This window comes from Haliotis cracherodii, unplaced genomic scaffold (genome assembly GCF_022045235.1).
Source record: "Haliotis cracherodii isolate W230 unplaced genomic scaffold, xgHalCrac1.p SCAF_26, whole genome shotgun sequence".
Taxonomy (NCBI): Eukaryota; Metazoa; Mollusca; class Gastropoda; order Lepetellida; family Haliotidae; genus Haliotis; species Haliotis cracherodii.
The window spans coordinates 2,650,883-2,939,240 of NW_027266282.1; the positions used below are offsets into that span (position 1 = coordinate 2,650,883).

At 41.0% G+C, this 288,358-nt stretch overlaps 9 protein-coding genes and 2 pseudogenes across 18 annotated transcripts; 6 read left to right on the forward strand and 5 right to left on the reverse strand.

The window, feature by feature from the left end:
- Positions 1-492: 492 nt before the first annotated feature.
- On the reverse strand, positions 493-48,747 carry LOC139472958 (argininosuccinate synthase-like). 5 transcript variants are annotated; one of them, XM_071255432.1, is made up of 16 exons: positions 48,642-48,747; positions 37,325-37,453; positions 37,142-37,156; positions 35,757-35,825; positions 27,633-27,757; positions 26,022-26,142; positions 23,084-23,158; positions 22,790-22,860; positions 19,294-19,415; positions 18,482-18,566; positions 11,909-11,973; positions 9,496-9,569; positions 6,222-6,279; positions 4,884-5,040; positions 2,948-3,013; positions 493-1,288 (listed from the first exon to the last, which is right to left on the reverse strand). In XM_071255432.1, exons 2-16 carry the CDS (start codon positions 37,427-37,429, stop codon positions 1,237-1,239), a joined length of 1,260 nt encoding a protein of 419 aa, XP_071111533.1. In that variant the 5' UTR covers positions 37,430-37,453; positions 48,642-48,747; the 3' UTR covers positions 493-1,236. The 5 variants fall into 5 exon arrangements, with proteins under 5 accessions (XP_071111533.1, XP_071111531.1, XP_071111534.1 ...); XM_071255430.1 differs by lacking the exon at positions 37,142-37,156 and having other exon boundaries at positions 37,310-37,453; XM_071255433.1 differs by lacking the exons at positions 37,142-37,156; positions 37,325-37,453; positions 48,642-48,747 and adding an exon at positions 36,470-36,505.
- A 34,342-nt stretch (positions 48,748-83,089) lies between these two features.
- Positions 83,090-102,118, forward strand: LOC139472980 (L-proline trans-4-hydroxylase-like). Of its 2 annotated transcripts, none has more exons than XM_071255474.1 (9): positions 83,090-83,172; positions 85,665-85,746; positions 87,693-87,774; positions 89,079-89,189; positions 90,748-90,839; positions 92,688-92,778; positions 94,491-94,620; positions 96,258-96,409; positions 97,408-102,118. In XM_071255474.1, the coding sequence occupies exons 1-9, from the start codon at positions 83,160-83,162 to the stop codon at positions 97,546-97,548; spliced, it is 894 nt and encodes a 297-aa protein (XP_071111575.1). In that variant the 5' UTR covers positions 83,090-83,159; the 3' UTR covers positions 97,549-102,118. The 2 variants fall into 2 exon arrangements, with proteins under 2 accessions (XP_071111575.1, XP_071111577.1); XM_071255476.1 differs by lacking the exon at positions 83,090-83,172 and adding an exon at positions 83,262-83,354.
- A 6,394-nt stretch (positions 102,119-108,512) lies between these two features.
- Positions 108,513-130,817, forward strand: LOC139472959 (uncharacterized). The gene is made up of 16 exons (XM_071255436.1): positions 108,513-108,806; positions 110,212-110,269; positions 111,558-111,690; positions 113,735-113,888; positions 114,050-114,177; positions 117,807-117,874; positions 118,155-118,356; positions 119,445-119,518; positions 120,130-122,435; positions 123,219-123,250; positions 123,504-123,572; positions 123,945-124,064; positions 124,728-124,810; positions 125,022-125,149; positions 125,516-125,639; positions 126,597-130,817. Exons 1-16 carry the CDS (start codon positions 108,513-108,515, stop codon positions 126,728-126,730), a joined length of 4,107 nt encoding a protein of 1,368 aa, XP_071111537.1. The 3' UTR covers positions 126,731-130,817.
- A 7,390-nt stretch (positions 130,818-138,207) lies between these two features.
- On the reverse strand, positions 138,208-146,694 carry LOC139473017 (uncharacterized). The gene is made up of 2 exons (XM_071255521.1): positions 146,568-146,694; positions 138,208-139,704 (listed from the first exon to the last, which is right to left on the reverse strand). The coding sequence occupies exons 1-2, from the start codon at positions 146,676-146,678 to the stop codon at positions 138,655-138,657; spliced, it is 1,161 nt and encodes a 386-aa protein (XP_071111622.1). The 5' UTR covers positions 146,679-146,694; the 3' UTR covers positions 138,208-138,654.
- A 27,540-nt stretch (positions 146,695-174,234) lies between these two features.
- LOC139473025 (endonuclease G, mitochondrial-like) lies at positions 174,235-178,518 on the reverse strand. Its single transcript, XM_071255530.1, has 3 exons — positions 177,918-178,518; positions 176,325-176,437; positions 174,235-175,348 (listed from the first exon to the last, which is right to left on the reverse strand). The coding sequence occupies exons 1-3, from the start codon at positions 178,458-178,460 to the stop codon at positions 175,072-175,074; spliced, it is 933 nt and encodes a 310-aa protein (XP_071111631.1). The 5' UTR covers positions 178,461-178,518; the 3' UTR covers positions 174,235-175,071.
- A 3,975-nt stretch (positions 178,519-182,493) lies between these two features.
- Positions 182,494-204,133, forward strand: LOC139473065 (transcription initiation factor IIB-like). 2 transcript variants are annotated; one of them, XM_071255578.1, is made up of 10 exons: positions 182,494-182,511; positions 184,535-184,642; positions 188,997-189,078; positions 190,051-190,161; positions 194,712-194,798; positions 195,008-195,137; positions 195,497-195,606; positions 196,778-196,872; positions 198,007-198,083; positions 201,719-204,133. In XM_071255578.1, the coding sequence occupies exons 1-10, from the start codon at positions 182,498-182,500 to the stop codon at positions 201,850-201,852; spliced, it is 948 nt and encodes a 315-aa protein (XP_071111679.1). In that variant the 5' UTR covers positions 182,494-182,497; the 3' UTR covers positions 201,853-204,133. The 2 variants fall into 2 exon arrangements, with proteins under 2 accessions (XP_071111679.1, XP_071111680.1); XM_071255579.1 differs by lacking the exons at positions 182,494-182,511; positions 184,535-184,642 and adding an exon at positions 186,453-186,498.
- Positions 204,134-210,474: 6,341 nt separating this feature from the next.
- LOC139472957 (cubilin-like) lies at positions 210,475-222,934 on the reverse strand. 2 transcript variants are annotated; one of them, XM_071255429.1, is made up of 21 exons: positions 222,857-222,934; positions 221,701-221,734; positions 220,961-221,209; positions 220,446-220,532; positions 219,622-220,167; positions 218,939-219,199; positions 218,488-218,580; positions 218,067-218,105; positions 217,397-217,642; positions 217,015-217,107; positions 216,669-216,767; positions 216,337-216,381; positions 215,789-216,040; positions 215,273-215,365; positions 214,669-214,932; positions 214,215-214,304; positions 213,001-213,249; positions 212,480-212,566; positions 211,852-212,079; positions 211,485-211,588; positions 210,475-210,533 (listed from the first exon to the last, which is right to left on the reverse strand). In XM_071255429.1, the coding sequence occupies exons 1-20, from the start codon at positions 222,932-222,934 to the stop codon at positions 211,485-211,487; spliced, it is 3,237 nt and encodes a 1,078-aa protein (XP_071111530.1). In that variant the 3' UTR covers positions 210,475-210,533. The 2 variants fall into 2 exon arrangements, with proteins under 2 accessions (XP_071111530.1, XP_071111529.1); XM_071255428.1 differs by having other exon boundaries at positions 220,440-220,532.
- Positions 222,935-224,902: 1,968 nt separating this feature from the next.
- Positions 224,903-226,939, forward strand: LOC139472931 (uncharacterized; annotated as a pseudogene).
- Positions 226,940-227,076: 137 nt separating this feature from the next.
- On the forward strand, positions 227,077-227,889 carry LOC139472932 (uncharacterized). The gene has a single exon (XM_071255410.1). It carries the CDS (start codon positions 227,077-227,079, stop codon positions 227,887-227,889), a length of 813 nt encoding a protein of 270 aa, XP_071111511.1.
- A 1,637-nt stretch (positions 227,890-229,526) lies between these two features.
- Positions 229,527-240,600, forward strand: LOC139472933 (uncharacterized; annotated as a pseudogene).
- A 28,458-nt stretch (positions 240,601-269,058) lies between these two features.
- Positions 269,059-280,322, reverse strand: LOC139473027 (cubilin-like). 3 transcript variants are annotated; one of them, XM_071255532.1, is made up of 19 exons: positions 280,245-280,322; positions 279,344-279,377; positions 278,675-278,923; positions 277,940-278,032; positions 276,689-277,513; positions 276,008-276,253; positions 275,313-275,405; positions 275,046-275,138; positions 274,747-274,845; positions 274,479-274,523; positions 273,931-274,182; positions 273,287-273,379; positions 272,704-272,967; positions 272,391-272,483; positions 271,378-271,626; positions 271,020-271,106; positions 270,335-270,562; positions 269,962-270,065; positions 269,059-269,117 (listed from the first exon to the last, which is right to left on the reverse strand). In XM_071255532.1, the coding sequence occupies exons 1-18, from the start codon at positions 280,320-280,322 to the stop codon at positions 269,962-269,964; spliced, it is 3,225 nt and encodes a 1,074-aa protein (XP_071111633.1). In that variant the 3' UTR covers positions 269,059-269,117. The 3 variants fall into 3 exon arrangements, with proteins under 3 accessions (XP_071111633.1, XP_071111634.1, XP_071111636.1); XM_071255533.1 differs by lacking the exon at positions 275,046-275,138; XM_071255535.1 differs by lacking the exon at positions 274,747-274,845.
- Between the last annotated feature and the right edge of the window lie 8,036 nt (positions 280,323-288,358).

The window sequence follows — 288,358 nt, forward strand, 5'->3', positions numbered from 1 at the left end:
ACTTGACCTTGACCTTAAATGTACTCCAATCTTTTGTAAATAGGCATTAAACCAGGTAAGAAGTCTCCAAAGTCTGTCATAGGCATGTGCTTGAACTCAAACACATTAAGCAGCACTCACAGGAGGTTGGTCTAATATAAAGCAACACAAAACATTATTAATTTGACAAAAATCTGGAAAGCAAAAAAACAAAAACAATGTTGCCTGTTCAAGGATTTGATAAGAAACAAGGGTGTCAACCATCAACATAAGCAATGCTTCAGCTCAATACATCAAAGACAAATTAGTCCCTTTGCCATAGTTCAGTTTAGCTTTATCCTGCTATCAAAGAAGAGAATTACAGCATAGATGTGTTACTAAACAAAGGATTTAACCTTCACGATAGAGGTATTATACTAACTGTGTTTGTAGTCTCAAAATAAGAATTCTTTATCCAAGATGGTGGCAAGCTTTTAAGGTTGTCAAAAGCACAAATGAAAACACACAATGGGAGAATTTTATATCTGTTTATTGGAACAAAATATACAAAAAAAATATTCTTGTTGTTAGCAAAGAAAACCCCTTGATTGAAATACAAATACGTGTTTTCTTCAAATCGCAACCGATTAAATGTTTGAAGTGTTTCTTCACATGAACTTGTCAACATTTACATGTTCAGGATTTCAGTCAAATAAAACGTCTTTCATATAATTATGAATTATGAACCAGAGGTATGGGCTTAAACTCTGAAGCCATAAACATACAACAATAATAATATAAATTCAACACTCATACAATATAAAAATAATAACTGCCATGAATGTGTTAAAAATCACCTGAAAATAGAACTTCATATTGCTACATTCCACTAAAACCTAAACCAAATGTTTGAGTTGACAGCCCAGCAGTAAGTACCCAGAACCAAGACATGCCACAGTATTGTCATGGCTCACATGCAAATGGTTTTCAACCTAGCTATGTTGAAACTACCCTACAGATGATCAGATGTGTCATTGCTAGAGTGAGCCAGAACGCCACACTACCAGTTGAATGGTACAAGCATGAGCAAATGCCAAAATGTTTACTTAGGGTAAATGATTTGACCAATAGAGTTTTGATTACCATAATGTGGGACCAAGAGTCCTTATCATACACAATGTGTAGAATTCTGACAGGCGGCAACAAGTGTCTCCTGATAAAGGGGATGTTAAAGTTTCTAATAGCTACAACACTGAGACAGCCAGGACTGACACTTGTCTACTTCTTCTGATCCGCCACCTTCTGTCGCAGACGGCAGTACTCCTGCAACCTGCAAAGATGGAGATTTGGACATCAGGACATAAGGGACATGAAATGAACTGTCACTTGAAAAAAACAAGGAGTCAAAATGGTTTTCCATGGAGCCAACACAACTGCCATGTTCACACAAACACTTCAGGTTCAGAGAAGCGGTGGCAATGACAATTGCTAGGTGTTGGGGTTTTTATAAGTTGGAATTTATTCAATTAAACTTTTGGAAGTTTCTTGTCTGGTCGAGTTGATAAGCTTAAAGTCAGTAGTGTTCATTGTACGGGCTTCCTGCATGTTTCCCTCTTGAAATTGCACATGCCATTTACAAAATCAGTATTCCCTGCTAAAGATGGACTCGTTGTGTGTATTGTGTGTACCAGTGTGTGGCAGCATGTATTGTGTTTACCAGTGTGTGACAGCATGTATTGCGTTTACTAGTGTGTGACAGCATGTATTGCGTTTACCAGTGTGTGACAGCATGTATTGAGTGTACCAGTGTGTGACAGCATGTATTGTGTTGACCAGTGTGTGGCAGCATGTATTGTGTGTACCAGTGTGTGACAGCATGTATTGAGTGTACCAGTGTGTGGCAGCATGCATTGAGTTTACCAGTGTGTGGCAGCATGTATTGAGTTTACCAGTGTGTGACAGCATGTATTGAGTTTACCAGTGTGTGACAGCATGTATTGTGTTTACCAGTGTGTGACAGCTAGTATTGTGTGTACCAGTGTGTGGCAGCAGGTATTGAGTGTACCAGTGTGTGACAGCTAGTATTGTGTGTACCAGTGTGTGACAGCATGTATTGTGTACCAGTGTGTGACAGCATGTAATGAGTTTACCAGTGTGTGACAGCATGTATTGTGTTTACCAGTGTGTGGCAGCATGTATTGTGTACCAGTGTGTGGCAGCATGTATTGTGTACCAGTGTGTGACAGCATGTATTGTGTACCAGTGTGTGACAGCATGTATTGAGTGTACCAGTGTGTGACAGCATGTAATGAGTTTACCAGTGTGTGACAGCATGTATTGTGTTTACCAGTGTGTGACAGCATGTAATGAGTTTACCAGTGTGTGGCAGCATGTATTGTGTGTACCAGTGTGTGGCAGCATGTATTGTGTTTAACAGTGTGTGACAGCATGTATTGTGTTTACCAGTGTGTGACAGCATGTATTGAGTGTACCAGTGTGTGGCAGCATGTATTGTGTGTACCAGTGTGTGGCAGCATGTATTGTGTTTAACAGTGTGTGACAGCATGTATTGTGTTTAACAGTGTGTGACAGCATGTATTGAGTTTACCAGTGTGTGACAGCATGTATTGAGTTTACCAGTGTGTGACAGCATGTATTGAGTTTACCAGTGTGTGACAGCATGTATTGAGTTTACCAGTGTGTGACAGCATGTATTGAGTTTACCAGTGTGTGGCAGCATGTATTGAGTGTACCAGTGTGTGGCAGCATGTATTGTGTTTACCAGTGTGTGGCAGCATGTACTGTGTTTACCAGTGTGTGGCAGCATGTAATGAGTTTACAAGTGTGTGGCAGCATGTATTGAGTTTACCAGTGTGTGGCAGCATGTATTGAGTGTACCAGTGTGTGACAGCATGTATTGAGTTTACCAGTGTGTGGCAGCATGTATTGAGTGTACCAGTGTGTGGCAGCAGGTATTGTGTTTACATACCGGAGAGCGTTGATCTTGATGAAGCCCCCTGCATCTGTTGGCTCGTAATCGCCCTGGACATTCATGCTGGAAACAAGACACAAGGATGAGTTCATTTTATTCACAATGCTTTTGGGGTATTTGTACAATTTATAACACAAGGCAACAGAGACTGTTAATACAAGCCTCAAGGCCTTCAAAAACTATATCACCAACATTTAAGGCTCATTCAAAATAAAAGTTCAACAGGATGAAAAAAATATACTTAGATTTTTTTTATATTTACAACATAAGGCCTTTGCAAGGCACAATTAATCTATTTTTAGAATTTAAATTCAAGGTCTTTTCAAGCCAGTGAAAGTTCTGAATATTGTAATAGGTACCCTCTGAAGCCTGTAAAAAGCCGCCCACATACAGTAGAACTATATACATTGAGGACAAAATGTCTGATGTTTTACTGCAGTGGTTTGCCTTGTGTTCTCTTCTCTCTGCACAGTATTCTTTTGTTTAAATGCTTTAGGAGGCTCCTGACCAGATTATCAATTCTAATTATAGATAAAACACAAAGAGTAAAGTTTTATTTAAAGTTGATTTTAACAACAACAACAACAACAACAGGGGGCAAACCTTCATTCACTTAATTTGCAGAAAACTACTTCCAACTTTTCCCCTCCCCTACACACGACAGTTAAACATTCTTCACCCTTATAACCACCCCTCTAACTTAACTCCCTAAATTAAAATGTCCCCAAACAAACCTAATTTAATCTTTTCTCTATTTCTCCCCACCCATAACTAACAGTAACCTAACAACATTATCCCAAACCAAAATACAAACAACTAATGAAAAGTGAAAAGGGTCTTGATTTACGATGCGTGGGTTGACTACATACTTTACTGGTGAAAAGACTGAGGATTCCCTACCCAGGGTAGGCCAATATAGCCTACACGCGGACCATGTGACCAGGAAAATAGACACAACCAATGAACACGTCCCTAACATCTCAGGTCTCACAATCATGGCTTCAGCCTAGCATGCAAGGAGTGTGCCATGGTCATTGTCACTACGCCCGTGTGGGTATAAGCTTCTACAAAAATGACTACAAAGGTAGGTACTATATCAGCTGCACAAAATCCCCTTCAACTTACCAATCTGCTAAATTTCTAACTATTTTAATTTACCAAAATAAATCCCAAGGCTACCACAAAATTATCACAAGAATTTTCTAAAATTCCTCCAAATAATTGTGGCAGATGTAACCCTTGAATATATTTATTTTATCCTTCATCAGTGTCTGCTATTCTGTGTTTCACTTCCATGTATTATAAGTGGTAAGGAACATCTACATTTAGTTCATGTGTCCTTCATGTTTTAGCCTTTAACAAGCCATCAACTGATTGGCCAAGCTAACCCTTAAAGTTAGCCCCTTGTCTTAATGCATTGTCTCAGTCTGCACAGACAACTTGTCAACAAACCATGGAAATGAGGATAGAAACTATTGTATTGTATGTTACTGCATTTGAATGTTGCAGTATATTAAACCTGTAATATCAAAGTAAACTGGAAATGTTTAATATTAACTATAGTTTGGCAAACTAAAGTACTCAAGGAAATGAAAAAAAACTGTTTTTCTCAAATTAAAAATCGACACAAAGTGTTATGTAGCTGTAAATACGAAATAACAAAACAACTCGAAAAGTACTAGTCTGGATTTGCTAGTACCCCTCTGACAAGTGTAAATTGGCATGGCTCCCATGGCCGAAAGCTATGAATACACAATGTTCGATTCCCGGACGGGACTCAACCCAAAAAAGTACGAGAATCTGTACTTTACTAAGAAAATGTCATTCCAAATATAATATTCTTTACAGAGACAGAATTACAGTGCGACAGCTTGGTCTGACAACACATCAGCTGACATACAAGTTGGAAATAAGAGCAAAAGGAGAAATATACCTGACAAGTTCCTCATTGTAAAGTGAGAGAGGGGAAGTACGCCCCAGGATGTGCACAGCCCCCTTGTACAGCTTCACTGTGACTGTTCCATCAACATGCTCCTGGCTCTTGGCGATGCAGAAGCGAGTGAACTCGCATTCAGGGCTGAACCAGAAGCCTTCATGAACACAAACAGAAATCTGTCAAAAGCTTCTAACTGAGTAACTCACTTCGTCAAGTGAGCTCAGATCAACATGATTTATTGTTAACAGATTTTTACATGTTAGTGTTGTAGTCTACATGTCAGTGTTGTGGTCTACATGTCAGTGTTGTTGTCTACATGTCAGTGTTGTCGTCTACATGTCTGTGTTGTCGTCTACATGTCTGTGTTGTAGTCTACATGTCAGTGTTGTAGTCTACATGTCAGTGTTGTAGTCTACATGTCAGTGTTGTAGCCTACATGTCAGTGTTGTAGACTACATGTCAGTGTTGTAGTCTACATGTCAGTGTTGTAGTCTACATGTCAGTGTTGTGGTCTTCATGTCAGTGTTGTAGTCTACATGTCAGTGTTGTAGTCTACATGTCAGTGTTGTAGTCTACATGTCAGTGTTGTAGTCTACATGTCAGTGTTGTAGTCTACATGTCAGTGTTGTAGTCTACATGTCAGTGTTGTAGTCTACATGTCAGTGTTGTAGTCTACATGTCAGTGTTGTAGTCTACATGTCAGTGTTGAAGTCTACATGTCAGTGTTGTGGTCTACATGTCAGGGTTGTAGTCTACATGTCAGTGTTGTGGTCTACATGTCAGTGTTGTGGTCTACATGTCAGGGTTGTAGTCTACATGTCAGTGTTGTGGTCTACATGTCAGTGTTGTGGTCTACATGTCAGGGTTGTAGTCTACATGTCAGGGTTGTAGTCTACATGTCAGTGTTGTAGTCTACATGTCAGTGTTGCGTTAATTGTCGTCTACATGTCTGTGTTGTCGTCTACATGTCTGTGTTGTAGTCTACATGTCAGTGTTGTAGTCTACATGTCAGTGTTGTAGTCTACATGTCAGTGTTGTAGTCTACATGTCAGTGTTGTAGCCTACATGTCAGTGTTGTAGACTACATGTCAGTGTTGTAGTCTACATGTCAGTGTTGTGGTCTACATGTCAGTGTTGTGGTCTTCATGTCAGTGTTGTAGTCTACATGTCAGTGTTGTAGTCTACATGTCAGTGTTGTAGTCTACATGTCAGTGTTGTAGTCTACATGTCAGTGTTGTAGTCTACATGTCAGTGTTGTAGTCTACATGTCAGTGTTGTGGTCTACATGTCAGTGTTGTAGTCTACATGTTAGTGTTGTAGTCTACATGTCAGTACCTCTATAGACCTGCTCAGCAAACTTGACATCCAAGTCCCGCTTGACCCTCCGGACCTCCTGCACACAGAACAGAAGACATGAGATCGGCGTACATATACAGCCCCAGGGACAAACAGTTGAAACATCAAATATAACAACAACAATAATAATAATAACAATATCAATAATACACCATAAATTTATATGTAGCCGGGGTAGTGGTATTTATCCGGCTCGGGCCGTTGGGAAACACAGACACAGGCAGATGGTGATAATGGATTTATTGCAAGGGGGTGGCTGCTGTTGAAGAACTACCAGAAGAAAAAATGTCCTTCCTCCTAAACAGCAGCACATGAAGTCATATATTTGCAAGTTTACAGGTATTATTTATCTTAAATATAAAAGTACAAAAGCCATTGATAAACCATACTAAAACTAACTTTAATGTTAAATTACTGTTATATGTTCATTATAGGATACTTGAAAAGCACATGGGCCAAAATGGACCATGTGGTTAATTATTTTACAAGCAAGTTTTATAGTATCAATATACCATTTACTTAATTTAATATTACTTTAAATGATATTATATATATTATTCAATTTAATTCAGCACCCTAATATAGATATTAATTTCTGACAGAAGCAGATGAAAACAGATTGAAATATGGCCATTCCATACCTGAAGAAAAGAAAATGTCCTTCCTCCTCAGCAGCAGCACATGAAGTGAGGAGGAAGTCAGGTATGGAAGGAAGCTACCTGTAGAGGACCAGGGTGGCCAATTAGAAGACTGATTGCATTAAGCATCAAAGGAAGTGCTTAATGCAAGATATAAATAGACTGAGGGAAACCCTACAGGTGTGAAAAATGTCTAAAGATAGACAGAAGGTTGAAGGGTAAGATCTGGTGAGAGATTCCCAGAGACTGAAAATAAGAGTGTTGAGTTGTTTAAAGATTTAGATATTGATATTCAACTGTAGACAAGACAAACATTGAACATATAGATGATTATGATGATGATGTATGAATAATGATATAACTATAGGAAGAATATAAGGTACCCTGCTACATATACATTGTTCTAAATGTTCAGTTCTCACTTCAAATATTTTGTGTTCCAAGAAATTTGTCTATGAAAGCCGAAGATTTATACAACTAGTCATTTAATTTTTTTAAAACAAATCACAAAATGATTTAGTTGCACATCATAGGTGGCTAACAAGAAAACGAGTTGTAGTGATTTTTTTCAGCTCCCTTCTTTTTCTACTTAACACGGGTTTGTTATTTATATGTAAATGTGATTATTCTGCTTCAAAACGCGTCCACGTACATGGGAGTCAGCGAGTGAGTGTCTGATGGGAGCCAGCGGTACTGCAGCTCTATGACACAGGCCTTACACTTGCAGTGTGAGTAACTCATGGCTGATCATAGCCTAAAGAAATATCCTAATGGTCCTTGTTCAAAATATCCACAACAAATAATAAAACCAAATCACACGAGATACAGGGCTTGAATTGAGGAAGTTGATTTAACTTGCACCAGGTGCATGTTGACATGCAAACCATGTGTTCACCGGAAAAAAACCAGGCTGCACCCTGGTCCCATCTGATGCATAAACTAGGGTAAACAAGTAAGTCAAGTCTGATGACTGTCATGTGTCATGTGTCATGAATTACACATGTAGCAGGGCGTGGAACCAGCCTACAGATGACATCCTTACTTTGTCAGCTTGCTGACGGGGTTAACCTCTTTGGTCATGTGGACAAGGCGTCCGACCTCGGATCAGAAGGTCCGTGGTTCGAATCCCATTGCGGGACTCGGAAATTTTATGGCCGCTACATTGGCGCCCAACGTGGGGCTGAGCACGTTCATATTAGATTTGAGCAAAATAAGCCTCAGTACCCTGCTATGGGGCCCGGGACGTGCCTTCTGTTGACGGGGGAGTATGTAGCAGGGCGTGGAACCATCCTACAGATGACATCCTTACTTTGTCAGCTTGCTGACGGGGTTAACCTCTTTGGTCATGTGGACATGGCGTCCGACCTTGGATCAGAAGGTCCCTGGTTCGAATCCCATCGCGGGACTCGGAAATTTTATGGCCGCTACACACACAACACAGGGATTTGTGATGTAGTATGGTTTTTAAAGCTTAATGGTATTGAGTGAGTTCAAAGATCAGATAGGCATTACAGTAAGGGTTGGATTTGTTTTTACATTGCTAAATTGATGCCCGAGACATATATCAACCAATGCTAATACTCCTGGTCATATATAAAGATGGTTGGAGACACCACTGCTTTAATGATCCAAGCAGAGTCTGGGCTAGTAACACCATCATGTCCAGGAGTCAGATGGAGTGTTGAAAATGCAACACTTTCCACATATTCCCAAGGCAAGGGAGTTAACTGACTATAAAAGCCCAGTTTCACCCTTGCCAAACTAGGCTGGAATTTTGCAGCTCCATCTTAGCGCCACCAGTCTCAGTTATGAGTTATGGCCCTTCTATTGACCACTCGATTCCACATCTCATATCACTTGCATTTTCAGACGATCTGACCAATAATCAGGATCTCTATTGTAATAAAATGTGTCTTCACTCACGAAGTACATCAAATCACTTGAGCGCCCTGCTTAAAAATATGAAAAGATTTGCAAAATATCTGTCGACACCCAATTTGTGGTACACATGCTTTGTAAATCATGTGGTCAACTGAAATCTGCATGGCAGTCACCATGTTGTTCATGAACCCAATGTCGAAGGGAAGATGAAGTTTCCAGTGGATAGATGGACAAGGGGCAGACAGTGGTTAACCAGGTCATACGAGCTTACATTAAGGTTGTGAAATATTATATTTGTCCTTCAAACTTCAGTTTCAGTTTCTTTATTTCGTACATGTTTAGGCCAACGGCCCATGGTACATATTTTGGTCCACAGCATTAATTATTGACTCACGGTAGATAAAGGCATAATACAAATACATTGCGGTATTTCGAATTGTAGTTTGGTACAGTCAGACATTAACATATTAAATTTATCCAGGGTAGGACAGACATTAAACATTTCATGGATATATTGTTGTCTTAAATTATCATAGGCTTTGCAAATTTACAAAAAGTGGTATTCATTTTCCACATAACCAATATTACATAATTTACAAATCCTCAAGTTTCTAGGTACATTGTTGTATCTTCCCGTTTCAATATATAAGGAATGCGAACTGCAACGAAAACGAGCTATTGCCAATCTAAATATACTTGTGTTCGAGAGAATGAGATTTGGAAATCTTACTTACCCGGTCCATGGTGAAGACCTCGATGTCCATGTGAGCTGCCAGCAGGATGGTGCCTCCCGGTGTCTCATAGATACCTGAACACAACACACTCATGTCACACCACCACCTGAACACAACACACTCATGTCACACCAACACCTGAACACAACACACACATTCACACCAACACCTGAACACAACACACTCATGTCACACCAACACCTGAACACAACACTCACATGTCACACCAACACCTGAACACAACACACTCATGTCACACCACCACCTGAACACAACACACACATGTCACACCAACACCTGAACACAACACACTCATGTCACACCAACACCTGAACACAACACACTCTTGTCACACCACCAACAACTGAACACAACACACTCTTGTCACACCAACACCTGAACACAACACACTCTTGTCACACCAACACCTGAACATAACACACTCATCTCACACCAACACCTGAACACAACACACTCTTGTCACACCACCAACAACTGAACACAACACACTCTTGTCCCACCAACACAACACAACACACTCTTGTCACACCACCAACAACTGAACACAACACACTCTTGTCACACCAACACCTGAACATAACACACTCTTGTCACACCAACACCTGAACACAACACTCTTGTCACATCAACACCTGAACACAACACACTCTTGTCACACCACCAACACCTGAACACAACACACCTTTGTCATTCCATCAACACAAGATGTCAGATGATTTAAAACAAACACAACCTGAAAAATCATTTGGAAGTTGAAAAATTTGTCAATTAAAAGTTCCCTTATACATGTGATACAAGCTAAAACACATCAATAATAAACTGACGTCCAAAAGAAACTTTACCAACTGAAAATATAAATTTCAGACAAAGTATAATTTTTTTTTCGACGAAGTCTATCTAAAACACATAACCTAAATACAACAATAGTGTATGCAGAAAATGTTAATCGTCTCTTACATGTTTGCTAGATAACACGCGAAAAAGTGAAAAACATGTGTACCACGGACAACTGCAAATGCACGTGCGGGTAAGGGTATAAAACGATTGCAACAGCAAGTCAGACATCCACAGTGATAAAAAAACACAAAAGAAATGCCATGACTCACAGCCGAACAATGTGAACGAGCCTTGGGTATGGTACAGATGGGAGCCACCCACGCCCATATTGCACGAACCTTCGGTTGCTCCCGTGTTGCCGTTACCATCTTGATGCAACGTTACAGACAGACAGGGCTGACTGTTGACAGGCCAAGAAAAGGCAGACCCAGGGTGACCACGCCCCATGATGACCGGTACTTGCGTACCTTCACCTCTGAAATTGCATCCTGACAGTGAATTCATCGGTGACAAATGCCTTAGGTCACAGGGTTAGTCGACAGACAGTGGCCAGGATACTCAGGGCTCATGGAATCAGGGCTTTTAGACCATACAGAGGACAGCTATTGACAGCGCAACATCGTCGTCTGCGATTGAGATGGGCCCGGACTGTACGACGTTGGCAACGACGTGACTGGCAGGGGGTTGTCTTCACTGACGAAAGTCGATTCTGTATGTTTAGGGCTGATGGAATACAACGTGTTTACCGCCGAAGGGGTGAACGAACGGCGGCGTGTTGCGTACAGGAGGTCGTACCATATGTTGGAGGGAGTGTCATGGTGTGGGGAGGGATCTGTGGGCAGGAGAGGACACTGTTGGTCATCGTTGACGGATACTCGACAGCTCAGTGTTACATGGATAACATTCTTCGTCCAGTTGTCCTACCATTTCTCCAACAGCAGCCACGTTGTGTCATTTATCAGCATGACAACGCTAGAGCCCATACAGCCAGAATTGTCACTAACTTCCTCCCAGCCAACAACGTCAACGTCCTGCCGTGGTCTGCATGCTCACCCGACATGTCCCCCATAGAACACCTCTGGGACTTGATGGATCGTCGCGTTGGAACTGATCTTGTCCCTCCAAGAAGAATGGCATCAAATCCAACGTGACCTCATCAGACGACTGACTTTTTCTGTGCGTCAAAGAGTTTATGAGTGTATTGAGGCATTTGGTGGTCACACACGCTACTAATGACTTGTTATTGAACATGAGCGATTGTTTATGTACTCGCCTATTGTCCATGATTCTGAAAGCTCGAGTTTTGTACAACACCGAACTTTGTGGGGCTCTGACGTCATTCTCGGTCGCGGTATGATTGTCATTTTCAGTGTTGATTATGTTGTTATATTGATCTTCTCAATACACTTTACTTCATGCATGTTTTGTTGTTTTTGAGCAAGTGTGATTTCAAACTCTGGTAAAGTTTCTTTTGGACGTCAGTTTATTTTAAAACATGCCTTCCCTTAGTGACAACAATCTCATCTTGTGTCTTCACCTGTAGCACAACACTCACCTCTTGACTTCATGCCAATGAATCTGTTCTCCACCAGGTCGACTTGGCCAATAGCATGCTTGCCCCTGAAGATAAGAATACCAAAATATGATTTCCAAGGTCCTGAAATAGTATTTAAATAATAGTGAGTGAGTGAGTTGGGTTTAACGCCGCTTTTAACATTATTCCAGTTATATCACGGCGTGTCAGCTTAATGTGGAAGGAAAGCCCGAAGTGATGCAGGTCTCAGACGGTTACCACTTCGGTGAAACCCACGAGCACGGGTATGGTGCTGACAAACCTAGAAACATAATTGGGGCGAACCGGGATTCGAACCCACAATCATAGGTTTCTGGCGTGTCCAGGGGACGCAACTCTGCACAGCGAATCGCGGCGCCTTAGACGACTGGGCCACCCGTGCCCCCTATTTAAATAATAAATACCATTGATTAATATCTACCATTGATAAAAAAACGCATTGACTCAGATTGTGTTGTTTATTTTAACATGTTCAATGTTTCTTTGCAGCAGACATTGATGATGTGTCACGTCATTAATGATGTCAATAGTGCTTTCAACACTGTAGCTCACCTGGATATACAAAATTCTGAGAAGAAAAGAAAATTGCTTTGCATGTTGTTATGAACAAAAAGGTCAACTCAACAGCAATATATATGCCAAACCAAAGCCATGACAACAGACATGGCAACCCACATCCATGACTTCAGCAGCAGACATGGCAACCCACAGACAAGACAGCAGCAGTGGACATGGCAACCCACAGCCACAGCCAAGACTTCAGCAGCAGACATGGCAACCCACATCCAAGACTTCAGCAGCAGACATGGCAAACCACATCCAAGACTTCAGCAGCAGACATGGCAACCCACAGCCACAGCCAAGACAGCAGCAGCGACATGGCAACCCACAGCCACAGCCAAGACAGCAGCAGCAGACATGGCAACCCACATCCAAGAATTCATCAGCAGACATGGCAACCCACATCCAAGACTTCAGCAGCAGACATGGCAACCCACAGCCAGATCCAAGACTTCAGCAGCAGACATGGCAACCCAAAGCCACAGCAAAGACTTCAGCAGCAGAAAGGCAACCCACAGACAAGACAGCAATAGCGACGTGGCAACCCACAGCCAGAGCCAAGACAGCAGCAGACATGGCCACCCACAGCCAAGACTTCAGCAGCAGACATGGCAACCCACAGACAAGACTTCAGCAGCAGACATGGCAACCCACAGCCACAGCAAAGACTTCAGCAGCAGACATGGCAACCAACATCCAACACTTCAGCAGCAGACATGGCAACCCACAGCCACAGCAAAGACTTCAGCAGCAGACATGGCAGCACACATCCAGGACTTCAGTAGCAGACATGGCAACCCACAGCCACAGCCAAGACAGCAGCAGCAGACATGGCAACCCACAGCCAAGACTTCAGCAGCAGACAAGGCAACCCACAGACAAGACTTCAGCAGCAGACATGGCAACCCACAGCCACAGCAAAGACTTCAGCAGCAGACATGGCAACCAACATCCAACACTTCAGCAGCAGACATGGCAACCCACAGCCACAGCAAAGACTTCAGCAGCAGACATGGCAGCACACATCCAAGACTTCAGCAGCAGACATGGTAACCCACAGCCAAGACTTCAGCAGCAGACATGGCAACCCACAGACAAGACTTCAGCAGCAGACATGACAACCCACAGAAAAGACAGCAGCAGCAGCAGACATGGCAACCCACAGCCAAGACTTCAGCAGCTGACATTGCAACCCACAGCCAAGACTTCAGCAGCAGACATGGCAACCCATAGCCACAACCAAGACTTCAGTAGCAGACATGGCAACCAACATCCAAGACTTCAGCAGCAGACATGGCAACCCACAGCCACAACCAAGACTTCAGCAGCAGACACTGCAACCCACAGCCAAGACAGCAGCAGCAGACATGGCAATCTACATCCAAGACTTCAGCAGCAGACATGGCAACCCGCTTAAAGACTTCAGCATCAACAGCCAATATTTCTGATTTCCATCGCTCAAAATACTCAAATCAAAATAAAGTTGCACATCTTCATGTTACCAGGGCAACATTACATAGATTACATTTTATGAATGCTTCACCAGGTTTAACTATCATGCTTTCCCCACACCCACAAGTCTGACACTCCCCTAGTGACTGTAGCACTTCACTCACACCTTGACTTCACACCCAAAAACAAGTCTGACACTCCCCTAGTGACTGTAGCACTACACTCACACCTTGCCTTCACACCCAAAAGCAAGTCTGACACTCCCCTAGTGACTGTAGCACTACACTCACACCTTGACTTCACACCCAAAAGCAAGTCTGACTCTCCCCTAGTGACTGTAGCACTACACTCACACCTTGACTTCACACCCAAAAGCAAGTCTGACTCTCCCCTGGTGACTGTAGCACTACACTCACACCTTGACTTCACACCCACCAACAAGTCTGACTCTCCCCTGGTGACTGTAGCACTACACTCACACCTTGACTTCACACCCACCAACAAGTCTGACACTCCCCTAGTGACTGTAGCACTACACTCACACCTTGACTTCACACCCACCAACAAGTCTGACTCTCCCCTGGTGACTGTAGCACTACACTCACACCTTGACTTCACACCCACCAACAAGTCTGACACTCCCCTAGTGACTGTAGCACTACACTCACACCTTGACTTCACACCCACCAACAAGTCTGACTCTCCCCTGGTGACTGTAGCACTACACTCACACCTTGACTTCACACCCACCAACAAGTCTGACACTCCCCTAGTGACTGTAGCACTACACTCACACCTTGACTTCACACCCACCAACAAGTCTCATTTGATATCATCATCAGCAATGATGAAAAGGTAAACCCTGTGAAGACTACTTGATAACATGACTTGCACAACAATGATCTATTATAGACAAATTATAGCATTTACATATTTAATCATATTCTTGCATCAAAGGTTTGTCACAATGTTCCAGTGAATAAAAGTTGGTATTTTCTTTACATTTGTTCTCAGCAGGTATGGTTATGCTGCGTTTGTGTCTCTCAGTCTTAATTTCATCCTGTAATTGCCTCAGAAATGCAGCAAAATATGCTCTGTTTTTGTCTGACTTTTTGGAAGATAGTCCACCATGATGACACCTTGGCATCTCCCAGGCCATTACCTTGCCAGCTGATGGGACAGTCCCTGCCTTCTTTAGTGCTGGTGATGTCAAATGCTTCAATAGTTTTGACTGTTGTTTGGCTGAACCCAGGTTTCATTGACAGCCACACATGTTACAAGAATCTTTCTGACTCAGCTTCAAACAGAGCTAAAACTATCATTAAACATGTTGTGCTTTGTTTGTGTTTGATCAGATGTCAGTAGCTTTGGAACCCAACAAACCGATACTTTCTGCCAAACTTTTTGTCATAATGTAATGAACTCTCTCCTGGAAATGCCTGTTATTCATCGGTTGGTCATCACCATCTTGTGGCTTCTCTGGATCATTCCTGGTGTCATCTTCAAGGCTCTCCCTGCAATGCTTAAAACTCTGCTGCCCACCTCTTTACAGTGTTATATGAAGGGCTTCCTTCCCTTGTGTTGTGCTCATATCTTCATAGATGACTTTTGGTGTCACTGCACGTCCTCAAGTTAGTCTATTTTCCAAAGGACAAAGGACCCTGCTTATTTTACTGACTTGTCACAGCAATCCAGTTTTCTCAACTCACTCATGTTGTTTGTGGATATACCTCTATGGCATCATCTAATGACCAATCAAAAGATTTCACTTTGATGAAATGTCTTCTGTGTGAGGCTCAGAGGCTATCAGTCAACCCTGGTACATCGCTGGTGAGTCTGTCACCTAGCACCGTGTCACCACGAATTGTCAATGTCCAATAGCCATACATCAAGACAGGATAACCAACCTAGCCAATATGTTCTCGTGCTTGCTGATTGCAAATCAATAGCAGAATTGACACAGTAAACACAGTAGCACAAATTGGTTGGGAAATCAATGCAATGCTCATGTAATCAGTCAAGTACATGTACAAGTTCTATAAGGATGGCTATTTTAGCAGTTTAGTAGCAAGTAACTACAGTTGGGACATCGAGTTACAGAGCTGGGGAGGGCCAACATACACAAATATCTGACATGGAGAACATCACCTTAACTGTGTCATTTGACTACAGTGTGTGAGATACAGAGGCCTTCTGCATAGACAGTCAAACCTTTCTAAATCATAAATGAATGTTGCCTTATGCCATAATCTGGAATAAAACCATCAACAATTAATAAGGGAACAAATGATTTGAATGTGTTGAGGTGTACATTTACAATACTGTGGTGCTGCATCTGAATTCAACATCTCATCACGACGGAATTTCACATCATGCATGAACAGCATGTGATGCACATGTACAAAGTGTGAGCTAAGCACATGTTTAAAAATGACACTGACTATCTCGATAAACAGACATGTAGTATAGCATTCAGTGATGACTTCTCTTCAAAAGTAAACCACTCGAGAAGATCCAGGTTAGAATAGGTATTCAGAAACCCATGCTTGACGTAAGAGACATTATGAATTCAAATTTTCATGAGACCCGTGAAGATCTGGGATAGAAGAGGTCCTCAGCTTGCTTGTTGTTAGGGGCGACTAACGGGACCGGATGGTCTGGCTCGCTCACTTGGTTGATGCATGTCATTGTATCACAATTTTGTGGATCGATGCTCATGATGTCAATCTCTGGATTGTGTGTCCAGACATGATTATTAACAAATCGCCGTCATATTGTTGGAATATTGGTGAGTGTGCAAACAAACAAACAAACACAAGTAAATATCTTGAGCCCCATGGTGTCCTCTGGCCCGGATGTATACTTGCTAAGGTTACAACATCCATCTGTGTGGTCTCCTGACAAGGAGGCAGCCTGGGAACTGTCATCTGAGTAAAGGGTCTGACAGTGGTTTCACGCCTCCCTCTGGTACCCGCCTACACCACCTTCTCAACAAAGTGAACCTACCTGAGGTGGTTGTGTCAGAAAAGTGAACCTACCCGAGGTGGTTGTGTCAGAAAAGTGAACCTACCTGAGGTGGTTGTAAGGACAAAGTGAACCTACCCGAGGTGGTTGTGTCAGAAAAGTGAACCTACCTGAGGTGGTTGTAAGGACAAAGTGAACCTACCTGAGGTGGTTGTGTCAACAAAGTGAACCTACCTGAGGTGGCTGTAAGGACAAAGTGTACCTACCTGAGGTGGTTGTAAGGACAAAGTGTACCTACCTGAGGTAGTTGTAAGGACAAAGTGAACCTACCTGAGGTGGTTGTGTCAACAAAGTGAACCTACCTGAGGTGGTTGTAAGCACAAAGTGAACCTACCTGAGGTGGCTGTAAGGACAAAGTGAACCTACCTGAGGTGGTTGTAAGGACAAAGTGAACCTACCTGAGGTGGTTGTAAGGACAAAGTGAACCTACCTGAGGTGGTTGTGTCAACAAAGTGAACCTACCTGAGGTGGTTGTAAGCACAAAGTGAACCTACCTGAGGTGGTTGTAAGGACAAAGTGTACCTACCTGAGGTAGTTGTAAGGACAAAGTGAACCTACCTGAGGTGGTTGTGTCAACAAAGTGAACCTACCTGAGGTGGTTGTAAGCACAAAGTGAACCTACCTGAGGTGGCTGTAAGGACAAAGTGAACCTACCTGAGGTGGTTGTAAGGACAAAGTGTACCTACCTGAGGTAGTTGTAAGGACAAAGTGAACCTACCTGAGGTGGTTGTGTCAACAAAGTGAACCTACCTGAGGTGGTTGTAAGCACAAAGTGAACCTACCTGAGGTGGCTGTAAGGACAAAGTGAACCTACCTGAGGTGGTTGTAAGCACAAAGTGAACCTACCTGAGGTGGTTGTAAGGACAAAGTGTACCTACCTGAGGTAGTTGTAAGGACAAAGTGAACCTACCTGAGGTAGTTGTAAGGACAAAGTGAACCTACCTGAGGTGGTTGTGTCAACAAAGTGAACCTACCTGAGGTGGTTGTAAGCACAAAGTGAACCTACCTGAGGTGGCTGTAAGGACAAAGTGAACCTACCTGAGGTGGTTGTAAGGACAAAGTGTACCTACCTGAGGTAGTTGTAAGGACAAAGTGAACCTACCTGAGGTGGTTGTGTCAACAAAGTGAACCTACCTGAGGTGGTTGTAAGCACAAAGTGAACCTACCTGAGGTGGCTGTAAGGACAAAGTGAACCTACCTGAGGTGGTTGTAAGGACAAAGTGAACCTACCTGAGGTGGTTGTAAGGACAAAGTGAACCTACCTGAGGTGGTTGTAAGGACAAAGTGAACCTACCTGAGGTGGTTGTAAGGACAAAGTGAACCTACCTGAGGCGGTTGTAAGGACAAAGTGAACCTACCTGAGGTGGTTGAAAGGACAAAGTGAACCTTTCTGAGGTGGTTGTGTCAACAAAGTGAACCTACCTGAGGTGGTAGAGTCAGAAAAGTGAACCTACCTGAGGTGGTTGTAAGGACAAAGTGAACCTACCTGAGGTGGTTGTAAGGACAAAGTGAACCTACCCGACCTTGTTGAGGTACACGAAAAGATCATAAGGTGTGTTTTTCTCCGTCCCATCCTCCAAGTTCTTCACTCTCACTGGCACACCTGACAAACACATTGAGTTTGGAATCATTATAGCATCCCAATCCCCTTCCCCACACAACACACAATAAACACTCTGAAATCTGCACTCCCCACCCTCCACAACACACAATAAAAACACTGAAATCTACAATTCCATACACTCCACAGAATAATGCCCCATAGTCCACTCTGCCATACACTCCACACAACAAACTCCATGTAGTCCACATTCACTCAAAAAACACCCCATAGTCCACTCTTCCATACACTCCACACAACAAACACCCCACAGTCCACACTTCCATACACTCCACACAACAAACTCCCTGTAGTCGACATTCACTCAATAAACACCCCATAGTCCACACTTCCATACACTCCACACAACAAACTCCCTTTAGTCCACATTCACAAAATAAACACCCTATAGTCCACTCTTCCTTACACTCCACACAACAAACTCCCTGTAGTCCACATTCACTCAATAAACACCCCATAGTCCACACTTCCATACACTCAACACAACAAACACCTCATAGTCCACACTTCCATACACTCCACACAACAAACACCCCATAGTCCACATTCACTCAACAAACACCCCATAGTCCACACTTCCATACACTCCACACAACAAACACCCCATAGTCCACACTTCAATACGCTCCACACAACAAACACCCCATAGTCCACTCTTCCATACACTCCACACAACAAACTCCCCATAGTCCACATTCATCTTTTATACCTGCTTTAAACTCAATGTCCAGACATTCGGCCTTGTCCGGCGCCTTCTCTGGAAGCACAGTCATGTGGAAGAGATCCGCTGGTGCATGATGGTTCGGGTCCTCCAGGACGCCCGACTCATAGCTGCAACAAGGAGCACATCTTCACCAGCTGGAGGACAGAGTTCCACACCAACCCACAACCTCCTTGCCGCCCTCTTTTCCCACGTTCCATGTCCCCTGGCTACCTTCTAGCCACATCGACCGAGCTTAAAGTCCTACTTAATCCACACAACCCAGTATCTATGTCCTCAGCCTAACTTAACCCAAACCAGCTAGTATCTATATCCTCAGCCTTACTTACCCCACCCCACCCAGTATCTATGTCCTCAGCCTAACTTAACCAAAACCAGCTAGTATCTATGTCCTCAGCCTTACTTACCCCACCCAGTATCTATGTCCTCAGCCTTACTTAACCCACCCCAGCTAGTATCTATGTCCTATGCATTATTTAACCCATCCCACCTAGTATCGATGTCCTCAGCCTAACTTAACCCAACCGACCTCAGCCTTACTTACCCCACCCAGTATCTATGACCCCAGCCTTACTTACCCCACCCAGTATCTATGACCTCAAACTTACTTACCCCACCTAGTATCTATCACCTCAGCCTTACTTAACCCCCACCTATTATCTATCACCTCAGCCTTACTTAACCCCCTCCTAGTATCTATGACCTCAGCCTTACTTAACCCCCACCCAGTATCTATGACCTCAGCCTTACTTAACCCCCACCTAGTATCTATCACCTCAGCCTTACTTACCCCACCCAGTATCTATGACCTCAGCCTTACTTAACCCCCACCAAGTATCTATGACCTCAGCCTTACTTAACCCCCACCCAGTATCTATCACCTCAGCCTTACTTAACCCCCTCCCAGTATCTATGACCTCAGCCTTACTTAACCCCCACCCAGTATCTATGACCTCAGCCTTACTTAACCCCCACCTAGTATCTATCACCTCAGCCTCACTTACTCCACCCAGTATCTATGTCCCCTGACTTACTTACTCCACCCAGTATCTATGTCCCCTGACTTACTTACTCCACCCAGTATCTATGTCCCCAGCCTCACTTACTCCACCCAGTATCTATGTCCCCTGACTTACTTACTCCACCCAGTATCTATGTCTTCAGCCTCACTTACTCCACCCAGTATCTATGTCTTCAGCCTCACTTACTCCACCCAGTATCTATGTCCCCAGCCTTACTTACTCCACCCAGTATCTATGTCTTCAGCCTCACTTACTCCACCCAGTATCTATGTCTTCAGCCTCACTTACTCCACCCAGTATCTATGTCCCCTGACTTACTTACTCCACCCAGTATCTATGTCCCCTGACTTACTTACTCCACCCAGTATCTATGTCCCCAGCCTCACTTACTCCACCCAGTATCTATGTCCCCTGACTTACTTACTCCACCCAGTATCTATGTCCCCTGACTTACTTACTCCACCCAGTATCTATGTCCCCTGACTTACTTACTCCACCCAGTATCTATGTCCCCAGCCTCACTTACTCCACCCAGTATCTATGTCCCCTGACTTACTTACTCCACCCAGTATCTATGTCTTCAGCCTCACTTACTCCACCCAGTATCTATGTCCCCAGCCTCACTTACTCCACCCAGTATCTATGTCCCCTGACTTACTTACTCCACCCAGTATCTATGTCCCCTGACTCACTTACTCCACCCAGTATCTATGTCCCCAGCCTCACTTACTCCACCCAGTATCTATGTCCCCTGACTTACTTACTCCACCCAGTATCTATGTCTTCAGCCTCACTTACTCCACCCAGTATCTATGTCTTCAGCCTCACTTACTCCACCCAGTATCTATGTCCCCAGCCTTACTTACTCCACCCAGTATCTATGTCTTCAGCCTCACTTACTCCACCCAGTATCTATGTCTTCAGCCTCACTTACTCCACCCAGTATCTATGTCCCCTGACTTACTTACTCCACCCAGTATCTATGTCCCCTGACTTACTTACTCCACCCAGTATCTATGTCCCCAGCCTCACTTACTCCACCCAGTATCTATGTCCCCTGACTTACTTACTCCACCCAGTATCTATGTCCCCTGACTTACTTACTCCACCCAGTATCTATGTCTTCAGCCTCACTTACTCCACCCAGTATCTATGTCCCCAGCCTCACTTACTCCACCCAGTATCTATGTCCCCTGACTTACTTACTCCACCCAGTATCTATGTCCCCAGCCTCACTTACTCCACCCAGTATCTATGTCCCCTGACTCACTTACTCCACCCAGTATCTATGTCCCCAGCCTCACTTACTCCACCCAGTATCTATGTCCCCTGACTTACTTACTCCACCCAGTATCTATGTCCCCTGACTTACTTACTCCACCCAGTATCTATGTCCCCTGACTTACTTACTCCACCCAGTATCTATGTCCCCAGCCTCACTTACTCCACCCAGTATCTATGTCTTCAGCCTCACTTACTCCACCCAGTATCTATGTCTTCAGCCTCACTTACTCCACCCAGTATCTATGTCCCCTGACTTACTTACTCCACCCAGTATCTATGTCTTCAGCCTCACTTACTCCACCCAGTATCTATGTCCCCAGCCTCACTTACTCCACCCAGTATCTATGTCCCCAGCCTCACTTACTCCACCCAGTATCTATGTCTTCAGCCTCACTTACTCCACCCAGTATCTATGTCCCCTGACTTACTTACTCCACCCAGTATCTATGTCCCCAGCCTTACTTATCCACCCAGTATCTATGTCCCCAGCCTCACTTACTCCACCCAGTATCTATGTCTTCAGCTTCACTTACTCCACCCAGTAACTATGTCTTCAGCCTCACTTACTCCACCCAGTATCTATGTCCCCAGCCTCACTTACTCCACCCAGTATCTATGTCCCCAGCCTCACTTACTCCACCCAGTATATATGTCCCCAGCCTCACTTACTCCACCCAGTATCTATGTCTTCAGCCTTACTTACTCCACCCAGTATATATGTCCCCAGCCTCACTTACTCCACCCAGTATCTATGTCTTCAGACTTACTTACTCCACCCAGTATATATGTCCCCAGCCTCACTTACTCCACCCAGTATATATGTCCCCAGCCTCACTTACTCCACCCAGTATCTATGTCTTCAGACTTACTTACTCCACTCAGTATATATGTCCCCAGCCTCACTTACTCCACCCAGTATCTATGTCCCCTGACTTACTTACTCCACCCAGTATCTATGTCTTCAGCCTCACTTACTCCACCCAGTAACTATGTCTTCAGACTTACTTACTCCACCCAGTATATATGTCCCCAGCCTCACTTACTCCACCCAGTATCTATGTCCCCAGCCTTACTTATCCACCCCACCTGGTGACTATGTCCGATGCTGTACTTACATTGTAGCACCCAGTGCCCCTACCCCCTACCTGTGTCCCCAGTTCTACCCCTGCAGCCATCACCTTATGTGCATCATGTTGGCATCCATACTCCAGGGGGACTTGGGTGTCACAGGTAATGGGATGCCTTTTTGCTGAAACAAAAACCCAGACAAATGGCATGGTGGTGAAAGTCTTACTGCTTGTCACTGTAAACTGACAATGTAATGGACAAAACAACAATTCTCAGTTATCATGAGACACACACATACCATTGGGAAACAACAGGATTTTCATTCTGTTTTCATTTTGAGCGATCAAAATAGGTAATCGCTTATATGCGTCTGTGAGAGATCCATGGCCAAGTGGCAAAATTACCTCTGCATATTCAAACAGGTCCTTCCTCCCAGGGAACCTCTTGTAAAACTCGGGCAGTCGCCATGGAGATATCACCTAACAACAAGAAAGTAGTCTTATTAAAATGCTCAATCTCTCAACCGGTACACAAAGACCTGTGGACATAACAGGTCACGTCAGAACTACCTTCTGCGAACTATGACCGAACAATGAAATGAGGAAGTTGACATTAATCAGACAATCAGAAATAACTTTTCTCAAGTTTTACAGAAATAGTTTCAAAATTGCAACTTCAGTGCTGGGCTACGCTTTGAAAAATATTCTCAGTTAACTATTTCAAAAATCAACAAAACAAAAAAAAATTTTGAATGTCTAATGGATGGCTGAGATTGTGTGGCAGTACTTCCCACAGGCTATGGAGAGTCTCTTCTGTTACAGCCTGTGACTGTCATTGTGTGGCAGTACTTCCCACAGGCTATGGAGAGTCTCTTCCGGTACAGCCTATGACTGTCATTGTGTGGCAGTACTTCCCACAGGCTATGGGGAGTCTCTTCCTGTACAGCCTATGACTGTCATTGTGTGGCAGTACTTCCCACAGGCTATGGAGAGTCTCTTCTGTTACAGCCTATGACTGTCATTGTGTGGCAGTACTTCCCACAGGCTATGGAGAGTCTCTTCCGGTACAGCCTATGACTGTCATTGTGTGGCAGTACTTCCCACAGGCTATGGAGTCTCTCTTCTGTTACAGCCTGTGACTGTCATTGTGTGGCAGTACTTCCCACAGGCTATGGAGTCTCTCTTCCTGTACAGCCTATGACTGTCATTGTGTGGCAGTACTTCTCACAGGCTATGGAGAGTCTCTTCCTGTACAGCCTATGACTGTCATTGTGTGGCAGTACTTCTCACAGGCTATGGAGTCTCTCTTCCTGTACAGCCTATGACTGTCATTGTGTGGCAGTACTTCCCACAGGCTATGGAGAGTCTCTTCCGTTACAGCCTATGACTGTCATTGTGTGGCAGTACTTCCCACAGGCTATGGAGTCTCTCTTCCCTTACAGCCTATGACTGTCATTGTGTGGCAGTACATCTCACAGGCTATGGAGAGTCTCTTCCGTTACAGCCTATGACTGTCATTGTGTGGCAGTACTTCTCACAGGCTATGGAGTCTCTCTTCCCTTACAGCCTATGACTGTCATTGTGTGGCAGTACTTCCCACAGGCTATGGAGAGTCTCTTCCGGTACAGCCTATGACTATCATTGTGTGGCAGTACTTCCCACAGGCTATGGAGAGTCTCTTCCTGTACAGCCTATGACTGTCATTGTGTGGCAGTACTTCCCACAGGCTATGGAGAGTCTCTTTCGGTACAGCCTATGACTGTCATTGTGTGGCAGTACTTCCAAAAGGCTATGGAGAGTCTCTTCCGTTACAGCCTGTGACTGTCATTGTGTGGCAGTACTTCCCACAGACTATGGAAAGTCTCTTCCGGTACAGCCTATGACTGTCATTGTGTGGCAGTACTTCTCACAGGCTATGGAGAGTCTCTTCTGTTACAGCCTATGACTGTCATTGTGTGGCAGTACTTCTCACAGGCTATGGAGAGTCTCTTCTGTTACAGCCTATGACTGTCATTGTGTGGCAGTACTTCCCACAGGCTATGGAGAGTCTCTTTCGGTACAGCCTATGACTGTCATTGTGTGGCAGTACTTCTCACAGGCTATGGAGAGTCTCTTCCGGTACAGCCTATGATTATCATTGTGTGGCAGTACTTCTCACAGGCTATGGAGAGTCTCTTCTGTTACAGCCTATGACTGTCATTGTGTGGCAGTACTTCCCACAGGCTATAGAGTCTCTTCTGTTACAGCCTATGACTGTCATTGTGTGGCAGTACTTCCCACAGGCTATGGAGAGTCTCTTCCGGTACAGCCTATGACTGTCATTGTGTGGCAGTACTTCCCACAGGCTATGGAGAGTCTCTTCTGTTACAGCCTGTGACTGTCATTGTGTGGCAGTACTTCCCACAGGCTATAGAGTCTCTTCTGTTACAGCCTGTGACTGTCATTGTGTGGCAGTACTTCCCACAGGCTATGGAGAGTCTCTTCCGGTACAGCCTATGACTGTCATTGTGTGGCAGTACTTCCCACAGGCTATGGAGAGTCTCTTCCGGTACAGCCTATGACTGTCATTGTGTGGCAGTACTTCCCACAGGCTATGGAGAGTCTCTTCCTGTACAGCCTATGACTGTCATTGTGTGGCAGTACTTCCCACAGGCTATGGAGTCTCTCTTCCGGTACAGCCTATGACTGTCATTGTGTGGCAGTACTTCCAAAAGGCTATGGAGAGTCTCTTCTGTTACAGCCTATGACTGTCATTGTGTGGCAGTACTTCCCACAGGCTATGGAGAGTCTCTTCTGTTACAGCCTATGACTGTCATTGTGTGGCAGTACTTCCCACAGGCTATGGAGAGTCTCTTCCGGTACAGCCTATGACTGTCATTGTGTGGCAGTACTTCCCACAGGCTATGGAGAGTCTTCCTGTACAGCCTATGACTGTCATTGTGTGGCAGTACTTCCCAAAGGCTATGGAGAATCTCTTGCGGTACAGCCTGTGACTGTCATTCGGAGGGCCTCATCCTACATTCAGACTTTCACTCTCGCGACCTCTAAGGCCCTTTCATCCGATCAATCAGGGCATGTCCTGTAATGGGATAATGTCCTCAGATCTTTGTGTAATTGTAGCAAGCACTAAACTCTGATTTTAATGAGAGTGATTAAAATACTCAACAGAAGATAAAACCAATTACTTATTATTGTCCAAAGTGAGAAACTGCGGATCATCCAGGGATTAAATTGTTCGTTCTTTGTCTTTAAAAATGAAATTCCAGTGGAGAAAAGTAAATGCTTCCCACCAAACAAACAAAATGATACCTTTAGCCAAGAGTTACATGTAAGGGTTACACACCTGTATGCTGGGGTGAAGTGCGTAGGCTCCCAGCTCAAACCTAATCTGGTCGTTCCCTTTCCCAGTCGCTCCATGGGCAACAAACTCGGCCTTCTCCTCTTGGGCAATCTTCACCATAGCACTGTGGCATGTGACATAGAGATAGTTATATACACTTATGTGTGCATCACAGCACTGTGGCAGGTGGCACAGAGATAGTTATATACACTTGTGTATGCATCACAGCACTGTGGCATGTGACATAGAGATAGTTATATACACTTGTGTGTGCATCACAGCACTGTGGCATGTGACACAGAGATAGTATATATACACTTGTGTGTGCATCACAGCACTGTGGCATGTGACACAGAGAAAGTTTATATACACTTGTGTGTGCATCACAGCACTGTGGCATGTGACACAGAGATAGTATATATACACTTGTGTGTGCATCACAGCACTGCGGTATGTGACATAGACATACCCAGCAGGTGTCTGTATTAACTCACCGGGCTATCAGTGGTCCAGTTAAGGCCCTACCCAGCAGGTGTGTGTATCAACTCACCGGGCTATCAGAGGCAGAGCTAAGGCCCTACCCAGCAGGTGTCTGTATTAACTCGCCGGGCTATCAGTGGTCCAGTTAAGGCCATACCCAGCAGGTGTCTGTATTAACTCACCGGGCTATCAGTGGTCAAGTTAAGGCCCTACCCAGAAGGTGTCTGTATTAACTCACCGGGCTATCAGTGGTCCAGTTAAGGCCATACCCAGCAGGTGTCTTTATTATCTTACCGGGCTATCAGAGGCCGAGCTAAGGCCCTACCCAGCAGGTGTGTGTATCAACTCACTGGGCTATCAGTGGTCCAGTCAAGGTCATACCCAGCAGGTGTCTGTATTAACTCACCTGGCTATCAGTGGTCAAGTTAAGGCCCTACCCAGCAGGTGTGTGTATCAACTCACCGGGCTATCAGAGGCCGAGTTAAGGCTGCACCCAGCAGGTGTCTGTATCAACACACTGGGCTATCAGTGGTCCAGTTAAGGCCATACCCAGCAGGTGTGTGTATCAACTCACCAGGCTATCAGAGGCCGAGGTAAGGCCCTACCCAGCAGGTGTGTGTATCAACTCACTGGGCTATCAGTGGTCCAGTTAAGGCCATACCTAGGAGGTGTGTGTATCAACTCACCGGGCTATCAGAGGCCGAGCTAAGGCCCTACCCAGCAGGTGTCTGTATCAACTCACTGGGCTATCAGTGGTCCAGTTAAGGTCATACCCAGCAGGTGTGTGTATCAACTCACCGGGCTATCAGTGGTCCAGTTAAGGCCCTACCCAGGAGGTGTGTGTATCAACTCACTGGGCTATCAGTGGTCCAGTTAAGGCCCTACCCAGCAGGTGTGTGTATCAACTCACCAGGCTATCAGTGGCAGAGTTAAGGCCCTACCCAGCAGGTGTGTGTATCAACTCACCGGGCTATCAATGGTCCAGTTAAGGCCCTACCCAGCAGGTGTGTGTATCAACTCACCAGGCTATCAGTGGTCCAGTTAAGGCTGTACCCAGCAGGTGTGTGTATCAACTCACCGGGCTATCAGAGTCCGAGCTAAGGCCCCACCCAGCAGGTGTGTATATCAACTCACCGGGCTATCAGGGGCCGAGCTAAGGCTGTACCCAGCAGGTATCGGTCCTCGTAGAGAGCATTAGATCTTACAGCTGGCCAGATAAACTCCTCTACAAACTCCTTCTGTAGGTCAGGAACTATCATCTGAAAGTAAAGCAATAGTTTGAGGTGAGGTAAAGTGGAGCTTAACGTCGCATCCAAGAATATTGCGTAATAATAGTGATGTGCATGCGTGTGAGTGTATTTGTGTCTGCTTGTACTAGTCCAGACTACTTTATAGTGCTGGTCCACTAAGAGACTATGCCGCAGTTTAACATGAATACCCCCACTCAGACACAGTATACTGACTCCGCGCCGACCAGTCCTTGTTTTAGCCCCTTACTGCCAAGCGCAGTTTGATGCGGCTGGGGATCGAACCCTGGGTCTTCCACTTTCAGGGCCGACGTTCCACCACCAGACTACAGAGGCGGGCACAATATGTTGAGACCAATAATGACACCTTACATTACAATGTAGACATGAGTCAACAGGGATATCAATTTAGCTCATAATTCATGCACCAGTGCAACCAATTATTGTAAAATGCAACGTGATATTTATGCCCCGATGCACCAAGCACATGTCAATAGATTTCAAATTTATGTCAGACTAACCCTTACTTGTCCACAAAAAATCAATCTTTGAAAACACTCAAAATCTGTTAGCTTTGTATTCCACAATACATCACTAATCCCTGTGTTGGGTGTAATTTACCGTAATTGGGCTTGATGTCAACAAAAAGTGGGTACTTCAAGATAATGTGCACATGTTCCTGTTATGTTTAACAGCAATAGGTCATTGATCATTGATATATGTGACACTGTTTCGCCTTTGATACCAGGACCAGGGTGCAACCAGTGGTTTTGTTTTGTGGCCAGTTGAAACAAGTTCCTTAAATCAAGATCTGGTAAAGTCTCCACTTCCAGTCTGGTCACATCAACAATGCTTCTTTATGAAGTTCTACTGCATACTGGAAGTCAAAATGTCTTACCTTGACATTTCTGAATTTTGCATTCTTTTTGGTCTACCAGCCGTATCGAATCTATGTAATACATGTGCAATAACTTTGCTGAGAACACTTCTTTCTCAAACCCGATCAGTAGGCATTTCAACATAATGACTCACATTCTGATAAAAGATGTTGCAAGTCCTAATTTTGAAACTCTGATTTATTGCCTGCAAATAATCAAAATTTGAAAACTAAACTTTAATGGAATCAAATCTATGTTGGGTCTGAGATGACTCCTCTTTGTATTTTGTATAGCATCATTTGATTCCTGAGAACAAAAATTGTTTAGGTATCGAATAAGTAGAATAAGTAAATAACTAGCTTCAGTCAACTTGTCAAAGAAAAAACAACAACTTTAGTCAACACCAGAAACATATTGAGGTGCTGTATGTACTTCGCAAATTTACCATTTAGTAAAATTTGCCTCTGACTTCCTTCAATCCATATTCTGAACTGATACTGAAGGACAAAAACATGACCAACGTATCATATTGATGCCCCTGACCAAGCTAATACACTTGAACATTCTGGAAACATTCTGTAAACAGTTCTCATCAATAAGTTTGCATTTTATGTAAGTTATGTAAGTGATATCACTTTTGTAACAAGACTTAGAACCTTAACAATTATGATCATTTGAATGCGTATTTCTAAAAACTCTATTATTCAAGCAACATTTGTCAAAACAAGGCTCATATATACATGTACTTTCACAAGGAGTCTTCCCAAGCCAAGACTGTCCCCTGGCCTAAGTTCCACCCTGGCCATTTCAAGACGACTTTTCTTGGCTCGATTGTCACTAGGCGACACACCCAGAGTAGTCCAATCCAACTTCCAGTCATATCGCTGTTCTTAATTCAAATGGCTTTACATACATTACTACCATAACAGCATCAACCTGGTTGATCAGATCACAAAAGCATTTGAAATTTCCTCCCCGACAGACAAACAACATGACTCAATGCCACACTGAAGACATTTCTTAGTTGACTGAAAACTTTAAAGCGCTTCTAAAATAGTTGTCGTTGCTTAATTTTTGGAATAATTTTAGTGCAAATTCAATAGGCTATGATTGTGGCCATACCAGAGACCACATTTTCGGAACCTGGGTGTTGATTTTGTAAAGCGTTCTCTAAGTGAACTATCAATATGTGCTTTAGTAAAAGCTCTTAAAAGCTTGAAATGACAAGGGTGAAAACTAGACTTTGATGTAGGCAGTGTTCACAATTGCTTCGAGGAGATGATCCTTCCAGTTCTTATCATACTTTGAAAACTGAAATATGTTGTGTCTATATTCCAATAAACCTTTAGAAATCAGTGCTCCACCAGTCATGCTCTAATAGTTCATGTTTACTGTCCATACACTTTCCAAGATTTCATACATTTACGTCACAAACCATTAAATAATTTTATCACCCGTGACATAAAAAGGACACTGCTCGCTGCTGTATCTAATCACCACATCCATGTACATGGGTCATTGCTTGGAGTGGGAACCAACCACCACACGCCTGTAGAATACTTAACAAACTCCCTTGTAATATTAATTTAGGAAATGTGCGAATAGCTCTGGTATCCAACTCGTTTTTGCTTGTTAGACACCAGAACCATTCACTTGTTTAATAAAATTGGTATTACATGGGAGCACCTTTAGTATTTTATTTATTACTTGCCTTTTATAACTTTTGGGAGTTGGGAATTCCCATCACACACTTGGCCAAGGTAATGAATACAATATTTCACTGTTGATGGTATGTAGGCAGACATCCATGCAATCTCAAGCATAATCCATGTGAGTTTAACAGAATAATATCACTTCAAACACATTTTTATTTAATAAAAATACAACACAATACTGTTTACATACACGTCGCAATACCAAATTCAATTTCATCATCAAGACCAATGAAACACCGATTTGCCACCATCTTGGTTTACGCTACAGTACTCATTTATACAAAGTTGTTGGGTTTTTTACGTATTCTGAAAATGTTCCAATTACGTTGATTATAACTGGTTACATCCTGCATTTACTCCATGCTATTCTTTATATGGCATGTTGGTTTGGTTACACCGTATTTTCTTCCATCGTCACCACTCGCCCCTTTCCATCACCTGCAAGATGACACGAGTTGACCACGAATGATATTCAACCTGACATGACCGATAATGTTCATGTACGTAACAGTTTGACAAGTAACTGTTGAGGCTTCCTGCGGTTTTGCTGTTTCAATTGCAAAAAAACATTATGCTGACAAATAACAGTCAAGATGCAACCAATATGACCTCTTAATAAGTCAAAGTATGACATTTATAAATTGATAGCTGTATCCATTCTCTGGCAACAAAGGTTCATTTCAAGGCAATATTGGTAAAGTGATCGTGGTTTATGTAAATTAAATAGTGAGTTGGGCCAATCTGCCACAGGACCATGAAACTAATATTCTATGGATCTACTAAAAAATTTGCAGACGAAGCCGAATTTCTTAATTCAGTAGTCATTTGTTGACATGCTTTTTCCGATAACATAAAGACATGAATTTGAGGGGAAAATAATGATATTTATGGGAGCTATTGATTATCCCATGGTTTAAGCAAGTCGGCGGCATTGTGAAGGGCATTATTGCGAGGGACGACTGTAGTTTCAATTGTAAGGCGGCACAGCAATATTTGTTAATGAAATGACACGTTATTGTTTGAAGTTCAAGATTAAGAATGAAAGGGATAAACCGGTCTTATATGGCCCATATAGGAAAATGAATAGCCCATACCTGCAAAACAATTGCCCATACATATGTAAACATTTGGCCATAGGCCCATGAAGGAAATTTCCTTCCCAATCACTGTGTGATATCACCACATACATGGGACAAAGTTAGCTAATTTGTGCCAATTTGTATTCTGCCCAATCCAAGCTAATTGGTAAGCTCTGTGAACCACAAAACCAAAGAGTGTGGTATTGAACATGGCGAGAGTGTGTGCAGTGTTATCCAGCAGTTGTCAGATTCATTGCCATTATCATCTCTCATAGCTGCGTGTCTTGGCCATCATCTGACTTCCTGGATGACTGGACACACATGGGGGTGAGTGAGTATGGTTTTACACCACTTTTAGCAATATTCCAGCAATATCACGGCGGGGAAACCAGAAATGGGCTTCATACATTGTACCCATGTCGAGAATCAAACCCAGGTCAAACCCAGATGAGCAAACACTTTAACCACTAGGCTACCCATCCGCCTGTGTCACTTTGAGAAGCAGGTCCTGTCCAACTAGATACATCTGCCCCAGCCTAGACTAACATTTAGTCTCTGGAATCTTATATTACACAAAATCCTTCTTGACTCTAAAAATAAAATAAAAAATTCCCTATGCTGATTTCACGTGGAATAGAGCTAGACTTGCTTTTGTATGCATTTCTAGATTATTATTTTTTTCATAAAATAAATATATTCCATGGTCATGGTGCAGGACTAGACCCAGCCTTCATCTGCCATTTGATGACAGTTGACTGTTCTGTATTAACATTAAATTATGTCAAGGACATACCAACTCCTTGCATAATTAACCAACTGTTTATAACTCTTTCAACAACTTTATATAGATTCACAAGCAAGAAAGATATAATTTCAAGTAGCTTCATGACTGAGTCTGATTTCGTCTCAAGCAGAGTCACTTGACATTCAGGCTGCCATGAAATGAACAAATAATTGCTCTGGTAACACCACCATGCTGTATCAGCCGTTCTAGACTGCTGGCACATCTATTTCAGTCACAGTCAACCGCCATGAAATGAGATTAGCTTGTGTATTGATCCTGTATGAGATGGGGGATTTCACTCTGCCTCCCAGCCCACACAAACACCCTCCTTCCTATGAAATTCACATAATACAGCAAAGCCAATTGACAGCAGCATGCTCTTAATGCAAATTGACGCTGATTTCATTAAGCCAAGTAAGGAAGTTTGACCTTGTTACAGCGATGAATTTACGTTTGACAGTAAGTGATTATGTGACTGTGGGCCAAGTCGCGAGTAATGTGCTGATAATAATTGCAAGGAAGTTTACGAAATAACCCTAAACTGGCAGCTCCCTCCAGTACATCCCCAGATGCTGCAGATTTACGACATCCGACTGAACGGTGGTGTCAGGGATACCGTGTGCAATGCAAAGTGACTGAAGAACAAACTGGCCCCCGGCAGCACACTGTCAACCCCTCACTGGCTTCACAGTTTCACTCAATCCTCACCATATTGGTGACCATCATGTTTAACATCACCCTGTGTGTGTACCCAGTACTTGTATAACAAGTAGACCATCATGTTAAACATCACCCTGTGTATGTACCCAGTACTTGTATAACAAGTAGACCATCATGTTTAACATCACCCTGTGTGTGTACCCAGTACTTGTATAACAAGTAGACCATCATGTTAAACATCACCCTATGTATGTACCCAGTACTTGTATAACAAGTAGACCATCATGTTTAACATCACCCTGTGTGTGTACCCAGTACTTGTATGACAAGTAGACCATCATGTTAAACATCACCCTATGTATGTACCCTGTACTTGTATAACAAGTAGACCATCATGTTAAACATCACCCTATGTATGTACCCTGTACTTGTATGACAAGTAGACCATCATGTTAAACATCACCCTATGTATGTACCCAGTACTTGTATAACAAGTAGAGCATCATGTTAAACATCACCCTGTGTATGTACCCAGTACTTGTATAACAAGTAGACCATCATGTTTAACATCACCCTGTGTGTGTACCCAGTACTTGTATGACAAGTAGACCATCATGTTAAACATCACCCTATGTATGTACCCAGTACTTGTACGACAAGTAGACCATCATGTTAAACATCACCCTGTGTATGTACCCAGTACTTGTATAACAAGTAGACCATCATGTTAAACATCACCCTATGTATGTACCCAGTACTTGTACGACAAGTAGACCATCATGTTTAACATCACCCTGTGTGTGTACCCAGTACTTGTATGACAAGTAGACCATCATGTTTAACATCACCCTGTGTGTGTACCCTGTACTTGTATGACAAGTAGACCATCATGTTAAACATCACCCTATGTATGTACCCTGTACTTGTATGACAAGTAGACCATCATGTTTAACATCACCCTGTGTGTGTACCCAGTACTTGTATGACAAGTAGACCATCATGTTAAACATCACCCTATGTATGTACCCTGTACTTGTATGACAAGTAGACCATCATGTTTAACATCACCCTGTGTGTGTACCCAGTACTTGTATGACAAGTAGACCATCATGTTAAACATCACCCTATGTATGTACCCAGTACTTGTATAACAAGTAGACCATCATGTTTAACATCACCCTGTGTGTGTACCCAGTACTTGTATAACAAGTAGACCATCATGTTTAACATCACCCTGTGTATGTACCCAGTACTTGTATGACAAGTAGACCATCATGTTTAACATCACCCTGTGTGTGTACCCTGTACTTGTATGACAAGTAGACCATCATGTTTAACATCACCCTGTGTGTGTACCCAGTACTTGTATAACAAGTAGAGCATCATGTTAAACATCACCCTGTGTATGTACCCTGTACTTGTATGACAAGTAGACCATCATGTTTAACATCACCCTGTGTGTGTACCCAGTACTTGTATAACAAGTAGAGCATCATGTTTAACATCACCCTGTGTGTGTACCCAGTACTTGTATAACAAGTAGACCATCATGTTTAACATCACCCTGTGTGTGTACCCAGTACTTGTATGACAAGTAGACCATCATGTTTAACATCACCCTGTGTGTGTACCCTGTACTTGTATGACAAGTAGACCATCATGTTAAACATCACCCTATGTATGTACCATTTACTTGTATGACAAGTAGACCATCATGTTTAACATCACCCTGTGTGTGTACCCAGTACTTGTATGACAAGTAGACCATCATGTTAAACATCACCCTATGTATGTACCCTGTACTTGTATGACAAGTAGACCATCATGTTTAACATCACCCTGTGTGTGTACCCAGTACTTGTATGACAAGTAGACCATCATGTTAAACATCACCCTATGTATGTACCCAGTACTTGTATAACAAGTAGACCATCATGTTTAACATCAACCTGTGTGTGTACCCAGTACTTGTATAACAAGTAGACCATCATGTTTAACATCACCCTGTGTATGTACCCAGTACTTGTATGACAAGTAGACCATCATGTTTAACATCACCCTGTGTGTGTACCCTGTACTTGTATGACAAGTAGACCATCATGTTTAACATCACCCTGTGTGTGTACCCAGTACTTGTTTGAGAAACATATTATCATTCATTATCACATCAATGAAATATATCAATATAACATAATCAAAGCAATGAATGACTAACCAGACATCCCCAGAGCAAGAACCATGGCATATGGCAAAGAAGGATACAACCACTTTCAACCAGAAGGACCAGATGACCTTGACCTCTGATGTACACACCACACAAAACCAGTGTTCTGCTTGTAGAGACATAGTGTGCCTTTCAAAGCGACAATGAAATAAACTTGCTTGACAATAACCTGAATTTTACCAAAATATAAACAAGGCATGGCAACATTGTATAGATAGTATATAACAATTGTTGTGAACATTTATACAGTTTGAGAAAGTAGTGACCACAAACAGTCTAGTGAGCTATTTGTTTATCTCGACTTTAATCACTCACCTTCTCATGAAAATCACCAAAAGAATTCCCCATTGCAATTAGCAAGATGTCCATGGTAAGATATTTTCTAAGATGGGTAGGGGCGGTTGGGCAGCCAAGTGGTTAAAGCGTTCGCTCGTCACGCCGAAGACCTGGGTTTGATTCCCTACATGGGTACAATGCGTGAAGCCTATTTCTGGTGTTCCCTGTCATGATATTGCTGGAATATTGCTAAAAGCGGCGTAAAACAATTCTCACTCACTCACTCTAATATGGGTAAACTGTGAGTAGTTTCTACAGGATCACTTGCAGCAGAAGCAGTTGTCAAATTCATGCATGGGAGTGTACTAACTACAATCCAAATACAAAGTGTTTACCTTTGTAGCTCCAAACTTGATAGCTTTAGCTTTCACAGCGTCATAGTCCTCTTCCTGTCCTATGTTGGCCTGTGTTCACAAAATAGAATGAGTTGACAAGAGTGATAACAGTTTGGTCATCGGTTAACTATCATAAAAATTACCATTATAACAGTGAGTGGTTGAGAAGCTAGATGGTCTGTGATACTTACCAAGTATGAGATGTTCTCGTAGCCCTTATTAGGTATGCAATAACCCGTAGCCCTTATATATCAGCCAGGTGGTCTGTGTTACCAAGTATGTGAAGATCTCGTAGCTGTTATTAAGTATGCAATGACCTCCTTGCCCTTATATATCAGCCAGGCGGTCTGTGTTACTTACCAAGTATGCGAAGATCTCGTAGCTGTTATTAAGTATGCAATGACCTCCTTGCCCTTATATATCAGCCAGGCGGTCTGTGTTACTTACCAAGTATGTGAAGATCTCGTAGCTGTTATTAAGTATGCAATGACCTCCTTGCCCTTATATATCAGCCAGGCGGTCTGTGTTACTTACCAAGTATGTGAAGATCTCGTAGCTGTTATTAAGTATGCAATGACCTCCTTGCCCTTATATATCAGCCAGGCGGTCTGAATTACTTACCAAGAATGCATATCAGCCTGACGGTCTGTTACTTACCAAGTATGCAATGACCTCGTAGCCCTCCTCTATCAGCCAGGCGGTCTGTTACTTACCAAGTATGCGATGACCTCGTAGCCCTCCTCTATCAGCCAGGCGGTCTGTTACTTACCAAGTATGCGATGACCTCGTAGCCCTCCTCTATCAGCCAGGTGGTCTGTTACTTACCAAGTATGCGATGACCTCGTAGCCCTCCTCTATCAGCCAGGCGGTCTGTTACTTACCAAGTATGCGATGACCTCGTAGCCCTCCTCTATCAGCCAGGCGGTCTGTTACTTACCAAGTATGCGATGACCTCGTAGCCCTCCTCTATCAGCCAGGTGGTCTGTTACTTACCAAGTATGCGATGACCTCGTAGCCCTCCTCTATCAGCCAGGCGGTCTGTTACTTACCAAGTATGCGATGACCTCGTAGCCCTCCTCTATCAGCCAGGTGGTCTGTTACTTACCAAGTATGCGATGACCTCGTAGCCCTCCTCTATCAGCCAGGCGGTCTGTTACTTACCAAGTATGCGATGACCTCGTAGCCCTCCTCTATCAGCCAGGCGGTCTGTTACTTACCAAGTATGCGATGACCTCGTAGCCCTCCTCTATCAGCCAGGTGGTCTGTTACTTACCAAGTATGCGATGACCTCGTAGCCCTCCTCTATCAGCCAGGCGGTCTGTTACTTACCAAGTATGCGATGACCTCGTAGCCCTCCTCTATCAGCCAGGTGGTCTGTTACTTACCAAGTATGCAATGACCTCGTAGCCCTCCTCTATCAGCCAGGTGGTCTGTTACTTACCAAGTATGCGATGACCTCGTAGCCCTCCTCTATCAGCCAGGCGGTCTGTTACTTACCAAGTATGCGATGACCTCGTAGCCCTCCTCTATCAGCCAGGTGGTCTGTTACTTACCAAGTATGCGATGACCTCGTAGCCCTCCTCTATCAGCCAGGCCAGGATGCAGGAGGTGTCTAAACCCCCGCTGTATGCAAGCACCACTTTCTTCTTTGTCTTCGAGGTACTGTCAGCCATCTTGACTTATGGTACACCTGAAAACTGAAAACATATTAACTTTCCACCAAAGTTAATAATTCTATGTGTCCCTTCCCCATTTCTAGAAGTCATTTCTAGCAGTACACAATCAAACACTAATCACCTGGTGAAATGTATGCCTACGACATTATGAAAATGTGTACACAGACATTTAAAGTATTTTTTTAAAGTATGTTAATAGGCTTGTTATAGTTTGTTTGTTGTTTAGTCTGAACCAGACAATCATGTGATTGACATCATGATCATCGATCCACGCAATTGGGATACGATAACATGCAGCGAGTCTGACCACCCGATCCCGTAAGTTGCCTCTTACGACAAGCACTGTCACCTTTTACAGCAAGTAAGGGTTGCTGAAGACCTATTCTACCCCAGATCTTCACGGGTCTGTTAATCATGTTAATATGTGGTTAAAATACTTTCAAATGGGATTTTATGAGATTTACTGAAGCCTCTTGGTTTGTCTCCATCAGTTATGGGCTTCACTTCCAACAAGCCGACCCGTGAAGATCCGGGGTAGAATAAGTCTTCATCAACCCATTCTTGCCCATCTTCCCGAGGCAAGGGAGTTAACTGACTATAAAAGTCCAGTTTCCACCCTTGCCGAATTAGGCTGGTATTATGGAGTTACATTTTGGCTGGACTAACGAGTCGATGCATAGTCCAATAAAAATCGCACAATGAGATCAAAATGTTGTTCACATGATTTGATGCACTTCGCGAAGTAAGACCCGTTTTATCACAATATAGATCTTGATTTTCGATTAGATCGTTTTGACTGAGCGCTTCATTTTGGTTTGAAGCAAATGCAAGTGATGCCAGAGGTGGCATTTGATTGGTCCAAAAGAGAAGTTTAGAAGGGACATAACTCATAGTAGCCACTGGTGGCGCTACGATCGAGCCCAGGAATTCCAGCCTAGTTCGGCAAGGGTGGAAACTGGACTTTTGAAGTCAGTTAACTCCCTTGCCTCGGGAAGATGATTCTTGCCCTGAAAGGCGACTAAGTTTGTCATAAGAGGCAACTAGCAGGATCGGGTGGTCAGGCTCACTGACTCTGTTGAAGCATGTCATCGATCCCTATTACGTGGATCGATGCTCATGATGTCAATGACTGGATTGTCTTGTCCAGACTCGATTATTTACAGATCGCCGTCATAGAGCTGGAATATTGCTGAGTGCAGCGTAAAACAACAAACCAACCAACCGTATCCATCAAGTCAGGCGGGCATGTGACTAGCCCGTCTTGAAAAGTCTAGGCCCACATTTGTAACTACAGTTGAACGTCACTTATCCAAATGTCAATGCTAGAGTAGATAATCTTTATCATTTTTTTCTGATTTACTGTATTCTATGCCATATCATATGTATCACAATACAGGTCAAAGTATGGCGATATATTGCAGTACAAAATCCAGGTCAATACACAGCCCTGTGAGCTACATTTCGGTGCCAATGTTCTTTAGTTTATTTGGATAGATGAAATAAAAAATCATGCAAATCCACCTAAATATTCCTCATTCTTTGTATATTATTGCATGAGATATGTAAATTAAATATAATCAGCATGTCAATTTAAATACATTCAAATCAAAAGCCAAAAGATTTCTTTTTTTTGGTGTTCAGCTGCTACTGGGAGTGTGAAAAAACCAAACTATATTATGTGTCATTATTATCACTTGCTACATTATTTCGTTTGTTCCTTTGTTGTTTAACACCGCACTCAGCAATATTTCAGCTATATGACGACGGTCTGTAACTAATCAAGTCTGGACCAGACAATCCAGTGATTGACATCATGAGCATCGATCCACGCAGTTGGGATACATTACTACAGCAGATTGGCAAAGATAAGAATGTGTCTTGTTGCACACTGATGTGTGTATGTTACTGGGAAAATAGGATGATTGAGGGAGTGAACGCTGGTATAAGCTCTGCAATAAGGTACCGGTAGATCATGGTGACTTATTTGACTTTGATTCTGGTCACCTCGTGGTTGTCATCATGCCACAAGGATGCAGCAGCCAGCCAGCCAGGTCACACATGGTGAACACCCACCCCCATCTCCATGGAATGAGGGGTATCACACTGGCTTCTAATCTCAGTAACTCACAAATGTTTCAGTCATGTACCAAGACCAATATTCTGAAATGCTTTCTCCGTCTGTTAACATTTGATTTCTTTATAAACCATCAACCATAAACTCATTAATATGTTCATGGTGTTAAAATCACATTGTATTTCTAGCTAACCTGAATGAAAATATGCACTTCTTAGTCATTGTTGATAAAATTGCAAAAAAACATACCATATATCGCTGTGTATAAGGCGAGTTTTTCGTACCTAAAATTAAATTACTCACCATTGTCTCTTATATGTTATTACTTCATAAATGAATTTTATTTTACGGGCACCAATTTGGTGTCGTACCGTGTAAACACAAAATGGCAACGTGTGCTGGAGTTACACACGCGACCTATCATTGTAGAAAAAAAAACCGCAAGATAAACATATTTTTATTGCATATATAAGGTTTGTGTGCGCGCTTGTGATGTGTGCGAAATACACACCAGTCGGAAAGCGCACGTTAAATCTCCAAAGTAACTAACTAACTAACTTGTGATGTCCGTGTGCGAAATACGCTACAGTCGGCAAGCGCATGTTAAATCTTCTACCGGTATATCAGTCAGACTTGTGATGTGTTTCATTCCAGGTCGCCTTATACACGGAGTATAGGATTTTGGGTTGATTTTTAAGGCGTGTACAGGGGGGTCGTCTAATACGTGGGGTCGCCTTATACACAGCGATATACGGTAATATCTTACGTTCCCGAGCCTTCAGTGTAGTTGCTATACAAAATGTTGTGATGCTTGTTTCCATGGGTACGTGGATGTTTTAGTACACGACATCTCAGAGAAGTTTCAAAGGTATTACTCTGTAATTTATGCTGTCCTCTCGTATGAAACATATATACCACTACATGGCCAATACATATGGAAAACATAGTATGAAGCTATCACCATAACACACTGTATTGCCACAGGTTCCTGACAACCTCAGCTGTATATTTGCTAAATTTATTGCCATATGACACTGACAATCTTGAATCAGACATTGATCATGTTGATATGTGACTCACTTGACTGAGTTATTAAGCTGTAAATGTTAAAGGCATATGCTGATGATGTCAATTGCTGTATTGTCTGTTCAAGATTCCATTATTTACATATAGCTGGAATATTGCTAAATGTGGTGTTAAACAACAAACAAAGAAAGAACAAAGAATATATTTCTTTATGAATTTGTATTGTTCCCAGAGTTATAAAGTACTACAGTATTCAGTCAAAACACATTTCAAATTGCAACAGCATCAGTCACAAAAAAAGATGAAAAAATGTAAAGGTTTTGAAAATGTATTCTACCATGAATTGGGAATTTACTCGATTCTGATTGGTCAATCAGAGGCTATTAAATCACAATAAACCCCCTCTGATTGAAACAGCTGTTTTGACGGCGGCATCACCGCGGAAGCTAATATTCATAGAATAATACTATTTTCAGTCATTGTCGGTAGGCATATTTAAATAACTATATCTACAATTACAGGTTACAAAATGCACAGATGTGGTTACTACAATATTCAAAGGATGTGTGGCAATACATTTCGTGCAGAAAAACATGACAGAAATCAACAAAGGGAATGTATTTACGTTCTGGAGACAACAGAAAGCTTGAAATTTTGGCGCTTTTCTATATACGACCTTGAAGTCATATCTTTCGCGACACAATGAGCGATATGACGTCATAATAGTGACGTGCGATGTAGAGCGAAAGCCTTGCAAAGCTTGCTTTGTTTTCTTTAGGGATGCCCACCTCATGTAAGCTTACGAAGTTGCTGTGCTTATATGTTTTCAATGCCTGTCATATGTTCGAGTGAAGTATTACGGTGTAAACAAACTGCTTGAGTATATACAGCAGCATATTTTGTTAGGTGATTCCGTAATTCAGATCGATAACCCACTCAAAACACTGAACTCAACCCATGCCGCTTCACTCAGTATATTTGCTAACACCAAAGAGTTTGCATTTTATTTAGTCATGGTAGAATGGAGATAAACATACTGTGTTTTCAATGTAGAGCTAGGTTACCTGTAGATTTAACCGTGCTAAATTTTTTCCTTGAAATTTTAATTTAGCGGAGTTAAATCTACAGGTAACCTAGCTCTACATTGAAAACACAGTATATTTATCTCCTAATTGTGATACGTATTGCAATATATTGCCAATTTACATTTTCATGAGTTAATCAGAGTTATCCGCTGTATTAATGTCAGATACCATCAGGCTCCTTCCCAGCGAGAGACATCTTCGTTATATTGTCGGTGTAGAGAGCTCCGTGAATGGGCTATCTCTGTGAGGAGCTTGATAGTCGTGATGTGCACACGCTAATTGATAAAAAGGTCATCAGAGGCAAGTTGTATCAGAAAGATACTATTTTCCATCTCCATATCGATTAGGAACACATAAATATACTTATTCATATTTGCCCCAATATATTGCAACATTTACAAACGTATCTCAATACGTATTGCTGAAGATTTGTACCACAATATACTGGTGTACCGGTACTACCACACACCATTACCAACTCACATGGATATGTTGTCAACAGTTTAAATACTAAACAGCACCAAAATGTAATGAACACAACAAGATGTAATGTCATAACGTGAATCACGCCAGCTCTTAGTCTGGCAAATTCAGGAGACATTTCCAAAGGCAAATACAGTAAACTAATGCAGGGCACAGCCCCGAGTGGCTTCTTCTCCCTGCAGTGTTTTATGTTATGATAAACAACTCCCACTTCTCGTTTATTTCTTATTTGAGATATCAGCATCATGTACAGCCTCTTTATATGTTCAGTTATAATTGTATTTAAATACTAAAATGCAAGTCATTTATTTGAAAGTTTACCGCAATAATGACAGGGAGACACTGCCTACGTGACGGTTCATCACAAGTGCAATGCGGCTTGACCTTGTCTGGGCCTGAATGTGCTACTCCATTCATGTACTGTGTAAAGACATAGTTCATCAAATTCAGTACGTTTGGGGGTTCATCCCATAGTAGTCCCATGATCATATTGTTTGTTGATCAAATATTTCGGGGAAAATGTGATTTTTATTGCACATTTGATAGGATGAACGAAGAGTGAGCCTCCTGTTGATGCAACATGTCAAAAGTTCTCGTGAAAATTTGTGATGATTAATGGGGGAGTTTTTCAAGCCAAGTGAATAGTTACTGAAATATATTAATTGATCATATGCAGGCAAAAGTGACACACTCAGTCGTCCAGTTTCCTACTTTTCAGTACATTTTATGTAATTATATATTCATCAATTACACATATAAATGCATATCTTTCACTTCACTGATTAATTTTTTTAATTTTACAGCACTGATAATGCATTGTTATTTGATTACCTCTGCAGTGATGGAAATCCAGTGAACTGGACTGTCGACGGCATCAGGCCTACAGAGATAGCATTAACTGCATCAACTTTCACCTCTACTAACGAGACTGTTGATCACACCACTTCGCGAAATGAATGTGATCGAAACTGGTTCTGATGGATGGCGTTTGTTTTGTCTCAACATTATGAGTTTGAGAATGAACAGAACTCAATTTAAGGGATTTGATAACTGAACGAGTAACTGATCGTTAAAGAGTACAAAACTCACCAACATATCGGAAACTTTAGTTACAAGACATCTTGCAATACAAAACCATATCTGATATTTCAAGAATTACCCACACCATACACACAATAAATTCAGGACTTTATTTAACTTGCACCAGGTGCACGGAGACATGAAAACCCAGCTGCACCAGACAAACCAGGATGTACCATGGTCCCAGCCTGTTTTCATTCATTGATCTAAATAAATAAAATCTCAGCTCTCTGATGACTGTCATGACTTGTACACTGTACTGATTGTTACAGTACTGATTGTTACAGTATTTATTGTTACAGTACTGATTGTTACAGTACTGATTGTTACAGTACTGATTATTACAGCACTTATTGCTACAGTACTGATTGTTACAGTACTGATTGTTACTGTATTTATTGTTACAGTACTGATTGTTACAGTACTGATTGTTACAGTATTTATTGTTACAGTACTGATTGTTACAGTACTTATTGTTACAGTACTGATTGTTACAGTACTTATTGCTACAGTATTTATTGTTACAGTACTGATTGTTACAGTACTGATTGTTACAGTACTTATTGCTACAGTACTGATTGTTACAGTACTGATTGTTACAGTACTTATTGCTACAGTACTTATTGTTACAGTACTGATTGTTACAGTACTTATTGTTACAGTTATAATGAGGCAAATATCACAACATGATTCTGTGGTCAACTTCAGTGATCGATGAAGCTACTGTACAGAGCATTACCTTGAAGTACCCACAGTTTGATGATGTCAGAAGGCAATACACATTACACAGGGATCAGTGATGTAGTATGGTAATACGGTAATATCATGGCAAAGCACAGAGGTATTGATTGTGTTCAAAGATTGATGTTGTGTTGACAATAAAGGTTTAGTCAGTCACAAATTGGAAACATTTTGACATGCATGTAATGCATGTAGACAAAAATATCAGGTTTCACTTTTCAATAACATGCTGCACTTGTGCCCTTCTAGTCTATATATCAAGCCCTGATAAACTTGGTGTCAACAGAGACGTAATATTTTGTCATATTTTGCTGAAGTTAGTTAAGATTATGGGACACATTTCCTGTTGTATTTTCAAAAATCATGCTATGCTGTGCTGTGGGAAGGTCTCCGCTCATGCTTAAGTCTATGTGAGGGTAAATTTTTTAGGAAAACTATGTCATGAAAAATATAATTATGCTTCAGGCTGTTGAAAAGAAATGAATGAAAAATACATTAAAGCATACTGCTTTTTCCAAAAAAATATTCAGACACACAAAAAAATACATGAAATAGATTAGAAAAAAAAAATATCTGGTTTGCAACTGAAGCTACAGTCCCCACTACATCCAGTCCCCACACAAAATCCCCCCCCCCCCCCCCCAGGATATCAAATGCTTGATTCCTTATGACAAGAAAAGGTTGCTAGGCACCTAATTGGAGGTATGTTTCCAGCAAACATTTTACAACTACTGAACTACCGAACAACTATCTATACACACGCACGCAAGCACGCACACACACACACTAACAAACAACAACAGAGATGATGTATTGGGTGATGGTTATGGTGTCACATGGCAGCGTATTGGATTGTGTAACAGTGATTGTGGCGGTGTTGGGACTTGGAAGACGCTCATTGCATAGTGTTTGGACAGTCATCAGTCATCAGGAAGATTCTATATTTAGATGCTAGTGTGGTGTGTAAACCTCCGGACCATGATAGTATATTGTAGAAACTTACTGTAATTTCTGTAATGTTCTATGTTATGAGAGCACTGTTTGGTACTTTACAGTGGTTTTGCAATGGAAGTTTGTTCACGAAACAAGTCATGACTATCTCCCCTCTTGGTATACTTAAAACCTTATCTCAAGTAATGCTATGGTCAATGTTGTTCTCGACACATTAATTGTGCCCTTTATTTCATTTCATACTTCTTTCACTGAGGTGCAACCTTCCGTGCATATAGTTTGTGTAAAGCTCTGTGGATTACAGACTTAGAAAAGGAGTCAACTTTCTTCTTCCACCCTGTTTTTTTATATTGATGAGAGGGTCCTTGAATCTACAGTACTGTTCTGTATGTTGACAATATTAAACACAGCAGTATAAACCATTCCTAAAGTCTTGGCTGTTCTCTCATATACTCGAGAAGAGTGTTTAACACAATTTCATTAATAATTGATCATGCCCCCATAATTGGTCAAACATTCATTTATATGGCGTGACATTGTCCAAATCAATCTCCCAATGACAGTTTGAGGGAGTTTTGTCTGCTCTTCTTGCAGTGCCTGGCCCAGTTTCGTAGTACGGTCCAGTGACCATCCCATGGACAATGTGCAGTGATGTTCCGGCAGTCAAAGACATATTTCACTACAGACGCCACCTCAGTTCTGTCAAATCTGTCATGTTGTTTTACACTGATGTTTACATGACATAAGTGTGTATCCAGAAATCCCAAATTTAATCTGCACTCACCTGAAAATATTATGTTTGTTGGTTTGTTTGTTTGTTTAATGCAACACTCAGCAATATTCAAGCTATATGACTGCAGTCTGTAAATAATGGAGTCTGGATAGATAGATAGATAGATAGATAGATAGATAGATAGATAGATAGTTGAGTCTGGATAGAGAGATAGACAGACAGACAGATAGTGTCATTATAGCCCGAAATTCTCTCTCTATCGCTCTCTCTCTATATATATGGTTGGAGTAATCTAACGCCACCTTATTTGTTCTCAAATATGGGTTTGAAGACAAATAAGGTGGTGTTAGATAACTTCAAGAAAGCCTATAGTATCTCTAGAACTAATATTTAATTATTTATACAGTATATCTGCTATACCTCGACCAGCGCAAGCTCAGGCATAGTTAAAGGGACACTGATCTAACGCAATTCCCCGGAATGGTTGTTGCCTTTGTTATTGTTTTTTCCCCCGTGAGTACCCGGATGATACGCAACGCAACTGAGCGTGACTAGAGACTGGGCTACCGTCTGCAAGGACAGCTAAATAAACTTGGAGGCTGGAGGCAATATTTGTTTTACGCATTTTTGCATAAACACTGATTGGTTAACTGTGATCTATAAAGATTTCGACAAAGTGCGCGTGTTAATTAATTTCTTCAGCCTAAACAAACAGACAAAAAGAGCGGCGGAGCTCATCGGATGTTGTAATTTGGAAATACCCCAGATGGTTATAGTTTAATGCTAAAAAAAGTATCCATGCAGTGAAAGCATTTTCAGATTTCGGACTGTGTCGATAATACGATTACTACTCCCTTGTTGTCATCCACGTTTTCTCGTCTAACCCTACACCTGTGTATTTGTCGTCATTCACTTGATGCTCAGTTAATGAATTTATTACAGGTACAATTAGTGGTAGCACCACTTAGATTACCTGACAAAGGTTCCCATTTGGCATTTATTGTGTCGGGGGTAATTATTCAATCTAAATCCAGGCTTGAAGTGAGGTGAAATGTGTGTTATGTTATATGCACGTGGCAGCCCAGCAAGAGATGAATGATCAGTTCATTTTCTTTTTTTTGTAAATCAACGGATCGTTCCTAGTCATCAAAGGATTAACAGAAAATATGTTGATTGATTAATCACTGTTATCTTGCACAGTGTATATGTCAAAAGTGAGTGTTTACATGTCTAGGTTTACTAAAACAAAGGGAATACACTCATATCATGGCGTGAAGTGCCGATGTAAAAACAACATACTTTGTTCAAAGGGTTAACTGATAATACGTTGATTGATTGATCATTGTTATCTATCACTCAAAGGATTTTTTAGGAACCGTGGACGTAATGAAAATAGCTGTCACGTGGGCTTTCTCAGCCGACCCTTGAGACTTGACACCTATGTGAAACACCTGAAACAATCTAAGTGATCAGTTGAGAAACGAACACAGGTTCTATATATCTTTTAAAATATTTTATTGTTACAGAGACACGTGACATCGAATAAGTTTCTTTGTACAGCTGCAGATGAGTGGGATATTGTTCCTTTGTGTGGATATACACGGATACATTCCTCGAACAAGGAAGCTGCCTCAAATTTATACACATAAATTTGGTACGTTGTAATTATGGTATTTGCATTTTGTTTTCCTTCATTTGAACCGATTCGTTCTTGTTTCTCTACGCCTTGGTTGGGAAATTCTTCAATGCGCGATAGAGGTTGTTTTCACAGGTCTTTTCCTTTGTAAGCGTGTATATATAACCGTCAATTTGTAAAATGTGATTCTCTCCGGCAATTTATAAAATGTGTAAATATTTCAGCCATTCTGACTAAAAGATCTGTCCAGATTGATTAAGACGATCAAAAGGGCCTACAAACATCACAACAGATTATTACGTAGGATTAGAAGCCAAACAACATAGAAATGTTCTTTTCAACGTAACATTTTCAGTCTCTTGCAATTGGTGATGACATTAAACATCAAAATGTTTGGAATTCGTTATCATAATAATACAGATGGAAATGTTTTTCAGTCACTTTGTAAAATATTTAATAAATATGTTACACATTTTGACAGTAACAAAATATACACACTATAAAAAAAACAATGCTCAGGTGAAATATTTACTTTGTGTTGCATGTCAAAATAGTGTAAACGAAAATCGCAAAATTACCAAGCAAGTGACTTATCCAAACTTCGTCACCATTACCGATGCTACCCACAAAGATACCTACTTTTCCTTATTATCTCGAAAACTGTATTTCATTTTGTTGATCAATGTGACCATACGCCCTTATTACTACCGGTATCCATAAAAATGACGAATGCGCTTACGAATGGCGCAGCAGAGGTCACAAACTAGTCTAGATTTCTGCTATACATCCGGGTACTCACTGGGAAAAAACAATAACAAAGGCAACAACCAGTCCCGGGGAAATGCGTTAGATCAGTGCCCCTTTAATGTCGTGTAACACTTTACAATATATATATATAGACCCGTGAAGATTCGGGGTAGAATAGGTCTTCAGCAACCTATGCTTGCCGTAAAAGACGACTTTGCTTGACAAACGGAATTGGGTGTTCAAGCTCGCTGACTTGGTTCATGCATGTCATCGATCCCAATTGATCGATGCTCATGATATTAATCACTGGATTGTCTGGCCCATATTCGATTATTTACCGACCGCCGTCATATTGGTGTAATATTGCTGACTGCGGCGTTAAACAACAAACAAACCAAACTTTACAATATAACGGCACATAAGAATCTTTACGGGTGAAATGAAATTGTTTTACATATTGCATCACTGTTAAGTTGACAAGCTGTTGAGAAGTGAGGTGTCATCTAACAGCCGATGTCTCTCCCCAAGTGGACGATCGAGGCTGTTATCGTAGCCTGTGAATAAAGACGTGCATTGTCCTGTCTGCTGCACTGTCAATATTGTCTGTCAGCATCTAAACTTGGGCTTGACACTTCTCTAAAACATGCACTTACCTGGACGAATATGCTGTGCTGGTATCTGTAGCGTGACTCAGGCTCGTGGTCGAGCTGTATACGAGCTTGAATGAGCGCTTCTCTCTCGCCACCAGCTTATATCGGAGAGTCCAACCATTTTCCGAAATAGACTCGCCCGTATTGATGTTTTGCCCCAGACCCAGTGTTCTCGCCATTTTTCTGTGTAGGGGGAACAGCTTCTGTCGGCGAAACTTCCGCAAGGCTCCAGATGTGTGGGCATGTACGTAGTTCACGTGGACAATCGAGCGCTATTGGTTCAGCAAAACAAAAAATAACTAAACGCGGATTCTAGGTGACTGTGCGCGTCTATGCTTGTAAAGTACATTTCTTCACTGCAGTGTTCGCATTAAAATTACCTTATGTTAATTTCATCTCTTTCAAATTGGTATTTTTTTTTATGAAGTATATACTTGAAACTGGTATATATAACATATGATGTACTAGTATATATATGCTTGACGGATGAGACCAGGGGCCGTATTCATAAACTTTCTCAGAATTTTCTAATGAATGCAAAGGAAATCCCTTAAACTTCAAAATAAGAATTTATGTAACATTAAAGTGACCTGTCGTCATTTATGCTAATAGGAAATTAATTTTTTCAAATATCTCCACTGGGGTCGAATCAAACCTTGGCGCCATTCAGGTATTAGAAAAATACTTGCTTCAAAGTCAAATATAAAGAATTACTATCTGCGAATGCCGCGTCGTTTAGTTCGTCGGATTACCCATTCTAAGGCCCTTGAAAGCCGTTACTATAGCCACGCTTGTCTTAAAAGGTGACTATGCTTGTCGTAAGAGGCGTCTAACGGGATCGGGTGGTCAGACTCGATGACGTTGTTGATGCACGTCAGTGTATTCCAACAGCGTGGATCGATGCTGATGTCTATCACTGGATTGTCTGGTCCAGACCTGATTATTTTCAGACCGCCGTCATTTAGCTGGAATATTGCTGAGTGTTAAACAACAAACAAAAACAAAACAAACATTCCTAAAGCCATGGCAGCCTCACAGTCGATAGAGTTTACATTGGAACATGCTGTTGTGGTCACTGTCCGTACATTTCGGTCTCTTCTCATGTTTGTTTTCCGGTTACGTTTTCCCATCAAAACATACGTCCTAACAGTTATCAACAGGTACTATTGTTTTAGAAATAACAAATATAGGAGATGTGGCCCAGCTTACAAAGTGTATCACCCAGTACAAGATAAGGCACCTAGCTGTGTGTATCGCCAGGTTCCAAATAGTAGGCTTATTTGTTCTGTACTATGTGTTGACATCCCAGGCTTAACATCCCAGATGTTTCTCGGTTAGGCATTAGCGTTATCTTCCACCCGTGCGACCTGGTGTGTTTGAAGGAGACCGGTATTTTAAAGGGACGATTTGTGCATATGTTCTCCTCAATCGTCATGGCTACCCGTTTCCAGTTATCACTTAAACCTACAGTGAAACTGCCAACTATTTCAGTTTATCCTCCATCTGTTACAATATAAACATCCATGATGATCATTTGTTTAAGAGAATTTCGGCACGAACAAAGAGCAATGGGGATATTGTTAACATGGGAAAACTGACTTTTAGAAACATCTTATTACGATTCCGGCGATATGTCAAGGACTTGGTGTAGTGAGAAATTATATAAAAGGTGAAAAAGGGGAATTTACAAACAAAGCGACCACGTTCCAGTATCTTTAACACGCTAAGGGTCAAATAATTGATAACATAATTCGGAGGAGGGTCAGTATCTCTTGGTATGCTGGTCAGATATAATTAAGACGTCAACAACTTTATCTGAATTTACGACTATGTCCACCATCTAAACATACGACGTCGACATCCGTGTAACACAAGTAGCTGATCAGCTGACGAAACGTAACACGTGTACACTGTTATCGTCAATGCCCCCAATGGAGTATTTCGGCACTGCCGCTACACCTAGATCCATATCTGGTAGATTAAAGAATGAGGTAGATCTTTTACTACATTAAATCTTAACCCACAAGTAAATGTAGTTATTTGAATATGCCTAGCTTTGTGTGTATTGTAGATGATCTCTTTGTAATACTGCTGTGAATAGATCATGTCAATCCTGTGTAAATACATTGTTATGTTTAAGTTGACATTATGCATAGTTATTAGCAGTCTGTATCTTGCGTGAATGCCTACCCGAGTAATGGTAGATAGAGTGTGTCGGGTATATTGTTTCTTGTGTGCATGCCTACTCGGATAGTGTATTTAGATAGAGTGTGTCGAAGGTATTGTTTCTTGTGTGCATGTCTACTCGGATAGTGTATTTAGACAGAGTGTGTCGAAGGTATTGTTTCTTGTGTGCATGCCTACTCGGATAGTGTATTTAGACAGAGTGTGTCGAAGGTATTGTTTCTTGTGTGCATGTCTACTCGGATAGTGTATTTAGACAGAGTGTGTCGAAGGTATTGTATCTTGTGTGCATGTCTGCTCGGATAGTGCATTTAGATAGAGTGTGTCGGGTATATTGTTTCTTGTGTGCATGTCTACTCGGATAGTGTATTTAGATAGAGTGTGTCGAAGGTATTGTTTCTTGTGTGCATGTCTACTAGGATAGTGTATTTAGATAGAGTGTGTCCAATGTATTGTTTCTTGTGTGCATGTCTACTAGGATAGTGTATTTAGATAGAGTGTGTCCAAGGTATTGTTTCTTGTGTGCATGTCTACTAAGATAGTGTATTTAGATAGAGTGTGTCGAAGGTATTGTTTCTTGTGTGCATGTCTACTAGGATAGTGTATTTAGATAGAGTGTGTCCAATGTATTGTTTCTTGTGTGCATGTCTACTAGGATAGTGTATTTAGATAGAGTGTGTCCAAGGTATTGTTTCTTGTGTGCATGTCTACTAAGATAGTGTATTTAGATAGAGTGTGTCGAAGGTATTGTTTCTTGTGTGCATGTCTACTAGGATAGTGTATTTAGATAGAGTGTGTCCAAGGTATTGTATATTGTGTGCATGTCTACTCGGATAGTGTATTTAGATAGAGTGTGTCGAAGGTATTGTTTCTTGTGTGCATGTCTACTAGGATAGTGTATTTAGATAGAGTGTGTCCAAGGTATTGTTTCTTGTGTGCATGTCTACTAGGATAGTGTATTTAGATAGAGTGTGTCGGGTATATTGTTTCTTGTGTGCATGTCTACTAGGATAGTGTATTTAGATAGAGTGTGTCGGGTATATTGTTTCTTGTGTGCATGTCTACTAGGATAGTGTATTTAGATAGAGTGTGTCCAAGGTATTGTTTCTTGTGTGCATGTCTACTAGGATAGTGTATTTAGATAGAGTGTGTCCAAGGTATTGTATATTGTGTGCATGTCTACTAGGATAGTGTATTAAGACAGAGTGTGTCCAAGGTATTGTATCTTGTGTGCATGTCTACTAGGATAGTGTATTTAGATAGAGTGTGTCGGGTATATTGTTTCTTGTGTGCATGTCTACTAGGATAGTGTATTTAGATAGAGTGTGTCCAAGGTATTGTTTCTTGTGTGCATGTCTACTAGGATAGTGTATTTAGATAGAGTGTGTCGAAGGTATTGTTTCTTGTGTGCATGTCTACTAGGATAGTGTATTTAGATAGAGTGTGTCCAAGGTATTGTATATTGTGTGCATGTCTACTCGCATAGTGTATTAAGACAGAGTGTGTCCAAGGTATTGTATCTTGTGTGCATGTCTACTAGGATAGTGTATTTCGATAGAGTGTGTCGAAGGTACTGTACTTTCCAGTCATATCTAATTTGTATCTGTAAAATAGTCCGGCTATCTATAATTCATATCATTTTGATTGCACGTGCTCCGTACATATGTATAATCAATAACTGGCTGCACTCATTAATTACTCAAAGACTGACAAAAACACACCCGTGTTTTAACTTAGGTCTGGTGGTATTATGTTTGAGCCGGTGCGGGTGGCACAGATGCACGTTTCATCAATACATCGCTTGTCTATTATAGATAATCGTCACTATCACATCCACATATTAGCGGTGTATTTACATATATAGATGCTGGTGTCTCGGGTCTGTTAGCAGTACATTAACATAACGCATTTAATCCATGTATCATCTGGGCTAAAGATTAGTTTCGATAGCTGCTAGTTCCTCCTCACAATGTCAATCATAGCCTCCTAAATTAACCCGAGGTTTCGATGATCAGTTTCACTTTTGTGAATATGTTGAATGTATTTGACAAATATGTTTTCATGTATTATGTATTATTTATTTGAATATTAATATTTCATCACAATGCTATGTTATTCTATTTCTCTGTGTTGGGTGTGTAAAAATATATGTTATATTATTCTCTTTTGAGGATTGATAACCCTTTTAAGTAAAACAACATACCGCTTAATCACCACAAACCTCCTCCTTATTAACATACAGTTAAGTTAAATAATATTGGTTTTAAATATTGACATCTGAATTTAACTGTCTGTTTGTTGTGCTGTGTACACTACCCACATTGTTCTGTCAGGGGGGGGGGGGGGGGGGGGGTATATTATGGATCGCAACTTCTTTAATATAGGGAACAAAAAGTTTCGGAGTATATATACTCACTCCTTCATCAGGTGAATGCAGTTGACATCCAGAACTTCTCTATCTTAGCATCACTTCTCAGGGACATTAAAAAAATTCATGTTTTCTTATGTTGACAATTAACTGGAAATCAAACATCTAACACATCTACACAGTAAGATCCAGTCCTGATACATGGCAATAGAGAATTTATGAACTGTTAACATTGAGCATGATCTGTTGATATGGAGCTTAAACTATTGACATGGATCATGAACTGTTGGCAGGTAGAATGAACTTTTGGCAGGTAGAATAAGCTGTTGGTAGGGAGCATGAACTGTAGGTAGGGAGCATGAACTTTAGGTAGGGAGCATGAATTGTTGGTAGGTAGAATGAACCGTTGACATGGAGCATGAACTGTTGACATGGAGAATGAACTGTTGCTAGGGAACTGTTGACATGGAGCATGAACTGTTGACATGGAGCATGAACTGTTGGTGGGGAGCATGAACTGAAGACATGGAGCATGAACTGATGACATGGAGCATGAACTGTTGGTAGGTAGAATGCACTGTTGGTAGGTAGAATAAGCTGTTGGTAGGGAGCATGAACTGTAGGTAGGGAGCATGAACTGTAGGTAGGGAGAATGAACTGTTGACATAGAGCATGAACTGTTGACATGGAGCATGAACTGTTGGTAGGGAGCATGAACTGTAGGTAGGAAGCATGAACTGTTGGTAGGGAGTATGAACCGTTGATATGGAGCATGAACTGTTGACATGGAGCATGAAATGTACATAGGGAGCATGAACTGTTGACATGGAGCATGAACTGTTGACATGGAGCATGAACTGAAGACATGGAGCATGAACCGTTGGTGGGGAGCATGAACTGTTGGTGGGGAGCATGAGCTGTTGGTGGGGAGCATGAACTGTTGACATGGAGCATGAACTGTTGACATGGAGCATGAACTGTAGGTGGGAGCATGAACTGTTGGTGGGGAGCATGAACTGAAGACATGGAGCATGAACTGTTGACATGTAGCATGAACCGTAGGTAGGTAGCACGAACTGTTGGTGGGGAGTATGAACTGTTGGTGGGGAGCATGAACTGAAGACATGGGGCAGGAACCGTACGTAGGTAGAACGAACTGTTGGTCGGGAACATGAACTGTTGGTGGGGAGCATGAACTGTAGGTAGGGAGCATGAACTGTAGGTAGGGAGCATGAACTGAAGACATGGAGCAGGAACCGTAGGTAGGTAGCACGAACTGTTGGTGGAGTGCATGAACTGAAGACATGGAGCAGGAACTGTTGACATGAAGCATGAACCGTAGGTAGGTAGCACGAACTGTTGGTGGGGAGTATGAACTGTTGGTGGGGAACATGAACTGTTGGTGGGGAGCATGAACTGTAGGTAGGGAGCATGAACTAAAGACATGGAGCATGAACTGTAGGTAGGTAGCATGAACTGTAGGTAGGGAGCATGAACCGTTGGTAGGGAACATGAACTGAAGACATGGAGCAGGAACCGTAGGTAGGGAGCATGAACTGTTGTTGGGGAGCATGAACTGTAGGTAGGGAGTATGAACTAAAGACACGGAGCATGAACTGTTGGTGGGGAGCATGAACTGTAGGTAGGGAGCATGAACCGTTGGTAGGGAACATGAACTGAAGACATGGAGCAGGAACTGTAGGTAGGTAGCACGAACTGTTGATGGGGAGCATGAACTGTAGGTAGGGAGCATGAACTGTTGACATGGAGCATGAACTGTTGACATGGAGCATGAACTGTTGACATGGAGCATGAACTGTAGGTAGGGAGCATGAACTGTAGGTAGGGAGCATGAACTGAAGACATGGAGCAGGAACCGTAGGTAGGTAGCACGAACTGTTGGTGGGGAGCATGAACTGAAGACATGGAGCAGGAACCGTAGGTAGGGAGCATGAACTGTTGGTGGGGAGCATTAACTAAAGACATGGAGCATGAACTGTTGGTGGGGAGCATGAACTGTAGGTAGGGAGCATGAACCGTTGGTAGGGAGAATGAACTGAAGACATGGAGCATGAACTGTAGGTAGGTAGCACGAACTGTTGGTGGGGAGCATGAACTGTAGGTAGGGAGCATGAACTGTTGACATGGAGCATGAACTGTTGACATGGAGCAGGAACTGTTGACATGGAACAGGAACCGTTTGTGGGGAGCATGAACTAAACACATGGAGCAGGAACTGTATGTAGGGAGCATGAACTGTAGGTAGGGAGCATGAACTGTAGGTAGGGAGCATGAACTGTTGGTGGGGAGCATGAACTGAAGACATGGAGCCGAAACTGTTGGTGGGGAGCATGAACTGAAGACATGGAGCAGGAACATTTGGTGGGTAGAATGAACTGTTGGTAGCTAGAATTGACTGTTGGTAGTATCATAGGCAGTTTGGCAGAGTATAGGTTTTATCAGGGAATATATATATGTCTTATATATTCCCTGAGTTAAATAAGTTAAATATATATATATAGATAAATATTCACATCGTTGCCCAAATCAAATTATAACACCAGCTGGGCTGTTATTACTATGGCCAACAGCACAGAGTCATGTGCAGGTCAGTGGCTCCTAATTAATGCCAGAGAATGGCCGGTTGGCCACTGAAGCTTAACTTTGTGGATGAGGTGCGGGATACTGCAGGCTGACCATGTATGTAACGTAACACGATACATTGCAGTCTGACAGTGAGGGTTAAAGATAGTACGCTTTCTGTTAGTCGGGACTTGACCCTCGGACAGCGGCTAGGCAGGTTGGCTCTCTGACGCCTCTGATATGCTGCCTGGCCATGTCTGTCCCATCACCACAGTCGTGATTATGCACATGCAGTAACTGTTATATCACAAATAAAGTGTTGTGGACCCACGGATGGACTCCTGTGTTTGAAGGACAGATATCCCAACCTAACAGCCCGGGATACATGGTGGAATCCAAGATCTCGGAACCTCTCTGCAACAACGTTCGTGAGCGAAATCTCCCCACAAGTCAGGCGATATCCATCCATCCTGGGTCCACATCACAACTCACGTCAAAACAGCAACTATCATCGTGAATTCGGAGAACAGTTGACCACACTGCCTTTCAACTGTGCCACGGAATCCACAATTAGGACGCTTTGCAGCTTTGTGAAAAGGTTTCCGTCACATCTAACAATAGTGACGTCTTTTTACGGCAAGTGGGAACAACAGCAAGAATTCTGTGAGTTCCTCACCATTCACAACTGCAAGCAACGAATGCACGTACAACGGCCCCTATACGTGAATCCTTTGTGCGGAAACAAATAAAAAACAAGGACTCCATCAAGGCAAAGAATTTCAACTAACTCTGTTTCACCTTGTGTCAGTGACTTTGTGATTTTTCAGTGGCTATAGTGATTGTTCTGTAAGTTTTAGTTAATCTTTCCACTGGGTAAGTGTTTATACAATTTGGTCATTCTTGTTAATTCTTTAAAGTTGCGATGCCTTTCTTTTCATTTAAAACTCAAAACTCTGATGACGGGTCCTCCAGTAATTCCTGCTTTCCTTGGAGGATCCGACGAAATACTAAACATACAACTGCTGAGACTTCCCCACCTCGCTCAATTTCCCCATGTACTCCTCTCCAGCCTGCAACCTCAACTCCTCTTGATCATCACTGCCGCATTACTAACCCCCATTGTGATGGCCGTTGTTGTTCTCCCCCTCCATGCCCCTCCCCACCCGCTGGCCGACACACTGTCCAGCCCCCATCTCGCGTCAGCTTCACGACCCTCCCCATGCCTTTGTTTGACGGACATGATCCCCGCTCTGCACCTTCATGGCTAGGTAGATTTCAGAAATTTACCTCAATTCAAAATTACACCAGTGACGAAATTATTAACGTTTTCCCCCTATATTTATCCAAAACTGCTTTAATTTGGTATGAAGGACTTCCATGTAAAGACAACATGACATGGCCTGAACTCAAACAATCGTTTTTAAAATGGTATGGCCCAACGTCAATTCAAGTCATAAACCGCAAAAATGACCTGATTGATAGAAACCAAAAAGAGCACGAAGGCTTTTGTGAATTTCTTCAATCTATTCGTTATGAGGCATCTCTTTTGAAATGTAACACTGATCAATTTATACAAGACCTCATTTTCAGAAATGCCCTCCCTCACATCATTCAGTTTATTCTCACCCGGCGCCATGCCACGTTGTCAGATATGGTAGAGAGTGCCCAGATAGCAGAGGACATACACAAAGAATCTGGTATGGAGGGAATCATGTCTGTCGTTACATCCCTCAAAGTAAAGTTGAACAGAATACAGGAGGAGCGACACAACTCAACAACTGATTTCCAACCCTCCCCAAACAAGGCTTTCCCCCATCAAACCCTTCCCTCCCACTGGCCTCCCCTTCCCCTTTCCATTCCACCACCTCCCATCTTCCCACCCCCACTGTACCATGCGCACACACACCCATACAAGTGCGTCCACTGTGGGTTATACCATCTGAGTCCCCAGGAGTGTCGCCTCAATCCACCCACCCCTGTCAATTACTTTCCGTCACCACTTAACGCTTTTTTTGTACATGTATACAATTATCTGTCCCTTTTCCTTTTTCTCTCAGCTGTAGCAGGCACCTGGCTGTATATGTCCCGTCAACTTAGTAGCCTGTGCCCCTTCCCGACGTTTATTAATATGCACTAAAATATCTCAATTTGATTAGGGCGTTGTTTCACTGCTATTTGATGTATGAATGTATGTTTTAAGTACGTCTGATATCCGCTCGTAATGCTTTGTTTGTCATGAGCAGTAGTGTAAGAGAAATATTATGCGCCTGAAAATAAAAATGATGTTTATGATGAATCTTTATGATGTGTATGAGGATGCTTGTGAACCTGATATGATGTATTAATAAGTTGTATAGTTGACTTGAATGGAGTGATGTGATGAGAGTAGATGAGAGACAGGTAGAAAGGGAGAGAGATAAAAGTATGTGAGAGAGAGAGAGAATTTATATGTGTGACTGATCATTTACCGTAAGAATGATAAGCTATCTGTGAGCAACTGTGTGAGACTTGAGCGTCGTGTATATTATTAGTGACGGTGAATTGGTACATGGCACCTTACCATGATTCCTGTAAAGCTCTATTTAAAAAAAAATATTTTCTACCTCACTGCTCAGTGGAAACGTATTTGTGTAACAATGTTATTTATACATGGTGTACTTTATTTTATTGTGTTGATCCATGTACTTGACGTAATCTGGTGTTAATTAACACATTGTAATGTGCCGTCTGTTGTAGCAAAAAGAAAATCGGGTTCCACAGAATATATCTCAGTCTGCTTTCCTATTTTGAAACTATTAATATTATTATACTTAGTTATGGATAATTAATATGCAGCTTACGATGGACGTTGTTAAATTTAAAATGAATTCTTCATTTAAGGTTTGTGAATCAACCATGGTTGATACTATTCCTTGTATAATTTGTCACATCAGTACAATCTGAATGGTATGGCTATACCGTCTCTACCCTATTGTATTAATTTCATAACATGTTTCATGCTTTAATATTTAACTTGTATCATGTATATTGTAATTTAATACCTACCTCATTCACAATGCTTTATAAGGACGTGGGACACGTCCTTCTTTACAGAAAGGGCGTATATCATAGGCAGTTTGGCAGAGTATAGGTTTTATCAGGGAATATATATATGTCTTATATATTCCCTGAGTTAAATAAGTTAAATATATATATATAGATAAATATTCACATCGTTGCCCAAATCAAATTATAACACCAGCTGGGCTGTTATTACTATGGCCAACAGCACAGAGTCATGTGCAGGTCAGTGGCTCCTAATTAATGCCAGAGAATGGCCGGTTGGCCACTGAAGCTTAACTTTGTGGATGAGGTGCGGGATACTGCAGGCTGACCATGTATGTAACGTAACACGATACATTGCAGTCTGACAGTGAGGGTTAAAGATAGTACGCTTTCTGTTAGTCGGGACTTGACCCTCGGACAGCGGCTAGGCAGGTTGGCTCTCTGACGCCTCTGATATGCTGCCTGGCCATGTCTGTCCCATCACCACAGTCGTGATTATGCACATGCAGTAACTGTTATATCACAAATAAAGTGTTGTGGACCCACGGATGGACTCCTGTGTTTGAAGGACAGATATCCCAACCTAACAGCCCGGGATAGTAGCTAGAATGAACTGTTGGTAGCTAGAATGAACTGGTGCATGGGCTGCATGAACATGCCAGATCACAGAGAGGTTCGTATCAACTGATACACGGGTGGATGGGGTTGGTTGTAACATTAGTCAGTAAGTTTGTTTTACGCCGATTTAGCAATATTCCAGCTATATCACGGCGGAGGACACCCAGATATGAGCTTTACACATTGTTCCCATGTGGGGAATCGAACACGATTATTCGGTGTAACGAGCGAACGCTGTAACCAGTAGGCTACCTTACCGCCCCTGGGGGTAACATTAGACACTGCTAGATTCAATATGAAATGCAAATATCAGTACATGTGTTCTTCCTATTCTTCTATGTATTTTCATGACAGTTAATAAATATATATAAATTTATACGTAATATTTTCCTTTGCAAATTTTGTAAAGAGGCACGTGGATTGCTTTTCGTGAAGACTATTCATAATGACATTTGTATTTGCTAAATCTGTAATGAAAAGTCATAAATAATGTTAAACGTGCCGGCCCTTGACAGAAGCCGGGTAACCGATGGCTATGCACGTGACTATCGTTGAGATCGACTTCTCGCATCCGCGTCTGGTTTTATGACTCTGGTATTCGATTCACTTTTGTGAACCCGTCAGGGCCCTGGTGTCAACCTAACTGAGTCTTGACGCAAGAGAAGGACGTAGACGGTAATGATAACCCAGATGGAATCGAACTGCGGCATACACTCAAGCTAGTAAATATATGCCTCCGTATCGAGCGGGAACCGTCACTGTTTGCCTTCAAACACCGAGCGGCGGTAGACTTACAGTTGCTTCACGCCAGTGTATACATAGCTATATTACGTCTTTTCTTAATTTAGATTCGAACACTCTTGAAGCCCATAACAAATCAAAACAAACAAACGCGGCGTTGATATCAATATACGACGACACACAAGAAATGGAACATGGAAGTCTGCAGGTATGGGACACAGTCTTGAGGCACTTTTGTTCGATTCGTCAACGACCTAGTTGAAAGCACCAGGCTTGTGCCACATGCTGGCTGTATATAGGTTTGTATATCTAACTTGGCACTCTTATTTATTTCTTACTTTTGTGTTTACATCGTCTATATTTCCAACCAGCATCACACCTGTAGGGGTAGTCATGCCACGACACTAACACAATTACACATGGAATGATCTGCGTTTCTGAAATTCACGAAATCTATATTTTGTAAAAGAAAAGAGATTCGTTAGCATTTTGCGTCTTTTAATAGGGATACTCTCTAAATATTTATTTTACATCATGCAGACTTGAGACAACTTCATCTGACTCGAATAAAATGATATCAAATATTGAAGAGGATACGTTGCAATCCCTTGAGAAAGGCAAAAGAAAGTCGCCATGTGAATTATTTGCCACAACACGAGGTCCGTACTTTTGTTAATGAGGATGGAAATGCGTTTTGTCGGCCTATTATTGGTGTCTGTCACTATGACATCCATTCATTGTGAAGTGATTGATGTCACATGTTTTCACGTCCAGAGGACAGTGTGATTCGGTGCCTGTTCCCTCATACGGACTGATCCACTGTCAATTGAGAAACAATGCCTCGCTATACTGAAGATGAAAGGGAAGGGTAGGCTGAGGTGAAATGAGGTTTAACTTCGAGTTCAAGATTATTGCACTTATATAGCGACGTGCATGCATGCATGCGTGTGTGCGTGTGTGTGTGTGTGTGTGTGTGGGTGTGGGTGTGCCTGTACTAGTCAGGAATACCCACGTCATAGAGCCGGAATATTGCTGAGTGCGTCGTCAAACAACAAACTAACTAGTCAGGAATACTGCCGAGATACCATGTCGCAGTTTTACATGAATAGCCCACTCAGTTTGCTGAACCCGAGAAGACCAGTTCTGGTTTTAGCCCATTAACGCCGAATGCTAGACAGGGTAATAACATCCAGGAATCGAACCCCGGACCTTCCGCTCTTCTACCACTAGACCAGGGAAGCGGTCCGAAAGAGGGAGGGCAATAGGAATGTTGTAAACAGGACAGTCAGCACTTGCTGTTCCAGGCGATTTGACTGCGACCCCAGGACTATAGCCAGGTTACTATCAAGGTACCGGCAAGCTAACAGCATTCTTCATAATCACGGATCCAGTCTCATTCAAATTATACCCTAGTTCTCGCTACGGCTAAGCAAGGACATGTCAACATCCCATTACGGGTCACGTCAGAACGACCTTCGCGAACTTTGACCGACCCATGACATGACTAACAAGCAATCGACATTAGCCAATCAGAACGCAGCTTTCCCGATCTTTACGGTACTAGTTTAACCTGCATGGTGACCTCCATTCCAGACTACGCTTGAAAATTATGTTAAAACTTAGCAAAAGGACATTCTAGAATGTCTAATATATAGTCCAGATTGTATGGCAGTACCCAGTACCATATGCTACGTCTCTTCCGTTCAAAAATTTATCCCTTTGAAACGAGATCTAAACGAATTGGTCATACTGGCCATAACTGTCATTCGGAATACCCCGTGTTAATTTTTTCTAAGATGCATGATTGACTGTCACTTTCCTGATCTGGTAAGCGACGCTCTGATTGGTCGGATGAAAGGTCGTTCTGACATGACCCTTAAGGGGATGTCCTCAGGTCTTCGTTCAGCAGTACCAAGAACTAAGATCTCATTGTAATGGGATTGTCCCTGATCACTTCCACAATCAGATGGCGATTTCCTTTTGCCTTTCAGTGTACATTCAACGTCATTTCCCTAGTTGGCCTGTGATCGTGAGTTACTTCCTCATGCCTCTAGGTTTGTCCCCACTAACTATACCTGTGCTAGTGGTAAACGTCTATAGAGGGCATCGGGCTTTCCTCCCACTTTAAGACTGTTTTAGTATTGATAAGATTTTTGTTTTGGTATTGATTAGATTTCTATTTTCGTATTGATAGGATTTTATTTTTAGAAATTAATAGAATTTCGACGTTCGAAGCGCTGACCATCTTCCAGAAATAGAGTTAGTTTTTGCTTTGGCTGTAGGAGATCTACGAAAGATCGATGATCTAACTGCACTTGTTTTAACTGGGCCCGGGTTCAGCTTAGCCTTGACATTCCTTTCATGTGAGTTTAAGGTCCCATTTTTAGAATTTGGGGTTAAATGTTGTATAGCCATCTGCTGACATTACTGGCGTCCCATGGGCTTGCCATTTTTGGTCGATGGAGGCTTTGACTTTGCTTTTTATCTCTAGTTAGCTGAAGGGGAAAAGCTTTTATCTTTGTTTTGGCTCGATCTAGCTTCGCCAGTGTCTGATTTTTCTTTTCCATGAATGTCTCTGTGAAATAAGATCCAACGTAGCTCCACCCTTCTCCCCTGATCCGATTGTTGGGTGTATTCGTGTAGAATTGTATTGACCTGATTTGGTCTAGAGTTTCTGAGGCTGATGGCTTGTAGTGCTCTAAGGGAGTCTGACAGAATGACCGCCTTTGATTCAGATAGTTCCGGTATGAGTTTGATTGCACATGAATTGCCCCCAATTCAGCCGTGAATACTGACTGACCATCAGGTCAGTTGGACCGAATGTGCTTGGAGTTTGGAGCTATAGATATGGACCCCGTAACCAGCACTGTTGTTGATAGGGTTTGTGGATCCATCAGTGTATATATGGCCTCAGCTGTCTCAGGTATTTTGAATTTTCGTGATAGTTACAAAGCATAGTAGGGTTGGGTTTTCCTTTCTAGTGACTTCTGATGTTAAAGCAGTGTCAACTTTGGAACTTCAACCTTTGTCATGACTTTCTGGGGCTGAATGTCATTACAATTGTGACTTTGGATGAGTGCACGTACTAATATCGCAGATCTATGGTTTCATCACGGATGTTTTTGTCTCGCCATATTTCTCTCTCCAGAGGGTTTGCAAATGGTCCCAAAAACGTTAATATTGCCTGCTCTCTTCTTAGTTTCAATGGGACTTCTCTTGTTTCTACTTGTAGTGCTTTCAGCGAATTATCTGTTGCTGCATTTGTAGCTAGAAAATGGGCTTGGTGCCTCAACACAGTGGTTGGTCCTGAACCATATTTTTTTTCAACTGATCACAGATTTGTATATATTCAGCTGTGTTTCCCTCAAGGTGTGCCTGAAAGTGCCCGCAATACGTTCAGGTATTTATGACATCTGATTTTTTACATATTCTATATGTTTCCTCCAAGTGATCTGGGATCACTCCTAGAATCTTGTGGATTTTTCGAATTTGATTAGTTTGCCTTTTATGGAGAGACAGGGTATCATAGTATCTTTCCCCGTGCTTATGGAATAAAACTCCTACAGTTTCTTCACTTGAAAGGGAGAAACATTGATCTATTCCGTCAAGGGCAGTTGATTGCAGTAGTTTTTCGGATATGTGAAACATCTCTATTGTTCAGTCATCAGTGAATTTAGAAGTTTGGGTAGGAGAGTTGACATAATCAAATAGATCATTGATGATGATGATGATGATGATGTTAAACCGGATCGGGCTGATAATGCTCCCTTCTACCCAATTCTGTGCTGGTTTTGTGAGTAGTTCGTCATGTCGTACCATGTCAAAGGCTTTGCTGATGTCCAGAAATACTGCTGCTAGATATTTCAGTTCTAAAAGTGCTTCTTTTATTTCACTTTCCTGTCTTCGTTCATCATCTAGACTTGGATGTCCTTTCCAGAATCTGCTTTGATCAGGTTTGATGTGGTTGCCTGTTTCAAAGATATGCGTGAGCCTTTTTGTATCCATGGCTTCCATAGCTTTGCACATGTTTGAAATGACCGAGATAGGTTGATAAGAGTTTGTAGGGCTTCGTCATTCCCTTGCTTCAGAAGCGGGATAACAACAGCATGTTTGCATACTTTTGGGACTTCTCCTTTGGACCATACCATGTTATACAACTCAGTGAGTAAGCTGTACGCTTGACTATGTATGTTTTCCAATATCTCGTAGCTGGCGGTGTCAAGAACATGTCCAGTGCCTTTTCTATGTTGTATGGCATCATCAAATTCTGTCAGAGTAAATAGTTTATTGTAGACAAGATGCATGCTTTGTGGCTGTTTTGATTGTTTGGGCATTTGCTAACTTTGGAACTTTTGTAGGTAAACGCTTACTCATGACTGCGTGTATTTTGCTCCAGCTGTTTTAGCATTTATTTTATTTATTTAGAGATTTGCTGAACGTCTGCCCATGACTCTTGCTTAGAATCGCCTATGAGGTGTCTATCTTTTTGGCTTTTTGAGTGACTGTTTGGCTGTTTTATCCCTTTTTGACCCGTTTAGAGTTTTTTTCGCTTTCCGAGCTTTTGCTATTTCCCTGTCCCAACCTTTGTGGTGGATAACCCATGTATGTGAGCTTGTGAAGGTGGTCGCTTTCTGAAGTGTCATCATGGCAATGTGGGGCGAGCTTCTTTGTGGGTATTGTCAGGTCAATTGATCACATGTGTTGAGGACATGGTCATAACGTGTGGGTCAGTCGTTCTTTAGAGTTATGAATTTGTTGTCTTCAACCAATTTCTCTACTATTTAGCTGTATTTGCACGAATTGTTTATGTCTTCACATAAAGGGCTGTTGGCATTAACGTCACCAAAGATTATCCCATTTTTGCCCTCTTTTTTAGCTGGTCCCTGTTTGTTTTGTGGGTAACCCTTTGATATACATTAGCCGGCGTAATTCATTGCCATTTTCCAGTTTCAATTCAATTGTTTATTGTATTATAGGTCATAGGCCGAAATAAATGAATTGTGTATACAATACAGAACAGGATAATTTTACAGATAGAATCACATGTTTCATTTCTATACATTTCTAGTATTGAAGGCATATTTGAAATATAATATAACTTATTTTAAATCTTGATAATTTGAGGTTGCCATAAGGCGAATAAATTGTTGGAGTGACGGTTCCAATTACACATTTATTTGGTATGTATTGCTTTCGAATATCTTTTAAGGATGGACATATAATGGTGAAATAATGCAGATCTTTGTTTTGATTACAATGTGTACATTTTGTGGTGTCTCCCAGTATCATGACCATATTAAGCCTTATACATCCAACTCGAGCACAAGCAACATTGGTAGCAAATGTACACTGGGTACAATCTTTTACATATTTCCATGCTTCTAGGCTTATCTTAAAAAGTGTATAATATTCATATCTAGTACTAAATGATAAAATATTGGTCCATTCTTGGCTGTACATATCTTTCAATCTGGCTTGAAAAGGGTTAAGAAAACCAACTATACATCCAACATTTTGGAAAACCCAGGCATAGCTAAGACCTGAACTAAACAGAATCAGTCTAACATTACATGCCCAGTTCTGTCTACCAACTGAATCAAGATTAAATAATATATGCTTTATGTGGAAGTCTATTAGATGACATATGAAGTTGTTTTCGCCAGTATTTAATGCATTTCACCGTAGTGTTTATAAACAAAGGGTACCGTCCACATTACCCTAAAAAGTAATTACATTTGGAGTGTTAATTCCTGCACCAAGATACTATTTACATTCTCGATATTAGACCCTTTCTACTACCTCTCATCTTTTATGCCCCATATGTCGCATCAAAAAAAGAAGGATGGGTGTCATTTTTTAATCAAATAGTTTGAAAATTGTTCTGATGGGATTTTTCCATATGTCCAAACCAATTATAAAACATTTCAAAAATTTTCTTTGTAACCTTTTGCTCATTTAACGCCAATGACATCATTACATTTGTGTTGCTAGTTTTTGGGGTACAGCTGACCTGAACAACGGTGATAAGTCCTCCTTTGTTTCCAGGCATGGCTTTTTCTGTCTTTTCTATATTGGGTGTACCCAGGTAATGTGAATTTGGCTTTTTCGCTGAGTTTCTATCCTGAGCTACACACTGCTTTATCACCTGTTTCCTGACGAGTGCATTAACTTCAGGGCCCAGTGCTATTTATGAGCAAGTCCATGATTGGTTAGATGAGCGCTCATTGAGTTTTAGTGCATATCCTATTTTGGAACTGTTTCTTTCCTCCTTTGTGTTTCAGTATTCTGGGAGTCAGACTGAGGATGCAGTTGACAATAGCTATGACACTCAACCTTCTGCTTGTAATTTTGATCAGCGCCATGGCAATGAACTCGAAAACTCTTTTTGTGTGTGATATGGGCCTTTTGTTTTTACCATGAGCTGGTGTTTTGGCTGTTTTCTTTGCCTTACTGATTTGTTGGTTATGTGCATTAGTTCGAATATAGAGGGAGGCATGGGGATCAGTGTGAGCAGGCGGATCAGTGCTCTCAGATTGCATTGTTTGCTAAGTAGAGTGAGTAGTGCTCCCTTGGGGTCTTCGACCTCAGTTGGTTGAATAGAAATTATCCAGACTGTAGGCGTTTTATGTGGGTGTTTGTTGAGGAGCAAGCGTTTAGGACATTTCCGTGCCAAGGATGAGTGACCCTCTTTTTCGCAGTTTGTGGTTTACACATATTTCATTTCCACTGGAATTGGTAAACAACTCTTATTTAATACCTCTTCCTAAATCAAAAATCAAGTGACAATTACACATCATCTTCCTTGAACATACAATGCCATTTAGAAAGTGGTCAAATGTCAAATCACCAGCACACAAAGTCTGAAATCTTACCCACTCAGCCACTGTTGTGTACTGTATTTGCTTCCAATTTCATTATAATTGCAACAAACAAAGAAGTAGTGCTGCAGGGCTTCATAGTAGTGACAACAAGGACAAGTTAGGCTGTCAGTGATATATACACACCTAGAAATTAATTAAGCAGCACCTGGTTTTGCCACCATATCTGTCCAACAACAAGGTATCATTCGTGTGCCCTGGGCTGTGGTGGAGAAGTAAATGTTCTGTGTGAGATGAGACTCGGGACCAATGAAAACACAGAGAATGATGCAAAATTCAGTATTTTAATTGCATTAATAACGCAGTTGCGATAGTTCTGCAATTGAGAATAAATTGATAACAACGAAAACTCTGGATCTGGGAGGTTCCATAATCAGGTATGAACAACAAAATACGTCCAAAAACATTCGTTGTTAGATGATCACAATCCCGAAAATCAGTAGGGAGTGTAACCACCCTGTGCCCTGACAGATTCTATCCTTCTCGTCATTCCTCCTGTGATCAAGAGGTAACCACTGCTACTCCCGATTTAATGCAGCCTCTAACACTGCCACAATCTGTACTGGTGGATTCATTGCCTACAGCCGACATCTACGAATGTCCCAAAGATGTTCCAATGGATTCAAATCTAGTCTCATAGCAGGCCAAGCCAGGTGTCAATAGTGTGTCCTTGCAGAAATGCAGTCACAGCACGAGAATGGTCGGTTCTAGCATTGTCGTCCATAATCACAGGTCGAGTGACTAGTGCATGATTGTCAAAATGTGGCACAGCAACAGGATTGAGGATATACTGGATATAAGAACCGCCGTTGAGATTGCTTTATACTGTTACCATGTCCAGCTTACAGTCATGAGATATTGCTCCCCACACCATGACCGTGTCTCCACTATACGGGACTGTTGGTACATTGTTCCTATGGGTATACAAAGTGTTTCCGTGTCTCCAAACCCGCATTCGCCAATCTGTGATGTGCTGCAAGAATCAGCTTTCAGACCAATGGTTCATCGTCACATCCTCAGATTTCAATGATGTCGAGTCATACACCAAGCCAAAGTCTCTGATGATGAGTAGTTAACAAGGGACGTCTGATGACCCTTCACGACTTCAACCCAAATGAGTTTAGCTGTTTTCGGACAGTGCTGCTGGCCGGATGCCTGTTGGGAAGCCATTGTTGTTTCAGAGCTTTACTGAAAACAAAGGGTTGTCGCCTCACAGGACATGCTAGTGCCCTGTCTTCCGGTACATTTGTTTTTTGGAGTGGTCCTGGTCGTGGACTTCATGTGTCTGTCGGTGTTTTCTGACGAGTCAGCTGATGACAGTATGGTCATATCCAACATGACGTCCAATGGCTCTGTATAACATACCTGTTTCATGCATGCCAATAATTAGACGACTGAGTGCCTCTGACAGCCTCCAGAGTGCATGGTTACATGTGCTGACTAAATAATCAATAATCAAATAATCCTTTGGACTCGACAAATGCAACATTCTTCTTCTGGAACGTGGCAAGGTAAACGAGGGAGGATCAGTTAGTTTACTTGGGGGAGGAGTTATTGACCATCTCGTGGAAGGTCAGGCCAATACGTACTTGGGGATGCAGATTAGGGACAAACTCCAGAATACCCATATCAAGGAAAAATGTAGACTTAAGAAAATCTGGAGTTCACAGCTAAATGCGTGCAATAAAGTAAAAGCCACAAATATTTACGCTGTACCCATCCTTGCATATTCATTTGGTGTTGTTGACTGGACTAAACAAGAAATTCAGGGTATTGACACCCTCACACGAAGAATCATGTCAGACAATAGATGCCACCACCCTCGCTCTTCCCTCAATCGCTTATATTTACCAATAATCATTGGAGGATGTAGTTTAATTAACGTTGGGGTTCTTCATGATAGAATTGTTTTGTGCACTTTTGCACACATTTATTTGTCTGATGATCCTCTTGTGAAGCATGTCAAGATTCATGATGATAACATAACAAGGCATTCCACAGTTTTCTAAAACAAGCCAAGGATGTGTGACATAATCTCAATGTTGGTGTTAATTTTGTTGATGGTTCTGTACTGTTGGACGGTACAGAAATGAGTGTCAACCAAGTGAAGTGCCATATCAAATTGGCCCAGACTCAGTTTTTCAAGGAGAGGCTTCCTGAACGACCACTTCATCTAGTTTATGTGCAGTGTGTTGAGAAGATCAGCAATCCTGCAGAGTCCTTCACTTGGATGAGGTCGTCTGGTCTGAAAAGTGAAAAAGAAGGCTTTCTGTTTGCTGCTCAAGACCAGCCACTTCCCACTCGAAACCGTATGAAATGTAGGTTATGTAATGAACTTAATGAGACTGTCCAAGACATTGTGAGTGTATGACCAGCTTTGGCACAGACACAGTATTTTAAGCGACATGATGGGGTGGCTAAATCATTTTATTACCGTCTTCGCCATGCTTGTGGTTCTGATACAGAGGTCCATGGTGCGACCCAGAATATGTAGAGGGCGCAATGGAAAATGATAAATACAAAATCCTTTGGAATAGGCCCTTTTACGGCTTCAGACATATCCAGGCCAACAAACCTGATCTTGTCCTTTTTGATAAATCCAATGAAATCAGTTATATCATTGAATTTTCTGTCCCTTCTGACAGTAATGTAATTGACAAGATTGAGGGAAAACATGGCAAATATGCAGACCTCGCTTTCGAAATGTCACTTGTATCCTAAGATCCAAGTTGTCCGACTCCCCATTGTTTTCGGTGCCTTAGGTTTGGTACCTCCCAATCTGTTGACTGACATTGGGAGAGTACCCGGGTTTGCTACCAGGAATACAGCCCTTCTGACAATCTGGGTAATGCAGAAGGCTGCAGTGTTGGAGAGTCTTCACATTCTCCGAAAAGTTCTGGGTGGGTTTGACTAGGCAGCGCTTCCTGGGAGAAGTCCCATTCACTGTCTGGGCTGCGTGTAGAGGGGGCAAGTGCCCTGAGCTGATGATAAGCCTAACCAGCCTGACTGTGCCAGGATCACCCAAACTCTCTTTGCTGCATTTAATCTGTAAATAATAATAATAATAATAATAATAATAATAATGCGTTAGCCTCCATGTAGCAGTTCATGCTCAAAGTGCTACATTCAAATGTCACTCTGGAAAGCTTTTTTGAACAAATGTGTCTTTAGTTTTGCTTTGAATGTCTGAAATGTTTGACGAAAGTCTAATCTCAAATGGAATATCATTCAAACACTTTGGGGCAGCCACACTGAAAGTCTTTAGTCCATAGCTGGAAAAGTCTATACTGAGGAACAGATAGCAGGTGTTGATTTGCTGATCGAAGAGTTCTTGGTGGATTATGAAGCTAGAGCAGAGTGGAGAGATAAGCTGGAGCCTGTCTGTTGACACACTTGTATGTCAAAGACAGCATTTTGTACATGATCAACCGGAAGCCGTGTGATGACATCCACGACTTAATGTCAATAGAGCACTCAGTAATGTGACTCAGTGATACTGATGTTTCTGTTGCTTTAAATGCATTGAGCAGTTGCGTGTCGTCCGCAAATGACAGCTGCTTAAGTCCATGAATCTGTATAACCAGTTGTTGACTGTATGTATACAGTATAAAGAACAGCGGACCTAGCACTGATCCTTGTGGAAGTCCACACTCCATGTAGAAAGTATCGGACTTCTGCTTTTAGTTTTTCATGGCCTGTGCCCCATGTTGCAACACATACGGTTCTTAGAGCATCTAGGTTAAATCTTTCCAGTGTCAATTCTTCCCGTATCTATACTACAGTAATCGAATATTGGTATGGTAAATGATCTGTATATGATTTCAAGACTTTTCCAAGGGAGGTGGTATTTTAAACTTTTAAAACAGTTTATCATCCGGCAGAAATTGTTAATACAATGGTGTCCATAGGGGAATGTAAGTGTATATATTATGCATTTCAACTTTTATTACAATGATTCCATCCGTTTTGGAGATTTGGTCTATTTAATGGGACTATTTTACGGGAAAATGAGATATTTTCAGTTTTCTTGGGCTAAACTTCATTTGCCACGTTTTCGCAGATTTGGATATCAATCAGATCTTCGTTTAATGCTGACACTGCGTCGGCTGGGTTTTCGACGACGATGTACAAGGACGTATCATCAGCAATAGGTCTACTACTATTTATATTTTCAATTAAGAAAATCATTGATGTAAAGCAAAAACAGTAGCGGTCCAAGTATAGACCCTTGAGGTATTCCAGCCAATACAAAGTTGAGTTCAGATTTACATCCGATCATAACTACTCCCTTGTTTTCTATCCGTTAAATAACTTTTGATAATGTTCCATTAATACCATATGTCTCTAGTTTGTTTAATAATCCACGGTGCCAGTCCCAATCAAAAGCTGTACTTAAATCACACAAAAAAAGTCCTAACTGCCTTTCCACCATCAACGGTTTTCACAATACATGCATACAAACAGATCAGTTGTTAAGTCTTTAAATCACTAGGAATATAACCCGACTAGAGATTACTTGTAAAATGGTCATTGTTTCATTGTGGATAGGAGAATGTGTAAGGGTTAAAAAGGGTTAAGAACAGTTTTGCTTTGCCAAGAACGTATGCAGGCGACCATCACCGTGAACGGGGGCTTTGTTGGTCAAACACATTTGTCAGATACCCCATTTGTCAGATACCCCATTTGTCAGGTATCCCATTTGTCAGAAATCCCACTTGTCCATAGACCCTATGATTTATGCGATGTATTGGCGTTTTCCTTTATGGCATAGTTTCCATGTCCTTGTCGCCTTGACTGAGGTGGTCGGGGACTGACTGGTCTAATAAAGTGAGTAGTACTACAATGGTTGTGCCCATTGATTTGATCATGAACGCCGATAGGATTGTCTGTCGGGTAGTTTTCTTTTAGGTTTGACAGCAAGTTGATAGTGTTGGTCGTCAATTGACCATTTTACTCTTATCAGAGGGGTACACAAAGTATGTGATCCAGACTACCAGTTGTCGGACCTCCATTTTTGTGAAAGCCTCAGTGGCTGAGTGGGTTAGATCGCTGACTTGTGCTGGTGAGTAGGTGCCTCACTCTGCATGCGAGTGGAGATTCGAATCTCGGATAGGACTCAACCCCAAAATTCCTAGAATTTGTATCTTACTTAGAGAATACTATCCCAAATATAACAGTTGTTACATTTGACCATTGCGTATACAAATATATTCACAGTTTAGGAAAAACGTACATTGATAAATTAAGTAGATCTAGTACATCACGATTGGGAAGAATTCCACGGCGACCGACGTGTAAATGAGACCGTTCATCACTTGCCTAGCTAACACCGTTAGAATATTTTGCGCAGTTTTCTTATATTGGAATATTGACATGTGCTTTTCAGTTGAAGGATTGGTATTCCAAGACAATAATGGACATATAGTTGAGTAAGGGAATGGAATGTTTTACATTGAGGAAGTTGTGAAAACTGATTCAATGTTAAACCACCTTTATAATATTTTAGCCTCACATATTAGAATTTCAAATGGTTCAAACAATAACATAAATATTAAATTTTTGGTTTGGTTTGTTTTTTAACGCCGCACTCAGCAATATTCCAGCTATATGACGTCGGTCTGTAAATAATCGAGTCTGGACCAGACCATCCAGTGATTGATACCATGAGCCTCGATCAACGCAATTGGAATACAATTATATGCACCAACCAAGTCAGCGAGCCTGACCTACCGATCACAATTTTAATTGTATATGTTCCATCCAAGCTGTAGTTTAGATATAAGATATAATTACTAAAAAACATTTATGTTAAAGATGTTGCTGGTTACACTTTCGAAGTTCAACACCAAGAAACTATTTTAGCTTTTGTGACCAATAAATCCATTACTTTCATTGACCTACGATCAATTCTCTATTTCAAACGTTTCCTTTTGTAGAATGGGGTGAAATGTTGAACTGTACTGGAAATTATTTTTTTTAATTTGAAGTCTACACGATACATAGCTTTTCCATTGGACGAGAGGTCACATGACCGCGAAGTTGACGTTCATAAGTGTATGAACGACACAATTTGACGTTCATACGTTTTTCACGAGACTGTACTCTTCAAATGACGTAAACACTGACGGACTACTTCCACATTCCTGGGGAAAACCCTGGGAATTCCCTAGCACGAGAACATACATAAGCGTTCTTTCGCAAGCTCCAACGTCCATACAGTTTGGCCCTCACTCTGTGAAGGATCATACTCCAATGAACTCACACAAAGTGAAAGTCATTTCTTAAGTAAACTATCATGGATGTCCGTGAATGTACATATGTATATACCTCGGTGTAAATACACTTCAATAGTCGCATTTATAACACAATATGAAAGAAAACGTTGTATTTCTTGGACTGGTAATACAAGTACTGTATTTTGAGCAAAGGTCAAAGTAAGTGCGAATGTAAGTGTGTATGTTTTCTAGTGGTCGTCGTGAAACAAGTTTGATCAGAGTTTTGAGTACATAAACTTTATATTATACATTGAGGACAACTTTAATCGAAGTAATTCATATTGTCGTAATTTTGTTTTCACTTCATATAGATATTATTATATTACTATTACTATATGTCTATTACATATTAGATATTACTTATAATTTCCAGCTGAATGCCAGGCACCATGAGGGTTAAGATGACTTTCATAAAAGAAATTTATATGTTGTTTGGTAAGAATGCCATGTGTATATATTTTTGGTACCGATCCCACAATCATTGGCAAATGTTCATGTAAGTGTTCGGTTTGTTGCTAACTCCCGACATAGTTTACTTCATAATGGTCAGGGATTTAGAATCAGGACGGAAGAAACACTACTGTACATTGGTGTTGCTGCAGAAAAAACTGTCCGGCCAGAATCAACACTTCAAACAGCTTTATCACAACTAATCCTGATATACACGATCCTGGAGATGCCAAGGACATTGTCATTCAAAATTCCTCCCAAACCTGAAAAACGGTGAGAGAGAGCAAGCCTGTTCTAACCACCCCAACATCTGAAAGTAGGTAGACATCAGGAAGGAACAGTCCAATGCTGAGACCTTCAGGCTTCTCAGTTTCCTCAGTGAAAAGAATGAACGTATGACCGACAGAAGAACTCCTGTTGAGTATAACGATACTGCGTCCTCCTTTGTTGGCCTGTAAATATGTTTGACGATGGTTGTACATGTACACCATTGATATATTAACCGTCCATAACAAACCATGTCATATGACTGATTTCCAGATTGTATGTTTCAGAACATGTAGAAGATGTGTGTTAAGTTAACCATTAAATATGTTAATGAAATCAATAACCATCTTCACATATATGATTTTAATTGAATACGTATCTTAATATGCTTCTTGCAATGTATCTTATCGTGTATTATATCTGTACATTTGTAATGTATACCTGATTTTCTGCAACAGACTATAGTTAATCACCCTATTGTCTCCCCATGTGCCATGGCTGACTGCCCTTTTCCCCAGAACAAAAGCGAGGGCACAGTGAGGTGTCCCCGTGGAGATAATGCAGCTGGTTCGGGCTTGGGTGTTTGGATTTAACAATAACAACAATTTCATAGTATGCGGTCTGGCAGATTGTGTCAGTGGGATTTTATGTCCGCTTCCGTGAAGAGAGGCCCCTTGACTTTCGTCTTAGTCTTCAGGGTAAGGTATAAGTTCTCTGTATGTAAGCTGTTTTTAATACATGGGAAATGAACAATATGTATATATAAACATATACTAGTATATATTGGTAATACATACGCTTTTTATGGAACATATGACCAATTTTAATAATGCATGTACATGTCGTTTATATTATTCATGAATTATCTATAAGACACAGATGCTGTTCATAGAACCCATACCTTTTTTATATATATATTACACATAACTTATCATACATATAGAAATAATTCTGTATTGCCTCGGGCTATTTATGTTTATGAATACATACCTAATCTGTTGGCATTGTCGATAATTACAGCTGGTCCATCTGGCAATATTTTTCATGATAGCTTTCAAGTCCTTATACAGTAGTTATAAGAACTCTCACGGCACCTAACATTCCAGTATCTCCATCATCTTCAACGCTGTTGTCAAAACTTCCGATGTGTTTGTCCATCACGTAATACAGGCCTTAGGCCCAGGATGCACGATCCACATCTACTTCAAGATTGTCGATCAAAGTTTCAAATGAAATCATTTCGCCCTTGTTCGAGTAATCTACACCACAGGAGACTGTGCTTGACAAAGTCACATTTGCATACTGTGATGGATATTGGTCTGCAACACAACGTGACGTGCGCTCAGGATATTCCTCTGCAAGTAAGTAGAGCTGTTGATGGTCAGAGGTGCACTCACTGTTTCCGACACGAGAGGTCTTCTCTTGTATCAATGTACATGTACTCCTTTCGGTCTTTATTTATTTACTAACTGCTATTTACTAATTGTGACCACTGCACTTTCGAAGGAACTTTTAGACACCATTGTGTAATATATATACTGGTACTTCTAAATGGTTTTACATGCTATAGTTTTCATATACAGGTGAGAATCGGCTGAGGAATTTTTGTCATGTACAATACTGGCACACTTCCATGTGTGAACACTTGTTTGCGCACTATACCACAGCCTAGAGAACATAATGTCCGAATAGTTTTAGAAAAGTTTTGTCAGTATGACTCTCTATAGTACAAACATAGTACAATGTACATAGTCCATACCTCACATCCGTTTTGAGTTTTGAGGCAGATACACCTCCCCATACCTCACATCCGTACAGAGCTGAAGGCAGATACACCTCCCCATACCCCACATCCGTACAGAGCTGAAGGCAGATACACCTCCCCATACGTCACATCCGTACAGAGCTGAAGGCAGATACACCTCCCCATACCCCACATCCGTATAGAGCTGAAGGCAGATACACCTCCCCATACCTCACATCCGTATAGAGCTGAAGGCAAATACACCTCCCCATACCCCACATCCGTACAGAGCTGAAGGCAGATACACCTCCCCATACCTTACATCCGTACAGAGCTGAAGGCAGATACACCTCCCCATACCCCACATCCGTACAGAGCTGAAGGCAGATACACCTCCCCATACCTTACATCCGTACAGAGCTGAAGGCAGATACACCTCCCCATACCTTACATCCGTACAGAGCTGAAGGCAGATACGCCTCCCCATACCCCACATCCGTACAGAGCTGAAGGCAGATACACCTCCCCATACCTTACATCCGTACAGAGCTGAAGGCAGATACACCTCCCCATACCCCACATCCGTACAGAGCTGAAGGCAGATACACCTCCCCATACCCCACATCCGTATAGAGCTGAAGGCAGATACACCTCCCCATATCTCACATCCGTATAGAGCTGAAGGCAGATACACCTCCCCATACCCCACATCCGTACAGAGCTGAAGGCAGATACACCTCCCCATACGTCACATCCGTACAGAGCTGAAGGCAGATACACCTCCCCATACCCCACATCCGTATAGAGCTGAAGGCAGATACACCTCCCCATACCCCACATCCGTACAGAGCTGAAGGCAGATACACCTCCCCATACGTCACATCCGTACAGAGCTGAAGGCAGATACACCTCCCCATACCCCACATCCGTATAGAGCTGAAGGCAGATACACCTCCCCATACCTCACATCCGTATAGAGCTGAAGGCAAATACACCTCCCCATACCCCACATCCGTATAGAGCTGAAGGCAGATACACCTCCCCATACCTCACATCCGTATAGAGCTGAAGGCAAATACACCTCCCCATACCCCACATCCGTACAGAGCTGAAGGCAGATACACCTCCCCATACCTTACATCCGTACAGAGCTGAAGGCAGATACACCTCCCCATACCCCACATCCGTACAGAGCTGAAGGCAGATACACCTCCCCATACCTTACATCCGTACAGAGCTGAAGGCAGATACACCTCCCCATACCTTACATCCGTACAGAGCTGAAGGCAGATACGCCTCCCCATACCCCACATCCGTACAGAGCTGAAGGCAGATACACCTCCCCATACCTTACATCCGTACAGAGCTGAAGGCAGATACACCTCCCCATACCCCACATCCGTACAGAGCTGAAGGCAGATACACCTCCCCATACCCCACATCCGTATAGAGCTGAAGGCAGATACACCTCCCCATATCTCACATCCGTATAGAGCTGAAGGCAGATACACCTCCCCATACCCCACATCCGTACAGAGCTGAAGGCAGATACACCTCCCCATACGTCACATCCGTACAGAGCTGAAGGCAGATACACCTCCCCATACCCCACATCCGTATAGAGCTGAAGGCAGATACACCTCCCCATACCCCACATCCGTACAGAGCTGAAGGCAGATACACCTCCCCATACGTCACATCCGTACAGAGCTGAAGGCAGATACACCTCCCCATACCCCACATCCGTATAGAGCTGAAGGCAGATACACCTCCCCATACCTCACATCCGTATAGAGCTGAAGGCAAATACACCTCCCCATACCCCACATCCGTACAGAGCTGAAGGCAGATACACCTCCCCATACCTTACATCCGTACAGAGCTGAAGGCAGATACACCTCCCCATACCCCACATCCGTACAGAGCTGAAGGCAGATACACCTCCCCATACCTTACATCCGTACAGAGCTGAAGGCAGATACACCTCCCCATACCTTACATCCGTACAGAGCTGAAGGCAGATACACCTCCCCATACCTCACATCCGTTTTGAGTTTTGAGGCAGATACACCTCCCCATACCTCACATCCGTACAGAACTGAAGGCAGATACACCTCCCCATACCCCACATCCGTATAGAGCTGAAGGCAGATACACCTCCCCATACCTCACATCCGTACAGAGCTGAAGGCAGATACACCTCCCCATACCCCACATCCGTATAGAGCTGAAGGCAGATACACCTCCCCATATCTCACATCCGTATAGAGCTGAAGGCAGATACACCTCCCCATATCTCACATCCGTATAGAGCTGAAGGCAGATACACCTCCCCATATCTCACATCCGTATAGAGCTGAAGGCAGATACACCTCCCCATACGTCACATCCGTACAGAGCTGAAGGCAAATACACCTCCCCATACCTCACATCCGTATAGAGCTGAAGGCAGATACACCTCCCCATACGTCACATCCGTATAGAGCTGAAGGCAGATACACCTCCCCATACCTCACATCCGTATAGAGCTGAAGGCAAATACACCTCCCCATACCCCACATCCGTATAGAGCTGAAGGCAGATACACCTCCCCATACCTCACATCCGTATAGAGCTGAAGGCAGATACACCTCCCCATACCTCACATCCGTACAGAGCTGAAGGCAGATACACCTCCCCATACCTCACATCCGTACAGAGCTGAAGGCAGATACACCTCCCCATACCTCACATCCGTATAGAGCTGAAGGCAGATACACCTCCCCATACCTCACATCCGTATAGAGCTGAAGGCAAATACACCTCCCCATACCTTACATCCGTACAGAGCTGAAGGCAGATACACCTCCCCATACCCCACATCCGTACAGAGCTGAAGGCAGATACACCTCCCCATACCTCACATCCGTACAGAGCTGAAGGCAAATACACCTCCCCATACGTCCCATCCGTACAGAGCTGAAGGCAGATACACCTCCCCATACCCCACATCCGTATAGAGCTGAAGGCAAATACACCTCCCCATACCTTACATCCGTATAGAGCTGAAGGCAGATACACCTCCCCATACCCCACATCCGTACAGAGCTGAAGGCAGATACACCTCCCCATACCTCACATCCGTACAGAGCTGAAGGCAAATACACCTCCCCATACGTCACATCCGTACAGAGCTGAAGGCAGATACACCTCCCCATACCTCACATCCGTATAGAGCTGAAGGCAAATACACCTCCCCATACCTTACATCCGTATAGAGCTGAAGGCAGATACACCTCCCCATACCTCACATCCGTACAGAGCTGAAGGCAAATACACCTCCCCATACCTTACATCCGTATAGAGCTGAAGGTAGATACACCTCCCCATACCTCACATCCGTACAGAGCTGAAGGCAGATACACCTCCCCATACCCCACATCCGTATAGAGCTGAAGGCAAATACACCTCCCCATACCTCACATCCGTACAGAGCTGAAGGCAGATACACCTCCCCATACCTCACATCCGTATAGAGCTGAAGGCAGATACACCTCCCCATACCTCACATCCGTACAGAGCTGAAGGCAGATACACCTCCCCATACCTCACATCCGTACAGAGCTGAAGGCAGATACACCTCCCCATACCCCACATCCGTATAGAGCTGAAGGCAGATACACCTCCCCATACCTCACATCCGTACAGAGCTGAAGGCAGATACACCTCCCCATACCCCACATCCGTATAGAGCTGAAGGCAGATACACCTCCCCATACCTCACATCCGTACAGAGCTGAAGGCAGATACACCTCCCCATACCTTACATCCGTACAGAGCTGAAGGCAGATACACCTCCCCATACCTCACATCCGTATAGAGCTGAAGGCAGATACACCTCCCCATACCTCACATCCGTACAGAGCTGAAGGCAGATACACCTCCCCATACCTTACATCCATACAGAGCTGAAGACAGATACACCTCCCCATACCTCACATCCGTATAGAGCTGAAGGCAGATACACCTCCCCATACCCCACATCCGTACAGAGCTGAAGGCAGATACACCTCCCCATACCCCACATCCGTACAGAGCTGAAGGCAGATACACCTCCCCATACCCCACATCCGTATAGAGCTGATGGCAAATACACCTCACCATACCTTACATCGTGTAATAATTCGTGTAATTACCACCGCTCTCCCTCGGGAAATCCAAGATTTTTGACACTCGTTTCGTAAAATCAGTATGACACATATGCTCGTATAATAATCTCAGTGCATTACATTGACAATTTGGTTGAGATAATAACACCTACATATTACTGAACTGGCCATTGGAATGTTCACGATGCAAAGTTTCCATGAGATTACTTATTTTTTACGTTTTATAGAACACCAGTTTCTGACTTTTACTAACCATTTACACATGTCTGTTGACTGATTGGAGTGGTGTCTTCAGCTAGCTAAAGACGAAGCACTTTAGTCCCATAAATTCTGACGCCGCGTTCTGCTGAAATCCATAAAACCTTACCCTGTCCATCTCCTTGAATGATTGTGGGATCTGTATGTTCTGCCTGAGAAGGAAATGCTTAATATCATATTTTCATAACTTGTTTCTTAGAATGCTTCATGTCAAAATCCTGTCAAATGTTTTTTAATTGTATAAAAAGGGCACAGTGTAATTCAGTGTCATGATCGTGCATGTTTGCATAAGTTCATGTAAAGCCTGCCGTGGTAGCTCCACAGTGTGATCTGAACCCAAGTTGCAGAGGATGCATATAATTATATGGAGAAATGTTAAACTGTCAATGCCAAAGGCTTTTATAAAGTGTTGCTGTTATTTAATGATTGTGTGTCCGCTTCCTTTAAAAGCGTTGTTTTGTCTTCGTGACATATTCACTATACCGTATTCGACGTAATAAGCGCCCACGGCGATATTTGCTAATATATTGGCTAGTGAACAATCCCAATTAGCACCCCTTCCGATTGATCAATGTACACAAGACTTATTTATTCGCGTATAATACGCACTCGTGTGTTATATGCACCCTTAATTATGGGCAATTAAATTCTGGAAAAATATATCTCTCGTATATAAGCATTTCAGTGTGTCAGCATAAACCACGAAATTGATCTTTCAACCAAAATAATATTCTAATAATAGCCCCCTATTTCTAATTTTGAGAGCGCCCTTGGCGCTTATTACGTCGAATACGGCATGTGAGATGTGTTTAATATAGGCTATGGTGTTCTTTATATATATAAAAAACACCACATTATCGAAAATATTTATATAAATGGAACGATATTTATGTCACGTCTAAATTTCAATGTCATTGTGGCTTATTTTGGTAAAAAAGAACTTTTTTATGAAACACATGGTCTGTCTAAATAATGCATGTGGATGTCATATTTGTATTATTCATGTCGTATTAATATAATACAGCTGTTATCTATATAATCCAGGTCTTACTTTTATATAACACGCGTATTACATTACATATTTTATATCTTGTTATCTACAACGCATGTTTGGTGCGTCATGTTTTCTATGCGTGGTTGGATTCAGTTATAGTAATACATCTTATATTTAACATCTATTCTTAAGAATAGCTTCCTTATATGTCCTCGATATATGGTTACCTATGGCGCCTGATAGAAACACCATGATGGTTATGTATGCCAGTTCAGCCGCGACACCTGGCCCATGGACCCCCCAAATCCTAGCCCAGGATATCCCCTTTTCACGTATAATGCTGAATCCTGGTAACAGCAGTACGGTTTATATCCTACAAAAGCTAACATTGTCTTATAAAATGTACGAATTATATCTGTAGTTTATATGTGTTACAGTCAATGTGTAAAATGAATGAAATTTCACTTTATTTTGATAATTAATTCCAAACATTGTTATGGTCCATTTCATCACCAATTGACTGAAAATGATAGGATTGAAATAAAACGACAGTCAGTGAGTGTATAAGGTTTTTATAATTCTAATCCTAGCATGATTAAACTATTGTGATTTTTAAGGCCTTTTGAATTTCTTAATAACTTTTTATCCATTTATCAATCTGGTGGAAAAATAATTTTGAAATGACTGAAATATTTTGGCATTTTGAAAAATGGGGTCTGAGGCCTGTGGGCTGTGGGAAACGTGCAGAAGTGATCAAGAACTTGCAGAAAAACGGGCTACCACTAAATGACATCCATGAAGATATGAAGATAACACAGGATGCCCTTTCCTATGCCACGGTAAAGAGGGGGCAGCGAACGCCTTGAAGGCGACCCTGGTTGACATGTGATGTCGGCAACGCCAACAATGATCCAGACATTCCACGGTATGGTGATGGCTGACCCGCCATTGACTAAGCGTCATATTTTGAGTTCAAAGGGCATTCCACAGGAGAAGGTTCATTCCATTATTAGAGAAACTTCTTTGGCAATGAAGAAAGCATCAGCTCGCAGAACTCAAAAGCTTCTCACGTCGGATCACAAACGCAGCAGGCACAACATGTCTCGTGACAGTCTAGCTCTGTTTGAAGCTGATGCTTAAAGGTTCTTGTAGACGATAAGTGACTATGGTTGAAGCCTGCGTTCCCCACACCCAGTCCGAGTCCAAACAACAATCAAATCAATGGAAGCAAACTCCGGTCCACCTCTGATCCTAACCTTATGAAATGATTTAATCGTACATGTATCACGAAAGTCCGAATCACTGTTTGTGTATTGTTTGGAATCTGCCCTCGGAGTTTGGGACTATATGAGGATCGCAGTGCAGACGAAGTGGCCTTTGCTTTATTATGGCTTCAGACAATCTTCAAGGACTGTCACGCTCGATTATCGGGTGTATTACAGCCATCTATCATCATCATTATCATATCTCGTGTATTATACCTGTTGTCATTATAAAGTTGATGGAATTAAACTACTTGCATAGGAAATTAGCAAGCATGTAGGAACTAAGTGATGAAGGAGTAAGCTAGCTTATACTCCTCATAATAAAGAATTAAGTTGACATCGATAAATTCTCTCTCTCATTCAAAACCTCCATGTAAATTAGAAACTAGTTCAGTGGGTTATGCATGGCAGATCCTTGGTTTAACTACGTTGTGACTTATCGCTCATGATAAAATCTCGCCCATAAATGGGAAATAATACGTTGGTTATGGACATTTTGGCGTGCCAACTGACTGCCTCAGCGCAACAGTTAGCGAATACCAGTTTTCGGAGGTCCCCGAGTTCTCCCGGAAAAGGCCGATATTTCTCCGAATGAAAGGTGACCTGTTTCCGGTACCGCACAGCTGAACAGCTGATCAGTGGAGATCGATCGAGAGTGTTGTAGTTGTTTTTTGTTGTTGTTGTTTTGAGAAGCAAATTGACGATGCCACTTCGAGGTAATATATCAATTTAAAGATCCTTAACATAACAAGATGATTGTCACTTCTCTTCGCAAAAGATACGTTTGTTGTACATCGATTCAGCACTTGCGATCCGCGATTGGGTCAAGACTTGTCTTGATTGTCGGACCCTATCGCAGCTCTCAGCTACTACAGCCACTATCAGGACCCTACTACAGGTAGCTCGGCCTTCGACTTCGTCTGCGAGTTTGTTAGTTACATGCTGTGGTGGCCTACCATAGAAACTCCAGTCGATCGTTTCGTAAAAATGATTTCCCTCTTTTTTTTTGGTTACCAAAACTCGTATCACACATTACATTTTTATAAAGTACTCATGGTAGCAGCCTTTCTTTGCTCCATCATAAAGCGCTTTTGTAAATTTCCTTTTACTATTCTTCAAGTTTTTATTTTTCAGGCAAATTGCATATAATGCAACAGATACTACTCACTCGATCCCTTGTCATCCATGTTAAAACAAAATAAATTCATGGTATAAGTTATAACCCTCCACCTGTGTATGTGTTGCATTCACTTGATGCTCCGTTAATGACTGTATTACAGGTATAAATAGTGGTAGGACTACTCACATTACCTGACAAGGACTGCAAATATGTCAATAATGTTCCCCGCTGGCTATGGGGTGTCAAGGTAATAAAGCAATCAGTGGTTCGCATGGTGTCAGGGGTAATTATTTCATCTATCATTGGGTTATCTATCCAGATCTGATGTGGTGAATGTACTACATGTTATGTAATATGCACATTTCAGCAGTTGCAAAAACCACAGACCTAAGGATTACCGATAATACAATGATTGATTAAGCACTGCAACAAAACACGTCAGTTTGGCTGCAGCTCTTTATTGTATACCTTTGTTATGATATACAGTTTCTCATTCTTTGATCCTTGATAGGTGTCGCTTCGCGCAGCGCTGCCAGAAAAGCACTGAAAACGAGGTGAACCAGTCTAAAATTATAGTCCATAATATGCATTTTTGAATTAGTAAATAAAATTACCAGGGTCTAAAGTGGTGCCTTTTGCTATATCATCATCATTCGTCATTTGTGTGGACATCAAACAGGGATGGGTGGTGTGCATCATGGCCTCATGTTCTTATCTATTTGGATTTTTGACCCAGATACAACCTTTGACCTTCATGTAATACAGTTTCATCTAGTTTACTGCATGTTGTACATCACCATTGAAACCTCTGAGTTAACACAGCTGAATTGTTTTATGTATGATACAAGCTATATACATGATAATAATCCTCAGATTAAATTGATACAATTATAGAAATGGCCACAATGGCAGCCATATTGAAAATGTCATTTCTGCTCATGCCACAGCCCCAATAGTATAACTATGATGAGAAGACTGGGTACCTGTATTTAGGTTTAAATTTACTAAGCGGATGCAGGCATTTGTTTCATTGCCATTGGATACCTTCTACCAACACTAGACTGATTTCCGGAAATGAGCGCAACCCTCAGTTTCAGTAAAGTCCAACTTGTCATCATGAAAATATAAAAAAATAAACTTCCTTAATCATCAAAAGGCACCAGTTCACCACTAGACTGATCTTTATTGCAAGTTTCAAAAAGAAATAAGCAAAGGTTTTGGAGTTCTGCTCCGGAAAAAGCTGATGGACGGACGGAAATGGTGACTGCTATATCCATATTCCCTTGTTTATCAAGTCAACAGCATTTTAAGCAGAATCATAAAGAAAAATGTTTACTCATTAGTTTAAAAGTACTGGACTCAAGGGAGTAAAATTATTTTGAATACCCAAAGAAATCTACCAATACACAATGTGTAATACTAGTAACAATGTCTGTTTTCTAGTGACTTCTGTTTTATCTCCGTGGATGACCGCCTCTGTAATCTCGTGGTAGAGTGTCCATGCGGAAGTTCGTGGGTTTGATCCTTTGGCCACCACATACTCAAAGACGTTAAAAGATGGTACTTGTTGCTAACCTGCCTGGCCCTCTTCTGCATTAAGGGGCTAAAACAAGGACTGGTCGGCTTGGAGTCAGTATACTGAATGGGGTATCCATGTTAAACTGTGGCATGGTATCTCAGTGGGCTAGCACTATACATTAGTCCACACTGGTACAAGCAACCACACACTCATATGTGCATGCATGTCGCTATATAAGTGAGGTAATCTTGAACACGATGTGAACCACATTTCGCATGTTTAGTTACAGTTTATCCTCCAAAACAAGTAGACCCGTGAAGATTCGAGGGTAGAATAGGTCTTCAGCAACCCATGCTTGCCATAAAAGGTGACTATGCTTGTTGTAAAAGGCGACTAACGGGATCAGGTGGTCAGACTCGCTGACTTGGTTGATGCATGTCATCGTTTTATTTTCGATTATTTACAAACCACCGTCATATAGCTGGAATATTGTAAACAACTTACAAACCAACCAACCAAAACAAGTACATGCTATACTATGGTATATAACCAAATATGTTTTGTTACAGAATACACGTACACAGGCGGTGACCTCGAGGTCACTCCCAAGATGCTGTCAGACTTCAATGAGGCGGGCTACATACTTGTCAGGTACAGTATTTATAAGTCAGTAAAAAACCTCACCCCAGCCTAGGTTTACATGTATATTATCAAGTATATCACTTCATGTTATAGTTATATTGTTACTGTTTTAAACTGATGACTGTGGGGCCTATTCCAAGGACCAACGTTGTTGACAAGCATACAGAGTAAAGTCTGTCAGTGAAGATTCAACAAACTCATGGTTGCAAACAAAATGTTTGAATGCTCAAGAACTTGATGATGTTCTTATGAGCGTTTCATACAACTGGGGAGCACAGGTGGCCCGGTCGCTGTGCAGAGTTGCATTCCTTGGGCATGCTAGAAACCTATGAATGTTATTTCGAATCTTGGTTCGCCCCAATTCTTTGCCTTGGTTTGTCAGCACCTTACCCATGCTCGTGGGTTTCACCAAAGTGGTAAATCTGATACCGGCATCATTTCGGGCTTTCCTCCCACATTATGCTGACATGCCAAGATATAACTGTAATATCAATCAAAGAGGCGTTGGTTCGCAGTGGAAGACTAAACTCAGATTAACTAAACATGAACTTACCTTGCAATCAACTAAACGTGAATTCCCCTTGTAATTAACTAATCGTAAAATCCCCTTGCAATCAACTAAGCGTGAAATCCCCTTGTAATCAACTAAACGTGAATTCCCCTTGTAATTAACTAAACGTGAAATCCCCTTGTAATCAATTAAACGTGAAATCCCCTTGCAATCATCTAAACGTGAATTCCTCTTGTAATTAACTAATCGTAAAATCCCCTTGCAATCAACTAAGTGTGAAATCCCCTTGTAATCAACTAAACGTGAATTCCCCTTGTAATTAACTAAACGTGAAATCCCCTTGTAATCAACTAAACGTGAATTCCCCTTGTAATGTAATAAACAATGGAAATGTAATAACATAAAATGAAATGGATTTGAAACTAAAAATGAAGTTGTTGTTTGATTAGCGTATGTAAACAATGTAAATGGGTAGCTCTCTCAACTATTTCTATTCTATTCTATTTCCGTACTATTCTAATTCACTATTTTGTAACTTACAGAGAGATATCCATTTACTACTTGCTCCTATGAACGCCAGAAGCCAACTGAAATTCACTGTTTGCAGAGCATGTGCATTTTACGCTCATTAAGCAAGAAGCACGTGCTGCATGTCAACTTTAACGCTTTCCATGAAGCTGTTGTGTACCCATGAATCAACCACTGTGTCCAGGAATATGACACTTGTTCCCGGACGCTTCAGAACAGGCGTTAAACCCAACTCACTGACCAGTTTATTCATACAACCAATTTTAATGATGCCATGAACTGATGGTATTATAAGAATTTAATGCAACTTAGTACTTAGTTTTGATCACATGGTGCTGAAGTCCTGGTTCCCCCTGTGGAGATAACATGGCCTGCTTAGCCCTGATGTTGTTGAAATACTGATGAAAGCTGTGCAAAACATTTTTTGTGATAACTGGCACATGCCATGTCATGTGACAGAAAGGAAGTGGTTCAATCTCACTGAGTTACTTCTGCTATGTATGGATGCTAGTTACATTCATGCACTAATTTTAAAACCCCAGTCGAGCAGGTGACCCATAAATGTTGCCTGTCCATTTTAAAAGTTGCCTGTTCACATTCAGACATTATTTATGTTAAAAAATTGCAAAAATAAGAGACAAATAAAGTTATAATTCAGTTGAGGTAATGCAAACAATCGCCAGAGAATCTACGAGGATTTATTATATAAGTGAATATGTAAGTAGTCTTAAAATTTTCTTTTAGACAGTTGGGCAGGCAGAGGAAAATTTCATGCAGCCCGGCAGAAACAATACCAGCTATGGGCAGGTGTGCAGGCAGTTATTTCAGACACTGCATTCATGTGATAACCCCACCCCAGTAGTACTGAACATGCTGAAAGCTGTGGTTGTATACATCATGGTATATTGTTATTCAGAGGCCTCCTAGACAGTGAAGAGTTGACGAAGGTCCGTGACACCCTGGAAGGCAGTGATGCCATCGTAAAGCATGCATACGGGGTACGGTACGCTTAGATCTCCGATCATGTGGCCTTTAAACAGAGCTCTGGTGGACATGATGGAAGTATGTCTTACTTGCCATCATGAAGACTTTAATCATTTGGGCTCTCTCATTTATTATTATATTTAACATGTTCCATACCTTTTGGTGCATTGCAAGCTGTGACATGGATGTTCAGTGTTGTCTACTTATCATGAGCAGTTGTCAACAATACACCAAGGTAGTGGGTTTACACTATAACATTGGTGAACAGTAGAGTCATCTGATTCATGAACACACCTGAACAGAAGGTTGGAGGAAGTTCATGGCACATTGGCTGCCCCTTCACCCAAATGGGATCTCTCAAACTACAATCCCTGATGTCAAAAATCTTTTGGGATGATCCTAGCAATGATCATGATGATGTCTGTCTCAAATAATTCCTATCAAAGTTTTAACCTAGGCACTATGGCAGCCATATTGAAATTTCAGATTTTGTCCATCACTGGTCCATTCCTCTGCCATTTCTGCATGTATGCAGTGTGTATGGTTTATGTGCAGTCTCACATATGTCGATGTAACCTTTCATCTCATGTACCTCAGTGTATCATACATTTTCTGCATTTTCTCTGAACCTGCGGAAAGCTATGTTTTTGAACCTGAATTTTGGGTACAACTCTATTAATGATGTCTCAAAAATCTGTTTACAGAATTCTGATTCAATTTTAAACATGGCCATCCAAAAGCCATAAATAGCAATGTAATTTTTTTTCTTATTTACTAAACACCATGTCACATATTTTGAGTTAAGTACAACTTTGTTCTTGGATTGTCATATGGCGGCTGCTTGGTAAGTAAAAAGCCAGGCCGTTGTTGTCAAGGAAGGTGCTGTATTGCTAGTTCCTGCCCTGCCCTCAGTCTAAAGATGAGCCTTGCTGGCCTAGATCAGATACGTTGACATGCTAACCTTAAGATTGTTGAATAGTTAGAATTTGACCAAAGCGGTGTACTTTTTAACCAAATTTATTTTGAAGCCAGTTCTTGATTGGCATTTTGAGGTTGAAGTCCATGTTACTTGTGCCTATAATTAAGGCCAGTTGATCTAAGTCTTAATTATGAGTCTCTGTTAATAATTATGGTGTGTAAAACCTGTTAAATGTTTTTGTGATGTAAGAAAACATTATATGATTTGTAAGACCATAATTTTGAAGGTCACACTGAGATGAGATTTCTTGTGTTATGTTGGTGTTGAGTTTAGATATATGTGTTGAGGGAGATCTATATTAGAGAGATGCTCTGTGTTGGAGAGACTGCTGTGTTTCAGGTTTCTGATGGTGAGGATCGCCAGAGCAAGCTATGCATCTGGAGCCACCCCGGGGATGATGTGACTGGCATGGTGGGGCGGTGTGAGAAGGTTGTCAGCACATCGGAGAAGGTGGGCACCACAACAAACACACACCTGCCACCATGCATAGATTACCCAGTGTATTGTCAGGATTTTGTCTCCATGCTATGTTGACAAATCCCCTCAAACCATCATACCCACTCACCACCTAGCTTTGGTTTGAAAGTGATGTCACATCCTCCTTTGTCCTAGCACAGATTAATGGGAAAACTCTTAATGCATTGTGCTATTCAAATTTTGCTTAAATTATGCTATGGTCAGGGATGTATCTAGACCTGATCAGAGGTCGATATTCAGTCCCGAGTTTGGAGAAAAGGTCAGTATAATTTCCCAAATTGCAATTTAACATTTCCCAATTCATGCTAATATGGTTATAACTAATGTTATGGCTTTTTAAAGGTGTCATAAGAGGCTTTAACATGTTTAATGCTTAGTTTTATTGCATGAATGCAATGTTACAATTTGGTGTTAAAATGCCCCTGAGCTTAGAAAAATAAGAACTTTAATAGAAATCCCAAGTTTGAACACAATAACAATTTCTTTCCAATCTTCCTGCTAAGAGCACTTTGAATCCTAGATAAATCACTGGTAGTAGATGGATCCAGGGTATTTATTCCAGACAGTAATGCAGCTGTTTCCATGAATGGGGTTTATTAGTAGTGCTAACAGCCGAAGCTTTCCAGGTATTTACATGCCAAGGTAGCACATGAGATGTAGATGCCTGAGTGATGTACACACTTTTCACAAGGCTTGTCATGGAATGTTTGCTGCAACTTTGTATCAAGTTGGTCTGTTTTGTAATTTGATAGCAAATATTTCGCTACAAGTTGATAAAAGTTTGAAACTCCAATGCTTGCCTGACTTTGATCGATGATATATTTGATCTTAATGGACACAAGGGTGAGATTCACTTGATCATCAAAAGTCGTTCTTCCAACTTTTTCAGATTATAATCACGATAACCAATAATAAGAAGTGTTTTGATGTAACAAGTACAGCTAACCAGCTTCAGTGGCAGAGCATTTCTTATGATCTGGGTTAGAATAGGTCTTCAGCAACCCTCTCTTGTCATAAGAGGTGACTATGCTTGTCGTAAGAGGCAACTAATAGGATCACTTGGTCAGGCTCAATGACTTAGGTGGTGTATGTCATGGTATCCCATTTGAGTGGATCGATGCTCAAACCAGTGGCAGAGAATGAGTGAGTTTTATCACAACGTGTCAGCTTAATATTGGAGGAAAACCCAAAGTGATGCAAGTCTTCTGACATTTACCATTTTGGTGAAATCAAAGAGCCATGGTGTTAACAAAACCAGATACATAATCAGAGAGAACCTGGACTTGAACAGTGGCAAAGACGTAAGTGATGTCATTTGATTGTGACTGCCTTTGATTGTGGTCTACAAAGCATTGTGATGCAGTTTCATTGTAGAGCTGTCCCTTGATCTCACCCAAGCAATATCTCCTCTGGAAACTAGGGATGAAAACATATGTTCCAATGTCATGTTTATTTTTAGGTCTGATGTCAAAAGGACTGTAATATTATTGGCTGTTGTGTAAAACAAAACAAGCCTTCTTTTTATTTCCAGTTGCTTGGTGGTGAAGTTTATCACTACCACACCAAGCTGATGATGAAGGAAGCATTTACTGGAGGCAAGCATGTCTGGCATCAGGATTATGGGTAAGTTGGCTGAAGAACTGCCTCACACACGGGGGGCAAGCATGGCTGGGTAGGTTGGCTGAAGAACTACTGCCTCACCACTGGGGGCAAGCATGGCTGGGTAGGTTGTCTGGAGAACTGCCGCACACACTGGGGGCAAGCATGGCTGGGTAGGTTGTCTGGAGAACTGCCGCACACACTGGGGACAAGCATGGCTGGGTAGGTTGGCTGAAGAACTGCCTGACACACTGGGGGCAAGCATGGCTGGGTAGGTTGTCTGGAGAACTGCCGCACACACTGGGGGCAAGCATGTCTTGGTAGGTTGGCTGAAAAACTGCCGCACACACTGGGGGCAAGCATGTCTTGGTAGGTTGGCTGAAAAACTGCCGCACACACTGAGGGCAAGCATGTCTTGGTAGGTTGGCTGAAAAACTGCCGCACACACTGGGGGCAAGCATGGCTGGGTAGGTTGGCTGAAGAGCTGCCGCACACACTGGGGGCAAGCATGTCTTGGTAGGTTGGCTGAAGGATGGAGAGGCAAGCAAGGCTGGGCTGAAGGATGGAGGGGCAAGCATGGCTGGGTAGGTTGGCTGAAGGATGGAGGGGCAAGCATGGCTGGGTAGGTTGGCTGAAGGATGGAGGGGCAAGCATGGCTGGGTAGCTGGGCTGAAGGATGGAGGGGCAAGCATGGCTGGGTAGATGGGCTGAAGGATGGAGGGGCAAGCATGGCTTGATAGCTTGGCTGAAGGATGGAGGGGCAAGCATGGTTGGGTAGGTTGGCTGAAGGATGAAGGGGCAAGCATGGCTGGGTAGCTGGGCTGAAGGATGGAGGGGCAAGCATGGCTGGGTAGGTTGGCTGAAGGATGGAGGGGCAAGCATAGCTGGGTAGCTGGGCTGAAGGATGGAGGGGCAAGCATGGCTGGGTAGGTTGGCTGAAGGATGGAGGGGCAAGCATGGCTGGGTAGATGGGCTGAAGGATGGAGGGGCAAGCATGGCTTGATAGCTTGGCTGAAGGATGGAGGGGCAAGCATAGCTGGGTAGGTTGGCTGAAGGATGAAGGGGCAAGCATGGCTGGGTAGCTGGGCTGAAGGATGGAGGGGCAAGCATGGCTGGGTAGGTTGGCTGAAGGATGGAGGGGCAAGCATGGCTGGGTAGCTGGGGTGAAGGATGGAGGGGCAAGCATGGCTGGGGTGAAGGATGGAGGGGCAAGCATGGCTGGGGTGAAGGATGGAGGGGCAAGCATGGCTGGGGTGAAGGATGGAGGGGCAAGCATGGCTGGGTAGCTGGGCTGAAGGATGGAGGGGCAAGCATGGCTGGGGTGAAGGATGGAGGGGCAAGCATGGCTGGGGTGAAGGATGGAGGGGCAAGCATGGCTGGGTAGCTGGGGTGAAGGATGGAGGGGCAAGCATGGCTGAGGTGAAGGATGGAGGGGCAAGCATGGCTAGGATGAAGGGGCAAGTATGGCTGGGTAGATGGTCTGAAGGATGGAGGGGCAAGCATGGCTGGGCTGAAGGATGTAGGGGCAAGCATGGCTGGGTAGCTGGTGTGGAGGATGGAGGGGCAAGCATGGCTGGGTAGCTGGGGTGAAGGATGGAGGGGCAAGCATGGCTGGGTAGCTGGGCTCAAGGATGGAGAAGGTACACTCTGTGGGCAATCTTGTATAGCATTAGGACTACATGGACTGTGTGTAGGTTGGTGAAGATTTTCTAGAATGAAAAGGTTGACAAGTGATTGATATGCCTTGGGAAACAAGGACAGTAAGCAAACAGTTGCTTTCATGTTGTTTGTGTGAAATTAAGTTACTTGAAAGTAGCACAGCTAAAGAAATGTACCATGTTATTGTAAGATGTGGTGATGCTGTTCTTCCAGATACTGGTACAAAAATGGCTGCCTCTTCCCTGACATGTTGACTGTCTTCATCTCCATCGATGCATGTACCAAGGCTAATGGCTGCCTTCAGGTCAGGCACTTTGTTTACAATGGTTTTTTGATTTTAGAATAATACACATGTGTGGATACAGAGGTGGGGGGTGTGCCTTTTTTTTTATTTCGAAAAAAATCTTTATTTCTGTATAAATTACCACCAAAGACAATAAATAGATCTTAATTGTGTCAAAAAAGCTGTATCCGCCCCTGATACATATGCAAGAGATTAGGTCCTTGGTTCATTAAGCTTTAGTGATTGTCTTCACTGTAGCTAGCCAATCAGTTAATAGTCCGGAGAGAGAGGGGTGTGTGTTTGTGTTTGACGGGGGGGGGGGGGGGGGGGGAGATGCCTGGGATTTTATCAAATTATAATGCTTCAGGCTGTTCAGAAGAAAATAAATTGCCTGCCAAAAAAATTACATTGTTGCAAGGTGTTTTTCTTAGAAAAACATTCAGGCTCATAGGTTTAAATAAAATCTGAGGTCAGCTCAGATGCAGGTCAGGTTGTTCCCCAGCCACCAGACCATAGTGAGTCACGGGAGCCATTGTAGTTCCGAAAGCCAAAGAAGCTATGAAGCTGAAACTTTGCATGGGTGGTCTCACCAAAGAAATTTATACAGTCAAGTCCCGTTACTCCGACATTGTTGGTGCATATGATTATGTCGGATTAACGAGTATGTCGGATAAGTGAAATTAGGTAGTACAAACGTTCGTGATCGACAATTGGACAACTACATGATAGATAACGATACGAACACCTAGGAAAATGAAAAATGAAATATTCATATTGTTGTATTACATTGTCAGCGGAATGTGTTTTCTAATCATACAACCACTAAGGTTTAACACAAAACTACTTTTACGGACTGTATGACAAATTCAAAATTGACTGATTTTTAAAGCATAGTAATTTTTTGGGGAAGTCGCTAATTTGAAACTAATGCCGCAATGCTTAAGAAAGCTGCTTTCTTAGTGGCTAATGTCAACTTCCTGTAAGTAATTTGACTGGTCGGTCAAAGTTCGCGAAAGGTCGTTCTGAGGTGACCTGTAAAGGGATGTCCTCAGTGGTAGCAGGACTTGTATCCGAGTTAAATGAAATTGAGGTAATATAGGCATGTGACTCGTCTCGCATCAAAACACGGGCAGATGACCGCGGAGTACGCTGATAATTGTCGGATTAACGAGACTGATTAATGAGTGATTTCAGCAATTCATTGCAAAGTAGATGTGTCGGAGTCAGAGTGCGAGACTGTCGGATTAACGGGTCTAAAGAGCACTGATTTAATCAATTCCAATCATTTGTGTCGGATAAAGCCGATTGTCGGATTAACGAGACTTGACTGTATAGTTATTACCTTTCCATGGTAGCCATTTTGACAAAAGTATTTCTGATGTATTTGGGAAAGTGGCCAGAATGCAGAGAATTCTTCCCAGTACAGTTTGCACCAACAGTGTGTAGAGCTCGCCTTAGCTGATGGTGCCCTGTCTGCCACTCTGTCCGTCTATCCAGCCTTTGTAATCACTTAACATTCTTATACTTTTAACGCCTGTGCTTTGATGATACCTGCAATCGTGTCTCACAGATTTAATTTAATGTTTTTATCGACCAACAATATATTTCTGGCCAGTGAGTCACGGAGTCAGTGGCTGAAACTTTAGGTGTTTTTAAGTGCTATAGGTTTGATAGATAAATGAGGTCATGAGGTGTACAATACAAAAGGAAATATACCTTCTGCTTAAACTTAGATTCTAGAGGGGTCTCATCGTTGTGGTCGGATAGAGCACCTGTTTGTTGGAGACCAGACCGGGGCTGACCTGGCCCGGGTCAAGGAGCTGCAGGGCCAGCTGGAGCAGCTGCATGTGGAGATGAAGCCTGGTGAGGACACCCACAGAGTAGGGGAGGGTAGTGTCTGGGGTGGATGGGGGTAGTGTCAGGGGTGGATATGGGTAGTGTCTTGGGTGGACGAGGTAGTGTCTTGAGTAGATGAGGGTAGTGTCTGGGGTGGATAAGGTAGTATCTGGAGTAGATGAGAGTAGTGTCTGGGGTGGATGGGGGTAGTGTCAGGGGTGGATAGGGTAGTGTCTGGAGTAGATAGGGTAATGTCTGGGGTGGATAGGGGTAGTGTCTGGGGTGGATGGGGGTAGTGTCTGGGGTGGATGGGGGTAGTGTCGGGGGTGGATGGGGGTAGTGTCGGGGGTGGATAGGGTAGTATCTGGAGTAAATGAGAGTAGTGTCGGGGGTGGATAGGGTAGTGTCTTGGGTGGCAATGTAGTGTCTTGAGTAGATCTTGAGGGTAATATCTGGGGTAGATAGGGTAATGTCTGGGGTGGATTGGGGTAGTGTCTGGGGTGGATGGAGATAGTGTCTGGGATGGATAGGGTAGTGTCGAGTAGATGGAGGTAGTGTCTGGGGTAGAGAGAGTAGTATCTAGGGTAGATGGAGGTAGTATCTGGGGTAAATGGAGGTAGTGTCTGGGGTAGAGAGGGTAGTGTCTGGGGTTGAAAGGATAGTGTCTGTAGTAGGTGAGGGTAGTGTCTGGAATAGATGAGGGTAGTGTCTGGGTTAGATGGAGGTAGTGTCTGGGGTGGATGGAGGTAGTGTCTCGGGTGGATAGGGTAGTGTCTGGGGTAGATGGAGATAGTGTCTGGGGTGGATGGAGGTAGTGGCTGGGGTGAAGGGAGTTAGTGTCTGGGGTAGATGGAGGTAGCGTCTGGGGTGGATGGAGGTAGTGTCGGGGGTGGATGGAGGTAGTGTCTGGGGTAGATGGAGGTAGTGTCTGGGGTGGAGGGCAGTAGTGGCTGGGGTGGAAGGAGGTAGTGTCTGGGGTAGATGTAGGTAGTGGCTGGGGGTAGTGTCTGGGGTGGAGGGAGGTAGTGTCTGGGGTGGAGAGCGGTAGTGTCTGGGATGGAGGGAGGTAGTGGCTGGGGTAGATTGAGGTAGTGGCTGGAGGTAGTGTCTGGGGTGGAGGGAGGTAGTGTCTGGGGTAGATGGAGGTAGTGTCTGAGGTGGAGGGAGGTAGTGGCCTTGGGTAGATGTAGGTAGTGGCTGGGGATAGTGTCTGGGGTGGATGGAGATAGTGTCTGGGGTGGAGGGCAGTAGTGGCTGGGGTGGAAGGAGGTAGTGTCTGGGGTAGATGTAGGTAGTGGCTGGGGGTAGTGTCTGGGGTGGAGGGAGGTAGTGTCTGCGGTGGAGGGCGGTAGTGGCTGGGATGGAGGGAGGTAGTGGCTGGGGTAGATTGAGGTAGTGGCTGGAGGTAGTGTCTAGGGTGGAGGGAGGTAGTGTCTGGGGTAGATGGAGGTAGTGTCTGGGGTGGAGGGAGGTAGTGGCTGGGGTAGATTGAGGTAGTGGCTGGGGGTAGTGTCTGGGGTGGAGGGGGGTAGTGTCTGGGGTAGATGGAGGTAGTGGCTTGGGGTGGAGGGAGGTAGTGTCTGGGGTATGTGTAATTGTTTACAGGGAGATACAGTAAGTAATAGTACACTGCTGGTATAACCTAGAGAGTGCTGTGTCCACAGGTGATGGCCTGTTCTTCCACAGTAACCTGCTGCACACCTCCAGCGCCAACACCAGCCCCGACCGCCGCTGGGCCTTCCTGTGTGCCTACAACCGTGCAAGCAACAACCCTGTGTACGAGCATCACCATCCCCAGTACACCCCACTAGTCAAGGTGAGTAACCTCCCTCTGTGGAACTCTCAGGGTCATGATCAGTCTACCTCAAGTCAAAATCAAATGGAAAGTTGGACAAAATCATTTAATAAGTCAGGACTTCCAACTGCAATTGGTTTTCTCAACCAAGTGCTTGTGAGAGATTACATACCTTATATATTTCATTTATGCCCCTGTGGAAAATGTCCAACTTGTGAGTGGATGACCTGAAGGTATGAACTGGCCATAAAAATGTTTGTGTACACAATAACTTGAGTACCTGTTATGTGCCATACCTGGGTTAAATGTCAAGTCAGTTTGAAATGACTTGTAAATAGTGTCATTCAAAAAGTATAAGCAGTTTATTATCCAGACTTTATGTCACCACCAATGTGTACAAAAAATAATGTTCTCGCTTATGGATGGATGACCTTGTAGTTCAAAGTCACTCAGTGTTTGGTCTTAAAGAGGCTTCGGGATAATATGGCTTGAGCTTTAATGATTTGATTTGATTTGATGAAATCTAATTTATAGGCCCCAAAGGCGGGATCTTGACTGTTACAACTTTTAATTGACCCCCATATGAGGTCAAGGCAGCTTGTACTAGTTCGGACTGATGCTATTTTATTGTGCTGGCCCACTGAGATACTATGCCGCAGTTTAACAAAAATACCCCACTCAGACACAGTGTACTGACTTTGAGCCGAACGGTTGTTAATAGCCCCTTAAAAGCACTCAACAATACCAACCGTGAAAAAGACCAAAATATAACATAGCATCTGAGTAAATGTCCCGTGTTGGATCAGTGGCAGACTGGATCAGTACATACTTTTGAGTCAGTCCCTTAATTTGCCACTTACGGAGTGAGCTCCTTCCTGTGCCTGAGATGGAGAATTTGTCATGATGTCAAGCAATGGCCAACTGCACTGTTATAGGATATTTAGGATCTGTTGCCCATTGTGTGTGTCAGTGTTGGAGGCTGCCCGGGCAATCCTCTATAAGTGTCTGTGTATCTCCAGGTGTCCAACAGCGCCATCAAAGAGTGTGTCAACTTGACCGACACAACAGGGAAGGACTTCGTGGACCCAGATAAAGACAACACAGTGAAGAAGGGGGACACAGCTGCCCCCAGCACAAAGCGACAGAAGTTGGCAGCATAGCCTCCTCCCAATGTCCTCCTCCTCCTCCTCCGCTAGTCTCCTGGTTGCTGAGCCTGAACACACATGTCTAGCATCACTGCCATCAGTCATCCAAGCCTTGACCCGAGCCTGACATATACATAACAGCCAAATGGGACAAGTCTTTTTTTCACTCATTTTGACTACAACTTTTTCTTTAAACTCACCATACATGCTACATATTTCATGTTTGTGGTCGGTATGACATTATGCAAGAAATGTTGAAATAAGATTTGCTTGATTAACATGATCATCATCATAAAAAAAAGCTCTTGAAATAAAAAATTAAATAATTTTAAAAAACATAGCAATATTTCATGGCAAGATTCAAGACAGGTTGAAACATTAGCAACAGAAACAAAAGTTCTGGCCTGGAACTGAAACACTACCATGATTACAAGCAGCAGTGTGTTATGCATTGTTAATACAGTTCTCAGAGATGGCAACCATTGCAATTTAGCCAGAATCGTGATACTTTGAATCCAATTTGGCCTATCCTGTGTACAGCATATATAATTTTATTGAAACATATCCAGTAATCAAAACAATACAGCCCGTCAATCTGACAATGATTACAAATTAGTTTTTGAATGACTTTATTTGAACCCCAATGGCCTGAGTTCGGGGTCAGCATCTCTGAGTTGTCCATAGTTACACTTGTGGTGGAGGCGGGAGGCAAGGCATGTGTTTCAGTATGGTAGCAGGGTATCCCCGCTGCCCTCGTGCCGATGCCTTACCACTACATCATGTTGTCATGTTGTATAAGATATAATAACCCAGATTTGTACTCCCTTCCATCATGACATGATACTCACCACTGTTGTCTTGTTACAGTCATCAAGTCATCACAACAGATGACTTGAAACACATCAATCTATGCAATATCTCGTTCCTGCATGATCATGATGATTATGTCACAAACATGTTTGTATCAAAAACAGACTGAAAATACACACTTTAAGCTTATTTTTGAAATTCTGTATTGAGGATTATGTGTATTTTGAGTCAACCATGTTCTTCTGATCATGCTGACATTGGTATAAAGCTACCACCATATTAATACTATATGAGGTGAGGTGAGGTGAAATGGGGTTTAACATCACATCCAAGATTATTGCACATATATAGCGACGTGCATGCACTTGTGTGTGTGTGTGTGTGGCTGCTTGTACTAGTCTGGAATGATACCGATTTATAGTGCTAGCCCGCTGAGATACCATGCCGTAATTTAACATGAATACCCCACTCAGACACAGAATATCATCAAAGCATCTGAATCAGAAACCAAATATGGCTGCCAGCAGGCATATTGGAAAACACAAAACATACCTCGTTTCTCTGAAACATCAGCCATATTGAAAAGGCTATTTATAGCTTATGTTCAAGTCATTTGTTCAAAATGTAATGAAATTGGTATATGTGAAGTTACGAGGTCAAACTTCAAATACTTCTTCCCGTAAATGATAATTGTTCAAGATGCTTGAACCTAATTTTCTATGTTTTCTATTATATTTATGGCAATTTTATACATAACTAGTTGGTAATTGGGAATAATATATATGTTCCTGATTTTCTCCCTAATGTTTTATGTTTTGACCTTGACTTGACCTCTGAAAGTTGAAGCTTGCTATGGCCATTACTCTGCCATTTTGTTTCAAAATGTAATGAACTTTGGTATGCATGGTATGTGTGTGGTTTGTTGTGGAATGCAACACCTATGTTTCACTCTTTGCAAATTAATTATTTTGCCTTGACCATTCTTTTTTATTGTCTCAATATTCATACTGACCCGGTAAACTTCTCCCCTCTTGAGGGTCTGTATGTTTCTCCTTATGCTGTTATGAGGCCATCACATTTTGTTCAAATGATGTTTTAGTGTTTAGTCATCAGTTCTGGTATTCATGTGGAAATTGCTCTTGAATATTGATGGCAACTTTGGCTAAGTGACTCTCTTTGTTGACATTTTGAAGTGCTGAATACATATCCAGATTTATTATTGAAGTGCAGATGAAGTCTGCAGGTATCTCCAGGTATCCTGGTCTGATACAACACCTACAACTTTTACAGTAGTCACTGCACCAGTGTCATCTGCTGTCACTACTCCGGGGGGGGCACGGGTGGCCCAGTCGTCTAAGGCGCCGCGATTCACTGTGCAGAGTTGCGTCCCTTGGACATGCCAGAAACCTATGATTGTGGGTTCGAATCCCAGTTCGCCCCGATTATGTTTCTAGGTTTGTCAGCACCATACCCGTGCTCGTGGGTTTCACCGAAGTTGTAAACGTCTGAGACCTGCATCACTTCGGCGTGTCCCACATTGAGCTGACACGCCGCGATATAACTAGAATACTGTTAAAAGCGGCGTTAAACCCAACTCACTCACTCACGCAGTACTCTGGAGAATCATAATACATTGTATTTCACCTTTACACTGTGCTCTTGATTACATGGTAAACAAGATTTGCTTCCATGCGTATGTAAGTTTCAGCAGAACATTTACAACCAACATTTGTTCCTTTGGAGGTTCATATCGCATCAAGATTTGGCTCCTATCACACTGACATTTGTTCCGGTCATACAGGAACTTTCACACATGTTCTACCTTGTGAAACTGTCAAGTGTCTCAAAGAGGGATTTTGTGATGGGTCTATCTTAAAACATGGGGTTTGGTTATTTTGTCGTTTTGTTTTGTCTTTGGATGGAGGGGAGAGAAAGGATACTTAAGTTTGCAATGTATTTGTTCTGGTCAGAACAAAGGCTCTGTGTGTGAAAATTCCTATTTGACATTTCCGTTAACTTTTTTGGAAAGACAACAAATTCATTAATAAAATGGTTATTTTGTACCTATCTCTGTTATCATGGTAAAAACAATTCTCATTTTCTGTTAAGTCTTCAGGATTCCTAATCCCGACAGCTGTAGTATTCACTAGCGATATAGCCTTTTTGTTTGATTTATTTGACATAAACACAGTCATTTCTTGGAATTCTCGTGCAGCAATACTAACGGTTTCGGTTGTGTTTTGGGCTCTGCATTCCATCCTTTCTGTCATAATTACTTGTCTTCACGTTTGCCTTTATCATTAATTAACTATCGGGATTTGTTTCATGCTTTTCTTTTCCATCATATTCTTTTGTTTTTCTTTTAGATTACCGTATTCGACGTAATAAGGGCCCAGGGCACTCTCAAAATTAGAAATAGGGGGCTCTTATAAGAATATTATTTTGGTGGAAAAAAGAGAGTTGAAAGATAAATTTCGTGGTTTCTGCTGACACACTGAAATGTTTATATGCGACAGATACATTTTTCCAGAATTTAATTGCCCATAATTGAGAATGCATATAACACACGAGTGCGTATTATACGCGAATAAATAAGTCTTGTGTACATTGATCAATCAGAAGGAGTGCTAATTGGGATTGTTCACTAGCCAATATATTAGCAAATATCGCTGTGGGCGCTTATGAGAGCGGGGCGCTTATTACGTCGAATACGGTATGTTGATTTGTATTGCAATTGTACGTCTTAGTTTCCCTGTTTTTAATGTTGCACATTAACAATATACAGGAACGCCACACACTTTTTATTCTCTTCATTTTTATTAGAAGCATTCACATGCCAGAATAGAATTTTGATTACCAATATCATCCATATTCAAGGGTGGTGAAAGTGCCCAACTGTGTATTGGATGGACTAGAGTACAGGGAAGCCTTGTAGGTCAAGACTGTACACAACCAGGCAAACATGCCACTTTAGCAAATGTCCACTTTAACGAATTATGGGTTATATTTCTTGGATGTTTTGGCGTTCCTAACAAGATCCTCCAGGAGGGTTTCCTAACTTGTTTGTTGTTTCACGCTTTGCACATAGAAAATGATGGTGGTGTGTAAATAGTCAAGCCTGGACCAGATATTCCAGTGATTGATATCATGAGCATCGATCCACGCAATTGGGATACGATGACATGCATCAACCAAGTCCAGACCACCCGATCCCGTTAGTCTCAACAAGCATGTGTTGCTGAAGACCTATATTGTTGCTGAAGACCTATATTGTAGCTGAAGACCTATTGTTGCTGAAGACCTATCCTAACCTTGATCTTCACAGGTCGGTTTCCTGCTGTCAAGGTCCACTGTACATGTCAATGTCACAGGTTGGCATCTAGCAACATGAGTATGTGGACAGACTTGTGCAATTGAGATTACATGAGTAGTTCTTTGTTTTAGCTTTATGGGGGGTTGTACACGGGTTTCATTTGTATTAAAACATTTTTGATCAATTGACTGTCAAAAGCATCATGATTGCCCCATGTCCTGTCCCCAACTAGGAAGGTGTTAGGAGCGCCACCGTGGGTGTCACATCACAGTGTTTCATGTACCGGTACACTCTGGGGCAAGAATGTTTATTTGGGATATTTCAGCTCAACAGCCCTTATGTCTTTCAGTATGAGTTGAGCTGTATCCACATGTCTGGACATTGTCACACCATATTGTTCAGCCTCAAGTCATATAGTATGTGGTAACTTTGTAATAGATCATGACCAATAAACATTTTTATTTACAAAATGAGTTGGGGTTTTTTGTATGAATTCTTTGTCAGCTGTTTCTACAGATGATGCTGTCAAGTCATTATAATTCATCTTATTTGTTTTAATATCTGAATGACCTTGACCTTCATACTCGTGTATTTAGTGTTACATCATGATGCAAGCATTTGTGTCTCTAGAATCTGCATAACCATCTCCTGGAATGGCCTTAATTAGCTTCATTGTTGATAAATATACAGGTCACCTGCTCTACACTGAACACAGTTTGTTCATCTCCATTCTACTAGAACAGAATTAAACACAAATTATTTGCTGTTGGCGAATGTATTGAGTGAAGCGGCATTGTTTGTTTTTTGGGGGATTTTTACGCCTCACTCAGCAATATTCCAGCTATATGACGGCGGTCTGTAAATAATCGAGTATGGACCAGACAATCCAGTGATTAATATCATGAGCATTGATCAGCACAATTGAGATAGATAACATGCATCAACCAAGTCAGCGAGCCTGACCACCCAATCCCGTTAGTCGCCTTTTATGACAAGCATAGTCGCCTTTTTTGGCAAGCATGGGTTGCTGATGACCTATTCTACCTTGGATCTTCACGGGTTTGAAGCAGCATTGGTTGAGTTCAATGTCTCGTGTGGGTTTTCAAGACTGCATTAAGGGAACACCAATACCAGCCATTAAACAAGGTATGGCGCTGTATATTCTCAGTCTTTTCACATAATTAAACTTAAACTTACTTGCAAATATGACATGCATTGAAATTGTGCACAAAACTCCTTGATAAGCCCAAATGAGGTGGGGACCACCCACAACTAAGCCAGCATCACCATGTTTAGTTCTCACCACACATCACTATTGTGTATCTGTCCCCTAACTGTGATGCAAGTGATCTGATCCCAGCTACAGAAAAGTGCCTATAAATACACCCTCTTCATGATTCTGTCATGTTTCTGTCCACCATTCATTGTCACACATATTTGGAATATTGTAGTTAGAGTAATTCTGCATTTTGTAACCTATAATTGTACAGAAAATATTTAAATATGTCCACTGAGAAAGAAGTACTTTTCTATAACTATTAGCTGCCTCTAGTGGTGATGTAGCCATCAAACCAGTTGTTTCAACGAGAGGTACTTATTGTGATTTGATACCTCTGTATGACCAATTAGAATTGAATCATTTCCAAATTTATAGTTGAGTGTGTTAAGTGGTACTTCTGACTTCTCAATGGGCGGTCAGAGAGCCTAGTGGTTAAAGCGTTTGCTCTTCACGCCGAAAGCCCATTTCTGGTGTCCCCGCCATGATATTGCTGGAATATTGCTAAAAGCGGCGTAAAACCATACTCACTCACTCTTGACTTTTCAAAGATAAGTGAGTACTTGTAGCTTGTGAGGGATTTATTTCATGTAGCGTGGATGTGTACATTCCTATAATGTAGTTCAAATCAGCCCTAAAACATACAAAATTTAATAATAAACATGATCAATATGGATAGTATAATGGCACTAGATTATGACAATACTACTTAAACATTTAGGTTTACAGATCTTTCTTTTTGGCATACATACATAAGCAAATCCCTCAAGATAAAACATATTACAGTTTATACAGAGCTATTCATTCTTTATTGATGGTACAAGTATCAAGACTTATCTCTGGGAGCCTGACAAGAACCTTTCTATTCAGAGGTGCAGTGAATAGCCCTGAACAACTAAATACCTCTACAACTGTTCAAAGTGGCCATAAACCCAATTAAATCATATATTCATTCTTTTCAAAACATACCCATATTTATCACATAAATCATGTAACATCATCTTCCCAAGGCAAGGGAGTTAACTGACTTTTATAAGTGCAGTTTCCAGCTACCCCTCTTGCCTTGGTAACAGCTTATATCTCAATGATTAAAATGTCAGATATTCCACATACATCCATGTGCATTACCCCACAACCGTTGCAATCCCCATACATGTACTACAAACCACCTCCATGGAGTGGCAGAATAGTATTGATTAGTCATGGAGTAACTCACTAAACAACAAAAAACAAAACAGATTATAATTACATAATATTATGCCAAAGATTTCCGAAGTATATAAAACAGTCTAAATGTTCAATATTCGTATTTAAATAGAATGAATGAAAAGTACACAAATTTGCATAGAATTACTGGAATCATCCTGGCGTCGAACTTGGAAACCACTTCTGGCTGCCAAATGCACTTTTAATGAAAATATGTTGATGAAGAGTTACCTACCTTGGAGCGGAGGGATCTATTTACTACTCGCATTCATTTGACGTAATATTGTCATTATAAAGAATTGTTACACCGTGACTATGACGTAGGTACAATTCTTGCATAATCGTATTGTTACACATCACATTTTCTCGTATGCGAAAACGAACTTTATTTCGCGCATTGCGTTGTTACTTGGAGTGATCAGGATGTAAACAATATGGCGTCGAAAGGGCAGCAATGGTAGCAAGGTATGTGTTACTAACGACGCTATCTCTTGTTATCATAGACTGTCACAATATGGAATGCATAATATTAAATCAGCCAGTTTAGGTACTTTTCTGCGCGAAAACAGACAGTGTCACTTTAGGTTACAAAGTGTACATTGTATTTTATATGCGTTGTGATGTCGAGGGCCTACAAACTTCTCTCACCTGAGTGATAACGCGACTCACGTTAATTTTTGTGGGCGTAAAGATTTTTACACATGGAAAAAAATCTTCGCAAAAACATCCATTAATCATTTACATATATTTAGAACAAGGCTTTGTGCACAAAGTAAATATTACAGTACATGCCATTAATAAATAACAATTATGTGTGGGAATTTGATTAAGTATCCTTTGAGCATAAATACGGAGATATGATGTCATCTGGGCCAAGTATGTTAAATTTTGCATGCAGAAAATGATGTATGCAGTACTGAAATCATCATCCAATCTTCACTGATTGTGGTTGTTCCTCCATGACCTGTGAAAGATCAATGAGGGGTGAGATAACATCTAACAAATGACAATGTGTCATGTGTCATTGCCTTGTAGAATCTGGGAGCACCTTGAGAATACAGTACCACAACTTCTTGTGAGGAGTGCAAATTTACCTAGTCATGCCGAAACTGTTACGGCACTGAACGAAAAGGGTGGAATAGGTGACATGGGTAGGCATTGTGTCTCGTGACTTTAGTCTGCGGACATTTATGAGTGATCCCAATGCACACTCATCCTATTCCATAATATACAAGACACCAAGTGGTGAGGAATAAGCCGATATGGCCGAAAACATCGTCAAGCGTCATAAATCGAACTCACGGGTACGCATGAATGACATGGTATCTGATAATTCGTCGGGTGATTTTTTGTGCCAGAAAAAAGCGGTAGGGAACACTGTAAAGATAATGTGGATAATTGTAAGGACGAAGGAGGCATGGCTTGTGACGACTCAAAGGTGAGTTAGTTTTTGAAGCAGTACTGAAAAAATGTAGCAGGTGAAAGTGCCTTGTGTGAATGTTCCAGGACTGTTTTCATTAACCAAAATATTTGACACTAAACCATTTCACCTTGCTTTATCGACATTTTTGTGTGAAGAATATTAGGAGAGTGGTATAAAATCTATAATAGCCGCTAAACGGATACCTAACCGTAATGATCGTAAAGGGGTGATTGATATTAAAGGGGATCCAAGGGCTAAGCATAGAGCAGGGTAATCTTCCCTAACACCAGTGACATTTGTATGTGTTCAGCGCAAATATAATATACCTAATAAACTTCATTCCTATGCAAAATAATGAAAATTAATGAAATAGTAAGGAGCACCTTTAGAATACAGTACCACAACTTCTCGTGAGGACGATCTCTGCCGTAGGTCACATGTCTCAAGACAAGCAACCAGTTTTAGTGAGAATCCGTCGGACGCGAACCCGCGACCTTCGGATTGTTAGCCTGACTGCTAACCGACTGAGCTACGTCCACACTGTTAAACTTAGTGCAAATTTACCTAGTCATGCCTATGACGTTATGGAACTGAACGAAAAGGGTAGAATAGGTGACGGACACTTACGAAGGTTACGGGTAGGCATGGTGTCTCGTAACTTTAGTCTACGGACACTTACGAATGATCCCGATGCCATTTGGCACACTCGTCCCATTCCGTAATCTACAAGATACCGGGTGGTGAGGAATGAGCCGATATGCCGCGAACTGAAAACGGCTCAAGGCGTCAGACGTCAGACGTTGAACTCGCAAGTGTGCATGAATGATATGGTATTTAATAATTCGTCAGGTGATTTTTGTGACAGAAAAGTGTGGTAGGGAACACTGTAAGGATGATGTGGATAATAGTAAGGAACGATGGAGGAATAAGCATGACTAGTGACGACACAACGGTGAGTTCACTTTTGAATCAGTACTGAAAAAATGTAGCCGGTGAAAGTGGCTTGTGTGAATGTTCCAGGACAGTTTCCAGTAGCCAAAATATTCGACACAAAACCATTTCATCCTTTTTACTCGACGTTTTTGTGGGAAGAATATTAGGAGCCACTATATAATCTATAATAGCCACTAAACGAGTACCTAACCCTAATGATCGTAAAGGGGTGATTGATCGTAAAGGGGATCCAAGGGTTAAGGATAGACTTAGGGTAATCTAATAGCCACTAAACGGGTTCCTAACCATAATGATCGTAAAGGGGTGATTAATGTAAAGGGGATCCAAGGGCTAAGGATAAAGTTCGGGGTAACCTACCCTAACACTGGCGACATTTGGATGTGTTCAGCACCAATTAAATATCCCTAATAAACTACATTCTTGTGCATAATAATGAAAATTAATGCACAGAAAAAATAATATATATATATTAATTGCCATTTATAACCCTTTTAGCCACTTGAATTACGAGAAAAACGAAATAATAAATATATTGAAAATAAAAGTGCTTTCATTAACTTGCGCTTGCCATGAAATGCGCCGCCACCGGCTATATTTAGCAAACAAATATTAAAAACTCTCAATATTGCTAGGCTTATTGAATGACATTGCATGAAGAGATGATAGATCACTGGTAGGAGCTTATGCACATGTACACTTGATGACCCCTGACATCACAGAGTATTGTTTCACCTGTGTAAACAAAATACTACAAATTACGTCTTAGGGTATTGTGATGTGTTTGAAAAGTTTGTGGTACTGTATTCTAAAGGTAGGCCGGACTCTGCTTTACACATTGCTTCAAACAATGTCAAAATTAGGCAATGATAGGGTTCACACAAAGTTCAAGGCAGGGCTCATTTGATGTCTGAGAGTTATTACTGGCCTCTTTCATTAGCTGAGTAAAACTATACGTCACTCCTATTCCACGAAGCATTCATATCCCATGATGGAGTAACATAGAGTATGCAAACCAGTGGAAAATGGACCAGGCACAGACATAAGAAAGAAAGCTTTGGGCTTTCAAGGAAACTGTTTCACATATCAGCTGCTGTGTATGATGTAACTTGCTGTTGACATCAACTACATCAGATATGATTTTAACTTTAGCTGTATCATAATTAGTAATATATCATTATGTTTGTTAAAAGAGCATTCACTTGATTAATGTCGGCTCATGAAAGAAGCTACCTCTATTTGTCTGGTCTAAAGTTCAAGTTGCAAACATATAAAGACATCAGTGTTGTAGTAACACTGTGCTTATTCTGTGTCACATTGGTACATGGAATTGACCTTACAATATGGCAGCCGCATGCTTCATGAATAATGTCATAATTGGACAGCAATACTGATGATGTATTACAAGATCACACTTTGACCTATGACAACACTATCGTAAACAGTATATGTGTTATAACAAATTATGTTTTCCTTGACATTAAGGTACAACCTTTGACGTTTAAGTACCTCAATTTTTCTAATCCTACTGACTTTTTTACTTCCCTCTCAAACTACAAGGCCTATGAACAAATGTTGAATCTAAAATTTTGCAGGAAGGGTCCCAGCAATAGTGTCTCTAAAAACATCTTCCTGAGGCAAGGGACTATTAAAGTCCAGTTTCCACCCTTGCCAAATATTGTTGTAGGTAATAGCCATGTTAGGTATGACCATTAACATGATGAGACCTGGCTCTAGATTTGACAAAGTATTCACTTACTGGGTTTACAGTTCTTGTATTACAACTTGTTACAAGTTGCATCATAATATGTTACTGTCTCTGAAATGTCTGATAACTGTTCAGTGTAAATATCCATAACAACAACTTAAGCTTAAACACAAACAAATATATTTTGCTCTAATAGAAGTGCTTTGGGTGTGACTTAGAGTAAATCAAACTTGATTATTGATGTGTGATGACTCAAAGATAGATGTTTGACAAGCATGTCCCTAGTTCCTTCATGATGTGCAGTGACGTTGCAGGTAACAGTCGCAGCTGTGATGAAGGCCCCGGCCAGATAACCAGTTCCATTATGTCAGGAGTGACTCCAGAGGGGCCAGACAAGCTCTCCAAGACTGACCCAGATGCTGTCCTTGCCATGGCTCTTGAATATACCATCAACAAAAGAAACGAGAAATGTGTCAGCCCGTTTCCAAACTCATCAAATACGTCAGTCAAGTCTAGAATGTCTGTCAAAAAAGAAGGAACCTCCTCATCACTGAAAACAAGAGCCAGACAGATAAAGGCACATGAGGCAAGTACAAGCATCACTTAACACACAGCACCTCAACTGAAGTAGGTTTTTATCCACTTCATGAGAACCTGCACTTCTGCTGAAGTAGTTTTTTATCCACTTCGCGAGAATCTGTACCTCTGCTGTAGTAGGTTTTTATCCACTTCGGAAGAACCTGTACCTCAGCTGAAGAAGGTTTTTATCCACTTCATAAGAACCTGTACCTCAGCTGAAGTAGGTTTTATCCATTTCATGAGAACCTGTACATCTGCTGAAGTAGGTTTTTATCCAATTCATGAGAACCTGTACCTCTGCTGAAGTAGATTTTATCCACTTCATGAGAACCTGTACCTCCGCTGAAGTAGGTTTTTATCTGCTTCATAAGAAACTGTACCTCTGCTGAAGTAGGTTTTATCCACTTCATGAGAACCTGTACCTTTGCTGAAGTAGATTTTATCCACTTCATGAGAACCTGTACCTCTGCTGAAGTAGGTTTTTATCCACTTCATAAAAACCTGTACCTCAGCTGAAGTAGGTTTTTATCTACTTCATAAGAAACTGTACCTCTGCTGAAGTAGGTTTTATCCACTTCATGAGAACCTGTACCTTAGCTGAAGTAGGTTATTATCCACTTCATGACAACCTGTACCTCTGCTGAAGTAGGTTTTTATCCACTTCGTGAGAATCTGTACCTCAGCTGAAGTAGGTTTTTATCCACTTCATGAGAACCTGTACCTGAATAGTTCTTTACAGTCATTGTAATAACCTTTTGCTTCTCGGTAAGTCTTAACAAACATCTACCTTAAAAACAATGACCTGTCATGCCTGAATTAACTTTTCTAAGAACAGTTTATACAAACCTGAATATCGCATGATATTTTGTTATTGATTCTAAGCTTGCTGCCAATTTGGCCACTGAACCAAAAGAAAGAAAAGTTTTATAAGTCTTGCTTTGGAAATATTACAAATTAGTACTTTTAATATGTAATAAAATATGTTTTTCTTTGTACTTGTAAATTGATCATGTTGAACTGTGCAGTCACATCCGATTGATTTCAGAAACAAAATGTATATTGAAAGAAATAGCAGCAATCTCATTGATGTCACAAGAAACATATTCCATGTGCAAACTTCACTAGCCAAACTATTTGTTTTTGCTCAATATTTGACATGGTTTATTTTTATTTATTCAGACACATGTGTCTTTTTGTGATCCTTATTTGTCGGTATCTAAGCAAGATAAAACACTCCTTGGTTATATCCCAAACATAATCTGGGAGTTGTGTTTTGTCCAACACAAAAGTACTGATGTCTACAACTACCGGTAGTTAGTTTCACATCGCAGTTATGGGTTTTCCCCAACACCACACATTGTATGGTGTGCATGTTGCAATGATATGTCACATTGTGTTGTATTTTTTAATAGCCTGAGCCGTTCTTGTCAGTGGACACCCTTCCAGATGATAAAAGAAATCTATCCACAGGTGTGTATGTCTATGTGGCTAACTTGTCAAATTGAAGGACATTTCTTAGATGATAGTAAAGGAAATGTATGTACCAACTACTCTGGTTGAAATACCAGCATTTGTCCAGGAAGATTTGGGCGTTATAACCAGGGTGGCGTTACAACCAGGGAAGCCATTCTGCTCAGTCAAAACCAAGTCATACATGAATGCTTGTACACATATATATTTGAATCCTTTAAATCTTTTTTTTTTGGCTGATATGCTTCAATGGGAAGATATGAAAAGGTCATGATGGGTTCAACTCCATGGTTGGTTTGACAGACACATCCTCGACAATAACATGCATTTATCTGATTTGTAAACTGTACATGCTTCAGGTTGTTTGGAGAAAAAGTATACAAGTGTTTGTATGTACTCATATGTACATGTATTGTAACTGGCAGTTCAGTAAGTTTAACTCCTTTATCACATGGTTATAACATCCTTCAAATGTTGCATCCATTTCATTGAGTTATGCAGAGTTGAGAGTATGTTCTCAGGGCCATAATCTTATTGTACATATGAATTAATAATGTAAGACCTGAAACTGGTGATTCATCTCCATGCTGAGAAGATGATGTTTGCTCTGTACCTTAGCATAGAGTTTGTACAAACTGGACAGATATTGATACTGTGTTTCATCATAATTCCAATACACCCTCATGAAGCATATCATGTATATATCCTATCTTATGTAGACCGCCTCCGTGGTGTAGTGGGTAGAGTGTCTGCCGAGAGAGAGAAGGTCGTGGGTTCAATCCCCAGCCACATCATACCAAAAGATAGTAATAGATGGCACTAGTTGTTGCCCTGCCTGGCACTCAGGATGAAGGGGCTAAAACAAGGACTGGTCAGCTCAGAGTCAGTATACTGTGTCTGAGTGGGGTATTCATGTTAATCTGTGGCTTATCTCACTGCATTAGTCCGGATTAGTACAAGCAGACGTACTCACATATGCATGCACTTTGCTACATAAGTGCGATAATCTTGAATGCGTCGTTAAACCCCATTTCACCTCACCTCACCTCTATCTTTTGTGGTTAAAAATTAAGGATGAAATGGTCTTTGTCATACCGTTATCCTAATGTTATTAATTAAATAGTAGGGGCCTTGGGTTGCAATATTACAGCAGCAAATCTCAGGGACCACAGGAGCCCCTATTATTTCCAGCATTGCTTTGTACAGAGATGGTGCAAAATATGAAATCCAATTATCATGTGATTATAATGTAGAAATGAATATGTAATAATCCTGTTGATACTTTTAGAGGGATCTGCTAGACATGATCGCCAGAGCATGGCAAGGAGACAGTCCACCAGCTGTGCCAAGCCTGTCACTCCCATCGGTCAGAGGGGGATGTCTCGCTTCTCCATGTACTCCTCTGCCAGCGTACCAGCCAGGTGGGTGAACTAATGATCCAGTGTATCAGCCAGGTGGGTGTACTCATGATCTAGTGTATCAGCCAGGTGGGTGAACTAATGATCTAGTGTGCCAGCCAGGTGGGTGTACTCATGACCAAGTGTATCAGCCAGGTAGGTGTACTCATGACCAAGTGTATCAGCCAGGTGGGTGTACTCATGACCAAGTGTATCAGCCAGGTGGGTGTACTCATGACCTAGTGTATCAGCCAGGTGGGTGAACTAATAATCTAGTGTATCAGCCAGGTGGGTGTGCTCATGACCAAGAGTATCAGCCAGGTGGGTGTACTTATAACCTAGTGTATCAGCTAGGTGGGTGTACTCATGACCTTGTGTACCAGCCAGGTGGGTGTACTCATGATCTAGTGTATCAGCCAGGTGGGTGTACTCATGACCAAGTGTATCAGCCAGGGAGGTGAACTAATGATCCAGTGTATCAGCCAGGTGGGTGAACTAATGATCCAGTGTATCAGCCAGGTAGGTGTACTAATGACCTAGTGTATCAGCCAGGTGGGTGTACACATGATCTAGTGTATCAGCCAGGTGGGTGTACTCATGACCTAGTGTATCAGCCAGGTAGGTGTAGTCATGACCTAGTGTTTCAGACAGGTAGGTGTACTCATGATCTAATGTGCCAGCCAGGCAGGTAGGTGTACTCATGATCTAGTGTATCAGCCAGGTGGGTGTACTCATGACCTAGTGTATCAGCCAGGTGGGTGTTCTCATGACCTTGTGTACCAGCCAGGTGGGTGTACTCATGATCTAGTGTACCAGCCAGGTGGGTGTACTCATGACATAGTGTATCAGCCAGGTATGTGTACTCATGATCTAGTGTATCAGCCAGGTGGGTTTACTCATGACCTAGTGTATCAGCCAGGTGGGTGTTCTCATGACCTTGTGTACCAGCCAGGTGGGTGTACTCATGATCTAGTGTACCAGCCGGGTGGGTGTACTCATGACATACTGTATCAGCCAGGTAGGTGTACTCATGATCTAGTGTATCAGCCAGGTGGGTGTACTCATGATCTAGTGTATCAGCCAGGTGGGTGTACTCATGACCAAGTGTATCAGCCAGGTGGGTGTACTCATGACCTAGTGTACCAGCAAAGTAGGTGTACTCATGACCTAGCGTATCAGCCAGGTAGATGTACTCATGATCTAGTGTACCAGCCAGGCAGGTAGGTGTACTCATGATCTAGTGTATCAGCCAGGTGGGTGTACTCATGGCCTAGTGTATCAGCCAGGTGGGTGTACTCATGACCTAGTGTACCAGCAAAGTAGGTGTACTCATGACCTAGCGTATCAGCCAGGTAGATGTACTCATGATCTAGTGTACCAGCCAGGCAGGTAGGTGTACTCATGATCTAGTGTATCAGCCAGGTAGATGTACTCATGATCTAGTGTACCAGCCAGGCAGGTAGGTGTACTCATGATCTAGTGTATCAGCCAGGTGGGTGTACTCATGACCAAGTGTATCAGCCAGGTGGGTGTACTCATGACCTAGTGTACCAGCAAAGTAGGTGTACTCATGACCTAGCATATCAGCCAGGTAGATGTACTCATGATCTAGTGTACCAGCCAGGCAGGTAGGTGTACTCATGATCTAGTGTATCAGCCAGGTGGGTGTACTCATGGCCTAGTGTATCAGCCAGGTTGTGTGTTCTCATGATCTAGTGTACCAGCCAGGTGGGTGTACTCATGGCCTAGTGTATCAGCCAGGTGGGTGTTCTCATGATCTAGTGTATCAGCCAGGTGGGTGTTCTCATGACCTAGTGTATCAGCCAGGTGGGTGTACTCATGATCTAGTTTATCAGCCAGGTGGGTGTTCTCATGGCCTAGTGTATCAGCCAGGTAGGTGTACTCATGACCTACTACAATGTAATGGTTTGATTCTCTTGCTGATCTGATATGTTCTTGGTAGCCTGTACTCTGTGCTCCACCAGGTTCCAATGATGGTGGAGATGGTTATCCCAGCTGCAAGACTGGATTGATAATATTATGTCTTATGCACTGTATGTTGCTGCAGACACACCTTGACTCGGAGCAGCCGGAGTGGTGTGACTACACCCATGTCTCACAGAACCCTGCCTGCCGCCAATAACAAAGTCACGACTCCAAACTCACACATCAAGATGCCATTCAAGCACTCCGTACACAAGCCTGTCGTCCCGGTGCCACCAGTTAGTATCAATGACTCTCTTCATTACCAACACTTTGTTTGTACTACATGTTTTGCTGCTGTAGAAGTTGTCTGTAAGGTATGATGTTAGTTCTGTGTCACTAAGAGCTTCTGTTCAGTGGAGCATGAGGAGTGTATGTGTATCCCCCCTCTGTGTGACAGGAGTCGGAGAGCCCCTCCCAGGAGCTGAAGGACCGGATGGCCCTGGCCACCTACCACATCAACAAGATGCTACAGCTGGACACTCAGGGCAGTGAACACAGGCCCAGGGGCAAACTCCTCAAAGCCAAGTAGGTATCAGAGGGACATAGTCCTCACATCTAGTGCATCAAATGTCCTTACTGACTTAAGTAACTGAAAAGATGGCACCTCCTAGTCTACATTCAGTGGCGATATTATTGACAACACTGACATTGGTATTTCAACATGTCCGACATGCTCTTTACATGATCTTGAGGTCACAGATCCTACCTTGTTCATGTTGTATATTTTCAACCATTAAATAAATCTACTCATTAGTCATTTTCAGTCATGTATCCTACATTTTCCTTTCTTGAATAAGAATATTTTTTTAGTGAATAACGGCTGAAAATAAGCACTTTGGCATGTAAATTTCTGGAAAATATACTCTGCAAACTGATGGTCATAGATAAACAGTCATTCGTGACAAACTTGACATACGAGTACCAACCAATTTCCAGTTCCTGGTATTGAACACTGATTTCAGTACTTCTCTGTCACATATTGTGTACATATATCTGAATATTTGTGTTGAATATTTTGTACATATATCTGGACTGAATTTGTTCTTTCCTATTAGACAGGATCCTAATGTATCTTCAATACATTATTAGTTTATCAAGAGAGTCATTATATACCATTTTACTATGCTTTGAGACAATCCTTATATTACAAGGAACATTCATCTACTAACTCAAAAGAAAGTGTGTTATCTTCAATTTCTGTTGACCAGTCAACATGGCCTAAATGTTGTTATGAGACGATATGGCGCTACCAGTTTATTTTTCAACTCTATATTTGGGCATGCACATTGTCACAATTTCCTGATGGAAGTTGACAACATATGATGAAGCCTGTTTCTGAAGAAAAAACAATGCATATAGCTTCACGTTTGAGTTTGTTTTTTGGTTACTTTTTGTTTGTTATCCATTGTTAAAAAGGTTGACCTTATTTCATATTTTTATTTTTTTTCATAGCCGATGATAAGGTAGCTTAATAAAAAGTTATCATGGTCCAATGATTTTGTGTCTGTCTTATAGTTGTGTGTGATGGTTTCCACAGTAGCTCTACCACTAGCAGATGTATGGAGACACTGTATGGGTATGTTGATGTCCCAGCAGCACAGTGTACTGAGTGATCCTACTAACGATGTAACAAGGGGCAGATGGGAGCGGAAGGGGGGTTGGGGGGAGGATAGGTGGTGGTAGAGTGGGTGGGGTGGGGTTAGGGAACAGCGTCACATTGTGCCCATATCTCTGAGCAGCTTCTACATGTTCTTGTGAAACAAACAGACAACATTTGCTGGCAAGTGATCAGTGTTTACTCATGATGTATTGCCTTGGTACTAAGGTAGTCAAGGATTTAATCAGCTAGTTGTATGAATTAGGAACATCACAGGTCATTACAGAATATTGTGTCTGTGTTTATTATTGACGTAAACTTAATATTTAAGAAATAACATCACATTACTGCTACTGGGAAATGTAGTAATAATGATTTGCAGCTAAGATGATGGGTTTTGAGTAGTGTATTGACATAGAAAGAATGATAGTAATCTAGCATGTTGACATATATTCCACTCACATGCTGCACGTTGTTATTTGCTGGTCGGCCAGATGGAGTATTTATTGTCTGCACTGATTGTGTTTTGCATGTTATGTGAATAACTGGTATGATGGTATCATATATGTATTCAAATTGTTTTCTTTACTTACTCATATGAGTTGACAACTTACATCATCATAATCATTGAGTTTACTTGTTTGTTGTTTAACACCGCATTCAGCAATATTCCAGCGGTATGACAGTGGTCTGTAAATAATCGAGTGGACCAAACAATCCAGTGATTGACATCATGAGCGTGGATCCACGTAATTGGGATAAGTTGACATGCATCTACCAAGTCTCAGTGAGCCTGACCACCCCATCCTGCTAGTCACTTCTCATTACAAGCATATAGTCGTCTCTTATGAAAAGCATAGGCACCACTGTCGACAAACATAGTCGCATCTTAGGACAAGCATTGGTTGCTGAAGATCTATTCTAACCCAGATCTTCACGGGGGACAAGCATGGGTTGCTGAAGACCTATTCTAACCCAGATCTTCACGGGGGACAAGCATGGGTTGCTGAAGACCTATTCTAACCCAGATCTTCATGGGGGACAAGCATGGGTTGCTGAAGACCTATTCTAACCCAGATCTTCAAGGGGGACAAGCATTGGTTGCTGAAGACCTATTCTAACCCAGATCTTCATGGGGGACAAGCATGGGTTGCTGAAGACCTATTCTAACCCAGATCTTCACGGGGGACAAGCATGGGTTGCTGAAGACCTATTCTAACCCAGATCTTCAAGGGGGACAAGCATTGGTTGCTGAAGACCTATTCTAACCCAGATCTTCATGGGGGACAAGCATGGGTTGCTGAAGACCTATTCTAACCCAGATCTTCATGGGGGACAAGCATGGGTTGTTGAAGACCTATTCTAACCCAGATCTTCATGGGGGACAAGCATTGGTTGCTGAAGACCTATTCTAACCCAGATCTTCACGGGTCCATAATCATCAATTACTCTACATGACATTGTTTCGTTGTACAGAAAACATGTCCAGATTGCTATACTGGCTTAATACTGTTTATGTTGAAAATGTCAGCTGGCTGGTCGTGTGTCCTCACAGATGGACATCATGCCCCACGCTGCTGACCACTTGTTTGCCTGTACCAGCAGACCATCTGGACAACGCTGAATACAACACCTACATCGGTATATGTATTGCCAACTGACTTGATCCGCCTTGTAGATACAGTGTTTGAGTTGACTTAATTGCATGTACATCTCCCACTCAAGCATAGTGGCAGCATGCTTGTAGGGTCAAGTAGCCTTTTGTGCTTAGTAAGTCAAGTAATGTGTAGAAAGCCAAGTGTCCAGTGAAGATTCCAGGTTAGGTTTGGTCTTCAGCTATCCAACTAATGGGATCGAGTGGTCAGGCTCGCTGACTTGGTTGATGCATGTCATCATATCTCAATTGCATGGGTTGATGCTCATGATGTAAATCACTGGATTGTCTGGTCCAGACTCGATTATTTACAGACTGCCATCATATAGCTGGAATGTTGCTGAGTGCAGTATGAAACAACAAACAAACAAGAAAGCTAGATTGGATTATGGGGAACAAGCTTGCTAGGGCTGGGACTGTATGATGCTAACTGTGTGGACATATGCATGGTGTGATGAAGCTGTATTGTGTGTGGTAATATGATACTGAAAGCACCTCACCATTGTCTTCGCCTTGCAGCTGTGATCATAGGAAGGTGATAGAGTATTTTGTTTCCAATGCACTTTTTCCATGTTTCAGAGATGACCTGTATTCCTGAAAGCCTTGTTTTTTCAAACTGGCCCCTAAAGTTATACCCCTTGTTCGTAAGGGCTGACTAAAAGTGGTGGGGTCTTCAAAATGTACGATGTGGTGGACTGTGTGTCATCGTATGCCAACGTTGTCGATTGATGCGTATATGATGAGTGGTTGTAGATCTGTATATGCTGCAGTGATATGGCTGTAATCAAGATTAGATTACTGAGGGGGTGGTCACGAACAACTCCCTCCCCAGCCCTCCTCTTGTGCACACCCCTAACACACCTGTGTTTCTGTCTTGTGATTGTTTACTGGATATTGTTGCAGACTGAAGCCACTCTACCCAGTCAAAGTTCAAGGCCCACACATTGGACACTGTAGAGGAATTATTGCAGGTATCAGTCCGAAGTTTTTCGTTGTGTTTATTTTTCCTTTTTAGATTGTGATTGTCAGTGATCATTGATATTCTTCATGACATGATGCTGTGAATAACAAGCTTTATAGTCACATAATAGGGGTTTCTGTTACATCTAATGTGTTCAAAATGATCAAGTTCTTCAAAAAGAGTGTCTATTGTCAAACACAAGAATTGGGTACAGGCTATGTCTACATATTATTCTGACCCTGTCATTGGGTGGCTATAATATAGTTATATGTGTGATCTCCTTGTTTCAGACACACATACGTACACCGCCAGCCCGAGCAAATCCTTGCAGCGCAGGAAGCAGATTATGTCCAGTATGAATGCTGGTGAGCTGAAGGACCTGATGGACCGACCACGGACTGTGGAGTCTATACACCGCACATCTGTCGCCTCCAGTGTGGATGACAACCGGGACAACTTGCTGGAGGAAGACATCCGGCAGCTCACTCACGGGTATGCTGGAAGTGCAGCCCTATCAGGGGACACGGGTATTTAGGGAGTGCAGCCCAATCAGGGGACATGGGTATGTGTGGAGTGCAGCCCCATCAGGGGAGACGAGTATGTGGGGAGTGCAGCCCCATCAGGGGACACAGATATGTGGGGAGTGCAGCCCCATCAGGGGAGACGGGTATGTGCGTAGTGCAGCCCCATCAGGGGACATGGGTATTAAGGAGTGCAGCCCATCAGGGGACATGGGTATGTAGGGAGTGCAGCCCCATCAGGGGACATGGGTATGTAGGGAGTGCAGCCCCATCAGGGGACATGGGTATGTAGGAAGTGCAGCCCCATCAGGGGACACAGGTAAGTAGGAAGTGCAGCCCCATCAGGGGACACGGGTATGTAGGAAGTGCAGCCCCATCAGGGGACACGGGTGTATAGGGAGTGCAGCCCCATCAGGGGACACGGGTGTATAGGGAGTGCAGCCACATCAGGGGACACGGGTGTATAGGGAGTGCAGCCCCATCAGGGGACACAGATATGTGGGGAGTGCAGCCCCATCAGGGGACACGGGTATGTAGGAAGTGCAGCCCCATCAGAGGACTCGGGTATGTAGGAAGTGCAGCCCCATCAGGGGACACGGGTATGTAGGAAGTGCAGCCCCATCAGGGGACATGGGTATGTAGGAAGTGCAGCCCCATCAGGGGACACATGTATGTAGGAAGTGCAGCCCCATCAGGGGACATGGGTATGTAGGAAGTGTAGCCCCATCAGGGGACATGGGTATGTAGGAAGTGCAGCCCCATCAGGGGACACGGGTATGTAGGAAGTGCAGCCCCATCAGGGGACATGGGTCAGTGAATGTTACATGCATTGTTAACTTCTTCGTTTTTAGTATCATCTAAAACTATAGAGACCATGAACAAAGTGATGAATCGTGGACGTTCTTGGCAATAAATTTAATGTTAATATTTCCACCTTTGTGATGAAGGTGTTCCTGTTGTACATTACTGGTTGTGACTTTGTTATGGGTTGTCAGGCCTGGTTTCCAGTTGCAAGCACAGGGTCTGTGGGTTTATTGCAGTAATAATTCTGTGTTTCAGGGTTCCCCAAGCTTCCTCCTCCTCCACCTCCTCCCTGCCCAGTGTGATGACAGTTCCGTCACAGACTCAACAAGGTAGACCAACACACAGCTACGTCATTGCAGGAGTGTCCTGCTGTTAAAGCAAGCTGCCTGATGGAATGTTCATCCTAGTTTCTGAGAAAGTCCAGTACTTTGCACTACCTTCAGTCCTTGACAATGCAAGGCCCATAATGACGAAAGAGTTGTTATCCCCTCCTTCTTTTCACTTGGTGTTTTACTGCATGATCTTCAAATTCATGAATGGAAGTTGACTGTTTTACAGTGGAACAAAGCTATGCTTGAATCCCTCAATGCATCGTTTCTTTAGCAAACATCTCAAATAGTGTCTTGCCTCCACAGGTATTTTATAAACCCATATTTACAGAAGTCAGACACAAAACAATTTTAGCATCACCATGTTGATTGTGTTACATTAGATCGAGCTAAACATGTGATTGAGATTGAAACATGTGATAGATGATGCTATTTGGCAGGTTCACTCCAGGGGTAGAGAATGTTACAGAGAGTTAGTCTCACCACATGTTCTCTCAGTACATCCTTATTAGTCACTGAAGGTTTGTGCTCAAATGCACAGTTGTTAAATTAAATGAATACATGAAATATTTGTGCCTGATTACTACCAGAAACAATGTTTTTATTTTTAGGTATTACTGAATTGACTCCGCCCTCAGACTTGTCCTCTGCATCTCCCATTCTTTCACCCGAAGCCAGTGAGACCCAGCTCCGAGGATCATCTCGGGACTCAGGCAGAGACTACAGCACAGTGTTCCTGACATCCGGCCGAAGTGTGGAGGCTCTGACTGATGAGCCTGTGTTAGGGGAGGTAATTCCACCTGAACTGGAAACTGCATCAAGGGAGGTAATAGAGATGGTCGAAATGCTGGAGAAGAGAATAAGTCTTCTTGGAAACGACACGAAGGACTTGATGGAAGCGAAGGGCCGAGATGATGACATGGAGGCTGAGATGTGCACTGGTGGAGCATGTGATAAGATGACTGATGTGATGGCTGATACTGCCCAGGAGGAGCACCAGAGTGGGAACTCATCTGTCGAGGGAAGAGTCCGACCATATAGTGCTACAACCCAAATCACTCACAACTTCAGACCAACAGAAACCAGACCCCTCTCAACTGGCGATTTGTCTCGTCGTAAAAGTACAAATAAATCAGTTCGTTTTGCTGATGAGGCTGAAAGCCCCACAGTAGAAGCATGGAATTATGCAATGGTTGACAAGGACTCCAATAATAATGCATATGAAAGTGAGGGTAACATGCATTCTTCCTCTAACAACTCTAAGTCACGATGTAAACCCAGTGAGATAGAACTGAGCAAAGAACCTGAGGATCCTGATGATGACAAAGAGAATTATTCGCCAAAGAAGTCAGTGTATTTTCCATCTTCACAGACATTTTCACAAACTTTGGCTTCAACAACAACTCAACAATGCATCCAAAATAAAACTCCTGACAAGACAGCAAGGGATGCTACTGAAGCTGCTACTCGCACATCCTTCATGGAGGAATTCCTTGCACATGCAGCACCTGTTGATGATTCAGTCTGTTCCGTCAGCTCGGAGGAGCCCCTGCATGATGCTGTCCAAAAGGAAAAGAGGACATGTGAAGACAAAGAACAAGGTACAAGGCCATTTCCACTTGTTTCTCTGTCAGAGAGAATTGCAGCTGCAAACATTTACATGACAAAATCTTCATGTGAAAGTATGCCTGTCATTGAACTGGACAAGGTACGAACAGAGGATGAGGATGAGGAGGACATAGAGGTCATCTTGGTATCTGATCCGCCACTTGACGAAACGTTCATGGAATCTGATCCATCAGTTAATGTAACGTTCTCATCTCATGATATGTTGAATCAGTTTGAACATTGTTATGGCAGTGTGAACAATTTGATAGAGAAACCACCTGTCACTAATCGTAGAAAGAAAACTAAGGGAAGGGCAACAACAGCCTCTGAATCTAAAAAACGTCTTTCCTCTCCTCCACGTCCTGGAAGTCCTGGCAGAACCCAAAGGAAGGAAAGTAACCCATCCTCAAGAGGAGGAAGGGGAAAGAGGAGCGACTCACCTTCAAAGCCCTCTTCATACAGGGTAGGAGCAAGACATCATTACCCATCAGATCTGATCGACAGTGGTGTTGATGCTGCATCTGATAAACCCATATGTAAGACAAATTTCCAAGGACAAGGTAAATCTCGTTCCACTCGCATAAGACCAAATAGCGGCCACTCTGTCAGTAGTTACAGCAGTCAGACAAGCAGCACAAGTTCAGGCAGATTAAAAAACAACGTACCAAATTTGAAGTTGAAAAATCCAAATGAATCTCATGTTGATGAGGAAATTGAGGCCCTCACATTTGATGACCTGGACCATCAAATAGATTTGATTCAATCTGAGCTGAAGAAAAATATTGATCAGCAGGCTCAACTCCTGAGTGAGACAGAGCATCTTCGTCACTCACTGAAAAGTAGAGAGGACCTTTACCCAGGTCCAGATAAGGTTGATGACAAGAATGGAGGATCTGTTTGGTGTCCAGCCTCATCCCTTGGGCTCCAGTCTGATGGCTACTACCAGTCACTTCTCATGGCCTACCGGAAGAAGTGTATGGACATGAGTGAGAACTGTCTGATGATTAGTGAACACATCACAACTCCAAGATGGCAGGTGGCAGACACAGGTTCAGGGGGAACTGGGAGTGAAGAAAAGGCAGCTGAAACGCCTGAAAGCATATCTCAGGACACGGAGGAGAAAGTGTTACATACAGAAGAGTCCTCAACTACGGACAGAAGGGATGGATCTGAAGAAAGTCCAGAGCATGACACAGTTTGTGAAGGACTGACCGAGATTCCAGACAAGGAAGACGAAGCTGGCGCACCACCAGAGAAAGCAGACAGTTTCCTGCGGATGTTGTGTACAACTGTGGAGGAGGTGGAACAGGTATGTAACCGTGACAGTAACAACCATGGTAAACATACATTACAACCCTTGCATCTATTATGTAATTATATAAGTTTTGACGTAAACAGATTAGTAGCTAGCCTGCTGACAGCAATGTCTGGGCCTGATGAGGGCTCGGTAGAAGCAGATAGAACTACCCATGTCACCAAGTAAAACAAGCACTTGGATCAGTCGACATAGTGAGTGAACGAGTATGGTTTTACTCCGCTTTTAGCAATATTCCAGCAATATCATGGCGGGGGACACCGGAAAATGGGCTTCACACAGAGGTTGTGAGCTGTGAGAAGGAACCTCAGAATCGGCCAGTGCTTGTTCAAGGTTCATACAGCCTTGAAAAGGCCTGAAAGTATTAAAGTTTGTGACAGACTTAGTTTTGTTTATTTGTTGATTGTGAAAATAAATCTTGTTGGAAAATGTGTGATGGTCATACTGCTGAAGTATGCTGGATTTATAAGAAATGTTGACAAACTAAGACTTATTGCCAAACTAAAAAAGGTTTGAAAATGACAGTTGTAAGCCTTGAAAAGGCCTTGAATATGAGGTTCAATATATGGAGTTCATTTGTAGTGATTAATGCCTTGATATGAATATATTATTGCTGAAATCAGCATCACCCTTCACATGCCAACATCTTTACATGTTTCATATGAGCAGGGAAGTCAATTCACTACCATGGTTACAGAATGATTGTAGTTGTAATATGTTTCTTTGTAGTAAGATGTATGTGTAGATATACAAACAAACATCTCTTGTATATTTCAGCCCATTGTGAAGCCTACTTGTTTGGAGATAGGGTAAGTGTTTTTCACCCAGAGCCTGTCTATATCTTGTTTTCCTGAAGAATGAAGGTGGCAGCTCCACACAGGACCATCTGACTTGATGAGACAACAACTTTCTTCTTTTGTATAGTTTGTTTTATTCTTGTTCAAGTAGATTCTGAGAAAATGAAACCGTTCGTGTAAGCATCTTATTTTACTTGTAAAAGATGTTACAAAAGACTTGAGTGACATTGAATGTTGAGTTTGTAGTTCTTATTGCCTGTTGCAGACAAGACCCGATCTCCACCACCAAGGATCTTAAAGTTGTAGCAACAACCAAGGAATTATCAAAACAGAAGTATGTACTTCAAATAAAGAGCTTTGCTGAGAAAACCCCATTTTGTTTGATAAAAACTGATGCTTCAAATGATTCTTCCAAACTAGTATCTTCTCTTTGGTCCTCTGTACATGTTGTAGGTGCATACAGTATACATCTGATTTATTCAAAATGCTTTGGTCAAATGTGAAGAAAAACAATCAACATGATCAATGCTTCAAAAAGCAGCATCTTTAGATGACCGATGCCACGTTACTGCAGTGTATGCCTGATATCATCAAATTGTTCTCAGCATGCTTAAGTTATTATTACAATGTATTCCTGGACTTATTGACAGAACGATGTGCATGCCGAGTCCCTTTTTCATGAGTATATTGTTTGGATATCCTACAGAGTGAAGACTGCTGAGAAACCATCCGCTCCATTCCCTCCTTTGTGCTTCTCCATCAACGCCCGGCCACCACAGGGGTGTCTGTACTACTTCGCCTACGGGGCAGACATGAACACTGACAGGTACACCACAACAAGATCTTGATATACTACATATCACGATACATACGTCACTATGCAATAAGTATTGCGATATGCAGATCTACGTCAAATGGCATGAAAGACTATCACCTAATATTTCAGAGTAGGTTCAAAAGGAAAAGCGAGGTGTAGACACATGTTTGTAGCAGTTACTTTTTGTAGTGAAGGTGAAACGCTGATTACAACTGAAGAAAACGCTGGTGCTCATTAAATGAGTAGTATGTAAGTATTTTCCCAAATATATAAACATTTGTTACAAGGTTCAGAACAAACCTTCAGCTTGTAGATTGTTAGATGTAGTGTATAGTAGGGGTGAAATGATAGATCAGTGCATCGTGAGTTTTCATGTGATGATACAATACATGATAGGTTTGTTTCTGCATTGCTACAAGATGATACACTTGTTGAAATAAATTTCTCAGTAAGTACAGATTCTAGTACTTTTTGGGGTTGAGTCCTATTGGGGATTCCTACCTACACTGCCAAGAGTTAGTCACCTAATCACCAGCACACAAAGTCAGTGAACTAACCTACTCAGCCAGCAATGTTTGTGATCTACACTACCGGTTGTCGGACTTTCATTTTGTGAATTGTATTGCATGAACTATGTAGTCTGAGTACTGAGGACCAGGTTTTGTCCTCCAGGATGAGCCTGTACTTGAAGAGAGATGTCAGTCAGCGGTTCTGGGGGCTCCTCATGGGGTTTAGTCTGGTCTTCAACAAGAAAGGTATGTACATGCCTGAAAGGATGGTCTCCACTACACCACTACACAACTTGTGAAGCACTACCATCCTGTTCAAAGTTGTATTAAACCCAACTCACTCACTATCACTTCCATCATTTAGAATGTAAGAGAGGATTGATTCAGATTAACCAGTACATGTATGTGGAGAGAACTTGATATCTGTTTGTGTTCTCATGCCAGCTTGTATCCCCAGGTGCTGATGTTGAGGCAGGAGGCTTCCCCAACATAGAGTTCAACCCTTTCTGCTCTGTGGAGGGCTGTGTGTATCAACTGACTCCAGGGGATCTCAGTGTCCTGGACAAATGTGTTGGAGTTCCACAGGTACAAACCTCTATTGTAGTAGTTTCTGTTGTATCACTTTGCTCATGATTTTTTCCTGACTATGATCCTTGTCTTTCAGCATCATTACCACGCTTGTGGATGTCGCCTAAAAATATATGTCTAGGACCTGCTTCAGTGTGGTCTTACCTCCAACATCATGTTGACATACCATAATAAAACTAACATAAACTCAAACTTACTTTCTTACCTAGCCTCGGTATGTTGATATGAACTAGTTGGTACAATGTCTTCATGGCAAGTAACAACTTGCCCAACCTGAAACAGTTGATGTGTTGATGACCAAGTGAAAGCTCTGTACACAACATGTTGTCAGTGATAACTTACATACTGTGTCTGTGTTGCCAGCATTACTGCCATGTGATCCTGCCTGTGTGGATGTCCAACACCACAGACCCAGACAAACTCGGAGTGGCTCAGTACTGTGTGCCAGCCACCATCTACATAGCACAGGATGAATGGGTGGACAGAGGTAAGCACTGACTGTCATCTGTATAGCACAGGACGGATAGGTAGACAGAGGAAAGCACTGACTGTCATCTGTGTAGCACAGGACGAATGGGTGGACAGAGGTAAGCACTGACTGTCATCTGTATAGCACAGGACGGATAGGTGGACAGAGGTAAGCACTGACTGTCATCTGTGTAGCACAGGATAAATGGGTGGACAGAGGTAAGCACTGACTGTCAGTGTGTAGCACAGGATGAATGGGTGGACAGAGGTAAGCACTGACTGTCACTGTGTAGCAAAGGATGAATGGGTGGACAGAGGAAAGCACTGACTGTCATCTGTATAGCACAGGACGAATGGGTGGACAGATGTAAGCGCTGACTGTCATCTGTGTAGCAAAGGATGAATGGGTGGACAGAGGAAAGCACTGACTGTCATCTGTATAGCACAGGACGAATGGGTGGACAGAGGTAAGCACTGACTGTCACCTGTGTAGCATAGGACGGATAGGTGGACAGATGTAAGCGCTGACTGTCATCTGTGTAGCACAGGACGAATGGGTGGACAGAGGTAAGTGCTGACTGTCATCTGTGTAGCACAGGACGAATGGGTGGACAGAGGTAAGCACTGACTGTCATCTGTGTAGCACAGGACGAATGGGTGGACAGAGGTAAGCACTGACTGTCATCTGTATAGCACAGGACGGATAGGTGGACAGAGGTAAGCACTGACTGTCATCTGTGTAGCACAGGACGAATGGGTGGACAGAGGTAAGCGCTGACTGTCATCTGTATAGCACAGGACGAATGGGTGGACAGAGGTAAGCACTGACTGTCATCTGTGTAGCACAGGACGAATGGGTGGACAGAGGTAAGCACTGACTGTCATCTGTATAGCACATGACCTGTAAGTAGTAAGTAGTTTGTGGTTTGAGTGTGTGGTTGTGTGATGTACATGTGTGATGTGTGAAATGTTTCAGATGGTGGCCTGTCAACTGAATACAGCATCTCCCAGTGCAGCAAGAGTGCCGACCTGCTCACCCCGGCCTACAGAGTCCACCTGGCCAAGATGGCAACTGTTTCAGCCCCTGTGCTGCAGCCAACCACAGCATAGCAGTACCTGACTGCCACCTCCAGAAGGGCATGCTTGATGCACCACTCAACATACTTGAGGTCTCCCCAGCTGCTTGACCAGTGTCATGAGGTCTCCCCAGCTGCTTGACTAGTGTCCAGGATGATGAAGTGTGTATCTTATGCCCAGCTAAGGCAGAACTAGAAAAGTATTATTCTGAATGGAAAGCTAATTTTAGCTAATATTTTAAAACTGTATTTTACACAAAACTGCTCAATTTTATCTACAATTCTGCAAATATTTACCGGCAAAACTGTTTGCCATAAAGATGTAAGACATACCTTGATTATGTAAAGCAAATGTTAAACATTCTTTGTCATTAAGAAAAATATATGCAATAAGAAACTGTTTATCTGTAAAGAAGTACGCTGTGTTGTGTTTTCAGCGATTTGTTAGTTGTGGTTCAGATTTATTATTTGGTTAAGCTTGTTGCTTGAATAATTTTGTAGTTCCTACTAACAAGAATGCTAGTGAATATGTAACTTTATTTTGGTAAAAAAACATTTACAAATATGTACAATGATGCAAATTTGGCAAATATTGTCTGTACAATTGCTGAAAAAGGATTAAAACTGATTTAGTTTTTAAGTAATTACACAGACCATGTGACAGTTACAGAGCTGGAAGCTGATAGTTTGTTGTTTTTGTTTTTTGTTCTGTGAAAAAAGTGAACATGATGTATTTATTGTCATACATTGGTACTAACACTGTCTCACATTGAATTTGTTATCCTATTATTTGGGTGTGCCACACCTTCTTATGATATCTGTTTTCTGTGTTGAACTGCAATGAAATTGCACACTGCTGTGATACTGAAACACTGCTGGACTTGTGTTGGGCTGTGGATCTACGTTCTATATACATACATCTGCTGGACTTAATGTGGTACAAACACTTGCTGGCAAAGATGGAGATACACTTCATCTGATATTTAATCAAGTTGACTTAACTAAGGACTCACTATATTCTCCAAATAATGTTTTTTAAGTGATTTTATCTTTCTATGTCTTTATGAGAATAGAAGACCATGTACTCCAAGAGAAAATAAGCCTAATATGTAATATGTGTATATATTGTATGATGAGATTTGTTGGTGCAGGATTTGATTGATAAGAGTTGGGTGACAGTTTAAATAAGGTCATGATCAACCTGTGGTCTCCTTGTATTTTAAACATATTTATAGCTCATTGTTTATTTTAATACTGCCCGGAAATGAAACAAATACAATGAACTGAGTTTACATCATGTCCTAGTGTTAAAGTTATGTCAAGAGCTTGTGTTGCTTGTCAGAGTAGGCTATGTGGACTACCAGGGACACTCTGCGCTGTATCAGATGTTCTGCTGTCTGCTGTCTATCCATACATAGAACAGTTCGGGGCAGTTCATGAAGCATGCTCCACATCTGATGTGAGTCAGATGAAGAACGGTATCGGCAGCATTCCTTACGTGATAGTTTAACAACAAAATATTTTTGCAATTTACTGATCAGTTCAGTGCTTCATTGTCTTGTTTCTTTCTTATGAAATACATAAGGCTAAAAATAATAATGGTCTTGGTTCTCAGGTACCACCCGCATCTTCATAAAGTCTGCCGCACTGCCATTTCCCCCCAAATAAATAAATCCTAATACTTTAAAACAATGCAATCCAATATAGCACACAGTTACTTCCCTTTACATGCACACTGCTTCACTACGCATCTCGTGTTGTGGTCATGGCAGCAATATTTGGTTGTTTATTTGGTTGCATAAGAGTTTGAACAAGCCAAAAAAACACACCGCCTGCCCACACTTTTTTTTCAAAAGTCATTGCCTGAGAATCGATTTTTATTTTTTTTAAGGCTAACATATCTGGTTTTTAGCTGCATCTTGAAAATTATATGATAGGTTGTTGTAACAGCAACAATCGCATTGGACTATCACAATGCACGCCTAGCGATGTGCTCCAAACATATCTCAAATGTGCTGAAAGGTATTCAGTGTTGATTTTGGAGCCATAATCTTATCTCACTTACATGATCTCATCAATATTTCACATAGCATTGAACTTCTCATGGAATTAACCTTGTCATAAAGGATTAAACAGCACAAGCGTATCTCATTCCTATGCACAAAGTGCAACCTGGTATTTAAATGTAGGTTAGAGTTTCTACCTCTTGTGATAGTTGAGGGAATCCTGTTTGACCTTGACCTGACAAATCCTCTGATCATTGCAATATTGATCTGCCAGTTTCTGTTCCTCCACTACTTCAGGGTACTGTGCTTCATGTTGTACATGTTGTACATAGATCATGTTTTGTTTGTTGAAGCAATTATCAGGTCTGAGTTTTAAGAGGATGTTTGTCACAGGAATATATCATGCTGCTTGTTCTAGAGGTAACAGGGACGTGCAAATCCATGGCCCAGGGGGAACAACTCTGTTTGTGATTTGACCAATGTATATATAGAATCTTTGATGCATTATAGTCTTCACAAAGGCCTTTTTAAGGATGTCCAACAAAATTAGATCATGTACGTTGTGGGGGTAGATTCACTAGTTTACAAACGTTTACTGGAATGTTGGCCCATGACATTTGTACATGTAGCAAGGCTGTAAGACGTGTTTATTATGTTTTTGCTGTCTAATAACATTGTGCTCAGCTATGTTGAAAGCTGTCTGTAAATAATAGAGTCTGGACCAGACAATCCAGTGATTGACATCATCACCATCGATCTACGCAATTGGGATACAATAAAATGCATCAGCCAGGTCAGCAAGCCTGACCGCCTGATCCCGTTAGTCACCTCTTACGACAAGCAATGTCACCTTGTAAGACAAGCATGGTTTGCTGAAGACCTATTCTAGCCTAGTTCTTCACGAGTCTGCAAGATCTCAGAACCACAGGACAAATGAAATGGCTGAACTTTGGTGCAAATGTTTGATGCCAAATGTTGATGATCATTTTGTAGTTCATTTAAGCATTTTGTGTACTTGTGTATTTTTATTGTAAATTTAGTTGGCTGTCTGCATGATGATATTGAGTACTGAACACCCAGTACATATTCTGAATATCATATGGCGGGAACACATCACTGACAGGATAAGTTGATTCTGGCATGTTGCTACTAGAACCAGCTGTACAACAAGCACAGCTTCAGTCTGAAACAGCTGTACAGTCCAAGTATAACACATCATGTAGAAATAGTTTTGTTTTCTTTTTACATCATTGGAATAAACAAAGGTAGACATGCATACTATTGTTTGAAACAGACACTCGTCTGTGTTAAGTTGGAAAGGACCTATTGTAGTGTTGTTGTTGTCTGATGAATGTGCCACACACCCAGTTTGTGCCATATTAAATGTTGCTTGGTATTTTAAGCCAGTATTACAGGACATGTCAGTTGTGGATGTTCAACTGTGTCCTCTAAGCCTTCTGACAGCATTATGGACCAAGCTTTGTAAGTATTACGTTGTGCCAGTACTCAATGAGGGTAGATATTCCAAGGAGGCTCCGCCATGTTACTCAACAAGCATGACAATGGTTGTACTGTCCTCCTACCAGAACATGTAGCTTACTGGGAGTTACTGGTGGTTACTGGTGTACTATCTGTTTGTTGTAGTAGTAAATAAGCTTTATTATGGGCTTAGCTTTTGCTAAGACAAACTTGAGAAATAGTTTCAATTATACATTAGCAGGACATATGGAACACAAGCTGTTCTTAGCTGATAAAAAGACATGCAGATGATGAGATGTGTTCAATGTGTGCTACCTAGGTAATTTATTATTTTATATGCCTAAAACAGAATTGAAAGGCTTTAGAATCAGTGTCTTAGGTTTTTTTAACCACAACAGTTGTATTGAAAAATAGCAGAGACAAGGAAAGATAGAGAACTGTATACTAAGTAGAGAGCGAAAAGTGAACATCCTCTGGATTGGGATGATATGAGTTTGGCCAGCTAGTAGGTTGTGTACTCATAGCCCACGTATTAGCGTTGATAAACTACAGAGATTTGTGTAGATCTTCTGTACAGAAAGTTAGATAACTATTGCTTGTTGTATTTCAAAACCAAGTTGTGAAAATGTATTGTGTCATCCTATTCTGGCTGACTTATTTATTGAATATATGAATAGGAACATGTTATTTTTCATTTATAATCATTGTTTGCTTTTTAGCAAATAAATTCAAAAGAAAGCATTCAAGTTTTTTCATTTATCATTTGTTCAGCAAATTAATGTAACTGTGATGTGCACATGATGACTGCCTCAATCCTCCACTTGGCAACTGCCTACATCCTGCACATTACGACTGCCTGCATCCTGCACATGATGACTGCCTACATCTGCACATGGTGACTGCCTACATCCTGCACATGGCGACTGCCTTCCATCCTGCACATGGTGACTGCCTACATCCTGCACATGGCGACTGCCTATCCTGCGCTTGGCGACTGCCTATCCTTCACATGGCGACTGCCTGCATCCTGCACATGTTGACTGCCTATCCTGCACATGGCGACTGCCTACATCCTGCACATGTTGACTGCCTATCCTGCACATGGTGACTGCCTTCATCCTGCACATGGTGACTGCCTATCCTGCACATGGCGACTGCCTACATTCTGCAATGCCTACCATCGAACCACTCATTTAGATACGATGACATGCATCAACCAGGTCAGCGAGCCTGACCACCCGATCCCGCAAGTTGCCTCCTGTGCCCCCATTTCACCACGACAACGAATATCCCGAATCACCCCGAATAGGATTTTTTCATGTTCGTAGATAAATCTCAATCATTTCTTGAAATTCATAAATGAATCTCATTTGATTCCCAAACATTCGCACAGCTTCGTAATCGATTCTTTTGCATTCTTGGCTATTATTAGCGATTCGTGGCTCCCAAAATGTATTGTCCTCAATCCGAAAACATCCCGAAACAGCTACGAATGTCCCGAGTCAACTGCGAATCATGTAAGAATTAAGTAAGAACAACATTTGGCATATTCGTAACTTAGTCGTGGGTGATTCTTACAACTCGTGCATGTTCCGTACATGAATCTTGTCAGTCGTACACACGTTTCTTAACTCATTCCTGGCAATCTTATTTTTCAACCCGATTAGCCACGAAAGTTTGCATTATTGGCCGAATCATCACGGTTTTCGAAACTTTCGATTCGGGGTTATTCGGGATATTCATGGTCTTAGTGAAAGGGGAATTACGACCGATAAGCATAGTCGCCTGTTACGGCAAACATGGGTTGCTGAAGACCTATTCGAGCCTGGGTCACCAAGTCACTCGTGGATGTGGAGTTTAGAAACGCAACCATCTGACGAGGTCTGTTGAATATTTTGAATTTACACAACATTCACCTTCAAGGGAGCTGATGTGGTGTCAGTAGTCAGTCATCTGTCTGCCTGCCTACTCCCCTGAAAGGCCTATACTATTAAACCAAAACTGTGCATGGTTATCTAAAAGGCGACTCTAAACTCTGCTTGAAGAATTATGATCCAAATGTAACATCGCTGCCTTGGCATTTATCAATATCTGGTATGCCGAACAATATGTCGGACAATTTGTAACATATTTTAATTGTTTACCCGTCTTTTCTCTGCTCCTGTGTTGAGGGAGACTTTCTGATATATCTTGATTTATGAAACTAAAATATAGTATATAATCCGACCAATGGTGTCGTAGTGTTTACCGTGCCACAGTGAAGTCTTTGATAGGCATTAAGAAGTGGGAAGAACATGAATACATGACACTTTTTTATGGATAGCAACTTCTTGTATTCTTTATCACGACGTTTCATGATTAATATAAGGCATTAACTCAGCATTTACCTGATGAAGGAGTTCGAAGTAGCTTTGAAACGTTACAAAGAATAAAACAAGTGGCATGTATAAATGTCACAGAGGCAGCCATTTATTTACGTATTTTGATGAAAGTGTAATATGCTGTATATCATGTGTTGAGTATTGTGATAATTGGCAGAACTTCAACCTTAGACCTAGCTTTCACCCCCTTCACAGCCAGTAAATCATGTGTCAGTGTTTAAAATATGTACATGGAATGAGATGTACCCCATGGATAGGGCGTGTACCCTGTAACCTAAGAACGTCATAGAAATTGTGTGGATGTAACCCAATCTCATTAAAATCAGATCTAAGTTCTCGCTACCGCTAAACAAAGATCTGAGGAAATCCCATTACGGGCACCAGAACGACCTTTCGCGAACTTTAACCAACCACTGAAATGACAAACGTCAGCCAATTAGAAAGCAGCTTTCTCGATCTTTACGGTACTCGTTTCAACATGGCGACTTCCATTTCAGAATACGCTTGAAAAAAATGTTGGCACAGTTCTCGATTGAAATTTTGAAAACTGAACAAACGAACATTCAGGAATGTCTAATATATGGTTGAAATTGTATGACAGTACTTCCCATGTACTGCGCAACGCCTCCTCCGTTCAAATGTTTGACCCACGGAAGCGAGAGATAAACGATAATTTTGAGGGAATCAGTCGTACGGGCCGTAACTGTCGTTCGGAATACCCCGTGTTAACGTTTTCGAGGTTGCATGATGAGATTGTCACTTTCATCATCTGGTAAGCGACGCTTTGATTGGTTGGATGAAAGGTCATTCTGACGTGACCCGTAATGGGATGTCCTCAGATCCTCGTGATCTAAGATCTGATTTTAATGAGATTGGATGTAACTAGTTTTCTAATGATTGTGTGTCATTGTATGCCATGAGACCACTGGTTTGTTGGTGTAGACTCGTTTTTACGAGCCGCCACGATATAGATTTTTATAAGTCGTTTTTATTTGTTTTTGACACGCACTCAACTATATTCCAGTTACGTGAATCCAAAGGTGTGATCGATAATGAGTCGTGGCAATACAGCTTTTACAGCACAGTGCACTTATTCATTGAAGTGGCGTTCGGTCCATCAAGCAGAATTTCTGCATACCGCGGTTCTTCATGTACTCCTTGTGTTTTATTGTTTGCTCCTGCGTATAATCCTTCGTGATCAGTTGACTCGCGAATCTGACATGAAATAGTAAGTCCAGACGGGAGGGGACGTGAGACCAGCTTCTACAGCTACTCAGTAACACCAGCTCGTTGCTGGGTCATTGGAGAAAACACTGAACATGAGTTTAGATGTCGCCACCACGGGAGAGGACGATGCAGTACGGCGTATCAACACATTGCTCGTTGTGTTTCTGTCCTATCGCTGACTTGACTCGTCAGCCCTTGTCATGCGTCCTCACGATTATCACCTAGGATTAACACGGATCATAATGTCAGAATCATATTTTAAGTATTTCCAGGCGAATGGCTCCCTAAAGTCGCAGCAAGGTATTGAGGCGTCAATGTCGCAGGACGGGAGTGAATATGGAGCTTTTGTCACGTTGGGATTCTGTCACAGTCGAGCGGTGAATAATAGCCGATTCCATAAGTGATTGTTGACATAAAAACCCAGCCTACCCAATCTCATTAAAATAAGATCTAAGTTCTCGCTGCCGCTAAACAAAGTTTAGCGATAGCGAGAACTAAGATCTACTTTTAATGAGATTGCACTTTCTGGTCCAAATTCTAGACAGTGGTGAGATACGCCTTCAATGTTATTTGTCCTTATCCCATCGGGTTTCCAGGTCGGAATTGGTCGTCGGTTCTACAGACAGGGGGATTGGGTGGTCTGTGGTTGGGCTGGCTTGTTATTGACGGACGTGACTATAACTGGGATAATGCTCAATGGTGCGGCGTTAAACAACATTCATTCACTCGTTCGGGTGTTATGTCACTTTGATCTTCAAATTGCAGTGTAATGCTTTAATGAGATCAATCAGACCTGCAGTCGTATTAGCTGAGCTGTTGGGCCCAGCAGGGCTACATATATAGGGTTACCTAATCACAAGGAAACTGTCTGTTGAATAACTTGCCCGTTCGGGTTATGGAGACAATTATGTGTTTGTCGTAAGATTTCCAAGTACGGGAACGGGCTTTCAAAATGAATTAGTCTATTTACATAGTGAAACACGAGGGCCCGGCAACAACCGAGAACCGGGTTTCTGACTACTTGTTCCTGGGGTATCAGTTGTCAGTTGCTCCAACACTGCCGCAAGCAAGGTTAAAGTTACACGTTTTGTATCTATTTCTGTAGTTACATTTGACACAGTCAAATTTTCAAGAAAATATGATATTTAATATCATATTAATCAATCTATGTGAGACATCCGTTAACAGTTTAGTTGGTGGCAGTGTTTAGTGCTCAAAACATGCACCCGAAAATGCGGTTATAAAAACTAAAACACATGAAAGTACACGAACATTTCCTAATGAGCGTACATCTAATATGCGTAAAGAGGCATGGCTCTAAGTGCCACGCTGATCATGCAGCTTGAATAGTAGCAATTGGAGAATGATGTGTTGCAGTCTCGGATATTCATTCTCACGTTTATACACCTCGCTCAAACTATTAAACCTTGTATAAATACGATTTTATTCTTAACTAGCGTTTCGTGTTGAAGGCATATTCCAAATCCAACCATCAGAGTTTATTTATAATTTAATGCGTTTTCATTTTGAACATAAACATGGAAAACCTCTTAAGTTGAGAACATTTTTTTTCTAAACAGTATCTGTCCCTTTGCACAAAGGTGAGAGAATGATTTTGCCAGGGAAAAAGACGCAACGGTATGGAAGCGTGTTAGTGCCACTGTCTAAAAAACATTATCATCTAGGAAGATAATACTTTCATCTACGTAGATGATACTAACATCGACGTACTTGATACTTACATCGACGTACTTGATACTTACATCGACGTACATGATACTTACATCGACGTACATGATACTTACATCGACGTACATGATACTAACATCGACGTACATGATACTTACATCGACGTACATGATACTTTCGTCTACGTAGATGATACTAACATCGACGTACATGATACTTACATCGACGTACATGATACTTACATCGACGTACATGATACTTACATCGACGTACATGATACTTACATCGACGTACATGATACTTTCGTCTACGTAGATGATACTTACATCGACGTACATGATACTTACATCGACGTACATGATACTTTCGTCTACGTAGATGATACTTACATCGACGTACATGATACTTACATCGACGTACATGATACTTACATCGACGTACATGATACTTTCGTCTACGAAGAAGATACTTAAATCTCCGAATGTGATATTATAATCGTGCGTGTCGTTACTCAGACAGTGATATCGTCTTGTGATGTTGCGATTCTTGTTGGATACTAGTTGATACAAACATTTGTATTTTAAATAAAGGTGATTATTATTTACTGTAAATTTAAATATTTTTATCGGAGCATGTTGGTCGTTTTTATATATTCGGCATTTTCACAACATACTGAGATGTTTTCAAATTGTCAAACTATCAGCGCTAAAAAAAAAATACAAGCTGTAGAATTGTACCTTCATAGGATGATGACGAATATTGGTTTGATATAGTTTTTTTTATAGTTTGAGAGATTCCCACCCCTTCATTGTCCCGTTTTACCTTTTAAACCCCATTTCTCTAATGAAGAAATCATGAGAATCAACATATTCGAGTGATTTTCCCAACTTCAAATGTGTTATGGTTGATGTATAATTTCGCTATAACTTTGAATAATGACCTATATATATGTTTGTTCATAGTTTGTCTTCTCTCTTCATGACGGTTGTAAGAGCGTGCGGCGTCTGGCATCCTTCAGTTACTTTCGACACATTGAAATAAGGATTAGCTTTATTTGATGTGTATATATCACCCCAATAAAGGCATGTCAAGGAAGAAGTAAAACAAATCGGTCATTATTAATTAAGTCAGATGTTATATATATAACATATCCTGAACTATTGTCGATAACTCGAGAAAATATTGTTACAAAAGTCGATACTTCGATAGTAGATGATATTTTCTTCTACATAGGTTGTTATATGAAATACGTAGATAAAAATATCTGCTATGTAGTTGGGAGTAGTATCATCTGTGTGAATGAAGAATTAGACTGTGTCACTAATACGCTCTCATACAACGGAGCTGAATTTTTTTTATTGACGGTGATGACGGTCTCTATGGTTGCATATGAGCACCCGATGTCTGCACGCAGTCTCTAGTATGACCAACTGTGCTCATCACGGTCCGCTGGTCGTGAAGTCACTCGTTAGTGTGTTTACAGAAGGTCGTGACGTCACGGTCCGCTGGTCGTGAAGTCACTCGTTAGTGTGTTTACAGAGGGTCGTGACGTCACGGTTCAGTGTGGGCACAGATTTTCACTGTCTCCACACAACGACATTCGTCCCGAGCGGAAATCCGATGAAAGTACAGCCGCAGTGGACCCATTCCAAAAACAGACTACATTCGCTGTTTAGGCATGTAACGGGTTTAGGACGTGTAGAATTCATTGTTATCACCTTACATTCCGACGAACCCGCTGAGACTACCTACACACCCGACCGTCAGTTTGTATGAACATATCGCTAACTGTAGTTAAGTGTGTGTGTGTGTGTGTGTGTGTGTGTGTGTGTGTGTGTGTGTGTGTGTGTGTGTGTGTGTGTTTTCAATCGGCGTTAAGCCAAACCCACTCACTTGTTCATGGTGTTAGTTTCCTGGCAGCGGTACATAATGGTATATATGACGAAGACACTATGTAAGGCATTTCAAGTTCAATCAGTTCAAGCGAAAAACTATTGTTCACTACCAGTCTTAACATCAGCGTTTAATTCAAATTGGTGGTTGTTCGGCGCCTTAGAGATTATAAAATGCCGTTTGAGTCATTTGAACGTTGTTGCAGTAAGTCTGCGATAGAGACAGTGTAATTTTGGTCAATGCAGATTGGATGTGATAATTCAGCGAACGACCAAAATATCGTACTGCGTCATTGAAACTAATCTCTGAGACAGACAAGTGATAATTACCGATATATAGGTGTTATTCTTCTGTCCGATATCATGTTCTTGTTGAACGATATTATGGTTTATTTAATTTCCGACGCAGTAATAATTTTAAGACATGATAACTCACACAAAACACCAAATACTGGAACTAATAACGTCTAATAGCCTATTTCAGTGTCAAGTTTCCCCAAGCAATGAAACAGCGGAAAAAGACTATTTTCAAATTTCCTCATGAAAATAATGTTCATTAGTTGCCTGAATCATTAGTGTGCACAGACACCAATGTTTCATGGATAGCTCCCATCATTTGTACATTCAAAATGAGACAACGTCTTTTTGTGATTTCCGCATGTGTGCAAGGTGAATTATTCTCACCGACTCCGAACGACATTGGTCTCACAATGTCCTCCATGCTTACCAAGCAGGGGGAACGAGGCCATCAGCAGCAGCAGGATTGTATGCTAGAATCACAAGCCCGGCAACGCTGTGATGAATAGCGAGCCACAGCTGGCTAAAAATAACACGGCAGATCGCCGAGTGCTATTTATTGACATAAAAATACACAAAATAAATAACAACAAAACAAGATTTCCAGAATCACAGCAGAGATCAATATTATCTATTGTGACATCTACGAATGGAACAGTTTCATGTCTCTTTGTAAACTAAGCGTTACCACCTAGGTGACTTACTTTCTTCACAGTTCACTTCAAAACATCACTTGTGATATATATTCAGCATACATGTTTGTGATTATATTCTCTTTGTATAACAAGTCACTGTAATGTTGAAAATCTTGAACCTTAATGACAAGCAAGACGTCAAAGAAACGCCACCACCATTTCGAGGCAGCCATCCCGATATAACACTGTCAGGATCTCTTGGCACATTTCAATGAACACTTTTAATGAGGTTTGATAACATTCTGATGGCTTTTGTATAAGTCACTTATGCTCTGTCTTGTCCACTCGAATTTCATTTCCTTATTTGGCTGATCCTGATTTCGTTAGCAGAATTTAACCGCTTTCCGCCAAACCTCCCCATAAACAGACGACCGTATCGTTTCTTCATGTCTGTGCCAATGGCTCCGTTGTATGGGACGTACTCACTTCTCTTGTAGGGGAAGTAGCCGAAGGTGTTGCTCATGCCGAGTGTCCCATATCGCTTGCCCAGGCTCAGTGGTCCAGACCCGCTCCCCATGCTTAGAGTGCCGTATCTCTTGCCTAAATTTAATGTGCCATACCTTTTTCCCAACTCCGACTCAGATAAAAGATCTCTCTCCTTGCCGATGTTGAGAGTCCCGTATCTCTTTCCCATGTCGCTGTATAGTCCTCCAAGGTTGAGTGTCCCGAACCTCTTACCCATGTTCGGGTCCCGGCTGCCTAAATAGCCTAAATAACGGTTGCCCAAGCCCAGCATACCGTAACGCTTGTTAAAGTAACTGCCCAGGTTAAGGGTTCCATATCGCTTACTAAGGCCCAAGCTTCCCCATCGCTTATCCAGTTCACCGTCCAGTTGGTCGTCGAACCTCTTCCCCATATTACCAAGATTTAGAGTGCCAAACCTCTTCTCGGCCACATAATCAGACCCGGGTGGAACATATTTTGGTTTCTGGCCAAAGAACAACATTCCGTACCGCTTGTCATAAGCACGCATTGCCTCTTCCTCATGTTGTGGTCTGTCGCCATCTGTGACGATATCTAGTACGTCTCGAAGACATCGGACAGGGTCGTCAACACAGTTCTTACAGATTTCTAGGGCATCGGCGTCGCTGCAACATTCGCTTGGTGGGAGTGAAAGCGCCGCCGGGAGCTGTGCACACGCTATACAGATGGCAGCCACCCTCTGGTCCTCCTTACACCACCCTAAACCACCCATCTCATCCTCCTCCTCATCATTATCATCATCCATCTCTGGGGCCTGCGTGACCTTGGCTGCCTCGCTGCTACGAGACTTGGCGTTGTCGGTGGCATGCACGGCCATCATGGACAGAAGGACCAGTAGAAACACGGACAGCCGCCTCATCTGAAAACAGAGGACACACTTAGAACATGTCAGTTCCAATGTGATTACATACCCCCAATCGCACCCTGCAGGAATATGGGCCGGATAGGTCCATAGTACATCATGCTTATCGCATCAGACTGATACGAGGACGCACTTGTAGGGATTCTAAATCGGGAGCACTGTGATGGGATAGATGGTTGCTCCGTACCACTTACTAATGACAACATAGTATAAATGATCAAGGTAACTATCACAGTTGTAGCGACATTCCTGTGTACTCTTCACTGTACGATCGTAGACTCTACACCATCACGGCTTCGCAACTGTGATAAAGAAGTTGATAATTCACACCATATATAATCAGTTGCATAGTCTACATGCCAAGCATTAGTTTTCATTACTTGCATACCGCTGTGATGACATCACCGTGACATGATACACTGTTGTACAACCAGTATCCTGTCTGGTTCAGTCAGTCATGGCTATATAAACCTTAGATTAAAGGGACGTCTTTTGTGTTAAAACGTTACAGAACGTTTGGTAACCATAAAGTCAAATTCTGATTAGTGTTCTAGCTAACAACGTGTCGCGAGTGTCCCTACTGTTTTCCGGGGTGTGCAGGCTGTGTGCTGAGTGCTGGTGCTACACCTGGCTGTATGTCTGGCAACACACGTACAAGTTTCGTACAAGGTTGGCCAAGAAGTTAATTCTTTTCTAAACTCAAAACATGACTGAACAAAACAAAAGGCTGGTCAAACAAGTCGCAGTTGTAAAAAAACACGTGCCTGATATCTCGTGCACGAATTATGTTACCAGTAAAACTTCGAATGTTGTCTGTGATCGGTTTTTGTCTTAGTGTATCAGCTAAACAAACTTAGGTCAAACTCACGAATAGGTATTTTGTTAAATAGTTCCATTCGTGTGTTACAATCTAGACTGGCCTAATTGTGTGTACATCCTGCCAATGTTGGGGGATCGGGACTGCATGGTAATGTCTCTAACACCCGCGACCTGACAAGGCGGTGGTGGCTATAACCGAGGTCGATGTTGCCAAGATGTCAAGTTTGTTTCCCTCCCCAGTTCAGAATGAACAAGCGGACAATTATAAAACCGAACTTTTAAACGAAGTCAGTTATAGAAACCAAGCATCAAATCCTCATTTATTAATAGTAACGAGAAAGTTGCCGAAGTGTCTACATTTGATCAGTTGGGGCTACTTTTAGCCACAGAGAACAGACAATAGTCCAATACGCCTACGGACCACCGGCTTTTCAAATAGAGGCGATCCTGGTAAAAGCTCTGCTGCTTTCTTTATCCCGTTGAAACTAATGATGACTTCACCATCTTTTGTATAGAGCCATTTAATTGTGTGTTTGTGCTTATTTCTGTCACTCGGGTCTGCTTGTTTCTCGACATACGTCGATCACCACCGCTCACCGAAAATGGAAAAATCGTGTTCATTTGTAGAACCGGAAGTCGTCTGCGACAACAAATGACCTCCGCCTTTCTGCTAATTTATCACTTTTGTAAATGGGATTCAAGACAAATGAAGCCACTACCCTTCGTCCATTATTAAGACATATTTTCAGCTCAGTTGCTATGGCGGAAGTCGTGTTTCTACAAAGAGGCCCATTTCCGGAACTGTTTAAGGACCTTGATCATTGTTGACTGACGACAATAAAACGTTTCTGCCAATTCTTTTTAGTATCTTATGAATTATGCTACTCGCTTGATATTGTGAGAGACAGGTGTGTGTGTGTGTGTGTGTGTGTGTGTGTGTGTGTGTGTGTGTGTGTGTGTGTGTGTGTGTGTGTGTGTGTGTGTGTGTGTGTGTGTGTGATCAATGGCACTGATTAAAAAGAAATCACGAAGTGCAAGTCGAAAGTCTAATATCATAACATCGTAACTTTTATATTTAAAGTTACAAGGATTGCAATTTAGGTTTGGTAGCAAATATTCTGTAAGTGTGTAAGTATGTAGATGCTGGTCAATGGATGGCGGGTTCAGCAATATTGTTATATTGTCAATACAAAATCATTCTTCAGGCCTTACCTTAATAAAGAAAGTAATTCTATTTCGTCTTTGTGTTTGGAATTTATGACACGCCTAATGCATTTTGTAGGTAGGGATTTCATAAAGAGTTCGCACACGTATATAAAAAATACAGGGCGCCAAAGTTCAAGCCGAACTATAAAAGATATTTGTATGCATCGTTTGCTATTGATTTTAAGGTTGCCTGAAATGCCTCAACACTCGTCGATAAGAGTGGCCAAACTCCGAAACTCTCATGTTGATATCACAAGACACTCTGGTGACATTCTCGCTCTCTCTATTTATATATGCACAGACAGGGTTAACCACATCACCGATTACCAGGTCGATACAAGTCCAGTGGGTTTCACGGTAGGAGAAACGTTTCATGTCTAGCTGGTATATCCCTATTAATAGAATGGAATTATTTTGTCAAACAAAATGTATATTTCTTCTCTGTAGCAGCCTGTAGCAGATTGGGGTGATTTATACAAGCCATGAATGTTCGATAAATTCAGCGTTAAGTTAGTCCTTCAAATGTCGATGATGTTGCTGGCATTAAAGATGCTACATCAGCAGTACAAATCAATGCCGTTTTGCAGGGCCACCCTCGCTGCTCAACAGACTCCTGTCGCAGTGTCGTGCGGTAGATCTGCTCGCGGCGGTTATTGCATCAACCCCATGTGACGCTCGCAATTACCAAACTCCATCTTTTCATGAGACAAGCGGGTCTCAAGACCCCAGGGATCATCTGCAGGTTTCATAATACACCTGACAAATCTGTACAATTAGGCTGCCTGTGTTGTGTTCAATTATGTTCGTATTGAACAGGGCTATCTACCCTAGGGCCACACTTTAATTAACTCGGTCTGTCTTGCCCGACATTACCGCTCTCCTTCGCCTCTATGCCACTGGTGCTCCCGTCGCCCTCACAGCCCGCTTGATTGGTGGTGGTGGTGGTGGTGGTGGTGTGTGTGTGTGTGTGTGTGTGTGTGCGTGTGTGCACGCGTGTGTGTTAAGGTGTGTGTGAGGGGGGGGGGGGGGTGTTGATTTGTGATTCGGGCCTATGTAACTGTAAGTAGAACAAATGCTTCGGTGCACACGGTGATATCCAGCTTCATGGCTTCATGATTCATGATATTTGGGGGCTTTATTCGTGTTTATAAGCTGTGCGTCTAGGTAAAACTGAGTCAGGCAAAGTTTAAACGTAACTGCCTATGTGACATAATGAGGTGAAACGTGGGTTTCTTTCTTGATCTGTCGTGGGTTTAATACATGCTCCCCTGACAAATAGAAAGAAAAAGGAAAGCTGAGCGTTCAAGCCTCGCACATTGCGCTAACACGCTGTGAGATATTTAATGTTCACCGAGTTTGGTTAGCCGCTTTGAACAGTGCGCTGGTTACAACAGGGCTTCTTGTTGTGAGAGGAAAGTGATGCTGAACGGTATGGGTATGTTCATCTCCTATCGACGTGTTCCACACGCGTATGCTCAAGTATGTCTTTCTTATAATCAATACCATGTTGTTTCCCTCAGTTCGATCCACTATCACAGCCGCAAGGAGAACTATATATTCCCATAAATCTCCTATTCCTCATCTAATGATAGGTTGTTAGGGTCCTGACGCCCCCAGCGGACAGAAAATGGGTATTCCATTGTGGGACATTAATCCAACTTGTGGACTTCCAAACCTCCGAGGTCGCACCCTAATACCAGCTGAGCTGTTCCTCCAAATGTCAAGAAGTTGTATAACGGCAGCCCGCCAGAGATTGCCGGACGCTCTACTCAATCCACTTCTAATGGTATTGGTAACAAAAGCGATGGCATTTAGGAAGTAAAGCCGAACTAAACGTAATGCTTGTGTGAAAGAATACAAGAACTTACAGGTTGTTTCTCGCTCTAATTATCCCCTGGGCAGAGACAAGACGAGTATTCCAACTGCCACACTAGTCTGAACTGATTCTAAATAGCAGCATGCGACTGAGACCGAGGTCTGTGCAAGTAGAGGAGATGTGGAGTCTGACGTGTATATTACTCTCTCTCTCTCTCTCTCTCCCCCCCCCCCCCCCCTCTCTCTCTCTCTCTCTGTAAGAGGACAATTGGCGTCGTGTTGGTAGACAGCCCCTCTACATGTATGTCCACAAACGCGAGGTGACACTGCAATTTCCAGCCGCTAGCCATCACATCCTTCGTGTCATCTCCAGCTTCAGACCTGATTCTAAGGAACAGTTATTAACCCAGGTAATACATCAATGATGGGAGCTGGCGCCTGGAGTGGCAATTGTAGAATCTATTCGACTGTAAATTAGATGCATTAGCTGAATAACTTAATAGTCTTATTGAATATTGTCAAGATAGGATGTGTTGCTTGATTAAAAGACCAATACAGAGACAGTTAGACAGATAAGTTGAAATGATATTTATACTCGATGCTGCCACGGATGTTCTTGATTAAACGGGGGTCCCCTGAATGGTGTGAGTGGGGTTATATTTCAAGTCGTTATGTAAGGACGATGTCAAAGAGTGTAAAAAAAGCACCAGCAACATTTACATCATAAATCATTTCCAGAGTATTGTATTTTAAAAAACCCATACTCGGATTATGAAAGGAAATCTGTAAGTCCTCATACACTAGGATTGTGATAAATTTTTATACATGTATAACTGTATTCCAAAACCGTGTCAAGGTCTGTTCTCAAGTTTGTTTTTTAACGCCGCTCTCAGCAATATTCCCGCTATATGACGGTGGTCTGTAAATAATCGAGTCTGGACTAGACAGTCCAGTGATAGACATTATGAGTATCGTCCTACGATGACATGCATCATCAAAGTCAAACCACCCGATCGCGTTAGTCGCTTCACGGCAAGCATGTGTTGTAGAAGACCTATTCTAACTTTGTATGGCATGTCACGGAGTGTGACATTATATATATCCCAGTCAGTATGACACCAGGATGTCACGTACACAATCTACGTGTTCCTCGGTAGAACAGGTGTGACATTCATGTACAAGCACATGATCAGCTCTTGCCGCTGCCGTAGCATCCATGCATTTGTTTTATGTGTTAAACGAGAAACATTGGTAGGAATCGTTAATCTGTGTCAAACATGTAAATATAGCAGACAACACATGTAATCTAATTACCTTTGAACTAAGAGTCTAAAACTACGGATACAATCTATGTCTACCTGTTTTATGTATACGGCATACTGACTGACCATTTCAACGTGAGCTTCCACACGGGCAATACATCTTGTGAAGCTGCAGGTATTCGTGTGTTAACCGTGGACATTTAGACTTCAACACTCAATGCTGCACGTGCTGTATCTACTCGTATGAGGGACAAATCAAGTATCATTCTCAAGGTCTGTGATTTCAGTCAGAAACAAATTATACTTTCTATGATTGGTTCAAGATGTACACGAGGAGCTGACGATTATTAATGTTTTTTACCAACAACGAAAACCTGAAGCAAAATTATTTTTAAAAAAAAATTAAGAAAAGGCAGGAAATGAATGTATCCGTCATATCCGCCCTATTTTTCATATTAATAACAATGTTGTGAAAGTGGATATGTTTTGAGAATATATATACAATATACGTACCTACATACTGCCCTAATGTTAACATTTGATTTAAGCGTACACCCAGTGTAGTAGTAGGACTGACGTTAACACGCTCCTTTATAGAAACAATCTCTTGTCTTCTTTGACAAGTTATTTAATTCAAGTATAAAATATGGCTTCAAAAGTTTCTCTTAGCCAGGTATAGTCCATATGAGTGTGAAAGTTGTTTAGAAAACATACAATCGCATTATCGGTGAATATAATCTGTGTAGCGCCATTGAGTATTTCATATGTAGTTTCGAAGTGCATATCGAAAAATCTCTTTCAAGATATACATTGTATATGTCACTGATATTCGGCAGATATGGTTATTGAGATCACGATCAGCACAACAGTGTTTTCATACAGCATCTCCCATTGAATCATGTAAGTGTTAAAGAAAGTAACAAAGCGAGTGTGAATGACGTGAATCCAACTTAGTTGGCCTGACAATTGTCTCCAAACCCAAACCTATTCTATCGATATTCCTTTTCTTTGTACCAGGTGGCCATTGAATTGACTATATCACAGTCGATACCCAGGACGGCACAACACTGATTGTTTACAAAATGCCTGGCTATTTCCCAGTGGTCATACTGTTGTTGCTGTAATCGACGGATACACTGAATATGGAATACAAGACATTGGTCATACTAGCCGCACTGCAACAGCAGTGGGGACAGGTCGCTGGTCACACCCAACACCAAGGTTTGACTCCACCCACTTTCCCTCCCTGCGGCCACGGGGTTGGGGGTAGGGTGGGGATAGCGTTAAATCAGTGTAAACTCATCCCCACAAGCAACGGGGACTATCACGGAACGCACCTTGGAAAGTAACTAAATTAAATCGCGACTCCACATTAATAATGGTATGAGATCATGTATCTAATAGTTCTAACTAAATTACACGTCGCACTGTCACTGAATTTTTAGATGCTGGTGAGTAAGTAATTATAATAAAACCTACAACTTTGTGGATAACAACTTCTGGTTTATTGTATAAAGCGACGTTTCGATGTACATTGTTACACCGTTATCAAGCTGGATAACGGGGTTAGAATCTTACAGCGAAACGTCGCTGTGTGTATTAAACCAGAAGTTGTTAGCTATAAAGTTATACGTTTCCTACTGGCACTGAAAGTGGCGTCATTCTTATAACGTCATAAAATGTAAGTGAAAACATGACCATGGGTGACGAATACACAGCCAGGCTCCGCCTGAGAATCAGTGAGTCAACTGTTCCTACCTTCCTGCTCGTGCTCTTCAGGACCCGGGTTGTGTGTGCATCCACTGGGGTGGTACCATGCGTTATAAACTGCGACTCCCAGACTGTGATTGGCTGACTGCCCGCCCCCATCACAGTCCAGGTTTACTTGTCAATACTGGCTGCTGCTATTCTGTCAACTAGCAACCCCCATCTCTTGACGATGTACACAGACCTAGGCTAGGCAGCTTTTCCGTGTTATGTCAGACTCGGTTGTGTTTTTATTGATTTAAAGCAGTTGAAATTTCGCCTCCATTTCCGCCTCTTAACGGTTTGGTCAAACGATTGATGTTGATCTATCGTTGTGAGTTAATATTGTGTGAGCTGGTCCCCGTGCTAATGGCAGGGACACAATTTGAGGTCAGGATAACCCCCCACTCCATCCCGCAGTTCCCTTGTACAGAACCAGTAGACAGGCAGCCCTACTTCCACCTATTCATGAGTGAGTTGGTGAGTTAATGAAAGAGTGAGTCGTGTTAGTGAGTGAGTGAGTGAGTGATTGAATTGGGTTTGACGCCACTTTCAACAAATTTCAGCGTTGGTGGTGTGTCAGCTTGGTGTGGAAAATCACATTTGTGAAACCCACGAGCACGGAAATGGTGCTGTCAAAACTAGAAACATTATCAGGGAGGAAATTCGAGATTCCAACCCACGACAAAAGGTTTCTTTACGCAAAAGGGACGCAAATATGCAAAGCCATTTGCGGATCTTAGACGACTGTCCCAGCAGTGCCCTTGATATGGTTGTGTGGAAAGGGCCCAGATAAGTAATTAACGCATTGTCGTTGAAAGACGGAAGCAGATGAATGAATATGTTCTCACAGTTGAGTGTGACTCCGATCCAAAGTAAGACTGTGGCATGTTTTTTATATATAAACTAAGCGGCAAAAGAAAGTATAGGTGGGCAATTTGTAATTTTCCTTAAAACAGCGATAACTAGTGGAAAGTGGGTATTGAGAATATGACTGCCCAGGAACAGGTACCAAAAAACACCTCACCCGAACGCGCCACCTTTGACGGCGCTCGTGACAACAAAATGGTTTCCCGCCTATGGCACGTGCATGTTGGCCGTATAAATGCGTTCGTCTGCAGGGTATAACCACACATGATGAAAGCACACAAAGGAAATGCCACAGGAGCAGAGAGAGAGAGAGAGAGAGAGAGAGAGAGAGTCGTCTAAGACGCCGCGATTCGCTGTGCAGAGTTGCGTCCCTTGGGCACGCCAGAAACCTATGATCGAATCCCGGTTCTCCCCAATTATGTTTCTAGGTTTGGCAGCACCATACCCGTGCTCGTGGGTTCACCGAACTGGTAAACGTCTGAGACCTGCACCACTTGGGGTTTTCCTCCCACATTAAGCTGACACGCCGTGATATAACTGGAATACTGTTAAAAGCGGCGCTAAACCCAACTCACTCACTCACTCACTCACTAGAACCGGATGACCACGCACAGTACTACGACGACTTCGGGCTGCTGGAATCCGAGCGTATCGTCCTTTCCGAGGAATGGTACTGACTGCTCAACATCGACGCCTGAGACTGCGATGGGCGAGGTAGGTTCGACGCTGGCAAGAAAGAAATTGGCGTCGAGTGCTGTTTACTGATGAGAGTCGGTTTAACTTGTTTCGAAATGACGGCAGAGAACGAGTTTATCGACGCAGAGGTGAACATCTGGCTCCGGCGTGTATTCGAGAGGTCCATTCATTCGGCGGGGGAGGTGTCATGGTGTGGGGCGGTATTTGTGGAGATCAGAAGACTGATTTGCTGATTATACAGGGAAACCTGAACGCTGTGAAGTACAGAGACCAAGTGTTGCAGTCAGTTGTGCTTCCGTTCTTACAAAACAGCAGGGGACATTGTTTCAACACGACACTGCCAGGCCCCATACTGCAAGAGTGACTCGGAACTTTCTAAACCAGCAGAACGTTGACGTTTTGCCCTTGCCTGCCCACTCAACCGATATGAATCCTATTGAACAGCTGTGGGACCATCTTGACAGACAGATTAGAGCACGCCATCAGCCCCCCGTCAACAGACAAGAATTGCAGCAGGCCCTGAGAGACGAGTGGCAACGGATTCCAGTCCACGTCATCAGAAGACTGACGTCATCGATGAGGCGGCGTATCACGGCATGCATGGAGGCAGCTGGAGGTCATACACGCAATTGAAGGCAACTGTGTCGACAATGAACTTGTAGTGTCTGACAATTTTTTGGTGACATTTCAGACAAATTTTGAAAATGAAATTTCTTACCCCACCATTGTTTACCTTGAGCTTACATAACCTGTGGTTGCACAATTTCATTCAACTGTGGTTGATCAATCACAACAAAACTCTTCTTGTTATTTTTTTATCGATCATGGAACTCGACCTATACTTTCTTTTGCCGCCCAGTTTATGTGCTAGTTTTTCATCACCACAAGCGTAAGTCAAAATCAACGTTATAGGATAATTTCATCATGTTTAGAAATTCTGAACAAATAGTATTTTCCGCGAAATGTAAGAATTCGGTCAACTGTCGAACTCCCCATTCCCCTGGAACCAGTTTCTGTCAGCCCCCATGACACTGTAGTTGTCAGAAGACGCATTAGTTACATGCAGTCCGACAAGATACAGGAGTAATGGCGCTGATGGCTGTCACTGGAGTAGTCCTATATACAGGTGTAAAGTTTTATACAATTCAGAACTAAACGAACAAATATGAAACGAAATATTGCAGAGGAATTCTCTTGTAGATATGTCTGCGATGACTGAAAGGAGGTAGTCGGACACACTGCCCAGGACAACACTGTAGAAAGCTGTGATGGCGGTAAGCCCGAATATGTTACTGCACTTCAAGTGCACAGGTCCTGTCATGTCGGGTTTTTTTCACTATCTCTAAGCGGTTAATGTCATTCCACCCAATCTAAATCTTCATCCGGACCACCTGATAACGTGTAATTGGCATGAAGTGCTTCTCGCAGATCTAAGCACGATGTGCTTGTAACACCTGTTAACGTGTAGTTGTCATGAAGTGGTTCTCGCAGATCTAAGCACGATGTGCTGATAACACCTGCTAACGTATAGATGTCACGAAGTGCTTCTTGCAGATCAAAGCACGATGTGCTGAAAGGATAACTAGTTGATTAAACAATTACTTACAGATTAAACAGTGTAGCTGTGAACTTCTCTTTGTGAAACATTTCTGACGCTTTAGTTATAAACCACACCACATATTTCTATCCAACGAGATGTAGGTATGGCGGTAACGTACGCGTATTCACTAGATCAACCATTTAATACGTTTTGAGATTGTGCATTAAGCTGGGTTGTTTAAAAAGCAGTTATACTATCATTAAATCATTGTGGAACGAAGTATGGAAACTTTTTAGTGACGGTTATACCTGGTATACACAAGTTATACAGAGCATGCCCTTATCATAACTTTCTATGCGTATCTGTTTGTTCGCGCCGATGCAGGATTCTCAAAGTTAACCAAAGCATGGTCACTTACATCCACGACCAATTTACATTAAAGTTACTATTAAAATCTAAGCTTAGAGTTCACCACTTAACACGACTTCCGTCAAAATCTCAATGTCTAGACCCTCTGCCGGTTCAACACTGCCACGTGACCGGACCGGAAGCAGTTATGGGGACAGGGCAGGGCCACGTGACTGCGTCGGGGGGAGATGAAAGCCTGTGAAGTCTGTGTGTGAATAGTCTCATTAGAGAAGCCACAGAGCACTTTACAATCAATCTTCTCTCGTGTGACATACGCTCTGCATGTCTTGATCAAGCACAAATGGCATTTCAGTAGTCTTTCACGGGAACAGCTATCGCTGAAATTGTCAGAAAGTAACATATTTGTTGGGGTAATTGATCAATTATTATTAGTCTTTTTCTATTGGATATGACGTTTATTATATTCTTTTTTTTTACCAGACCAGCTATAAAAGATCTCCGCCGTCTGAAATGTTAATTGATTTTTGATATATATCTTTCAGGAGGACCTCAAACACATATATGATTTATACAAACCGTCTTCTTTGGGTTTTGTTTATGAGAAGGGTACAGTGGACGAAATGGTTTGGGTTTTAACATCAAAGATGATCCTTTTATTACTGACGCTAAATTCTTATCGTATGCTCCATACACCAAACATTGTACATTATATTTAGTTACACATGCTCAAATATGCATGTAAGTTTAGAAAAATGATATAATATGTGTGTATGTCCCCTCCTACACGTCGCCCTTGTTTCAGTTTGTCATACATCAGTAAATCACATGTGGTGAATGTGGTCCTACCAGACCTAGACTTTGCTTGTTTAAACGTGCCTTTTTCAGCCTTTCTCAGATCCAAGATGGCGGTTGTAGACCGAAGACAACAGACGACACCGGATGCCGTCCATTAGCGGCGTTGAGTAACCTGGATGAAAATGGCGTAAAGCACGCTGTCGCTCCTGTGATTACAGTGATAAGGAAACTTGTCGAGAGTTAAAAGTAAGTGTTACTTGTCGAGACAGCTATTTGCATACTTGTTTAGGAACCAATATTGCTGGACAATGTATTGAGTTCTCTTGACTGTTTCAACGGAAAAATTGATCTAAGCACGTTAACGTCCGTGACCACTTCGGCCACGTATATGTGTATCCGGAACACAGTCGTAGGTGCCGGGCAATCAATACAGGTGGACGAAAAGGCATTTTGTGGCCAGTTGACCAGCGGGGCATCTATTGTCCATGCCAGGGCAGTAACCTCGATATATGTGATATAGATGATAATACAACTCGGCCCACGTTACTTACAGACAACACAACTCGGTCCACGTTACTTACAGACAATACAACTCGATCCACGTTACTTACAGACAATACAACTCGGCCCACGTTACTTACAGACCATACAACTTGGTCCACGTTACTTACAGACAATACCACACGGTCCAAGTTACTTACAGACAGTACCACTCGGTCAAAGTTACTTACAGACCATACAACTTGGTCCACGTTACTTACAGACACTACCACACGGTCCAAGTTACTTACAGACAGTACCACTCGGTCAAAGTTACTTACAGACAATACCACTCAGTTCACGTTACTTACAGACAACAACAATCGGTTCACGTTACTTATAGGCAATACCACTCGGTCCACGTTACTTACAGACAATACCACTCGGACCAAGTTACTTACAGACAGTACCACTCGGTCAAAGTTACTTACAGACCATACAACTTGGTCCACGTTACTTACAGACAATACCACTCGGTCCAAGTTACTTACAGACAGTACCACTCGGTCAAAGTTACTTACAGACCATACAACTTGGTCCACGTTACTTACAGACAATACCACTCGGTCCAAGTTACTTACAGACAGTACCACTCGGTCCACGTTACTTACAGACAATACCACACGGTCCAAGTTACTTACAGACAGTACCACTCGGTCAAAGTTATTTACAGACAATACCACTCTGTTCATGTTACTTACAGGCAATGCCATTCGGTCCATATTACTTACACACATTACCACTCGGTTCATGTTATTTACAGACAATACCACTCGGTTCATGTTATTTACAGACAATACCACTCGGTCCACGTTACTTACACACAATACCACTCGGTCCAAATGATTTTTGGGCAATATACTCTCTTGGTCTCTCTTTCTGTGTGTCTCCTTTTCTCTCTGTCCCACCCCCTCTCTATCTAGAGAGCTCGCCAGCGTATTGTTCTTGGTTAGCCCCACATGTCCACAGTTGGAGAAACTGAAGTGGGAGGTGGAACCACTGCATTCCCCAACACACCCACCTTCCTGAAGAAGACAGTGCTCTCTCTACATTTAGCCGTACAGTCCTATTTACCTTTTATTCAATAACCCTGACTGACTGAACAGGAAGGGCGTGGCCAGTTACCAATACGTGCTACAAGTTGGGTTTATCGTGAAGCAGCAGTGGAAAGGGCTAAAACCAGTCTGTTATTGGCGTCATCGACTTAGCGAAAAGGCGACAATAACATCCTTGCTTTTGTACTGAGCTTTACATGTCAGTCCAGTGTCCGTTGAAAGGCCTGCGCACATCACGTGCCACGGTTCAGTCGATGCATTGATAGATGGAATCATACAGGCTGTCGTCAACATGCTATTCCAGTAAACACGTGCACAGAAATACACTTGTACTTGACAAACGTTTTGGCGTAATTGTTAAAAGAAATAGTTAAAACAGATAGAAGGCGTCCAAAACATTTGTTGATACAACACACATACCGTCATTATAACATTGGTCTCCATATATGTAAGATCCATATATATACTATATGAGAACACTTCGATGCATTTCAAGAACATTATTGGTTGTTGTACAATGTGACCCATTCAATTTATTTAGGACTGAAAAAATAATTCTATTGTTCTGAAGGATACGTACATTCCGGTCGGGTCACAGACAGAGTCTTCATCAGGCGAGCGTACACTACATGTAGGACTGCTGTGTCACACAACATAGGACAGGAGGGGTACGTATTTCTGAACTGTTTACATCATTATCGGTGCCTATATCTTTAAGGTGAAGTTCTATGAGAAAACAAACTGTGAATGATATACACCACACATAGCCACACAACAACACACAAGATATGTACTACACATTATAAAAACACACACAAGATATACACCACACATGATAAAAACACACACAAGATATACACCACACATGATAAAAAACACACACAAGATATACACCACGCATGATAAAAAACATACAGGATATATACCACAAATGATAACCAACACACAGGATATATACCACACATGATAAAAACACACACAAGATATACACCACACATGATAAAAAACACACAGGATAAATACCACAAATGATAACCAACACACAGGATATATACCACACATGATAAAAACACACACAAGATATACACCACACATGATAAAAAACACACAGGATATATACCACAAATGATAACCAACACACAGGATATGTACCACACCTGATAAACAACACACTGGATACATACCACACATGATAAACAACACACAGGATATATACCACACATGATAAACAACACACAGGATATATACCACACATGATAAACAACAAACAGGACATATACCACAAATGATAAACAACACAGAGGATATATACCACATATGTTATATTCCACACATGATTAACAACACATAGGATATATACCACAAATGATGTACACCACACATGAGAAAGAAACACACGGAATATACACCACACATGATAAACAACAAACATGACATACACTAAACATGAGAAACTACACACAGGATATATGCCACACATAATATACACCACACATGATAAACAACACACAGGATATATATCACACATGATAACTAACACACAGTATATATATTACAAATGATAACCAAGACACAGGTTATATACCACATATGATATATACCACAAATGATAAATAACACACAGGATATACACCACACCTGATAAACAACAAACATGATATACACCACACATGATAAACAACACAGAGGATATATACCACACATGATAAACATCACACATGCTATACACCACACATGATAAACAAAATACAGGATATATACCACACATGATAACTAACACAGAGGATATATACCACACATGATGAACAACACACAATATATTGTATATATCGCCATTATAATTTGCTTTAGCTCACAAATGTCAATATTCATATACAAAAAGTCCTTTAATTAATATGTCAGCTATTGTGTATTGTATGTTTATATAAACTGGAAGTACAAGAACACATTTTTATCATATAATGGATAGGTTCCTCGGCAGGATAAAGCCAACGGATAAAAACGATATCCGTTGGGGTCATATGCGGATAGAGATGTAAATATCAAAGGTCAAGTAGGGACTATTTTCACTGTTTATAAACAAACATGGCGCCCTCGTCATTCGGCGATCGAGTCAGAATTAAGCATCGGGAATCTGGATAAACTACAGGGATAATTGCTATCATCATCGAAAGAACAGTCTAATATACTGAAAATCAGTGTCTAACTGTAATGTAGCTAAGGCATTTTATAAGTTTTGGCAACTTTGGAGATATCAATTTCGCGAACAATTTGCGAGGGCACATCTGTGCTTGTAGACCTCAGCGGCATGAAACCTTCTCCTCAAATTAAAATAGTTGGATTTGGCCGAAATATGTTTGAATTGTTACTTTGTTTCGTTTTGTCGCTTTGTGTACATCTGACTACACTTCTTAACTATGACAGGACAGACCGACTGTTAACATCGTCTGACCGTGGCCGTGGCGTCTCATAGACTAGGGTTAGAGTAGCTTCCCTTTGACAAAGGGCAGTTACTTTAGCTGACAGACCGATGGATTGCCGCGAAAGGCAATTAAAAACAATAGTTGTTTTGCGTATATGTTGCTTCGCCACTGTATAAGAACAGATTTCAGTTGGAACTATATTGGCTACTGTCACTGTCCGACTGACACATCGCTTACCCTGTGACGTAACATGTTTTATACACCAGTTCCCGTGTGTCTGCCTTAGAGATGTACAACGGGCTGCCACGACGAGACAATACGTGTTATTAGCCGGTAATGACGTAGAGTCCAGATACTCGGTCTGTCATTAGTAGATAGTCCATGTGAAGGTAATCACAGTGGCGCTTGTGCGAGTATTATAGGTGTTGTGCGGGTGCGCTACATTGTATATTGCTCAGGTACAACGCTCATTAATAGGCATTGGAAGATGAACAGTACTCCTGGCACAAAGCAGGCAACGCACGGCAGCGTCAAGGGACATTAGTTGTCACTGTGCTGCTGACTATTGATTAACAATTGTGATTTCTGGGAGATAAGTGCACTATTAAGACTTTAATATTGACAGTAATAACATTGACAGTTATAGGTTTGAGGAACCTGAACTAGAGATTTATAATTAAGTCCTACTTGTAGGCTGTAGAAGTCGTCGGTGTGTAATATGTCGTATGAATAGCTTATAGAAAACGTGAAAAACGTCTATTCTCCAAGAATACGTATTAATATATGTTTAAACGTTATGCCTCTCAGAAATAGTACCTCGATGACATGTTGGATGTCCCGTTGTGAAACGGCAGACTGTATACTTGACAGTTTGCCCCTGGAAAACCAGTGGTTGATACAAAAGTTACTTCCTAGGGCGTGACACCTTCGTTACCCTCCCAGTATCACCCCTGCCGCCATGTTATTTAGAAAAGCTTTTACGGATAGTTTATTACATACCAGCTGAAAGTACTTTTGTTTATTGACTCACACTGGATTGATATTACAGACTAAGGAAAACCATCTTCCACTTACACCCTCCCTTTACTACATGATAGTTGAAATGAAACAGATATTCTAATTTACAAGCAAACCAAACACGGCAGACATCGCTTATTCGTTAACATATTTCTATGAATGGTTCCAACACAGTGGGGATCTATAGTTGCAACGGTTAAAGGTACGTTGGTCTTGCTATAACGGAATGGCATCACACCTAACGAGTAAGTGAAGAAAAATTATTTCGGGACAGGTCATTTGTTATAGGGAAGGGGGGTGGCGTGAAAAACATGTTACCTGTATTTGAGTCAAAGCCGCAAGTTTGTCACATGAAATTGAAAACACCACCTGCTAAGCTGTTTGTCGAGTGTCTTTATCTGAAGCTGTCACTACCTTCTGGCCATTAGATGGTTATGAAGTGGGAGGCTTTAAGTTAAAGGTGTGTAGGGTTACCACATCTGATTCAGAGGGGATATTGGATCCTAATTTGAAATTCACGTGCGAAAATGGACATCTGAACCTCTGAATCTATAAAAATGTAAATTAGGAACTGTAGATACTGGTAGGGAAATGGACTGACCAGATCATTTAGTTAACATGTCCATCCATCAGCTGTTAACATTGTGATCTGTGAGACCGTAGAAAACATTTAATGTCAACAAACAAAACCAACGACTCAATTTGTTTGGAGTGAGTGGACAAAGAGGATGCTGAGCTTTCAATTGCAGGGAGAGAAAGTTGATAATGTGCTTGCTCTCAGACCAGAGGGGTTTCAACAACCTGTATACATTGTGCCATTGTATCGATACACATCCCTTCCAAGTTGGTCGTTTTCATCCACCAAATGTGCTGAGGTTAAGAAACACATTGATTCAACGTTGAGCAAGGTTCATCGTGTAAGTTCTTGGCCAGCGCCAATTGTGCTTGCACTAAAAAGAATGTGTCTACAAGAAGATTTTGCGTGTAGTATCGCCGTTTGATTACATGATATATTTTATTGCTTGACTGGAAGCTAATTCTATACCATTTTGAACATGCATTGGCAGGTGAAAGTAAGCCCAGAATATAAAGAACAGACGGCATTTACCACACCATTTTGGCTTATTACATTTGAATCAATCCTTTTGGATTAACAGGAGCACCAAGTGAGGAGACGTGAGGTAAGGTGAAAGGGGTTTAATGTCGCGTTCAAGATTTTTACACTTATATGGTGCCATCTTTTAACGTCATGTGGTATGAAGCGTTCGGGGATCGAACCACGGACCTTCTGCTCTCTGAGCAGACGATTTATCTTACTCAGGAGCACCAACCACATTCCAGCGACTCTGGGAAATAGTATTCCCTGGCTTATTATGGGAGGTGTGCTTAGTCTATCTGGAAAACGTAAATTTCAGTGGTAATGTGGAGGAACACAATTCTCACCTCATAACAGTGAGGTTAAATTAAAACCAAAATAATGTCATTTTTTTAAACGACATGTCTCTTCCCTTTTCTTGTCTAATAAAGAGAATGGTTAGAGACTGATCCACACAAAACAAGCTGTGTGAGATTGAGCGACACCCACTGACGCCATTGAAGCGAAACAATTCTTAGGATTTGCTTCATACAACAGACTGATATTACTACTGCACTTCACAAGCCAACCAAGAAGCGGTCGTTGTTCAAGTAGGATTTCAATGCTTTCAAACTGCTGATTACCTAGTGTCTGCGCCAATAATAGCAGGCTCACACTTCGAGTAGCCATCTACTTTAGATACAGATGCCTCAGATATTGGCATAGTAGGTGTGATACCTCAGGTTTAGGTTCTACTTCAGCAGATCACTTTCAAAATCTGGAAAGAACTGTGTCATCCGGAAGGAACCTTTGGTGCTTGTTGCTTCCATCCATCATTTTAGAAAATTCTTACATGGAAATACATTTAAAGTGAGGGCTGATCATAAAACTTTAAAATGGCTTCAACATTAAAAAAAATGGAAAATCAATTAACTCTTTGTTTGACTCGAACCTCAGAGTATTAGTTTCAAACTTAACACAGACCAGGACTCAAATGATTCCATGCAAGCAGAGTGCTAAAGAAGTGGATATAGATGTAGTTACAGGGATATCATCAAGGTCAACAGATATACATTTCAACAAATTAAACATCAGTAAGAAAAGTAGTTGGATCAGTGAACTGAATCACAAGATGTTTGTGAGAAAGAAACATCTTTCGAATTCTGGGCTTTGTGGAAAAATGAAACAAATCTTCAGATACAGCACCATGTTTCAAATCTGTATTTTGAAAAGTATTATGAAATACTAAGTGAGGTGAGGTGAAATGGTGTTTAACGTCGCGTCCAAGATTATTGCACTTATATAGCGACGTGCATGTCCGTGTGTGTGTTTGTGTGGCTGCTTGTACTAGTCCGTACTGATGCCGATTTATAGTGCTAGCACACTGAGATGCCATGCGGCAGTTTAACATGAATACCCCACTCAGACACAGGATACAGACTCCGAGCCGACCAGTCCTTGTTTTAGTCCCTTAATGCCGAACGCCAGACAGGGTAACCATCTTTTAACGTCTTTTGGTATGACACAGTCGTTGATCGAATCCCGGACCTTCCGCTCTCTGAGCGGACGCTCTACCACTAGGCCACAGAGGCGGTTTATGAAATACTACTGGTATAAAATACTTCTGGTATAAAAACGTAATACGGAACTCTCAATATTTATGCATAATTCCTCCCACTGAATCCAAAACGAGGCCGACCCGGCGCGCGACCGCCCAGGAAGTCTAAAATGACGCGACCTTCGAGTAACTTTCACTGTTGTGTCCCGCAATGTTCAAGCGATTCGCGCTACGAAGCCAATATCAGCGTATTTCACGCGTTCCCCAGGGCAGAAGATCGGCGGAGGAAATGGACTATATCTATTGGAAGAGACGAGGTACGTTTTTCAAGGTACTTTGACAGTGACCTGCATACCTCCTTGACCTACGTTTATGTAATTCAATGCGGAAGTGTTTTCTTTTGTCCAAGTCTACAAACGTGAACGTTGTTGAACGAACTGAATACTGATAAATGATTATATCTATAAGTAATATATAACATGTAGCCAACTATCGAACTGTTCGCCAAATGTCTTGGGTGACATATTAACTACCAACTTTGATGATTATTAGTTTGTGTGTAGCATTGAAATTACATCTAGTGACTAGTACTGTGTTGATCGAAGTATAGACTAAAATCTAGTCTCTGAAATGAACATATCGTACATAAAAACAGTTGTTCAGTTATCTTAATAAAAATATAATGAAAAGGAGCCCAGTCACTCTCTTCATTTTCAGATACTGGAGTGATCTAGACTTGCCAAACACTATAGACTTGCATGGGCTGTATTTGATATAATTTTTTTTATCAGGGTCTGTAAGACAGACTAATCGAAGTACATTCTTAATAATGTGGTTGACGTGCATTTATTCAAATTTCAGATAGCAAAATGCACTGTCGTTTGTGGCAAACACTTCAGAGAGGAGGAGATAAGAAAAACAATCTGTTAAACACTCTTAACACCAGGTATTTCTTTTAATGTTAATCTTAATTACCATCTAATTTAATTTATAGGCTAGATCTATGTGTGTGTTATGTTTCCGAAGTTGTGTCTGTTTCAAATATATATATTTTAATGATTTAATCTCAATTAAATCAATGTTTCCTTTCAACATCATGCACATATGAATTTGTTTTATATGTTTGCACTGTATAAGATTTTCTACTGATACTTTATAGGTACTGTGCCCTCTATTTTCGCATGGTCCAACCCCACCCCACAGCGGAAACCATCTGTCCAAAGGTCACACCTGCAATCCAGCCAGTCCAGCAAACGTTTAGCAGAAGTCCTCACAGATGGGTAATTAAAATGATTCTCTTTATAAAAAAGTAAAATTGATCTCTTTTTGTTGATTTATAATGAATATAATTATATTGATATATATATAATATATAATCTTCCCATGAAACTGCAACCATCTTCTAAACAGAAATATTGTTGTTCTAATTTAATGGAGAAAACAAAATACATGTCAGTCATGAGATGTGTGTTGAAAACATAAATGATATATATGAATAATATTACCAATCATGTTGATATAACAGGCAACATATACCAATGGGCACAGGTGATGCAGCAGATGATGTTGACCAGGTTCATCACCTTGATGAACTACACAGAAAACTCAAGGAAACCGAAGAAGCACTTCGCCAGAAGGAAGAGGAATGTTGTGAAAAAAATCATGTAGAACTTAAAGATAAGATATATCTTGAAAAGTTTGGATTTAACCGTTTTAGCACTGATAATTCTTTGATACGATTCTACACTGGTTTTCGAACATATGCTCTGTTTTGTGCATTTTTCTCTTTCAATCAGCCTAGTGCCTCTAACATGCAAAGTGCATACTATGTTCCAAGTGAAATAGTATCTCTTGCTGGTAGACCAAGGTCAATGCTGCTCATAGATGAGTTTTTTATGTTTTTATGTAGACTGAGAGCTGGTCTGCTAGAACTGGATTTATCTGTACGTTTAAACACCCATATAAGTACTGTGAGTAGAAAATTGATTAAATGGGCGAATTTGTTGTACATTGTACGGGGTAGCATTTCCATATGGCCCTCTAGGGTTTTAATTGATAGATATATGCCTTCATGTTTCAAATTAACTCACCCATCTTCACGAGTAATCATTGATTGCACAGAAATTAAAACCCATCCTCTATGAATCTAAACTCTAAAAGATAAGACTACAAATACATTTAAAGCTCTTTTAGGTATTGCTCCACACGGTGCAGTCACTTTTGTATCTTGATCTTGTTTATATACTGGGTGTATGTCTGATGTTGAAATTGTTCAATTGAGTGGAATATTAAATCTACTGGAGCCTGGTGATAGTGTCATGGCTGGCAAGGGATTTACTATAGGCAAAAAGTTAAGTGAAAGCAATGATGGTCTGAACATCCCACCATTCTTACATTCGCCTGGTCAGTTAAGTAAAAGCGAGGTTGAACAAACAGTAATGATTGCCTCCCTCCGTATCCATGTTGAGCGAGCCATCCGCAGAGTAAAAGAAAATCATATATTGGACAGCATCATTCCCCTCAATCTTGTTGGATCCATCAACCAACTTTGGACAGTAGCTGCTCTTCTTACCAACTACGAACGTCCACTTATACAAGATAGGTTAAAAGAGTATCAGTTGCTACTTGTATACAGCACAATAAAACTGTAAAATAACTTCAAAGTCAGAATTAAAAGATTTTTTTATTATATTATTATTATTTCAAAATACAATGTATTTTGCATATAATTCAAGAAAGTTTGTACATGTCACAAACAGTGTTAGCAGTTAAAACAGCACACTGTTCACCATAATTAAAGATCCATGAAGATCCATGTTAGAATAGGTCTCCAGCAACCCATGCTTGCTGATTGGGAGGTCAGACTCGCTGACTTGGGTGATGCATGTCATCGTATCCCAATTGCATAGATCGATGCTTATGATTTCAATAACTGGAGTGTCTGGGCCAGACTTGATTATTATCAGACTGGGGTCATATAGCTGGAATATTGCTGAGTGTGGTGTTAAACAACAAAGGAACCATAAGTAAAATATGGTTCAAATCTGGACAAGCTGGAATAGTGTTGTTACTGACCTGACAAACATGAGGTTACTGTGTTGTACACTCCTGAATTCTGCTTCATTACATTTAATTACTTCTTTATTTTCAGTAGTTATTGGAAATATTATCATGGTTAGATACAAGTATCTACAATAGATCAGTATCCTTATGTCATTATAAATGTCGACCCGTGAAGATACGTGGTAGAACAGGTCTTCAGCAACAATGCTTGCCGTAAAAGGGGACTATGCTCTTCGCAAGAGGCGACTTGGTTTATGCATGACATCAATCCCAATTGTGTGGATCACTGGATTGTCTGGTCCAGACTATTGTCTACAGACCATAATCATATAGCTGGAATATTGCTAAGTGCTGCGTTAAACAACAAACAAACAAACAAACAAACATCATAAATGTCAGAACCCCTGTAATTATTAGACCCTTGGACCATAATTTGAGACCACAGAACTGGAGAAAGTTTCTATACCAGTATAACTCTGACAGTCTATATCATTCAACTTGCAACTGTTGATGAACATGTTGAATACATGACAAGTATATATAAAATGAATATTCCACATGAGCTATAAAGGGAAAATCAGATTGGATCATCTGTCTTGGATCCTTGTTGTTTTTTAATACACACACAAAGTTTGTGTTTCATAGAAAATATTTTCTGCAAAAAGTAAATACATAGTGTAAGCCACCCCTCTACATTTTCATGATAATACTTGGATGATAATCTGGTCATTATATGAAAATAAACTTTATGTTGACTGACCTTATCTTCTTCTTTATGTTTCAGTTTTATGGTGATTCTAGTATTACTATGGGAAATTATAAAATAGCTGCAGAGGAAAGATAATTTATCATTCCTTGTTAATTTTGTATAAATTAATGAAGGTAATACTCAATTAAGAATTGAACGTCAGTTTGGATGGGTTCATTGAAGTGTGAACGATTTAAAGGCGCTGGTTAAACTGTGTAAACCTCCGAGTTTGCGAGGACGTTCACACGGAAGTTTAACCAGCGCCTTTAAATCGTTCACACTTCAATGAACCCATCCAAACTGACTTTCAATTCTTATAATTTCATACTTTGTAGTCTCGCCGAATAATATCGTAACAATGTTTCCTTAAATTTGAAGTCCTCTGGTTTCGCCGAAGAACATTGCAACAATGTTATTTTGTCTGTATTTGCCGGCTCTCGGTCACATACGTTTCCCCACTTATACTCAGTTACGCAAAGAAAAATAGTTTTTTGAATATATACAGCATAATCTAGAAATATTTCAACATAATTTCATTCTCTGAACAAATTTACAAACAATATGTGGGATAAATCAAATCTTAAAAATAGGTTACAGGAAGTTGAACAAACATATGCACCGAGGCGAGGTCAACCTTCAAGCGCGGATTTATACATGACGTCACATAAGTTTGTAAAGAGGTGCATTTCGAGTCGAACGGGAGCATGAGGATGAAATTTATAATTACTGCTGTTGAAAATGACGTTTATGGAGCAGTTGTAGAAAACACCCCGACGCATGAACCCTCTCATGACACGAGCAAATTGGGAATATCACCGATTTGTGAATGTGTTGCATGTGTTTGGATAATCGCAAACCAATTCGGACGATGCGGAATGGACTGAACCGAGTGCTCTGAAACTTGTGTGTTTTGTGATAAATTTCAATGTCAGTGTATGTTACATTTGGAGTTTGGGATTTGTCGAGTGTGCTGAAATACTTTGCTTAGCTGGTGTTTCTTATCACCTGAGATGGACCTACTCTAGGATCTGATACCAGTTTCATTTCTGTGGCCCGTCTCTCCTCATGTGCCGCCGCTTCTCGGCCTAGAAATTCTAGTAGAATGCACGGAGAATGTCTGCCAACTCAGAAACCGGAATAGTAGATTTCTAATTCCGTCTAGGGGTATTTTCTCGTCCCCGATGACCAATCAGTAAAACAGGTAGGCAAGTTTTTTTGTTTGTTTTAAAAAAATTATGTTTATGTATTATGGTTTCTCAAAATCTTAGATTTTAGATACTGAATCGAGTTTAAGTTTTGGATTGACCAGGAGCAGTCGCGTTTGCTCTGTGTCAGCGGCCACATCTGAGCAGGGTACTACATTGTTTTCATTGTTGCTAGATTCCTGTCATTTCCGAAAACAAGGCATCAAAGTCAATATCGCATAATAAATCAATTCCGTTCACCTCAGTAATTTTACAGAATTAATTTTCTTTACTTGCGTTATTAGTATTGAACACATTCCACATCCAAATCACCGTAAGGACAATCCATTTTGTTTCATGTAGCAGCTAGACGACATTAAACAGCAGAACCAAAGCATTAATTATTTATAAGTCAGATGAAATGTTCCAAGACCAGGCAAAAATACTAAATTAATTCTATTGCTGATAAATGTAGGGATTAAAATGAAAATAAAAACGAGTTGATCGTAAACACCGATCGAGAATTCGGGGAAACCCCGGAAAGTAGTTCCGGCAAAAGTTCACACGATCAATTTCACAAAAAATTGTTCACATCGTGAGAACTTTTTTTTGTCCGTTCACAGGTGTGTGAACTCCAAATATCAGATCACGTGTCTACCCATTCAGCCAATCAGCACGAAAGAAACAGTGTAAACTTCAAAGTATGAAATTATAAAAGAATGCATCTAAATTAGCTTGAAGTTTACACCACATTTCAGAATTAAATATTACTCTTTCCAAATGGGTTTCCTGCTGAGACCAAACAAAAAAGTCACACCATGTTAAACCTGAAACAGCAAGTTGCATTTGATCCTGAAAATAATGGTTTTGATTTTCCTTAAGGGACAACACACCATCCTTCCTCTGCAGGTAAGCTACATTATTTAAATTTGAAGCTACAACACTTTTGATCTCTAAGAGACCAAAAGGAGGGTCAGCGATTGGGTCGTAACCTTTCCTATCAGGGGATGCGGCAAGCCAGAAGCAATGGGGATTCACTATAACACCACATGGGTAGATATTTATTTCCTTTTTCTTGAGAGTAGTATAGGCTTGGGCAGCAACAGGCTCGTTGAAGATTGGTAGCACGTCTAGGTCGGGTAGTCTTCAGGTGCTCAGCAAACGATTCTCGATCTGCAATGGTAATGTTACAAAAATGAATTATATCACATAGAATGTGAAATCAACTTAATAGTATTGTACAGTTTTACTTCAAACTCTATTGTAGACATTTTCTGTAACTCATTTGAAATGAAACTATGGCAGAGAAGAATTTGGTCAACAATTGTTTTGTCAATAAAACACAATTAAGGGATACTTTACCAAATTAGATTTATGTGGTACAAATTCACTTTACAAAACTGAACACACCATGTTTTTTGAAGATTTCTCCTGCATGTAAAGCGGTGACTCAGTACATGACAGTTTGGTTCATTGGACTGGAGGCGGTTGCTCAGTTCAATCTCTGTTGACTCATCCTATGTCACACTCAAAGCAGATAGAGATACAGACTGACTCTCCAACAGCACCCTGTCATAGGTTGGCATCATGTGGTCAGATAAGGGTAAATCAGGAAAAGGAATAGGGTTGAATATGTTCATAACAAAATCACTGTGAAGTTTCTGTTGATAACTCAAAGGACTGCCTTTAGGAAAGGAACCAAGATCTGTCGCTAATGTAGGTTGATGACAAGGAAACGCAGGAAGAACTGTCAATAATGAAATAGAACTATCAAGAGATAGCAACGATGATGCATGCTCTTAAAGGTCCGGCAAAGACGTTCGCAATGGGTTGTAGAGGGTAGACGTCAATGACCTTGACTCTTCTTTCCTAGTCTGGCCTCTCACCTGCAGGGAATGTACTGTCTGGCCTCTGATCTTGTCGCCTCGTGGAATGTGCCAAGTCTGGGGTAGTGATGTCTTTGCTACATCTACTGGAACTGACCTTCTTCCTAAAATCTTGTAGTTAGCCAGTTGATACAGCAGGCCCACAACATGACCACAGGATCCACTCTGTCCAATAGTACATGAACAGCATGCCTTAAGAACTTTCCCACTGTTGGCATCATCAGGAAGGAATACATGAACCAATATTTAAATAGTTTGTTTTAAACGGCAGTAAATACATGATTTGCAGAGAAAAACTTAATCCTACACAGCCTTGCACTTTAATGTTAAGGAGACCTAATATAATTCACAGAAAAAAACATACCATAAACATTAGATTATGTATACATGATACGATCCCTGTTTCAATGTGTGGTAATTAATGATGGTATTAATATTTTAGTTAAGGCGTGCCAATGTAGAGCATTCCCAATTATCGATCATGAATATGATGATTCAGCACATACCTGGTTTGCCAAATAGATAAACACAAATCTGGTGATAATTTTTGTCATAGCTCAAGTGAGTGGGAAGACTCATTCTTCCTCTGAGAGTGGTAGCATCTGGCAGTGATACGAGATGATCCATCATCCAGCTTGAAGGCTTAAAAACATACATTTTAATTACTTATGAGGATCATCACTTGAAAGTAGCATGATTTAAATGTTATTGCAATCACTTAATAAGATATCTATAGTCCTATATGTACATTCCATATATTTAAAAAGAATTATATGGCACTAAATTTACACCACATATCACAGTCGATGGACTTAATGTACATAATCTGGACTGATAACATAAGGGCTATATTTTCCCTCTTATTGTGATAGCCTTTTTTTTATCACGGTGTCTGAGATTGTCATGCTTGCATGAACTTTTTCCGGATGGGGACAGACAAGTTGTCTAGGCATATTACGGTGCATCTGCCCCCTTCCCAAAGCTTCCCTTTCTTTGGCCTATTAGGCTACTGATTACCAGCTGATTGTGTTCAAAGTTACTTGTAACCTAGGTTTGCCCCTGCCTCTGTGATACACGAGATACATTTTGATGACATCAGTAAACTTTGAACGAAATGATCAGTTAAAATATTAATTGAATACACAAATAGCTCAGGGGCTCTGATTTTGTAGTGTTTACAGTGAACCCAAAGTCGCATATGATTGATCTTTTCATTTGATGTTCCTATACGTAGAATATGATTTTAATGATATTTAATCGAATCTAGTGAGTCAGAAATAACTGTCGATCTGTTTTAAGATAAAATATAAATAGCTGCCAAAAATTGCCTAACCCATCCCGTGTCATTCGCGATTTAACAGGTTAACAGGCATCAGCTCATAGGGAACAGACATTCACTGGTGGACATTTCAAAATACAAAAAAAGGTATCCTCTGTATCTACCTTATACAGAAGATATTTCACATTTAATCATGAGGTCCAACTAAAATATGCCTGTAATACACTGGAATTAGCATTTTGCTGTCAGGATCCCGGAAGTGAATCGAATACGTATTTCAGAAATAGATTGCTTTATCATAACCTCGTCGGCATATAGGTACAATGTGACAGTACATTCAATCAATGACAGAAGTTTTGTATCGTAAATGAACCGCATAAGATGAAACACGTCAGTGTACTTTTGCAAATTTGCTCAGTCAATGTGTGACTCGAGATCGTTGATCATGTTTATTTCACATTTCATTGCTGCACAACGCACTATCGTTTTGCCATGTGTCCACTGGACAAAAGGCACTTTTTCTGCTAGGATTTTCATCTTAACATATTACGATGTAAATGAAATTAGTTCACGAAATAATTCGTGTGTCAAAATAAATATTCAGAAGGAGCAGTAACTCTATTCAGTGTGTACAATGACGGATGATACTTTACTTGTTCTTCAAACATCACTTACGTAACTGATTATTGCCGATTGAGATTGCACCGTGCACGACAAAAGTAATAATGTGTGAACTGTTTAAAATAAGTTAAAAGGAAACTAAAATTTGATAAATATAAATAATGCATGAAATTGAAGAAATATAAGAATTGATACAACCACCAACTTCTTGAACACCCTCACCTAATCCTGTTTGATGATAGGTAATTGTACATCAAAAGGAAGCTACTAATACATTTATCCTAAATAGTTTGAAATGTCTTGATCAGATATGAGTACAGATAAAATAACAAAAGATAAAAAGGAATCAATTTCAATTGGTAATCAAGCCAAGATAAAATATATGTATCGGTACAAATTATGTTTATGGAACAATCTGGATTTCTCACATTTAACAAAGAAAAACAAACCGAAACTTTCATGTATTCATTTCTCAAAATATAAGTTTTCAAAACTTAACATAGACCGGGTGTCTTTGTTCGTCAAAAGCACCTAATTAAATTCCAGGAGAAAATAATTTTCTTGCTTGTAAACAAATGATACAATGTGCTTTTTTAGTGTCTGATAAATATTGGCCATGTTGTTTTGTGAGTGAATAAGGCTCTTCACTTCCTCGTCCTATTTAAGTAAAATATGACAGGAAGCACATTTGTTGATTGAATGGATATGGCTTTTCACTTCCTCGTCCTTTGACAGGACGCACATTGTAACCATTGTGTTACTGTCAGCAGAAAGCTCCTCCAGACATCCGCCACCGGATACTAGTACTTCATTGTGTTGACTTGCTGGCCTGAAATGAATAATTCAATAATATTGTAATAATATTTCTACTTCAATAAAAAAATATATAAACAATGCATATTCACCTCTCAAAATATAGCTTATTTAGAAAAAAATATTCTTCTGAAATAGAGAAATTTAAGGAAAATTATCACAGTGTGTAATATTACATGCTACTTTAGAACAATTTTGAAGGCATTAATTCATCTGATATGTCTAAAACTCAAACAGTATATTCTATGTAAACAGTAAACACAACAGATGCAGCAATTTCATGACAGTGTACTACAGCTCTTTATATCAATGTCACACAGAAATTCACTCTTGTTTTAATGAAACACGTTTTGATATTTGTATTACTGGTATGTAATACTTTGTTTAGTCTGACCATGCTGAAAACATACTTTTGCTAGAGTGAAATAAATAAGATTTTTATTAAAATCAGGTGAAATATCAGGTTTTGTCGCACCTACAGTCAGTCTGCCTCATTGACACTATGGTTATCTGAGTACGGTCATGATATCTTGACTTGAAAATATTAACTTTGTCAGATCACAAGATGAGATAAATTCATGCTATCATCGTTATTTGACAAGGAAAACAAATTTCATTCTTTGTATTTATATTTATTTTTTTTATTTCTCATTTTGATTGAATCATAAAAAATATCAAAATTATAACACCACTTGACTTGATTGAAATAAACTTTAGTTCTAAAGATTGCTAACAATAGTAAAATATTACATCATAAGAATATAATTATTGCAAAATGACACAGTAAGCACAACTATATTCTTACATATAAACTGATATGATTAATAATCAAAAATACATGGCAATTGCTTGCACAAAAGAAATCATTATGTTTTAAAAGTTTCAAAACATGTTTGTGGACATAAAACCAGATGGGTTTCACAATTAAACAAAGGGAATAAATGAGTTATGATTGCAATACGCAAGAAAATTAGAAATAATTCTGTTTATACTTTTAGTTTGTAGTAATGTCAATATCAATTTATGCATTTGAAATATTTGAATACAAACTGTTAAAGAGTTATCTGTTTCTGTATATTATATAAAGATCACATGTAGATTGAACATTTACTGGCCATTAATTAGTTGGGTTTTTCATGACATGATTAATTTGGTACAGTAAAGTAAATATCATTTTGGTAGAAATATTGCAGATCAAACTGTACTTTACTTCAAATATTTACACACCCTTATGTAATAATTCAGTTGAAATATTACACCTCATACTATCTAATCTGCCAACATTGACAATCAAAATAACAACTGTTCACAATCACAACAGCATAAGTAGAACTAGAATTCTAATATTTTATTGGAATGCATTTGAGTCCATTACAATTTACATCAAATACGCAACTGATGCAAAATTCTGATTTGTTACGATTGTAAATTCTCAGTAGGTTACAATTTGATACATTATATCAACATATCAATTTAGTTAGTTTCTGCCATATATCTAGATATGGTCAAAAGGTCAATATTTCGACTTCAAATACAACCTTCAAAGTTATTTAAACTCACAATAAATAGTTTGGCTTAATGGTGTGTAAACAATTAATTATTCTTTACACGATCTCAGTAGCATTTGTATTAAGTCTGTTCAGCTACCATAAACTGCACTGGGAGTTACCAGGTGGTCATGGATATTTTAAATTAAAATCACAACAGAACGGCCAGACTCAAATTTATATGGGTAAGGAGACCAGGTAAAAGTAGAATAGTTTGTCAATGATAAGAATAAGAATAATGTTCAATACTTACGATAAATGTACCGGGATGGTTAAATTATCACAGTTTGTCCCTATTGCGTAGCTTGTTGACATCTCCATGTGTTTCATGTGCTATCCAGCCTTCACCTTCTGCTCTCCAAGCCACGCTTTCAAACCGGAAGAAGCGAAGTGTGAAAAAGGTCAATGGTAGTGTTCTTTGTAGGCAGGATGAGGCTACTGTCTTCAGTAGGAAGTTGGTAAATCTGCTGTAGTTCCTCTCGGATATTTATGCTTGTCCCTGGTCGCTTTGTATTGCTTACGGTGAACATCTAACTGTAATTTGCACCACAGTTTCTCAGCTTTACTTTTAGATTGTTTAATTCTCTTCAGGATGGATGGTGAGACTTCATCTCTCAACTGGAGAATGCTTGTTGAGTACATCAGAAAGGATTGTATTCAACATGGTCATTCGTGCTTTGTGTTTGTGAAATACTGTCGAGGCAGCTGCTGTTCTGCCACATCTTCTTGGAACACTGCTTGGTTGATCTGTTTAGTTATTCTTTATATGATGCGCTTCTTGGCTGGGGCTGTCCTCTAAAGGCTTAAATCAGAAAACTCAGAAAAAGACAGAATTGTGCTGTGAAACACGACTGCGACTTCAAGATTTTGAGAAAACAAGGAAGAATACTGATTTAACTATGCAAAGAAAGTAGCAGATATTTTGTTTTGAGGCAAAGAAAGTAAGTGATTTATGTGGCAAGAACATTTCCAAAGAAATCAAGCTCCGAAACACAATATTATGACATTAGGACAGGGGCGGTATGCCAGATTTACCATTTTCATTCAGCCTCGTTTGTGAACAGACGCATATTGTTTTCTTGGAACGAAACGCTCAAAGACCCTTTATAAAATACATTTAATCATTAGGCGAGCAACATCATCGATTATGCAACAATTGCAACATGCTGAACGTTTACGTGCCATCGGCAGAGTGTGGACCGGATATTGGAGACAGTGCGAAATCGTCTGTACAGATGGCATTTGAGTGTACGATGTCCACGTGTCATCCCACAACTTACTGCACGGCATTTGAATCAGAGGCGTCAGCGGTGTAGGGAACGTCAGCACTGGGAAAATCGACGTTGCCGATGTTGCTGACGAATCAAGGTTCACTCTCGACTGCCATGATCAAAACGGAGAGCATGTCCTGCGCCACTGGTAGCACCCGTCACTTACACAACTTGCAGGAAGAGTGAGCGTTGCCTGACTCCGCACTGCAGTACTTCTGCCTTGCGACAGCGGCCTGCAATCAATCCAGACAGTCACGTGAAGGGAACATTGTGATATGTAACACACCAGGCTAACACTACCACATGTTGCTTGACAAAACTTACTATTGCGATTTTCACATTTATTTTGATTCCTGACACAACTGTGTCATGACAAAAACTGATGTAACTGTTAGCTTTGCTGCAAGACCACAGGTAAGTTCCCGGACGCACAAGAACATCTGAAAACCTAGAAACTTGACAACCGATGCAGCAGCCTGCGAGGGTGATTAGTAACCTAGACGACAATTGCAGCGGCATAAGAGAGAGATTACTGACCTTGACAACCCTTACAGCAGCATGCGAGGGTGATTAGTAACCTAGATGACAATTTCAGCGGCATAAGAGAGAGATTACTCATCTTGACAACCCTTACAGCAGCATGCGAGGGTGATTAGTAACCTAGATGACAATTGCAGCGGCATAAGAGAGAGATTACTCATCTTGACAACCCTTACAGCAGCATGCGAGGGTGATTAGTAACCTAGACGACAATTGCAGCGGCATAAGAGAGAGATTATTGACCTTGAGAACCCTTGCAGCAGCATGCAAGGGTGATTAGTAACCTAGATGACAATTTCAGCGGCATAAGAGAGAGATTACTCATCTTGACAACCCTTGCAGCAGCATGCGAGGGTGATTAGTAACCTAGACGACAATTGCAGCGGCATAAGAGAGAGATAACTGACCTTGACAACCCTTACAGCAGCATGCGAGGGTGATTAGTAACCTAGACGACAATTGCAGCGGCATAAGAGAGAGATTATTGACCTTGACAACCCTTACAGCAGCATGCGAGGGTGATTAGTAACCTAGACGACAATTGCAGCGGTATAAGAGGAGAGTTTTGACCTTGAGAACCCTTGCAGCAGCATGCGAGGGTGATTAGTAACCTAGACGACAATTGCAGCGGCATAAGAGAGAGATTACTGACCTTGACAACCCTTGCAGCAGCATGCAAGGGTGATTAGTAACCTAGACGACAATTGCAGCGGCATAAGAGAGAGATAACTCATCTTGAGAACCCTTGCAGCCGCATGCGAGGGTGATTAGTAACCTTGACGATACTAGCAGATGCATAAGAGAGAGATTACTGACCTTGATAACCCTTGCAGCAGCATGCGAGGGTGATTAGCAACCTTAACGACACATCAGATGCATAAGAGAGAGATTGGTGACATTGACAACACTTGCAGTGGTATACGAGGGTGATAAGTAACCTTGACGACACTTGCAGCGGCATAAGAGCGAGACTGGTGACCTTGACGACACTTGCAGCGAGATACGAGGGTGACCTTGATAAAAGCTGCAGCCTCTGCCAAAATACTTTTTGTTCCACATTTTTCGTTGAACGTGAACTGCGTCTTTACATTTGTCACAGCCGGTATAAACATGACTGCCGATACACAGTTTCCCTTCCCCAAAAGGGAACACTTGACTTTTAGGGCTCTATCTTAATCGAAAGAAACCACCAAACACAGTAGTCGTGTGTAGCGCATTACCTGAAATTGAAAAAAAAAATGATTAACTGTTGGCAATGAATGCGTTTTTTAAAGACAATAATGATTCATAAGCCTCTGAACATACTGAACTGTGTGGAGTAATCACCCAACAACCCATTTATGAACGTAGAAAACTAGCAAAACCCCGGTGGAGAAAACAGGTCTGACTTCAGTTGCTGTTTTGAATTCTTTAATGTTTGCAATGTGAAATATCAAGAATGTCCTTTGCAAGAAAACAATAACATCTCCAATGACTGTACAATGATTTTAATAGTGTGTGCTCCTATTTGATTACCAACGTGTACCGATTGTTAGGTCTCAGCGTTACTGTCAACATGTATCTCAGTGTCAAATAGTAGCTCCCCGTTAGCCATACATAAAGAGTAATTAACATAACGGCATGACGTCCCACTGCATCGCTGAGCGATATTCACTCATCTAAAATATCACGCAGCTCGGTCAATGCTGTAAATATTCAACAACTATTTTAAATCTGAGATGGAACGATTTTGTGCATGTCAGATCACAAATGACACTCTCTGTGACAAATTCTGTGATCTCGGCGGGGGCGAGTTGCCTCCGCACAGCCTCTAGTTGATGAGGAGTGGGGCTGGTTTTTGCACGTGCTTCACAATAACAGCCCAGTAATGGCCGGACTCTCCCAAATCCCTTGTTAGTCTTTGAGCCCACAAACTGGTCGCGGTGAGATTACAACAACGTACAAGCTCAATAAGCTGCGCAGGTTGAGCGGCGAAGATGAGGCCGGATTCCATCCGTCACAATACAGATGACAGCAAACAGCACGACATAACATGGGCAGAAAATGCAATAACAGCATTGGCCTAGCTTGTCAACATATTAAGCTAATGTTGCCTTACACTGAGGAGATTCTTAAGCCGCCTCGTGGTAATGAAACTGCGTGTGAAACTGCAGGTGTGTCCCCGTTGATGATGGCGTCTCACACCAAGGATTGCCACATTTGGCATTCGAGACGGAAACACTGAATGAACTATCGCCCAATGGTTCGTCCAGCTCGACGTAACATGTCGCGATAAAAAAATTGTATTTTGTTTGTTTGTTTGTTGTTTAACGCCGCACTCAGCAATATTCCAGCTATATGATCCAGCTGTAAATAATCGAGTCTGGACCACACAATCCAGTGATTGATATCATGAGCATCCAGCCATGCAATTTGGATACGATGACATGCATCAACGAAGTCAGCGAGCCTGACCACCCGATCCCGTTAGTCGCCTCTTACGTCAAGCATGAGTTGCTGAACCCGAACTCGGATCTTCACGGGTGTGAATACAGATGGTGTTCTCCCAGTCTGTGATGACCAAGGCGTGGTATACATCAACTGGCTTGGTCAATAATTGTACGACGTACTTTTGATTGTTTAGAGTGTTTTTCTTAACGCCCATTTATACACACACACGCACACGCACACGCACACGCACGCACGCCCAATCATACACACTAATTGACGCTAAACACATATTTTTATTAAAAAATATTTTATTAATACAGTATATGATGCGTTGAACACTCACCAAGCACTGAACTTGAGATCAAGATAGACTGAAAAATACTTCATTTTGACCATATTTCATATAATAAATATGGCCCGAGGAGTTCTTAATTATATTAAACGATGGCTCCTTTGTCTTTGGTCAGGCATAACTAACTGAATTGTTACTTAAACACCACTTAGCAATGACGGAACTTATTTCCTCCTTAATTTACCTGGATGTTGAACAATTTCACGAAAAACGTTAACTAAGGGAGCAACCATTATATTTTCAGTGTGTGTGTGTGTGTGCGTGCGTGCGCGTGCGTTGACTTATCCATATTTCAATACACGCCATCTGCAAGAACAGACCACAATATTTGTTTCTCCTGCAATGCGAGGCATGTTTCGCGATATCTTGTTAACTCTACACCGTTCACATTATTTCACAGCATGCCAAACTGTAAAATATTGATTGTGGGATAACTATATTTCCACACATTTATACTTTTGTTCAGAAGTGTCTGTGTTAGTTCAAAACAAGAATGTGTCCAGGTCGCACTTAACATTAAACAGGTCGATCAGAGAGTTTGTGAAAGATATGAACACTTGAATCGCTTCAGAACTCGAGACTGAAGAGCAAGTTTACGATGGTGCAGGGTTATTGGTTTCAGCCTTGTGACCATTCTGGTGGTGATGTCACCCACATTTTTGGCAGAGTCACCCGAAATGTTCTAGCTGAACATCACTGCTGCTTTTGGTTGCAAAACATGCAACAATCACCTCCAAGTACTTGGCACAAAGTCACACATCAAACTATACATCCTGTAACACCCCCAACACCACACACACAAACACCTTGTACTCTAGGGCTCTGAACTACCCATGTTCGCCATTCACTGCTTCACACCATTAATCTTCCTGAACATGTTCCTGGGAATCTTGTCAAACAAGAGAAGTCCGGCTGACCTCTCAATGGAATCTAAATGACAGAAGTACTTCTTGAGAGGCGTGTCCGCTGGAAGCATCTGATTGGGCAGGAGGTAGGACTGGAGTTCAAACTGACCATTTAGATTCTCGATGACAATCACTTTGAAGAAATGAGTGGGAACTGCCACCTGATTGGCTCCTATGACTTCGTACTTGACGTACACCTTCCCGTCAGACTCCAGGCTGGAACATAGGACACCCTTCATGACTACCACTGATTACCGGCTACACTGCATCAACGCTAATGAGCAGGAACATCTTTAGAATGTCAAGTAACGGAGCTAAACGCACTGCTACCTGTGGTTAATGGAAGACTGCTGCACAAACAGGCATTATTGATGTGTACTGGCATAGGCAGTTTTACTTAGCGACTGGTCGTTTTACAATCTGGGATGGGAAGATTATGTTGGGAATGCTGTTTGACCAGACATTCCGCTTTATTTCACACTGTCAGCTTAAGCATTGTAGGCCCAAGTAATGAACTTAAAAGGATTCACAAAACATTGGCGAAACTCGCGAGCATGGGTGTGGACTAAAATGGATCCTAATTAGAGCGAATCCTGAATCCAAACCCACCACCACAGTATTCTAAGAGACGCAACTTTGGACAGCAAATCGCGGCACCTTACACCACTAGACCCCGTACCTTCACCATGTATAGATCCGGGCTAGAATAGGTCTTCAGCAACCCACGATTGCTGTAAAAGACGACTATGCTTGACGTAAGAGGCGACTAATATTGCTGAGTGCGGCGTTAAACAACAAGCAAAAAAAACAGAAATCCAGTGATTGACATCATGAGCATCGATCCACGCAATAGGAATCGTTAAAATGCATAAACCAAGTGACACTTTGAATATGTATGAGCAGAACGGTCCAATTTTCTCAGGGGTGCTTGTATGCTGCATAGCCGATAAAATGGGAAAGTTTGCCAAGAAATCATGTTACAATAACTTTCAAAACGGGACTATAATACCAGCACATTCGGTGCACAGTGGTATGTTGTAACAACCATGTTGGTTTATTCTGTACGTGCAAGGCGGGAATTTCCTCATCAACCCATAAAAATGTATGAACTCCGCCAAGTCAATGGGGACAATCAAAATTGCAACTTCCGCGATGGTTCGACACGTCTGTGTCTTGCAGTAATGGGACTCACCGGGGAAGATACATCGGCCCCGTGCAGACATACACGTTCTTGTTGTTCCTCGCCACGGCACGGACGTACTTCTCCAGGTCATTCCACAGGCCGCGGTTAAAACCTTCGCCCACCTTCATACATGGAAAGACAAAGTACAAGTTACTGACCATTCGGTATTGCCCTGGTCTGCTCTGAATATTAGAATTAGTGCGTGATACATACACGTGTTGGTAAAGATAGGCATAAGACTGTTCGTAGATCGGGTAATCAATATGTACACAAATCGTCCGAATGAAGGGTAGCGAAAATTACATACACCTGTCATCACTCGTACGTGCGACCGCCTCTGTAGTCTAGTGGTAGACAGTGTGCCCAGAGAGCGGAAGGTCGGGGTTCGATCCCCGGCCGCGTCGTACCAAAAGACGTTAAAATATGGTACTTGTTGTTGCCCTGCCTGGCCTTCGGCATTAAGGGGCTAAAACAAGGACTGGTCGGCTCGGTGTCTGTATAATGTGTCAGAATTAGATATTCATGTTAAACTGCGGCATTGGTTCTCAGTGGGCTAGCACTATAAAACATCGGCATTAGTCCGGCTGTCACAAGCACACACACGTGCATTCACGTCGCTATTTATCATTAAACCCCATTTCACCTCACCTCAGCCGTTCAAATTACATTCTGCACGTGCTAGTGAGGTGAAATGGGTTTTTATGTCGCGTTCAAGATTATTACATTTACATAGCGAGGTGCATGCCGCCTAATTATACTAGTCCGGAATAATGCCTATTTATGACTGAGTTCATAAAAATCGGATGTGCACATGAGCAAATATCAATTCAAGGGCACCAGTGTATTGTTTACGTTATCCGGACGACATTGTTAACGTCATTCGAATCTTATTGTTACATAAAATCGGAATGACGTCACACTAGAAACGACGTCATATCTGAAGATTCAAAAATTGATCAGAGCATTTTTCTAAAGGTCAGCTCAAATAATTGGTAATAAAGAAATGATTACATTCGCATGTATGACATGCTGATATTAAGAAACACGTGTAGGAAATACAAGAATGCTGGCACCCTTCCTGTAAAATCAGTGTGACCAAAATTGCTCGTATAATAATCTCTATTTATAATGCTAGCCCAGTGAGATACCATGCCGCAATAAAACATGGATCCCCACTCATACACAGTATACTGACTCCGAACCGACCAGTCCTTGTTTTTAGCGCCTGTATTCCGAGCGTCTGGCAGGGTAACAAGAAATATATTATTATTAAACTTATTTTGGTATGAGGCGGCCGGGGATCCAACTACCGTCGTTCCGCTCTCCGGGCAGGCGTCCCATCCACTACACAACGGAAGTGGTCTTCATCTGAATGTTATGCTGTTTCAAATCTGTATAAGCACGGCAAATGTCCATTTCCAAACAATACAATTAATGAGTATCGAATGTCAATTTTGTGTCTGATTGCTGACAACCGGTCACTGAATCAAGAACTGATATGTTTGAAGAAGAAGAAGAAGAAGAAGAAGACGTATGTTATCTCCTATCTCGGTGAGTTGTGCTGAGGCAGAGACCTGTCCCTAGTGAGCCACGCCTGCCTACCTGAGGGGATGTATTACTAAGGAAGAAAGTTTGGTCCAAAGCGTTCTGTGAGATTCTGTGATTCTGCGCTGCCGCCAGATGTCCTCTATCATAGCGAGTCCTTCTGTAGTCATAATTTGTAGATCGGAAATACTGGTGAATGGACGTATCCTCCCTGAACTCGGAGTTGCCTCGATGCACTGATTCGTCGTAGGCGAGGTTTTGGGGCGTGAGGTGCTCGAACACCCAGTGAGCGTTCCTGTTGCGTCTGTCATACGACATCACATAATTATCGAAGGTACGAACTTGGTCAAATCCAGGAAAACCGAATCTCATGATCTCTTGGGATCTGTTCACGGGGAAGACAGATGACGGGCGCCCTCCGGCCTCTTGTACGGGGGTAGTTACATCGTCTAGTTTCGCTGCCAAAACCGATGGAAAGGCTGGCAGAGATTTTCCCTCCACGTTTAGAGATTGTTTACATCGTTCTAACTTTGCGCCAACCAAACCACCAATTCCTAGAGATACTGATGAAATTATTGGAATCATACACTTTCGGAACATGTCTGTAACTTCTATTCACAAACAAACATGAGGGTAATATTTGTAAATAGAAGTTAGATTTCTCCTTCCGGGGGAAATCCCACTAGATACTATTTTCCATACAGCATACATTTTTCAACGTTTCGGCTTTGTCGGCCTTAATTGAATAATGCTACTGTACTTGTCATGTGTTATTCTTACAAATGGTGCATGCTGTGGTTCGAAGTTTGTGTTTACGACGGCAAGTGAGTCAGTGAACGCTGTAGTAAGAAATGTCATAGTTTTCTCTTGAGACCCTTGAAGATTCGGGTTAGAATAGGTTTTCAGCAACCAATACTTGTCACAAGAGGCGACTACCGGGATAGGGTGGTCAGGCTCACTGACTTTGATGCATGTCATCGTATCCCAATCGAGTGGATTGATGCTCATGATGTCAATCACTGGATTGTCTGGTCCAGACTCGATTATTTACAGACCGCCGTCATATAGCTGGAATATTGCTATGTGCGGCGTTAAACAACGAACAAGCAAACAAAATACAACAGTTCTTTTTGCGACGACATGTTATGTCGAGCTGGACGAACCATTGGTCAATGGCTGGGACACACAGTCACGGTCGTCCCTCAATTGCGCTCAGTCTTCCAAGTTACATCCATACTCGACAGCAGTTTGGTCCTCCAGATTCCACTAGTCTTGTGACAAGCATGATGAAAAACGTTTCGTTAAAATGAAACAATAACGTCGGTGGTATTATTACAGATGTGCGCATCTTTGGCTGTAGACATGGTATCATATGACCCAAGCTCTGGTGCATCTGTTCAGGAAAGAAGGGATGCATTTAGCGAAAAGAACGGATCCATGCGTTTAGTGTAAAGAAGGACTTCATTTAGTGAAAAAAGGATTGCATTTAGTGAAAAGACGGATTGCATTTGGTGAAAAGAAGGGATGCGTTTAGTGAAAAGAAGAGTATTTAGTGAAAAGGACGGATCCATGCGTTTAGTGAAAAGGGGTGCATTTAGTGAAAAGAAGGGATGCGTTTAGTGAAAAGAAGAGTATTTAGTGAAAAGGACGGATCCATGCATTTAGTGTTAAGAAGGTCTTCATTTAGTGAAAAAAGGATTGCATTTAGTGAAAAGACGGATTGCATTTGGTGAAAAGAAGGGATGCGTTTAGTGAAAAGAAGAGTATTTAGTGAAAAGGACGGATCCATGCGTTTAGTGAAAAGGGGTGCATTTAGTGAAAAGAAGGGATGCGTTTAGTGAAAAGAAGAGTATTTAGTGAAAAGGACGGATCCATGCATTTAGTGTTAAGAAGGTCTTCATTTAGTGAAAAAAGGATTGCATTTAGTGAAAAGACGGATTGCATTTGGTGAAAAGAAGGGATGCGTTTAGTGAAAAGAAGAGTATTTAGTGAAAAGGACGGATCCATGCGTTTAGTGAAAAGGGGTGCATTTAGTGAAAAGAAAGGATGCGTTTAGTGAAAAGAAGAGTATTTAGTGAAAAGGACGGATCCATGCGTTTAGTGTGAAGAAGGACTTCATTTAGTGAAAAAAGGATTGCATTTAGTGAAAAGACGGATTGCATTTGGTGAAAAGAAGGGATGCGTTCAGTGAAAAGAAGAGTATTTAGTGAAAAGGACGGATCCATGCGTTTAGTGAAAAGGGGTGGATTTAGTGAAAAGAAGGGATGCGTCTAGTGAAAAGAGTGAGTGAGTTGGGTTTAACGCCGCTTTTAACATTATTCCAGTTATATCACGGCGTGTCAGCTTAATGTGGGAGGAAAGCCCGAAGTGGTGCAGGTCTCAGACGTTTACCACTTCGGTGAAACCCACGAGCACGGATATGGTGCTGACAAACCTAGAAACATAATCGGGGCGAACCGGGATTCGAACCCACAATCATAGGTTTCTGGCGTGCCCGAGGGACGCAACTCTGCACAGCGAAGCACGGCGCCTTAGACGACTGGGCCACCCGTGCCCCCTTTAGTGAAAAGAAGAGTATTTAGTGAAAAGGACGGATCCATGCGTTTAGTGAAAGGGGTGCATTTAGTGAAGAGAAGGGATGCGTTTAGTGAAAAGAAGAGTATTGAGTGAAAAGGACGGATCCATGCGTTTAGTGAAAAGGGGTGCATTTAGTGAAAAGAAGGGATGCGTTTAGTGTAAAGAAGGGATGCGTTTAATTATCACAAGTTATACAAGTGTTACAAAATTGCAAATATTCCGCGAAGCAATTCATTTTAATATTGTTAAATGAGATATAGTTGAAATGAATTTTTACGAAAGTAGTATAAATTCGATGACGTAAAATAAAACTATCAGATTATAAACAGTTAGTATGCTACATAGCGAAAAGCTGTGGGAGTTGGTGCACGGGTGGGTGGGTTGCTTTCCTTTAAAAAATCCGTTTGTTAGTACACTTTTGTTTATTTCTTTCACATAGTATCTGATATAAGATAGTCAATAATCCTCGGTGTTACAGAATTTTCAGAAAAAAATAACTATCAATTCTTTCATCTTTTATTAATCAGCACTTTCTAGCGTAGCCGTTTTCAATTTTGTCTTTTGTTGTTTACCGCCGCGCCGAGCTCGACTCCAGAGATTGATTCTTTGAGCAATGTCGTCTGGCAATGACACGAAATCAACCAAGTCGTCAATTCGGATCACCCTTTCCATGAAGTGGCTTCATACGCCAAACATTGCTGTATATAATACAGACTGTCATTTTTCCAACAATGATACAATATGATAAATTGTGCAAAATTTCTCATGTGCGTGTTCTCAACGAAAATAAATATCAATTAGGTGACGCTCAGAGGAAATTAGATATAATGTAAATGTATTTTGTACATTGGGTCAATTGGTCTTTATACAAATAGTCTGTCTGTCCGTCTGTCAAGCTATTTGTCTGTTTTAACGTATGCGAGTTACGGCCGTCATAGCACTAATTAAAGATCGGGGTGTGGAACATGTTCAAGATTTTCAATTATTTACAAGCGGTCGTAAATCTAAAAGATAGTCTCCTAACAAATAAGCTGGCTCCATGCACTACTTGCAATATAAGGTACACAGCATTGAGTAGACTCACGTAAATTAAGTCCCAGAAATGAAACTCTCTTCTTTAAAAATCTGTACCTACTAAATATAAAATGAAATCCAAATGGAGCCGAGAACAGTCCTTTATTTCAGGCTGGGGATGATCGAGGCAACGTAGACTTGCAAAATCATTCTAGACATGAGTTTGAGTTATATTTTATGTTCTATGGTCTGGGAGACAGACTACGCTTTAGGAGACGCAAGCAGAACTATATGGCACGCCGTGTATCTCTGCTTAAATTAAACTAATTCCGTAATGTCATGACACACCAATGAGAGGTTTTAAATTTTACATTTACCTCAATTAAACCATGAAGAAATTAAAGGTGAAGATAATGAGCGAACAGAGACCATATACCGAGTGAAGTGGCATGAGTTCGATTTGAATTCAAATCTCACCTGTAATCACCTCTAAAAAAAGTAACTAATGACAAATACGTTTTTTCCAGTGTCATGTTATGATGTCTAATTACAAGAAAAATATTTACGCCTGGCTTTCTCCAGCATTCCATGGCCTTCGGGTTCAAATTAAATCAAGTGCAGTTATATCTACAGATAATAACACTATACACTGTATTTATGTCTCCTTATATAATCATCTTAACTCTCATTTTTATGTATTTCATAACTCGCAACGACAGAGGCTTGGCCATAGTTGAAGGTGTTGCATTCCCGATAGTATCATGACGTCAGCACAGGGAAATACCATAATCCCTGTGGGGCGTGCTTATTCTTCACAAGGGGTGTAGACGAAATGTACATGTTGAAAATAATCGCTTATGTGTCACACATTTTGTCAACGTGAACGATAAAATGAATATAAGATGTACATTTATAACATTACTTCAGTCTTATCATTAAATATCATATTTGCTTTCTTATAAGGTCCGTGGTCGGTCGCACTCCCCCTGAGCAGTCAAAAATAGAATGATGAAATGCCCGTATTCCCTTGAAAAACACAAACCAACATGGCCGGCAAAGGGTAAGGTTGGGTGGCTTTGTTGTCCTTATACTTCTTCGTTTTGACTTTGTTAAGCAACACTTAAGACATCTGACCGTCGACTGTATCATTCTATTTCACCTACATACATATGACTTAGATACCTCGATTCTTCATTGAAATAAATGGTAATTTAAACAGGATCGCCATCCGAAAGAGCGGATTGTTCGGTATTCGTTCACAATCATCTTCTTTGTGGCGTCCCAGGGTATATTCGAAGGTATGAGACTACTGAAAAGTTGTGTGGAAATCGGACGTGATGACGTGAAGTGGATAACCGTGACCTCGCTAAGGTTACACTGGAGCTTCTTTTCCGTACATAAACAATAACCACAGACGTGTTCAAGATTAACATTTTATAAACCAAACAAGCTCATCACGCACATCAACTTCTCTATCCAGACATGTTTTAATTGAGCTACAACCGTTTTACATGTACGATCACCCAATCACTTCTGTGACATTCAATTTTGTTTAATGTATCGTCCAATCCCCTTTTTCAACGACACCTATTTTCGAACAGCCGTACTTGAAATTGATTTGGGGCTATGATGTGAGGTGTGATGTGATCAAAGCCCGTAGTCCGACACCTAATTTGCAACAAAGTGCTGAAATCGGCCTTGTTAATCCAACACAGTGATCAGCGTACTCTGTGGTCATCTGCCTGCGAGTACACTGACCGACCAGTGAAATGACTAACTGGAAGTCAACAGTAGCCAATAAGAAAGCAGCTTTCTTAGCTTTGAAGCGCTAGTTTTAAATTGGCGACTTCAATTCCAGGCTGTGTTTATGAAAGTATTTTGAATCAGTCATGCAGCCCGTAACTGTAGTTCGGAATACCCTGTGTTAAGTTTTGTGAAGTTGTATGATTAGAAAGCAGGGATACCTAATGTAGGTCAGAGATTCAAAGAACGGAGCTCCGTGACACTTTGATAAGTGTCCTATCAGTTGTTTTTGTGTACTAGCAACTATGTGCATGAATTGATGTTTGTTAAAGAAATCCTGAAATAAAGATGTTTAGCGACACTGCTCTCCTCTTTGCACACACAATAGCAGGAACACTTTATTAATGCATATTATAGCTAAAATGGATAGAATTATCATTAAACCGCCCGCATGTTATCAGAAATGAGCGGGCCACAGTAACTTGATAATGCCCTCATATTGCTTGACGACGGGCCATTAACACGCCTGTTGTTAGGTGACATCACGTTCAATAGTGACGTCATCTGGCCCTCGATCTTTTCAACTGCCCTCCTTTGTCGGGCAGTTAATGGAAGACCTCGGGCTTCTGCAAATGATAATGCTCTGAAAAATAGCGTTACCCTCATAATATTGTGTATGCATAGTAATGTTTGGGATATGTCAATATTTGTGCGCAACCAGATTTTCAACCAGTTTTGGTGTGATTTGTAAAACGAACGGAAATTGTTATATATTTTCACTGAAATGCATATTTTACGTGGGTAGTAAATATACACCACACTCAGTTCTTGTTATATGCTATTTTTACGAAAGTAACAAACTTTCTAAGGTGAGATATCATAGTCTAAAATACAACTGGAACTGGAGTGTTGTATTCTCTATTTATCCTGTCATGGGTAAAAAATTTAACTTTGAACAAACAACCTTTTCTAGAAACATACTTGGATCTGCCCCAAATAAAAGAAGGAAATAAGGAGTAGCTGTTTTCCAATTTACGGATATCTTTGCTTGACTAGAACTTGGAATACATTGTGTGAAGTCCATTTCTGGTATCCCCCATTGTGATATTGCTGGAATATTGCTAAAAGCAGTGTAAAAACATACTCACTCACTGTAATACATTGGAAAGCACATACTGCGAAAAGATATATTAGTTTGAAAGAATTTATCCATACAAATAAACATGACAAATAAAACTTGCACTTGAAAAATGCAAATATTGGATTAAATTTGTCTTGTGTATTGCAACCCGTGTGTCTTGTGCTTTTACACCTGTGTGAAGAGATTGTTTGTTGTTCAGAGCTTCTGCCCAGGTGTACTGTCGCGAGCACCCTGATGCTCCCCTGGTTGAAGACTACCATGCTGGGGACATGATCTGCCAGGAGTGTGGCCTGGTAGTGGGAGACCGGTGAGTACACACACCCTGCTGGGGACATTGTCTGCCAGGAGTATGGCCTAGTAGTGGTAGACTGGTGAGTACACACACCCTGCTGGGGACATGATCTGCCAGGAGTGTGGCCTGGTAGTGGGAGACCGGTGAGTACACACACCCTGCTGGGGACATGATCTGCCAGGAGTGTGGCCTGGTAGTGGGAGACCGGTGAGTACACACACCATGCTGGGGACATGATCTGCCAGGAGTATGGCCTGGTAGTGGGAGACCGGTGAGTACACACACCCTGCTGGGGACATGATCTGCCAGGAGTGTGGCCTGGTAGTGGGAGACCGGTGAGTACACACACCATGCTGGGGACAAGATCTGCCAGGAGTGTGGCCTGGTAGTGGGAGACCGGTGAGTACACACACCATGCTGGGGACATGATCTGCCAGGAGTGTGGCCTGGTAGTGGGAGACCGGTGAGTACACACACCCTGCTGGGGACATCGTCTGCCAGGAGTATGGCCTGGTAGTGGTAGACCAGTGAGTACACACACCATGCTGGAGACATGATCTGCCAGGAGTATGGCCTGGTAGTGGGAGACCAGTGAGTACACACACCCTGCTGGGGACATGATCTGCCAGGAGTGTGGCCTGGTAGTGGGAGACCGGTGAGTACACACACCATGCTGGGGACATGATCTGCCAGGAGTGTGGTCTGGTAGTGGGAGACCGGTGGGTACACACACCCTGCTGGGGACATGATCTGCCAGGAGTGTGGCCTGGTAGTGGGAGACCGGTGAGTACACACACCCTGCTGGGGACATGATCTGCCAGGAGTGTGGCCTGGTAGTGGGAGACCGATGAGTACACACACCCTGCTGGGGACATGATCTGCCAGGAGTATGGCCTGGTAGTGGGAGACCGGTGAATACACACACCATGCTGGGGACATGATCTGCCAGGAGTATGGCCTGGTAGTGGGAGATCGGTGAGTACACACACCATGCTGGGGACATGATCTGCCAGGAGTATGGCCTGGTAGTGGGAGACCAGTGAGTACACACACCCTGCTGGGGACATGATCTGCCACGAGTGTGGCCTGGTAGTGGGAGACCAGTGAGTACACACACCATGCTGGGGACATGATCTGCCAGGAGTGTGGCCTGGTAGTGGGAGATCGGTGAGTACACACACCATGCTGGGGACATGATCTGCCAGGAGTATGGCCTGGTAGTGGGAGACCAGTGAGTACACACACCCTGCTGGGGACATGATCTGCCAGGAGTGTGGCCTGGTAGTGGGAGACTGGTGAGTACACACACCATGCTGGGGACATGATCTGCCAGGAGTGTGGCCTGGTAGTGGGAGACCGGTGAGTACACACACCATGCTGGGGACATGATCTGCCAGGAGTGTGGCCTGGTAGTGGGAGACCGGTGAGTACACACACCATGCTGGGGACATGATCTGCCAGGAGTATGGCCTGGTAGTGGGAGACTGGTGAGTACACACACCCTGCTGGGGACATGATCTGCCAGGAGTGTGGCCTGGTAGTGGGAGACTGGTGAGTACACACACCATGCTGGGGACATGATCTGCCAGGAGTGTGGCCTGGTAGTGGGAGACCGGTGAGTACACACACCATGCTGGGGACATGATCTGCCAGGAGTGTGGCCTGGTAGTGGGAGACTGGTGAGTACACACACCATGCTGGGGACATGATCTGCCAGGAGTATGGCCTGGTAGTGGGAGACTGGTGAGTACACACACCATGCTGGGGACATGATCTGCCAGGAGTATGGCCTGGTAGTGGGAGATCGGTGAGTACACACACCATGCTGGGGACATGATCTGCCAGGAGTGTGGCCTGGTAGTGGGAGACCGGTGAGTACACACACCATGCTGGGGACATGATCTGACATTTGTGAGCTAACAGTCCTTTCATTTTGTATCCTTGTATCAACACTACTTCATGGGGGAAGAATAAATTGTAATACAAACCCATGAAGTTTTAACAGTGAAAGCTGAACTGAATCCACACTATTTTGTTTTGAAGTTTGGCTCATTGTAAGCATGGTAAGTTCAGGCCTCAAAGTTACGACTGAAAAGGTCATCAATGAGTAAATTTCAATATGTCTGCTGTCTAAAATTCAGAGGTAGCCAAATGACTACCTTGAAAAATATCTTGTGGAGACTAACTTCTATTTCTATTGTTTGAGTCACAAATAACAAAACTCAAGTACAGTTTCCACTAATATACAATTCCAAGAGTAGTGCTATGACTTGTACATGTGATAGTTATTTGATAAAAGATAATTTCAAATGCTTTTGACTACCTACAATATTGGCTTGACTTCTTGACTTTACCACTGGCTACCTGGAAAAAACTACTTGTCACCATTTGGCTACTTAGTAAAAACTTAAACTTTGAGGACTGAAGTTGGCTCTCAAGGTATTGCTCAATGCTTTGGCTGCCAGGAAAATGACATTAGGAGCAAGATGTGGTCCTTGGAATAAATGGAAATTTGATGTCTACAGAGTAACACTAGGTGAAACTATCATTACTATGTTAGTGTGACAATGTTCAGTCAAAACACAGCAATACAATGATTAAGTGGCTGTAGGACAACAGCATGTACAACATGTGATGTGACAGCCCATGTGACAGCCCGAAACTCTACATGGTTTCAAACTTCATATAGCTTCAGCAAGATAGATGTCGGTATTGTGTTTGAGAGTGATAGATGTCGGTATTGTGTTTGAGAGTGATAGATGTCGGTATTGTGTTTGAGAGTGATAGATGTTGGTGTTGTGTTTGAGAGTGATAGATGTTGGTGTTGTGTTTGAGAGTGATAGATGTTGGTGTTGTGTTTGAGAGTGATAGATGTTGGTGTTGTGTTTGAGAGTGATAGATGTTGGTGTTGTGTTTGAGAGTGATAGATGTTGGTGTTGTGTTTGAGAGTGATAGATGTTGGTGTTGTGTTTGAGAGTGATAGATGTTGGTGTTGTGTTTGAGAGTGATAGATGTTGGTGTTGTGTTTGAGAGTGATAGATGTTGGTGTTGTGTTTGAGAGTGATAGATGTTGGTGTTGTGTTTGAGAGTGATAGATGTTGGTGTTGTGTTTGAGAGTGATAGATGTTGGTGTTGTGTTTGAGAGTGATAGATGTTGGTGTTGTGTTTGAGAGTGATAGATGTTGGTGTTGTGTTTGAGAGTGATAGATGTTGGTGTTGTGTTTGAGAGTGATAGATGTTGGTGTTGTGTTTGAGAGTGATAGATGTTGGTGTTGTGTTTGAGAGTGATAGATGTTGGTGTTGTGTTTGAGAGTGATAGATGTTGGTGTTGTGTTTGAGAGTGATAGATGTTGGTGTTGTGTTTGAGAGTGATAGATGTTGGTGTTGTGTTTGAGAGTGATAGATGTTGGTGTTGTGTTTGAGAGTGATAGATGTTGGTGTTGTGTTTGAGAGTGATAGATGTTGGTGTTGTGTTTGAGAGTGATAGATGTTGGTGTTGTGTTTGAGAGTGATAGATGTTGGTGTTGTGTTTGAGAGTGATAGATGTTGGTGTTGTGTTTGAGAGTGATAGATGTTGGTGTTGTGTTTGAGAGTGATAGATGTTGGTGTTGTGTTTGAGAGTGATAGATGTTGGTGTTGTGTTTGAGAGTGATAGATGTTGGTGTTGTGTTTGAGAGTGATAGATGTTGGTGTTGTGTTTGAGAGTGATAGATGTTGGTGTTGTGTTTGAGAGTGATAGATGTTGGTGTTGTGTTTCAGAGTGATAGATGTTGGTGTTGTGTTTGAGAGTGATAGATGTTGGTATTGTGTTTGAGAGTGATAGATGTTGGTGTTGTGTTTCAGAGTGATAGATGTTGGTGTTGTGTTTCAGAGTGATAGATGTTGGTATTGTGTTTGAGAGTGATACATGGTATCGTGTTTCAGTGAGATAGATGTTGGTATTGTGTTTGAGAGTGATAGATGGTATCGTGTTTCAGTGAGATAGATGTTGGTATTGTGTTTGAGAGTGATAGATGTTGGAATTGTGTTTCAGTGAGATAGATGTTGGTGTTATGTTTCAGAGTGATAGATGTTGGTATTGTGTATGAGAGTGATAGATGTTGGAATTGTGTTTCAGTGAGATAGATGTTGGTGTTATGTTTCAGAGTGATAGATGTTGGTATTGTGTATGAGAGTGATAGATGTTGGAATTGTGTTTCAGTGAGATAGATGTTGGTGTTATGTTTCAGAGTGATAGATGTTGGTGTTGTGTTTCAGATTGATAGATGTTGGTGTTGTGTTTCAGAGTGATAGATGTTGGTGTTGTGTTTCAGAGTGATAGATGTTGGTGTTGTGTTTCAGAGTGATAGATGTTGGTGTTGTGTTTCAGAGTGATAGATGTTGGATCTGAGTGGAGAACCTTCAGCAATGACAAGAATACAAAAGATGCGTCTCGAGTTGGTGCAGCAGAGGTAAGTCTTCATCAAGGTTGGATGTTCCTACTTGGTGTCGTCTCGTCAGTAGGGACCTGTTTGGACACTGGACATGTTTAACATGGACCAGCTTAGTTTCTTCAACTTCATTTTGATGTGGACAAGAACATTTTAGTCATCTGAGAACTTGAGTCCTTAAACCTCTCTGATTTGAGACAAAGCCCCATGGCAGCCATATGTGTTCCCAGTATTATTAATATGAAGCATGTTTGCATGAGCCTTTATTATCCTCTGCCCTAATCACAGTTTGGTGGTGGACACAGAAACAGGATTCATCCATCCAACATATTTTGTTGTCAGAGCTTAACTCACAAACTGTTCAATAATTAAATATTGTCTGTACACAATGCCGTTTTTGAGTTTTTGCTTGCCGTAATAGATGACTATGCTTGTCATAAGAGGCGACTTACGGTATAGGGTGGTCTGGCTCGCTGACTTTGTTAATGCATGTCATCGATCCCAATTGAGTGAATTGATGCTCATGATGTCAATCACTGGATTGTCTGGTCCAGACTCAATTATTTACAGAGCACTGTCATAAAGCTGGAATATTGCTAACAAACAAACAAACAAACAAACAGTGTGGTGTCAAACCAATGCACTCGCTGTTGTTGTATGTTTGCATTTTCTTGACCCTCTAAACATAATGTTGCATATATTCCAGTAAACTTCAGGTGGGCTACAGAGCCTTTTGTTCTTAATGTCTACTCAATATTCTATGTACTATTCAAAAGAATTTTAAGAACAAGTGGTACTTTCATATTAGGGATTGGTCATTTATTATCGGGGGTGATGGGCTGTGTAACATATTGTGCTAATGTCACCCCCATGATATGTAACATTTCAAGTTACCCCATGAAAAAACAGAACTGTCTTTTTTAATGTCTCAAACCCTTGATTCCATGATTACCATGATCAACTATACTAATGTACTGTTTGTGTGTGATCCAGAACAGCCTTCTTGATGGTGGTGACCTCTCCACGATGATCGCAGCCGTCCCCGGTGGAGGGAAGGACATGGTGGACGAGTTTGGCAAACCCATGTACAGGAACAGGAGAACGGTAAGGGATCACTGCTACACTGGCTCAGCAGATAAACATAAGTGGCTTTTGAGTGTGCACAGGTGTTAGTTTTGTTTGGAAACAGTGCCCTGCCCGTACCAGCAATGAGGAAATTTCTATGATGAATGTGAGAGGGTTTGTCAGGATGGAGTCTTTGGACATATTTGATGTCAGAGGTAGTGCAGGTACTGCAATAGTGGTGGATTTAGGGAGTGATATGGTCCTTGAAGGACGTTTTGGTTGTTGCCTTTGGTGGTCGAATTGGCAAGCTCCTGAAACCGATAGCCCATTTGCAGTGCTCTCTATACCATTGCCACCACAGCTCCCCACTGTGCAGGGTATTTCACAACCATGCATGGAGCTGAACTCACAACTGATCTTTATCATGTTTGTGTTTACCAACAAGCAATGACTGTTGTGGTGCTGTAAACCTTTTCCTCAGCAAAGGTGTTTGTTCGTTTGTCAATTTGAAATAAGATGGTTCTGGTACGTGATGAACGGTGAAGACAATCATTTAGCTTCATACCTAATCTTGTTTGTTGTGGCCCATAAATCCTAATAGAATCATGTCTGTATTTTCATTAGTACATGAGAGACATTAATTCTTCTCAAATGATCTTTTCATTATCATGGTCAAGAGTTGACTTGTGAGTGTTATAATGAAGGAGAGTGTTAGAGTGAAGGGGGGACATTTACTCGATGTACTCACACAAACTGTAGGTGGCCAAATTCTTTGGCAGCTACTTCATTCATAATGTGTGAAATCTAGCTGTACAATGTCCTACATCAATCTTTGCTTGTCATTCAGTTGTTAGTTTCAGTGTGAGTCAGTCAAACATCAAAGTGTGTAGATAATGCAGTGAGAGTCAGCATCAATCAGTCCAACATCAAACTTGCTGGTCATACAGTGAATGAAGGGCATCCTGGACCCAGCACCTCCTGCTGGACATCAACCCTGGGTCGGTGCTCTAGTGGATGGAGGGCATCCTGGACCCAGCACCTCCTGCTGGACATCAACCCTGGGTCGATGCTCTAGTGAATGGAGGGCATTCTGGACCCAGCAACTTTTGCTGGACATCAACACTGGGTCGATACTCCAGTGGATGGAGGGCATCCTGGACCCAGCACCTCCTGCTGGACATCAACCCTGGCTTGGTGCTCCGGTGAATGGAGGGCATTCTGGACCCAGCACCTCCTGCTGGACATCAACACTGGGTCGGTGCTCCAGAGGATGGAGGGCATTCTGGACCCAGCACCTCCTGCTGGACATCAACCCTGGGTCGGTGCTCCAGTGGATGGAGGGCATCCTGGACCCAGCATCTCTTGCTGGACATCAACACTGGGTCGATGCTCCAGTGGATGGAGGGCATTCTTGACCCAGCACCTCCTGCTGGACATCAACCCTGGTCGATGCTCCAGTGGATGGAGGGCATTCTGGACCCAGCACCTCCTGCTGGACATCAACACTGGGTCAGTGCTCCAGTGGATGGAGGGCATCCTGGACCCAGCATCTCTTGCTGGACATCAACACTGGGTCGATGCTCCAGTGGATGGAGGGCATTCTGGACCCAGCACCTCCTGCTGGACATCAACCCTGGGTCGATGCTCTAGTGAATGGAGGGCATTCTGGACCCAGCACCTCCTGCTGGACATCAACCCTGGGTCGATGCTTCAGTGGATGGAGGGCATCCTGGACCCAGCACCTCCTGCTGGACATCAACACTGGGTCGGTGCTCCAGTGGATGGAGGGCATTCTGGACCCAGCACTTCTTGCTGGACATCAACACTGGGTCGATACTCCAGTGGATGGAGGGCATCCTGGACCTAGCACCTCCTGCTGGACATCAACACTGGCTCAATGCTCCGGTGAATGGAGGGCATTCTGGACCCAGCACCTCCTGCTGGACATCAACCCTGGGTCGATGCTCTAGTGAATGGAGGGCATTCTGGACCCAGCACCTCCTGCTGGACATCAACCCTGGGTCGATGCTTCAGTGGATGGAGGGCATCCTGGACCCAGCACCTCCTGCTGGACATCAACACTGGGTCGGTGCTCCAGTGGATGGAGGGCATTCTGGACCCAGCACCTCCTGCTGGACATCAACCCTGGCTTGGTGCTCCGGTGAATGGAGGGCATTCTGGACCCAGTACCTCCTGCTGGACATCAACCCTGGTCGATGCTCCAGTGGATGGAGGGCATCCTGGACCCAGTACCTCCTGCTGGACATCAACACTGGGTCGGTGCTCCAGTGGATGGAGGGCATTCTGGACCCAGCACCTCCTGCTGGACATCAACCCTGGCTTGGTGCTCCGGTGAATGGAGGGCATTCTGGACCCAGCACCTCCTGCTGGACATCAACCCTCGTCGATGCTCCAGTGGATGGAGGGCATCCTGGACCCAGTACCTCCTGCTGGACATCAACACTGGGTCGGTGCTCCAGTGGATGGAGGGCATTCTGGACCCAGCACCTCCTGCTGGACATCAACCCTGGCTTGGTGCTCCAGTGAATGGAGGACATTCTGGACCCAGCACCTCCTGCTGGACATCAACCCTGGCTTGGTGCTCTAGTGTATGGAGGGCATTCTGGACCCAGCACCTCCTGCTGGACATCAACCCTGGGTCGATGCTTTAGTGGATGGAGGGCATTCTGGACCCAGCACCTCCTGGACATCAACCCTGGGTCAATGCTCCAGTGGATGGAGGGCATCCTTGACCCAGCACCTCCTGCTGGACATCAACACTGAGTCGGTGCTCCAGAGGATGGAGGGCATTCTGGACCCAGCACCTCCTGCTGGACATCAACACTGGGTCGATACTCCAGTGGATGGAGGGCATCCTGGACCCAGCACCTCCTGCTGGACATCAACACTGGGTCGATGCTCCAGTGGATGGAGAGCATCCTGGACCCAGCATCTCTTGCTGGACATCAACACTGGGTTGTTGCTCCAGTGGATGGAGGGCATTCTGGACCCAGCACCTCCTGCTGGACATCAACCCTGGGTTGGTGCTCCAGTGAATGGAGGGCATTCTGGACCCAGCACCTCCTGCTGGACATCAACCCTGGCTTGGTGCTCCAGTGGATGGAGGGCATTCTGGACCCAGCACCTCCTGCTGGACATCAACCCTGTGTCGGTGCTCCAGTGGATGGAGGGCATTCTGGACCCAGCACCTCCTGCTGGACATCAACCCTGGGTCGATGCTCTAGTGAATGGAGGGCATTCTGGACCCAGCACCTCCTGCTGGACATCAACCCTGGGTCGATGCTTCAGTGGATGGAGGGCATCCTGGACCCAGCACCTCCTGCTGGACATCAACACTGGGTCGGTGCTCCAGTGGATGGAGGGCATTCTGGACCCAGCACCTCCTGCTGGACATCAACCCTGGCTTGGTGCTCCGGTGAATGGAGGGCATTCTGGACCCAGCACCTCCTGCTGGACATCAACCCTCGTCGATGCTCCAGTGGATGGAGGGCATCCTGGACCCAGTACCTCCTGCTGGACATCAACACTGGGTCGGTGCTCCAGTGGATGGAGGACATTCTGGACCCAGCACCTCCTGCTGGACATCAACCCTGGCTTGGTGCTCCGGTGAATGGAGGGCATTCTGGACCCAGCACCTCCTGCTGGACATCAACCCTGGCTTGGTGCTCCAGTGAATGGAGGGCATTCTGGACCCAGCACCTCCTGCTGGACATCAACCCTGTGTCGGTGCTCCAGTGGATGGAGGGCATTCTGGACCCAGCACCTCCTGCTGGACATCAACCCTGGGTCGATGCTTCAGTGGATGGAGGGCATTCTGGACCAAGCACCTCCTGCTGGACATCAACCCTGGGTCGGTGCTCCAGTGGATGGAGGGCATTCTGGACCCAGCACCTCCTGCTGGACATCAACCCTGGCTTGGTGCTCCAGTGAATGGAGGGCATTTTGGACCCAGCACCTCCTGCTGGACATCAACCCTGGCTTGGTGCTCCGGTGAATGGAGGGCATTCTGGACCCAGCACCTCCTGCTGGACATCAACCCTGGCTTGGTGCTCCAGTGAATGGAGGGCATTTTGGACCCAGCACCTCCTGCTGGACATCAACACTGGGTCGATGGTCCAGTGGATGGAGGGCATTCTGGACCCAGCACCTCCTGCTTGACATCAACCCTGGGTCGATGCTTCAGTGGATGGAGGGCATTCTGGACCCAGCACCTCCTGCTGGACATCAACCCTGGTCGATGCTCCAGTGGATGGAGGGCATTCTGGACCCAGCACCTCCTGCTGGACATCAACCCTGGCTTGGTGCTTCAGTGGATGGAGGGCATTCTGGACCCAGCACCTCCTGCTGGACATCAACCCTGGCTTTGGACACTGGACACCCCCCCACACACACCCTCCCCACCACCCCACCACCCACACACACACACACACACACACACACCCTACACCACTCACTCACTCACTCACTCACTCTCACTCAAAGTGGCACTGACATACGATAGGCTTTTGTATATGAAATGCTATTATGTTATGTTTGTATAATTTGAGTGTATTGTATGTGTTGAACAGATGAACAGTTCTGACCGAGCCCTGCTAAATGCATTCCGTGAGATCAACCAGATGGCAGACAGACTCAACCTGCCCAAGATGATAGCTGTAGGTGGCTTACCTCTATCAACCCTCTTCAAAGATGTTTCCATGTATTTTTGTATATATATATAAATATTGTTGAAATTTGGTATTAAATTGATGACCTATTCTTTTAGTCAAGCCAAATGGGACAGTTATTTTTCATATTTGGGATTGAAAACAAAAGTACTTATCAGGAAATGTATTCACATTGAGCTTTTCATATTCCTCCCCAGGATAGAGGCAACACACTTTTCAAGCAGGTGCACGAGGGCAAGTCCTTGAAGGGTCGCAGCAATGATGCCATTGCCTCAGCCTGTATGTACATAGCATGTCGACAGGAAGGTGTGCCCAGAACATTTAAAGGTAATTAGCTGCAGAAGGTTTAGCTTTGGTATCAATGGACACAAAGGGATAATTTGTGCATTGGATTTTATTCCTAAGAGTAGAGTGAGAATGTAATGTTCTAATGTGTGAACTTATACTATCTCACACAATGCACTTCTTTCTTCTTCGATGCCGTGTAGAAACATGCTTGAACCCTGTATCCAGCTTCTAAAACAAAAACATTCGCCCTACACCCCTAGCATATCCATGGTTACGACCATATCTTGGTCAATTAGGTGCCTCTTGTTCACGATCACCTTTCATGCTTGACTGCAAATGTCTTTTTACCAGGATGAAATATGTGTGAAACTGACTGATTTAAAGGGTTTGTTTTTCAGAGATCTGTGCTGTATCTAAAATATCCAAGAAGGAAATCGGCCGGGTGTTCAAGCTGATCCTGAAGACTCTGGAGACGAACGTGGAGCTCATCACTACCGGGGACTTCATGGTGAGTCAGGGGAGATAACTAGTCTGGCTGGAGGTGAGAGAAAACAGTCACCAGTATTAGGGCCGGAAACACAAAAGTGAGATCAAGATGATATGTTTCACAATATGTTCATGATAGGGGTGACTATTGGTCTGGAAATCAGTATTGCAATAACTATTGATATTGCAAGCAACTATTGCCATAAATATCGATAGTTTGAGATATGACTGATTTGTTTTGACTCCCAAAATTTATGTACACTTTTAATACTGAGAGTCTTACACAGCCGTGATTGTATTGTTGTTCGTTGTTCATTTGCACATAACGCTTCTCATTGCATAATCAACCGTTTATCACTGAATGGAGTGCTTAAAATCTGTTCGAAAACATCCGCGGCAAGTCCCGGAAATACGATTGTTCTACTAGTTAACTTTTCACACTATACATCCTTTGATCTTAGAAGCGCATGCATGCAATAAAAGGGAACCATAAGCGAAGTTTATTTTCTTAATTAGTGGGCAATCCAATTTGAGGCGACACTGTCAACTCACATGTAGTTGCTGTCACAACACGGCGGTCATTCCTTTTGATTCGGATCAAGTAACCGTATCAAACCAATTAATCTGGCTTGAATGTGTATCTATATTTGCATGAATGTGTATGAATGCGCGTAGTGCTGGTCAAAACTCTCGTTTTCCGTATTTTAAGCAACATGACCAATCAATGCCACCGAATCACTCTGTACTTGTGTAATGAATTGTGATTGGCTCTTCACTCATAGCGTCTGTTACTACCATTATCGATCGATATTTTCATGTAAGTAGACTACATTCACATTAGATGTGAGAGTTAATGCTTTTAAATAATAACAAACGGCGAAAACATAATGAATATATATTTTTACACTATAAATGGTAAACAACTTGTATCATTGCAATGTGCGAGACAAGGCGAAGATCTGGAGATTGGCCGAGTGCGCTCCCCCGCCTCGGCCTCAGTTAAACGGCTCATCGTCTATAACTCCCACCAATTATTTGGACCCCATTGGTAGCGTTGTAGCGAGGGACCACTGTACTGCCAATTTGTAAGGCATTAGTTATGTGTGAAAATATTGTGTGCCATTTGAATTCCATATAGACGTGGTTACAAAAACTTGTGTTCATTTGTTATGTGTGTGTTATGTTTATTTCAGTCGCGGTTCTGCTCCAACCTACAGCTGCCCTCCTCTGTACAGAAAGGGGCGACTTACATCGCACGCAAGGCTGTGGACATGGACCTGGTGCCTGGGTCAGTCACAAGAGATGCAGTGGAGGGAGGGGGGGGGATAACAGTCCTACTTGACATCTCTTCTCTCCACCTGCCACAAATACCATCAATAATAATATTTCTTATCCAACCACATTGCAATTTCCAATTTCACTTTGATCATGTTGCACAGAATCAAAAGTAACAAAGTATCCACTTATCCGGTTTGTCTCATACCTAAATTGTAAAATCGTTTGTAGAAATCAATTTAGTAACACACAATATTGCTCAATTCACTGAGTAGCATGACCATAACACATTACCCTGATCAGTGAGAAATCCCATAACAGATTATTACCCTGATCAGTGAGAAATCCCATGACAGATTATTACCCTGATCGGTGAGAAATCCCATGACAGATTATTACCCTGATCAGTGAGAAATCCCATGACAGATTATTGCCCTGATCAGTGAGAAATCTCATGACAGATTATTGCCCTGATCAGTGAGAAATCTCATGACAGATTATTGCCCTGATCAGTGAGAAATCTCATGACAGATTATTGCCCTGATCAGTGAGAAATCTCATGACAGATTATTGCCCTGATCAGTGAGAAATCTCATGACAGATTATTACCCTGATCAGTGAGAAATCTCATGACAGATTATTACCCTGATCAGTGAGAAATCTCATGACAGATTATTACCCTGATCAGTGAGAAATCTCGTGACTGATCAGTGAGAAATCTCATGACAGATTATTACCCTGATCAGTGAGAAATCTCATGACAGATTATTACCCTGATCAGTGAGAAATCTCGTGACAGATTATTGCCCTGATCAGTGAGAAATCTCATGACAGATTATTACCCTGATCAGTGAGAACTTACATGACAGATTATTGCCCTGATCAGTGAGAAATCTCATGACAGATTATTGCCCTGATCAGTGAGAAATCCCATGACAGATTATTGCCCTGATCAGTGAGAAATCCCATGACAGATTATTGCCCTGATCAGTGAGAAATCCCATGACAGAATATTACCCTGATCAGTGAGAAATCTCATGACAGATTATTATTACCTTGATCAATGAGAAAAGCCAAGATGTAAGAGTATTGTTGACTGTTGCACTGAGTTGAACATGCTGAGCAGACTGCTGTGTTGTTGTTTCAGCCGGAGCCCCATCTCAGTGGCGGCAGCAGCCATCTACATGGCCTCACAAGCCTCCAGCGACAAGAAATCTCAGAAGGGTAAGCTGATGTTCTATGATTCTCATTATAAGGTTCTGACAATAACATGCTAAGAATACAGCCACTGACAAAACAATTTTTACAATGAAACCAATGTTTTACATGGGGTGTGAAAAGGCCTTCAATTGAGATGTTTGCTTTTAGGAGGTCTTAAGTTTTGATTTTGATAGAAAGATCTGGAATTTGTTGAAAAAGTCTTGAACAAATCAACAGATTTAGGAAACAGTACTTTGAAGCATTTGAGCTACCTCCCTTCCTCTCTCTGGCAGCAATGAAGGTACTATATGATTTCACTGTAAGCCACATACCAACCAATATCTCTTTGTTGGTACATCATGACAGCTGATGTAATTCCATCACATAAATAATGACCATCCAACCTGACAGCCATCATCAAACCTTGGATCTTACACAGAGTCCTGTGGGAACAGGATTACATCACAGTTCAATAGCCCCACACTGGTTTTGTAGAGGAGGAATCAGTCTTTATTAGGCAATTTTTTCTTACATTTTATCCTTGTCTAATGTCCTAATGGATTCAGTTTAATTGTTTGTGGGTACTATAAGTGGATTCATGTTTGTTGAAGGCATAAAAATTGCAATTTCCATATGACTGCCTCGATGCCAGCATTATTTTTAAGAAAAACTTGCAAAAGTCACCATTTGTAGTTAAAAAATGGCTGAATTCTAAATGGCTCTATCTCCTGTAAATGCAAACCAAATGGGCCCTCACTGGGATGGAAATTTACAAGCCCAGGGGCTATATTTTGACTTTTGACCCTGCAAAAGATAACTAGTCCTTATTAAATAAGAAGACTTTTGAATTTGAGACTCAGAAGGTTTTTCCAAATGTGTAGCTTAGCAATTAGAGAGGTGGAGTCGAGAGGACGATGTATAATTCACAGCATATGTGAAAAAACTCAATCCCTACTGACTAGTAGAATTATATTATCCCAATGTAATTACGACTAGCCTGTGGTCCTAGGGGTGAGCCTTAATTTCTAACCCTGCCAAACTGTGCATTTATATGTAGCCTGTCTGTGTGTATACACAAATACTTAGATACCTGTACATAATATATACATCAGCTGTCATTTGACGGCTGAATTTGAAACCGGCCCAAAATCTATAGACTGGGACCTACATATTAAAATGTAGCATCTCTGTAGTTAGGGCCCAGGAGATAAGTGCTGTTTATTGTAATGTGTTGAATTTTAATTTAGTGAAACTGCAATAGAAATAAAAGTAGATACAAATTGGAAAAGTAAGTCTTTACTTCTGAAAGTGACATTTCGAAGTTGGCATGATGAACAAGGCAGATAGTTCTATGGATATACAACTTCCTTATTACAATGTCTCCAATCAAATGTCACATTCATTGTAATAAAGAAGTTGTATATACATAGAACTATCTGCTGTGTTTAAGTAAATCTAAACCCCCCCCCACACACACACACACACTAGCTTACCACCACATTTTATCCAAATTTTTAAACTTATTCTATCTCACACTTTACATATCTTCTTTTTCAATCCCATGTGAAAACGTGCTTGAACCGAGTTTCCAGCTTCTAAAACAAAAACATTTACCCGAACACACCCCAGCATCTCCATGGTTTTGGACCAACAAGTCGGTCAATTACATGCTCCTGTAAATTGTAAGCTTGCTCAAGCTGACCTCGTGTGTATCTCTGCCAACTCTTTCTCTCTCTCATCCCCATTATGTGTTGACGTGTTTTGTGAATATTAGAGAAGTTTTTTGCCAAGTCTCTGTGATTTAACACAGCCTACACTATGGGCAAAAACGACAGACAACATCCGGCATGCTCAGAATGCTGCCACACCTACTCTACATCGGATCCTAACTCCTTTTGCTTGTTGGACTCATGTCGTACAGAGTGTCAATTCTATGCCAGATTCTGATTTCCACATCTACGTCCAGCAATGTAGGAGATTATTGCTCTGTTCTACTGGCCGATCCCGTCTCTCACCCGCCTTTGAGATCCCATGCTTGGGAGTCCACACGTGTCGCTCCTGCAGTGATAAGGACGATAGCTCTACTGTTCGTGCCCCGGCTACCACCCTGACCCAGCACGTGCCTTTTTGTCTCTCGCAAGATCATAGGCACAAGAAGATGCTGGATCGATGATCAGCTTCTTATGCAGGATAAACTCATGCAAAATCTGGACCTTCTCTCCCACCATTTGGGTTCCATGACAGCTCTCCGTCGCCGTGGTGTTCATTGTACCTAGGACGATCAGTTCAAAGCCAAACTTTACCATCAACCATGGTCTTCCTGCACCCTGTTCGCAGATGCAGTCCAGCAGGTTGCTCAAGTGGTACAGATGTGCATCTCCTGTGACGGCAACGGCAACTAGAGTATTCAGATCAGAAGGAACAAAACTATCCATAGTTTTTTCCTGCCCAATGTGATCTTTGCATTTGCCAGCACTTTAGGGTCAAAGGTTTCCATGGTTGCGGAATTACAATTGCTCATCTGCTCCTACAAAGTAGCAGACCAAGCCTCGTTTTTCACCCCCCTTCATGGGACTTTGTGGGTTTTGGTTCGAAGGTCCTTGCTATGGAATATTGTAGGTCGTCAATCTTTTCACCTTGGTTCGCTTGAATGTGTTTGAAAGCTTGATGAAGCTTCCAGACTTGGAGCACCCTATTGTCCGTGGGAGATAGTATTGTGTTTTGTTTGAAGAATCTATGCCTGTCCAGGATCAATCTGAAGCCATTTTGCTTATGCATTCTATAAAAAAAGTTTGACATGTATTCCCTAAGTTTCACTATCCTCCAGATCCGTGAAGATTAGGTCTTCAGCAACCCATGCTTGCCATAAAAGGTGACTATGCTTGGCGTAAGAGGCGACAAATGGGATCGGGTAGTCAGGCTCGCTGACTTGGTTGATGCATGTCATCGATCCCAATTGCATGGATCGATGCTAATGATCTCAATCACTGGATTGTCTGTTCCAGACTCGATTATTTACAGACCACCGTCATAAAGCTGGAATATTGCTTAGTGTGGTGTTAAACAACAAACAAACACTATCCTCCAACTTAAGCTTGTAGCAAATATCAGGTCAAAGTTGCGTGTTGATGTAAGTCCAGTGCTTTGGCCAATTTGACAAGTAAATCAAAATGCAACAATGCTTGTCGTAAGAGACGACTAACTTGATCAGGTGGCCAGACTCGCTGACGTTGTTGATGCATGTCATCATATCTCAATGGCGCAGATCAATGCTCATGATGTCAATCACTGGATTGTCTCATACAGACTCAATCATTTCTCTGGAATCATGCTGAGTGTGGCGTTCAACAACAAACAAACAAAAAAACTAACAAACACCGTTCTTTGACATGAAACTGGACTTGTACCTGTAAATTGCCAGACTGATGAAGATGTATTTTTACACACGTGCTCTTCTAATGAAGATGTATTAATTATTTCTTACCCTGTCAACGGTCTTCTTCATTTTGATCATAAGAGACAGAACCCAAACAGGCACATTTCTCCCTCTGGGGCGCCCCTTAATGAGAAGTTACCTGGCCTTGATCCCTCACTTGCTTTCTAATTTGTTTGCAAAAAGGTGTAAAACATTAACAAGATGTGTTGCCTTTTGTTTTCAGAAATCGGAGATATTGCTGGTGTGGCTGAGGTGACAATCCGCCAGTCATACAAGCTTATGTACCCTAAAGCACATCAACTGTTCCCAGATGATTTCAAGTTTGCAACACCCATAGAACAGCTGCCCATGCAGTGAGCTACAGCTGCCCATGCAGTGAGCTACAGCTGTTACTGCAGAGATGCAGACCCATGAATACCGAGTCATGCACAGGTATATGAACAGACACGGAAACACACACATGAACAGACACATGACACGTAAACAGACACATGACACACAAACAGACACATGCCACTCAAACAGACACATGACACTCACCCAGACACATGACACATAAATAGACATGTGAACATAATTAAGAACAGCCACAGGCACATTAACAGACATTTAAACAGCTACAGACACATGCACAGACACACATTGGATACAAGCAGACAGTGGGTTTCACCAAAGTGGTAAGCGTCTGAGACCTGCATCACTTAAGGCTGACACGCCATGATATAACTGGAATACTGTTAAAAGCGGCATTAAACCCAACTCACTCACTCACTACAAAGGACGCAATGTCGCAATGTCTACATGCCGTTCATATCACACCAGCCACAGAAACTTGTTTGGACAAGAGAATAATGACCATGAGGTTGAGCAGCATTGTCCTGCTGCTGTATCATTTGTCCTCCATGTGGGAGGCTAAGGACTGAATGGAATCATGATGTAATATGCCTCAGTTGGAGGAGTTGCAGCTCACAATGGAACTGAGTGTATTTCATGTGTTGATCAAGTACATCATTAAAACATATCCAGCTTCATCATCTACTGAATGTTTCTTCTCTGTGGTGTAAGGCCCATCAATATGTGGGGTATGGTATCTGAATGGTGTAAGGCCCATCAAGATCTGGGGTATGGTATCTGAATGGTCTAAGGACCATCAAGATGTGTAGATATGGTATCTGAATGGTGTAAGGCCCATCAAGATGTGGGGTATGGTATCTGAATGGTGTAAGGCCCATCAAGATGCGGGGTATGGTATCTGAATGGTGTAAGGCCCATCACGATGTGGGGTATGGTATCTGAATGGTGTAAGGCCCATCACGATGTGGGGTATGGTATCTGAATGGTGTAAGGCCCATCAAGATGTGGGGTATGGTATCTGAATGGTGAAGGCCCATCACGATGTGGGGTATGGTATCTGAATGGTCTAAGGGCCATCAAGCTGTGGGGGTATGGTATCCAAAATTCTTTTAAGGCCCATGGAGCTGTGGATCTATGGTATCTGAAGGGTCTAAGGGCCACCAAGCTGTGGAACTATGGTATCTGAATGGTCTAAGGGTCATTACGCTGTCAGGGTATGGTAGCCTAGTGGTCTTAAGGCCTTCAAGCTGTGGGAGTAGGGGTATAGTATCTGAATGGTCTAAGGGCCATCAAGCTGTGGAATCATGGTATTTGAATGGTCTAAGGGCCATCAAGCTGTGTAGATATGGTATTTGAATGGTGTAAGGCCCATCAAGCTGTGGATGTAGGGCATCTGAATGGTCTAAGGGCCATCAAGCTGTGGATGTATGGCATCTGAATGGTCTAAGGGTCATCAAGCTGTGTAGATATGGTATCTGAATGGTGTAAGGCCCATCAAGCTGTGGGAGTAAGGCATCTGAATGATCTAAGGTCCATCAAGCTGTGGAATTATGGTATCTGAATGGTCTAAGGGCCATAGATATGGTAGCCGAGTGATCGAAGGGCCCTCAAGCTGTGTAGGTATTGTAGCCTAGTGGTCTGAGATCATTTAAGCATGGAGAGGATGGAGGGCAATATTTCACCCCAATTATAAGCCTTGGTCAGTCTGCACCTCACCCATGCAAGTGGATTAGGATCCTCCCACATTTTCAGTCCTATGTAGAGTCCTGGTTAACATCTGTCTTCAGCAGCCTGTGCTTGTCGTAAGAGGTGACTAACATGAGCAGCCTTGCTCCCTTGGTTGATGCATGTCATTGTTTCCCAGTTGCTGGATCGATGCTCATAATGTCAGTAACTGGATTGTCTGGTCTAAAATTGATTATTTACAGACTGCCATCATATAGCTGGAATATTGCTGAGTGCATTGATAAAGTACCCAAGAAAGCAACATTATGATGTGACTAAGACTTGATGTTTGGTGTATTTCCGTGGTATGCCCGCTGTGTTGCTGCTTGGTGGCCACACTGATTTGATGAGCTGAAGTTTGGCACCTCTTTGTAATGTTGCAGGTTCAAAATCATTTTTCTTTATTGATGTTACTTTGGTTTTAGTTTTACATGTGTATGATGTAAGTCAGTCATTGAGGAAGATGTATCATGTCATCCCTATGTTGTATGCTATGTCCTATGTCCTATGTAGTCCCCATGCTGTGTTGTACTGCAACATGTCACATTGTGTTGTACTGCAACATGTCACATTGTGTTGTACTGCAACATGCTACATTGTGTAGTACTGCAACATGCTACATTGTGTTGTACTGCAACATGCTGCATTGTGTTGTACTGCAACATGTCACATTGTGTTGTACTGCAACATGTCACATTGTGTTGTACTGCAACATGTCACATTGTGTTGTACTGCAACATGCTACATTGTGTTGTACTGCAACATGTCACATTGTGTTGTACTGCAACATATAACATCGTGTGGTACTGCAACATACTGCATTGTGTTGTACTGCAACATATCACATTGTGTTGTACTTCAACATGCTACATTGTGTTGTCTAGTTTGTTTGTTGTTTAACGCCGCACTCAGCAGCATTCCAGCTATATGATGTCAGTCTGTAAATAATCAAGTCTGGACCAGACAATCCAGTGATTGACATCCTTAGCATCGATCCACCGCAATTTGGATACGATGACGTGGGTCAATATACTACATTGTGTTGTACAACAACATCTACATTGTGTTGTACTTCAACCTGCTACATTGTATTGTACTAACTTACTACAACTTGCTACATTGTGTTGTAATGCAACATGCTACATTGTGTTGTACTACAACATGCTATATTGTGTTGTACTGCAACATGCTATATAGTGTTGTACTGCAATATGCTATATAGTGTTGTACTGCAATATGCTATAATGTGTTGTACTACAACATGCTACATTGTGTTGTACTGCAACATGCTATATAGTGTTGTACTGCAATATGCTATATAGTGTTGTACTACAACATGCTATAATGTGTTGTACTGCAACATGCTATATTGTGTTGTACTGCAATATGCTATAATGTGTTGTACTACAACATGCTACATTGTGTTGTACTGCAATATGCTATAATGTGTTGTACTACAACATGCTACATTGTGTTGTACTGCAACATGCTATATTGTATTGTACTGCAATATGCTATAATGTGTTGTACTGCAACATGCTACATTGTGTTGTACTGCAATATGCTACAATGTGTTGTACTACAACATGCTACATTGTGTTGTACTACAACATGCTACATTGTGTTGTACTGCAACATGCTACATTGTGTTGTGCTACAACATGCTACATTGTGTTGTTACTCATGAAGATGTGGGGTAGAATCAGTCTTCAGCAACCTGTGCTTGTTGTAAGAGATGACTAACATGATCTGGTTGTCAGCCTTGCTCCCTTCGTTGATGCATGTCATCGTATACCAATTGCGTGGATCGATGCACATGATGTCAATCACTGGCTTGTCTGGTCCAGACTTGATAATTTACAGACTGCCGTCACATACCTTGAATATTAATGAGTGTGGTGTTAAACAACAAACAAAACATTTTGTTGTGCTACAACATACTACATTGTGTTGTATTGCAACATGTTACATTGTTGCCCTGCATCACACATTGTGTGGTTCTTCAAAATATTACATTGTGTTGTACTACAAGATACATTGTGTTGTATTGCAACATGCTACATTATGTTGTACTGCAGTATGTTACATTGTTGTACTGCAACATCCTACATTGTGTTGTTCTGCAGCATACTACATTGTAATGTACTGCAACTATCCTGCATGGTGGACATGTTTTGTGACCACATACTGCAAGGATGGTATTGTTGTACAGATATGCTTTCCCTTTGCATCGGTATGTCATGTTGTATTGTATGTACTGTTTTCACAACATCTGCTTCACTTTTTAGACAGGATGTAATATCACAGCAAATGGAATACTGGTACTGTCCAGTCTGTGAGAATAGCTTAAGTTCTTATTTTAGTCTTCTGTTCTACTAAGACATGCCAACTCAAAACTATCTACACATAGATATTTGACTTGGTGAGTCACACAGCCCGGAAGAGGTCTGTCAGTTTTCGGGTATCCTCTTCTTATTTGTTACCTACTTCTTTACCCACAAGCAAAACATACTGATTGTCCATGGAATGTTGGAAGGAAATTTCACGTGATATGTCGTAAAACATGTTTTATTCACGTACATGAACAAAGCAAAATATGAACCTTTCTAATTTTGTATGAATGTTTTTATTGATATGTTTGTTGTTGTTACTGTAAATAATTGAAATAAACTATTTACGCTCAACAGTCTTTTACAATGTTTCGAACATGTAAAGCAATCTTGTGTGTTTTCAATGACAATTATTCTCCAGCTACAAACTTCTGTGGTATATATTTTAAGAATTGAACGTGTTTGGAGGGGTTCATTGAAGTGTGAACGATTTAAAAGGTCTAGTTAAACTTTCGTGTGAACCTGCGCTTTTGAATCGTTCTCGGAGGTTCACAGTTTTAACCTGCTCTGCTCGTTCAATTCTTATAATTTCATACTTTGTAACACAATGATTGCTTACTTTGAAGTTCTCTGATTTCGCCGAAGAACATTGCAACAATGTTGTTTTGTCGGTATTTGCCGGCTCTCGGTCACATACTTTTCCCAACTTATACTCAGTTATGCAAAGAAAAATAGTTTTTTGACTATCTACAACATAAGCTGAAAACATACCAACATCAATGTAATTTTATTCTCTGAACAAAGGGACACATCGTGTTTCTTATCTTCAAAAAGGTAACATGAAAGTGAACATAAACATAAACATGACCTCGATGCACCGAGGCGAGGTCAACCTTCAAGCGCGGATTTATATATGACGTCACATAAGTTTGAAAAGAGGTGCATTTTGAGTCCAACGGGAGCGTGAGGATGACATATTTACTACTGTTGAAAATGAAGTTTAGGGAACAGTTATGGAAAACACACCGACGCCTGAACCCTCCCATGACACTAGCAAATTGGGAATATCACTGAAAATCACACCCCACTATATACATTTCGTATAGAAAAAAATCACACACCCCTATATACATATATAGACGGGTGTGAATTTTTTTTCTATACGAATATATTATGCAGAACACGCTATGATCGAGTTCCTTTGATGACGGGGCACAGAAGTGAAGCTGGCATCATGTCATACAGTATATACATATATAGACAGCGGTGTTTTTATCTATACGAATATATTATGCTATGCCCGTCATTCTTCTTGTGCCGCCGCTTCTCGAGCAAGAATTCACGGAGTAGGTCGGCCGACTCAGAAACCGGAATAGAAATTCTGCCTACGGATATTTTCTCGTCTCCGATGACCAATCGGTAAAACAGGTAAGCAAGCTGTTTGGTTAATTAAGTTTCTTTCCTTTTCTTTTCATGTTTTATGGGTTCTCAAAATCTTGGATTTTTTTCCGATACGATAGTGAATCGGGTTTCAGTTTGGGATTTATCAGGAGCAGTCGCTTTGATCTGCGTCGGCGGCCACACCTGAGAAGGGTACAACATTGTTGTCATTCGCAATTGTCTTGGTGCTAGATTCCTGTCATTTCCGAAATAAGGCATTTAAGTAAATATCGCTCAATAAATCAATTTCGTTTCATCTTCGTAATTTTACAGGATTCATTTTCTTCACTTGCGTTTATAGTATTGAAAGATAGCCATTCCCTATCCAAATCACCGCAAGGACAATCCATCAGCAGCTAGACATTAAACACCAGAACCAAAGCATTTATTTATTTTTAAGTCAGATGAAATGTTACAAGGCCAGGCAAAAAATACAAAATTGATAATATTCCTGATAAATGCAGGGATTAAAACGAAAATAGATAAAAACGAGTTGATTCTAAACACCGATCGAAAATTTGGGGAAACCCCGGAAAGTATTCCGGCGAAAGTTCACACGATCAGTTTCACAAAAGAATATTTACATCGTGTGAACTTTTCTGTCCGTTCACAGGAGTGTAGACTCCAAATATCAGATCACGTGACTATACCCATTCAGCCAATCGACATTAAAGAAAGTTTCAACTTTAAAGTATGAAATTACGCTTAGTGACACTGAGTTACGTTTGAGACGAGCTTGTTTATTGTACATGTAATCCCATTCGATAAATATGGCGTCTGTGGAGGTCAGAGGTCAAAGTTGTTTCTTCAAACTGTGAGTATGACCTGTCAACCAGCGAAACGTAAGCGACACGCAGTTACAGCACGCAAAAAAAGGAAAATTTGTCTGTAACAGTGTTTAAGGAAACACACCCGTCAGCAAGTTTGGAAACCATCAGTAAGCATTATATGGCACTGGTAAATCGACAATTGGTGACATTTTAAGAGATTGTATAGAGACCTTGATTACATATTACGAGAACACAGGCGATCTGGACAATTTGGAATTATTGTTTAAAATTCAAACCTCAAAATGTGGTAAAGTTGAAACTTCCATGACAGATTTTTTGAAACGTGTATGTCTTGAATAAAGATTGAGTGGATGTATCTGTTTGCTCTGTCATCTGTCATGAGTCGCATAATTGAAGGGAAGTAACTCTTCCAGTAAGAATCTGGTTTCAGTTATACGGAAATTCGTTTATACGGACGAATTGTGAAATGACGCAAGTGTCCGTATAAACGAGGCATGACTGTATAACAGTATATATTCCTGCAATAGTCTTGTAGTATGTCATGCTACGCAGTTGGGATACAGTGACATTCAGTAAACCCAGTCCCCAAGTCTGGCCATCTGATCCAAACATGGGCTCACACATTGTATCCATGCGGGGGAATGGAACCCGGGTCTTCGGCTAACGTGCAAACGCCTTAACCATTTGGCTACCCCACCTCCGCTCGATGGTATTTTACCCGTGAAGATCCGGGGTAGGATAGGTCTTCAGCAACCCATGCTTGCCGTAAAAAAGGTGACTATGCTTCACACCCGTGAAGATCTGAGTTTTGGTTCAGCAACTCATGCTTGACGTAAGAGGCGACTAACGGGATCGGGTGGTCAGGCTCGCTGACTTGGTTGATGCATGCCATCGTATCCCAATTGCGAGGATCGATGATCATGATATTAATCGCTGGATTGTCTGGTCCAGAGTCGATTATTTACAGACCGCCGCCATAAAGCTTGAATATTGCTGAGTGCGGCGTCAACCAAGCAACCAACGAAGCAACCAACTAACTCTCAGGTATTTATAACAGAAATTAATTATAGTCTTGACTAGTTCAAAACATTGGCAACAAAATACTGTCGCAAATAAGTTTTTAATTTGTTCCTAACATGCTATCTGATGTGTTTTCAATGACAATGATATTCTAGCTACTAACTTCTGTGAAGTGAGCTGGAATGGTTGTACGCTGTGTTTGGAGGGAGGCACCAGTAGCGGATCGAGACCGGGTCATCGGCATGAGGTGCAAACGCCTTAACCAGTTGGCTACCTCACCTGCCCTCTATGGTATATGTAGCAGTATATACCCCAGTAATAATCTTGCTGTATTAAATCATGCCAAGCAATAAACCCTGTCCCCAAGTCTGGACACCCGATCCATGCAGCCCTGCTCCTCTTACGACCAGCAGAAGCAGCTGGAATTCTATCCAAGATTCCCCACGGGGAAATACTAACTAGTTTTGACAAATGAACAAGTCGGAATTCAAGGTCATTAGAACCCCTGTGCATCCTCCACCCAAGCGTCATGTTCTTGTGTGAGAGGAATAATGTAAGCATAGGTCCCAAGCATCGTATTTTTGTTAAGCCAGAATGGACACCAGTCAGTTTTTGAGAGATCCGAAATATTTTTTTGACGGAATACTGTTTTAGTCTTCAACTCTGGGAACAATAAAAAAAGTTTGAAAAAAGCAAACCAAACCGAACAAATCATGTAATTTCAATGAGAAAATATTTAGGGGGATAAGTCGGGTGAATGTGTAAATAAAATATAAACCAATCATTTCGGTAGAATGACACAACCGACGGCCATTCTGTAATGTTGTGTATAACATCTTAATTTGCTTATAAATCGCCACGGAATGAGGCAAATGGAAGCCAAGATTTAATCTCGGAGTGCTGGTAAAGCCGTTTTAGGGTTGAGGGGTTCTAAAACATTCGTAGTCCCCCTGGTAACTCTGTTGCTATGTGACCTCAGGTTCGGCGCTTCACGGCCTCCAACATTTAGTTGTGGGCAAGTTAGTTTGGAGAAGGGCCAGTAACTTTTGAAAAGAGCAAGCTCTCTGCTGGCTACAAACAAATTTGTTGTTAAGTATACCCCTGATTTGGTATATAATTGAATATATTTCGGTGTTTTTATTTGGACAAAATGTCGGAGTCGTTAATAACTGCCGTGGGCCGTGATGTCTTTAGTACTCCACCAGATAACTCATGTTATTAACGTCCAGTCTTCCTGGACCTGACTTGTTTATTATTGACTATGGAAAAAAAACAATGCTTGCTTGCTCATTCTTGAAAAGAGAAACAACACAGTATAATTGTCATTTAAGTGATTTATTGAGCATGTCTTCCATCTCTTGGTAAAGGACCCATGTCTCTGTAACCCAAAAAACATGTATTAGATGCAGTGAAAATAGGTTTGACTTCAATTTGCAAATGTAGAACATATGATTAATCTGGTTATAAATGCATTTGAACAATCAAAATTTTTCCTTACAATGCTATTGGACATTAATCTTAATGTAACTACTAGCATGACTTTTGACGGGATATAATTCCATTATTATGAGCCAAAAGAATAAGAAAGCTAACGGAAACGCTACTTCAACCAAGAACCTATCTACGTGTTGGGGTTTAGTGCAGCGTGATACATTTGTTATGCTCTTTGGCATAGGGTTGTGGGGATATTGAGGTTAACTTGTGACTAAACAGTAACGTGCGCGTCAATGAATGCGGACATCAGTGCATAGTATGACAGTAATCATACTGTGTGGTCGTGTAGTTGTAGAAGGATACTTTAGAAATCCATCAGAATATTTGACCAAAGACAAAATACAAAGCTAACTTGGTACCCTTTACTTCCATATTTTCTCAATGATCTAAAATCGCCCGCAACGGACATAAAATGAGTTTTAACCTGAAGTTTATGTTGATTTCTAAACAATATTTACATTTAAACTACAAAATAAATATTTATCTTATCTCAAGTTCCAGCTTTGCCCCGTGGCCAATCTCAAAGATTCGCCTGATCTCAAAAGTAGAGTAAGAGTTGACCGATCACAACTTTCTTGTGTAAGAGAAGCCCGATCACCTCGCATTTCGGTAAACCTTTCACAAACCCCTGGATCAATTCCCGTGGTTCTCGCGATCTTGATTTACACGCCCTTGATTTTACCGACTAGTCAAACGTCGAGGTAACGAAAAAGGAATAACGATATGGGAGGTAACTCGTATTGCCTAGGAACCACCGCAACGTCCTGTTTTAAAGGACATTAAGACATCCTAATGCGGTACTAATGCTGTCTAATAAATGCCGTTATACTCCTACCTAATATTGAATTTCGTCTGGGAAGAAACTGAAGTCAATCGTGAAACCATCTCCATTTACGGATCCATCACTTGTGAAGACGAACTGGAAATGACCATCAGTACCTAGAACAAGATAAATACCTATTAGATGGTGGAATCGGTATAATAGAAAGAAGAATGGCAAACAATATACGCTGTTTGATTAAAAAAAGAGAACTATACACACGCGAGAATCACAGACCCTCCGTCAGAACACATGGCAGTTGACCTAACTTCTTCAGGTACTGGACAGGAAAATAGTGTGTGGAGAGTATGTTGAACCCAATCGTTAAACACATGCCACGTGAGGAAATAGAGGAAATTCCACTCGTATGTGTGGTACTCACTGTACGTCCTCTCTCGGATGTTTGTTCCACACAGCTTGTCTCCTGCCATCTCAACAGCGTCGTATCGGCAGCTTCTGGCTCTCTCAACGTCAAACAATGGGAAGGTGAAGACTAGGTCACCAGAAGTGGGGGTGTTGATGGTGTAGGTGCAGTACATGTTGCTCTCGTAACCACCTGGCTGTGACTCAAACGTTCCGGATGTGGCGTTTATAGTTGCATTGCAGTAGACTGAAACAGGTACGATTCATCAAGAGATTCAGTGATAATTGTAACTGAGTAAGAATTAGGTTTGATGATGGGCCGAAAGAGAAAAAATATTCTTTTAATTTAAACTTGAGAAACTGAGAAAATAAAACAAATGTGAAATTATGCAAATGTAAATCTGAGATAATGGACACATGAAACTGAGATAATGGACACATGAGACTGAGATAATGGACACATGAAACTGAGATAATGGACATGTGAAACTGAGATAATGGACATGTGAAACTGAAATAATGGACATGTGAAACTGAAATAATGGGCACGTGAAACTGAGATAATGGATATGTGAAACTGAGATAATGGACATGTGAAACTGAGATAATGGACACGTGTAACAGATAATATACATGCATTTACGTACCGAGATCAGTGAAATAATTAAAAGAAAAGCCGCCACGCCGAACACTTCCGTCACTGGTAAATGTCATGTCAACTGTTGGCCCAGTATCTACAAAACAGTAATACGTATAGGTAAAACAAGACAAAGTTAAAGATAATTATATAAAGCTTTTGAATGAACAATTAAAATAACACAAATACAGCACCTTAGTGAGGTTTTTGTTTGTGATAATAACCATGATTCACCATGGTTCATTATAAAGCATACCAAGACTATCTTACAGCTGTTATTAAAAATTAATATTGGTGCTACCGTAGTCACCAAAACAGCACCTTAGCGAAGCTTTTGTTTGTGATTATAACCATGATTCACCATGGTTCATTATAAAGCATACCAAGACTATCTTACAGCTGTTATTAAAAATTAATATAGGTGCTCCCGTAGTCACCAAAACAGCACCTTAGCGAAGCTTTTGTTGGTGTTTATAACCATGGGAGTTTTGCGTTCTCGATTAATTAAAAAGTATATCGAGACTATCTCACATTGTCGGATAAAGGACTCCTTTGCTCCACACAACTTCTCGGTGGCGTCATCACTTGTTATTGTTAAACTGTCATAGTCGCAACCCGAATCGTCCTCCATGTCAAAACGGGTGAAGTTGACAGTGGTGATGTGAGGGGTGGAGGGGGAACGGAGAGTGATGTCACAGTGCTGGTTGTTATCGTAAGTGTCAAGGAAATTAGTGGCCAAGGTATAGGTGCCCTCGAGATCTTCACTGTCGAAGTTGCAGTCTGGAATTTCAGTACAGGTTGATATAAGCAGCCTATCACATGAAACATATGTGTTATTAAAATAGAGGTTTGTATAGGAGACTAGAACGACTAAAACAGATACACAAACCCTACCCCTCTATTTAATGCAAAACATTTTGGGTTCCGATTACAGCTTCACTCTGATTATGTTCCTTGGTTTGTCAGCACAAAACCCGTGCTCCTGTTCTTCACTGAAAACGCCAAAGACCGTTTAACTAATTGACTAATGTTTTGTTTGTTTGTAACGCCGCACTCAGCAATATTCCAGCTATATGACGGTGGTCTGTAAATAATCGAGTCTGGGCCAGACAATCCAATGATTGACATCATGAACATCGATCCACGCAATGTGGATCGATGACATGCATCAACCAAGTCAGCGAGCCTGACCACCCGATCCCGTTAGTCGCCTTTTACGACAAGCATAGTCGCCTTTTACGTCAAGTATGTTATGCTGAAGACCTATTCTACCCCGGATCTTTACGGGTCAATTCAACTCACTAATGTAAATATAAAACCCTCGAATTTATAATTGGAGGTCTATTAAAGGTTTATTGGCGGGGTTATTGCCTTGCTGGCAATACTCCGAAATGTTATCATGTTTGGTGGAACGAATGTGACACCGGTAACACAGTACATTGGTTTGGTTTGGTTTCAGTTGTGCCTGATCTGTGAGTAAATAAAATACATTCTTATTTGCTGAGATGAAACAATGATACATGTATGTATTACATTTGATAAAACGTTTGCAGGATGGTACCTATTGCCAACCTTTTGGGCGTTCAGCAAAAGGCGATGAACCAAGGACTGGTCGGCTCGGAATCAGTATACCATGTCTGAGTGAGGTATCCATGTTAAAGTTCGGTATAGTGTTTCAGTGTCCTCATTCCCGGCCGCCTAGATATGTATGTTCGTGATACACAGAGGAATATATTGATACTTACCATCTACGAGACTGAAGAGAGCCACAAAGCCCTTCCTAGTAACACTGCCGTCACTCCTGAAGCGGATGGTAGCTATGTCATCGGCTGACACTGGAAGAGACATGACATAGCTGTCACACAAGGGCAGATTAGTAGTCCGAACATCAACTACTATGAATGTCAAGCTACACGCGAGCAGCCGAGTGAAGGATATGATTAGATAGATCGGAATAGGTTGGTGGTACATATACAAAAGACGTTACAATTATTATCGTATACCATTTGAGTCACACTGCCTGCTTCTCTTTACCTTCATTGATTTGTCAAGAGTGAAATGTTAATATCAACTACACTTGTCCATGGGGACTTACATTTCGTTTGGATTGGCAAATCACTTCCACAGTATTTATTATCCCCACTTACCTCTCGTTGCGTTGGGCAAATCGCTTCCACAGCATTTATCATCCCCACTTACCTCTCGTTGCGTTGGGCAAATCGCTTCCACAGTATTTATCATCCCCAACCTGGACGTAGTCGTAGCTGCAGCCGCTCGAAGACTCTATGTCGAGGGCGATGAAGTTAATATCCAGATGGAAGGGGGTATTGCGAGTGAACACGTATGAGCAGTTCATGTTGTTGGGGTAGTTACTGCCGGTACCGGGGAGACTTTGGATGACGCCCATAGAGACGTTGGTGTTGATGTATGTACAGTCGCCATCATTCAAGGACGGAACACCTCCTGAGTGGCAGAAATCGTGAAACAGTGCACACATCGATATCTGATCAGTAGATTCCGACATTGTCTTTGAAAAAATCTCAAAACAATATAAAAAAATATCTCTCCTTTGTAAATCCTATACTTGATCATATGTTAGCTTTGGATCAGGAAGCCATTTTGTTACCGTTTGTTTTGTTTTCTATTTGGCAACTGAAACAACAGTGGACATTTTCGCTTCTGCTGGTATGTATGTGCGTAGCCTGAAGATGTATTGGCGTCAATGTCACAGAATGATATTAACCATATTTGATGCCCCACGATAATGCTGCGTTTAGAACTTGTACAGATTAATTTTGCTTACTTGGCTGGATGGTGTATGTGGCGCTGTACCCTACTCCTGTCTGACTGGAGTCAGAAGAAAATGTCACTGTGACGTTACCTCCTTCTGAAATGTCTGAAAAATCAACGTATTACTGCACTGAGCACAACTGAGATTGCAATGTAATGAGGTATTTTGAAACACCTTTCAAACTGCTTCGTATGTGTTCAGCGCTCTTTTCACTTAATATATATTACTTCCTTATGTTAAAGATGTATAGGGTTCTCTCAAGATCTACGCACGTCAAATCCATTTGATTTTATTATTCGTGTGTCGCAGGTGACTAACTAGCATTGTTGATGAAACAGATACAACTTTCTGAAAGTTTACTATTCTGATTTACAAATTCTATTGTTAGCACGTTTGTATTGACTTTCTTCGTACTTTTGAGATTGACAATTGTTAATCCGACTGATATGTAACTTGCATGCTGGACTAACGTTTTTCTAATTACACCGGTGAACCAGAAGTAAGATGTAACAAATGTGTGAGACTGACACTCCACTGTGCTGTTGTCCCAGCTTGATCCACATCCCTTCTGGCTGTAGCCATCGCCCATATCAACCTCCAAGTAGTCGTATCTACAGGATGATGAGTCCTCGAGGTCAAACGTTGTGAAGCTGAGGACCAAGGTGTATGGTACACTGGGGCCTGTGATGACAGTGACACACTGCACGTTGTTGGCGTAGCTGCCATTGCCGGGGCTTGTCAGGGTGCCATCATCTGATGTCAGAACTTGGGTGCAGGTATCTGTCGTGATGGGATGTTAGAAGGGAATTGTTATATGTGTAGAATATCAATAACAATGCATACACTTTATTGACAACTTACTTTGAATTACATTACGGAAATACTCATCTGAATGGTCCCTAATGTCGACATCGGATTGGACGTAGTGTATACATTTCCCACATATACACGTGCATACAGTTCTGAATTAATATATTTAATCCCTACAATGTTACAGGTTCTAAACGATCATGTACACAATATAATATTCACTATTTTAAAGGATACCTAATTAGACAACTACAAATTGTACTCACTTTCCTCGGTGTTGGGGAGACTTGTAGCGTTCACGGTTGTATTCACTGTCCAACACACACCCAGGTAAATCACATATGAACAAAAGCGACAAGTACATTCGATTGAATAGTAACGTTTGATGAATATTTAGTAATAAAGCAATACACAGGGTATTGTTGGATTTCATTTCTTGGGCATAACAGCAATTTCGAGGGGTAAGACCTACATTGATTTAAGAAAGCCAAGTTCACAGTGACATAAGTAAATTCGCCAGGATTGTTCTAACTATGACACACGTTAGAAATACTTCAATTGGTATCTTGCATTCAATTACATAGTGCACTTAGAGTACCTGGTAGCGTTGTTGCTTCTGTGAAATTAGTTGACATCGTTGCGTTAAAGATAACGTCCACTGGATATGGTGTTGTCTCGACAGATTCAACCTCTCGAACTGCAAAGCGTGACAAACAGCATGTTAATATATGTAGTACAGTAACAATATACGTATATTCATGGTGTGTACGTATTTTCTATCTACATACGAATCCTTGATATACGTTATTGTCAACACTACATTATTGTCTTGGCTATATCCGTACTGTCTTTGTTTGACACCATGATGCGAATAGAGCTCTATAATCATAACAAGTCTCCATCAATGATTCACCCTCCTCTGGTGGAGTGTGTCAGGTATTTACCTGGATTCATGGAATACGTGGCCTGGATACCCCGTCCTGTCACTGATCCATCGGAGTGGAAGCAAACATTGAAACGACCGTCGTGGAATTCAACTGGAGGTGCAAAAATACAACATCATATATAAGTTGGGACCATCACAAACATGTTGTATGCGCGACTTTGAAGCTATTAGTATGACATATCCCAGTAATCAGTCGCATACAAACACCACCTGGATACTCTCTCTCCCTATCAAACGCTTTGTAGTATTCAACGACTGCATCTGAACATGCCAACTAATTTCCATCCTGTTTTGCAAAACTTATAACCCTGTGGTGTGTCATACCACTTAGGTCCTTTCAGAAACCTCTGTATTCAGAACAAAATTTGTCGTCAACTCACACTCTCTCTGGGTCCCCGCATCTACAGTGCCACACTCCCTCAGTTTTGTGTTAACGTCATCAAACTCAATGTAGTCAAACACGCAGCCGGTGGCCTCCTCGATGTCAAACACGTTGAAGACGAAGGTGATAATGCCCGACCCGGTGAAGCTTGGTCTAAGAAGATAACAGACGTCCTGGTTGTTGCTGTAGTTGTTATCATCGTTGATACTGATGCTGCCATGGTTGCCATAGTAGCTAGTATTGCCTGGTCAAGAAGCAACTATATTCATTTAACATATCATTATACTTGTTATCATTTTGGAACTCCAACCCAAGACATTCTCAAATCAATCAACTCATTTTTTTATAAACACTGAATTAGACGATACCACATCGTAAGGAACAACTTGTTTAGAGAAGATATAATGAGCATATGATCTATGATCCAACAAACGATATGACTTAGAAACAGAATTGTTTCCTGCAAATTGTTTAACCCAGAACAAAGTTCATTTATGTTTACGTTCTTGCTCATCTGGCAAATCTTTTACCATAATCTCTTATTAATAACGATAGTGAAAGACACTCCATTTTACTGCTAAATAACAAGAACACTATATTTTATCTCTTCTCTGAAATAGATCTCATTCAGAATGTATTTCAGGTTCTATTTGTTGGTGATGACTTACCCAACAAACCTAAGGGTTCCGCTGGAGGAAGGGTCAACACTGAAACCGATAAATAGTAAAAAATCGGTCAACCACTCTTTATATATCAGGGTGATTCATAAAATATAAATTTCACAATAATTACAATAATATAAAGTGGTGTGTACGTGAAGAGAGAGTGAGTGAAATCGACCTTGTCTGATGCCTTTTTCAAGGACTTTCATTTATTACATGTGTTTGGGAAGGATGGGGCAGGTACGCACACCTTTTCGCGAACACTTGGTATCATCACTATTTTAAAGTGATTCATAATCACATGTTCACGGTATAGACAGAATTATACAACTAATTCTGCTTTTAGCAAAATTGTCTTATGAATATATGGATAGGCCTTGTCAATTGTATTTACAACAGAACCTATGTGTGCGTGTGTTAGTCATACCTGGGTATACAGAGTAGAAGCCTCTTACACCACGGCCAGTGACAGAGCTATCACTGCGGAAACACATTTCGAATTCAGCACCCGTCACATTGACTGGAACAAAACCAACGACATTACATCCATAAAGAGTTGTCAATACTTCTTTTGTTGTAGGCTAACATAACCGTACATGTTGAAAGTGAAATGCAGATCTCAGAGATTACCCAGAAACTCTAATAATACAAGTAGTGCTAAAGCGGAGTGTTCACACAAAGATAGATAGGTAGTCTCAATGAAACACTGATGAGGAGCCAGCACAGAATCCAAGAATGCAGAATTGTTTTCATGTAAGATGTAATTACAAATTATTTCTCAGAAATTAAAATGAACCCATTGATTCTAGTTTGCAAGACTGCGTGATTATTCATACATTTGCACTACACCACAGAAAAGAACATTAGGTTTCCCTCACATGTGTTCCTGAAGTCAGTGATATTCCTTCCACACAGCGACGACTCAGTCTGATTATCCCAGGTAAATGTCAGTGCGTCATACACGCAGTTGGTGCTCAATTCCACATCCACTAGGTCCAGCTCCAGGTCCACCCGCCACTCCATGCCCTCAGGCAGGGGAGACTGGAAGTGCCAGCAACACTGCTCGTTGTTTTCATATTGATCTTCACCATTTGTCGTGAAATATCCATAAGAGTTAGATACTTCACCTCCGGTACATCCTGTAGTGCGAATATTACGAAGGTTGTGGAAACATGACCAATTAATCAACAGTTAATATTAAATAAGCGTCCTCGATACCATATACACGTCACTGAGTGATCAAGTCGTGATTAACGTTATAATGTATTCAGTTGCACGAATATCATTTTTTTTCAATTATAAAACCGTAGTAAAGACTGTTGTTAAATGCCTCACGGATGTATTCAAGCAATATAAATAATGAAATCAGGGCCCGAAACACCACTGATTACGATCGGGATAAAAAGAAACGCAATCAACGGGCCTGACCACCCCAACGTTTGACTCGCCTCGTATGACAAGCACACGCTATGTGAGGACTATTCTAACCCGATATCATCAAGGGGAATCAGTTATGTAGTGACGGCTTTGATAAGCTAGTTTTTACTTTAGCATTACTTACCGGAACTGTTCCTCATGGCTGGTTCTTGTGGATACTCAGGGTAGGCTGTGGTGTATTCAGGATAGTATGTGGCGTAGTCAGGGTAGGATGTGGTGTATTCAGGATAGTATGTGGTGTATTCAGGGTAGGATGTGACGTAGTAAGGATTGGATGTGGTGTATTCAGGGTAGGATGTGAAGTAGTCAGGGTAGTATATGCCATAGTCAGGGTAGGATGTGACGTAGTAAGGATTGGATGTGGTGTATTCAGGGTAGGATGTGACGTAGTAAGGATTGGATGTGGTGTATTCAGGGTAGGATGTGACGTAGTAAGGATTGGATGTGGTGTATTCAGGGTAGGATGTGACGTAGTAAGGATTGGATGTGGTGTATTCAGGGTAGGATGTGAAGTAGTCAGGGTAGTATATGCCATAGTCAGGGTAGGATGTTACGTAGTAAGGATTGGATGTGGTGTATTCAGGGTAGGATGTGACGTAGTAAGGATTGGATGTGGTGTATTCAGGGTAGTTTGTGGTGTAGTCTGCGTAGGATGTGGTGTGTGTGCTCACTGGAAGAAAAAGCGTACAACGTGTTACGCTATGCAAGTAAAGTATGGTTTTAATTAACATAAACAATAGAAACATAATGACGTGCCAACATTTAATAATGAATACAAAACATGTATACTGGACCAAACCGAGTATAAGAACACCGATCAGGTACAATGGTCAAAATTATATAGATTCACCTCACTGAGGTCTCCAGCCTTATTTACATAATATCAACAAAGAAAGAAGATCAATCACTAGTTAGTTTACTACAGTAGACTATTCTTTTCACCTGTACCTATTCCGTAGGTTCCACTGACGCCTTCTTTGGTGACGGAGCCGTCGCTGCTAAAACACACTTGGAACTGACTTCCTGTGACCGTAACTGAAACATATAAAACCTGAAATAAGCACAGTGACAACGTTGTAAAGTTTAACAAAAAATATAATGTAAGAAAGAGGAATAATCGATTCAACGAATCAGGTCATTTCAATTGTTCCCTTTATAACTAAAATGATTGGGAGATTGAATTCATGTTTTGGTGTTGTTTGTGACAAATTCAACATATATTCATGAACATTCACAAAGCAGCATATTCTTGAACAGTTCCTTCTGGGAGGAAGCATCAGGATGTCAGTTATCAAACATACCATATTGGTATGAAACATATTACACAGTTTAATCATTTACATTTTCATGTTTAACACAGTGTGTGAGGAAATACTGTTACTGCTTCTCCATGCTTAACATTTTCGACTATCATGTCTTCTATCATATCTGCACATCTGATAACTATTTAACATAGCACTCACATGTCCTTGAGAAGTCCGTCTTCTGTCCGCACTCCTTCACAGGCCCATCGTCCGTGTTGAATGTGAGGGCATCATATATACAACCAGAGCTACTTTCCACGTCAAACGTATCAAACTGGAATGTGATTGTCCATGTCCCTTGAACATCAGGCACGATGTCCCAGCAGCAGTTCTCGTTGTTGCCGTACTCACCGCCAATGTTGGTGGAAATTGGGCCGAAGTTGTCATACCTTTGTCCCCCATCACAACCTGTGGAAGGAACGTGTTTAACTTTACACGCTAATGATGGACAACCAAACAATACATGCTGTGTTAATTTGGAACTCAAAGGCAGGCACAGCACTAATTCGAAATGACATATATCGTATTCATGGGATCAGTTTGGGCCCAAAATGTCCATACGGAATCCTTTTCAACTGAAAAGCAAAGTTGTTGTTTAGCAACAACGCAAATTAATCCATAATTCACGACAATGAAATATATCTTTTCTTTTTATAGCCTGTCTCTTGACGTCGTATTTGTTATAATTAGCTTGCAAATGATTCTTTGGTACCTGACTAACTAACCAAGCAATTTGTTTGCGTTTAAGATTGAGGTCTTCTGTTTGCTGATTTTACGTTTAGGGAGCGCAAAGATAATTTACGCAATCAGATTTTTGCAAAGTGTGCACTCTCTCAAGGATTTTACGTTTATACCTCCATTAACGAAAACAAATCAGTGAAATCAATACCAGTACTTACCGGATGTTTGCCGCTTCTCACGCGATTGAGCATTCTGTGGCAAAATTCAAACAATTATATTTTTGATCAAATAATAATTTCTATCAGCAATTCTTCCCTTGGGATAAAACAGACATACCCTGTCTGAACAAACGGCTTGACCTCCATACTGATACTGTGTAACAAACATAATTATCAATGTTCATATGCGCACCTCACGATTCCAATTCAATTGTTGAATTATACCTATTTCTTATATGAACAAGAGTAGTCCTATCACCAGTAAATGATATGCTCCATTATCAACATTTGCTCGAGATATGATGTTTAGTTGACACATTTAATGCAACGGAAAACTGTCCAGGATGGCGATAGCATGGTTTTGTGTCTAAAAGCGGGAAAAGCACAATTTCTATTATTTACCAGTACTTGATTCAAAATGAACATTCCCCCAATCTCATTAAAATCAGATCTTAGTTATCGCTACCGCTAAACAAAGATCTGAGGACATCCCATTACGGGTCACGTCAGACCGACCTTTCGCGAACTTTGATCGACCAATGGAATGACCAATCAGAAGGCAGCTTTCTCGTGCTTTACGAGACAAATTTCAAACAGGCGACTACGTTTCGAAACATTTTTGACAAATTCTCGATTACGAATTTGAAACCCGAACAAAAAACATTCTGGAATGGCTAATAGATGGTCTAGATTGTAAGGATTCAGTCGTTTAACCCGTAACTATCGTTCGGAATACCCCATGTTAAAGTTTTCGAGATTTCATGATTAGAAATCACGTTCCGACTGTCACTTTTATAATCCAGTAAGCGATGCACTGATTGGTCGGATGAAAGGTCGTTCTGACGTGACCCCTAATGGGATGTCTTCAGATCTCTGTTTAGCGGTAGCGAGAACTAAGGTCTCATTTTAATGAGATTGAACATTCCCAATATGCCTTCACAACCGAAAGGGGCATGATATTTAACATACAAAAACATGTTTCAAAACTTTTTCAGAAACCTCTAGCAAACGTTATAAATACAAGCTGTCGGTCATATATCAAGACATTCTTAAGATAGTTCCACTCTTTAAAAGTCTGCTGTTCTGATTGATCCAACAGTTTAATCATCATACCTATTTCTACATGTGGTAGAACTATTCGAGGAAATATACTCACATTGAAAGCCCTGCCTTCAGTCTGAGCCAAAAGAAGGCTCACTACCAAAGTAAAGCAAATCATGCTTGGTACATACATGTTGCATGTGTTGAATACTGCGAAATGTAGCTGCATTTATACATATTCACAAAACAAACACCTGTTAAATGCAACAAAAAATTATGTAATACAAAAATGTTTGTCAATAGAACATGACGAAACACTTAATCATAAAAGTAAACTTGCTTGAACATCTGCAGCTAGTAGACGCTTCACCTGCTACCTTCAAGCTTCGATATTCACACTGATGGGCAGGTGACCTAAAGTATGGAATATGACTACCTGTCGTTTTTACTCAGCTATATCACTCACAGGCAGAACACACGATTGTAAAATTGGCATTTGTTATGAACAACACGTATTTCACATCGTCGTAAACTGACGTAATCAAATCTGTAAGAAAAATCCAAGTTGATGAAACCAACAGATGGTTTAATTCAAAGAAAAAATATAATATATATTTCGGTGTGCCACTTTTTGCATTACTTTTCTGATGTAGCATCTAATGCTTTTCTGTAATCGATGGGATGTAAGTGGTGACTCAGAGCTAGATATGTGCAGTATCAGCCATTATATTACCAATGTTCCCCACATAACCAACAAAAGGCGATTTATAATCAAGAAGATCGTTGTGCATTTTTTTCAAATTTCACATAGAAGTGCATTTTGATAAGGAGAGTGTCGGGCACATTACACACTGTTTGTTGTTAGGCAGTTTTGTTCATATATTCTGGAGTTGACCTATCCATTAAATCCTTGGATCGTCTGTTCAAAAAGGCCTGAAGGTATCATATCTGCTTCTTAACTCGTAATATCATGCTTATAAGACTACACCCCTGGCTTTACCAATTTCCAGGAAAGGGAAGACAAAAGCCGACAATAGTCTGTGGTTCAAAAATAATACTATCAGAATACTACTGTGCAGAAGATTGAGAACACAGTATTGTGCTGAATTGGATTGACATGAGTGAACCTTTGTGAAATAGTTCAAAGATGGATTTATGCAGTGTTGTTTTAGTGTTAGCTCATGAGCCTCCGCATATAGGCTGTAAATACGAAATGCTCTGAATTTTGGAGATAAAGTACTGTATTTTAAAATGTGCACTTTGAAAATAATTACTTACACATGGACAAATAGGCCAGCTATCTAAGAACGTGCCGAACTGGGTCCCGAGGGAGAGATAAATATAAAATAATATTACTCAAGTTCAAGATTAGTTACTAAGAGTCTTGACTACTTCGAAATAATGGTTATATGAAACATAGTTGTTCAAAATGAATTGTTAAAGTAAAAAGTAAACCTCCAAATAAATATGTTTAATTTAATCACAGCTTGTTATTTGCACTGCTTGAACTCAATCAAGTCATCCTGGAAAATATAATTTCTTTCGTTTGAGGGACGAATTAGAACGAAATTATTTTCTCCTAACGTCGGAAAGCACAACAAAGGGAGGTAACCTGGTTTCGTAACGGGTATATAAGAAAAGGCGGGAAGTTGAACTTCATTCTCAGGTGCGGTGCAGTCGGGCTGGCTATATTAAACATGGACGCCGACAAGCCCATATTGGAAAAGTTAGACGAGATTCTTCGCCATTTGGAAAGATCAAAAGCCGAAATAGCGCAATCAGTTGAAGATCGTTTACTTGGTTTTTGTGAAGATTTGAGGAAACGACCAAAGAGATATCCAAGTTGAAAGCTGATAAGGAATTTGTGTGGAAACGAGAAGGTTGTAGAATACAACACTCATTCAATACTGAAACTTTGGACAATTTAAATCAGTTAAAGTTTGTCTTAAAATTTAAGAAATACGACTACGCGGCGGAGCTTGTTGGGACGGAAAAAACTCGGATCGAGCAGAGAAACAAACTTATTAAGATTGCCGATACGTCGGAGGGTGGATGGGAGACTGTAAAAAAATATGTTGCACGAGATGTGGCGTCCGACTCCGAAGACGACAAGAAAATTACAAGAGCAGAAAATAAAGCTGTCAAGAAAATCAAGTCCAAGATGGGGCGTTCTGCACGCAGTACTATAGACCACGTGGTGGTCGTGCTCCAGGTGCTACTGTCTCTTCTGCAGAGCCAGCGGCAGTCAACAGCTTCTCCATGTTCAATCAGCCCTTTCGGAGGAACTCATCAAGTGGAGCGTACTTCTCATGTCGGGGATTTGGCCATTTCAGACGTCAATGTCCGATGTCCGGAGAACAACAACCCGCTCAGACTACAGGACGAGGAGGAGGATCTGCCCATTAATAAAGAAACTGACTCACAAGTTAAGTATGACGTAGGTCATAGTGATAATTATGTGTTACTGACTGATGATTGTTTTGAATATGAACAGGGCCATGCAGAAATCACTGTGAAGAATAGGCTAAAACAAAACATTGCTTTTTGGCGTCGAATCGGAAGTTCAGACTGGAAGAGGCTGGTCTTAGCCTTGTCATGCGTCAACAAGCGTGTATGGAAACAATCGGTGAAATATGAAGATTGGAGGACAGCCATGATGTACATAAACAAAAATGACTGGCTTGTAAAGTTTGATATTCACTCGGCTTATCACCATATTGACATATTTCCTCTTCATACCCAATACTTTCTCATGGGGGACTGGTCAAAGAGTGACATATTACAAGTTTCTTGTTTTGCCATTCGGGCTTACATCGGCGCCTTATGTTTTCACAAAGGTGACCCGTCAGTTGGTAAAGTTTTGGCGTTACAAAGGCTATAGAATTATTACTTTTCTTGATGATGGTATTTTGTCCAGTGACTCTATGGCTAATATTACGATTATTGGAAATGCTGTCAAGCAAGATCTCATAAAGTCCGGTTTGGTACCAAAAAGTGAAAAATCTTTGTGGGCTCCATGTCAGGTTATGGAATGGCTAGGCTTAATAATTGACACGAAGTGTATGAAACTATCAATCCCTCGTCGGAAGGTTGATAAGTTACATCAGAGTATCACCCCGTTATTGAAAGGTAGCGGGTTTGTCCCGGTTAGAAAAGTGGCTTCAGTCGTGGGGCAGGTGATAAGCATGGGTTTGGTTGTAGGATCTGTCGCTCAGCTCATGACTAGAGCTTTGTCTATGCAGACGGTGAGTATAACATCATGGAATGAGTTTGTTGTTTTGACACAGTACAGCAAACATCAACTCGAGTTTTGGTTACATGAGATAAATAAAATATGGAGAGAACATGGGGTGATCAGTCTATAGTAACGAGAGTGGTATACAGTGACGCCAGTAGTGTCGGCTACGGAGGGTATTGCGTACAGTTTGGTGAGGAGCAGTCTCATGGGCAGTGGTCGGTGGAAGAAGCTGTGTCGAGTTCTACACACAGGGAATTAAAGGCAGTGTATATGGTTCTGTAGAGTTTTCTCCCTTTGCTGAAGTCACACAGAATGACCTAGAACAATCTAGCAATTTCTGATAGTAAAAATGTTGAATCGATTGTAGCTAAAGGCTCTATGAAATCTGGGCTGCAAAGCATTGCTATGGACATTTTTAATCTTTGTCTCCAAGGTCAGATTCAGTTGGAAATGCAGTGGATACCCCGGTCAGAAAATGAGAGATCAGATTATCTTAGCAAGCTTGTGGACATGGGCGATTGGGGAATCAGTGATTTTGTATATCAGCACATACAGAGTATATGGGGTCCATATGATATAGATGTTTTTGCCTCGTATTATAACAACAAGGTTGCTAGGTTTTATTCCAGATATTGGAAACCTGGATCATGTGGAGTAGATGCATTTACCATGAGTTGGTCTGAAGGCAACAATTGGATAGTGCCACATTTTTATTTGGTATCTAGGTCATTACGGCATTTGAGAATGTGTCAAGGCAGGGCTACGTTGATAGTTCCTGTTTGGTATTCAGCTACTTTTTGGCCATTGTTGTGTCCTAGGGGAGAGTTTGTTTCACAGGTGAAGGAAGTGGTTTATCTGCCTACTTACAAAGATACATATATCCCAAGCAGACAAAGCAATGGTCTGTTTCGTGTTTATGATTTAAATTTTAACATGATGGCGATTCGGGTTCAGTTTTGAATTTCCTGTTACTGCCGAGTGTGAAGGAATTAGCAAAAGCAATACCGGGACTGCTAAATCATGCCAGAGCGACTTCCACGTGCAGAAACTACAAGTATGGTTTCCGTGCTTGGAGAAAGTGGGCTGTTTCTAACGGTATGCCTGTAGGGTTACCGTTATCTCCCTTACCTTGTGCGCTTTATTTGCTGTCAGTTATACAGCGTTTGGGTTCTTTTTCGCCCGTGAAGTCAGCGTTTTCTAGTATTCGACACTTTCATGTTATTGTTGGTTTGCCCACTCCCACGGACAACACGTTGGTGATAAATTTGTTGGAGGCAGCCAAACGGAAGTTAGTTAAACCCGTTAAAAAGAAAGAGCCTATTACGGTTGAAGTACTTGAAAGGATGTTTGATTGCAAAATGCAAAACCAAAATGTATATAATTTGAGAACTGTGTGTATGTGTTTGCTTGCATTCGCAGGTTTTATGCGGTCTGCTGAGTTGCTTAATATTAAGCATTGTGATTTGTTGTTTTTTTATTCTCATATGACTGTATTTATAGAAAGGTCCAAGACCGATGTATACAGAGATGGAGCTTGGTTGATTATTGGTAGAACAGAGACAAAGATGTGTCCTGTGAAGTGTATGGAATGTTTCTTGGAAAAATCTGGATTAAAGGAAGCAACTAATTCTGAAACTTATCTTTTCAGAAATCTGTCCGAAAACAAACCGATGTCTTATACTCGGTTGAGGGAATTATTTATTGAAGCCTTTAAGCCTTATGTACCTGATATAAAATGCTACGGTTTGCATAGTTTGAGGTCAGGTGGAGCAACAGTGGCAGCAAATAGATACATCCCTGATAGAATGTTTAAACGACATGGTCGCTGGAGGAGCAAGAGTGCCAAAGATGGCTCTGTTAAGGACAGCATCGAAAACAGATTAAAAGTGTCTCTTTCTTTGGGGCTTTGAATTGCCCGTTCTTTGTTTCCTCAGTCAGTGCACCGTACAGTATCCCAATATGTGGTAGTTGTGTATTTTGTTGTGTTAAGGGGGAGAAGGAGGAAAAATATAATTTCTTTCGTTTGAGGGACGAATTAGAACGAAATTATTTTCTCCTAACGTCGGAAAGCACAACAAAGGGAGGTAACCTGGTTCGTAATGGGTATATAAGAAAAGGCTGGAAGTTGAAACTTCATTCTCAGGTGCGATGCAGTCGGGCTGGCTATATTAAACATGTTGGGTTATCTATGATGCTGATTGGAGTACACGTCGGTTGAATCTATATTTTTTATTATTTATGTGTGTAGTACCTGCGGCTGTCCATATGGTGATCAGGATGTTATGCGTTGCTTACAAGTTGTGCCGGCGAATCATGATAATACGTCGTGAGATGGATCGGTATCCATAGTTAAAATGTCGAACACTCCAGTTGTGAGTGTATGGATTTGGGATATACTCTGATGAGTATGCGCTGACGAGCCATTAGAATGCGTAATAAGGCGTCGATGCCTGTGTATATGTACACGTTGGAAATATGAAGCATCGAATCTACATTCATGTAAATTACGGTTGGTTGATGGTCATGATGCTGGTGATGTTCCTGATGCGGACGATGTTCATGATAATGTGAATACTTGTTGAAGAATAAACTACGGTCAGTCAGTGCACCGTACAGTATCCCAATATGTGGTAGTTGTGTATTTTGTTGTGTTAAGGGGGAGAAGGAGGAGAATAAACATGACATCTTCCATTACAGGGGGCACGTGTTAATAAACAATTATAGAGTAGTGACGAAAAACCCTGAACTAACGTACTTTCTCACATAGCTTATCATACGACAGTCTTTCAGTTACTTTGAAGTTGTACTGATGTACCAATTGATTTGAAATAAGTTCCCAGTAACAGTAATACAATTTCCGAACGACTACCTCCATCTCCAACTTCTACATGGGTGCACGTGAACTACTTCCGTCACTCTTCACTGTCCATGGATGCCAAAATAGTCGAGCATGGTAACAGTGCTGTTTACAAATTGCATGAACTCCAGGACAGGACAACTCCAAACTGTTATGTTCACCATTAACGTGATTATTTACTGATTAAAATGGGCCTGTTGGCACAACCTCATTGCCAAAGGAACCGCCCTGAAATATATATACCGCCCTCTTCACCTGAAGACGAGTTGGCATTGTACGACACGAACTGGCCTTAATGCTCATTTTGTGACCGATGATTGTGTGAGCCCGACACAGTAACAAGTGTGTGTTTTACTTAATTGTGTGTGTTCTGAAATAGATTGCATCATATACTCAACAACAAAAGTTCCTGTGACACCAATATTTTAGTGTATTTTTCAAACAAGTAAAGTTTGGTTTTCAATATTGTAGTACATATATGGAATCAAGTCACAAAAACGCAACTGCTACAGAAAAGCATGCATTCCATGCAAAAGTTGACTTTTATGCAAGCCTCATGCATTTCACTACCCACGAATGCGTATAAAAACAAGTGCGTTAACGGGATTCCATATGCATTGTTTAGCATCTTACTGACAACAACCACTCAAAAAAAACAAAAAAAACTACGCAATTATTCAACATTACGAAATGCCACGCCTGTCCGAAATTGAGCGCCTGCGAGCCATTGGTATGCTTGAAGCAGGATCGAGTCAACGTTATGTTGCAAGAGGGGGAGGAGGGGATTACAGCAAAACAGAGGACCCGTTTGATAAGTGGTAGAGGGAAATCTCAATGGACAGCGCCACCGCGACGATATCATCGGCTCTGTTGTTCTACCGTTTTTGCGTCATCATGGCCCAGGCATTACCTTTCAACATGACAACGCCCGGCCTCATATTGCTCGACATGTTCAGGAATCTCTTCAACAAAACAACGTGAATGTCATCCCCTGGCCGGCTCGCTCCTCTGATCTCTCACCAATCGAGCCCATGTTGGATGAGATGGATCGGCGCCTTCGACGTCAACCACGTGTTCCACAGACACTCCAGGAACTTCGAAACTACTCCAGCAGATATGGACAGATATCCCACATGGTTTTTTTTAATGAAATCACGCATTTTCTGAGGTCAGTATGGCAAATTAAACCATTTGAACACTAACAGGAGTCTTTTATCTGTTGCAAACAAAATTTTGTCAGATTTGGTAAAAAACATAATTTTGCATTAAATCTTATTCAATGTAACAGGAACTTTTGTTGTTCAGTATATTCTATAAGCTATTAATTTGATATCTAATGTGTACAATTTTAATGGGCTATCGGCATCTATTGTTATATGCATCGATGCGAAGGCTATCGAAAGATCTTTGTTTTTCATATGCAAGGTTTTTGTGTGAAGAGGTATATCAATTTTAAGTTATTGAAAAGAATTCGATATGTGATTTTAATCATATTTTGACCTGTCAGAATCAATCTTTCTTCGATGTTATGGGAGGTTGATGGTGAGTTACCTTAACAAGCTCTGCCACAGACAAGGCCACCATATATATATATATATATGTCTAGAATGCTTCTGACCGCTTCCGTGGTCTAGTGGCAGAGCATCCGCCCGAAGAGCGGAAGGTCCGGGGTTCGATCCCTTGCCGAGTCATACCAAAAGATCTCGGCATTAAGGGTTAAAAACAAGGACTTGTCGGCTTTCTGAGTCAGTATACTGTGTCTGAATGGGCTATTCATGTCATACTGCGGGATGGTAGCACTTTAAATCGGCATGCACGCACGCACGCACGCACACACACAGATAATCACACACCCACGTGTTTTGAAGTGTCAACCCTCGTTTTTGCTCTTGCATATAAAATTCAGAAGAAAAAGGATTGTTTGCTTTCAAGTCCAAGTCCAAGACACATCAACACCAGAAAGAACTGGTCTGTCAAAGGGCGTCCGACATTGGATGTTGCATAGCCTCTGTCAAGAACCTCAGAAAACTCGTCAAATAAACATGCGAACATTTCTGCATCCACAAGACCTGTATCATAGGTCATCAATTCTGAATCATTCTGCACATCAAACAATGTCCAGTCAGATAGTGGAACTTGAGTGGCTTGATTGCGAAAGGTTGATTTTCGGTCTCAGTCTAAGTCATTGAACATGATGTTTTAACCGGATTCAAACACTGGAACATGACATCGTCAGTTTGAGTAGACATATGCATGCCTCTGACTTCCACCAATTCTGTCTGCGATGATCCAGTTTAAGTTTTTATGTAATATAAACGTATAACACAAACATATTATGAAAACAGAACTATTAATTTTGTAATAGTAGTTTTCACAACAATGATTTCCTGAAACATTTGTTGTTGTTTTCAAGGAACATGGGGTATTAAGTGGTATGCATGATACTGTTGACACTGATATATCTACAGTGGTAAGGTTATTAATATTTTTTCATAATTAATATTTTCACAGTAATAGCTACACTGTTGTTAAATTATTTTATAATGAATGTGATCAGTGGATACATGCAGCTATTGTTAAAACTGAACCCACCAACGTTGTGAATGCGGGCGCTTTTTACCCATCCATGAACTATACTTGTCTGTGAGAGTTACCTCCATAACGCTGTCATGTTTACTCCTTTAGCTTGAAACGACAATTATTCACAGTGTCCAAAGGTTCTAATACTTTAAGCTTTCTACATAGAAACTGGGTCAGCGTTTCCCGCATAGTGATATGTTGTAGGCTTGTCCCCGGTCCTCTCGACAGATAGACCCGCTACACGAAAATAGGTCAACTGTATGGGAAAAAGCATGGATAGAGCTACTGCCCTTCGCCCCCTTGCGGCTTCACGTGAAGTGCGTAAACGCTCTAAGGCAGGTAAACCAGTCTAGGACAGAGCGTTTCTCCCACAAACGTGTATAGTGTAATAATTTACAGTTAGGAATGTTTTACAAAATATTTTCATATGATATGTACACATGTATATGATATGTACACATACCATTATACATATGTGAGACAAAGGTAAAGTCTCTTTTACATCTTTCCAAACATTATTCATCCCCATGTGACTTTCTCAAAGCAAGAGCAGTTGCCATGGTGCCGTGCAGTGGAGCTGCTGGCTTCAGGCATTGTAAATGCACTATGCTTCAAAGCTGTTTCATGGTCGCAATTGAAGGATGGTGTACGCCGTTTATGAATAATAACCTTGTAGCATATGTATCACACTTCTTTAGAGTTTGAACGTTTTCTTTGAAAATCATATGCACCATCTTCCAAGGGTCAGGCACATGTGAAACAAGTTGCTATGTAGTTCCACAGTGTGTGCTGTTACCCTATGTATAGTACCGACAGCTGCAAACCATTATTGTTGTCATGTCCGCACATGACAGCGTATTCAATTATGGTTCATTATCATGATCATTTGTGTGCCATCTTGATTTTAGTATGCACTGTACTACCACATGCTGCATTGTGCCGAACCACAACAGGCTACATTATGTTGCACTGCAACGTACTACAGTGTGTTGTACTTCAACATGTAACATTGTGTTGTACTGCAACATGCTTTATTGTGTTATACTGAAACATGCTGCATTGTGTCTAACTACAACTTGTTACATTGTGTCGAACTACAAATTGTTACATTGTGTTATACTGCAACATGCTACATCGTGATGTACTGCAAAATACTTCATTGTGTTTTACTGCAACATGTTACATTGTGTTGTACTGCAACATGCTGCATTGTGTTATACTGAAACATGCTACATTGTGTCGAACTACAACTTGTTACATTGTATTGTACTAAAACATGTTACACTGTGTTGTATTAAAACATGTTACATTTTGTTGTACTAAAACATGTTACATTGTGTTGTATTAAAACATGTTACATTTTGTTGTACTAAAACATGTTACATTGTGTTGTACTAAAACATGTTACATTGTGTTGTACTAAAACATGTTACATTGTGTTGTACTAAAACATGTTACAGTGTGTTGTATTAAAACATGTTACATTGTGTTGTACTAAAACATGTTACAGTGTGTTGTATTACTACTTACTACATTTTGTTGTACTACATCAAGCTACTTTGTGTTGCACTGTCCAACCCTGCGTAGTCGACATGTTTTATTCGTACATTCTGCAAATATGGTTATGCTGTACATACATTATCTGCCTCTGCATTTGTTTTGACATGTACATTATATGTACGATCGCTTCAACATCTACCACACATTTCAGACAGGATGTAATATCACAGCTAATGAAATAGTTGGTCCTTTCTAGTTTGTGAGAGTACATTTACCTTCTTTATCCTGGTTCACAACATTGAAGAGATCTGTCAGTTTTATGTTATCGTCATAAAGAAGGCAACTTCTACTTATTACCTACTTATATACTAGTACCTACCTGCAAAACACACTGATTGTCGTGGAATGTTGGAGGGAAAGTTCATGTGCTATGTCGTAAAACATGTATTATCCATGCACATGCACAAACCCAAATACGAACCTTTGTAGTTTTGTATCAATGTTTTCATTTATGTTCATGTAAGTATTTCAAATGTATCATTTATGCTCAACAGTTTTCTGACAATTTTCCGAAAGTGTTAAGATATATGATGTGTTTTCAAAGAGAGTTTTATTCCAGCTACTCACTTCTTTGTTATATATAACAGTATATAGTCCAGCAAAAACCTTGCTAAATGTGATCATGCCACACAATAAATCAAGTTCCCAAGTATGGCAATCCGATCTGTGATGTAGCCTCCTCTTACGACCAGCAGAGGCAGTTGGGGTCCTACCCCGCGATAGGGATTCCAGGTGAGAATAGATCCTAAGCAAAATTTCCTTGAGAGCGCTGAATAAGGTGAAAATAGGTCCCATGCATAATGTTCTTTTGAGCACGGGACAAGGTAAGAATAGGTCCCAAGTGTTATATGGCTGTGTTAAATAATATCGTTATTGTAATTACATTGTTTCTCTTGAGATTCAGTAGAGGTTTATAGCATTGTGGTTTGACAATGGTTAGTTGTCAGGAGCGTAGTACTATCTAATGTACGCGGTGGTGAGGAAATCGCTATATATAAGTGTTTTGGGGGGCAAGTGTATTCTGGAATCTTCAAGTACAGCTAGACTAATACAACACGGTATGGGACATTGTAGAAGGTATTTATACTTTACGGAACCACGAGAAGTTGTTAGCAAACCTTCCAAAAACAAGTCTGTATGCTCAAAAAGTCGTAACTGGTTGACTTGGCCAAACATTACAAAATGTTCGGGGTATATGCTTACTCCTTCATCAGGTGATTCATTCGGAGTATATGCTTACTATACGTATATACTCAGAAACGTTGTGTTTTCAATCACCTGATGAAGGAGTAAGCATTTACTTCGAAACGTAATGCTCATAATAAAGAACTTGAAATCCATATATTCTCTTCCCCATATTTTACTTGTTCCGCCCTGCTCTAATGTAGCACAACAGACGGTCTATGGTTTCTGCAGCTTTAATAAGTACTTCTTTATGCTAGTACTACTAACGGTTATCATGGGCGTGACAAAGACTAAGGGAAGCTATGGGCTGTTTCAGGTGTGACTAGCGCTCGTCCTAGTGGGCTGGACTTCTGAGCGATTAACTGGCTCTTGCCTGCTGGCTCGTGACTGTTGGTGTTCTTAGGCCACTCTTTTGGACTGCTCCGTTGGTCTGGTCCTGTTCAGTGTTCAAGCCCCTGCTGTGCCTCTCTACTGACTTCCGTAACGGCGCTGTTTATATAGGGATTTCTTAGCTGATTTTCTGCGACCCTGCTGCCTTTAGCATGGTCCCCCATCAGCCGGTGGCAACTGCCAGTCAGTAACTGTCCATTTTGTGTGATTCTCACTTCAGTTGGGAGTCAAAAACAAGCGAATAGTTTAATCAACCAGCTGCACTGACAGTCAGTAATTGTGCCATTAATGCTCAACCCGTGAAGATTCAGGGTGGAATAGGTCTTCAGCAACACATGCTTGCCGTGAAAGGCTCGCTGACTTGGTTGATGCATGTCATCGTATCCCAATTTCAACCAAGAACCTATCGATATGTAGGGGTTTAATGCAGCGCGAAACGTTCGTTACGCTTTTTGTAGGAAACTGCATACAATTGTGGGGCTATTTGGTGAAATCTTGTGACTAAACTGTAACGTTCGCGTCAATGAATGCGGACACAGGTGCATGGTAGGAAAGTAATCATACTGTGTGGTCGAGTGGTTGTAGAAACAGACTTCAGAAATCCAAATTAATACATAAAAAAGGCCCTGGCAGAATATATAGCTGACTTTGCACCTGTAATTTCCATAGTTTCTTATTGATCTACACTTGCGTGCAACAGACATCTGATGAAAGATATTCTTAAGTTCATGTTGATTGCTAAACAGTATTTACTTACATTTACACTACAAACTAGATACGTTCATTTCATCTGAATTTCGTGAGGGATGATAATAAAGTCTATCTTGAAACCTTCTCCATTTACAGGTCCGTCGCTTTTGAAGACAAACTGGAAATGATAATCAGTATCTAGAAAAAGTTGAATAGTTATTAGAAACAGCCACTGATAGAATCGGTATAATCGAAAGAAGAACAGCAAACAATATACATTGTTTATAATAAACGGAAATGAGCAAAAAAACGTTTGAAATTTCCACCCTACAGAAAAATCATACATACATTTTTATGACGTAAGGTTATCTATTTGTGACGTCATTAACAATGGATTACTTTAACCCTCTGGATGCCGAGGTTTTTTTCTGACGCACATTTTCATAAGATCGGAAAAGTGAAGGTTGTGCGAGAATTGCGCTCACGCGGCGCTGGATCTACCTCTGGCTATAAAATTACGCAGAGGTGGAGAATATTAAATTTCCTATTTGATGGTGTAAAGTTAACTGCAGATATTGAACCGGTTTTAAAAAAAAACACTTCTAAGTGTTGCCCGAGAATTTTTTCTACCTTGAAAAACAGTAAATTTCTCCGCTTTTTATCGTACACCGATAAAAGTACTGTGCGACGATTTTTTTAATTTACAAGCTTTACGGAATCTGTGAGCGAACAAAATACTGCCTAATATCTGAACGACATAACTATATACCAAATGCAGTTATATGTGTATGTATAACGACAAACATGCAATGCCAAAAATAGCTTGCCGTAAATGACGAAAACTGATTTTTCTCTATGACGTCAAAAGGCGACAGAGAGGTTACACACGCACAAAGAAAAGGGGGCATAACTCCGCTAAGTTTAGCACTAGTTTATTGTAACTCAGGTCACTTTGTGAGAATTAGCTGTGGGTAAGGATAATATATTTTCGTGGTGTTTTGTTCACGAGGAACCAAACTATTCCAACACAAATATCGATAAAGAAACTGTATACGTTTAGTTGTAAAAAAAAACAACATAAGAAATGATGAAATCGTGCTTCATAAAAAAGTGGTAAAAGAGAAATGGATGGCCCTATCTAACCTATAACTTAGTCCTTAGATTCCAACATTCTCCTGAATGTGTAAGTGTAATTTGACTAATGTTGCACCATTATTAATGGAGCACTAGCCTTATCATCAAATGTACTGAAATACCCCCCAAAATAACACCGTTCTATTTGACGTCATGGCTGTTTTTATGTCTTTGATAACGTCGGAGAAAGATGACTCTGGTATTTTGATTAATATATATCTCCCCTAATTTTCGTTCATGATATGGAAAATCTCGATGTGTAAAACGGAATTTTTCGACACAACATAAAATGACTGCTTTTACCAATTAAATAATGTTTTGAATATGTAAACAATTAGCTAGTTTATCGTGTGTCTTAATTTGACAAGACACGCACCTGTTTGGCATCAATTTACGTAATGAAATACACAAAATAATATTTCAAAACAACCAAATTATATTCAATATTGGACAGATATCGTTATTATTTCTCTTCATCTTGTCTCAGAATTACACACTAAAAGATGCGAAGAAAGCTCTATTGGTATAGAATTATCAGGATAATCGTATCCGGTTGAACCAACAGCTAGGGTACTTGGCATGGGTTTAATTTTATACATTTTACAATTCCTGGAGAAATAAAGTGAACAGTTTAATATCCTGTTATCACAATATTGAAAAAAGAATGAACCCATTGATTATATAATGCAAAACAAGAGGAATAATTCGTAAATTGTTTGTGGCTAACACGCACCTGGCGAATCGTTAGCTATCACGGCTCTGTGTATCAAACGACAAAATTTTTTTATTTAAATTCCAAGACCAAGACAATTTCAGAAATGTGTGCATATCTTTTTACGAAAAATATTATCCATTTTGTCAAAGTAACATAGAACTATTCATTTTTAGTTATAAAATAAAATGAAACAGCTATTCAAAGGCATTGGTTATATGAACTTATGATATTGACTATTACACATCCCAAGAAATACGTACATGCTGCAGTTACCTTTACGCTTCATCTTGTAACACTTGTCCAAAGGAAAGAAATATCGTATTCGACACTAAAAACCTATCAATTGTTATGTAAACAATGTTCAAACAAACAGGAGATTATCAAAGATTCGTTCATACATGTTGTGGCTTATATTTGCGTATGATATCATTTTGAACACTGACAAATATCCAAAGGGAAATTAATTATGTGAAAAAATGTATAAAGCATGCAAAATCTACATCATAACTGAAACTGTAAACAGCATGATACAATGATCGTGTGCACTCTCATTCAAGGACCTTCACCTCAAAGAAATTACCAAATATGTACAACAATGTTGACGTATGACATCACTACCTGTGGCCGACTTTTACAAAATGGCGTGTTCACTGTCAACAGTACGAGGGGACTTTCGTTGATTCAGGGATCGCATATACATAAATGTGCCATAAATGTGACATGTAAGTAGTCAGAAACATTCTGACAATCTATGTACTGTTATTTGTTCTTATAATCTTCATCGAAAAGAACCGAAATAGGCAGAAATTCCGATAAATACCGTTGTCGTTGTGCGTGATTTTGCGTCAGTCATGGCGTCACGCAGGACGGTAACTTTGACAATTTCTGTTGAAAATATCAAATCATTGCAATGTATCTATTTTAAATACTAATTTTTCCTACTATTCTCTTCCCGTGCATATTCTGACAATGTTGAGCCAATGTCTTGGAAGAATAGACGAATGGATAGCTCTAAATTGGAGAATATGCTACACTGTGTAAAATCTGTATTTTGCTTTCTTTACATTTCAAACAAGTGCAGTTTTTCGAGCACAGCGTTCGTTTTCACACCTGACATATTTTGCTTGATTTCATCCAGCCACTTTGTATTGGTGACAAAGACCATTGGTCATTTGATTCTAAAATGTATGAGGAATTCAAGGATGTGTGTATGGCAGCTACGTTTGAAATATACGCGATGTTACAGGCGCCTCATAACCGGTGTACCTCAAAAGTGATTTTGTAAACACTAGCCAATATGGCGGAAAGTTCACTTCGGCGTTCATGTTTGCGTATTTTCCAAAACATTCGAAACGATTCTCGGGTTGTCGGAGACGTTTTGGAATGATCATTGGTGATTTCATAAAATACAGATACCCGTGATCACTAATATACTATTTTTGAAATTCATTTCTCCGAGTAAATATCCTAAATTTAGATTTCAAAACATGCTGTAAATAAAGCCGTGAGTGGTGATTTAGTAATGTGTAAAAATTGGCGACATTTACGATGTACCTAATTTTCAGAGTTCATTTTCAATACTTTTGCATGGACAGGGAATTTCCCACCTTATTCAAAACTGTGAAGTGTATTTGTGTGGGCGGTGTATTTTGAATTTTATTCGACTTCAAAGCGAGGGTTGTAGAGGAAGGACATATATGTCCCTCTGGCATCCAGGGGGTTAAACCGTATTATTCTCGATAACGAAGCAGTGTTACATAATATAGCGTCAACTGATCATTCTGCATTGGGAATGGCATATGTGGAAATATAGGAAAGTCCACGCGATCATTTTACACATGAGTCATAAATGTCTGCTACTCACTGTACGTCTTGTCTTGGATGTTTGTTCCACACAGCTTGTCTCCTGCCATCTCAACAGCGTCGTATCGGCAGCTGCTGCCTGACTCAACGTCAAACAATGGGAAGGTGAAGACTAGGTCACCAGGACCGGGGGTGAAAGAAGTCGTGTCAGAAGCAGTAGTGATCCCATTCCCCGTTGTGCAAAGGCTTTCAAAAACCACCAAAAGAAGACATTATGCTGTTCCTATGAGCAATTCGTTATGGCACATTGCTGGTCACATTAACCTTATCATGTGAACCTATTTTTGTGTTTTGGTGCTATAGTGACATTTAGAGAGATAGTAATCCAGTAATTGTTTTATCAGGAACTCTATTGTCCAGATTTACTTGGTTTCAAAATGAAGTATCCTTTCTTATATACATTGGTCTCCGACATGGTCAACACTTTAGCTCACCGTCAACAATGTCAATATCTGTTATTAACACAATACCGTACCCATGAATCTGAACATAGATGATGAAAGCAATACTATCAGTATAAACTAACGGGAAAAAGAAACACCACCACACAATTATCTTGTCTAAAACTAAACAGACGCAATATTTAGTAACATATGATGTTTTATTATAACAAAACAATTATACAAAAACGATAACTGAAAATGACAAGATAAAAAACCATGTACTTAAAGTTCTGCAGACACGTTTATCATGCTGGGTGCACTGTCCAGTATTCGACCATACCCGCAGAATCGACGTCGATCTTTCTTAAAGTCACGTGATACGCACATGGCTCAGTATCGGATGTGACCCCCTCTAGCAACGATGCATGCCCTAACACGACGTCGTGCACGTGTCTCCTGAATTGATTATTTATCCTATGTCATTCTTCCTGCAGGGCAATTGCCAAGGCACCCCCCGTAAATGGCGGCTGTTGACGTTTCCGAATCCTGTATCCAAGTTGGTCCCAGAGGTGCTCTATGAGTGACAGGTCCGGTGATCTGGCTTGCCACTGTAATACAGTCACGTTGTTGGCGTTCAGAAAGTCGGTAGTGACTCGATCTGTGAGAGAGGTGGCGTTGTTTATTTCGATGTTCACCAGATGGGGCATATGGACACATGGAGCCATTGATGGTCATAGCAGACTCGTAACATCCTTACAAACATCAGGACATCTACGGTACACAGGCATGTTGTCAATGCATGTTGTATCACGGAGTTCCCTCCCGCTCAGAACCGATCATGGAGGGGAAAACATGATGGTTGCCCTTTTCCCAATAGAGCGGTTGTGGAAGGACGTTTTCACACAGGTTGTGGAGACGTTTTACACATGTGTTCTGAAATCGAGGAAAATGTGCATTTGCTTGCATTGCAAACCATGTAACGGCCACAATTAAACAGTCATTTAAAAATGTTTAACGAGGACTGGAACAATCATAAGACCTCCACCGAAAATAATCTCCAAAACAGATTTGGTTAAATGGTATTCTTGGTAATATCAACTCTCATTTACGATCAATCACAAACATTTATGACGGATCTCTCTCAGACACTTTTCAGTCACAGCTGAGAATCTATGGTCTGGATTCCAGTGCATTTCCGATAGACCGTCGAGTGGAAGAAGATATTCTATCAGATGGACACAACGAAAGAGTCATTAACAGATGACCTCGACCAGAATGCTTGGAATACATGACTCGTGCGGGAGTCTTGTGACTTATGATACTCTGACACTTTGCTGGAGCTTTTCAACAATCGTACAAAAGTATGTCAGTTCTTCAACAACCCATGCCATGCTTGTCGTAAGAGACGACTAACGGAATCCGGTGGTCTGCCTCGCTGACTTGGTTGAATTGCACAAATCGATGCTAATGATAACAATCACTGGATTGTCTGATCCAGGCTCGATTATTTACAGACCACCGCCATGTAGTTAAAATTATGCTAAATGCATCGTTAAACAAACAAATACACAAACTAACCAAAGCAGACGACATTTGTGCATGTATCCATTGTTCATGTACATTGATGAGAAGCACCACATCTTCCACTTATTCTAGTGCTAGCCTCTGAGTTTGGATCATGGTCAAAATGTTAACATGGTCATGTAATTAGGTAGACATGATGTATTAATTTTTGGCCGTACATAAGTGTGTCTTCAAATGTATCATGTTCAATACTTCAAAACATTATAGTTTCAATGCATGTAAAATCAAACGAAGTACCGCTCACCTTTACGTATTCAGTGATTTAACATTTGAGGAGTGAAGATGTGCCCAACCAGTCATTTTGTCTAAAAGACATACTGCCTAACGCTTGAATACAATGGTTTGTAAATGATGTCAATCTTTTAAGAAAGTGCAGGTGTCATGAAATATACATGTTAATACTAAGTATGAGAACAAAGATAAGTGTTGGCAAGAAACATCCTGTGCAAGAACGTTTCAGTCCGTAAACATGAACACCAAAACGCATAGTATAGTTTGCATTCGCCTTATGCCAGGTAGTGTGTCAATTCTGATTTTGACACTTTCAAGGAAGGTGGATTAATCTCTGTGGACCGTTCTCTTTTTCAATCTGATTGATTCTGCTTATCATACAGGTGTGTATGAACTAGCGATGCCGGTGACTATATGTTATTGTCATGCTGGAAACTGGCAGAAATCAGCGTGCAGTGGCAAATATGTTCAATATTTCTGGGATTAGCAGCCTATGGAACAGATAGATACCAACAAACCCAAAATATTGACGATCGACCCCATTCAGGGCGTCCCCGGTCAACGAGTACAGGATTGGATGATCCTACACCAAGATCTAAGAAATCGAGCTCAAATAGTGAATCACATTTCTGCAAACTTTCATCAAACTTGCTTCGGGTGGCGCTGCGCATGGGGTAACACGCTCTCTCAAGAGCTCCGCGTGAATCCAAGCAATCTGAACTGAAAATGGCCAGTACTAGAAAAAGTAATCGTAACAAAAGTGAAACGAATACTCCTTCTTCACTGCAGCCAGGAAATTTGGACTCTTTTTTCACTAATAATGAAAAAAATCCGAAAACAAATCCTACCCATGAAAACGGAAATGACGACACGGCGGCGGCCATTTCGATTCCCTCTTTGCAGCAACTTTCAAATCTTGAGACAACTATGAAGGTCCATTTTACGGACTTACTTCAATCACAAACTCAGCAAATCCATGCTACGCTGAAAAACGAACTTGCTCCTATTTGTCAAACACTGAACGAATTAGTTAAATCTGTCGACTTCAACTCATCTAATATTCAAAAGAATAAGGACGAATTACAAGCTCAGCGTGAAGAATTACAAGACTTGAGAAAGGACATCGAACAGAAATTACTCTTACAAGAAGTTTACAACAGGAAAAGCAATCTTCTTGTATACGGCGTCCCAGACAACGAAGACCCGGAAAAAGCGTGCAGAGAGCTTTTCCACGATCTGGGCGTCCCCGAGGCAAGTGTAATGAATTTCGTCGCAATTCACAGACTCCCCCGTATCAACCCGACATACTCGCCTCCGGATAAACCACAAACTATCATGGTAAGATTCGTCAGCATGAGCGACCGTCAACGAATTTACGACTCCAGCTACAAAAACTCAAAGCTACTGAGACCGAGGAAAATTTCCATTCGCACAGACCTTCCGGTTGTGCTGAAAAAGTACAGAACAAAGCTCGCTAACAGGGCTTATAAAATTCGCAGGAAGTACAACTACCACACTAAGATCCAGGAGAAAGGTACTCAAGTCTCCCTGCTCTATCGTAGGGGAAAAGATGATCCATGGCGCGCTATTACGGTGGACGAGAACATAGAGTGAAGAAATAACTGACTTTCTCGTTCAATCAACTCTCAGGAAGATTTTATGAGGCTTCGTTCTCTTTCCCACAAGATATGTGAAAATTCGTGGTGTTTCAAGTGTGCTTTGTATCTCCCTACGTGTAAGTACGGTGTATACAAGTTATAGACATTTGTTTATTCATCAATATCCAAATAGTCTAGGACTAACGTTCTGATTTTGGTCTCCATATCCTGATTGGATATACCTAAAACATTTGAGGATTTTATGACGCTTCCTTTTTTTTTCTTCCCCTCATAGGATCTATGTGGACATCATCTAAATGTTTGTTATTGTGTTCAAAACGCTGTGCGCACACTAGTGTGAAAATACCCTCTAGTGTTTGTGTATTATCTTCTATTACGCCTGTGTTTAACAGCTGGATTATTCATGGATTAACCCATATGAGTGTAAGTCACTTTAGTTTTCTTTTTATGTCGGCAATTGAGATGCTATTTACATGAATGCTTTGTTTCTCCCTACATGTAAGTACGGTGTATACAAGTTATAGACAACTATTTATTCATCAATATCCAAATAGTCTAGGACTAACTTTTTGATTTTGGTCTCCATATCCTGATTGGATATACCTAAAACACTTGAGGATTCTATGACGCTTCCTTTTTCCCCTCATAGGACACTTGAGGATTTTATGATACTTCCTTTTTTATCCTCATAGGATCTATATGGGTTTCTATACCCTGATTGGATATTTGGAAAAACACTTGAGGATTTTATGACGCTTCCTTTTTTTTCCTCACAGGATCTATGTGGACATCATCTAAATGTTTGCTATTGTGTTCAAAACGCTGTGCGCACACTAGTGTGAAAATACCCTCTAGTTTTTGTGTATTATCTTCTATTACGCCTGTGTTTATCAGCTGGATTATTCATGGATTAACCCATATGAGTGTAAGTTACTTTAGTTTTCTTTGTATGTCGGCAATTGAGATGCGATTTACATGAATGCTTATATGACCTCATATGTTCACTTACTGATATAAATCAATAATATTATGGCCTTGTTACCAAACTATGCGGGGAAATATAGGAATTTCCAAAACCCTTGAGCAGCAAACATCGGTCTTTCTTTGTTTTTATTCTTTCCTTTTCTTTTATTTTCATATAACACCAAAGAAATCAGTCATTACACAGACAAGATATGTATCCCTTGTATATTCTGTTGTCAAAACTATAACTCTAATATGCAATGTCTATACAATCTAAACTATCCTTGCTATCTGCAAATTGCAGAGGCTTAGCTGATAAGCTAAAAAGAAAAGAGGTTTTTAATATTTGGCACAAACGAAATTTTGATGTCATCTGCCTTCAAGATATTCATATAGATAAAAATCAAGTGAACATTTTTAGGAATGACTGGGGCCTTGAGTGTATTTTCGCTCCCTTCAAGTCTAATGCCCGCGGGTTGGCTATTCTCTTTAATTCCATCGAAATGTCTATTCATAAGGTTATGATAGAAGATGGTGGAAATTTTATAATTGCTGATATAACCATTAAAGGAATAAGATTGACCTTAGCTACTTTATATGGGCCTAATTCTGATCACCCAAAATTTTATCATGATATCTTTAATGCCATTGATGGACTTGATAATGAAGCGATTATAATTTGTGGGGATTGGAACCTCATTCTTGATCAATCTCTAGATCTGGAAAACTATAAAAATATTAACAACCCAAATGCTAGAAAAACGGTTCTAGACTATTTATCTCAGTTTAACCTATATAATGTTTGGCGTGAACAGAATGCAGCTGTTAGAAAATTTACATGGTGGAAACATAAACCCAGACAGCAAGCTAGGCTAGACTTTTTTCTGGTTAGTGAAGATATTTTAAACCTATCCTCTGCTGCTGACATTCTCCCAGGTTATAAATCTGACCATTCGGCTATTTCTTTATGCCTAAATGATTCTCTGATAAATAATAGGGGCCGTGGATATTTTAAAGTTAACACTTCCCTTTTAAGAAATAAACAATATGTGGATATGGTTACGACTGTTTTAGATGAAACAAAACAACAATATGTGCATCCATCTTATAGATCAGACCATTCTGCTCCTTTTGATGATTTTGATTTAAAACTGAATATACCTGATTCCCTATTCTTGGAAACCTTTTTAATGAATTTGCGAGGTAAAACAATTTCTTATTCCTCATATTTGAAAAAGAAAAGAGGAAAGAAATTGGGCGATTTAGAAAAAGAAATAAACCAATATGAAAACAAAATGAGAGAGGATTTTCAAAATATTTCTGAAGAAGCTTTAAGTAAATTATCTGAATCAAAAAAGGAGTATGAAAAAATTAAAGAAGAAGAAAGCAAGATAAATGCTTTTAATAAGAGATTACAATGGTATGAGGAGGGAGAGAAACCAACTAAATACTTTTGTCGTCTTGAAAATAGAATTTTTACAAATAATATCATCTCCTCTTTGATTAATAGTGAAGGTGAGGAACTGAATGATACAACTCTCATCATTAAAGAACAGTATCATTTTATAGAAACTTGTACCAAAAAAATAGTTCAGTAGATACTGAGCCAAGCCTGATGTTAAACAATATTCCAATTCCAAAACTAGAGATTGATATGCAACAAGCCTTTGAACAGCCGTTATCCTTAAACGAAATTGGTAAAGCTACACTTGCAATGAAAAATAATAAGAGCCCAGGTCTTGATGGCTTCCCAATTGACTTCTTTAATTTTTTCTGGAAAGATTTAAGAGTCTGGATATGTAGATACTTTAATCACGCTTACCACTCTAACTCTTTGATTTCTACTATGAACTGGGGCGTGATTACTTGCATTCCAAAAGCAAATAAAGATAGAAAAAGATTAAAAAATTGGCGTCCCATTACTATATTAAATGCTGTATATAAGATTTTAAGCTCTTGTATTACTAATAGAATCAAGCAATCTTTAAACAAATTAATTCATTGTAATCAATCAGGATTTATCCCTGGGAGATGTTTAAGTGAAAATACTAGATTACTTTACGATATCATATTTGAAACTAAGAGACTTGACAAAAAAGGTACGTTGATACTCATTGATTTTGAGAAAGCGTTCGACACCGTGAATAAAGATTTTATTTTCCTCGTTCTGGAAAAATATGATCAAATGGATACATATACTCATATCTAATGCCTCTTCTTGTATTGTCCAAAATGGCTACCTCTCTAAATTTTTCATGAATGAAAGAGGTTGTAGACAGGGTGACCCAATTTCCCCCTATTTGTTTCTTTTCGTAGCTGAAATTCTCGGTATCATGATTCGTAATAATGAACATATGAAAGGTATACTTCTACACGATATTGAACACACATTGGGCCAATATGCTGACGACACCCAACTTTTTTTAGATGGCTCGTAAAAATCATTAAAATCAGCCATGGATACACTGCAAACTTTTTACAAAATCTCAGGATTAAAAATGAACTTTGAAAAAACCAAAGCAATATGGATAGGCAGTATGGCTGGTAGTAAAGTCCGATTTTGTCCTAACTTAAAGCTAGATTGGCATGATGGCAACTTTGAAGTTTTGGGCATATGTTTTAATGTTGACTTAAAAGACCTTTGGGTAATCAACACTAAAAAACGCCTTGATAATATCTATGGTATTTTAAGCAAATGGAAAAAACGTAATTTGACTTTGATGGGTAAAATAACAGTTGTTAAGACCTTAATTCTCTCTACCCTTGTACATATTTTTTCCGCTCTCCCAAAACCATCAAAAGCTTTTATTGATCAATTGAATAGAATTCTTTTAAACTTTATTTGGAGTGGCAAAAGAGATAAGATTAAGAGGGATTATTTGAAAAGGAATTATAGTCAAGGTGGATTGAAAATGACTGATATACCCAAATTTATATCATCTTTAAAAATTTCATGTTTAAAAAGATATTATGACCTTGCTAGTTTTCAGCTGGCTCATATCTACACTTTAGGTGCCAGTTTGCACAAGAATTGGGAAATTGTAAATCCGTTCTGGAAAGATACCCTTATAGCCTGGAGTGACTTTATGCATTCATATGACTTTGAAGAGTTAGAAAAAGCAGAAATTGCTTCCCAACCCATATGGTTAAACCATTATTTTAGAGAACCAGTATTAATGTTTAATGACTGGTTTAAAAAAGGTATAGTTACGATAAAAGACTTGTATGATGAAAACGGATGGATCCCTTTCCCACGTTTACAACAACTTTATGATCTTAAAGGAACTTTTCTCGACTATAACCGTATGTTTTTTAATATTCCAAGAAGTTGGAGACAAAATATTGATAAAATCTACATTCCTCTTCTAATCTCACAATATCTCCTTAGATTTATGATCTTACACGTTCTATTAAAGGAACAAAAGTTGTTTTATAATAAACTGATAAGGAATTCCCTCCCTCTCCCTAAATCTTGTTTGAAATGGGAAAATCAGCTGGGATGCTCTTTTCCATGGAATCAAATATTCAGTGTATATTGCCATGGGTTAAGGGACACAAAACTCAGGGATTTCCAGTTTAGATTTATTCATAAAGTAATATTTACTAAACGTGAGTTATTAAGAATAAAACTTATTGATAACGATGAGTGTTCTATGTGTCATACTCACAAAGAAAATATTTTTCATGTTTATATCGAATGTCATGTTGTTAAGAATTTTTGGTCAGATTTCTGTATTTACTTGACTCATATCTTGCATAGAAAAATCCTTATAACTGACAAGGAACTCCTCTTTGGTACCTCTGATGTATTAATTAACCATTTGATTGTAGCTGCTAAAATATTTATCTTTGTCCAGTGTATTAAGAATGAAAATATTGACTTTGTTGCTTTTAAGAACACAATAAGAAGTATCTATGACGTTGAATATCATATTGCACGTAGAAAAAACGACTTCTCTGCCTTTAATAGAAAATGGGCTTTGTTTCCTCAAACTGCAAAATAACTTATTCACTTGATGAACATAATTTGATGTACCATAAATACCGCATCTTCTTAATTGTATACATAAATATGCCTTCATCTGTACCATGATGTGGATTATGCCTTCTTCTGTACCATGATGTGGATTATGCCTTAGGCCTCCTCTGTACCATATCCTTTTGAGAAAGACCGATATTCATAAAGCTGTATTGCTTTCCGAGTGCTTATGTATCCTGTGTAATGACTGAATAAATTTTTTTTTAAAAAACAAACTTTCATCAAACTACTAGAGTACGAATATACAAAATCGTGGCGGTATTACACACTAATGATTCAAAAACATCAACTTCCAATCTTACCCCTATCATCCTAAGTTGAAAATCACATCTTCTGTCATACTTCACGACTGGATTTAATGTGATCTCATTTCGTTCATTGTTATCATTCAACTTTTACCAGAAACTAATATTCCTTACAATACTGGAAAGTTTAAGTTATTTCCGAGTATTCCCTTCCTTGTTAAGAGTATATTTAAATCATTCCAAATCCTGCTCGCGACACTAAGTCTAACAGTTCACCAATACAACAAGCAAATGTTTCGAATACTGACAGTTGTTCATGGACTCTTACCTCTCGTTGCTTTGGGCAAATCACTTCCACAGTATTTATTATCACCACTTACCTCTCGTTGCGTTGGGCAAATCACTTCCATAGTATTTATCATCCACAACCCGATGTAGTCGTAGCGGCAGTTGCTCGAAGGGCGATGAAGTGAATGTCCAGATAGAAGGGGATATTGCGAGTGAACACGTATGAGCAGTCCATGTTGTTGGTGTAGTTACTGCCGATACCGGGGAGACTTTGGATGACGCCCTCCGAGACGTTGGTGTTGATGTATGTACAGTCGCCATCATTCAAGGACGGAACACCTCCTGACACAAATAGTAACACATTGCACACAGTATAATTGCCATTATGATGTGATCAGTAGATTCCTTCATTGTATGTATCCTCTTTGAAAATATTATAAAACAAAATCCCCATCTCTCTTAATTTTATACTTGATCATATGTTAGCTTTGGATCAGGAAGCCACATTGTTACCATTTGTTTTCTTTTCCATTTGACAACTGAATCAATTTAGGTACCAGTGGTCCTTTTATTGGATGCTAGGTACGTGTGTAGTCTGAAGATTCATTTGGCTTTAATGTCACAGAATGAAATTAACCATATTCGATGTCCCCGCGTAAATGTAGCGTTTAGAACCTGTGATCTGAATCATTGTTTACTTGGCAGGATGGTGCAGGTGGCGTAGTAGCCTGCTCCTATCTGACTGGAGTCAGAAGAAGATGTCACTGTGACGTTACCTCCATCTGACATGACTGAACAATCAACCTATTGCATTGAGCACAACTGAGCATGAGATTTAATGTGAGTATTTGAAACATCTGATACTTACCAACTCTGCAACTTTCCAGTTTCATTATAAAGGTGACCTATGAAACTCATGTTTGTGAAAATGAGATAATACACGTGTGAAATTGATATAATGGACACGTGTAACTGAGAAAATGCACGTGTGAATCTGAGATACTGCCCACCTGAACCCAAGATAATGGACACGTGTAACTGAGATAATGATCACGTGAATCTGAGATATAGACATGTGAAACTGAAATTATGTACACACATTTTCGTACCACGTTCAGTGACATAATTGAAGGAGAAACAGCTACGCATAACACTTGCATCACTGGTAAATATCATGTCAACTGTTGGCCCAGTGTCTACAAAACAGTAATACATATAAGTAATACAAGGTAAACAGTCTCCTGACCACTGTTTTTGCTCGTATAAATATGTAATCATAGTATCTCTAAATGCTCACAACTAAAGACTTTGAAGCACGTGGAAAACACACGTTGTATAAGATGATGAGTGTCAGCATACAGGTTTGCTATAGGTATGACATTAACATGAGAAAACAGTATTGCTCCATTCATCAGTGCCAATGTAGTCACAAAGTGATGTACTATTACCAGTTGCTCATCAGGGATAATTCACTTCCATGCTCTCTGACCCACTTTTGGCAACCCTTGCGGTTATGATATGCCTCAGCTTGAACTTTGTGAACATTTATTATATTTCAGACGTGTTCATGCATGACTGTTGGATTAACTCTAAAACCTACACTTTCTCTGGACCCTGTGACTATTTTTACCAATACAACAGCTTAACGAGGGTTTTGTTGACGGTGATAACAATGAGCAGTTTGCATTCTCGGTAAGTAAAAGTATATCAAGACTATCTTACATTGAACGACTCCTTGACTCCACACAGTTTCTCGGTGGCGTCACCACTTGTTATTGTTAAACTGTCATAGTCGCATTTCTATAAAATAGCCTAAATGAATACTAACTATTCAAAGGTCAGTTTTAATTACAATCCTCTTTATACCGTCACGAAATTGACTAACGAAAAATGACATAGCGCCCATAACTAAAATATACATCATATTAAAAGTCAATATACATTTAGGCGAAGAACCTACTCCCCACATTGTTTTTCATGTACATGGAGGTTTCAGTCAATAACATCCTCATTGATTTTGTTACTAAGATTGAATCAACACATTTTGGTGCAGAACACACAGTTTCATGAGAAACAATTGCACGATTGGAAATAACACTTGCCACGTTCTCAAATTAACGAACCTATTTGGAACATGCTTTAGTGTCAAAATATGTATGATTCTGCTGTGTTTGGGATAAATAAATCAACAATCATATTGCATTGTTTCTGTTGAGATTCAGTGGAAGTTTATGGCATTGCATTAGGACAATGATTAGTTGTCAGGAATGTAGTACTATGTAATGTTAGCAGTGGTGAGGAAGTTATAATATTTAGATGCTGGTGCGATGTGTAAATTTCTGGAACAGTGTCGACTGATGTTTGGCGTAAGAGAATATACTGGGAGATGTTTGTGCTCCATAAGAGGACGAAGGCGTGACAATCTCTACTCTCACATTTAATCTGACATTACATCGAGACCAGCTGCTGTGTGAAGATCACTATTCAGCCTGGATTCCTAGCCTCCTAGTCCTAACTCGGAAGCTCGACCACTGTTGCGGCGAGGTGATTACCACAACATATGGAAGGAACGTATAATTCTTTTACAAGTCAATGATGTCCTACAAACTAAGTAATACATGTTATCTTAATAATCTAGAATAACAAAGTGTCGCCATGCTCCTGATAATTAAATTTCAATGTTATGTTGTTTAGTTAGCTGTAAAAGAATGGTTTAGATGATAATATCTTTAAGCAATATTTTTCTCATGGGAGCACTTCTGGCCCAAATACCCACAGAGAAATGGGTGCGTAGGTTGGGGATCGAGAGGGATGGGTCTTTAAGTAAGGGACTTAAATAAGTTTTTACTCAAAGATAAGTTACGCACTCTTGATTTAGGTAAAGTCTGAGCACTGGATTGTACGTTTTTACCTACATAAACGGAAAAACATATTGCTGACAGTACTTAATAAATACAAGTACGTACCGGACGTTTGTCGCTTCTCACGTGATTGAACGTTCTGTGGCAATAAACAAACAATGATGTATTAGATCACAACATATTTCCTGTCAACCATACTTTCCTTGTGATTATATAGACATCCCCAGTTTAAACTTGGCCCACAAGCTAATATTGTAATTATTAATGTCCTTATACACACCTAACGATTTAAATTGAAATAGGATAAGAATTGTTGAATACCTCTTTTTGCTATGGCAAAGAGCAGTAACTGCCTGTAGTACATAGGTCAGTGATAAACATTTGTACATATAGCAAGGGAACAACGAGATAGGATAATGATGTATGTTTGACATATTTATTGCAAAGTATAATGGTTGGCGATTTGCATGGTTGTATGGATTGCGTGAAAATGACACATTCTATTACATACCTGTCCATGATTCAAAATGAACATTTCCCCAAATACCCGCACTGTAATCACCTACTTTAAACCTGAAAGTGGCATAAAACTTGTCACACAAAAACATATTTCAAAACTTTCCAGAAACATAGAACCAACATAAGACACGTCTCAGAGCGTTATGCGCCCTCTCACCTGAACCTGATTCAAAGCATAAATACAAACTGCCACTCATACATCAAAACAGATTCTTAAAATTGTTCCACTCTTTGGTTGTTTGCTCTTCTGATTGTTCCAACAGTTTTATCATGATACCTAGTATTACATGTGTATTTAGCAATTCGAGGAAATATACTCACATTGAAAGCCCTGCAATCAGTCAAAGAAGGCTCACCACCAAATTGAAGCAAATCATGCCAGGTACACACGTTACGAAATGTAGCTGCGTTTATACATACTTACATAACAAGCACCTGTTGAATGTCCCCCAAGAACATGCTACACATGACGAAACCATTAAATAAAGGCCTATTGTTTAAACATCTGTACCTCTTAGATGCTTCACCTGCTAGCTTCAAGTTTAGATATCCACACCGATGGGCAAGTGACCTGAAATATGGAATATGATTACATGTAGTGTTGACTCAGCTATACCGCTCACAGGCACATCAATGAGGACGTACCTAGAATTATTTTAATTTTGTCAAGAATTTCAACTTGTCTTGTTTGAGCAGACTCCAGGAATATGATTAGGAAACAAGTTACAGTAATAGTCATTTCTATCTACATCCAAGAAATTAGGTTTGTAATTTCAGCTGTTGGTTTTAGATCACAAAGATTACAATTTGCTGTGGTTCCCAGTTGTGTTCAAAGTTGTTTGGTACAGACATTATTATTCGATACATTAACAATAATGTATGCATGGTGTGTGAAAGAAGAGCTTCGAAGCCGTGAGCAAATCTCTTTATGATACATGTACCAATACAAATACCTTATAATTTCGTTTTGTTTGAGACTTGTTTAATTAATTAAAATAGTTAATCAGCATAGGTGATAGGAGATGTTTTTGCAATATGTATTTGAAAGATGAGGCACTATTATCTATTAGTTTATTAGTATATATTATGCTCCTGTGACACCTGAAATGAAACTGCAACAACAATCCCAGGTAGAAATGTGTACTTACGATTGTGAAATGGGCATTTATTATTAACAACACATATTTCACCACCTATTCATTAATTCATTGAAGTGTTAAATACTCTCTATTGTGGAAAAAGGGTCCTTAGGTCCTTAGGTCGCTTTAGGTTGTGTGTGGTGAAAAAGGGATAGCAAGACGTCAAGGGCTGCTTTAGCAGAATCATCAGCCTTTATTTTTTCAACTTTTCTAATGTGTCTGAGCAACCGATAAAAGACGATGCCACATTGGACAGTTGAAAGATATACATAGACAATAATTAAACGAGTGACGAGGAATGATGAATTATCTGTCCCGAGTGAATTTAATTTCTAAGTCACCATCCTTGGCGAGTGGCTTACAAAAGAAATACACCAATCACATATAAACCGTCATTCCTCTTCACGAGTAGTTTATTTGTTTTATTAACCAATGTGTAATATAAATATAAGAAGCTAAAGCGAAACACCCACAATCACCCTTACAAGAGATGCGAAGTCACATTTTGTCATGTTCCTACGGGTGTGAAACGGCATCAAATTTCCGGAAGTTCACCGAAGCACAACCCAACATTATGATTCCACGGTAGGAAAATAGTCCAGTTTAAACATGTCTATATCTGGGAATATTAAACTAAATATTCCGTCATTCAGCTTTGATAATCATTTTGTTTTCTTCCATTGTAAACTTTAATGAAGTTACAGTAGGTGACCTAGGATATCTGATAAATAACCAGACAGGCGCAGTTTACTTCAAACTATTCACGAGTTTAGCGTTCGTCATCGCGCTAACAGCAGGCTTACATTATTACAGAGCGGAAATAAAAAACCTTGCGCTTTTTACAATTTCAACTCCAACAAATTGCATAAAATGATGCTTCAAACACAAACATGTTTATGTGCATAATTTTTTTTTTAAATAAACAGTCAAATATCAAATATAAACTTTGGACGGTGCGTAACCCTGAACTCGAAATGATCAGTGGTTTTGCCAAGACAACGGTCTCTGATGGGAAGAAGATGTTTTATTGTTTATTTTGAAAACACCGGCGTACATTGGACCAGGAGTGTATCATATCTGCATTTGTGTTTTGTGAATTGGATGACAGAACCACGCGATGTTTTGTACCGATAAAGATATGAATATCACGTAAGAGATTACAGACGGCAGTGGTGAGAGATTCATGTGTTTTCGCGCACTATCGTTACTGATGCGTTTGTCAGAGGATAAATTGGGTTTTGAAACAATGCTTTTCTTCTGTGCTCTTCATCTTTTGAACAAAGCTTCTCCAGATTTTGGACACCCCCTGGTGTTCGTTCAAATAATCATCCGTACCAGAAACATTGGTTGGTCTCCTATCTCGGCACAACTTACACACAGTAACTGGGCAACATGCGAGATCATTGGGTTGTCCCAGACTCTCTCGGCGTGACAGGACGAGCAACTGTGGGATTGCCCCGTGTTTGTGTTTTGTTTTTCCGTACCACATTCTCAAACTATTCATGATTCTCGGAGTCGCGTTTCACTGTGACATCCACCCTCGTCATCCTTCTGTGTGGAGTAATTGACCGTAAACCGAAAAATATGGTGTTCTTGCCCCAAAACGTGGGAGCGGAATAAGGTGATTAAAGGTCCCGAGGATCATGTTGTTGTCAGAGCGGATTAAAGTGAGGATAGGTCCCAATCTTCATGTTCTTGTGGAAGCGGAATAAGGTGATAAAAGTCAAGTATCATGTTCTTGTGAGAGCCGAATAAGGTGAGAATAGGTCCCAATCTCCATGTTCTTGTGAGAGCGGAATAAGGTGAGAATACGTCCCACCCAAGCATCATGTTCTTGTGAGAGCGGAATAAGGTGAGAATAGGTCCCATCCAATCTCCATGTTCTTGTGAGCGCAGAATAAGGTGAGAATAGGTCCCACCCAAGCGTCATGTTCTTGTGAGAGCGGAATAAGGTGAGAATAGGGCCCACCCAAGCATCATGTTCTTGTGAGAGCGGAATAAGGTGAGAATAGGTCCCATCCAAGCATCATGTTCTTGTGAGAGCGGAATAAGGTGAGAATAGGTCCCAATCTCCATGTTCTTGTGAGAGCGGAATAAGGTGAGAATAAGTCCCACCCAAGCATCATGTTCTTGTGAGAGCGGAATAAGGTGAGAATAGGTCCCACCCAAGCATCATGTTCTTGTGAGAGCGGAATAAGGTGAGAATAGGTCCCACCCAAGCATCATGTTTTTGTGAGAGCGGAATAAGGTGAGAATAGGTCCCAATCTCCATGTTCTTGTGAGAGCAGAATAAGGTGAGAATAAGTCCCACCCAAGCATCATGTTCTTGTGAGAGCGCAATAAGGTGAGAATTGTTCCCACCCAAGCATCATGTTCTTGTGAGCGTGGAATAAGGTGATGAGTGCCGGTGACATGACTGACCTGGCTTTTTGCGAGTCTTGAAGACGAGTAGTCCTGGAAATAAAATGAAAAGGAATGTTGGGCCTTATACGGTTGGTTCGATTTTTTGCAAATTAAATAGGAATGTCAACACATTCGAAGCAGACTTAAAATGCTCTCCCTCTCACCCTGTCTATCTGCATGCACATGGGGCTGGTAATACGAGGGCAGCGCTAGTGACTACGGAATTGAGGAGTCAGGACTGATCGATATGTGAACAATAACAGGATTTACACGACTAACGTCAAACCCATTCTTCACGCAATACCACTGCTTTATACGCATCACATGGTCTTCCGTATTTTGCCACACCTCTGGTGTTATCCGCAAAAATGATTCGTATGTGAGATCTTACACAAAGTCGTGTTGTGTCTAGCCACAAAACTCATGCAGTTAGCCAAGATATGTTCAATTAGGTTTAACTGGCAGTGTACCTCCTACAATGTGACCACAAAGTTGCCTTTATTTCTCTTTGGTAATCATCCTCATTTTTTGGCCTCAAAGACAAGTTCATAGCCGTCTATTAAACATTTAGCACGACAGACCAGTACGGGATGGCAGTAAGGGGGCGGGTACCTGTTGGCTCTCAAAGAGTAATGGCGAGGTTTGTGTTTATCCACGTTATCACAGTACACTAAGTGAAAAGTTAAGTATCTGAATTCGTGGGCAGTATGGAGATAGGCTGATCTCATGGTTGGGTAGAATTACTCTCCCTAAGCTATAATCTCCACACTTGAGGTATTTGCACCCCAGTTCCACGGTGCCTTCCTTTTTCTTTTATTGACACGGCTGCTCATCTGTGTACCACATTCCTTGTGGTTTTTCTGATTTTATAACTAACAAGGAGTCCACCGTTGTCCTTTCTTTGACAGAAAAGCTGTGAACACTGCGTACACTTGTACAAATTAGAACAATGTTGTCACCGAGAGGGATGTCTGTCACATTTATTTGAATTGTGTATGGAGAATGTAATGCCTTACGTAATGTGAAACATGTTATATAAATATATTCTATTTGAAGTATGTTGTATGGGTGAGTGAGTGGGTGAGTGAGAATGAATTTACGCCGCTTTTAGCTATATTCCAGCAATATTACAGCCGTGACACCAGAAATGATCTTCACACATTGTACCCATGTGAGAAATATAACTCGGGCCTTCACCATGATGGACATGTGAAACTAAGATACTAGTAATGGTTATGTGAAACTGAGATAATGGTTATGTGGAACTGAGATAACGGACACGTTAAACTGAGATAATGGACACGTGAAATTGAAACAATGGACATGTAATACTGAAACAATGGACATGTGGAACTAAGATAATGGACACGTGAAACTGAGATAATGGACACGTCAAACCGAAATAATGGGCACGTGAAACTGAGATAATGGACACGTCAAACTGAGAAAATGAACATGTGGAACTGAGATAATGAACACGAACACTGTTTAAATCACGCTGTCTTCATGTTGTTGATGTTAAATTCTCATTGTCCTTGACATTGTATTTCAATATTATCTTTTTTGAGTAGCTGTAATAGAATGGTATAGATGGCAATATTAAGACCTTACAGGTAGAGAATTCTTTTCAACTGAGAAGCAAAGCAACTACGCAAATTCCTCCTGAGTTTTCACTCAAGGCCGATGTAAATTATATTCACCACGAATTATTTTTCTTTTTTGTTTCCTGTCCCTTTGCAAAAGATTCCATGGTATCTGATTGGCTAACGAAACAATTTGCTTGCGTTTCCTGTTGGCCGATAATAGGGTGGGTATGCTTCAATCATTGACGTCAAGACTTTACGTTTATGGACCGCTGAGATAATATACGCAAACGTGATTGAGGCGCAAAAGTGTTGCGCACCAGATTTTACGATTATAACTCTATAAACGCACAAAAATATTGAAAACAGTTAATAAACAATAATCTGGACTTACGTGATTGAACGTTCTGTGGCAAAACACAAACAATGATACATTTGATCACATAATCATTAATATCAACCATCCTTTTCTAAAGTGAGTGATACGACCTATCACCTGAACCTGATTAAAACAATAAAAGATGGAAGTCATTTATCAAAACAGAATCTTGAAATATTTCCACTCTTTGGATGTTTGCGCTTCTGATTGTTCCAAACGTTTTGTCATCATACCTATTTTACATGTAATAACATGTAATTCGAGGAAGTATACTCACTTTGAAAACTCTACCTTCAATCTGAGCCAAAAAAGAGCTCACTACCAAAGTGAAGTAAATCATACCAGGTACATACATGTTGATTGTGCTAAATACTACGAACTGTAGCTGCATTTATACATAGTCACATAAAAACACCTGTTGAATGCCCCCAAAATTATGTAATACAAAAATGTTTGTCAACAAATCATGGCTCACAAGGAGATAAACGTACGATGTTTTAGATTTTGAGTTAGCCTAACTTAGATTAGATACCCCTTAATTTAATTTGGAATCGAGTGCTCTAACTTGGCAACAAGAGAGCTTTGAAAACAAGTACTGACACAGGGGGAAATAGGCAACCTATCTTAGAACGTACCGAAAAGGGGTCAGAAGTTGTGATAAAGAAAAATTAAAACGCAAAAAGTTTAAGATTAGTTTCTTCATGCTTGACTACTTCAAAACAATAGATACACGAAACATAGTTTTTTCCGAAAGAATTGATGAACACGTAACCCTCAAAAAACATATTTTTAATTCCATCACAGCTTATGGCATGTTTGCACTGCTTGGACTGCACCAAGTCATTGTTTGCAGATCAACATGACATCTTCCATTGTAGAGGTAACAGGTCAGAAATAATGACACAAAAACTTGAAATATGAATGTATTTTCTCAAATAACTTAAAAAATAACAAAGAGCATATCGGCTTGGAAAAGTACAGACGTTGTAAGCCCAGACCAGTTATTGTACAGTTTATACATACTGATGATCAACTTTCAGTTTCAAAAAGGGGATCAAGAGAAGCATTCGGGGCAAACTACGTGAAATGCAATGGAGACCTGACATGAAGACATAGGGAAGGCTCGTACCAGTCAGAGAACAGGGCAAACGTGGATATGTCAAGAAGAGAGTACTGCACATGGGCAACCAACGTACAACTTCAGACGTACGCCCAGCTTTGTGACAAGGTACAGCAAAATAACAGCCAGGAACCAAGACGCCAGTCTTGTCATACTGATGCGCCTCGTGCAAAGGGACTCGGCCAGAACTCGGCCAGTGAAGTGTAATAAAATCTCCCCAATTATGGATTTTGGAATATGGAAGGTTTTCTCAACAAACTGGATGACGATGATTTAATCGACTATCTGAGCTCATTGGTCACTTTTGGTATTACTGAGAGATGACATCATAGTTATAATATAGCTAAATATTTAATTCACCTTCTACACACAGGATGCTGTAAAGTTTATATCATGCGACCAAAAAGGGTCGTTACTCAGCATTCGTGACCAACTCGTGTTATTCCGGGACAAGCCGAATAGCGACTCGTGCCCCTCTCATGGCCATTTATGCGACAGGGTTCCGTCTTAGCGCAAACGGGGATACCTAAAACAATTGTCAACTCGTTGCGTAATGGTTCACATATTATGTCCCCATGTATTATATATATTTCAGATGCAATTTAAAGCACATTGGGACGTGCGGAATGATACAGTATGATTGAACATATTTAACTGTGTCTTGGGTATATTTTTAGATGCTCTACTACCAGACCACGGAGGAGGTTTAGTGGAAATGGAGCAACCCAGCTGTGCCCTGATAACATATAGCTTCTGATTTTTCTATTTGTAGACGACATCATACCTTTTTCCGGTAACGTAATTGAACTACAAAGACATCTTGATACTTTGAATTTGTATTATATAAAACTGAATGCTAACACTGAAAAAACGAAAGTTATCGTTTTCAGAAGAAGAAAATAATCAATGAAAAAATGCGAATCATGGACGTTTGGAATTGAGAACATTGAACATGTTTCTCAATATAAAACCTTAGGATCATGTTTTACTTTAATGTGCAGAATACGTGCATTAAAGGTGATGTGGCAACGTATGAACTTCTTCATTCAGTGAGTTCTGTCGGTAGCCTTACCTTTGAACTGTTGATAAGATATTTGACATGAAGATTAAACCTATCGTTTTGTATGGACCTGAGCTATGGGGTGCACACAAATTTGAAATTTTAGAATGAATTCAAACAACGGCATGCAAAAAGATTTTTAGGAGTGCCGAATTATACACCAAATGTAATCGTACCAATAGTTTAACGAATCCTATTTAAGATGCATCAAATACTGGCTGTCCCTTGTACATATGACAAACAATCTGCTCCCAAAGAAAGCTTTCAACATGTAATACTGCATAGATGCAAAGACAAAATTTTACTTGGATATCGATCATTAGAAAACTACTTTTTGACATTGGTTTTGGGTATGCATGGGTCTATCAAGAAGTCGAGAACACTGAACACTTTTTAACTGGCATGCAATATTGGAGGATAATTATTGTAGTTATAAACATCATTTATATCCAGAAGATTATGTTACAAATAATAATAAACCAAATATGAAACAGCATCTTGCAGGCAGGGAAGGGCTATCGACAGATACGGAAGCAGACAAAATATCCCAAAAGACAACCGAATCTGTCAGTTTTGTATTTTAAATATGGTTGAAGAGTTTCACGTTATATAGAATATGATAATATAAGCAAGATATATATGTCCCCCAAATATAGAGAACATTGTAAGTTGGAACAATTCTGTTTTCTTATGATATATACTTATAATATTATTCTTAACAAAATGTAAAATGTAAAAACTTCTGTAAAAGAGCTATTTTGATCCTAAAAATATACCTTAACGTCATTTACGGTGTACATGTATATCCATTACTCACCTTAACCTTAATATTATGTAACCAATATGCACGTGGGCCTTTGACCTTGAATACAATAAGCTGAACTGAAACAGTGTTTTAGTTCTTTTTAAGTTGTACTTATGCACAACTGGTTGGTTAAAACAACTCCCCAGAAACAACAGTACTATTTCTCCTCCCCGAACTTCGACATGGGTGACGTTGACCTGCTTCCGTTACACTTCACTGTCACTACAATAGTTGTTCATGGTGACAGTGCTGTTTACAAATTGCATGAACCCAGGGGACAATCCCAAACTGTAATTATGTTCACCATTAACGTGATTTTTAACTGTTGGGAATGGGCCTGTTGGGACAACCTCATTGCCAACAGAACCAGACGTATGTCTTAATACTGCCATCTTCAGCTAAAGACGAGTCGATGGTTTCATATGCAAGGTATATGTGTGAAAAGAATTCGATGTGTCATTTGTTTATATTTTGACCAATTAGGATCAAGTATCTTCCGTGTCGTGGTAGAATAATGGTTAAAAGCTCCGCCAAAAACAGTGGCACCATTATGATCTGAGAAGTGCTCGTATAGTCGTATAGTGCTCTTTGATGCCCTCCAAGCAATTTGACACTACTTTTAATAAATCTGGAGGCGTCAGGGTAATCTATATGTGGTATCAAAACTAAAAAGATAACCTTTTTAAAAATATTTTTCATTCAATTCAGTATATGAAATTACAGAGTTATAAATTGAGTAGCACGTCATGTGGCATGCTTATTAGGTGTAGGTTACATACCTATACAGCAGCCAGCAAATTCAAGTTTGCTACAGCTGTCCAACAATGTTTACCAATGGTGAAACGGGCAGGCCACATTTGCCATTTTCATTGACTAAGTGTGAAGCTAAATCTTTACAGCACATTAGTGGAAAATGTTAAGAAAATAGAGACATATTACCTAGACAATTCATTTGCCATTTGTTTTCCATTTTCTGTCAAACTGTCTTATATTGTATTGCTTTTGTGCGCAATTGATTTCTCTATCCGAAATATATCAATCAAAGTCTTCAGAAACTTTTTAAGTGACAATTTGTTTTTCTTAATACTGGAAACATGTATATATTTTTTTGCATGCCAGTATAATGTGATTTAACAGAATGTTAGAGTTGTACCCAAGTAAAACAGAGCATTTTGTAAATGTAAATTGTTTTGGACCTTTTGCATTCAGAAAACATTCAACTTTAGCCCAAAACACTTTAACATTCTTATAATCCCAATATACATGAATTAAGGATTCAGTATCAGTTTCACAAAATTAGCACAGATCATCATCGAGAATTTTCATTTAAACAATTCTTTCTTTGTATAGGTGATGCGATAAATGAATGTATATTGAAAATCAAGTTATTTTACATCTTTTGTACTTTTTCTGCATCTTCCATTATATATCTATTGAGGATGGTATCCCATTTTTCACAGACTGTTGGGAGATTTGCTGTAGTTAGAGTCTTATCATAAAAAGTATCTGAAGCCTTTAGGCGCTAAATACGTCCATCAAAGTTGTATTTAAATGTTGATTATAGTAGATAATGTGATTATTTCTAATAGTATCTTTCCAGGATTAAGGTATGTTTAATAGAACTTGGTAATAGTCAATAATTGTGCCTAAAAAGATAACTTTAGTCCTCCACAACCCTGATAGTAGTTCAGGGTTCTTTGCCTGCAAAATACAATTTGTCATGGGTTTTGAGAAAAATATTCTACATAAAAAGAGGCTGTTGCTATTTATACCAGACAATATAACAGGCAAAAGACTGCCTAAAGGGACGAACCGGTCTTCGTTTGTAATGGGTAAACATGATTGAATCCACACAAGGCCTAACTTGCAACAAACCGTGATAAAATATTGATTGGTGTAATATGCCTCCGAGAACTGTAATACGCTCCTTTCATGGCCGAAAATAAAAGATACTACTCATTGTTAATGAGCAATAGCAATTAAGTAAGATATCACGCTTCTTTAGATTTAGAACCTTATCTTTAAAATCATTTGCACCATATTCCAAGCTTCAGGCACATGTGAAACAAGTTGCCACGGTGTATGCTGTGACCTCCTATACATGACCCGCAGCTGCATGCAGTCATTTGTTGTCATGTTTGCACATGACCATTTACTAAATTATGGTTTATTGTCATGATCCTTTGAACACGTTGCTCTCTTGCCACACAGGGTACACAGAACCACTATCTTAGGACATTCCAAAAAGTGGTCACAAGTAGTTATGTATTTGACAAATATTACTCAAGTTCAACATTAAAATACCCATAGCCTTGACTAGTTCAAGTGTTCAAAACACATAGTTTTTCAAGCAGAAGTTGACAAATAACTCTCCAAACATCGTCCAGTGATAGATGTCTTAATTTCATCGCAACCTGCTGTGCACTGTTTGGACTCACTTTGTGTCATTTCTAGGAAATCATTATGATATTTCCAATTGCAGAGATTGCAGGCCGTCTATAACTTTCTCGAGAACCGTTGACCCGACGTGTATTAGAGACATGCTTGTGTTAGAGATCCAGCGTGTAATAGAGGAAACATCGATACGTTTTACAGTTCCTATGGGTGGTCGATCGGCAGCCATTTTTAATTAATCGATATGTAGGTTATCGATGTATTCATGCGAATGTTTTCTTGTGTGCAAAAGGCTTAATATATTCAAGATAGGTTTCCGTAGCAAAAAGGAAACTTCTCTTTAACCAATCATAATCAAGCATTCTTCAATGTCATGGTAGAATGTGTTGTACTCAAACACGTTTCATTGTGTGGTACTACAACTTGCTACATTGTGTTGTACTGCATCATGTTACATTATGTTGTACTGCAACATGCTATATGTGTTGTACTTAAACATGCTACATTATGTTGTACTACAACATGCTACATTGAGTTGTACTACAAAATCCAACATTGTGTTGTACTACAACATGTTACATTGCGTTGTACTACAACGTAGCACATTGTATTGTACTACAACTCGCTACATTGTATTGTACTGTGATATCGGAATCCTGTTCTTGTGAGAGCAGAATAGCATGATGATTTGTCGGTGACATGATTGACCTGGCTGTTCGTGTGCCATGAAGAAGGGTAATCCATGAAATAAAACAAAACGAATGTTGGGCCTTATTCAATTGATATGTGAGAAACGATGATTTGATGTCAGTTTAGGTTGTACTAGCTTACTCATGGAACAAATGTAGTGTTGTTGATACTTGGGGGGATGTTTACAAATGCAAAATACACGATTTTGTGAAAATGTAAGGAGAATGGCAACGAATTCGAAACATGCTGTAACGTGCTCTCCCTCTCACCTAAACAGTTTATATTTATTTTGCATCACATGTATATATGTGTATTTTACCTTTTTGTAAGGATTTGCTATTTCAGCGTTTGTTTCTGTTGAATTATATTCAACAGAGGTTTGTTGGCATTTCCTGATGGCAATATATTTTGTTGCCCAACAAATAGTTTTTATCCCTATATTATATGTCCAGCTCTCTAGTGACCAATCACATCCCAAGCTATCCTATGATTGGCTCAATTCAAGCTCTACCTTCTTGGACTGACTAACTCTATATTGCCACTTTCACCATGCACTGCATTGGGAGTAATTGAGGGTCATCACTTGAGGTTATTTCATACCATACCTTTACTTCTAGATTGAATTAAATGGTAAAGATTAGGCATTATAAATAAGCATCAACGCAGTAATTATCATATTTACATTGAATCATATATTTGTGTGAATGTTGATGTTTTGAATGTACGTGTTTTAGAGGTTGAACTTTATAGTAAGCAAGTAAAGTTCAATACTGTATTTTATTATTATTTTGTATATATGCTAAGGTATATACACCATTATTGAAGTGCACAAGCCAAACATTTTGATATTGATTTCATTGCATTTGGTTTGCATAGTAACTTGTCTGTGCACTTGGTAATGCTCTTTTCTTGTCCCTTTGAGTATTAACATATTATGTACATGTAATGACAAAGTATTTATACCTGCTCTTTCCTGTGCAGGACAATAGGGTATGAGCGCATTGTATATTAATTTTATTATCTATGATACATGTAGAAGTACATCACATGTGTATCTTGAATCTTATCCAATATATATTATAAGCCATTTCTCTAATATCAGCTGATAGTATATGGTTGTAAGCTATGTAACAGAAATTATCGTATTGCTTTGATGATGGTACGTTAAATATCATGTTTTAATATGCATATTTATTATATTATCTATTGTTTATTATAACAGGGTGTCTATCCTGCTCATTAAGCCTCAAACCCCGTATCCGACATCTGAGCAAGTTATTGAAATGCCACAAAAACCTGGTTACAATTATATCACTTAAAATATATACACGTAGTTCACACACGACGAGCAATATGGATAGATAAAAAAGATCATTAAAGAGATAACTCCATCAAGTTCAATTTAGTTATCAATAACCTGAAAATCATAAAAGTCTCATAAACTTTATACATAAGTGACTGTCAACGTATGCTGACGGCTAAAATGTGGACAACTGGGTTATAATCTATCGTTCAAACTCCAATGTTAATATTCTTCAAAACCCATCAGTGTTAAGGTATTAAAGATTGTCACTGTCACCACTTCCAATATATATACTCTACAAAAAAAGAAACTTGACCCTGACTTTCAAAATGTGATATAATGCGATTGTTTCAAAATAGGACTCAGAAACCATAATTGAAACACAGTTTGAAGATCAATGTACACAATGTTTAAAACATTAATCGTGTCACCTAGACAGACACACGTACACGATACAGTTAATGTCACAGGGGTACAGAAAATGTCAGTATCGGTTGTGCCCATCACGTGCATCAATCACCGCTTGACACCGACGACCCATAGATGCAATCAAGTTGTCAATAACACGCTGTTGGATGTGCTGCCATTCATGCTGAAATGCATCAAGAAGCGCCGGAAGTGTTTTTGGCAGTGGATTCCTTCTGCGAACGCGTCGATCCAACTCGTCCCACAGATGCTCAATCGGGGACAAATCTTGTGACCGGGCTGGCCAAGGTAATGTCTGGATGTTGTTGTGCTGTAAGAAGTCCTGACAAACACGTGCAATATGCGGTCGAGCGTTGTCCTGCTGGAACTGTCCGCCATGAACGTTGACGTGAGGAAGAACATAAGGCTGTAGGATCAAGTCTCTGTAACGCACACCTGTCAATGCACCTGCCACATCCACGTGAAGCGTCGTACCATCGTGATGAATTCCGGCCCATACCATGACACTCCCACCGCCAAATGGGACAACCTGCTGCACACACGTTTAACTAAATTCTTAGATAAAAATAATATTCAGGAAATCTTTTTCAACTGCTGACAATATATTTGTACTTTATATGCTTATGCAAATTTTAAAAAATAATAAACAAAAATTATACTGCGCTTTCATAGACTTTACTATAGCTTTTGACACTGTTTGGCGAGTGGGATTGTGGAGGAAAATGCAGACTATTGGCATCAAAGGTAGATTTCTTACGTTAGTTCAAAATATGTATAAAAATATTAAATCGTTGATACAGTGTGGTGATAAAATGTCAGGTTACTTTCCTTGTAATATAGGTGTCAGACAGGGAGAAAACCTATCCCCTCTATTATTCTCAATTTTCATAAATGACGTGGAAATCTTTTTGCTTTCATCTGGGTGTGGAGGAGTTAATCTCAACTATGATCAAGATAAAGACTTAATTGTATGGATCCAATTCATAATTCTATTGTATGCAGATGATGCTGTATTATTTGATGAATCACCAGAAGGTTTACAGAAAGCCTTGGACACTTTTAATGAATATTGTGAAGAGTGGAAATTACATGTAAATATAAATAAAACAAAAATTGTGATTTTCGGTGGTGGCCCATCGAAAAATTCGAAACATAAATTTCACTATTCTGATAAAACTCTAGATATTGTCGACACTTATACGTATTGTATAGGAATTGTACTTCACAGGAATAGAAAACTAGTATCAAGTCTTAAGTCCCTCAGTGATAATGCTTTGAAAGCAATGTTTTGCCTGATAAAAAAATCCAGAAATTTAAATTTACCTTTGGACTGTGTATTATCAGCTTTTGATACGATGGTATTACCAATATTAACTTATGGTTCAGAAATCTGGGGCTTCGAAAATTTAGAAATTATAGAAAGAATACACCTCAAATCCCTCAGACTTATCACAGGATTAAGAAATTCAACTCCTCGTTATATGATATATGGCGAATTAGGTAGGCTACCATTAAGAATAATAATTTGTAAACGAATGATATCTTTCTGGCACAAATTAACATATCAAACTGGAGTGAATAAACTTTCACAGCTGTTATATCAATATCTGTCAATTAACGGGAACAAGACTATTGCATCAACAAATCCCTGGGTTAGATGTGCTATGGATATATTAGACAGTATTGGATTATCTTATGTATTTAACAATCCGTCAATCTGCACAACAAAGTGGCTAGTGTCAGAAGTAGAGCAAATACTTAAAGATAACTTTTTTCAGAAATGGAGAAGTGACGTCAATTCTAGTTCTAAAGGCTTATACTATAAATATTTAAAGGACACTCCGGTTCTCGATAAATATCTTCTATTGCCAAAACGAATAGCAATTCCAATACTACGATTTCGAACCTGTTATCATAATTTACCTAATGAGACTGGTCGATGGAAAAATATTCCAAAGGAAAATAGAACTTGTAAATTATGTAATTCCCCATCTATTGCTGATGAATTTCACTACTTATTCAGATGTAATTATTTTAAAAGAGAGAGGCAAACATTTCTCTCACCATATTATACTGAATGGCCAAATATTATAAAATTTGTAAAACTCTTATCAACAACAAACACACAGGATCTAAAAAAATTATCGAGATTCATTGTAAAAATATCCATTAGTATTAAAAATGCTAGGTAATCACATGTTGTTATTAATTGCCATCTTGTCTGCTTTTTGTACATATGCATAATTATTTATTGTAATATGCTCTTGTACCACCTTTTGTGGTTTCTGAGAATAAACTGATTCTGATTCTGATTCACAGTTGGGGGCGTAACGTTCACCCCGACGTCTGTAGACACGTGCGCGCCCATCAGCACGTGTGAGTAGGAAACGGGACACGTCAGTAAACAGTACATTTCTCCACCTTGCACTTGCCCATCTAACCCTCTGTTGGCACTAAAGCAGACGGTCCGCCAGATGACGTGGGGTCAATACATGACGTCGATCAGGTCTTCGTGCAAAAAGTCCAGCCTCCCTCAGTCTGTTGCGTACCGTTTGATCTGATATTCTGCGTACCCCAGGGATCTGTGTGGTTGTAGACGTGGCTGTGGAAGTGCGGTCTCGGAGGTGTCGCAGCCGGATGTATCGATCTTGTGCTTGGGTTGTCTCCCTTGGTCTGTCGTCAACTCTGTTGGTGTTGTTGTATCGGGTCCACAGTGCGGAGATTGTCTGCCTGGATACGCCAAAGTGCCTGGCCACTTCTTGCTGAGTTGCTCCAGTTTGTAATCTCCCAATGGCGTTGTTCTGTTGGGCTGCATTCAGTCTTGGCATTCTGTCACCGCCTCTATTGCCGTTATAAGGACTGTATGAACAGCCGTTGATGTGGATTTTTATACCCATTCAGCAGGGGGCCTGCATGCCTAAATGCAGGATCCTGTGCTGCACGTTTTTTTACAGGCGGTTGCGTTTGGATGAAGCTGTAAAACTGATCCCCAAACGCTACGTTTATGTGTTTTGCATGTGTTTTCGCGAATTATAGACACATCATCTTTCTGTTTGCCTTATTTGGTTCTCATTTAATGTAATTATTTTAGATATTTGGCAAAACGTGGTTTTACATCTATGTCAAGTTTCTTTTTTTGAAGAGTATATGAGTGTGTGTGTGTGTGTGTGTGTGTGTGTGTGTGTGTGTGTGCGTGCGTCTGTATGTGTGTCTGTGAGTGCGTGTCTGTGTGTGTGCGCGCGCGTGCGTGCCTTCCCGTTTTGTCAACCTTCTTAATAAAACGCCTCCCCGTTCTAAAATATCTGGATCCATCCCTGAACAGGATTTATGTATCTGAATGGTTATGTATCTATATTCAGAGGTTCAGGACAATTTGAAAACATTTAGGCAAATGCCATCTGAAGTTTACTGGTAAAATGTGTGAAATGTTGGGGTTCCTCGTCGATAACATCCATGCAAAATATTGGGGGTAAGACGTTGAGGCAAGGAGTAGGCATTCCCAGAAGTATTTGCACCTCAATTCAAAGCAAGTACAAGTGTAGTACATCTTTGTTCTTTTCCTTCAGTAGAAATGTGTACAGAGTGTGTAATGATTTCCGTTATGGAAAACGTGTAATACAAATATACAAAACATTGTGCAAAAGATTCATGTTGTATGAGTGAGTGAGTATGGTTTTACGCCACATAAAGCAATATTCCAGCAATAGGACGCCAGGGGACACCAGAAATGGGCTTCACGCGTCTCCATGTGGTGAATGTAACCCGGGCATTCAGCGTGAAGAGCTGCACAATGATACACAATTGAACTGTGGCGTGGTGTCCTTGCCATTTTGTTTATTATCGCATAATTATATTTATATATTTGGACAAAATATCGGAGTCTTTAATAACTGGCGTGGGCCATGATCATTTAAGTAAGTATCATTTTTTTAACTCATGTTATAAACGTCTAGTCTTCCTGGACCTGATTCATTTGTATCATAGGGCGTCCTAAAATAGCTTGGATATTACTGACTGTGGTAAAAACTCGCTCGCCCGCTCATTCCTGTACAGAGAAACAACGCAGTATGATTGTCATTCAAATGATTTATTGAGCATGTCTTCCATCTCCTAGAAAAGGACCCATGCCTCTGTAACAAACAACACCATGTATTAGATGCAGTTGAAAGAAGTTTGACTTCAATTCACAAATGTGGCATTGGTTATACATGCATTCAAACAATTTATCTTGCAAAGCTGTTGCACACTAATCTGAAGGTAACTACAATTATGACTTTTGGTTAGATATAATTCCACTATTATTAGCCAAAAGAATAAAAAAGGTAATAGAACCCCTACTACAACCAAGACACTGTCTATGTGTAGAGATTTAGTGAGCGCGACAATTTCGTTATGCTCTTTGAAGGAAACGACAATCGAATGTGGGGATGTTTGGGGTTATCTAGTGACACAACAGTGCGTCAATGAATGCGAGCACATGTGCATGGTATGAAAGTAATCATACTGTGTGGTCGTGGGGTTGGGAAAGCATACTTTTGAAATCCATCGGAATATTTAGGTCATATAAAGGCCATAGACAAAACACAAAGTTGACTTTTCACCTGTAATTTCCATATGTTCTCAACGATCTAAAAGTGCAGGCAACAGACATCTGATGGGTTATATCATATGCTGTTGATTGCTCAACAATATTTACTTACATTTAAACTACAAAATATACTTCATTTGAACTCAAGTTCTAACTTGCCTTGCCCCGTGGCCGATCTCAAGGATTTGCTCGATCTAAACTGAAGTAGTGTAGGAATTGCGAAATCTCAACGAATGTAGTGTAAGAGTTGCCCGATCTGAACTAAGGTTTTTTAAGGGTTGCCAGATCATTTGATAAAGTAGATAACGACATTACTAAGGTCATTATTATCATCGATTAATGAGAACCATATTAATGCTGCCTGATAGTTGCGGTTATGCTCCTACCTAATTCTGAATTTCGTGAGGGATGAAAGTGAAGTCTATCTTGAAACCTTCTCCATTTACGGATCCATCGCTTGTGAAGACGAACTGGAAATGACCATCAGTACCTAGAACAAGATAAATACCCATTAGAAACGGCAAATGGGGGATCGGTGTTATAGAAAGAAGAATTGCAAACAATGTGCACTGGTAAGAAAAGAGAACATTACACACGCGAGAATCACAGACCCCCCGTTAGAACAACACATGCCATTTGCCCCAACTTCTTCAGGTATTGGACAGGGAAAGAGTGTGTGGAGAGTATGTTGAACCCAATCGTTAAACACATGCCACGTGTGGAAATAGAGGAAATTCCACTCGTGTGTGTGCTACTTACCGTACGTCCTCTCTTGGATGTTTGTTCCACACAGCTTTTCTCCTTCCATCTCAACAGCGTCGTATCGGCAGCTTCTGCCTGACTCAACGTCAAACAATGGGAAGGTGAAGACTAGGTCACCAGGAGTGGGGGTGTTGATGGTGTAGGTGCAGTACATGTTGCTCTCGTAACCACCAGGCTGTGACTCAAACGTTCCGGATGTGGCGTTTATAGTTGCATTGCAGTAGACTGAAACAGGTGTTATTCATATATGATAAAAGGCAGTAAGAGGAAAATACTACTATTAATTTGCAATCGAACATCTTAGTAAATAATACAAATGCTCAACTGAGATAATGTAGACGAAGAACTGAGATGATGGACACGTGAAACTGAGATAATGGACAAGTGAAACTGAGATAATGGACACATGAAACTGAGATAATGGACACGTAAAACTAAGATAATGGACACGTGGAACTAAGATAATGGACACGTGAAACGGAGATAATGGACACGTGGAACTAAGATAATGGACACGTGAAACTGAGATAATGGACACGTGGAACTAAGATAATGGACACGTAAAACTGAGATAATGGACACGTGAAACTGAGATAATGGACACATGAAACTGAGAAAATGGACACGTGAAACTGAGATAATGGACACATGAAACTGAGATAATGGACATGCGTTTACGTACCAAGTTCAGTGACATAATTGAAGGAGAAACCGGTACGCACAACACTTCTGTCACTGGTAAATGTCATGTCAACTGTCGGCCCAGTGTCTACAAAAAGACAAACGTTATCCAAATTACTGTTTTTACTCCTACCAATACGTTACGTTCTTAGCCTCTCTAAAAGCTCGGTACTAAATACCAAGTTCGTCGTAGAATAGTTAAAGATATACAAAGTTTATTTAATCATGTGAACTGCAGGATGGACGTTATAAATCTTTGGCGTCCCAGCTGTTATCAGGAATTAGTATCAGTGCTGCTGCAGACACCAATAGCGAAGCTTTTGTTTGTGTTTATAACCATGGGTGTTTTGCGTTCTCACATTGTCGGATAAAGGACTCCTTTGCTCCACACAGCTTCTCGGTGCCGTCATCACTTGTAACTGTTAAACTGTCATAGTGGCAAGCAGTATCTTCCTCGATGTCAAAACGGGTGAAGTTGACAGTGGTGATGTGAGGGGTGGGAGGAGAGCGGAGAGTGATGTCACAGTGTTGGTTGTTTTTGTACTGATCATTAGAATCAGTGGCTAAGGTATAGGTGCCCTCAAGATCTTCACTATCGAAATTGCAGTCTGGAATTACAGTACAAGTTGATATACTTTTGTAGACCAGACAATCCAGTGATTGACATCATGAACGTCGATCTAAGCAATTGGGATACGATAACATGCATCAACCAAGTCAGCGAGCATGACCACCCGATCCCAATTAGGCACCTCATATGAAAAGCATAGTCGCCTCTTCATGGGCCAGTTGGTTTAAGCAACATATCACATGAATAACAAAGACCATATCACTTCGGGCTTTCGTCCCACCTCAAGCGGGCTCGCCTTGGAATAACTGGAACACTGTTTAAAGCAGTGTCAAATCCAACTCACTCTCTAATGTAAAAAGAAGTCCCTCGTATTTTTCACTGATTGTCGACATGAAATAAGCATTATAATTGGAGGTCCATTAATGTTTATAGGTTGGGTTATTGCCATGCTGGCAATGCTCCGAAATGTTATCATGTTTGGTGGAACCTCGGTAACACACTACATTGGTTTTGTTTTCTTTCAGTTGTACCTGACCTGTGAGTAAATAATTACTACATTCTTATTTGCTGAGTTAAAACAATGATATTTTTTGTCAAAGTCGTATAAAGATGGTACTTGTTGCCACCCTGCTTGGCGTGTAAGGTGTAAGGAGATGCAACAGAGACTGTCGGCTCTGAGTCTTTATACTGTGTCTGAGTGGGGTAACCATGTTCAGCTTCGGTTTCTTGTTTCAGTGTGCTCAGTCCTAGCCTCCTAGATATATATGTTCGTGATACATAGAGTAATATATCGATACTTACGCTCTTCAATAGTGAACAAAGCCACAAAGCCCTTTCCTGTAACACTGCTATCACTTCTGAAGCGGATGATGGCTGCTCCACCTTGTACCGACACTGAAGGAGAGACATCATAATTTTAGATTTAAAACACAATATCAAGCTTTGTTAAAGAAAATGAGTCTTCATTAAGAGTAGAGAGTCTTCATGGCATCCTAGAAATTATTTGTAGTTTTTGCAGTTGTGTTGATGCTCCTATCTTCGTTTCAAAGTCTAAAGGTTCGCCACTACAACAAGCAAATGTTTCGAATACTGACAGTGGTTCATGGTAACTTACCTCTCGTTGCGTTGGGCAAATCACTTCCACAGTATTTATCATCCCCAACCTGGACGTAGTCGTAGCGGCAGTTGCTCGAAGACTCTGTGTCGAGGGCGATGAAGTTAATGTCCAGATAAAAAGGGGTATTGCGAGTGAACTCGTATGAGCAGTCCATGTTGTTGGTGTAGTCACTGCCGGTACCGGGGAGACTTTGGATAACGCCCGCCGTGACGTTGGTGTTGATGTATCTACAGTCGCCATTACTCAAGGAAGGAACACCTCCTGATTGATACAAATAGTAACACATTGTTATTGCCATTGTAATTTGATCAGTAGATTCCTTTATTGTTCGTATCCTCTTTGAAAATATCTCAAAACCATCCCCATCTTTCTTAATCCTATACTTCATCATGTGTTAGCGGAAGCCATATTGTTCCTATTTGTCTTGTTTTCTATTTGGCAACTTAAGTAACAAAGGTATTTGTGGATAGTTACGTTTGTAGCCTGAAGATGCATTGGCTTCAATGTCACAGAATGATATTAAGCATATCCAATACCCTCGCGTAAATGTCGCGAACCAATACCGATGAATTTGGCTTACTTGGCTGGATGGTGTATGTGGCGCTGTACCCTGCTCCTGTCTGACTGGAGTCAGAAGAAAATGTCACAGTGACGTTACCTCCATCTGACGTGTCTGAAAAATCAACGTATTACTGCATTGAGTACAACTGAGATTTCAATTTAAAAAGGTATCTATAACACCTTTAAAACTACTCTTTTCACTTAATATATATTACTTCCTTATGTTAAAGATTTATAGGGTTCTATCAAGCTTCAAATCTACGCACGTCAAATCCATTTTTCCCTGCGTTCGTTTTGTTATTCTTGTGTCGCAGATTAGCAACTCTGCATTTTCCGACAGTTTCATTTTAAAGGTGACATACGCAAATTCATGTTTGTGTCATAGATGAGCCTGGCCCACCCACCGGTCTCACCAAACAAGTTGCTTAGTTACATCACTAGCATTGTTGATGAAACACATACGATGTTCCGAGAGTTAACTATTCTCAAAGTGGTTTATAAATGCTATTGCTAGCACCTTGTCATTGACTTTCTTCGTACTTCTGAGATGGACAATTCTTAATCCGACTCCGATATGTAACTTGTATCATAGACTAACGCATTTCTTATTACATCGATGTACTAGAGGTGAGATGTAAAATGTGACATATATGTGATACTGACACTCCACTGTTCTGTTGTCCCAGCTTGATCCACATCCCTTCTGGCTGTAGCCATCGTCCATATCAACCTCCAGGTAGTCGTATCTACAGGTGGATGAGTCCTCGAGGTCAAACGTTGTGAAGCTGAGGACCAAGGTGTATGGTACACTGGGGCCTGTGATGACAGTGACACACTGCACGTTGTTGGCGTAGCTGCCATTGCCGGGGCTTGTCAGGGTGCCAACATCTGATGTCAGGACTTGGGTGCAGGTATCTGTCGTGATGGGATGTTAGAAGGGAATTGTTACATGTGTAGAATATCAATTACAATGCATACACTTTATTGACAACTTACTTTAAATTACATTACGGAAATACTCATCTGAATGGTCCGTAATTTCGACATCGGATTGGACGTAGTGTATACATTTCCAACATATTACACGTGCATACAGTTCTGAATTAATATATTTAATCCCTACAATGTTCCAGGTTCTAAACGATCATGTGCACAATAAAAAAATACTGTCATAAAGGCTATCTAATTTGACAACAACAAGTTGTACTCACTGTCCTCGGTGTCGGGGAGACTTGTAGTGTTCACGGTTGTATTCACTGCCCAACACACACAAGTATGACCCACATGAACAAAAGCGATAAGTACACTCGATTAAATAGTTAAGTTTAATGAATACTTGGCAGTATTGTTTGATTATATTTCTCTGTTATAACAGCTTCAGTGATTAAGAATGCTAAATTCACAGCAACACTAAATAAGTTGGTCAAGATGGTTCTAACTTTGGTATCTTCCAATTAATTACATAGTGCACTAGAGTACCTGGTAGCATTGTTGCTTCTGTGGAATTAGATGACATCGTTGAGTTAACAAAAACGTCCACTGGATATGGTGTTGTCTCAACAGATTCAACCTCTCGAACTGCAAAGTGTGGCAAAATAACATGTTAATACATGATAAGTAACAACATACATATAATCCCAGCAATTTCACAAGAGCTTCAGTGATTAAGAATGCCAAATTCACAGCAACACTAAATAAGTTGGTCAAGATGGTTCTAACTTTGCCATAAATCCTTCCATTGGTATCTTCCAATTAATTACACAGTACACTAAGAGTACCTGGTAGCGTTGTTGCTTCTGTGAAATTAGTTGACATCGTTGAGATAACGTCCACTGGATATGGTGTTGTCTCAACAGATTCAACCTCTCGAACTGCAAAGTGTGACAAATAACATGTTAATATGTGAAATAACTACATACGTACAATGTCAGTTGTTACATATATACATACGGATCCTGGATATACGTTATTGTCAACCACATGACCCAGCTATATCCGTACTTTGTGTGTTTGTTTGACTCTAGTGGAGTGGGTCAGGTGTATACCTGGATTCATGGAATACGTGGCCTGGACGCCCCGTCCTGTCACTGATCCATCAGAGTGGAAGCAAACATTGAAACGGCCGTCGTGGAATTCAACTGGAGGTACAAAAACACAACATCATATGTAAGTAGACACCAGCACAGACATGCTGTATGCGCGACGTGGAAGCTATATCAAACTTTACTTACATCGTGGACAACCATTTTTTTGTAAACCATACATGTATATCATACAGATATCAACGTCTTTGTGAAATATGCAGAAGTATTCATGCAGCAAATATGTGGAGTAGTCTAGGCGCTAGATCAGTGTGTGAAACATGGCCATTGAGGTCAGGATAAAGGTAGACATGTACAGCATCAGTTTATACTACAAATCATATTGTGACGTAACGCGACGACAATATCTTATTGAACTGTGAATTTGTGTGTAATCAACTTGAGATGCAGCTGCATTTGCATCAGTTCATGGCAATATGGATGCTATTCGTATATTAACATATCCGAGTAAAACATAAAAACCTTTCCTTGATAATTCCTCTTCCTGTCAAAGGTGTAGTATGTATTAAACGGCTGCATCTGATGAACATCTAACTTAATCATATTTTGCAGAAACTATTACGATTGTGGTGTCTCATACATGCTGCTTTAAGGAACCTCTTTATTCAATCAGATAAAAAAAATTGTCGTCAACTCACACTCTCTCTGGGTCCCCGCATCTACAGTGCCACACTCCCTCAGTTTTTTGTCAATGCCATCAAACTCAATGTAGTCAAACACGCAGCCGGTGGCCTCCTCGATGTCAAACACGTTGAAGACGAAGGTGATAATGCCCGACCCGGTGAAGCTTGGGTGAAGGGAGTAACAGACGTCCTGGCTGTTTTCGTAGTTGCCGTCAGCGTTGATACTGATGCTGCCATGGTTGCCATAGTAGCTAATATTGCCTGGACAAGAAGCATATGTATTGGGAAATATCCATAATATCTAGTGAAAAGCTCCCCGGTACATCCTGTAGAGTGAATAATCATAAGGTGGCGGAAACAAGACCGCTTTATCAACAGGTCACATCATCATGAAGAAAACTCTCTTATACCAGGCAGTGACCGATGAAGGCGTGATTATGTATTCAGTTTCAGAATGGTAAGACATCGTTTATTTTAGTTGTTTTAAGGCCACACTCAGATATATTCCAGCAGTATACATAATTGAGTCTTGGCCGGATTACGATCGGATACCAGGACATGCAATCACAGGGACTGATCACCTCATCCACTGAGTTGCCTCGTACGACAAGCCTCGTATTTCAACACGGAATCCCCATAGGAGATTCTTTTATATAGTGATGTCTGATAAACTGGTTTTGATTTATCATTACGTACCTGAAGTTACGACTGGTTCGTCTGGATACTCAGGGTAGGATGTGGCATAGTCAGGGTGCGCGGTGGCACAGTCATGGTAGGTTGTGGCGTAGTCGGGGAAGGCTGTGGCGTAGTGAGGGTAGGCTGTTGCGTAGTGAGGGTAGGCTGTGGCATAGTGAGGGTAGGCTGTGGCGTAGTCAGGGTAGGCTGTGGCGTAGTCAGGGTAGGCTGTGGCGTAGTCAGGGTAGGCTGTGGCGTAGGCTGTGGCGTAGTCAGGGTAGGCTGTGGCGTAGTCTGGGTATGCTGTGGCGTAGTCAGGGTAGGCTGTGGCGTAATAAGGGTAGGCTGTTGCGTAGTCAGGGTAGGCAGTGGCGTAATAAGGGTAGGCTGTGGCGTAGTCAGGGTAGGCTGTGGCATAGACAGGGTAGGCTGTGGCGTAATCAGGGTAGGCTGTGGCGTAATAAGGGTAGGCTGTGGCGTAGTTAGGGTAGGCTGTGGTGTAGTCATGGTAGGATGTGGCATAGTCAGGATAGGCTGTGGCGTAGTCAGGGTAGGTTGTGGTGTAGTCAGGGTAGGCTGTGGTATATTCTGGGTAAGCTGTAGCATAGGTAGGGTAGTCTGTGGCGTAGTCAGGGTAGGCTGTGGCATCATCAGGGTAGGCTGTTGCGTAGTCAGGGTAGGCTGTTGCGTAGTCAGGGTAGGCTGTGGCGTAATAAGGGTAGGCTGTTGCGTAGTTAGGGTAGGCTGTGGTGTAGTCAGGGTAGGCTGTGGTGTATTCTGGGTAAGCTGTGGCATAGTCAGGGTAGGCTGTGGCGTAGGAAGGGTAGGATGTTGTGTCGGCGTTCACTGCAATATAACGTGAAACTTGTTTTGTTATGCAAGTAAAGTACAGTAAACTACGTTTATAACGAACATTCTTATAACGAACTGACGGATATAACGAATTTACTCTTTTGTCCCGACTATTTGCTGTTCTTATGCTGTATATATGCTTATAACGAACCACGGTTATAACGAACTAAAATTAGAGGTCCCTTTGAGTTCGTTATAACCATAGTTTACTGTAGCATCATAATTAATGTAAATGCCTGAAACAAACTGAAGTACCAAAATAATTGAAAACAACATATACTTGTTTAAACCAAGAATAATGAAACCAATTTGGTAAAATAGTCATTCGCCTCATTGACGTCTGCAGCTTTCTTTACAGAATAGCAAAAGACAATGTGTCAAATATTAGTTAGTCTACTACAGGGGACAAATTCTACTCACCTGTGTCTATGCTGTAGGTTCCACTGACCCCTTGGCCAGTGACGGAGCCGTCGCTGCTGAAACACACTTGGAGCTGACTGTCTGTGACCGTGACTGAAATAAACACAGTGACAGCGTTGTTTCGTTTAACAATAAATGCAAGATAAGAAGAGAAAACAGCGAACTAACTCAGGTAAACATTGAACTGTCGAATTGCAGGTCAGTTTCCTGTTAACTTAAAGATTGGAAGAATGAATTCATCGGACTGTAAAGAATGAATGAAAAGAACAATTGTTTTGTGACAAATTCATCATCTGTTCGTGATGATTAATAAAACAAATTCGGAATCTGGAATTGTTGTTCTTTTTGGCAAGTATCATTACTTTAATAATTCACACTTTCGTGTTTAACACATTGTGTGTGGTCCATCGCCTACAGACCGACATGTCTGCAAGATGGGCTTCCTTGGAACTCGGACTGTGTTATTGGGAGCATTAGAATATCTGTTTCCTCGTTTGTGCATTGTATTTGATGAAGGGGATCAACGGAATGGAAGCCAAACGGACACAAAGCAGGTAATACTATGATGCACTTATACCTGGATTACCAACTTGTTAATTAGGTAAGTTATCAGTGTCACACTACCTACTATCCGCATAGAAACGTTTACATACAAAGCCTGTCTGCCTAACATTTTCCACTGTTAGGACTACTATCATATCTGCACATATGGACATTATTGAACATAGTACTCACATGTCCTTGAGAAGTCCGTCTTCTCTCCGCACTCATTCACAGGCCCATCCTCCGTGTCGAAGGTGAGGGCATCATATCTACAACCAGAGCTACTTTCCACGTCAAACGTATCAAAGCTGAAAGTGATTGTCCATGGCCCTTGAACGTCAGGCACGATGTCCCAGCAGCAGTTCTCGTTGTTGCCGTACTCGCCGCCAGTGTTGGTGGAAAATGTGCCTCTGTTGTCATACCTCGTTCCTCCATCACAACCTGTGGAAGGAACGTGTTTTAACCTTACAAGCTAATGATCGACAACTTACTAATGTATGTTATCTTTATAATCTAGTTTAACAACATGTTGCCATGTTCCTGATAATTGTATACCATTGTTAAGTTGTAAATAAACTGCAATAGAATGGTTTAGATGATAATATTCAGATCTTAAAGCACTATTTAGAAATGACATACATCTTGTTCACATGAGTAGTTTGGGCTCAAATAGCCACAGACAAATGGGTTTGTGGGTTTGGGGCTGGTGGGGTGTGACTTAATTTACTGCAATAAGTTTATTGTAAAGATAAATTACGCAAACTTGATTTAGGTAAGGTCTGCGCACTGGAGTGTACGTTTATACCTACATAAACGCACAAATGTATTGCTGACAGTTCTTAAATAAATACCAGTGCTTACCGGACGTTTGTCGCTTTTCACGTGATTGAACGTTCTGTGGCAATAAACAAACAATAATGCATTTGATCACATAATCTTTCCTATCAAAAATACTTTCCAAATGATTATACAGACATCCCCAGTCTAAACAAATGGCTTGGCCTACACGCTAATATTGTGCAATTAACATAACTATTAATGTCCTTATACACGCCTAACGATTCAAATTGAGAAAGGATAAGAATAAATAAGAAAAATATTAACTCTTTTTTATTTGAACAAGAGCAATAACTGTCAGTAAATATGTTTATGATAAACATTTATAATTTTAGCATGAGAACGACGAGTTAGGATAATGGCGTATGTTTGACATATTTAGTGTAAAGGAAACGTATATTGTTTGGAGCCTTGCATGATTTTGAGACTAAATTACGCGAAAATGACACTCTCTATTATATACCCGTCCATGATTTGAAATTAACATTTCCCCAAGTACCCTCACTGTTATCTCGTACCCGAAATTTGAATAATACTTGTCATACAAAAACATTTCAAAACTTTCCAGAAATCTGGAGCCAACTTTGTAAGACAAGTGCCAGTGCGTTATGCGCCTTATCATCTGAACCTGCCAGTCATCTTTCAAAACATATTCTTGAAAATAATTCAACTCATTGCAAGTTCGCTGTGTGGATGTTTCGGACAGTTTTACCATCATACCTATTTCTATATGTGGTAGAACAATTCGCGGACATATACTCACATTGAAAGCCCTCACATTGAAATACAAGCTGCCAGTCATCTATCAATTCGATTCTTAAAAAAGTTCCACTCTTTGCAAGTTTACTGTTCAGATTGTTCTAACAGTTTTATCATCATGCCTATTTCTACATGTGTAAAATGATATTCGAGGAAATATACTCACATTGAAAGCCCTGCCTTCAGTCTGAGCCAAAAGAAGGCTCACTACCAGAGTAAAGCAAATCATGCTTGGTACATACATGTTGCATGTGTTGAATACTGCGAAATGTAGCTGCATTTATACATATTCACAGAACAAGCACCTGTTGAATGCCCCCATTATACACATAAATGTTCGTCAATAGAACATGACGAAACTGTACAACATAAGGCACATTTGCTTGAACATCTGCACCTAGTAGGTGGTTCACCTGCGACCTTCAAGGTTCGATATCCACACTTATGAACAGGTGACCTGAGATATGGAATATGATTACATGTTGTATTTACTCAACTATATCGGTCACAGGCCCCTCAATGAGGACGTGGCAAGAATTATTTCATATTTGGTATTTGTTCCATTTCTGGCGCGTGGTCTTCTTTGAAAAGAATACAGGAAAAGGGTAAGAAGACAAGTTACAGAAATGGTAAGTTCTATCTGCTAACAAACTGTGATCTTTCTTAATTCTTTTTAGATCACACAAATTAAACTTAAACGTTTCTTGTTTTCAAAGTTGTTTGGTACTGAAATCATTAAAACATTAACAAGAATGTATTTGTGTGCATTGTATGTGAAAGAAGAGCGTGAAAGAAGAGCGCGAAAGCCGTGAGCCAAATTCTTCTTAATACATGTACCGATACAAATTCCTTGTATTTACGTTTCGTTTGAGAATTCGTTGATTAATGAAAATAGTTTACCAACATAGCGAGTGAGTTGAGTTTAACGCCGTTTTTCCAGTTATATCACGGCGTGTCAGCTTAATGTGGGGGGGAAGCCCGAAGCGATTCAGGTCGGAGACGTTTACCATTTCGGTGAAACCCACGAGCACGGGTATGGTGCTGACATACCTAGAAACATAATCGGGGCGAACCGGGATTCGAACCCACAATCATAGGTTTCTGGCGTGCCCAAGGGACGCAACTCTGCACAGCGCCTTAGACGACCTGGCCATCCGTGCCCCCTTTTCCCATATGTATTTGCAATATGTATTTAAATATGAGGGACTATCATATAGTTATTTGATTTAGTATATAGTATGCTCCTGGACCACCTGAAATGACATACATCCCAGATAGACATTTGTACTGAGGATTGTGAAATTTGCATTTATTATTTACAAATTTCACCACCTATTCATTTAATTATTTCAGTATTAAATACTTCAGATATGTCGCTTTAGGTTGTGTGTGGTAAAATGTCGACATCCAAAGGACAAGGGGTGCTTTAGCAGAAGCATCAGCCGTTATGGTATCAACTTTAGCCAAACAAACAAAAAGGACGTTGCCATATTGGACAGTTGAAAGACTTATATGTCAATTATATCTGAGATAAAAGGATGATTCGAAGAAATCTTTTTACTGCCCGTTGTCACAACAGAAATAAAAAAAAAATCATCATCATCATCATAATAATAATAATAATAATAATATGCTGTGCCCGTCCTTTCGTATTCATTTCCCATGGACCCTAGCATGGTGATCTACCTTCAGCCGCTGGCGATCTATAGCCCTTTTTTATATTGTACCGTTATATATTGTGATATCTTTTATAGTTGTATGCAAGTTTTAAATATTAATCTGTGATATTCTAGTGATTTTACTGTCCATCGATGACAGGTTTTAATTTAGCAAAAATATATGTATTAAAACAATGTATAATTTCTCCTCACGATATCGCTGAAATATTGCCGATGTGACGTAAATATTAACTCACTCACTCACTCACTCACTCGTATTCATTTGGTGTTTTTCATTTGACGAAACAGGAAATTCAGGGTATTGACACCCTCACACGTAGAATCATTGCAGACAATAGATCCAACCACGCTTGCTCTTCCCTCAATCGCTTATATTTACCAATTATGATGGGAGGACGTGGTTTGATTAATGTGGAGGCTCATCATGGTAGAATTGTTTTGTGCACTTTTGCACAAATTTATTTGTCTGATGATCTTCGTGTGAATATTAACACTCATGATGAATACAGGGCATTCCACGGTTTTCTAAAACGAGCCAAGGATGTGGGACATAATCCCAATGTCAGTATTGATTTTGTTGATGGTTCTCTACTGCTGGGCGGTATAGAAATTAGTGTCAACCAAGCAAAGTGCCATATCAAATCGGCCCTGACTCAATTTTTCAAGGAGAGGCTATCTGAACGACCACTGCATCGGGTTTATGTGCAGTGTTTAGAAGGTCAGCAACCATGCAGAGTCCTTTGCTTGGATCAGGTTGGCTGGCCTGAAAAGTGTAACAGAAGGCTTTCTGTTTGCTGCTCAGGAAGTCACTTCCCACTCGGAATCGTCAATGTGTGATTTGGCATCAAAATGTAAATATGAAATGTAGACTATGCAATGAATTTAATGAGACTGTCGAACAAATTCGCTTTCAGAATTATATAATGAAATTATATGTCCTATATATTGACGCTGAAGGGGTCGTTGTCGGCACAGGTACTAGAGAAATGTAGCTCAGGTCCGTTTCAGTGTACAGACATCAAAATACAGAAACGTACCTGGTACCCTAAACAGCGGACGAGTCCATATTCCCCAACTCGAAACATAAACCGGTTCATGTTGCAGTTCCGGTTCGCCTGATTACGAGTGCATATCAGATTAATGGACGTACGTCATTGTGTATGATTTTTTCCTGGAACGTTCGCAGTTTACACATGGGCCAATGGGCCAGATAACTTAGAAAATGCCGAAAAGAGTTGGCAGGTTGTGATTAACATAAAACATATGAATAAAGTTTTAAGATTAATTAATTATATTCTTGACTTGTTCCAAATAATGGCAGCAAAATACTGTCAAAAATAAATTTTTAATTTGTTCCTAATATGCTATCTGATGTGTTTTCAATGACAATTATATTCTAACTACTATTTTCTATGATATATAGAGCGAGCAAGTATGGTTTTACATCCCTTTTTGAGGGAGGCAACTGTAGGGGATCGAACCCGGCGTGACTAGCGAACGCCTTTACCATAAGGCTACCCCACCTGCCCTATATGGTATATATAAAAAAATATAGTCCAGTAATGTTCTTCTTACTGAGTGAGTATGGTTTTAGCAATATTCCAGCAATATCACGGCGGGGGACACCAGGGCGTCACACAATGTACCCATGTGGGAAATCGAACCCGGGTCTTCGGCGTGACGAGCGAACGTTCTAACCACTAGGCTACCCCCACCGCCCCGCGGAATAAGGTGAGAATAGGTCCCAAGCATCATATAGTTTTGTTGATAGTTTTAGGTGGTTGTGTGTTTACATATAACAAAAGACACAATTTGGTGCAATTTTAACAGATGTAACATGATCTCCCTCTCACATGTCCAATAACTGCATGCACATATGTCTGGCAACATGAGGATATCTTAGCATATTCAGCAAAATATGACCGGGTTTTTTAACACTTTTTTTCAAGTTACGCACACTTGTCGAGGAGGGCGATCACTGCCGATCGACGATATCTATAGACGTATTGCGTCGGATACAATTATTATAGAGAAAACAATTTCATCAGCGTGTACATCTTAGATACATTAATCATATCCATTTATATTCAACGTACCATCGAAAAGTTCAAATAAAAGATACTGAAAGACTTATACATGGCACGTTGATTCATCGCCTACCGTTTACTGGTCTCGCGAGCATACATGGTCAAACGGATTGGATAATATATCAATTATAAACAATTATATCGTGCAAGTCACATTGTTATTTCATACAGGTGGTGAATACTGATACTATTTAATGACTTCTGTTTATTCTGGATGTCACAGGCGAAACATTTCAATATTAACTGCAATTGGACTCGCTGAAATATTGCTGTCAGAATTCACGACCTTCATTTTCGGTTTTTTTCTCATCATATTCGATGGAAAATAACAAAGGAAACATTCTTCGCTTAAGAAGATCGTCTACTTTCGACAAAGCATATATATGAAGGCAATGTAAACTTTCTTGATACCAAAAAGTTAGGCTAAGAACGGGTGAAGCGCGCAATGTTATATTTTCGTAAGTGTTCTAGCATCCAGACACGGGATTTGTATGTTCATATAATCTTAAATACTCAGGCAAAACACATAAAATCAGGATTGGTGAATATTTATGAGTCATTTATTGTTTCCTGCAAATGTTATAACATGACACGTTAAATTAACCCTAATGTTCTTATTTCTGCTACTGACCTTGTGACCTCGAAAGTTAAGTTTATTCTGTTTAACGTTTGGATAATAAATTTACTGAAATGGTACTTAATTTACCATCGCGCTTTTATCGGAGATATCAGAGACATGAGTATGTTCCGAACATGAAACACACGCCACCTTAAATAACGACTGTTTGAAATCGTCAACCCTCTTTTCAGCACCTTATGCCAAAACAATTCAGTAGGCTAAAGGTTAATCAGTTTTTTTCAAAGTTACATCTTATTCTCAGACTGTTTGAAATGAATATTGCGAGTTGTGAGGTATCCTTGCATTGTGCCTTTTGAAACTTCTTGTGGTTCGGGTAAAAGATGTTATGGTAACTATCACGCTTTTCAAACATTTCAAGGCGTACCTTTGCTTTCATTTCTCTGTGGTAATCACCCTCCGAGCTCTTTGTCTCTGAGACAAGTTCAAAGACGACAATCACCAAATGGGATGTCTGTCACCACTTATGTGAATTGTGTATGGAGTATGTGATGATTTCTGTAACGTGAGACATGTCATACAATTATATTCTATGTAAAGACTCATGTTGTATGGGTGAGTGAGTGAGTGTGGTTTAATGCCGTTGTCAGCAATATTCCAGCAATATCACTGAGGTAACACCAGAAATGGGCTTCACTTTTTTATCCACGTGGAGAATCGAACCCGGGCCTTCGGTTTGACGAGTTTCCCAACCGCCTCTCATGTTGAATGATATCTAATTCTACTGTCATGGTGTCCAATGTTAATTTGTTTATTATTGTATATGGTATAGTCTTTTATTCGGACTAAAATATCGGAGTACAACATATAATCTTCCTGGTCCCAACTCAATTGTGTTATAGCGTGCCCTGATAGAGCTTAAATATTACTGACAATGGTAAAACCAAATGCTCGTTGGCTCAGTCTTGTATAAAGAAACAACACAGTATGTTTATTATGTAAGTGATTTATTGAGCATGTCTTCCATCTCGTGGTGAAGGACCCATGTCTCTGTAACCAAAAACATCGTGTATTAGATGAAGCGGAAAGAGGCTAAGTTTGACTTCAATTTACAAATGTAGCACAAATGATTTATCTGGTTATATGTGCATTCAGAGAGTCTAATTATGTCTGACTCGCAACTACTAGCATGACCTTTGGCTGGACCAGAATTCACTATTATTAGCTAAATGAATAAGAAAGATGACGGAACACCTACTTCAAGTAAGATCCTATCTATGTTTAGGGGTTTAGTGCAGCGCATCACTTTGGTTATGCTCTTTGAAGGAAACGACATTCGAAAGTGGGCATGTGGGTGTTTTCTTGTGGCTAAACAGTAACGCATACACATGTACATGGTATGAAAGTATTCATACTCTGTGGTCGTGAGGATGTGAAAACATACTTTAGAAATCCATCAGAATATTTGAAAAATGCCATAGACAAAATACAAAGACTTTGTGCCTGTAATTTATCAATTTTCTCATTGATCTAAAGTTGCAGGCTCCAGACATCTGATGGGAGTAACATATGAAGTTTATCTTGAATGCTAAACAATATGTACTTTCATGTAAACTAAAAAATTTGACCTCAGATTCTAATTAGCCTAATCCCGTGGCCAATCTAAGAGATTTGCCAGATCTAAATTGTCCGACCTCATGTAACGTAGTTTACGAGCTGCCCGGTCACATCTAACGTCGCGTAATGGTTGCCCGATCTCAACTTATGAAGTGTGAGAGTTACTCGATCTCAACTAAAGAAGTGTAAGAGCTCCCCGATATAAACTATCGTTGTGTTATAGTTGCCCGATATCAACTAACGTAAACCTTGCGTCATTATTTTATACATTGCAGATGATATTCAACATATGATCCGTATCTACCACATTCAGACAATATTGCTGAATTAGATAGAGTTTTACCAACACCTATTACAAATTTACTAAAATAGGAAGGGAATTATTCCTGCTACTGGCGAACACAGTATCCCCATCTTTCATACTTCAAAAAGTACAATTGGTTGTTTTTTAGTGTCAAAGAATTTAAACAATAAATATACTTGCATGTTATCAAATTTATATTGCATTTTTTAACGGCAACCTGTGCTTTCTTTGCTTTAACAACAGTGTATCAATGTATTGGGTCCATGAAAATCTATTTGAAAATGACATACCTAACAAATTGTAATATGTTGAGAGAGTGATAGAGTTACCATCCAAAATGCATGTTTGCTTACGTCGCACAGGCCCACCTCTTCTAAAAGCCAAAATTATTGTCTTTGCCATATTAACTCGGAGACCCCATACTTTATCAAAATTATCTAATACATCTGTTTTTTCTTTGTACTCCAATCATAGTGTCATCAATTAAACACAAATCATCAGCATATAACAATAATAACAATTAAAAAACTCTTGACCCACAGAAATTCCTGAGGCCACTATTTTCTAGCATAGACTGCAGTTCTTACATAAACATTGTGAAAAAATACGGACTTAGCACACAACCTTTACATACACCACTTAATAAATCAAAGTACTTGATTTTCTAACTGCGCACTGTACTTTAGAATATAAGTCCTTGAGCATGACAAGCAGTTGACCGTGTATGATCGTCTTCATAATCGAAACCCAAAGCGCCCTCCTATTTACAGAGTCAAAAGCCTTTCGAAAATCAACAAAAAGCTAATGAAAACTTCATCTGCATTTGGAAAGATACTTTTAGGCAAGACACTGTAATGTAAACACATTATCAATTGTGCAATATCCTTTCCGAAATCCGGCTTGTGGTTCAGAAATCTTCCCAAAGGTGTCAGAAAATATCTTGAGTTGATCCTTCATAACTGTTGCCAGAGGTTTTCCTCATTCATCCATTAATGTTATCCCTCTAAAGTTATTTAAATATCAAATGCTGCCCTTTTTATGTAAAGGAATAATGACACCTTTAGACAAGTCCGAAGAATTGTTTCATAAAAGTGTTGAAAATGATAGTCAAATATGGTAACATAGAGACTACCTAATGATTATACAAAGATGTCCAGTCTTAACAACCGGCTTGACATGTACACTAATATTGAAGAACAGACATTCTTATCAATGTACTTATACACACCTCACAATTCCAGTTGAATTTTTGAATTATAACTCTTTTTTATGTGAACCTTGAGTAGTAACTGTTTTAGTAGTAATGATATTCTCAATGATAAACATTTATATAAATAGCATGGAAAAAGCAACATATGACATGTACAATTCCTGGACATATATAAGGCAAGGGACAATTATTGTTATGGATAGCAACTTGCATAGTTTTATGGCTGAAATGCACGGAAATGACAATTTCTATCACGTACCAGTACATGATTCAAACCAAACATCCCCCCCATGTGCCTTCACTGTGATCACCTTCTTCAAAGCATATACAAAAACAGATTTCGAAACCTTCTGGAAACCTCTAAAATTGGCCTACAGCAAACGTTTTAAGACACGCCTTAAGGTGCTCTCTATCACCTAAACCTTATAAAAAATAAATAAAAGATGTCAGTCATGTATCAAAACTAATTCTTGATATACTTCCGCTATTTGGATTTTTGCTCTTCTTAATGTTCCAACAATTTTATCATCATACCTATGTTTACATATGGTAAAATGCAATTCGAGGAAACTGTTCAATATCAATGCTCCCTTGCTTGAACATCTGCCCATCGTAGGTGGTTCACCTGCGACCTTCAAGCTTACTGTCTACACTGATGGGCAGGTGACCTGAAACATAGAATATGATTACAGGTAATGTTTACTATAACTTTCACAGGCAACTCGTTGAACATACGAACGTAAAATTGTCATTTATTATTAACAACACGTATTTCACCATCTATAAATACAACAATTAATCAAAGG

Excerpts from the sequence above, each read along its gene's own strand:
- LOC139473065 (XM_071255578.1), top strand. Across the intron at positions 189,079-190,050 it reads CTCGAGTTGGTGCAGCAGAG|AACAGCCTTCTTGATGGTGG; the intron begins GTAAGTCTTCAT and ends TGTGTGATCCAG. Across the intron at positions 196,873-198,006 it reads GACATGGACCTGGTGCCTGG|CCGGAGCCCCATCTCAGTGG; the intron begins GTCAGTCACAAG and ends TTGTTGTTTCAG.
- LOC139473025 (XM_071255530.1), bottom strand. The coding sequence starts at position 178,460 with ATGTTCCGAAAGTGTATGATTCCAATAATTTCATCAGTATCTCTAGGA. Across the intron at positions 176,438-177,917 it reads TTAGTAATACATCCCCTCAG|GTGGGCGAAGGTTTTAACCG; the intron begins GTAGGCAGGCGT and ends CCATGTATGAAG. Across the intron at positions 175,349-176,324 it reads GGGCCGATGTATCTTCCCCG|CCTGGAGTCTGACGGGAAGG; the intron begins GTGAGTCCCATT and ends CCTATGTTCCAG.
- LOC139473027 (XM_071255532.1), bottom strand. The coding sequence starts at position 280,322 with ATGTATGTACCAAGCATGATTTGCTTTACTCTGGTAGTGAGCCTTCTT. Across the intron at positions 275,139-275,312 it reads CACGTATTCCATGAATCCAG|TTCGAGAGGTTGAATCTGTT; the intron begins GTATACACCTGA and ends CACACTTTGCAG. Across the intron at positions 272,968-273,286 it reads CACATACACCATCCAGCCAA|GAGGTGTTCCTTCCTTGAGT; the intron begins GTAAGCCAAATT and ends TGTATCAATCAG.
- LOC139472959 (XM_071255436.1), top strand. The coding sequence starts at position 108,513 with ATGATGTGCAGTGACGTTGCAGGTAACAGTCGCAGCTGTGATGAAGGC. Across the intron at positions 119,519-120,129 it reads TCCGTCACAGACTCAACAAG|GTATTACTGAATTGACTCCG; the intron begins GTAGACCAACAC and ends TTTTATTTTTAG. Across the intron at positions 125,150-125,515 it reads AATGTGTTGGAGTTCCACAG|CATTACTGCCATGTGATCCT; the intron begins GTACAAACCTCT and ends CTGTGTTGCCAG.
- LOC139472957 (XM_071255428.1), bottom strand. The coding sequence starts at position 222,934 with ATGTATGTACCAAGCATGATTTGCTTTACTTTGGTAGTGAGCCTTCTT. Across the intron at positions 220,168-220,439 it reads AACCTACGGAATAGGTACAG|TGAGCACACACACCACATCC; the intron begins GTGAAAAGAATA and ends TTTTTCTTCCAG. Across the intron at positions 214,305-214,668 it reads TTTGCCCAACGCAACGAGAG|TGTCAGCCGATGACATAGCT; the intron begins GTAAGTGGGGAT and ends TGTCTCTTCCAG.
- LOC139472980 (XM_071255474.1), top strand. Across the intron at positions 87,775-89,078 it reads TCGTAAAGCATGCATACGGG|GTTTCTGATGGTGAGGATCG; the intron begins GTACGGTACGCT and ends GCTGTGTTTCAG. Across the intron at positions 90,840-92,687 it reads GTCTGGCATCAGGATTATGG|ATACTGGTACAAAAATGGCT; the intron begins GTAAGTTGGCTG and ends CTGTTCTTCCAG.
- LOC139473017 (XM_071255521.1), bottom strand. The coding sequence starts at position 146,678 with ATGGGGGCGGGCAGTCAGCCAATCACAGTCTGGGAGTCGCAGTTTATA. Across the intron at positions 139,705-146,567 it reads TGAAGAGCACGAGCAGGAAG|ATGAGGCGGCTGTCCGTGTT; the intron begins GTAGGAACAGTT and ends CTCTGTTTTCAG.
- LOC139472932 (XM_071255410.1), top strand. The coding sequence starts at position 227,077 with ATGCCTGTAGGGTTACCGTTATCTCCCTTACCTTGTGCGCTTTATTTG.
- LOC139472958 (XM_071255432.1), bottom strand. The coding sequence starts at position 37,429 with ATGGCTGACAGTACCTCGAAGACAAAGAAGAAAGTGGTGCTTGCATAC. Across the intron at positions 22,861-23,083 it reads ACCTGTTTGAATATGCAGAG|CAAAAAGGCATCCCATTACC; the intron begins GTAATTTTGCCA and ends TTTTTGTTTCAG. Across the intron at positions 11,974-18,481 it reads GTGTACCTCAACAAGGTCGG|GGGCAAGCATGCTATTGGCC; the intron begins GTAGGTTCACTT and ends TCTTATCTTCAG.